Source organism: Lutjanus erythropterus, chromosome 6, assembly GCF_056507025.1.
Source record: "Lutjanus erythropterus isolate fLutEry1 chromosome 6, fLutEry1.hap2, whole genome shotgun sequence".
Taxonomy (NCBI): domain Eukaryota; kingdom Metazoa; phylum Chordata; class Actinopteri; order Lutjaniformes; family Lutjanidae; genus Lutjanus; species Lutjanus erythropterus.
The window spans coordinates 6,742,039-6,976,938 of NC_139322.1; the positions used below are offsets into that span (position 1 = coordinate 6,742,039).

At 39.1% G+C, this 234,900-nt stretch overlaps 2 protein-coding genes and 1 long non-coding RNA gene across 4 annotated transcripts; 1 reads left to right on the forward strand and 2 right to left on the reverse strand.

Annotated features, from left to right (window-relative positions):
- Window positions 1-33,272: 33,272 nt before the first annotated feature.
- Window positions 33,273-150,124, reverse strand: tshz2 (teashirt zinc finger homeobox 2). 2 transcript variants are annotated; one of them, XM_084720369.1, is made up of 3 exons: window positions 150,005-150,124; window positions 91,646-91,816; window positions 33,273-37,014 (listed from the first exon to the last, which is right to left on the reverse strand). In XM_084720369.1, the coding sequence occupies exons 2-3, from the start codon at window positions 91,650-91,652 to the stop codon at window positions 33,974-33,976; spliced, it is 3,048 nt and encodes a 1,015-aa protein (XP_084576495.1). In that variant the 5' UTR covers window positions 91,653-91,816; window positions 150,005-150,124; the 3' UTR covers window positions 33,273-33,973. The 2 variants fall into 2 exon arrangements, with proteins under 2 accessions (XP_084576495.1, XP_084576494.1); XM_084720368.1 differs by lacking the exons at window positions 91,646-91,816; window positions 150,005-150,124 and adding an exon at window positions 87,945-88,606.
- A 31,931-nt stretch (window positions 150,125-182,055) lies between these two features.
- Window positions 182,056-185,932, reverse strand: LOC146324757 (uncharacterized). Its single transcript, XR_014770648.1, has 3 exons — window positions 185,713-185,932; window positions 185,408-185,532; window positions 182,056-182,120 (listed from the first exon to the last, which is right to left on the reverse strand). It is a non-coding gene; the product is annotated as an uncharacterized LOC146324757 (long non-coding RNA).
- A 972-nt stretch (window positions 185,933-186,904) lies between these two features.
- On the forward strand, window positions 186,905-191,808 carry zfp64 (zinc finger protein 64 homolog (mouse)). The gene is made up of 6 exons (XM_084720370.1): window positions 186,905-187,113; window positions 187,279-187,446; window positions 188,069-188,215; window positions 188,421-188,483; window positions 189,227-189,478; window positions 190,196-191,808. Exons 1-6 carry the CDS (start codon window positions 187,092-187,094, stop codon window positions 191,614-191,616), a joined length of 2,073 nt encoding a protein of 690 aa, XP_084576496.1. The 5' UTR covers window positions 186,905-187,091; the 3' UTR covers window positions 191,617-191,808.
- Window positions 191,809-234,900: the final 43,092 nt, after the last annotated feature.

The following is a 234,900-nucleotide window of genomic DNA, read 5'->3' on the forward strand; positions in this document are numbered from 1 at the left end:
TTATCAAAGTATCAAATCTCTTATTGATTTCACCAATCAGGTCAATTTAATGTATAAAATCTGAGATGTGGATGAAGCGGAGATGACAGGTTGAAAAGCGTTCTTTAAATCTGCATTAACTGATTTTTTTTTGCCTCCTTACGTCAGTGTAAAGACGCTGTAAGCGCAACACTCATATCAAATTTTAAAGGACCAGTGAGTGGGATTTAGTGGCATCTAGTGGTGAGTTTGCAGATTGCACCCAACTCACCTCACTCTCCCCTTCCAAGCATGAAAGAGAAACTACAGAGGCCACAAAACATGTGAAAAATGCTTAATACCGTATCCAAAGCCAGTGATTGCTTTGTCTGTTCTGGGCTATTGTAGAGATACGGTGGCCTCCGTGGAAGAGGACCCACATCCTCTGTAGATATTATTATAATAATTCTTATATGCAGCTGATTATACAACATTCTCATGAATATCATATTCCATTTCTGCCATTTCTGCCTTTCTGACAATAAATATTACTCTAATAAGTCACACTTGTTCGTTAACAGTTGCCTATTTACACATCCAGCAGACAGAAGCCACATTAGCATCCAACATTCTCTCTCTTTTAGCTCTGTTTTTGGTCTCCACCAACTCCTGAGGGAAATAATTGGCTGTTCAGCTGCTAAATGCTTCTCTATGTTCACCAGCTAGAAGCTAACTTTGACTTCCTGCCATTTGGTGCTAAGCAAGTTGTGGACAGTGGTGTTTTTTGCATTGACATAGTTGCCTATTGCATTTGGAAATGACGCTGATGAGATCAATGAGAGTGAACCAGAGAAACGAGCTGAAAGATGCTGAAGGGAAGTGCAAAATTGTCATGATAATTCTCCGTGGGTTTGTCTACAAGTGACTGCAATTTGATCCATTGTTAATATAAAAACATCGATTAAGGCAGCTTTAAATCTTCAGAGCACCAAAACATGGATTATAAAGGGGTTTGAAGGAGTAAATCTCAATATTTGGAAGACAGTCTTACAGTATGTTCTTCCACCTTTCATCTGAGGTATGTGTAAATATCCACCACTGCAAATTCTACAGATGGAGTGTTTTTCTAATTAACAAAAACACCACCTCGCTTACACATCAAAAACTAGCGGCGGCGGTGATATAACAAGCTGCTTGAATCCAGATCCTCTCATTTCATAACATGTTTGAATGTTCAGCAAGTATACTGTTCCATTTTAAAAAGAGCCTTTCCCTGTTGTTGACAGAGATAAACATTTTTTTATCGCGGTGCTTTGACGTCGGTGAAGTGAAGCTGACAGTCCGGTAACAGGGGCCGTTTGCTAATGATTTTTGAGCAGCCCCCAACTGAGTCCTAAATGTCTGCAATATCCATAAACAACTCTATACTGTCCAATTAGGCAGACAGAGATGTACTGGGCTGTCAGACAGATTTGCATGGCTAAGCACCTGAGATCCAGAGGATGATGAGGGGGATGGTTCACCGGCCAGGGAGAGAATGTGCACAATGGATGACTTTCATTACAGCATTACCGCTTTACATACACACTCATCCAATTACTGCCTGGATTAATTGATCATCGTACCTTTCTTTTTCCCAGCACCGGAGCCGGAGCTGGTGTGTTTTTCTCCCTCCTGTACCAACTACACGACCCGCTGCTTTCATTCCTTCTGCTCTATAGCTCCTGTCCCAGGTTTACAGCCGGAGCTCTTCATAAAAACTCTGAGGGGACATTTTGAGACGGGAGGGGTTGTGGTGTGGGGGGGGGGGGTGAGATTTTGTTAGAGGAAGCCGTTGTCGGCCACCACTGCGAGGACGGCCATTTGCAGGATCGCATACATTGGGAATAATTAGAATTTATGTGTGCTCGTCAATCCCGCCTCATCCCCTTCTCTGCTGTAGACCCATCAGTGGTCAGAAGGGTTCACCGGAGCATGACTCATCCCTGAGTGCGTTTGATCAGAATGAATTATGCCCTTTAGATTCATTATGGCACTTTATTTCTCCTCTCTGTCCTCCTCCCTTGTCCGTTCAGCACCGGGAATGAAATGTACAAGACAGGGTACATATTTTATTGTATGCATGCTGTCATGCACGCGCAGTTAGGGATAAGAGGTAGGCAGTGGTGGGTTTTAGCCTCACAACTCGGCATAAAACACTTCACCAGGCACTTTTTATAGGGGAAAAACAGTCACAAAATAGAGATATTCCAGAATATTTGCAGCGCACAGGCCTGTAACCTCATGATTTGTTGGAGCCATCTTGCAGATAATTTGCAAAAAAGCACAACTGGAAGACTTCAAAATGTGGCATCGTGAAACCACTTTAATATGACAAAAATCTAATTGAACCCACGCTGTTTAGTGTACAGGACTATGACAAGTGCTAATGGGATCATTTAAGATCATTTAAAATACAAACGAGTCTTCGCTTTCTGTTCATTAATTACTGCTAATTATACGAACAGCTAGCCTTGTCGGGGCAGTGCATTTGGCTGTCTCCGAGTTGTGAACATCAGGTCTGAACGAGAGGATGTCCCATTTCCCTCCTGGATGACTGCAAGATGAATAAAAATCACTGTGCAAGAAACACAGTTTAACTTAACTTGATGATGTTCTTTTGTTTTATTCTTTTGTTTTGTGTAATGTACGTTTTTTTTCCTTCTGCAGCCTGACTGATCTTACCTTATTGAACACAGATTTGTTGTTATTCACTTTGTTAATTGCATGAAAGAAGAGGTTTCTGAACATGTAAATTAACTGAGTATTTCAAGCTGCATATAATTATTTACATTAAAATGTAAAATACAGTGGAAGCTGCTCATAGTTACCATGGTTACAGTTCCTCTACAAATGATGTTTAAGTAATATGTTTATAGTAATCAAGTCGTCTGCTTATAGAGTTCATTTTTGCATCTTTTCATATACGACAACATATGGAAACTTTTCTTTTCTTTGCTTTACTTTTTCAAACTTTACTCTCATGATACTCAGGAAGTAGATGGTTACCTTTCAGTACGTAAACGTCTGCATCCTCCTGACTACCTGAGGCTGACACTGCGTTTACATTAGAGATACACAATGACATCATTATTTGTATCTGTATCTGTTCGACCAACAAAATTATCTGTATCTGTATTCTGATAGAAGATCAGAAATGGGCGTGGCTTATGCCAGAGGTCACTTTAAATCAGGCAAATGTTGTATTTTCGAACCTAATATTCGTTGGTAAAGCAAAAAGCATCAAGTTGATTTAATTAGGAAATATATTTACACATCCTCTTGCTGTACTTTTCATCTCTCTTTGTTGCTCTTTTGTATTTTAATTTTCAATTAAACCAAATTTTATTAACTGAACTCCACCACCCCTTTTACTGGGGGACATTGAACAATGAGAAACTGAAAAAGGGGGTTTTAGAAATTGAAATACTCTGTTAGAGATGTTAGAAAAAGAAAGTTTTTTTTAAAAAAATTCTTCAGTTGAAGGGAGTAATCTTAAATTGCAATGATGCTGCGTCACGTTTCTTAACCTCACTGCGTTTTACAGACCGAGAATACAACACACACATATATATTTAATCTTTTAAAGAGGAGTAAAAAGTTATACTGTGAATGTTATTGCATTATTGCATTGCATTGCATTGCTGTTTGGCCCCGTCAGCTGTGAAACTCCCTGCTTGGAGATTTCATGCAGGTAAACTCAGTATCCTCTTTTAAATCTCTTATTATGACTCACATTTATCATACGCCTTTTTTAAACTGATGGTACTTCCTGCTTGTTTCATTTTTTGTTTATTTATTTGTCTACAAAAAGCTGCTAATAAAGTTAGTATTGTTATTAGTTGTTATTATTGCGTTTTGGAATTTTATTTACCCGAATAATAACAAATATCTGTTTCCATCACATTATCTGGGCTTTCCCGAATAATGTATTTGTATTCGGGTGCATCTCTAGTGCTCACTTGAAATCATGACAGGAAAAAGAAATCTATATTTGATATACAATACTAGTGTATTTGAATTATACACAGTAATGTAATTTGTACAGTAATTTGAAAAGTGCTTGAAACAGCTGTATTTTCAGCCAATGACATTAAGTAAATAGCGAAGCTGTCCGTTTCATTACTTTATATTCATTAATACAGATCGTAATCTGAAGGAGAAAGGAAAAGAAAGAAAGAAAGAAAAGCATAATAATAATAATAATAATAATGATCTGTGATCCAGTTGATCTGGACAGAATTGATCACTTGAAGATGTTTTCACTGTACTTCCTGTCAGGTTTCTGCAGCTCACAACAGTCCATTGTCTAAATAAAGTCCATACAGTGAGACTTCATGAGAACAAGTCCTCAACATCATTTAGAGTGAGCAGATTGCATCAACTAATTTCTGCATTTTTAATTGTTTTTTTTTCTTCTTCTTCTTCTTCTTCTTCTTCCATGGCCTCATTCCCCTCCAGGGAAAGAGCCCAGTCTAACAGAAAGGTTGGTAATCTCTGATGCAAGCAAGCTGCTAGATTTCAAATCATGTCAAGTCTCTCTGTGTTAGCGTTTCCAGCCTGGTTAATAATGTAGTTACCTTTCCCCGTTCATTTACGCAGTACGCTAACATTACCTATCCAGATTTTTTAAAAAAGAAAGTGATATCTGAAATAATTACCACTTTCAAGTGGTCAATCTTTTTTTTTTTTTAAACTGTTGTTTTCAGCCTCTGTTCAGAGCTTCATCAGTAATCAAGGGTTAATTTCACACCTCAGTGGATTGCCTGCCTTAATCTCTATTCAGTGTAATTAAATCTGTCCAATAAAGTGAGCTCTTTTCCTCTTTGTTCTCTCCCATCTCCTACTCTTTTTTTTTTTATTGTTTTACACCCATCACATCTCATCGTCTGAACTACAGGCCATCCAGCTTCGCTTGACAGGCAGAATCTATCCCTAAAATTAAAACATTCCTGACCGAGATTGTAAGAGGGAAAGAGAGGGAGGGAGGGAGGGAAGAGAAGGGAAAGAGGGAGAGGGGGGAGAGACTGCTGGAGCTGGAGCTTGGTGGGAGAGAGGAAAAAGGAAAGGGAAGGGAAGCTGACACATCCAGTGTCTATTTTACTTTCTTTTTTTTTTTCTCATTTCAGCAGAACGGAATGTGAAGATTTGACCCTGTCAATCAGGCCTCTTGACAAGTTTAATCACGGTGTGCCCTCTGCAAAATCATGGCTAAATAGGAATGCAAATAATAGAGCGCTGGGGCCTCTTATAAATGGTAATCAAGAGGACTAATCAACTGACAGGTCCACAGATCTGGCTCGCTCAAGGAGTCACTCAAACTTCTTGTCTTTTTTTTTTTTAAGCCCTCAAACACTTTTTTTTAGCAACATTAATATGATGAAAAATTAAGATCATCAACACATCTATTCATCCTATTTTTGTTTTTCAATTGCATGCATATATGTAAGGCTTTATTTATGTTCCTGACTTTATTTTCAAACACTTTCCTCTGTGGAATATGAGACAAAAGGTTATATTTAAGCCTCGTAAAGGGTATCTTTCTTTTCAAGTTCGACCAGCCAGCGATTTCTGAACAATGTAAATGAGTCTTGCCAATCCACTCCTCCTCTGTGATCTGCCACAAAAGTCAAGGGCTCCATGAAGACTTTGAAATGTTGATTCGGTTGAGTATGGTGACTTCCCTTTGCACCTTTAAAAATACGGCTGATCTGAAGTTTTATGTGCGCTTGAAAGTTGTGAAGGTTGCCTCTCTGTCCCCGATTGTCAGAGATGTCAGAGCTAAATATGAAATTCTGTCTTGCTATGACTGCATCAAAAGTCAGGGCATTTTTTTTTTTTAAGTCCATAAGAGCAGGAAGACGGTTAAATATCTCAGTACATCACATCTAAAATCATCCAAACAAACAGAGATGGGCACTATTTCAGTTAAATGCATTTAAAATATGTATTTAATTAATTTTGAGTGTTTTGGAAACACAGAAAAAGGCCAGAAAAAAATAATAACTTTTTATCCCCAGGTTTAAACTGTAGGAAAAAAAGACTTATTACAGTCTTTGACTAAATTTTGGTGAATCTCATGACACGTCAGGTCCTGCAACAAGCTCATTGTGAACTATCATATTTCATTTGTGTTCCTTGTGACCAGTAGCTTGAGAAAAGAAGCTGCTTTGGCGTTTGGTGCAAATTTCCTGTATGATGAAAGCATTCAATCAAAACATGATCAGATATAGCAGCTAAGGACAACAAATGAAAAGAACGTTTAGCAAACATGTGGGCTCTAGAACAAGTAAACATAGAGCTAGAAATGATCAGCACGTCCTCATAACTGGACAACAACATAGTCTGATCACCAAAGACTTCAAATATTACATGCATGCATGAAACTGTTCGCAGGCAAACTGGACCTTAAGTATGTGATGTAAGTCTGTTGACAGAAGTCACGTTATGTTAAAAACATGCTTAACGTTGTGAAGCGGTTGCAGTTTGGTCAGGTTTAGGCACCAAAACTACTTTAGGAAAAGATCATGGCTTGGGTCAAAGTAAGTATGTTACATTTCGTAAGTCACTTTTGAAATGCAACTTAAAGCTACTACAAGGAAATTTCATATTTTGTTGATTTTGGAGGCCCATGTGGACAACAGGAGTATTTATTTTCCATAATAGCCAAAAATATAACGTCAAAACCACAATGATCAGAATAAAAATCTCCTCTTGCTTTTTAAAAATTTGGCTAACTTACTACTCACTGTAACTTTGCCTGGGAAAATGTAAACAAAGGCTCATTTATTCTGATTTTAAGGAGAATCCGACAATAAGAATGATTATACAGGAATAGCCAGTTTTCTTGTGGAAGGTCAGGGTAATTTATGTAGGTCATAAAGAAACATCAGTAATGAATTGAGACTGTTTCATAACCAGTTAAAAACTCATGTAAGTAGCTTTAAGTAAGTTAAAACCTTAAATAACTAACTAACTAACAGAAACCCACTGCTCCCAAAATACACACTCTGGAGTTCAGTGACTTCTTGTCTCACTGCCTGCGAGTTTCCATTAACATTTTGCTCAGTTTAACTGTTATTAACATCTACTCCTTCTAAAAAGATTATTTATGACTTCTTACAACTCATAAACAGACACTTACTCATTCTGCAAACATTTGGTGTTAATTTGAAGTGTAATTAACGTGAAACGGGCAAACTAAAACCGTTAAAACAGGCCAGGAATAGAAGCTTCAATGCGGCTGTAGTGTTAGCATGTTTCCTGAATCTCTGATGGCCTATCATGGTCATTTTATGATAAATTACAGTAAATACATTACAAATTTCTCCTTTAAATACTATTTATGAGCATGTATTTGTAAATCATAACAAGACACTTTGATATATTTGCGCCCAACAAATCAAATAATCACTTAAAATCTTTTATTTGCACAACACAAGCTGAATTGGGATCCACATGCAAAGATATTCTTTGAGAAATACTGCCATTGCTTTATGTTTCTAAATCTATAATTTCATTTATTTAGAAAACCTTACATTCAGACGGCGTAAATTGGATTTGCCTCACCATAATTATACATGATTTTAGATGGTTTGGTTTGTCACTGGGAATAAAAGGGGTTATATGGCACGTCAGCTGGATCTAACATTTTAAAGACTTACACTTCTCCGCTCGCTAATGATGGTTTACAGGCCAATTCTCTGGGGGCAGTCTGAGTGCTTCCAAGATATCACGTCTTCACAGGCAATCCACATAACTTAGTCTGGCAATGCCAAGGGGAGGTTTAAAGACAAGCCAAAAGCGTGAGTAAGAGATGTGTCAGAAAACAGCACCATATATAAATCTGTGCAAACAAAACATTACAAAATCAAATCCTCTTTCACCTTCTCCCTCCTGCTCCGGATCGTTTCTCTTAATTAGACGCTAATGGGAATTTTTAAGGCTTCACCGTAAATCCAACGATTTCTTCCAACGTTATAAAACTGAAGTTGCGTCAGCTTGTCATATAACATGATTTTTTTTTGTTTTTTTTTAAAGCATCTCATCGCTGATATTGTCCTTATGTTGGATTATAGTTCAGTAACATTCAGCCGCCTACCTCACCTGCAGAGGAAGATCAACATCCAAACAATGGAGCAGCCAAGACCAGACATCATTAGGCTTCTTAACACCTCACAAGACACAGACAGACTGACATCCAGCCAATTTGGCCATGAGCTGAGGTAGCTACTAGTAGTCTGCAACCTCACTATGGACTAATGATGGTCTGAGCCTGTCTTGGCCCCTCACAGGCCTGTTTGATCAGGTACAGTAGAAATCCAGTGTGACATGAAGTTCACTATACATTCAGCAGTATTTACCGTTGTGACTTTGGCAGATGATCAACATATGTGTTATTTAAACCGAGGTATATCAGCTCGTCAACCTGTCACTCTGTCTACGCTGGATTATGCGCTAAAATTAAGAAAGTGAGACGATCAGAAAGCGCAATAAATATTCCTACCAACAAAGATGCATGCTCATGAGTAAAGTACTGGATTTTGAGCTGTTTTCCATAACTTCCCTGTCCATTTTTGATTAAAAACAAATAGCAGAGATCATTTTGGCAGTGAGCAGACCATCTACTCAGGACTGCAGGCAGCTGGATGGATGGTATGAAGGCAAATATAAGCAGGAATGATGCACAGTATTTATAGCAATGCAGACAACACTGGGTTGGAAATTGACAGGCCCACCTAATGATGCTCCTCAAAGTGGCATGGATGCAGACGAGTGGACCTCTTCAAATGGGAGGCCAATCCCTGCTGACACAGGGGATAATAGCCCAGCATTGAGCCCATTGTCTGGGCACCCCACACCATGGCATTTGGAACTGAGCTGCCCCTGTTCCTGCGGACAAATGATCCGCGCGCTGCCAGGGAATGTCAGCCATCACGTCTCTCAGTCAGTCTGTTCACATGAGGGATGATGGCAGAGGCCACTTTCTCGTAACCCTATTGGTTCATGAATAATTAGCCCTGTGGCAACACATAGGATCACTAGTTTTAATGGTATGTTATGGTATGTTATCTATCTATCTATCTATCTATCTATCTATCTATCTATCTATCTATCTATCTATCTATGTTTTGTCAATTTATCTTCATGAATCAAATAATAAAACATGGTTTGTAATTGGAAAAAAAAAGAAAAACATAAGTCAAAACTGAGGCAAAATGCAAACTGCGTAACTGTTAGTCATCCATGTTAGTTTTAACATTTTCCCAATGATAAAACTCGGGGTTGAGCTGTGCTTAAAAAATAGGGGGGTAGTTTAGGGGTTAAAACACAAATCACAATTTCCCCTTCTCGCCACTGCCTATAATAAAGACATAAAAATGATCAGAAACTACTTAAAGAAAACAAAACTAGAGTCTGTGTATAAATTGGTGGAAGCACAGATGTCTCCTATTATGTTTATACAGTTTATAAAAGCAAAACGGAAAATTAGTGCAGCCTAAATTACATTTATATAATAAACATAACGTGGAAATATTGTTAATTTACATATTTGGAAAAATTGCAAAATGTTGATACTGAATTTATCAGTAAATTCTTCGCTGACAAACTTTCAGTTGTTTTTTTGTTCAGTTTCCAGTCCTGAAACATAAATATTTAGCCAGTCATGGGTTAAATCGGATTGGGAAAGGTTGTGCTCAGCAGTCACTTTAAGCAAAAGACATGATGTGTTTATCTTATTTTGTTGCCTAAACCTAACAGGATGTGAAACCTGGTTTTCAGTGTCAAAGCCCACCAGTGGCGACTTAGACTGAACAAGTTTAGACCCGACTTTAAGTGATTATCCTGCTGGTTATGTAGGAGTACTGCTGTTTGGGACACACATGCGCCCAAGCCTGTGGTTAACCTTAGCTTTACGAATAATGTAATAGGAACTATTTAATTATAATTATTTCTTTCATAATTTATTGTTTGTCAAAGTTGTTGTCCCACTATTTAGTCCACCAAATAATCCGTGTTGTCTGGCCCCTCCCTTCGCCGTGATATCATCTTCCAAAAAAATTTGCTTTTCTCTTTTTGCTCTTCCTGACTAAACCCGCGTTTGTGCCACAGTATGTAAGGGGAAACCGCAAACTGTAGCATTACTTAAAATTAACTTCAAGCATAAATCTGAGAACAATTTTATAAATAAGCCCCCCGTCTTTATGACTTTTATGTGGCAGAAAAATGTAGCACTTCCTCATCTTAAAAAAAAAACTTGCATATGCATTTACATTTCTGTACAACAACAAAACTCTGAAAACAAATCAGTGCGATATAAAGTTATGCTGAAACATGCATGAAAAACAAAAAAAAAAAACCCCAAAACAGTGAACCCTATTGCTGAAAATCTGAAAAGCTCTCTTGGCTATTTTGCTTTTGAGACAGCCCCTAACTTCAACTCATCATTTTTTTTTTATACTGTCAAGTCACCAACGTGGCAGGCTTCAGTCTGGGATCGTGAGGTAAAAATAACAGCTGTGCAACATCAGTCAAGCTTTATCCTGCACAGCACAACGGATCAGGTGAAAACTGATGTAAATGCCTAAACATCAAGCTCTATCTCAGAGCTCCAACAATTGATTATTAGATTATTAATCGATTATTAAATTAATCACCAGCTATTTTGACAAAGCAGGATCTTTAACGAGATTTTCCTTGGGTTTTGGGACTGACATTTTCCAGCATTTTTTGGACCAAACAGCTAATCAATTAATTAAAAAAATATCTATCTATCTATCTATCTATCTATCTATCTATCTATCTATCTATCTATCTATCTATCTATCCATCTATCTATCTATCTATCTATCTATCTATCTATCTATCTATCCATCTATCTATCACCCTGCATGTGTGTGTTATAATTGCGGGTAAACAAAAGAAACTCTCTACAGTCATTATAAACCCACCCACAGCTGCCACTGGGACCTCCATTAAGCCCAGTGTTCCTGAGATGCTCTGGTCTTATCTGATTCATCAACAAGACGTTGGCTGGCATGATTTATCTATGCCACTTACTTGTTTTCATTTTGCCCGGGGGCTGCTGCCAGCATCGGGGGCTTCTTTTTACAATGTGACAGCTCCATCTCAAGAGAAAAGACTCCCCATGCAAAAACAGTGCATCAAAACAAATAAGGCCCGAGCCACTTAAGAGAAGTGGCTGCGTTCAGGACCCATTTTCGCTACATGTCAACCAAATGATGCAACGGCACGCACAAATCTGCATTACTTCTGTGCTTGTGCCTTTTGTCTGGGTATTCCACGGGTGAGCCTAAAAATAGGGGTTGAATACAAATATATTCTATAATGCATTTGTTGCTGCTTTTATTAACTTGACCCCAAAATTATGCATAATGATTTTATTATTGATTATCTGTATTTTTGTTCTCCGCAGGCTTCCCATTTACCCATCTTCTTTGTGAAAATTCTCCACCTCCTAGTTTACATCTCCCTTCCCCTTCCCTGCTCCCCAAATCTACAGGCAACGGGACGCTCTTGTACATTAAATAAGAACTGTCACCCTGGGCAACTTGCAGCAATGAAGCATTTATTCTGCCTCACATTTCCTGGCACTTAGAATTATTTCCTTCATGCCTGATAACCAAATTACAATATGGCAGGTCTCCCCGGAGCCACAGGATTGTTAGTGCCAGCTCACAACATACTTTCAACTGATGTGGCATTTCATGTACAGCTGCCAATCAAAGCCAGCAGAAGGGAGAGATGTAAATGAGGGCGGGCCCGACGGTGTTCAATTACCGCTCTGAGCTCTGCATAATCCCCCTTCCCACTGACTGACTGACTGACAGCTCCACATTCCTCCTCATCCCCAGCTTTCTCCCCTAATTTCACTACCTAGGTTTTGCCTCATACTGGGACATGGAATCAGACATTGGAGGGAATTTCTGTCATTTCCATTTCCATTTAGAATAGTGCAAAAAAGGGGGTATTATCTGACATCTGAAGGACTGTAAAGGAAAGTGTATTCAGAAAGTAAATTATTGCTTACAACATATTCTGTACCATTTGTGACCCAGAGCTCAAAGCTAAACAAAGTCTCCTATAGGTCGTGTCTTTTCCTCTGTTGAATATCATTTTCTCTTTCCCATTATGAAAGAATGGGAATTTCAACAGCTGAGTGGGCCGAGAGATACTCTTAGCTGCCTACTCAGCATCAACCTTTGGTAAATACTCAGATTAAGAAGATCCATGAATAGCGCCGGTATCTTTTGCTCTTTCTGTCATAAAGACGCCTTTAGATTCCTCTTAATCCCCGTGTTAAAGGTGCGCCAGCCGAATGGCTTAAGCAATGTTCTGCTTGTGACTGAGAAATGATGCCATTAGACCTGCAGGATTCAAGATGCCATGTTTTGTGCGGGAGTGTTTTAATACCACAATGTATCATCATCGGACGTAATTCTATATAGCTCGCCTGGCTTCATTTAATTTTAAAATATCAAATTGTTTTTCTCCACAGTCACCTGATTTTGTCTGCCACCGTCTGCGTCATTTTCCCCCCTCTCTCGTCTGTCTAAAACTGGCACTTTTGTTGCATTCCAAGAGGTTGATAAATCAATCCATCAAAAAATTCTTTGCGGTGAAACTCAATCAAGAAAGGTCATGTCGGCGGGAAAAGAACAGATTAAATTAGCATTGAATTAGACATGGAAAGTGAGCTCTGTCAAAACCATCACTGTGCTCAGCACAATTAGAATATGTTAATTATGCATTTCATTAAGGGGCCTCAGCGCTCTTTGAATGTGAGATGAAATGTCACTGGTGTAGGCAGCCGAAAAATGGAAGATTGCCAGGCACAACTTTCTTTGTGCAATGTGTGACACCTTCATTAACATCAGGGATTGCTAGTCTGATTAGACTTTTTGTATTAGTTTAAGCCTTTAGGCTTTCAAATGCTATGCCTTTTTTCTCCGTTTTGATGTGGCAGCTAAGACCCTTCTCCATTTCCAAGCAGATATTGTCTATGGTTCAATTCTTTGTTTAAATTCTCCAACATAATGCCGTGACATTGGACGTAACATCTCATTGTCTTTGTGTAGATGACGGCATTTACTGTGTCTTTGTTTCACGTAATCTTGGGTCACTTTCAGCGATGCGAGACGTGAAGAGGCAAATTCCCACAGTGTGTGCTCACATCCAGGATATTCAGGGTGGTCTTTGTGTTCATGCACGTGACGCTGACAGTAACTGTGAAGACTTATAACTGTATTATTTTAGCTTTAAATATTAGTATTGTTATTTTGATCCACCTAGGAGGAAACAAAGATAGATAGATAGATAGATAGATAGATAGATAGATAGATAGATAGATAGATAGATAGATAGATAGATAGATAGATAGATAGATAGATAAGGTGGGTGCTTACAGCTCTATATGTGTATGTCTCTTCATCACAGTAGAGAAACTGCAGGACAGACTTATTTCTCTGCACCAGTGATTAACTTCTGAATGAACTCGGGAATATCCCCCCCACACGGTGTAATGGTTGACAGGTCATCATATTGTATTCTGTGGCAATCACACTGAGAACAGATGATAGGTAAGTGAAAGTTGGACCGCAGCAGCAGCTTACATTACAGATCAGCCAACTTTTAAAACTTCATTAAAACAAAATGAAAGCACTTCCCGGCACACTTAAATTAAATCGAAATGCTTTGGGAAGAGATGATGAAAGCTAGGAGTGGGAGCTGTCTGACAATTTCAGCGCTCACATACTTTCATGACATAAGATGATTCTTGTGTGCTGGAAGTGAATCGTAGGAATGATTGTCTCTGGAAGACCCCATCTCACAGATGTAATATAGATGTCTTGAATGAGTGACTACCTGCTGGTCTGTCTTTGTACCCATAACTTAGAATATACAGTACCTGTAGAATAGAGCTCCCACCTCGCTAGCTACACCACAAGATTACCCTCTTATGCCAACCACAAGAGGGTTAAGGAGGTGAGACTGAAGCTGGGGATCAATTTCTTTATGTCTTTATGGTTTGCTGTATAAGAGTCATTAATATAAAATCAATCACTGCTTGGATATTACGTTTTAATAACAAGACTTCCTTTTTTTTATTAAGGAATATAAAGGGACAGTCCAGATTTCTTTAAGTGAAGTTGTTTCAGCCGTAGTCAGTGTTTTACCTGCAGTAGATGGGGGTCGACATACCTCCAGTTTGAAGGAGCAGCAGGAGTCGCAGTGTAAGAAGCTAAGCAATGCACTGCTGTGGGCAGGGTCAGCAGCCAAATGTATTTTAACCACCTTAAAAAAAGGCCCACTGAACCTTGCTGCTGGACGGCAGTTTCTAACAGGAAATTGCGATTTTATGAGCCAACTATCACTCTCTCCAAAGCAACCAGACTACTTTGGCACAAATGGTAATTTTACCTCACAGAACACAGGAGTTCCTTATCTACCGCTGCCTTGATCAGCTAGTTTGTGTTATTGTGGGACTTCTGTGTTTAAAATTCATGGAATTTACGCTTCCTGCCAAAGGAGTCTGGCAGTGGCAGATTCAGGTTTTCTGAGGAGCAGGGGTGAAAAAAAAAAAAAAATTAAAAAAAGGGCATTATAGTGTGCCGAAAGTCATGATGCAATATGTTTTATGTGATTTAAAGTATAGCAACTACCAAACCTCTGTAATAAAACCACACAGAGAACTATTAACTATTTAACCATTTAAAGGCACATAGAGGCAGACTAATATTCTAGCATACAGGGCAGCCTGTATGGCACTGAATTACATTTTATTCACTTGAGGGGCAGGTTTTAACTACCACAGGGGCAACCAAGACACCACTTTTGCAGTGTTTCTCTTTTTCAAACAAGGGGGCACCAGGGGGGGAAATTCCCCCCCACCTCACCTCTGAGTCCACCAGTCTGGTGTAGGGATGCGTTATTCGTGAAAGCACAAATAATACAACTGAGACAAGTATCTCTTCTATCCGATGTTGCTTGTTATTAGTCGATAAAGTCAGCTATATATGTATATATATATATATATATATATATATATATATATATATACATATATACATATATATATAAGCATGTATATTTTTGCATGCATATATCTTTACTGTAGAATCCATTTCCCATGCATAACAGAATATTTACATTCATGGAACTTAGTTAAGAGGAGAGACAGATGGAAAGCGGAGCGTGAGGATGTGGAAATATATTTCACAATTAATTATATGCCAGTATTTTGATGCCTTGTAGGCCAACAATTGCACTGCATGTGAATATTAGGCTAGAAAATACAACTTTTGCCTGTTTAACATTACTTCCAGTATAAACGCCCGCTTCTGGACTTCTACTCAAATACAGATAAAAATAATGACATTGCTGTGAAGGTCTTTGAGGAAAAGCCATATTTGGCTAATTATACTTACAGCGTAAACTGATATTGATTTATTTTAGGTGACTAAAATACATTTTGCTGTCACAGTTAGCTTCCTAAACCTGTACTCCTGCAGATTCTCCATCGTGGGAGCATGTTGACATCTACTGCAGGTGATACACTGACTATCAGTAAGTACCTCATACAACCCCACATCAAAAAACCCAAACTATCCCTTTAACACATACAGCATCTCCTGCAGAGCCCTTTATCTTTGCCTGAAAGGATGTATTACAGTGCGTGACAGTTCATATTTTCTGTGGCTACTTTTCACTTTATCCACCTCGCACGGTCAGCACTACGTTCCACATGAGAGATGGTTCAGAAACATCCACAAGGATGAGGGTCCTGTAACCGATGAAGTCGGATCATTCACTGTCTCGGCTCCGTTTGAGGTTTTGGTTTATGGGGATCCGGGCTCTGACGCCTCTGACATGTGCGGGACTGACTGCTCAGGTGGGAGAAATTCAGTGCCTTCACAACTTTGCCACAGGTGTGTCATTTGCCTCTCTTGTTTCTCTGTCAAGCGTGTGTCACATTAATACCTCAGCAGCTGTGACAGTCGCACTCCTAAGAGAAGTGCAGTAATTAAAATGTATCAATCACTTGTTTTAGCGCGTGAAGCTATTTTTCCTGTGTTTGATCTGATATGGACAGCAATAACAAAACGAACAATGAAGGCGTCATGTTAGAAAATAATCTACTTACAGGTCCAGCACTGCAGGGAAACACTCGATCAAAAGTGAAAAATGGAAGTCTGTGTCCAAGGCCTAAATGTATTCCATGGCCGGAGAATGAACTTGCTGCCCATGTGACACATGATTTACACAGGAAAGGGCCTGTGACTCTCTACAATGATAGATCTATGCCTAAGTCTGCCTGGGCTCACTCTATGACATATAATCCTTCTCTTTTAAGTTGTAAGATAGAGATAGATAACAAAATGCTGTATTGATTTCCCTGTCTGCACAGTGGCTGGCTTTTTAAGACGGCACATGTCCACGTCTGAATCTTGACCACAGTGACAACTGTCTCTGCAGCTCGTACCGTCCCTGTTGCTCACATTTGCATCATTAGATCAATTTGGCTTCTCTGATATCCAATACATGTTCTGCATAAAAACAAATTTGGAAAAAAAGATCTGTAAGATATCTGATGCCTTTCTCTCTCTTTTTTTTTTTAAACAGATCTATTTATCCATAAAGACCTGCAATGTTTTCTATATGTTACAGCACACTCAGGGTGCAAGAAGTACATCTAGTAATTTTGTTTTCGTCTGATCATGAAGCTGCTTCTGTAGCCGATGTTCACGCTTGGAGAGGTAGCTTTTTCATAAACTCAGACACTGCTATGACTTTGTGGCATTAGTTCACACACGAGGCTGGAGAGGAGGCATATTTCAGATATGCAGAGAGGACTGAGAACGTTCTCAAAAACGGCTCATTTGTTTTAGTGAAGTTAAGAGATAAAGTAAGACTTGTGTGTCATCAATAGGCTTTAAAGTGGTCTTCATGGCAATGAAAAGGTCTCAGAAATATCGCAGTCATATACACGTGTCACACATGTTGATGTAATTAATAAATGTGGCTAAAAACAAAAGAATAAAAAATAAATAACATCATGATTGTGATTGTGCCTGCCTCTTATTTGTTACTCCAAATATATTGATGCTGACATTTTTTGTACTGCCTGCCTATGTGTAGGAAACAATATGTTTATATCTTAATATCAGAATCAAAATCAAAGGCAAGTCATAACTACTCACACAGGAAAAAACCCCCCACCAGTGATAGATTTTACCACTGAGTAGGGCAGACATCTGTCTGAGGCTCCCAAAATAAAAGGGCCACAAATGTGTTACGATGCTTAGACATGAAAAATATTGAATTGTGTTATTATTCTACCTCACTGCAGCCCCAAAAGGCCCACAAAGTGTATGTTACTCAACTGTATACTGCATACTCCCTGTGTATTTCTACTTCAGAAGGAAACGTTGTACTACTACATTTACCTGACAGATAAATACCAGTTACTGGTTTCTTTGCAGATTCTGATTTTACTTACAAAATATAACAATTCAAATATGACGCATTAGGGACTTGATTGTTAAGTAACACGGATCTCATGTTTTTATGTAAAATCATCATTTGTTAAAACTGCTGTCAAATAAATGTCGCATGGAATGGAAAGTAGAAGTACCTCAAAATTGTACTTAAGTACAATATTTGACAGAGCTGCACTACTTTTCAGTACTTTTCAGAAAAAGTTCTTACAGTAATTTATTTCCAGTTATGTTCATTTGTTACTCCTTTATTTTCTTAGGAAAGTATTTTACTGATACTACATATATACAAAATATTTAGTGCTGAAAGTGCAGGTTCATAGTTTGTTTTGTTTGTGCTTTAGGCTTTTATTTCAGTCTGTAGTACGTTTTAGTGTCAAAACGCTGTTTTCCCAAGCTCTTCTAAAACTGTTTTCTCACATGACCTGATGTAGTTTTCTGCATGATGATGTTGCCACATATAAACCCCCAAAGTTAGGTGTGTCAAACTCAATTTAATCCCGGGCCACATCAGCATTAAGACCACATAAATCCATCTACTAGTTATAATATTACATAACTGACTGTGCAATCAATCATTATTGGTTTTTAGTGAAACCTTACATGCTTACCTACTTAGAAACTTACATCAGCGCTGTAACCTAGATTTTCTTTTTACAGCTGATGGGGAGTCTCCATCTGAAAAACCTGAAAAAGAACAGAGATGGATTAAAGGATCCTTAAAGGTACTCTACAGAGTTTTTTTTGACCACTGGTAGCGCTGTGGAGCAGAGTAAACCATGCAGGATTTTGAACATTTGTGTGAGGAAGGAAATACGTATTTGGTGAGAAATAGCGACTGTAACTATAATTTTTGTTTGTTTACCAAAAACTCCACAGGGCACCTTTAATTTTATGTTTGTGATGTCCACAAAAAATTAAAAACAAAATTTATAGGAACAGATTTTGGCTCTCAAGAGATAAAGAATGGCAGAAAATCCCAGTGGAGCAGCACAAACAAGGCTATAGATTCCCAGTTCATTTTCTCTCGCTGTGGTCTGGCACATTTGCCTCAATTTTTTTGGACCTTCTCAGATTGGTGGGAACTCGCTGTCTCTTGAGGATACTGTATATTTCAGGAGCAAGAATCGCCTTTTTCTGATAGAGAAGTGCATGGACCTCATGGTGATTCTGCCTTATATCATCAAAACATTGTGTGTCAAACTGATGGGAGATTTACTGCCAGAACTGTGTGTTTTCTCCGTCTGACACCGTGTCCTCAGCTGGGGCTGGAAAAGTGAGTTGCAGCAAGCATGTCATGTCACATTAATACAACCTGATTACCATTCCACATTTAATTGGTTATATCACAAAAACACAAAACATGTCTAACCATATTCAGGCTCTCATGGGTCATTAGACAACATTCAGTAGTTTTGGGTGGGTGGCGAGGTTTGGTGTGGGTTATTTTTTGTTGTTATATTTTGCTAGAGGCCCATGGACCCAGGCTGTGTTTACAGACTGAGAGAAATAGCTTAAATCTGCTGGCGTCAATGCTGATTCATGTCAAATTGAGTGACAGGTGACCCGAGAGCCGGCAGCCAGACAGTGAGACGGATTACAAGTGAGCAAAACGCCAACAACCTCTGGCCTGCTGTGGGGCAACAGATGACAGCGGAAGAGGGCAAGAGGTGGAGAGCTCTGTACTCAACCCCCCCATCCCTCCATCCATCCATCAACCCATCCCCCTCCTGGCCACCATCCACTCAGGCTGACTGATAGACAAGGCAAAATGAGAACATTCAGCTGTTAAAATAATACAGCTCTTTCACATATTATGTCACATTTAGCAGAGTTTTACTTTTAAAGTTACTGTAACTATGACATTATGATCTAAACTAGGTCAGGTGATATTCGTCACAGTAAGTCAGTCAAAAAGATCAGTGTTCATTATGTGGTGATAACAGAACGTGTGAGGAGTAAGTGATTCTGGTTATTTTAAGAGCACTCTCTATTTGGAATAGCGTCAGGCAGGCCTTTCTGACAGAAACATGCTAAATGCCGTTGTCTCCAAAGCAACCAGACTCCTTTAGCAAAAAGTAATTTTACCTCACAGAACATGACAGGCTGCCATGACCGGTCATTACGTTTGTGTTATAGTGTGACTTCAGGGTTTTAAAAGCGTAGCTCAGATTCACAGAAGTCACACAATAAAACAGATTACAGAATTAGGATACAAAAAAAGCTAACTGTATTCCATTACAGTTACAAAAAAAGATGCAATCGAAAAATGGAGATTATTAGCAGGATTATAATTTTATAATGCATTTTAAAACTATATTCTACCATGCACAGTGCTCACACATTATAAAACTTTACACAACAGTCAAATCATTTATCACGACCTCTTCGAAAACACGTTTCTCTGCGTGGAAAATTCGACTGTATTTTGTCAGTAATCAGAAAAGAACATCACAGTACAGTGATAGTTCTGCCCTCAGCCGTGAAAATGTTGAAGAATGAAGAACTCAACATCTAACTTAACTTATAATACCAACCGCTACACAGAAAAATCGCTAACATTAGCTTTACAGAAATCTAATTAGCTAGCTAACCTGTCATCACTGCTATTACTACTACCACTGCAAAATATTTTGGGACTTTAGGTGGTGATGCTGGCATTAGCTGGACAAATTAATAAACTTAACAATAAACATAAGACATGTTACAGAAATACAACCAAGTCAGGGTGTTTTTTTGTTTGTTTGTTTGTTTTTTACAAGTTCCAAGTAACATTACTTTGATATTGTGATACTGGGGTTAGGTTTCTGAGTAACTGTATTGGTATATATGATATAGTAACATCTGTATTATCTGAATTATTATATTACAATATTTTATATAATAACTCCTGAAACCCTGTCTGTGAGGTAAAATCACTGTTTTTGTCAATGGAGTCTGGTGGCTTTGGTGAGAGTGTTGTTTGGCCTATAAAGCAGCAGTTTCCACTGTTGCCAAGGTAAAGTGCTGAAAATATTCTAAAAAAAGCACTACACTGAAACTAATATTGATTTTTTAGGTGGCTAAAAACATTTAGCTGCTGACCCTGCCGACAGTGAAACATCGCTTAGCGTCCTACACCAATACTCCTGCAGTTTCTCCAAACTGGGGGGGCGTGCCAACTGGCATCTAATTTAGCTCAACAACAACCCCACTTCAAAAAAATCCAAAATATCCCTTTAACACATACAGAATAACATCTCCTGCAGATCCCTTTATCTTTGCTTGAAAGGATACATTACAGTGCCTGACAGACTGCATTCAGTTGATAAAGTAGTGCAGCTCTGTCAGGTATTATGTCACATTTCACAGATTCGTTGTTTTACTTTTTAAGTTCCTGTAACTAAGTGGCATGTGGTCAGGATTAGCATCTAAATTAGGTCAGGTAATACTTGCTATATGTGCAAAGCAGCAGATTGTAAAAATGCTTGTCAATCAAAAGCATAATTGTCTTCTATATGTTACACTCTAGCTGAATATATGTGAGGAATGAGTGTTTCTGGCTGTAGGGTCGACATGCACGGCTGCAAATCAGGAAGTGATCTAATAATAGGGAGGTGTGAACAGTAAGAACGAGAAGGAAAAGGCTTCAGCGAGCCTACAAATTTATAGTGGCAAAAAGAAAAACATTCATGTGCCCTTGTTGACTGCTGGCTACAACAGAGCCAACAAACCCTGAATTCTCCTGACAGTATCTGAGGGGTCCAAATCCAATCCTATCCAATTCTGGTTGTTAGTTTACAGCGAGGACGACCTTGCACAGTGCTGACAGTCAAATTCTTTCCAGCCTCTTTCCGTGGGTTTTATATTTCTTACATCTCAACCGTGCAATGACGTTAACAAAGAGTATTAAAATGTTTGCAGCTGAATGTCCATGAAACAAAATGATTCAAAACTTCCATATTCTATAACGTCTAAGAAAAATCTGCTCTCTGAAAATTTATACTGGGAAGATAAAGTAATAGTAATCATCTTGTCCCCAAAAATGTCCCCATCTGGGCCAATCAGCGACAAATGTGTCACTTTATTTTGAAATGTAATTTCCCCTCGGACCAATCAGTGTAATTCTAAATGGCAGACAGCAGTGGTGAGATGCATCATTTTCCAAGTTTTGTCAAAGTGAGATCAGTCATGTCTGATGTTCTGTGTTTGACACATAAATGAGCAAACAGATGTTGCACAGCTCCTCTTTGGGCTCATCTGTGTAATTCTGAAAATCTGAAAACACAGCTGTGAGTTTCATCATTTTCTCAAGTTTCTGCAGAATCCAACAAGTCAGAAAATACCGTGGCGTTCCTCTAATAGGCCAATTACAAGTCACAAGCTGCATTATTTGCTTGAAAGAATGCTCCTCTACTCTTTTGCTAGTTTTGCGTTAATCTTTTTCTACAGTAGTTCTCTATTTTGTGGCGTTTTTCTGGCATATCTGCTGTATTATTATAGTGGCAGCTGGAGACAGAGAGACAGGAAAGGCAGGCAAAAGAAAAAGCAAAGGGCTGGAATGAAATGAAACCCTGGCCACTGCGGTGAGGACTCTGCTTTAATTTGATGCACACTCCTCCAGGTGAACTACCATAGCTTTCTTTTCTGTTAATCTTTAACATTACCCATATTTATTAAAGCTAATCTGATTAATATTTTCATATTATCAATAGATGCAAGGACTTTGCATCAAATTAAAGGACAAGATCACAGAGAATGATCAACAAACTCAAATGCCCCTCACAGCTGTGGTCACAGAGTTTTTCAGTCGTGCATGGGTCCTGTTTCGCAGACCTGCACCCGCAAAGATCAGTACTTCAACCAACCTGTTACCTACAATTTTCTTTAAGTCAAATCCAGACCCGTAAATACAAGTCCCACGACCCGACCACTCTTCGCTCACTTGTGTTCTTAGGAAAGCATCTGTCAATTTGTGCAGCACATGTGCTTCTGTATCTCTGTCAGTGTATTTCCCTGCTGACAACATGCCTAGCTTGCTGTTCTCTAAGCTAATACTTTTTACTTCTTATTTTCTACAAGCAGCAAAGCCACTGACAACATTATTCTCACAGTCTCTGATAACACCAAATTTCTCCAAAACTTCAGACCTGGCATTCGAAGATGTATTGTCCACAAACTGGTGTCCACCTCTGGCTAATTTAGTCTTTATTGTGCCTCTGACACCAACAAAAGCTGTGGTGTGTTTTCAGGTTGTCCGTCTGTCTGTTCTATTCTTGTGAACGCGATATCTCAAGAACGCCTTGAGGGAATTTCTTTGAATTTGTAGCAAGCATCCACTCGGACTCAATGATGAAATTATTAAAATCAGGTGACTTTTCAAAACAGGCTTTTGGCCACAACTAAAAAATTAATCTGCTAATAATGACAAAATTTCACAAAAATGTCTGATAGGCAAAGGTGATGAAATTTTATATCCACGGGTTCAAAGGTCAACTTCATTGTGACATCATAATGTTCAGCTCTTGACCAGTCCTCTGTACCTCATTGATGCTAATGCTAATTTAATCTTTCACAATAAAAAAGAAATCCTGGCAGCTGATTAGGCTTGATTATATCAGCTGATTTAGATGTTAGAAATACTGCACACCCACCTGAATTTACTTCATTTTAACCTGCACCCATAACTGACTTTATGTAAATATATATATATATATATATATATATTTTTTTTTTTTTTTTTACCTATTTCACATTTATAATTTTTTGCAGGTTACCTAGCAGTCGTTCGCAGGTACCTTGCTTGATGTAGGACTGTGCAGCAGGGAGCAGAAAAATTAAAAAAGCCACAAACGACTTTGTACCACACGGAACTCGGACTAATTTAGCGACTAGCTGTTAAACATAAGTTGGCAGAGACCAAAACAGAGCTAAAAGGGAAGTGAATATTGGACTTACATTCATCAGATGTACAGAAACATAACTCTAAATGAAAGCTCATGTAGTTTTGTGTTGGCTGTATGCGCTGTTTGCTAAAATGTTTTGCCAGAACAATAATGTCCCAATATGTAATATATAATATGTCACTGTGTTTACAGCTTGTTTCTGCCACCCCGACATCCTGACCTTATCTGGAACATACCAATTATCATTATCAAATATACTACGCCGCAATAAGATACCCATCTTATCGTGTGAGCCGTCAAATGAGTCTCATTTTCACTGTGGCCAGTGTCAAGCTGGAAATTACACCAACAATACGTCTAGTGGGTGCCTGGTCCCACAGAAAACTGCAGTCAATTGCTATCTTGTTTCTTTTGGCACCGGCTGTTGAGTTCAGTTTATCTTTGAAGAACATTTAAAGCCCCCTTGTCACACACACTGGCACTCTCTGGTATCAGAGCCTCACGAAAAATGGGTTTCTGTTGGCTAGAATCTGACAAAAAGTGACTGGGTTTCTGTTTGCTCCCAGCAATAAGTCTTTATGGTTCCTGCTAGGATATGTTTTGTTCTTGAGAGCTGTGTGTCTCTGTTGTCCACACATCTTAAAGTGCAGAATGCAGCCTGGAAGCTCAGTCACACATTTATGGACCGCATACATCTACACTGAAGTGCAGTTTCAAGTCCTATAATTACTTTATGCTGTGTTAAAAGAAAAGTACACCAGTTCAGCATTGCACTCCTGTAAGGCTGACTAATGATGGACAGTTTAAAAAAGGATCTAATTCGAACCAGAGATTGTTTTTTTCCTTCTTCCTTGTCAAAGCCTGGTGTCCTCATTACCCACAATGCAACTACTAAGAACCGTGTCAGAGATTTAGGTGTAGTCAGCTGATGTAGTCTTGAGCAGCTAGCCTCAATCAGAGACTAGCAGGCTATAAAGGTCTGGGAAGCTCATTTCATTCTATGTCCACTTCCCAGTGAGATCACTTGAAGCAGTTTATCAGGATTCTCACAGACTTTTTCACGATGTTCACACAGTAGTATGCTTCTTTAGCCTGGCATTTCATTTTCATACAACCAGTCAGACCAATGAAACGAGTGATGTAGCGGTTCTTATTCTGTTTTCAACCAGGACGCAAAATGGCGGCCCCCTGGTGGCAGTCTTTCTCATAATACATCTAAACAGTACACTGAAATATGTTTCTGAAAAGATTTGAGGGGAAAAAATAGGCACTGTAATACATAATCTTGATTCATATTTGATCACGACCACCTAGTTTTACAGTTTGATTGAGTTTCCTGCACTGGATGGACCTGCTGACGAGGTCTGGGCGATGTCTACTGAATTAACATACGACAATGTCCACAGGGAAACATCACAATGCATGATGACATTGTTACTGCAAGTAAGCTATACTGAGGAAGCTAAGCTAAGAAAACAATATCTCAAAATACTATGGCACAATTTAAGGAAATATACTCAGAACTAACAGTTACCTGCAGAGAAGAAGAACACAGCTGCCACCAGTGTAACCAAGCGTCATCTAACTAGGCGGGTTTAATAAGAAAATAAGAAATGGGACATGGTAGCATGTATTTTCTCTCCCACATGTCAACAGAACTTCGCCAATGACTCTGCCTTACACCAACTCTGAAGGGAGACAAATCGCGGCGTTACGATGTCTAGCTGATGACTGTCAGCTGGCGATGCAATCAGATTGTGCGACATGTGACTTTTCAAATCTGGTGGCACTCCTCTGTCAGTCATCCTAAAGAGCCCACCCCAAATTAAATAAACAGTTGTGATTGGTCCGACGGGATCCGAGGCTTCTGAATGGAAGGGAGACCAGACGTCTGGTTCCCAGGCCTGCAAACAGACTCTGATGTGTAAAATTGGTGGCTCTCCCCTTTAATGAGAACTGAATTTATGAATTTATATTCACAGAGTGTAAATCATTAATGAGCTGGTACACGGGAGCAATAATTCACCTGTGCACCTGTTTTTATATGATATTTTATATTATATATTTATATATTGCTGGAATACAGTAGTAGTAGTAGTAGTATATATTTTTGCATACTTCCTATTTTCTATTCTTATAACTTCTCTATGCTTTTTCTGTTCTTGAATGGGAGCAGCTGTAACACGACCAATTTCTGATTCTGATACTGAGCTAAAGAAGGAATTAGGATTCATTTCAAAACACGAATAGACTTTATTTTTAGGTTTTAGTTCCGAAAATTCGAAAAAACACTTACAGTTGGACCTTTACTTGGACACAGAAAAACAGAAAACTGTCAAACTACTTTTCCCCCCAGAAAATGATCTTGTGTTGACATTAATTTTTTAAGATGTGATCTATGTGGATTTGCTGTTTTTCTTCAGTTCCATCCTTGGTTGCAGCGCTTTTCCACATACAACAACAAGGTCAAAAACAAAATATTTAACATTTCAAATGTGAATGTAGAAATCAAACAAGTGAATAATCCAGCGAGTCAAATGGACATCTGCTTTTCAATCCAATATCTTGGAGCATGTTTCCGGATCTAATCTCTATTTGCAGTTCATCCATGGATTACTCAAAGCACCATCTTTCTGCATGAGTTGCACATGTTCTTATGACCACATTAAAGCCTCCTAATGAGCGTAGGTGTCACCCCTGTCTCTGGTGTCTGGCCATTTGCGTTTGCTCTGCGAGTCCAGAGATGCTTGGGAGGCACAAGCAGCCAGTCGGCAAGAATTAGAGCAGCGTCCATGATTGTGCTGACGTCTGCAAGGGGCTAGGCTGGAGATTAAGCCCAATAAAAATGTGTGATTTGTTGCTTTCATATTTGGAAGATGTCAGCTTCAATTTGAGCTAGCACGCTGCCTTGAGGCAGGCTGGATGACAAATATGAAGGATGCACTGATGAACTGCTGGCAATCAAGTGTTAGTTCTCTCATCCACTGTATGATGGCAATGAAAACCTCCACACATTGTTACACAGAGGTTTGGCCACAGCTAATCCATTTTTTATATCTTATAAATCAGCTAAAAAAAGAAGGAAATTTGATTTATTTATTCATCTTTTGTTCACTTGTTATGAATCAATTATTCATTTATGTTTCTGCTAAATGTTTTTGCTTCACCCAAACATGCAGCACTGTTACCAGGTCACAGTCATCTTTAATATATTTTCAGGAAATATTGAATTCTACTAATAAAAAGTAAAAAAAATAAAATAAATTATTTGCATATTTCGGTGAAAAGCAGCCATCAAAATCCCACGTCACACACTAAAAATCCCTGGGTGGACATTGATGGATGTCTCTGATGCAGTATTTGTGTTTTTTTTATGTTGGGTTTTTTGCCCAAACTAAAATACCTTATGTTAATTTTAACCCACCCTCACATTGTACATTAAAATGGCTACAAATATATTGTTAGTTGCGAAAAGGAGCTGCAGTAGCTGCAACGTAATCCTTCAAATCTGAATTAACCCTTTAAAACACCAGCGTCACACAAAAACACAAGCAAGCTAACTAATCGTGTGAGTGGTAAACCAGCAAGTCCCGCGTTCTGCGAGGTAAAACTACCGCTTTTGTCTTTGGAGTCTGGCGGCTTTGAACAGAGCGATAAAAGGCTGTTTTTGGTTAAACAAAAAGGATCTGACTCTTTACCAAAAGGTCTATTTATATACGAATCCTTTCCATAATATCATCAGACACTGTGGCTAAGTGTTTTTTTTTTTTAAAGCACCTAAACAAAACAAGCAGAAAAAACTATGCTGAGACAGAATTTCTGGTGGTGCTGCTTATGTCCTCTCACCATCTGCTGTCTGAATTAAAGGTTCATTGCTGTTTGAACGGGGGTACTTTATTATTATTAGTCGCATTGTTATGCTAGTATGCTACAACAGTAGTATAAAATATTCTTAAAATGACAATAATAACTTTTAGAGGTTCAGTTTGTCTGTTGGTCTGCTGGAGAAACATGGCGGTTCAACATGGCTGTAGATATAAAGCGCTCATTCTAAGGTAACGAAATATGATTCTTATTTTCAGGTTATTATGCATTAATGCCAACATACTACATGCCAATAAGGTCCTCAAAATCTTACAGACTGGACCTTTAATAATCACTAGCATGTAGGTTTAAGAGTTACAATAACATATAAAAAATATGCTTTCATTGGGTCAAAACAACCCTTTGTCTTGGGTGGTGTTCTCCCAATGCATGCTGGGTAAAGTTAACCCCTTTATTGCACTGGTGTTATATTGATCCAATGTGGCTCACCCAGTGATTTTTAGTGTGAAGTCAAATCCTGGCTCACTGGTAAAAAAAAAAACCTTGTAAAATTAATCAATAACCCTTTGCAAAGCGAGGCAGTAGTGAATATTTGTAATTATTAAGCAGTCATTACAAGTGAATATCTGAAAGATATTTAAAAAAAAAGGGAGGTGGGGGAGAAATAATTAAAAAGCCAAACGTGTGGAGGGTTAGGATCATCTGAACGTTATCGGGGAGCGAGGATCGACTGACTGTTTAAGATTCTGGAAGTTTGAAAATACCTCATGCATTATAACTGAAGCACTACCCCGAGTTCCCTGAGTTTAATCCTTTTTGCAAGTGCTTCATCAACCTTCAGCTTTTTTGACAAGACAGAAGTTTCAGCATGTATGATTAATAAGATACAAATGTGCAACTGATATTTGATAAATGACTTTGGTTTCATATTCATGATGTACAATGAATATGCAGCACCAGGGGCTTAGGCCTACTTGATTGATCAAATGTATTCCATTCATCACTTATTTTTGCTTAATTAGCATATTTGAAGCAACACCATTAACAGCGGAGGACTATGGGCTATTTGGGAGATATGATGTATGTAGGAGAGCAGACATACATGCATTCCTCTTTGTCTTGTGGAGCTCATGTTCTCAGGAGACAGAATTCATTATGAAGCATATTTTACAGCTTATTATTTACCCAAAAAGGAAAAAAAAAATTAGAGGTACAGCATTTAGGTGCATCATTTTTCACTGCCTTTATGTTAAGTATTTGCTCCTCCACATTTTAAATATAACATCATGTCAGCTTTTGCATTAGTACAATGCAGGTAAAAGGACAAATGTTCTGATATCTCTGCAAAGAGGAATAGAGAGACGTAATGCTCTTTCTGGGATATTTCTCAGAGGGACGTAATAACCTGAGGACTTTGGGGAGAATAAATGGGAGAAAAGGGAGTTAGGATGTGGGTCATTATAGCTATAAGTTCTAAAGCCCTTCATTAAACACATGAGCTAGTCATTACCCTGCTGCTGTGTGATGAACATTTTGAACCCTGCTTCCCCCCCTCCTCCGGTTTACAGGCCAGATGATGCAGAGAATCCATGCTTGTCTGGCACAGGGCGAAGCAAAGTCAGGCACAGTGTAAATGTTTTGTGTGTATCCAAGCAGGCAAATTCTGATGCACATTTGGCCTATTACAGCACATCAGCATCAGCGAGACGCACGCTAGTGCGAGCAAGGAGCGTACACTTATCATTATTTGATAGCATGTTTAATGACAGATTGACAAAGGATTTGCAAATGCGAGCTGGCGTCAATTTTGCTAGGGTCGGGTTTCACTGCGTCTGCAATGCAAGTGTACTTATGTGCATAATTTGATTTTTCAACTACGCTATTAGAACTGTTTTAGAGAGTAACTCCAAGCTGGGAAAAAATGCGAGCACTTCTGATGTTTTGAGTCAGACATTTCCGAAGCTTTAAGACATTTCGACTGAATCAATGATACTAATAGAGAAAATTATAAATTATACATGTGTGGGCTGCAGATTCTGACTTGCTTTACTACATTTAGAGTGGTTTCTTTGAGAGAAAAGGTCTGAGACGTGACTACATCAATTTTACTTTAACTGCATTTTCTCATCATACATCTTGTCTCATCTCATCCACAGTGTGAGGACGCTGTCCTTTGTCACATGAGGATCCCCAATGATTTAAAAACTTGTAATAAAACAGAAAGTTATCGGAAACTTATTTGTATTTTATGGATCAGTAATCTCAGAAGATGTTTGCTCGAAAGAGCTATGTAGTTGAGTATTAATTATAGGGGAAATGTTTCTTTTTTATTAAAAGAAAGGCTCAGTTTGAACCAAAGTATGCCAATCACATCACATGTAGCGACAGACCTGTTTTGCCAGGGTTAGCTAGCTAACTCACTTACTTAGGAAGGTGGCAGGTGACCGGCCGTTTCATTTTTTAAAGTTGCTAAGAGTTCTTTTACATTTTTAAGCCATAATTTTTATTTAGCTTTGATTTAGAAGGACTACAGAGTTGGCATGTTATGGTTGAGACACATCTGATAGCAATATTATTAAATTAATTTGTTGAAAAATAGAAAGTTTACCAGTGCTTGAGCAGAATTCCTGCCTTTTTTGTAAACCAGGAAGTGAGACAGGATATAGGATTGTTTTTGGTAGAACATGATTTGTTCCAGTTCTTCAGGATGGCTGGTTTACTTTCTTTGTATAAACTGTGTGTGTGTTCATGTATGAGCATGTTCCTGCTTAATATCTATCATAATCAATCAGTTTAAAACCGAGATTGTGCGCCTGTGCGCGTTTAATTGCAGAAAGCTGACTGTGTTCTGTAATTAGCCATGACATGTTGGATATACGGTGTGATTAACTGTGTTAATATGCAAACATCCAAAATGAATTAATAAAGAGCATCAAAAGAATTATGGGTTTATTTCACTTAATTACCTGTGATGTGTTACCTGAATTATACCAGTGTTTAATAACTCAGGTATTCCTATTAGAGAGAATTATGTGAAATTATTTGAAAAACGAGAGCAGCTGATACGTATTTTGATTTCCACCCGTTACAGATTGCATGATCAGAATCATATTAACCTTGTGAGCTTTGCTTTACATTTAGATTACAGCCACATAGCATTTTTGTGTACTAACAATAAATCCCACATTGACTTTGAGTTATTAGAGCAAATTACGGTCAAAGACAACTAATTTCCTTCTGTGATTGCACTGATGATAGCATTTTTCTTTGGCTAGCCTTGGGTGGATCTCTACTAGGGTTGTGCTGAATCTTCAAAAATGCACTTGTAGCCTACATATGCACTGAATAATGATTTGTTTCTACATGTGGAGAGCTGCTAGAGTTCATCCAGTCAAAAATAAAGTGAAAGACAGTATTTATGCAAAATAATTCAAGCTGCAGGTAAGAAGGCTTTAACTAGAAACAGCCAGAACCACCTATATTAAAAGAAAGCATTGAAACAATGAAGGATATTTATGTTACGGAGAAGCTGACATTTTCTTTAAAGCTTCATTTCCAGTCAGGAATATCTACTCTAGTAGTATAGAACCTGGTTCTTTTATTTAGCAAGTTATTTATTCGGTGTAAACAATGGGCAAAATAATTTCCCTGTTAGTTGTCTTAATTGATGTAAAGATGTTTATTCCTGTCTGCACCCAATGTGTTTTTTCTTTACAGTCTGTGATTAAATGTATATATATATATACACACACACATATATATATATATATATATATATATATATATATATATATATATATATATATATATATATATATATATATATATATACATATATATATATATGTATATATATATATGTATACACACATATATGTATGTGTGCAAAAGAGTCATGTTGAAAAAGTCCTATGTTGCAAGACAGTGACAAATGATTTGTGAAATTCTCAATAAAAAAAAAGAACATTAATTAGCAAAAAGCAGAGTCTCCCTTTAAATTTCAATTGATAAGCATGACCAGTAATACTCTCATCCTTGCAAAGCATTCTGCTGCATCTTAAGGACAATGCTTGCTTCAATTTAGAATAAGTTGCTCCTCTAAAACATAATGGCCCTACAGACAAATCAGGGATCCATCGGCGAAGAAAGGCACTAAATAATTTATAGCTTTAATCTGCTCACTGAGGTGTGTGGTCTTTGACAGTAATTATAAATGCAGGGAGAAATTATAGCTGAATACTTTAACTGCATTAGGAGTCATCTGATGAACAACGTGATTGCCTGCTCATTTCCAACAATAGGGGGCAAGTTGGTGTCACAGCATTCAAATCACCACAGTGCCCATGTGCTTTTTCCCATTTACCATCAAATGTCAGTTGGCAGTTATAAAATAGAGATTTGATGGGTGGAGGTAATTGAGGACTTGATTGCTTGAAAAGAGATGAATTGCATAAAATGTTTATGAATTTAGAAGGCAATTATTTTTAATAGCCTTGAAATAATAGAGCTGGAGGAAATATGTTTAATTGTTATGATACCATCTTGCAGCAACAGCAGCGGCGCTCACAGGAAAGCAATAAAGTCTGACAAGAAGATGTATCTGTGAGGTGTATCTAAAAGTCATAAGGTAAAAAAAAAAAGAGAGTGCAGTGTGCTGTACAGTGTGAGGATGTTGTCCTTTGTCACACTGAGGATACACAGATTTAAAAACTTGTAATAGAAGAAGAAGACATTGTAAATGTACTGTAAAAGTTATGGGTCAATAATTTCAGAATATTTCCCCGAGATGTTTGCTGGAAAGAACTGTGTGATTTGGTATTAATTAAATGGAAACTGAGTCTCTTTTTTATTTTAAGAAAGGCTCAGTTTAAACCAAAGAAAATGTTAATAATTTTGGAAATCCTTGGAAATTTTTTAACAATCAGAACTGGGTCAATAAATATTCACAACTCCTGTGTTAAACTGTGTGTTTGCCTGTTGAAAAATATCACATTTTCATAGAGCTGCAACGATTAATCAATTACAGACTGATTATTAAATTAATTGGGAAGCTATTGCTCATAATTGATTACTAAGTTTGAGTAACTTTTTTAGATAAAAGTGAAATTTTTCTGATTTCAGCTTCTTAAATGTGAATATTTTCTAGTTTCTTAACTCCTCTAAGACAGTAAATTGAATATCTTCAGGTTGTGGACAAAACAAAACATTTGAGGATGTCATCTTGTGCTTTGGGAAACACTGACTGACACTTTTCACCATTCTCTGACATTTACAGAACAAACAACTTATCAATTAATCGAATAAATAATTGGCAGATTTATTAATAATGAAAATAATCGGTAGTTGCAACCCGACATTTTTGCATGTTCGGCTGACCTGCTGTGCACTGACTTTACAGCTGCAAAGATTCATTTATTTTTTGCCCCTGTCCTTAAAGGTAACCTGACGCAGCAGATTTTACAAAATGCATGCTCCTGTCTTTTAAAACCTTCCTCAGGAAACGTCTTAGGAAGTCTGGTCTGGTGCAGCTGCACTGTTGTCCAGGTGGAAACGGATGACTTTTATAGAGTCGTACAGGGATTATACGCACTGTAGAGCGTCAGAAACAGGTTGTGATAATGAAGAGGGGAAAAAAGGCCTGAAAATCTGTCAGGAATTGTGATCCTGGGAGAAAATAGGGAGAGGGCAGTCGTGAGGTTTGGCAAGTATGGCGTGCATGCGCACAAGTGTCCAACTTGGGTCACACCTGTCAAAAAACCCACTGGACACGCCACTGCATAAGGCAGTGTGAGGAATAATATCATGGAAGTAGGCCTAAAGTAAAAGTAAAAGAAAAGAGAATTACCGTAGTTTAAAAACTTCTGATCCCACACGTGAAGTATGAAAAGACCCCAAATTAACGGCGTTACTGGACACGTTTATTACTATAGGGGAACAACATTTGTATGAAAATGATTCTGTCCCAAGCTTTTTGATCCATGTGTGGCTGAAACAAACAAAGCCATTCAAGAGAAAGTAAAATTTAAAAAAAAGAATATACAAGCTGTTATCAAATGTTAACTCTTTATTTGAATAAGTAAAAAAAGGTGCAGGTATCACAGGTATCATCTGTCTTGCTGTTATCCTTGTTGCATGAAACGCACTGTTTTTTTTTCTTCTAAAATATATTTACATGTGAAATATCCTAATTATTTTTGAGTCATGTACAGAATCCGAGTCTAAACTGGTGATTAAACATTTATTAAAGTGCTTTTTTTTCTCTTCTTCTATCATTGCAACACAAAACATCTTTACATAGCAATACAACTGTACAGGTCTGCATGTGTGTAATCGTGTGTCGGGCTACCTGTTTTTAACAGCTGCACGTTTCTGCAGGTGTACTGTATCACAGAAGTTGTAAAGTACAATTAGTTCATTATTTTGTCTTTGAAATACAATTGAAACTTGACATATCATACAAATAAATAGTAGTCATAGCCAGGGCTATTGCATGCAAACATCAGCAATTATGTTTCTTCAAGCAGTAATACATTTCATTACTGGTGATGCATTTGAGCAGGGTGCAAAAGTATCTCTTAGTGTTTCCTTATACAATTTCTAACCAGTGTGTCTTTGCTGAACTCCATGAAATGTTTTAAACGTCATAATGATGCACACTACACAACGCTAATTGAAAAATGGTTGAAATATCTGACCCGTGTATTAAAATAAAAAAAAGGGAAAAAAGTGACAATATAATATGAAAAACTACTCCTTGTCCATTTCCACAAATTGTGAATGGTTGTCGGGGGATTTGCTGTGAGTTTTACTCAAATGGAGTTTGACCGCGTGATTACTCGCAAATGTCCGACAGCAGAGCTTACATTTGAACTTTGCGTCAATGTCCTCCTCTGTGACTAGAGCCTCTGTGGCCCTGACGCTGAGGGCCTTCGACAGTTCTGGCTCCTCTACCTTCGTCTGGTGCTCTACCGGCATTTTGCACATGTCTTTGATTTGGAACCCGAGATGGGATTCCAGATGGGAAATGAATGTGGTCGGTGACCTAAACTGGGAGGCGCAGTCATTGCAGTAGAAGACCGGGTGGCCCGTGTCCATGTTCTTCAGAAATTTGGTCCCTCCGGTTTTCCGCAGTTGGTATTTTACATTTGCTAACCAATGGCTTATGGTGGTCATGGACAGTCCAGTGAACTTGGAGATATGCATCCGTTCCTGAGGGCCAAGATCTGAGAGTAAGTATTTCCCCTCAGAGGTCTGGAAGAGGCTGGAGGCAAATTGAGCCTGCAGGATGAGAAGATGGCGAGGATTCCAGTTTGACTGTCTGCCTTTACGCTTGTGGACGGAGTACACCTCGGCAGACACGTCCTCAAAGCGCCTCACGTCCGATTCCAGTTTCATCATCGGGATCCTTGACGGTATGGAGGGTTTTGGCGTCGTGGCTTTCGGAAGAACTTTAACCATATCTGCGATGTCGGACAGAGCGTATTTCTGCGGCATCGGGGTGGAGGGCTGTAGCAGCGGGGAACTTTGCTTGCTGTGTTTAGATTTCGTCAGGTCTATTGGCTGGTCGTCACTAACATAGACAAAGGCGTTATCAGGAGAATTTCTTATAGCTTTTCCCAGCATTAAAGCTGGTTTCTCACTGCTTCGGTTAATGTCAGCAAAAATAGACTTGGTGTGAGCAGATAGTTTATCTACTCTTGAGTTATTGGGCTTATTTGCTTTGCCCAGATGATTGTTCAGAACTGACTGCAGTGCACTAAGAGGGTTTATGCCAAGCATAGCCGGAGTGTCACTGAGAGGCTCTGAAGTAGTGCTGCGTCCATTGCTGGCAGAGGGGCTCGGTGTCTTGCCTCTGTCAGAGAAATCTGGGCTCAACTTCCCTTTGATCGCTTCACTCCCTTCATTCACACAGTCTGCATCAAGCTTTGAAGAGGAAGAGGAATCATCCTGACAATCGCTGTCATCATTCTCCAGCAGATCAAACTTAATATTCTGACTTTCTTTACCATCGCTAATGCCAACCTTTTCTTTTTTGATGTCCACATTTTGATGCTGTCCCTGGGGAGCCTCAACTCCCACAGCACTGTGGTATAGCTTCCCCTTTGGGGCAATCGGTCTCAGCTTGTGGTTAAATGTCTGCTTTAGCTGAGTAGGGGGAGATGCAGAGAGAGGGGCGCTTTTGATGATGCCAGAGAGCTGATAGGCAGCGTGAATGCTCGGATAGGCACTCCAGCTTGGTGTCCCTGTTTGAGCTTTATTGATGGCAGAGGCCACTGTGTTGGCTAAAGATTTAAGAATGTCCCCTCCTCCTCCTGAGTCCTGTTCAAGATCCTCCTCACGAAGATAAGGGTACTTAAAAGCCCCATTGTCTGTCTTTTGATCCTCGCTCTCTTGCTTGTCTTCTTTAGCTTCAGTTTCTTCCATTTTGTCTGATGTACCTTCCCCCTGGCTATCCTTCTCACTGCTCCCGGGGGAAGGGTTTTTTGGAGACACCTTTTCTCCCTCAGTGTCACTGGCAGCGGGCTCAGCTAAAACCTGGATCTTCTCTATGGCCAGGGGGTCAAGCGCTAACTGTTTACCCTTTTTAGAGGCTGAGTTTGTGACTTTGATGAAGTGTCCAGTAACCATCATATGCGTGGTGAGTTGCTGGAGGGTGTCATGGGAGCTCCCACACTCCATGCATTTAAGAATCTGAGACTTGCACGTCTCAAACTGCCAAGTGTAACTCGCTCCATTCTGATAGCCGTAGCGGTTATTGTTCGCGTTTGAAATGGTGGCCGCCCGTTGCGCCTCGGTGTAGCCGGATATGCCAGTCGTAGAGTCAGGGGAGCAAGGTCTCACCGTTTCAAAGGCCCGTTTCTTTGCTGGTGGCAACAATTTGGGTGTGATTACTGGGATTGGCTCTTTTAAAGGCACTTTTTGGTAATGCTTAGTTTTAATCATATGGACGCTCAAATCCTGGAGAGAGTCAAAAGAGTGGCCACAGAACATGCACTTCAAAACTTTTTGTGCATCCTCTTTTCCCTCCATATCTTGCAAATTTCTTTTCCTGGTTTTAGAAGACGAAGCAGAGGAATTACTCTGTTTGCTGTGGTTGTTGTCCTGGTAGTGCCCACTCTTATTCATGTGGACCGTCAGCTCCACGAGAGTGTCATAAGCAGCGCTACAGTCCTTACAGCGAAATCGGCTGGCTCCCGTGAACACTGAGCCACAGGGTTTGGTGGTTTGCCTGTACAGATGGACAGAGCTGAAGAGGTTAGGTTTGGATGCAGGCTTTGGGGAAAGTGTCTGCTGCAAGGTCTTAGAGAGCGCATCCTGGTGCCAGTCAAACTCACTCTTGGTGCTTCCGTTGGTGCTGTCACAGTTGGCTTTGCTGGTGTTTTTGCCCATTTTCAAGTCCATTCCTATCCCCGTCCAGTAAGAATCGGAGAGAAAGTTTGCATAGGCTGCCCTCATTTTCTCCAAGCTGCCGCCCGTCTCCTCTTTATGCTTGGAGCTGCGGCTTTCGTCATCCCGCTGGCTCTCAGGTGGCGAGGAGGTTTTGAAGTCTGAGAGTCTGTCACTGCTGTCGCTAAGGCGTGACTCCAGCTCTGCCTCTTGATTGGAAAGGACACTAATGGGAGAGTTCTGGTTGCTATAAGTGTTGGTGCTCTTGTTGTCGAGCTCTCTGTCCTCAGACACTTTGGGGCTGGTCTTCTCTGAGCATTCCTCTTCAGTCTGAGTGTCGTTTTCTCCGTCTTCCTCAGTGATGGAATCCTGAAGAACAGCATCTTCATCAGGCATGTACACTGAAAAAGGAAGAGACACGGAAATTAATGATAATAAAACACATTGTGTGACAACAGTTTAATTCATTTATCATTTAATCTCAAAGGTGCAATATTTAGACCAACCCTATATGGCATCAAGTATAAATTTTTTTGTGAGAAGTCACAGAAGCCATTTAAGACAACATAATGGTGGCTGTTTTGTGCCTTGGGAGGTTGGCGGGTATAGCTGGACATAATGTCTTTACTAACAGACTGCTGCTGGTGTAACAGCACCATGTGATTCACGACAGGCCATTGACTTAGTGCTGTGTCCAAGGTTTTTCTGGCCTCAAGTTGAGATGTTTACAACAATCATTGGCCACTGAGTGACAAAAGGAAATTGATTCTTCTGGGGGCCTGTTAAGTGTTATTGTAAATGACCTATTCCATAGTGATTATGGGTGCCTCAAAACTGCAATGAAAATGTATGCCTCCTGCTCTTGAGAACACCTCAGCATCCCTGAAGCCACGTGTGAGGAATGGCGTAGCACAAACTCAGACATTTTAATGTCCCACACTGCTCTATCAATAAATTATAAAGGGCTTGACAGAAAAGGTGAGAAAACATTACTTTAGAAGACCCTTTTAGCAAAATAAAAATATGTTGCACATGAAAACGCTGATGCTGATGAAGACGTTGATCACGCTGGTGGAAAATCTGATTCAATTATCAGTGTTAAAACTAGACAATTTCAAAAAATTACTGGCAATCTGTCACATGATTATATTTTCCCTGACAGTCTCATAAACAGCAATTACTTCTTTCATTATTCACCTGTTCATTCTCCCAACTCATAGAGCACAAACATTATTGCTTCAATTAACAGATAATTAAACAACAGTATTTCTAATTGACATATTTCCCATCATCCAATTAGTGGAAACTCTGACTCAGCATGGAGGGTTTCTCATGTGGCTGCAGGGTCTGCTCGACACAACGCGAGCGCAGCGAACGGAAGATTAAAGTGTCCTTTCTGACAATAACTATTTCAGATTATTTAAAAATCTAACCATCCGACAACCCACGCAACAATATCACGACCAGTGTTTGCATATCTTTTGAAGACATCCTGCAATAAATGCAGTTTGTCAGTGTTGTCACATATCTGAGATATTTTCCGCCTCACAGTCATGCTGGAAAATGTGCATTTTGGGAGAGACGTGGCAGATGTGCTCTGAGTTAAATATGAATAGGACATAACAGCCCTGTCCAGGCACTTATGCATTTCACGTGGTTAATATTTCTTTTCTGAATAGAGGGCACTCCATGTGGGGATGGCTGAAGCCGAGCACTCAGGAGTCCCACACTGGGCGGCCCATAGAATGTCTTCCCTTCTTTGCCTTCTGAAAATAAGACTTTTTTTTTTTTTTTTATCAATATTTCACAAGTGCCTCAAGAGAAACCCTGGAGGTGAATTGCCTGCCAGCTAATGGATGGAGATGGAGATGGGGATTCGGACTTTCAAAACAAACATGGAGAATGGGGGCCTCGCGAACAAGAGCCTGCACACACACCCGCACCCAAGAGCCCCAATGTGCTGTGACCTTGATCCACCGCAAGAGAGATGTTTTGATTGGCCAACCGAGATCTGTGATGGCCTCCAAAACACCCTTGATGCTAAGGGAGAGAGTTGTCAAGAGCACAGAGGTATGTTTTATTTATAGTCTTATATATAGTATTCACAGTGAAGGAGAACACCAATGGCTATGACAAGCTCCCAGTTGATGTCCTCTCTCTTCAAAGTCGTCACTAAAACTGAAGGGCCGGGAAGAACGTACACCAAAGTGGGGAGATGAGCGTTTTTCCAGTCCAGTGATGGTTTAATCGAAATGGATCATTTCTAGTATGCACCATCATGTGAAAGCTATTTCCTGCATATTTTATGTAGCTTAAAATTCACAAAATACACACAGTTCAGTTTCACCTACCCTACTTTATAAGATAAATGTGCACTTCACAAAGAAGGGCTAATAACTGTTTTCCTGGAAATAACCACTTACATGTAGTTACATCAGTTTTAATGTGAATGTTTGCGCCTTATCGTGGTATTTGAGGATGGAATTGACAGAGATTAACAGCTGCCCTTCCTGCTGTTCTATGCCTTTCTATCAAGATGCCCTAAGTAGCAGACATCCAGAGGCACCAATTAACCTTCTGGCAGGGATCACTCCAAGACACCCGCATGTCTAACTCTGCCTCTCACACCATTTGTAACTGTGCTTTGCCAGCTCTTGGTCTACCACACTACTGCAGCCATGCCAAGCTACATCACTCTTTAATACAAGATCAGATTCAAGGACAATGCCATGACAACAGATCAGAGTTGTCACAATACCAGAATTTAAACCTTTATACAATACTAGTATAAAAAAGCAGAAACAAAACAATACTCAATATCTCTTTGATACCACAGAAAAAAGACAAAAAGGCCTCTGTACACAAACTAGGATAATTTGTTTCTTTGTTTTAGACGTACAGATCCACTTTTTTCACTTCCATTCAAATACTGATATATATATACCTGCTAATACCAATACCAGCACTGTTTTTCTCTATGTTTATGATGATGATGATGATGATGATTATTAAGGCTACATGAGGCTGAAACTGAATTTCAGTCTGGAAAGCTTGTGTAGTTTGTGTACTGTAACTATCGTAATGGCATCCTTCAATCATTGTGAGGTGCTGTCGGGTTCTGGCTTGTGACATTCACAGGTGCAGCTGATAGGCTGAGAGACAGCCCTCATTTGCATAATTTCCCATCATGCATTCTGAGAGTCTAAGTTTGCTAATGCTGCTGTTCATAATGTGTTCGCCCAGAACATGGTGGTTTATGGTGGTAATTTTTGTTTTTCTTGTTCATTTTGTCACTGCAGCTGTAGCACAGTAAGTTCAAACACATTTCCCAGCGCTCTAACACGTAATTACAAACAGACAACAAATGGGAAATACGTAGGGATGTGGAAGTTAAACCAGAATGCAGATCAGTGTCATAAGTCCGATACCCAGTGAATGCCATATATCAATATGAAGTGGTAATATTGGCTCAGATCAGTCCCATCTCTACTTTCTAAATTAACAAGCTGCACACAGTTTTGATACAGGAAAAGTCAAGGTAGGACTTTTTTTTCAGCATTTTTTTATAGCTTCGATTCTTTCAATGCTATGAAATGTTAGAGCTGAATTCTTTTTAAATACGTGGTATTGAAAAAGCATTGATACTTTGATAATTTTGAGGATCTTACAGCAGACAAAAGGTCATTATAGTACAGAATAATCCGCAGATGTCCTTCAAAAAGCATCATTGTGCTAAGCGTTAGAATCAGTGTGTCATTGTGTAAACTAAAACTGAAGAACAGTGGGCACATTTTCGGGTCCTTTTTTTCCCCTCAGAAATTAAAAAAAAAAAAAAAAAGAACAAAATGAGAAATGCCTGCTTTGAAAATGTTGTGCCTGAGACCAAGCAAGGCAACTCCCAGCCTAACTAGCCTTACAAAACAAGAGGCTGGCATGCCTTGCCTGAGATTTAGCATGTCATAAACTGCTGTAAAGCCTCCAATCTGTGTCACTACAAATTTATATCTTCAGACAGAGATATGCAAAGGTCAAAAAACCTGAGGTGTCCATCATAAATCAGGCACTTGAAGTGTTTATAACCTTTATCCGTTAGAACAGACTCTTGGCATAGCAAGGCCTGGATTTACAGAAGCAGCAGCCTGTTTCTGAGCCAAAAGGCTTTTTTCCCTACATCTACAGAAACCAGCTAACTGCATAGGAAATAGTAGATTACATTTACGGCTACATTCATAGGAGCATGCTGTCCAACTGGATTGCTGCTAAAGGCTTACATGACAATATATTTACAACTCAGCTTTAAGCATTAGTATCTTCATAGAGCTCAATCCCTTCTCCCTTGTGTGAGTGAGTCAATTCAAAATGTGTCAATCAAGTTAGAAATGTGTTTGGCAGCTGTACAGGAGAATTCTGTTTCCAATGTTAACATGCCAGTACAAACTTTTGTAAATTTGAGAACATCAACATTTATCCCCTGGAAGGTCAGAAAATAACTCCCGCATGTTAACATGCAATATAACCTTTATTTAAAATGTTTGAATACTAGACCTTGAAGGCCATCTTAAAAACGGAGTGGTTGTTAGTCTGCAACCAATCATATTTCCTACGTGCAGTATGAAGACATAAATAATGATTAATTATTAGAAACACTACAATATCCAAAACAGAGCCAGAAAAATAGTAAAGCCCTCTTTATAATAACAGTTGTAAATGTATACCATAATGCATTTACAGTAAATATGTAAATGAAAGCTTTAAGCATCAAATGGTACACTAAAAAATATATAAATAATACAATGTCAATTTTTGCAGGCCTGTTACTTTAGTTTTGATGCATTTGAGGGGAATTACTGATCATTTCTATACAAAAGATGATCCCTTCATGTATCCATCAGTACATGTCACGCATGGCAGACGTAACGAGACCAAAACGAGGTACGAGATGAAATAAGATGAAAATGACGTAAAAGATGTCACAAGACAAAAACAATCTAAAAGATAACAGGAAGTAAACAACATAAAAGACATAACAGGATGAAAATGACGTAAAAGATTCGACAAGATAAAATGGAGAGAGACTCAACCATAGAGAAAAGGGGAAGTTCAGTTTGCTTTGCACCGTTAACAGATGGAAAAAATGTCCTTCAGAGGGCCACTTTTTACTTTTATATTTTTGAGTACATTTCAAGGCCTGTACTTTTAGTTAGATCAGTACTTCTGCTTTGTCCAAAGTCTTTTTTTTTTTTTTTTCAAATATCTCTACTTGTACTTGACTAAAGAATGAGTGCCACCTCCGGAGATACATTTACACGTCCACTTGGATTGATGCTAAAGTCTTATAAGACAATAAACTTTAAACATTGTAGTCTTCAGAGTACATTTTACATTTTCTTAATCCCAGTTGTTTAGTACAATATATAATATATAATTAATTAATAGTTAATTAGAATGATCAAAAATGCCAGTGAAAGTTTTCTATTTCAGATCCCTGATATCATTTTGACCGAAGTTTGTTGTTGAACTGTAAAAGATCCTTCCTCTATTACATAACTCGACATGTGTTTGACAGCCAAATTTGAGAAATCATTGCAAAAATCTGTTTATGTATATACTGTATATTCTGTACAAAGAATATCAGCAAATATATTGATATCAGACTTTTTTTTTTTAACTCATTAAAATCACTATCAGCCCCAAAAATTCAGTATCGGTTGTGCCCTAATCTGTATAACAATATCCCAAACTGCTTACATTCACTGGGTAAATTAATGCTTAAAAATTAAGAATATAAATGACACTTAAATTTTGTAGGTCACATCTGTAAATGAACCTGTAGGGATAAATTTACATGTGCAACTGGATCTGTGCTAAAGCCTTATATGGCTTTAAGCTTTAATATCTTCATAGAGTACAATCCTTTCTCCCTGGTGTAAGTGAGTCTTTTCAAAATGTGTCAATCATTTTGGAGATGTGTGTGGCAGCTGTAAAGGGGCATTCTGTTTCCAACGTTAGTATGCCAGCAGAAACTTTTGTAAATTTGAGAACATCAACATTTATCCCCTGGAAGGTCAACATTTCCTTCATTAATCTGACAAGCCACAGAGAGTTAGCAGCCTGAGGAGCTTAGCTAATGGACAGCTGCAATACCCAGTGCAGGACTTTGTGAGTATCCGAGGTAACACTATCTTCAGAGAAGATTGGGTAATTCATAGGTGCCAGTGACAGGTCTGCACGTCTGTGCCACTTTCCCCAGCGCTCTCCGGTTGTCTCAAGCTACAGTTTTTGCTGCTCGCAAATCAATATCTCTTTTTACTTCTCATTGATTGCCTAGTGGTGGGACCAACCTAAGCAGGACTGTTATGACATTTCTAGATTTCCCCCTGTCCTTGGAACAATCAATTACACGCGCATGGCAATCAAAACCTCTTTGCAAAATGAACCTGCTCCATGACATTTTCATCTCCCGGATTTATGCCATGTAGAGGAAAAAAAAAAGAAGAGGAGGGAAAAAAAAGAGAAGGAGGCCTGCTGGATAAGCAGAGAACACGCTAACAACGCAGGTCAGGATCACTGAACAATCTCCAGGCTGTCTCGGTAACTATCATCTGCTTCTCCTTTTCTGTTTTCACTCACATGTACCCAATTAATTGTGCCTGTACATTTAAAAACACTTAGTCACCGTGCTCATCTGTTGTTATAAATAGGTGTGAAATGTCAGTCAAAAAGTACTCGGAGTACAAAACATAATTCCAGAAAGTTGTGAAGCTCTTTTGTGCCTGCAATGTTGGAAACAAGGTGGCGTGTTTATAAAAGTCACCATGATGTGAGCTATCATTAGAATGAGACACACATGTCACAGGGTTTAATATTTGACAGTGATATCTGACTAACTCAGTGAGCAGCGCACGTCAAGATCAAACAGATACATTGTCAGACATCCTGATGATAGTCTTGATGACACATCTGAAGTTAAGTCTGAACTGAATCACATGAGAAATGGTGAAGAGCTAATTCTGAGCCCCGGAGCCATCTGTAAAGATCTGTAAACACCTCTCTCTTCATTGTTCCCTGTCAGGAAACAGTCTCCCCGAGCCCAAGGACACTGCAGAGGTAAAGAGAGAACAATCACATCCAGGCTGCTCCCTTTGACGAAATTTATCTGGAGGTTAATTGATATCACAGGGAAAAAAAAGTTGCTTTTGACTTGCTTTTTAAAGAGGAATGTGTCATTAGCTCCCATCTGACCCATTATTTCACTTCACCACTTTTAAATGACTCCGATGATGCCCTTACCAGACTTCAAAACTATGCAGACACGCTCTCACCGGGTCTATATCATGTTGCATTTAGCATTAAAAGCACCATGGTACACATTCTGGTTAAAATAAGAACGACAATCTATAGATTAGGCAATGAAAAGTGGGTTTAAAAGCAGCCATGAACCCCCACAAAGTGGTTTTGTTGGCTCTTTGAGGCTTTGACTACAAAACCAAGAGACGGAAACACTCATGTTAATTTTTGTATGCATGAAGGAGATGTTACTTAAAGCGCATTACTTACTTCACTAAACACAAGCTATTCATGCAGATAAATGCCTTGCTTTCATACACCCTCAACTTTAATATTTAATAGTCTAATATAATCAAATAAAAACTCGCAGCTCAAAAAAGACATGGACAACTTGAGGACAGATTGTGAACACAGCAAACGGCACAATGTGTTCAGATGGACCCAGAGCCAGATTAATATGATAGGATCGCAAATATGACACCATATCCTGCCATCTGGCTGTTCATTTGGGCAAAAATGATCACAATAATTATGGCAATTAATCAAAAATGTTTTCACAACCAACATTCTGTTAACTAAAAACACAGAGAACTTTGGAATGCACAATCAACACACGAGCAAACACAAAAAAAATATCCGAAGGCAGTCGGTCTGAGCCACACAGCCTTTCAGCATGTTTAGCTTGAGTTATAGGGGTATATTTTTTTTTATATAATGATACACATGTGGGGATTTCTAAAAGTCTGTCCTTGCATGTTGCACGGATGCTAATCATTACATTTACTGAGCCACATCAGATTGCCCTGCCTGAAGCTCCAGGAGCCCCCTTCCCTCCGTGATGTCACAGAGCGACGCTGCTCCTTTTGATGCCTACTAGAAGCTTCTGCTCCGAGACGCATCAGTCGGCCCGCTGCCTAATTGGAAGTGAGCGGTGGGAGAGCATTGCAATCTGCACTCCAGCACCTAAGTCATCACTTTGAACGTGCCACAGCCGCCGCATCACATGCAGTTGCCTGGTGTTGCATCTCACCAAAGGGTCCCCTATCAGCACCGGCATAAAAAATTATACACACAACATTCCCATCCTGTCTCATAGAGCTTTACCTGAGCAGCAGCACAAAGACAGGCGGATATTTCCGTACAATATATTATTATGTACATGGATAGAGCATTTTTAAAGAGCTGGTTCATCTAAATTACAAAAGACTTCCACTCAGCGGCTGCTATATTTGGTACACGTGCAAAATCTGATGCAATCGGAAACAACAGCTCAGCTATAAATTCTTTACAAATATAACAGCGTTCAGTTTTGAATGACACTGTTGGAGAGGTATCAAATTAAATATAACAAATGCTTATTATTGAGCTTACAGTTTGCAGTAGTGTTGAAATGTGTTTCTCATGTTTCAGTATAATGCAACACACAATACAACACCAGCAACTACACCCTCCATAATAAACATATTAATTGAAGCGGGGTTGAAAGTCAGTGCTTTTCTTTCCCTGCAAGTGGGTCAGAAATTTACTCATGTTAAGTTTTTCTTGCCCCTGGACAAATTGTTTTATTAGCGGTTATTAAAGTTAACGGTCACGTTTACTCTCCAGCTGCAACATCTAAAAAAAAAAAATGTCAGAAAATAGTGAAAAATGTTAAATTTGACGCTGTACAAGTCTTGTTTTGTCATCTAAAACCCAAAGATATTCATTTAAATATGATAATAAACAAAGAAAAGCTGTAAACCCCTAAATTTTAAGGAGCTGAAAACAGCATTTTCTGCCATTTTGCATGAAAAATAACGACTGATCCATTATTAAATAGTTTAACTCTTTTTCACCACTTGGCCCAGTCGGGCGAGTGAGTTGCCAGATTTACGAGCCCAGCAGAGCATTTTACTTGCCGAGGGCAATCCTTATTGTTCAGCCCTGTTCTGACACTGCTCTAAACATTTTAATAAAAACTATCAATTTGCAGCGGTGAAAAGAGTAGTGAAAATCTGTACTCAAATACAAGTATTGTTACATTACTGAAATATTACTCAACTACAGGTAAAACTATGGTTGCTAAAAAAGTACGAAAAGTAAAAAAGTTTTCTTCTCAAAAACTACTTAGTGTATTTGTTAATGTTCACAGAGTGTATAGCTCTACATGCTTTTGGTTTTATTTGTTCAGATTTTGAGTCTCTGAGATTTTTCAAATCTGCAGTGGCTGAAAGTAACTACTCGAGTACATTTACTCAAGTACTGTACCTACTGCATTTCTGTTTTACTTGAGTATTTTTATGCCACTTTACACCACTTCTACCACCTTTTAATATTGCACTTTTTACTACTTATATTTGACACCTTCAACTACAAGTTACTTTTCACATTAAGAATCTATATAGAAACAATTGATCGGGTGATTAAATATCATCTATTATTATACTTTATTCTCTCTAGTATTATATGAAGCACAGTTGGGACTGATCTGATCCAGTATCAGTATCAGGTGCCGAAATGACATAATTTCCTCATCAGATATCAGACTGAGGTCAACAGTCCACGTCCAAAGCCTGATTCTATAGAGTGACGCCTTTATTAATTATAAATACGCAATAATGCATTTTTAAGCCCATAGCCAAAATAGAATTAATTAATTAATTAGTAATTAAACAGTTCAAACCTTATTTTTCTGTCCCCCAGAATTCTATGAGTTAGATGCACAGGACTGTGAACCCATCACATCGTAACATGAGACAGCCTGCAGCTGAGTGAGTGAGTGACAGCTGGTCTTATTTTTTAGTATTGGTATTGGCACATTCAGGTAAAAGAATTAAAAGAAGAATTAAGAGTGAATTCAGCGATAATAATTACATAATAAAATAAAAACACTGACAGGAAGCAATCTGCAAAATGAGTACATTTACTTTTTATACTTTAAGTAAATTTTGTTGCTAATACATATTTTCCTTAAATGAAATGTTGACTGCAGAACTTAAGTAAACAGTCTGAATATTTCTTACATCACAGCAAAAACTGCGAGCACCAAACAAACAAAATTCCACACAACTGAGGAGGCAGCATGTATTTCCAAACCAGGGCAAATAAATCCCGTCTCCCACCATCTATCAGAACAGCTGGACACCACTGAAGACAATTTTTCTTTTGTAATTTGGTGAACAAGCCCTTTAAATTACTGACCCCTACATAAGCTATATTGTTCATGTATACTTTACACAGCATGACTGTCTCCTATTTGTCCTCTTCTGCTAACAAGGAAAGGTAAATATAAACAATTGAGCCAGCGTGTAGGATAACGTTACAACTGAAGAGGCTTAAAAGCCTCAGTGTATATTTGTCAGATTATAGATGATCTTTTCTGCCCTGACTGATACAAAGTTCCAGTTGGCGGAGCAGAAGCAGGGCGGCTTCAGCTCCAGTGTATTTTCCACTAGCAGGAGGGGAGCAGCCTCGCGCCGCTCTGTCACTTGGTTTCTGAAGAGCCCGTGACACGGCTCTCCAGGAGCGACATGATGAGGTCTGATGGTTCCTTTCTGCAGAATAGCAGTTTACCCCTCATTCACCCTTATCAGAGAGTGAACCCATCATCTTACAGTGTGCCACTCAAACCGCTTCGCATATTGGAGCTGACCAGTCGAGCAAACAGGGCGGTACTAATAAAAGACCATCTTGCTTTGGTTCAAATTTCCCTGATTGAATGTCAGTCAGGAATGTTTGCGTGGCAGCGGGGAGGAAAGTGGGCCATCGTTTAAAGGACCACTGCCTTGCACACATAAGGCCTTTGTTCTAGTTTTATGAGATACTGAGTGAAAGGTATGATGGCGTACACTCACCTAACGTGCTGTTTGTTTTTCATGCCCACTAGCCTGGCTAAATAAAGAGCTTTTCAATTCCAATTCAATCATTGTCTCATGTTTTGTAAACTTTTGCTACATCGTCATGATTATTTGTTTTTTTGCATTTGATGAGCTAATTATTTTTAATATTAAAGGTGAAATCTGTAATTTTTTTTTACTGTAATTTATCATGAAATGTCATCAGAGATTAGGTGAACATGCTAAATTGAAATACCTCCCCGACAACAACAGCAGTGCACTGTCCTCCTTTGAAATTTATTTTTTGGACCAGAATAACTTTTTTAGTTTGCCCGTTTCATATTTATTAAGAGTTCAAATTAAAGCCGGATACTCACCGAATGAGTTGTATCCAATTATTAATAATCTTAGAAGGCGTAGATGTTTATAACGATTAAATTGAGCGATATGTTAATGGAGTGAGACAGGCAGCCACTGAACTCCAACTCTAGAGCCTGGAATTTCAGAGCAGAGGGTTTTGTTTTCAGGATAACAGGCTGAACTTTACATTGACGGAAGACTGACAGTTATAACCAGCTGATCAGCGTACAGTCCAGGACTCCTCTGCACTTGTTACCTTCTTGCGCTCCTGCAGTGATCCTGCAGCCTGCCTCAGCCTCCTGAACTCACTTCAGCCATAGATCGTATATTAAATAACAGAAATGCAATGATTAATTGATTATTAATCAACTATTAAATTAAACAGCAACGATTCTGATAATTGATAAATCATTTTGAGACAAAAAAAGTCCAAATTAAGGTTCATAAATGTGAATATTTTATGGCTTCTTTAGTCCTCTATGACAGTAAACTGATTATCTTTGGGTTGTGGGCAAAACAATACATTTGGGGACGTCATGTTGGACTTTATCTCCGCTTTCTTCATTTTATGGACCAGACAACTACTTGATTAATCAATAAATACTCGATAATGAAAATAATCTTCAGCAGCAGCCCTATTAAATAGGGATTAAACCTATTTAATATACAGTCTATGGCTCCAACTCGCTATCTGGACGGCTGTACTCACTTTTAGATGTGCGATTGCTACATATTGCCCTTTAAATTGGTCGTTTATTTCCTCGTGGTCTTGTGTTATTTTGTGGCTTAATATTAAAGCACCACAAAAAGCAGCCAGCGGCGAGTCTCCTTCACTCTTTGCTCCACGGACCGTGTTCCATTTAGTCTTCCCCTGAGATCAGCAGACGTATATACAGTACATACAGTCCCTGCATCATAAACTTTGCATGAACCCTAAACACTGGCCCTCCCAAACAACAACAGCCCTCCATCAAGGTCAGGCCTTGATGAATCTGATAGTGCAGCTGGAAGAGACTGTGTGTATTCTATTAAAACAATCTGCATTTCACTAACTCTTCCCGCCCGCTCTGTCCCTGTATGGATCTTTCATTAGATTCTGGATGGGCTCCAGCCAAAGCTTTCCTTGTACAAGCAGTTTTATGCAGTTTTCAGCAAAGGGAGGCATTTTTTTACATTCCAAGTTCATTAATAGTAGATTGCCACTTTTTCCCTTCATTAAATACAATGAGGCTACAGAGTGAATTTGCAGCTGAAGCGTGGTACTGTCAGTTTCTAGTGGGACCAAAGGCTGCTTCATGGCAAGCATAAAGGGAGAGAAGCAAGCCCGCCAAACCTGGAGCTCTGTGGGACAAGACGAGCAACAGTAAGAGAGGCAGAAATGCTTCAAAACAGCCCTGCTCCCTCCTATTCAGATTCATTTTAATGGCAAATTTGTTGTCAAGTGTCCTCCACAAAATGATTAGGGCCCGCTGTTTTCTGAAAAGTGCAAACTTCTGGATTTGCCTGGTGCGCATTGTCACTTTGACAGCCCATTCTGAGAACAATGGCTGCCCAAATAGTGAAATGTGTTGGCACCCAATAGTTGAAAGTTTCCCCTCAAAACAGGCTTTCTGCTGTTTGTGGGTATTCTGCTGTGTTGATATCTAGATGTTGATTAGAATGAAAAAAGGAGCCAGTGAATTGGGCTCCCCAGAGCAGGCACATCAACCATTGTACGAGATTGACAGTCACTCCATTGAGCCAATTATTTCTGTTCATAAGACCTGTTTCTATAAAAACTGGTTAAAGACTACAGTCATTGTTAGAGTGTCTGAATTAAACCAGTGGTAGGATTTACAGAACACCAACAGCATTTAATGGCAGCACTGCCCACTTAGTGCTGCTTTTACTACATGGAATAATTACAGGCATAATATTGTTTCCATTAACTGTTAAATCCAGTAATTCTCAGAATGAACACATAAAAGAAACACAGTCTAACCTACGTACGCGGGCTTTTATTGTGTGTTCATTTTTTTGGCAAATTATCCTCAAATCACCTACAATAAAAGAAACGTAATAAAAGCAGATGCAGCGGCCTGTGCGTGTGGGATATATGTTCATTAATACCGCACTGCAAACATATCAAAGCTGTTCAAATATTTCCACTGGAAAAGTCAGTGCAACAAAAATATTTTCTCTGTGCTATATCCTCATTTAGCCTACGAGTCAGCGGCGTGACATTTGTAAGGTGTTCAGCTGTAATGGAGGAGGAGTAGGTGCCGACTGCAAGACGAGTGCGGAGCCTTTTTTATTCATTGCATGGGAGAAAGTGGTTAATTTATTGAAAAGAAGGTAGGCGGACGAAGCAGCGGAACGGAACTGATACCCTGCGTGGCTGTAGGTTGTGCACCGAGGGGGAGGAGAGGACGGGGTGGGAGAGGAGGGGAGGGGAGGTGGGGAGGGCTGGGGGGAGAGAAAAAGGAGGTTGAGGGAGGCGGAGACCAGAGCGACAGAGGAACGGTTAATGGAAATGAGTGACAGGCTTTCAGAATGATTTACAACGGGTGGCGCTGCGGCAGAGCCGGCGCTTGATGGATGATCCTGAAAGACGGAGACGAACCATAAATCATGTCTTTGAATCATTGACAGAGATAAAGGAGGGGGAGAAAAAGCAATGGCATTGACGTTCATTCTTCCAATAATGTACATTGACGAGTTACACTACGGAGCCTTAATTAAAAAGTGAACACGGGTCTTCTCCCTCTCTCAACTCCCCCCCTCCACCACCGCCACCTCTTCCTCCACCGCCACCCCCCCCTCCTCCTCCTCCTCCTCCTCCGCCGGCTACGCTCCTCTATCCCTCTCCTCTCTATTGCGATATCAATGGTAATTAAAGATGCAGTATCCCCGGCCCCTGTCCCATAGCCACTTCCTCCAGCTTCCCACAGCAGCCAGATTAGATAAGTGCTCTGCTGAAAGATAATGTCACCCCTCAACAATATCAATGTGGGTCTGGCCCATTTGTTTCTACATCTGTAAACACACACACATAAACGGAGAGGAGCGGGAGACCCGGGAGGAAGAGGCTGGCTTTATTTCTTTAAAAGAAAAAAAAACAAATAGGAATTGTAGGGTTATGTACACATGAATGGACGAAAACTAAACACTGACAGGCTTCAGTTACAGAGGTTAACATGTTGGTTTTAACCCACAGGATCTCTAAAGTATCGGGATTTTTTAAAAAAAATGATTCTTGAAGCAATTTTTTTGATTGCTGAATTGATCAATACATCAACTAGGGTTGCAATTTCCTTAATCATAATCTTTTATTCAATTGTTTTCTCCTTTTTTCAAGTTTTTTTTTTTGTGAAATTTAAATTTTCTTATTCAACAAATGCCTCTGCCAGACAAAACAATGCCAAAAGAGGCCCAATTACTGTTATTACTAGACTATCAATTAACAATTGATGAACACATTTTTAATCTGTTCTTACTGGCAATTAATCAATTAATGATTGATCATTAAAGCTACTGCAAAGAACTTTCACATGTTGTTGATTTTGAAGGCCCCTGTGGACAATGGTGGTAGTGTTTCCACCACAATAACCACAAAATCTAACGTCAAAAGCAAAATTATCTAAATAAAAATCTCCTCCCCTTCTTTTTTCAACTGGGGAACGTACTACTCACTGTAACTTTGGCTGGGAAAATGCAAACATGTCATCAGTGGCAGGCATTAAGAATAACTGTGCAGAAATAGCCAGATGGTCTTGTTAACTTATATAGGTCATATAGAGGCGTCTGTAATAAATTGAGACCGTTTCATAAACAGTTAAAAGCTCCTTGTAGTGGTTAACATCCCTAATATAAGTAACTAACTTAGTTAGCGTAGTTTGTTAGCTCAGTGCTAACACACAGTGAGAATTACCATTAGTGTGCAAAATGATGTTAGCATCATGACCGAACTGACTCATTTTATTTCAGATGCTTCACACAAAATGACATGTGCTCATACTTTCAGGTATATTTTTCCTCTGATATGTGGAAATAAACTCATATAACTTCTGCCGACTTCACATTGTTGACTCAATCTGCTTTACTTCAAAAAGTAGATATTTTTTATTCATTCTATTGTACATTTTATGTACCACTTTTATATGCAGTCAATTTCAGGGTTTTGAGAGGACTGTTTTTAAGTTCAATTACTATAATTTGTGATGGATGTTTATTTCAAAGGATCACATTTATGCAGCATGTAGTTTTCAGGAGCTCTATTCATTTTGGTTTAACTTAATCTTATTTTATTTATTATGTCCTTGGTCATCGGCATGTTGAGCAAGAACAGCTAAATGTAGCCACTTCCTGTAAAAAAGTATTTTATTTACTACTTTTATATGCCATAAAGCTGCTGAAATAAAACTTATGGGAATTCCCATTAACATGGAAATTAGCACAGATACCATGGTAATCATTATCTAAACAAAAGGATCCATGTTACTCAAACAGCATTAAAGATTTAGCCATTAAAACTTTTTCTTCCCACCTGAAAATTAGGCGGTTTATTGTTAAGATTCCTAAGTAAATTTTGGGATTGCTGACTTTATTTTTTAATATATACATAACTAGCGCTTAGCCTGTTAGATCGATGCTAACACATAATGGGAATTCCCACTAACACGTTAACAGAAATTAGCGTTGACACCGTGGTAATATTATCTGACCAAACAGATCCATTTTATTTCACCTGCTTAACATGAAACAATAAATAGTTTGCATATATTTCCTCAGCTCTGTGGAATAGCGGCTGACTTCACATTACTTTTACAATCGCAGTACTTAAGAATCGTAATACATATTGAATCAGCACCAAAGTATTGTGATCGACTTGGGATGTCCCAGTCCCGCTAAAACGGCATTAAAAATTTAGCATGAGAGGAATATTAGATTTTTTCCCACTTGAAAATAAACATTATTCTTCCCACCTTAAAATTGTGTTGTTCTGTCTTGAGTGCAGATGGCACTTTGATAAACAGGAGGAGCCCTGTAGGAGCAGAGAGCCTGAATGAGTGGCATTCCACATCAGCTGAGCTCCCTTAAAGTGCACACAATAGAGCAATGAGGTGAAAGTAATCCTAAACATCTGTCTTATGTGTCCTACACGCACAGGCTGTTTGTTCAAGTTCTAGGAAAGACATTAGCAAGAGGGGAGAGGGAGTCGGAGGGAGAGGAGGATATATCAATTCATGCACTAGTTCTCCAAAGGGATTAAGCAGGGCCCTCTGTTGTCTGTCCTCTCGCTGCTCTGGCAAACAAAATGGAGAAGACTTGCCCTACTAATGCAAATACCCCTCTTTTCATGACATATTGTAGCAAGGAAGCATGTGTTTCAATGAATACTTAAAGCTACAGTATATCACCGTGATTGTTTTTAATTATTCAAACTTTATATTTTTATAACCCGGTTGGTGGCTTCTGTAGAAATCGCAGCACAATGTAAAACATTTGAGAGTATAGGACACGCCAATATATCAATATTTGATCAATATCATGATACGAGTCTTAGATTTTGGATATCCTTTTTTTTGTGATATGACACTAGCGTTGTCTTTTCCTGATTTTAAAGGCTCCTGAACTTATCAGACTCTATTATTTGCCTTTTTACTCATTATATATTGGGTATGTAGGTATTGTGACGTTTGATTTTGTTCCTTTTGCTCAGCTCTAACACCACTACAAGTAAAAGTGGTGCACTCTAAACCTTACATGGATATAAAAAAATGTATATTATAGTTGGCTGGGCAGTGTGGCCTTAAATAACATATAACAGTATAATTTAAAGCATGGCAGTATTACGGTATATATCATGAAACATTTGTTTTTCTTTAAATTTCAATCTAAATGTTTCTGAAGGGGTAAAACACTGGTATGGCAACTGCATGGTAGCAATTACTCTACTCATAACTCTATTACTACATACATTTCACATAGTTAAGACGTATTTTGAGAACATTTAATGTGTAAAACTGGAATAATAAATAGAAAAAAAACCCCAAAAACTTTTTCTCAACTATATGAGGTATGACCGCTACTTATAACAGCCGTCTTCTGACATGATTTGTAGACTCTTTAAACCCACCATGTCCATATAATGGCAGTTGCACTGGTCTTTTTTCCTCTATTTCGGTGTCTGCACTGCAGCAAACTGAAAATAGTTCCTGTCAGGGTGTTAAACTATTATATGTGATGTTTTTGGATTAATATCTTTGCTGCATTAATGTGGATTTTGTACGTTTAAAGTTTGTGCAAATTTCAGCTATTTTATATATTGTTGGGTAGTTTAATGGACAGCAATTCATTCATATTCCAACACGTTTGCACTATCTGAGAATTTTCGGTATGTTATTTTGGAGAAAATGTGTATATTGAGATATATATCATATCGCGGAACAGCCCAAAAATATCAAGATATTATTTATAGGCCATATTGCCCAGCCCTTGTAGGTTACAGTGTTTCTCGAGGCCTTGTGGCAGCCTGCTCTGCCCATGTGAGAAAGGACAAGTGATGAAAATATAGCAGGGACCGGTGCACCGTCCTGTTTGACGGCTATGCAGGGAGACTGGGGGCAGCCGGTCAGCCCACTGCGTATGGGGATATTCACTGAAAGACACACAAAGCTGTCGCTCCCGCTCTCTCCATCCCTCTCCTGCTGTGAGAAGACATTTTGGCAAGCTAAAATGGAAATGAATACACAATGGTCATCTTGCATTGAAAAGCTGTGGCAATAATATTGGTCAGGCAAGAGGCTGCCCTGCCCAGTGTATGTGTGTGTGTGTGTGTGTTCATGTGTGTGTGTGCATGTTTATGAATGATTCATGCTGCAGCGCAACACAAAAAGCTCACACTCGGGCTTCACACGATTTGAGAATCATTTTCATTTGAAGGCTTGAAGTTGTTAATATCATGTTTGATCGCATCCCTGCATCAAAACACAGTTTGATGGACAAGGGAAATAATTACTTGTCATTCATGTGTCTGAGGTTTCTCTTCTCTCCTCTTTTGTTGCTGTTAAACATGTTCCTCTGTTAAACACTTTTCCCTCACACCAAACTCCAACTTTCAAGTCCCACTTAAAAACAAAAATGAAACAATTTGATTAAAAAAAAAAAGGAGAAAAAAAAAAAGACTGAAACTGTCTGTTCAGCTGAATGAATCAAAGCGTTTGAGTGTAATGAACTTCTTGGAGTCTCTGTCATTAGTGGACAATAGCTCTCGTTGATCTTAAATGGTCTTAAAAGATGATCCATACAGTAATGAAGCCAGCACTGCTGTTGGCCCGGTGCCCAAAACAGGACATAATCAAAGTCACAGGGGATACGCTGGCGCTACTGTTACCAAACAGCATCCCTCCACTCTCCCGTCACATCCTCTTTTAAAATTAAAAACAAGAAAAATCTGGTTGTCGTTACAGTCTAGATTCTCAATGCCGAATATTCAAATTCATAGCATGTGTTTTGAGGCCGTCAGCTGGGACCACAGAGCAGCAGGACGGCTTACAACCAACTGGGTCTTTTGGAGAAGCAGCATGTTAGTGTCCAAGGCCCACCCTCCTCCTGACTCTTCTGCCTGGACCACCCTGCTCGCCGGGTTACACTACATGACAGGACGATGCTGCTCAGTCCTTGGACCCATCGCATTGTTTTTCTTGGACCATGGTGAAAGCAAATAGCAGCTAAAGGGCCCCGGCGCTCGCAGTAAAAACCAAAAACCCGTGCAGTCATTCATCAAAGCCCAGACAACTCGCTACTCCCCCACCAACTACCAACCCCCCCAAGGCACGGCCATCTCCCCCCCACTCTGGGTTTTAACTAGGACTCCAAATAATTCCAGAAATGACAAATGATACTTATATCTCTGGCCTGTGCCGAATCAATAAGCATGCAGAACAACTATCCATCTTGAGAGGTATCGACAGACGCAGCTCGACATCGGCGGAGAAGCACTTGGTGGCTTTATTCAGGATTGGGATGGGAGGGACGGAGGGAAGCAGAAGAAACCGTGCGCTCGCTTTTAAATTATAATAAACCACCCAACGCTGTTAGCAATCAAAAGCCTTTTACAGGAACAAACGCGAAGAAGGATACGTCCTGACAATGAGAAGGCCGACTGACCATTTGTGAAAATATGCGCGTCATCGTGAACTGGGACGGGGGGTTATTTTGACAGGAGCACCTGCACATGTTTACATGGCAGTTGTGTGCTGGGTAAGAGCTGATGGGTGGCGATATGGCCCCTCTCTGGTCCCCCGGCTGGATCGGAGCAGCTGACAGATAGCACTTCAGAGCAGCTTTAGCTGCAGCTCCCCTTGAGGGGCTGTGATTGATGACTCGCACTGCCACCTAGATCCATTTTCTCCTCCAATCTGACTCCTCACAGGTAGAGTGGAGTCCTGCCCCCCCCCCTTCCCCTCCCCTCCCTCCCTCCTCTCTCTCTCTCTCATCTCCCTTCAAATTCAAGTGGGCTCATTTTCGCAAAGGAGTTTACCAACAGAGCGACTTCAAAACATCCACTTTGAACAAATTAAAAACAGAATCGTACAGGGAAAATAATTTGAACTAAATGCCTTGCAAAGCCATTTTGATCCTGAACATTAGAGATCAGAAAAGTTAAAGGAAAAAACAGAAACTATGAGATGTTTGCAGGCATAATGTCATTAGCAGGGAAAATGTTAAGACCCAGGACCCCTGCAGGTCTGAAGGCATTTAAGAACAGTTAGCTTAGCCATCTGGTAGACAATTACACAGGAACAAACACACCGCCTCAGCAAATAAAGCTTGGCTCATCAATCACCAGAATGGCCAGAAGTTGGCCTGTTATTCCCTCTGATTTAATAACCCGATGAACTGCAGTGTTATCCGCCACAAGTCTTCAATTGCATCCCAACATTTACCAGCAGCATTATGTGGCAGAGAAGCTCAAAGTGTGAGTAACACATAGTGGCAAATTACTTTTTTAATTTAACATTTACGATATATTTAATCAAGTGCAGATGTTATAAAATATCTCAGTGCTTAACCAAAGAATAAAAAAAAAAAAAACGTTGATTGCGTCTCTAAAATTGTACTATAATTTGCACCAGGCTGCCGATATAAATGGAAGTGAATAAGAAGAGCAAGGTTAAAAGTAAAAACATTTAAAACATTCGCTGTTTCCAGTTTCGAGTAGTTTACTTAATTAACATTTGCCCCGTGCTTTTAATTGCAATCATACTTCCCCATGGGACCTGAATGTGGATTGTCTGGTAATTGCAGATGTTGATATGAGATGGTGACACGATGTCAAGTCTATTTCTGAAAATTACAGAACAAAAAGGAGGATGATCAGCCACTGAGTGAACCACTAAACTCACTAACGAGGGGATTTTATACACTTAAGACATTACAGTGGAGAAACACTGACCCAGACTAGTGCTATGCTATCACGGGTATTTAACAGGCATGGTGCTCCACCATAAATCCATAAATCTGCATAGCCCCGGTTAAGCCCCTTCAAGAATTTCAGCATTTTTTGAAATTTTTAAATAAAGTAATATGTAAAAGTTAATAACCAGCTAGCATATTTTAAATCATGTCTGCACAGTTGACAGGCATGGTGGTAAATGCACTAATTCGGTGTTTCTCAAACTTTTTACATGACATACCACCTCAGAAAATATTGATCTCCCCAGTGGCTTTTTAAGCAGCTACCAGCACTTGTGCTCTTTTTACTGTCGTCCACTTCATTTTGAACATTGCTGCTTGAAATATTCTCCTCCTGATCTGAAGTTCTCTTTGCAATAGTTCCCATTTAGAGCCAAAATTGCAGGGTGTTTGAACCATTCATTTTTCAAGTCTCTACATTTTACCTCCACTTACTTTCTTGCCTTCAGAGTTTAGCTTATTACTAGTTGTGGTTGATGTGTGCGCGCTACGTGCATGACCATGACTACATAGAGGGCTGATTTCAAATAAAAAAATACTGGAAAGACAAAACTTATTTTACATTATATATAACATATTTTCTAATTTATTTTATTTTTAAAAGAGATTTCTGACATTCCTCTGTGCCACTAGAGGGAGCTACCACCAGTGGTACTCATGGCTGCATTGTGAATATTATTAACATTATAACCGATGCACAGCAGGATGCATGTATATCGTCAGCATTAGAAATATAATCATTGACAAAAAATCATTAGAAATATCATTAACACTGTGATGATAGCCAGTTTGTTTTATAAGTGCGTGCACAGTTAAGAGGCACAGGCTAAATGCATTTCCATTGCTGCCCTTTGGATATTATTAATTTCATTCTGACATTATTTCATCTGAAATATTACTGCCATTGCACAGTTGTCTGATTATGCAAATGGATAAAAATACACTTGTTGTTGCATTTTGGTTGTATTGTGTTATTAACTGTTGCTGCATGGGTGGTGAAGTCTTTTACCTGTTTTTGCTGCTGCCTTGTGGTCAGTTGCATTAAGTTTATAGCTATTTTATTGAATATTCTTTGTCCAGATTCTGTGAAAAAACACATGTATATTAAGGTAAAGTGTGCCATATGTGCTTTTATAGTGAAAAACAGAATCTTCTCATAAAATCTCTCTTAAGTCTGAATATTTCCTTAGAACCCCACATGCTTGTCAAGCCCCCTTCTTAGCACGAGGAGAGAAAAAAATCCTGGAGCCATGGTATTTAATGAAACAGATCTTTAAGCATAAAATGCCTAAGATGCAGTCTGAATTTCACCTGGATGCAGGTCAGTCTTTGTCAGTTACACCGGGGTGTTTTCTGAGCCAAGAACATATTCATCTGTGTTTCTGGGTTGTGGCCTGCGTGGCCTATGTGGAAGAAAAGAAGTAGGCCACCGCTGCGGTCTCCGATTCTCCTCTGTACACGCGTCACCTGCCAGCTCATGTGGCCCAGCTGAGATGTGAACAGGTCTGGCAAGAACCAAATGTTTTCATTTACCTCAGGGGCATCTACACTCTTCTTTAGCAGGCGGTGGCAGGCTAACATGTCAAGATACTGGCCCGGGACTCTGGGCCTCTGGGAGAGGTCACGCACTCAGAGCTTAGGTTCAGAAAACATCAAGATATAACTCCCTGCAAGAGGGGAGGCAGCCCAGACCTCTGCATTGCACACTGCCTGAGCTAAATATGACTACATAACATCAACATCAGATGTCTTATTAATGCATCCTCGCAGATAAAGAAAGACCAAAGGTAGCTCTGGATCATTCTGTTTCATAGCAGATTCCAACACCTCGAAACCTGAAAATGTGCTTCATTACACCTTCACGCTCACATTTGATATGTGTTCACATTGTTTGATGGATCCACATTCGACTGGGCAGCAGGGGGTGGCGGCGCTTCTTAGGCTAACCTCAACACGTCTATTTCTAGCTGAGGACTTGCTGACAGCACATTTAACTTTGTGATCTGCACATGAGAGACAGCTAACAGTTGCTGACAGCTGAAACACACAGAGCACCATTTCCCTATACGATACCTTATTGACACTGTGCATTTGATGAGGACTTCAACTAACTTTCAGATGAAGAAACAAAAAGTCCGGGACGGTGGGTACGAAAATATCATAAAGAAAAGGTTGATTTCCAGCCAGCTCATGGAAACCAGTAGTTCCTTTAGGGGGAGAGGCTCTGGGATGGGGTGGGGGTTGGGGGCAGTGGCTGTCTATAGAAGCCTGATTTATGATCTACTCAGTTTTGCATGTGTGTTCACAGGTTTCTGGGAGTTACACTCAATTAGAGCAGCGGGGGTTAGGAGTATGTTTTTGTGAGGATAAGTTAAAGCTTGACACGTTTATTTCTGCCAGTGCAGCTGAGGAGCTGGTGACAGCCTATCAAAAGTCGTTTTCTTTGATCACCCGACTCAAAGTGTGGGAAATAGTAACCGTCCCTGACAAGTGAAAAGAAAAATCCAAAGGAACACAAAATGTTTATAAAGCACAATCTTAAATACCAGTCAACATAAGCGAGAGCAGAAAATAACTGTATAGTGAAGATGAAAATGTCATCACTTAGCAGGACAACAAGAAGCTGACAAATGCAGTGCTAATCAAATTTGTAAATTCAAATTAGCTTAAATATAATTCTTGCAAAGCATGACCAGGGAGCTCGCATCTCACCAAAGACTGAGGAGCGACTTAATGGATTCAGCAGGACAAAATCCCCAATTACAAGTTAAATGCCATGTCCCTTCACAATTTATATAAAACTAGTAAATCTTATTTTTTGAGACGTTTAATGATTGAGCCAGCCAGTGAGACGGGGGAACAAAGTACCAGCGCGAGGAGTTACTCATATCCCTGTTGAAAAACTCCTCCGTTTAATGATTCACCACTAAGGAGAGTCCACACACTTCCAGAAGAATTCAAATCCCTTTTCCCACAGCCTCTTTCAGTCCGTATGATAAATGACACCCGTCATTCCGCCGTTGCCAAACAGCACAGAGGGGAATTGTACTGATATATGATTCACAAGAACAGGAAATAAACTCTGCCTTTCTCTGTAGCTCTCCCTCTTGCCAAGTAGGACGGACCTGGACAGTGTCAAGGCTCTCATGGTGGAGGCAGTGGGAAGGCTGACGGCGCTGAAACCCAAAAAGGGAATAAGACAGTGGGTTTCCAAAATGAACTCTCCCCTCTCTCGAAAACGCTGGAGCTTCTGATGACTGATGAAAGGCACAAGAGCCACCGCATTAAAATAACAGCGGCATCGGTGGGAACGAGCTTAGGAGGATCAAAAAAATTAAACAGAGGGCACGCTAAAGTCGGCAATTATCAAACAGGGGAAAAAAAAATATAGAATGAGCAACCTCCTTCTGCCCCCAATTACAATGCAGCAAGTGAGGCTAATTACTGCGCCTTGATTATTTCAGATTTCTGAGTGAGTGAGAATGACAAAGACCTCGAGAGATGGGGTGCAAGTTCAGATAAGGCTAGTTCACATAGATTTAATATATAGAAATGGATGTACGAAATATTGTTAAACATTTGCATGAAAAATATTCAGCTAATTTAAAGGGGCACTTCACTTCAAAATCAAAAACCCCGCAGTGCTACTTCTTCATCTAGATCTAGATATCAGCTGTAGAGTTGTCTGCCTTCTCCTGAATATAATGGAACTAAATAGCAGTTAGCTTGTGGTGCACAAAGCGCCAAAAAAATCATGGCTAAACAATAAGGCTTACCCGCTTGCCTGGGGCAAGTAAAGTGCCATCTTGGGCAAGTTAACTTGGCAACTCGCTTGCCCAACTGTGCAAGTGGTAAAAAAATAATTAAGCATTTTTCTTTAATGCAAAATGGCATAAAATGCTGTTTTCACCTCTCAAATATGGAGATTGCATGCTTTTCATGGTTTATTATCATATTAAACTGAATATTCTAGGATTGTGGGCTGACAGAACAAAACATTTAAAGGCACCACCTTGGACTTTGAAAAACTGGGATGGACATTTTCCACTATTTTCTGACATTTTATAGATGTTGCAGCCCTACATTAAACATTGTTCTTTTATAATAACGACTAAGAAAACAATCCATACAGGGGCAAATAAAAATTTACTTTGGACAATTAAATTTCTGATCCACTTGCCCAACCAGACAAGTGAAAAAAGCATTAATGTTGAACTCTTTCAACACCAGTGTCCACTTACTCAAGATAATCCACAGACCTAACTGAGAGCAGTTTCATGTAAGAACTATTTTATTTGTAGTAGGAATAAAGTAGTTCTGGTAGATTCTACCGTAGAAAGAAAGTAGTTCTTACATGAAACTGCTCACAGTTAGGTCTGTGGATTATCTTGAGTAACCAGGTCATGATTTCTGGAGAGAAACATTGCTCAAATGTATTTTTTTAAGTGTTTTAAGCACCACTAGCTGAGTGCCATTTAGTCCCATTACAGTCAAAAGAAGGCAAACATCTCCTCAAAACTCTCACACCAAAATAATCTTGCTGGATAAACAACATTTGATTTTGGGGTGAGCTGTTCCTTTAACACATCCTGTTGTCTATTTTCTTAATAGCGACTGAAGTAGTTGCTCTAAGTTGGTGTTCTTGTGTCAGAAAGACAGAAGGCGAGGCACATCCTGCTGCTGTGCGGCTGCTCGCCTTCAGGCTAGTCCCTTCAGGCCAACGCTCAGCGGTAGGCCTCCCACTTGGGCTCAGAGCGCGGGGATGTGCCCAGGGCCAGGACCAGCAGCTCTCAATCACCCAGACAGCGACATCCTTTCGCCATCACCATCAGAGAGGCCCCTTTGGGGTGGTGCGAGGGGAGGGGTGAGGGGTGGGGGGAGCGCTGGGGGAGATATTTATGAGCAGAGCGTTCACACACACGCCCATGCGGCTGCGATTCCGCTGATATACTGTCGACTGGACTGTGGGATGGAGCCATATAGTTCATCTCCTCCTCATTTTTAGCCCCTAACCAGACCCCTGTAAGTGCTCCTCTGAGCTTTACAGGTTAGGTCTGATGCAGGAAGCAGACAGTGAACATTGCACCGCATGTAAATCTCGCGCTCCAAATGTGAACTAGAGTTAGAAGGTAGTTATTGGATCTCATTATCAATGATTGTTTTGTTTGAAAATGTGAACCAAATGACCAAAATAAGTTGCAGCGGAGTGAAAAAAACTATTCACAAGCTGCAGTATTTTTGGGACTATTTGTTACAAAAGACACTTTGAGTCAAGCCCTACGTGATGAGCAGCATATGTTTACCTAAGAGGTGTATTTTAATGCCTCTTTACCTTTGATTTCGGAGCAGAATAATTACAGAGGAAGCCATGTAAAACCCTGTGGCAGATTAGGGAAGTGAGTTGGAAATGGGTTCAAATTGTCGTTCTGAAGTAAAGAGGCTACTTTGCACCACAAGGGGTTTCTTTCCTCAGGCAGGCCAGGGGATTAAAAGAAGCCATAAAAGGTCTCTGTAATGGCATCAGTAATGTCTTGCTGCCATTAAAAACGGTGGGAAAAACATCTGCTTTGCATTTTTCACTCCCCTGCTACTCATTTGTCTTTCAAACTATCTCAGAGAGTGCCTTGGTTTCAATGTGCTCATATTTTTTCAGAATAAGGTTATTTTACTGACTTACGATGAATGCTAGCCTTACATCAGGATTATACTTGTAAATGCCAAAACAAGGGCTAACTTGCAGAGCTCAAATATTGTGACACAGTGCAGTTAACTGCTGCAGCTAATGATTATCGTCATTATTGATTAATCTGCTGATTTTTTTCATGATTAATCCATTGATCCTTTAGTCCATAAAAGGTAAAAAAAAAAAATAAAAAAAATATCACAATTTTCCAGATCCCAAAGTCTGGAACCAGAAAATGTTTGATATTTTTGCTTGAAAAATGACTGAAACAGTTAATTAATTATCAAAACAATTGGCTTTTGATCTACTAACTGATTAATCGATTGATTGTACTATTCATCATCTTCAGTATAATTTCAAAGCAATCTGACTTCACCCTCAAGCTGCAATCTGCATCCAAACCAGCAGCAGACCAATATTCTTTGGTATGTTTCTTTTCTCTTTCATATATATTTTTTAATGCACTAGTATCAGATCAATACTCAACATCAGCTGACATGCAAAGCTGAGGTATCTGTGAGGAAAAAATGTTAGCAGAGCATCTTCATCCAAAGCCAAAAAATATTAGGTAATTATCATATATGGCAAATTCAAAAGAATCAAATAATCACATTTTAAAGCTGTGAATGTGATATGTTGACATTTTCAGAAATTATTTATTGGTTATTAAAATAGTTTCCAAATCATTTTCTAGCAGCAGAGCGCCATCTACTGGGATGTAGGGGCAGTGATACTGCAATATTATAGAAATGTAGGTAGAGACAAACACGTTCTGTCACTGTTAGCTAGCTAACGTTTGCTCGCATACCGCGACACAAACAGATTGATTTTTTTGTTAAAGAAACAATAGTCTGTTTGACGATAAAGTACAATACAATTCCTGACAGTCAGCATTACTGTTTCATCTTTTAATTATTGTCAGAACTGTGTTTGATGACTCACAGTAAAACTGTCAGGCGCCAACCAAAGTTGGCAACAGTCCTCCAGACGCAGCGTGGGTTTGTTTTCAGGGGGACATGATGCCATTTCAAATTGTTGAGAGGTTTCCAATATGATTTCAATGTGTGTATCAGAACCATTTGAGAATTTTCTGCACATTTTACACATTCTAAGAAAACCGTGATAATACTGATAACCGTGATAATTTTGGTCATTATAATCTTGGTATGAAAATTTCATACTGTTTCATCTCCACAGTCAAATCTACAAAAGCTCCAAAGCGTTTTGTCAGGAAATCTGACCCTGAATACATTCGATTGGGATTAATATTGGCATAATTATCTTTTCTCCTTTTTTTGGCATGTTTGTTTTTATTTTTATTTTTTTATTTATTCATTTGTGCAGTTGGTACTTGGAAATATACGAATAATCAGACATACTAAACATACTGAATGAATGAGGGGAAAGAAAATCCAGGATCTCTTTATAATGACAAAACAAGGGCTAAGTGGTCAAACATTGCGAAACAGTACAGTTTGTATTCTGGCCAGGACTATTTATTATCTTGGTTGAAATTTTAACGCAATTTGACTTTGCCCTCGAACTGTAAATCTGCGCCCAAACCTGCAGCAGATCAACATTCTTTAGCATGTTTATTTTCTCTCACACTTTTGCCAAAAAGATTTTAAAACGATCCACATTCACACCCAAGTCGCATAATAGGAGTCAGCTTAGAGTAAACACCTTGATTGCTTTATGGCTAGTCTCTAACCATTAGTGGAGCACTGTATCCTCCTTCCCTGGGCTTCTGGGAAAGCTGAGACCCTGCAGTAATCTTTTCTCTGCTAACCCTTTAATAAACCATAGCCTGCTTCATTAGCCTCCCCTCACAGAGTGATTGATCGGTGCCAGTCACAGAAACCCCATCCTCGCTCTGCCTACCTCTACCGCAAACCAACTAAATAAGGCACTTTTTTGTCAGCCAGCTACCACCCATCACACTATTAAAGGAGAGTATTCAGTGTGAGCCAAAGAGGGAGTGGCATCAGCCGTGGATGGCAATGCAACAGTGTTCCTTTTGTTCAAAGGCTGGGTCAAAATCAATTTATAGGATGCACTATACTGGGCTCGCTATATTAGATTCTTACGGGTTCAGATTCTGTCTCGACACATGAAAGAGGAAAAAAAATTTCAACAATGAGCTGTTCATATTATACTGACGAAAATACATTAAGAATGCAGCCTGACTGAGAAAAATTAGGTGGGATTAAAGGTGCAGTTTAGAGACAGGATGACTCATTGTTTTGCCTATTGCTTAACAAGTCTCCCATTATGATTAAATTACATTCACTGTGACTCTGTTTCACTCATTTCAAGTAGTAACTGTTGCAAAAAAATATAGATGGCTCTAAAATCAGAAAGAACAGACTGAAAAAGTTTCACTACCACATTTAAATTGCATGTTAGATCAAAGATTGTATTATTTGAGAAGGAAATTAGTCGAGTGAACACCTTCATGGCAACATAAAAAACAGAACTCGAATACTAATTCAGAGAAAATTACCCATCTGATGGGAAAAAAAAGCACCATAAATGCTTAGCTAGATGCCCAGTCTACCAGATCCATTTGCTAGAAGACAAACAACAAGACAAACACTGGTTTAAAATACTAAACTTAATATAAAATCCAACCAGGGGGAAGAAGAAACACGTAAGATTCTGATAAGAGCGGGTAATACAGCATTACTGAAATAATGACGTATCATTTCCCTGTCCCGCATTAGGAAGTAGACTCTTTTCTCTTTAGTAATACCTACAATATACAGTGTTGTGTGATCCTTCACCGCTCTACAGCGGAGGAATAGAGAGATACAGAGCGGAGAGGTGCTAGATGCTGCTCAGCTGCAGTGATAAAGTCAGTAATATCACTATCTCGCCCTCCTCTCCCAAGAATTGCTATAAACCTATTTCGAAAATTGCACCCATATATTCAGCGAAGACAGTTAGCTCATCCCGGTGACAGTGCAAACTTTTAGGCTGAATTATGTCGGTGTCATTCGGAGGGGTTTATCAAAGGGGGTCAATAACTCACAGGCCCAAATCTGAGATAGGCCGGCCCCGGCACCTCTCTCTCCCTCTCTCTAGTACTACAGGCAGCTGGTGTACTGCCACGGAACAGCCTGCTGCTATTGCTCAGGACACAAGATGGTGCCCAGTCACACTACTACATGGCAACACTGGAAGCTGTACAACTCCAGTACAAGCACACACAGGAACACAATGTGACACGCTGGGTAAGTCACGACAGACACCAACCAAAGAGACAAAAACTAACTTTAACAGTGCGTAAGGCTGGGAAATATATCGATATTATATTGATGCTGTGATATGAAACTAGATATTGTCTTAGATTTTCTTGTTATATCAGTCTTGACGGCTGCATTACAGTAAAGTGATGTAATTTTCTGAACTTACTATACTGTTCTAGCTGTTCTGTTATTTGCCTTTACCTTAATATTAAGGTATCTGGTCAAAAATGTTTTTATAAGAAATATTATTAGATTGGATTTTTTCCATATCAGCCAGCTCTAATATAGATATAATTATGTAATAATTAGAGGTGGGAGAAAAAAAGTGATTGTCTTAAGTATTATGATTGTTTTTTATGATTCCTGAATTGAATGTTTTGAGTGTTGAATCAATTTTTTCTTTATATAATTAAGTATCACTTTGTCTATTAGCTCAATGCTAACACATAATGGGAATTCCCATTAACATGCTAGCAAATATTTGCATCGCAGCTCAGTAATATTTTTCTTGACACGCATGTGTCATGATACTTTCCGATATCAGCTGACTCTCCCTTTAATCTGCTGATTATTTTCACAATTAATTAATTGTTTAGTCTATAAAATGTCAAAAAAATTGTGAAAAATATTCCTTACAATTTCCCAGAACCCCAAAGGGGCGTCTTGAAATGACGTCTTTTGTCCAACCAACAGTCAAAAACCCCAAACTCTTCATTTACTATCAAAATTGGCAAAGAAAAGCACAAAAATATTACATTTATGAAGCTGGAACCAGCAAATATTCAACATTTTTGCTCGAAAAATGACTGAAACAAGGGATCTATTCGATCACATGAGTTGCCAACTAATTTTCTTTTGACTAATTGATTAATCAACTAGTTGTTGCAGCTCTAGTATTGAATTCTATATATCATGATCATTGCAAACCGTGATATTTACTGAGATGATTATCAAACTGTGAAAATCTGACCCTAATCTAAAACCAAAAATCAGTCAGTTAAGCATACAACAGTCACATTTTAAAACTGGAACACGTGAAATTTTGACCTTTTTGCCTGAAATCAATTCTCAAAATAGATGCCGATTCATTTTCTGTCAACTAATAAATTAATTGTTTCAGCTCTGTTTGAGAAACAGTATTCTTTGGCGTTAGGAGGGAACAAAACAGGATCTGTATTTCTCTTTATAAATAGTCTGTGTAGCATGTGTCTTTTTGTTTTTCCATGAAGTGAAGACGCCTGTCTTTCTTAACAACCACTGTGATTCAGTGCTGACAAACACAGAGGCTGCACACAAACATTTCTCAGTTTCTAAAAGCGATCTTGTGTTTTTTTTTTTTTTTTTTTAGCACATTTGCTAGAACCCTAGGCTTTATCACTACTGTACTAAAACAACAAAACACATGACGCCATTTTGCAGCATCTTAGGCTCAAAACACATTTCACCCTGACACTTATCTGCAATTAGCCATGTTAGATGTTTGTCATGTGCAAACACTTAGCAGAATTTGACATTCATTTGATTCTAATGGGCTTTTCAGTGGGGGTTTTGCCTGTAGGACGTTGCAGTGCAAATGCATGACTGTTCACAAAAATACATTTGTCATTCAGGACAGACTAAATTGGTATCATTTATTGCCAAAACAGACACTTTATGTTTTGCTCAGTAGGTCGGACTGGATTCAAGTGTTCCCTTTAAATCCTGAGCTTTTTCAGTGGGACCTTTTGCCCCAGCTTCGTCTATAGTCTGAGGGGTGATATCACCTGCAGCTGTTTACAATTAGCCGAACTGTTTCCCGTAGCGGTGCTTAAGTTTTACTCGCCCTCTTTAAAATCTGTATTTTCCAGATGGCCTACCATTGAAGCTCCTTTATGTACTGTATGATCCCAACTCAACCTGCGCAGCCTGGAATAAGAATTTTATTAATTTTAAGACAGAGTCATGGAAAAAGTTAGAGGACTTGAAATGGTCTGTGCGGTTTAGCTGAGCGACGGTTGGGTTACTTTGTCAGAAATTCTGACTACAGCCTCTCTACGGTCACGTGAACTGTATTCATTTTCAGATCGCGGAACGTGTCGGGGAAATTGCATTACATAAACGCTCAGGTGACACCGCGTCCACCAAAATATAACCTGCCCTCGTGCTGAGAGACGCGCTGGCTGCTTCACACAAACTACTTTGCTGCGGCGGTCAGCAGGAAAAGTGTGTTTGGGTCAGAGTGATACATGCCCACACACTCTCTGCGCGGAGTTAAAGCTGCACTATAAAAGAAACGGAGGTCTATCAGACACCCACAGCCACAAGCTATTTTGCATCTCGCAGGCCTCGGATGACAGACAGTTGCACGAGTATCCACATGCTTACTGTACAGAAGGATAATTCTGTTATCATATGTGGCCCAGATTTGGAGCCCAACAATACCGACTTAGTTCTGAGCTCTGTAAATCCACTGGTGAGAACTATCAAGTGCCACTTTTTGAGAGGGAGCCGTCACACTGACTACAAGAGACAAAACAATGAGGCAAGTATCCGATATAAATGTCCAGACAAGGGCAGAAATTACAGCGGGGACAAGGAGGTCTGGACCCCCTCATTTTTGTGAGACATATCAACAACATGTAAACATAATTGTGTAATTTTACATAATCTAATAATATGCTCTTGAGGAACTTGTGCTAATTATAGACTAGACTGTGCTACGCAGTGGTTTGGTCCACTGCCCGTCATCCACAGGCCCTCAGAACGAGACGAGCGTCTGTGGAGCAAAACTCTGGAAGTGTGCGGTGGCCGACCTCCAGCGAGGAGCTACCTTGCAAAGATTAATTGAAAACAAAGGATGTGTCAGATGTTTTTTCATTACTTCCACCATTCAACAGGATAAAGCACATTCACGATTGATCAGACTGTATTTTGTTGCGGCCATATTGGTAAGATGCAGCCGTGTCTTTTAATGCATGTCTGACTATGGAGGCAGGACATCTATACTTCATTAAAATCATCATAACTCACTGAATTTTGGAGTGATTTTCAAGTGTTTTGCTTTGTTACAACTGTCAGACGTGTATTTATGATGTATGAAAAAATGCTGGTTTTCATACCAAAAATACTTTTGTTTTGTACGTGGTCATATTTAACTTAATTACATAATCAGGTTCTAAGTATATTCTTTTTTTCTTACTGTATGTAAAATGGCTGTCATGATGTGATTTGGTTCATAACTGTGGAAATTATTGAAGACTTAATTCATTAAAAAAAAGACATAATTACAACAAACACAACATTTAAATAATATGTTTCTGGCAGGCTTCATGGCGTTCAGGATTTTTACACATTGACAGCAAAACAAAGATCTGCTTCTTCAGGAGAACTGAATCTAATTAGGCATTTGTTTGTGTTGCTTCCCTCCTACTACTGTAAATAATAATTTTCAGTGGACACTGCTATTTTATAATTCCTATTAATACAATTATTGAAAACTTTATTGTCCAGTATATACCACAAATTAAGATTTTCTCTATATATGTTACTTTTGGTGTCCCCTTAAGAAAGTGTTTTTGAGTAATTGTGTCCAGATCGCCACTTCAGAGTGTTTTCACATTTCAAGCTTCAATTTTGGAAAGAAAAACAGACTGAAAATCCTCTGGCCAGACTAATAACTTTAAGTCATTCACTATTTTGCAATCAGCCGCTTAGTAAAAATCTCAGCTTTGTTCCTGTAATCTTTTATTAGCAAGAAAGAATCTCACTTCTTTAAACAAATCATAGTTTGTAATAACTGCATGTGCTTCAATTATAAATGTGCAGGAACGGTTAAATGAACAACGTGTTCTAGGTATGATACTGTGACTATAAACCTCCATGAATGGTGTGTCATGAATAATGATCAGTGTGGGATGCTTGCAAACCATATACATGCTCTGCTGTACACGCCTGTAGGGCAGGAGTGCATTCCAGCGAGTGGAGCGACACCGCTCTTTATCCAGCCAGAGGTTGAGATGATCCTCTCTCACAGTGGGGCCTTCCCTTTGTGTATATGTGTGTTTAGGGTTGTCTCGGCAACCGAAAGCCCGCTCCTTCATTGGGCCGGGCCGCCCCGCCCTGAGCGCTGTTGTGCATAGCGGAGGGCAGGACCCTGCTAGCGGAGCTAATAGTCTACCTGAGGTTTAGTTAAGTAGGTGCATGTGTGTGTTGAGTATATATGGCATCATCAAAGCATGCCAATAATTACAGAGTTGGGTTATTACTGTATGTGACTGTTATTTTCATTAACATTCATTTCCCGTCTCCGGTAAGAGTAAATACCCACCCACCAGTTTAATCACAGGTTTATTTCAAACCAGTTATCTCCATGATATCACCAAGCCCTCATAACTTGATGGTGAATGAGATATTTATTTTATGAGGAGCAGACCTGTGTGAAGTAAATACAGTCAATAATGAAACTTGAGTAATTCAACAAAGAGCCAGCTTTAAGACTAAAGGAATTACATGCTTTACTGTGCAATGATCTACACAAAGATTCTGACACTAACGTACTGTGTTATTACAATAATAACCCTGGGCCTCTCTTTTTCTCTTGGACATGGCATGATACTAATAACATGGAACTGGTCATGTCCAAATGGGAGCGTGTTTGCAGGTCTTTGCAGATTTACGTTGCATTGAAATGCAGGCAACCTTGGCAGGAAATAAGAGATGGGAAAAAAGCCAGCCTTTCATCATTTTCCCCAAATCAGTGGAGGAAATGAATATGGATGCCCTCAGGCGTGAGGGGAAGGAAATTCAGGGGCTGATGAGGTCCCTAAAGGATGCGTCTGGACAGTACCGGAACTTTTCAGCTGGGTCGCTGCCAGAGTGTGAGGGCTGCCATGGAGCATGTAGGAAACACATGCAAACATAAAGGCACGCGCACACAAAAGCACAAGCACAAACAATTGCAAGGACACATAAACACACAAGCATGTGCATATGGAGGCTGGTGAGCTGAAGGGTTTAAGGCTCATTTATGCCCCCTTTACGTACAAAAATATATACGTCCATTTCAAACAATTTCACTGCCCACATACTTGCACTAGCGGGCGCCACTCAGAGTCAGAGATTGTCCCAAAGAAGAAGAGGGGCCGTTTTCTACAAACAAGGAACCAGCACCATTCCGGTTCAAGCGCTCTTCTGAGAATTTCTGCAAAAAATAAACTGGTTTGGAACCTGAAAATTTGGTTCCCAGCTGGGAAAATAAAAATAGCGGGTCCTCCTTGGGAACCAAAGTGGGCATGTCGTATTCTACAGGATGTTGTGCATTGTGCAGCGCTCTCTGCGCTGGTTGACTAGATAACATGAATGTTGCAAGGATCTTGAAAGGAACCCAGAAGAGCCAGAACTTCCTTGGTGGAAAAGGGCCCGAAGAGGCAAAAATTTCTGACAACAGCTGTGGTGACACTGGAGGAAGTTGTAATAATGTACCTCTTGAGAAAGAGACAAAAGTGGAGGCAGTGTTGCAGACAGACATTAAATTTATCGCAACATTTTACTAACTGATTGTGAACAACATTTCCAATGCTTAAGGATTTTTAAAACTTCTTTGTTGTGTTGGGAATTCTTCAAATGATTGGCTGCCCATCATCAGAAAATGTGCGAAAATGTGGACAAAATGAACGCAAAGTATGGCCAGAATACTCCATTCGTATCTGTATGTATGTAATTGTGTCCTATGCTTAACATAAATGAGCCTTTACAACCTGTCTGGTTTTTATCATAACTTACAGAAAGGAGGGAAAAAGGTGAAAAGAATATTAGAGGACAGCGACTCAAAATAGAAATTAGACTGATGTGAAAGTCATCTTGGTGTCTTTGAAAGACACAAAGTAAATGTTCCTAAACCATGTGGATAAATTCTGACTAAAAGAGGAATGTGTCCATGTGGCACCTGGCTTCAATTCTCCTGTTTCAACAGGACAATCAAAAGCACCCCCACGAACCCTCACGGACAGACCCCTACAGAAACTTAATCAAGCCCAACTAAGCCACCCTCAGTCACGAGTTTCAGACGGAAGGAATAAATTGTTATCACACTCTGCAAGTAGTCGCATGGCACCGTCGGGTGCTGCTTGCTTCACTGTGGCATGTGAGGATGTGGCAGACGAGGCATCAGAAAAAGAAAAACTGGCCGAGCCGGCAGACAAGGATGAGGAGCGAGGCTGGAGAGTCGGAGTGCCCCCCTGGAAGCTGGGTGCAACGGATTCACCACATCAACAACTAATTCACTATGGGAGTGAGGAATTCCTGGTTAGGGATTATAGCAGGCTTCAAAGGAAGCTATTCAAGGCTGCAAAGAGAGCAGTGGCTCTGAAAAGAAAGAAACAAACCACATTCCAAAAGGTGGAAGTGCAACTTGTGACATATGAAGTATATTGTGATAACTGATATAACTGCTTTAGATTGTTAAGGTTACTGTTGTTCATTTAATGAGGTTTTGGCCTACAAGGTCAGCTGTCCCATTATCTTGTTGTTAGAAACCAACAGTGAGATTAGAAATAATTTGGTGCAATGTTCAGGGTTTGAGCCAAAGTGTGCCATTGTGACAATGAACCCGTCACTACAAACTCCCTTCACCCAACTGTCCACCATAAATCAATCAAGACAAAATCAAAGCTGCAGGCATTTAATTTTTTTCATAAGTGAGAGTAATCAAGTAAACCTGCATAAAGAGTGGTTTGGTTGCAGCCAACGACAGTTTGTTAAAGAGACAAACTGGTAGAGATATTGCGATTTTTGTCTGCTTTTTAACATCAGACCAATTAAAGAATTTGAATTATACACTTCTAGATACTGTATATCATGAATTACATTTCTGAAAATAATGCACAACACACCAGGAAGGCTTTGAGTTTTATTTTAGCAGTATCATTTTTATACTGCATATGAAAGTAGTAAATATTTTGGAGTAATCTTAAGCTGTTCCTGCTCGCCAAACCAGGGCCAAAAGAAAATAATAAATAAATAAGATGTTAGGCTAAAATGAATAGAGCCCATGACAACTGCACACAGTACAAAGAGCCTTTAAATGAACATTCCTTCAAATGCAAAATTGAATTTTGAAACAGTGATATCAGCAGCTATTAGTTTGTTTTCACAGAGCAGAAGAAATACATGCCTGAAAGTTTGAGCACATGTCGTTTTATGTTAAGCATATAAATTAAAATGGATCAGTTTGTTAAGATAATGTTACCACAATCGTGATGCTAATTACAGTTAGCGCGTTAATGTGAATTCCCATTATGTGTTAGCATTGAGCTAACACACAAAGCACCAGTTATTCATATCCATAGAAAATTGATTACACAATCAAAGAATCAATTCAGGACTCATTAAAAAACCCCAAAAGAATCACGATACTTAAGAGAATCAATTTTTTTTCTCCCACCTTTAACAGCTTATATGTCATCCCACAAGATCACGATCTGTAGACTTTGAGAGCTGAGCAGCAGCTTGTCCTGTCAGTCTGATTAATCAGTATTAGCTAAGCTTAGTCCAGCAGCTGGCAACAGGATCAGCTTAGATCATACCTTTATCTTTAATTGTCAGCTGTACCTGCATTTAAGTGTTTTTTCAGTAGTCACCACTAAATGTTTGTAATGTAATAATTACTGATTTATTAAAACTTCTCAATTGTATAGTGCAATCAAAGCAAAACTTCCTAACATGATGTAGCTTATGATCAATTCTCTCAGATAATCCTGGCTCAGACACTGAAGGTTGCACACTTAGACTCACGGTAGGTGTAAGTATGCACACGAGCGTGGAAAAAGACGAGTGCACCTCTGATCAGAGTTAAAAGCGGGTAAGATCTGAGATCACTGTTAATCCCCGCAGTCTAACCTTTCCCTTTCATCCAAACCAGGTTTCCACACACAAACCAGACTCTCTACGTTAGTGATGACGGGGCAGATTACACTCGTGTTATTTCCAGATCCATCACTGACCGGCCGCTGCTCCTGCGCAGGTCACTCTGTGTTAAAGTCAGGGCCTTTGGCGAAAGCAATGATCTGTGTGTGACCTCTGTTACATTTTAGGGATGAGCGGGCCCCAGGCGACAGTTACCAGGGATACACCACAGCACAGAGAGGACATGTCAGTCACTAATAGAGTGGGTGAGACAGAGAGCTGGAGGGACAGGTAGATATTCAGACGGAATAAGAGCGAGATATAACGAGAACTAGTTCTGACAGAAGGACAAATGGCCACGCAGACGGCGGCAGCAAATGCAAATATTCGATCGAGATTACATGCGTCAATTTCATGGGTGAGTTTTAAAATTTGAGTAGCTGACAGCTGAGTAGCCTCAGGTGCGTCAGGTCTGAATAAAAGTTTGGAAATAATCGAACAAATGTTTCAAGCATTCTGAGACTTTCTATGAGCGCCGTGAGTACAATGAGACAGGCACAAAGACAGACAGCGAGAGGTGAGTACACCGGACAAAATGTCTTTAGGGTACCCAATAGACTCTGTTTCACCAGACTGAATAGCTTTGCTGACTGCCACAACACTGACCTCCTACTGACACAGAGAAAATGACCACTTTCTACAACTTTAAAATGGCCTGGGGGGGAGCACGAGATACCAGTACTGAAAATACAACAGACAATTGCTGACTCAATGTTTGTCAGGATATGGGAAGGAGGAAAATGTGTCCTTGACAACTTAAACGGTTTTGGATTGAACACGACTTATTTTGACAGTTAGTTCTATATCAATGACTTCTGCGCAGGCAGACACAGAAGCATGCGTGCACACACACTTCAAGACAAAAACATATTCTTCAAAGGAAGCCTCGACGTATTGAAAACAAGCTTTGAGTGAAAAAAAAAAAGAAGAGGATGAGAAGAATAACCTTGTCACATCTGATGTGCGCTTGTGAGGATGACCAGGTCCAAGCGGGTTTCCTGTGACGTGCACACCTGTATTATTATCATCAGCCTAATGAAAAACAGCAGTAACACAGCACCATTATTTTCTGCTCTCCCTAAGGTGCAATGCAGCCCTATTAGATCCTTCAGCTGATCCATCTACGCGCATACTTGGCCTCACACGCTAAACGCCATAAAATATGACTGTAACATATCGTACTATTATAGTTTGCTTTTAGAGGCCTCCCTGTCACTCAGTTAATCTTAAGAATGCTGTTCTGGTTTACAAGTAACAGCTGAAAATCAAGCCTAGAAACACGGTCTCCCGTCTTGATAGGCAGGATGACTTATGGCTGGCCTGGCTAGCAACCTCTTGAATGTCTGGGCTGAGATATATGATGAACAGGCAAACGTGGGAGGACACGGAGTCCCTGAAATTCTTGTAAAGGGGGGAGGAGGGTGATGAATCTGCATCTGCTCTCAACAGCACAGCAAATGTGGACACACTGTAGATATCATCAGTGAGGTCATGGGTATCATTATGTGTTTGGTAGACATGCGTAGCCTTGAAAACACGAAAATAAAAAAAAAAGGCGAATGCACTTCCCTGTTGGGTTTTATTGAAGCTAAATCCCACATGCCCCCAGCGTTTCTAGAAGCCAGCTGGACGTGCTGCACCGAGAGCTTGACTTCTGCCGTTGCTCAATCAGTTGCGGGCTTAGCGTCATGAAAATCCGGGCGACGATGACATCACCCCGCGCCCACGTGAACCGTTTTTGTGCGTGACGTGTCCGCGCAGCTCCTACTGGCAGTATTTGGCATCATGTTTGCTCTCAGCCAGACACAGTTGGACCATAATTAGACATGCTGCTTCCTGTACAAAGACCTCCCTGTGTAATATTAATCATGTGAGGATAAAGTTGTAAATCCATCCTCTGCGGAAATCCCCCCTCTTTCTTTCATGTATTCTCAAAATGGAGAAAAGGGCTCTTTCTGTTACGGCAGTTTAATCAGATGTCAGCAAAGCGAGAAGCTACACGGGGCCTTGAGATCTGCAAGTGATAAGGATTTTAATGTAAAAGCCTTCTCACACACACACACACACACACACACACACACACACACACACACACACACACACACACCAAAAAAAACAAACAAACAAACAAAAAAACACAAAATCAGATCATTAAGATAACTGACAAATGCCCTGATGACCTGATCTCCACAAGAACTGGGTTTCTATGACGATGTGGAAAAATATTGTGAGTAGATTTTGCGGGGTATTTAGTGAAATTAGTTCATCTTCACGGAATATCATGGCATATAAAATGCAGCAGAATAATATTTTTGGTTTCCCAGCATTCATTTTCTTCTCTAAATTATACCATTCGTCATGCACTCGTTACAAAGACAGTCAATTTTGAACCAATTCCAATTGCCTCTAATTTTTAACTGAAATAATACAAGATGCACATTTTTCATCTGCCTGACATCCATTGACTTTATTATTGTCTGGAAATGCCAGACTGTGGCTGAATAAACACAAAGAAAAGTCAACATAATTCACATTTTTAGATGAAGTATATTCATAGGTGTTACACTCTCCAAGTTATCAAAATCAAAGTCAGATAAACTGTTTTTTTTTTTTTTTTTTAATACTTTTTCATTTAGAGTTTGGAAAGTTGTTTATTCCAGGCGCACGCAATTGCAGCAAATTAACTCATGGGCGGTTTGCAGGTAGCACGACCAATAAGACTGATCATTTTAAGTAGCTCGTAAGTGCGTACAGACCGAGCCATAGGCTACAACACTGACATGTTGTGTGCTTCTGCTTAATCAAGTTGTAAGTACGACCGAATTATTCTACATTCATCAAGGACACCTAAGCTGTCACTGCTGTTTAATGAGTATCAATTAAGCTGTTTCAACAGACTAGCTCAGCACATACTGTAGACACAAACAGGCAGGCACAGCCCTGAGGAGCAGGCTCTAAACACAGCGCCGTGCTCAGTCTCCGAGGTAGTTTAGATACAGGATTAGGGTTAAAGTAAAGCACATGTTCGGCATTTTTTATTTAGATGACAGTCTAATGAAGCCTAATGCCTTTTAGTTCATAGCACGTACATATAAACCTGCTTGTAGCCTTTTTAAACACTATTTACATGCTATATGTTTGTTTTTTTAAATTATTATGTTTTATTTTTTTGTTCAACCCCCCCCCCAAATAGATTTTTTTGCACTCTGAATGTTTGAACCTACACTAGTTTTTTGTTTTTTTAAGGGAGACAGAAACATTACTGTTGTGTTATGGCATGTTTTTATGCTGCTGTATACTCGACCGAAAGAAAAGAGAGAAAATATATCGTAAAATTTAAATTGGTCAATTGAAAGAAAATTAGTTGCCAACTAATGTGATTACTGGATAATTGTTTTAGTCACTTTTCAAGGGAAAATGTCAAACATTTGAACGGATTCCAGCCTCTTAAATGTAAAAAAATTTCTGCTTTTCTTTGTCATTTAGTCAGACGTCCCTTTGGGCTATGGGAAACGATGATGAGGATTTTCCCCGGTATTTTGACATTTTAAAGACTAAATGATTCATTGATTGATCGTGAAAACAATCCGCAAATTCATAGATAATGAAAATAATTGTAAGTTGCAGCCCTAATCAAAATAATTCATCATAAATTTGTTGTCGTTGGTTCTGTAAGTCCATATAAAAAATAGATCCGCATTACTGTGCAATCAGTATCTTAAAGCTGCAATAGGAAATATTATGTAATTATAATTTTGGTTGAAATAACTAACCGTGATCATTCAATGTCATTTTTTATTAAATTTAGTTTGTAAAGAAAACTGAACCCGGTCGGAAATCAAACAACCAGTCAGGGTTGGCTAACACATAATTAACCAATCACAGTGGCTCTGTACAAAGACGGGTCATCCTGGTTCCAACTTGTCTTCTATTGTCTTCTACTGTGTCTGTGTGTCTTTCAAAGTCAGACATAAGTAGCCGAGCAGAACAAACATTAGCTCAGCAAAACACTCAGCGTGTGCGTGTTTAGTGTGTCATTTCGTGGGAGGGGCTTAGCAGAGTGATACAAGGCAGCAGAGAGAGAGAGAGAGAGAGAGAGACAGAGAGAGAGAGAGAGAGAGAGAGAGGGTACATGTTTAAAACACCTACAGCAGCTTTAAGACTAGAGACTGGATATTGTCTTATATTTTGAATATCACTTTATCATGATATGGGGTAAGTGTTGTCTTTTCCAGGTTTTAAAGGCTGCATTATAATAAAGTGATGACATTTTTTGAACTAATCAAACTGCTTTTACCCAGTTAGTTATTATATCTTCATTACTGATAATTATTTATTAAAAAAAACTAACTATTGTCCATATCACCCAGCCCTGGTGTGCACTGTTTGAGAATTTATGTGCAAATATATCTAATATCTTATGTATAAACCATATCACTCAGCCCTAACATCCATTAAAACATTCTCAGTCAATAAAAGAAAATATAAAGGTTATACAATATTTCTGCACCTATATTGTCATTTCTCACTCATGTCTATATTTTGGCTTCAGCAACAACATCACTGTTGCACCTCTGAGTGTCAGAGGCCGAATGTTAATGTGTTAAATAGGGTGCGTGATCCACTGGACCCCCCGCCACGTGGAAAAAAACAAACAAACTCTTTATTCTTGTCACTTTACATTCAGTTTGACATTAAAACTTGTTTGCTGCTAACAAAAATTATCAAATGAGCCATTCAGCATTTGAAAGCTTCGCTAATTAGAAAGCTGGAGTTTCTATCCCCCAAATCAGCGTTTCCATTGAGAGAAGAGTTTGTTAGATAACAACACTGAAAGCATTAACAATACACGGAACAATTACCCAGCTAACAGTGCTGCTGGTTGGTTTCCAATTCAATTGTATTAATTCAAACGGTTACTTAACTATCCTTCATTTGTAAATTAGGCTTTCTAGAGCTGCTTCAATCAATATGTAGGATTATAATTAAAAATAATAAATAAATGTATTAATAAAGATAGTTTAAGTGTAAACATCTTGACTCTTGTTACATAAAAAGCAACTTTCAAAGTATTTTATTAGCAGCTATATTATTGGATGCTTCAGTTAAGTTGATGTTTTCCACCATGTTAAATGTGACCTTCTCTTTATTACAATTATTACTTGCATGTTGTTTCTATGGCTGTGCTACTCAAACACACCAGCCTGAATCTGCAAGTTAAAGCTGCAGAGATGGAGTTAATTGTGGAGCAACGACTGTAAAATACCTTCAATTGTGAGACAATTTCTGCTGGTTTCAGACATCAAGACTATATAACATGTATTATAAATATAAACAAAGATCAGAAACATCAGAATTATTTTGTGCAGCTATATGCTGGAATATAGAAATACATTATTTTGCTCTGACTGGCTGATTAACTGATTCATTTGGACTGATGGTTTGCCAAAGCCATTTAAAACAAACCGACAAATAGCTCATTACGAATCAGCACGTTCTTGATTGGCTGTAATAACGGGAGAGTGTTCGAGATTTTCAACCGGAGTGTGACAGACTTGAACAAAGTGCGGAAGCCTCGGTTTGACCCGCGCATAGAGAGACAGAGGATCAGAGGCCAGCGAGGTCAACGGAGCCAGTGAAACATTGACTTGATTCATCAAATTAGGTCCTGTGTAATTGCGCTGCATGACGACTCATAAAACATGCGGGCTGTAAAGCTGTCAGGAAGCCATCAGCCTCGTGCTAAATGAAGTTACAGAAGGTTCAAGGTTCACAGCTTCATACAGTGCTGGAGTAAAGTGTCCAGGAGCACTTCCTCTGGGCGTAACCTCACCGCGTGTGGTAACTGTGGTGATCAGGAAGCTGAGCCCGGTGGCTCGTCTGGTTTATAATTTGAGGTCTGTTTATAATGAAAAGGTCAGTGAAGGTAAGTTTTTAAATAAGTTCATTGATTTTTTTTTTTTTTTTTTACAGACAAGGATTCATATTTCTCCAGATTTCACTCATCAGTTTTAGAGGTGTAAAAACATACTAAACTTTTTTATTATTCAGGGCTGCACAATAACAATCAGGGCTGATAAATTATCAGTCAATAATAGTTCATTTCTATTATTATTTATTATTCCAATAAAAAAGTTATAGCTAATAAATAATACAATAATTTCTGATGTGACAGATTATGTCAAAGCATTTAATTTGAATTCTTAGGTAAAATGCTCTATGAAGGCCAAATTACTTTATTATTATTATTTTTTTAAATGCATTTGGCTGCATCTAAGGATTATTTTCAATATCAATTACTATGTCAATCATTTCCTCAATTAATCGATTAGGTCTTTGATCCATGAGGTGTCAGAAAATGGTGAAAAATGTTGATCATGTTGTTTCCCAAAGTCAGTTTTACTTTACTGTCATAGAAAACAAAAGAAGACAGAAATATTCACATTTTATAAGCTGAGATATTAGAATTTGGATATTTCTTGAAACATTAATTGGTTTGAGTACTTTTTTCTGATTTTAGCTTCTTAAATTTCAATATTTTCTGGTTTTTAAAAATTTTTCACCATTTTCTGACACTTTACAGAACAAACTTTTAATGAAATGAGAAATGAAAATAATCATTAGTTGTAGTCCTAACTAAATTATCTTTCTTTACTACATCTTAGCCTTTCTTACCTTCAGGTGTGCATAAACTACAGGTTATAACATAAAATTATCAGTTATCTTATCGGCATTAGCCATGAGAAGCAGGTAATTACTGGTTATCGTATCGACTGAAAAAAAAAAAAATAATCGTGCATCCCTTTTATTATCAGCATATAAAGGCTGCAATTACAAACAGCAGCAGCGTTTATGAATGTGTCCCATATCAGCGATACTACAACAGCTGTATCTGCTGTTGTCTAAAACACACTATGACAGAGGCTTAATAAACAAATTCACTAATTTCCAAACCTCCAGAACACCTGAATGCATATTTAGCAGACTGACCTCTCAGAGACTCGCAGAGCGTGCAGTGTGAAGGCAGTTTACCTTTGTAATTGTTACAGATCACACCATTAGCACAATATTGTCATAGCTCCTGCTCCTGCAGTCAGTAGCAGCTGAGGGTTAATTTGCATAATAAATCTTAATTGAAGCTCATTAAGGATTTGATAAGAAGCAAATCAGGTACACCGCGGATAACTTAAGATTAATGCTTTCTCTGTTTTTTGTCGCTCACACGTTGAAGGGAAATGTCACATTCATCCTAGGCATTTTGCATCATTGTGCGGTATTTTATATGACTTTTAAATTCAACTTTAACATATTAATCAGAGAAACAAATCAAAACCATGATCTTTCTCTTTATAGTTTTCACATTATGCTTTGAATTATCATTCAAGGTGCTCTTGAATAAAATATGATCCACACCTCTGAAATCAGAGTACAGTGATTTTTAAAACTGCAAAAGAAATCTCAGGTTGGTTTAACCTGATCCGTCTGTGACTGTTTTTAAAGCCCCCCCCCCAACCATCTGGCCAACATGCATGCCCTCTGATTGACTATACATGTAGGTCAACAACTACAAGATGGATGTCCTCACTTAAAACTTGTATGGAAAAAAAAGAGATGACGTGCTCTTGACAAAACTGCAGATGACATAAATTACAAAGATATAAACTGTGGTGGGAATGTCTATCATTACAGTAACACAAAGCACATGAGGTGCAGTGCATTTGAGCATAAACCATATAAAACGTTACCATACCTCCTCCGTGTAATCAATACCAGGCCCACGGTGCTACTGTATTAACTGTAAGCTCGCCTTGCATTCTTATCCTCTAAATCCACATAAATGAACAACCCGAGCTATAAAGTCTCCTCCCCATATTTTCCTCTGTAAATCATTATATCTGTTGGGACCTGGACAAAATACCATAACATAATTTCTTTTGTACTTGGGATGTCTAGCAGAAATAATGAGTTTTAGCCTGCTCGCAATAAACTCTCCCAATATTCTAGTTATTGTCAGACTTAATGAGTAAAAAAAAAAAAAAATCATAACAAGAAATAGTCTCTTTTCTGCAGTGATGATCACATGGAAACATTATCCACATGAATCACCCCAACGGCATATCAAATTGTGTCATTTGCCTGGAAACTAGTGCAGGTCTCAGAGGGAAGGCAAGGTGAATGAGCAGTTGCTGTAGAGAGGTGCAACACTGCACAGGCACTTGCTTTGAGACCAATCATAACAGGCTGTTTTTTCCACACAGGAGAGCGCAGAGCGGAGGAGAGAGATCACTGTGCTGGAGGGCACAGGAGTCTTGGTTCTTATCACCTAGACAGTGCACCACCCTGTCTGCCTCTCACGCAAACAAAAGCCTTCGCAAACTATTAGCTATCTACACCTGTCACCAAACTGGCATGCATGAGAAAATGCACTGAGATCACACTAAAAAACCACCTGACTTAATATTTCTCTTTTTTCTTACCGTAGTAAGAATATACAGCATGAAAACTAGCTGATGAGGAGAAAGTTATTAAAGGGTATCTCTATGGGGAGCGCCTGCAAGTTAGAAAATTGCAAGCATTGCAACAAAGTGTAAGAATATGGTTTGGTGTGCTCATAAGCCAATGAAATTTTCGAGGCTGGATTTGATCAAAAACAAAACATTTGCCTTTTTGACACCGATCCAGAGAGATGCAGAGCAGAAAAAAAAATTAAATAAAGATTTAATGCCCACTAATGATAATATCATCATTCGAGGCAGAGTTTTGCACTTGGCTGAGTGAGGATGAGCTAAAAAAGCTGACAAAGTGACTGAACACTCTTACAAACTACAGTATCTGGTATTAAGTGGAGCTTTTCACATTTCATTGCATGGCTTGTGAGTTGTTGAATAGGCACAAATTCATATTCCAGCCCTGAAAAGTACATGAACAGGAGCGTCACAGCAGCCTCCCCCTGTTTCTATAAAATTCAATTTAAATATCAAAATGACATTGAAACCATTTGTACACTGTAACCACATGATTTCTGAGGTCAAAAACTGAGCTACTTCCTCATTGTTTGCATGTTTTCTTATTTTTCTTTGGAGCAGCAGTGAGATTAGCTCCGCTTTCTCATAACTGTACATTTGAAAACCTGGAAAAAAAAAAGATGAAGCAGTCATCTGTATTCTTTATAATACTGTTCCATTGTTAATTTTCGTAATTCAATCATTAACTTGATTACTTAGAGACTAAACCAGTAATGCTTCAGCCAGTGGGAACTGTCGTTTCCTGCAGTTAATCAAATCTAGGATAATTCAGAGAAGCTTAGAAAAATAAGAGTTGTCATACACGTGATTGCAAAAAAATATTCAAATCAACATCATCTTTATACTGTAGATATGAGAGATCAAATATGGCTGAAACAAAAACACTACGGCTGCAACCAAGCGATTGGTTGTTTGGTCCATAAAATGTCAGAAAATGGTGACAAATGTTTTGTCTACAACCCAAATATGTACAGTTTACTGTCAGAGGAGAAAAGAAAGCAGGAAAAAAAAAAATATGCACACATGAAAGGCTATTATTAGAATATATGAAAACGGCTCAAAACAGTTGGTGATTAATCTGATAGTCGATTAATATTTGATTAATTGTTGCAGCTCTAGAAAATCACCCATAAGTTTAAAAAATACCCTTTGAATTTCAGTCCAGTAAGAGTATCATTCAATTTGATCACAGTTCATAATAATGGTAAAACAAATTCAAGCAAATCACAGAAAAAGAAAAAAAAAAAAAGAACTGTTGTCATAATGACTGCAGACAAAAGAGTAGTGTGGTAATACAGTGAAGAAAAACCATGAGGGTGGTAATCTGGTATTAAAAAAAATAAAATAAAATAAGACACCCTTGTATTCGCTGCCATTTTCCTCCCAGCTTTTGTCATTCAAAATGGACTTCCTTTTTCTACCTAAACTGGATAAACAACATCTGCCTTGATCGTAGGATGTTTTCTGAACAAACCACTTAGGAGGAATTTCTGCTAGCCAATTCCCACAAGCTGCTGTCAGTCACTAGCTGGCACTGCAACACTTAATGCCTTTGTCTGTTCTCCAATTTATCTTGTTAACAGCAAATTGGGCTAACGGTTTGAGGCACAGAGCTATTGTAAAAAAAAAAAAAAAAAAACAGTATGAGGAATACTCCCACGGCCTGCAAAATAACATATGGCTGCCTTCACTCAAAAATGCATCCCGTGCACTTATAGGGCTTTAGGTTTACACCATATATAAACCTGATACACAAATTTCATCCTGGAATCTGGAGCCTGATAGGCCTCTTGTCTGTGTGATGCTTTCTCAGTGATAAAGCAAAAGGTTTAGAGCGTCCTATCCTGGATGGGCCGGTGAGTAATTGGCATTTTAAATTACCATACAAACCATGTATGCAAAGGAAGTAAATCAGATACAACTGGCCTTTACTGGTGCGTCTGTGGTCTCACGTTTACAAATATGCCTATTAATAATACAATTCCCAGAGGAGATTACAAGCACCCTGAATGCCGAATGTCCTCTGAATTGATGCTCGAGCTGGGAATGGTGTTTTGTTTTGTTTTTTTACAAATACTATTTCCACCGAGAGGGGATACTGCATCTTTAAGAGCCCTCCACAAAAAAATGAAACCTATTCCTTTGCATCTTCCATGCTCTTATTTCAATACTCCTCTCTCCTTGTTCCCCCTCCACACATCATTAAACATATTATTATAACATGACTGTCAGCCTGCGTCTCTCTTCGCTCCATTCTTGCTCTGCCAGGTAATCAATTTGTCGTCACTCTCTGTAACCCCAGTAAAGTCATCAAGTGAAATGAGTTACAGCTGCAAAGAGCCTTCAAGAATACAGGAGGAGAGAAAAAAAAAAAAAAAATGAACGCGAGAAAAATGACAACACAGCCCAGGAATATTCCACCGCTTGATAGCACATCCCAGGTCTTGAAGATGAAATATTAATGCACAATTTGTTTATCTGCAGGCCCACATCTCTCCAGTGCCGAGCTGTTAATTTTCTATCGGCACAGACAACGGATCAGTCAGTCATGAACTCTTCACAGCCATTACCGGGAGACATTTTGATTAAGTATTCCTAATGTAGTGGATAGGAAAGAATGAAAACACTCTGCCTGCCAACTTTTGATTGACCATTAAGCCACTGATGAATGTGCCTGTCAAAGAGGAGACAATTACCTCAACAATGAAGAAACTCTTCTGGAAGGCTTATTTCTCTATAGGGCTGACACATTTACCAGAGTACAGGCGAGGCAGCTGAGAGCGTGTAAAGGGATCACTTAGGCATCTTCTCAAAAGTTCCTCTGAATAAAAACTGGGGGCATTGTTTTTAAGAAAAGGGGGCTTTTGGAGGCTGAAATGTGGGAAAAATATTTAGTGTGTGCCTGTATGCCAACGAGCGCCTGCGAGCGTGTGTGTGTGCGTACATGTGTATGTGTAAACTGAGAGTGTGCCGAGCAGATAAGGGTCTCAGTATCTTAAGCGGGTATAAAGAGACGCTATTATTGGCAGAGAACAATCGCCATCTGGTTGCTACATCCGCAACCATAATAAAGACTGATAACTTCTCAACACACCACAACCAAGTAATTGCATCCTCGTATGCTGAAATACCATTGATCAATCCAGTTTTAATCCACCAACTCCATCATAATGAGGCCGTTTTTGGGAACATTATAATTCACATGAACTGAGGGGTAGAACAGCCAAGGCTGCAGAGAATAAGGTCAAGGGTAGTGTTGATTTTGTGACCTTGTGAATTTGGAGATTTTTCTTTTTAAAGGTAGAATCAGTAGGACTTGTCTGAACTGTTCGCGAACGCATCAGAAGGATAGTTCGTCGTTGAGTCTCGCTCCCAGGACGACGTAAACCAACGTTTTGGGGCGATAAAGAGTCCCGAGTGCAGCAAAATAATGAGTAATACAGGCAGAGGGCAGGGTCTCTGCAGATACAGACACCACCACACACTTCTGGTGGGTCATATGTGATGACTGAAAGGGATTACGTTCATATGAGCCTAGAGCCGCAACAATCAATCGACTATTAAATTAATCGCAGACTATTTTAGTAATCGATGAATCGTTTTAAGTAATTTTTTTTTTAAGAAGAAATGCCCAAATTCTTTGATTTCATCTCCTAAAATGTGAATATTTTCTGGCTTCTTAAGCCCACTGTGACAGTAAACTGAATATATCTGGGTGGTGGACAAAACAAGACCATCAACATTTTTCACCATTTTCTCACATTTCATGGACCAAACAAGTAATCAACTAATCAAGAAAAGAATCAACAGATTAATAAACAATGGAAATAATCATTCGTTGCAGGCCTCTATGTAAGTCTACAGTCTATTAGGAAAATGTTGCATATTATGTCTTCAAGGAGAAGTTGTGAATTTGCAGAAAAGAATCTAAAAAAGATGTATTCTGTGGGAGGTTTTGGTGAAACGCTGAGATTCACAGCGTCCCAAAAGAGCAAAATCTTAAGGGACTACATCATGCAGAGACATAACAAACACAAACACGCACAAAAGCAGTTTACAACTTGGCCTAAACTGTGCTTGCATGAGGGCCTCCAAGAAGATGAGATTATTAATTCAACAAACTTAATCTGACACACAAACACGAGACGGCACATGGCAGATTTTTGAAGTCAAAATCTGTGTGTTTTGGAGGTGTGTGTGTGAGTGTGTGAGTGTGTGTGTGTCCGTGCGTCCCCCTCTCCCTGCCAGAAGCATGGACGGAGTGCATTTGTGTGTGTGTGTGTCTCTATGTGAGTGTGAGTGAGTGTAACCCATTCTCCATTTGTCCATAAGATTATGAAGAGTTCATACAGAGTTCATCTGCTACGGATACAGCTACGGCTCCACATCTTTCAGCCCTTCTCCTCTGCACTTCATGCGGGTCAAATCAGACACAGTGAAGGAGGGAGGTTCTTTAAACTCAAACTTTTCTGATCAGTGAACGAAGAAATGCCTCATGACAACTTATCAGATTATTAAAGGAAAACACGCCAGGGCATCTCTCAGATCCTAATGAACTGTTTGTGTCCTTATTATTCTTATTAATACACCCCTCAAACTGCAGGAGCAGCTTGTGATGCTGCAACTCCCCCCCTGCTGTTTAACATTTGACTTTTACAGCAGTATGGTGCCCGAACTGGGGGCGCTGGAGCCTTTAAATGAGAATAAGTTGAATTTCAGAATTATTAAACGAGCACAAAAGGTAACTGTGTCCATAATCTTCACCATATTACACAGTTATATAACTCTGTCGCCTACTAAATCCCAACCAAGTACAAAAACCTGCTCAGATGAGGCTCCTTGGGACAATATCTTTAAATTCAAGGGGAATCGTATCTATTCAGGGGTCCCACATGATAAAAGTTTGAGAAGGGAAGCCCTGTCTTATCGGCAGGCGCATAACAAAAATAAATCCGCAAATATCACACTCGTATTAAACAGGTTCTTTTAAGAAAAATAAATACAATCGCTTACCCGCAGCCCGTTTGGGCGCCTGCTGTTTCCTCCGTGGCATTTTTTGGAGTCGCAGTTCACTACAGTGCCCAGGTGAAATCTGAATGCGGTCTACGATAGTCCATGCATAGAGAGAGAGTGTGTGTGTCTTTATTTTGGCTCTCGGAGTAGTTCAGTCTCTCTCACTATACAAAAAAAAAAAAATCCAGTTCGGAATCGTTTTCAGGAGAGGAAACAGATGTTAAAATCGGGCTTCTTCTTCTTCTCCTTCTTCTCCTTTCACCTTCTTCTTCCTCCTCCTACGGGGGGCGAATCGTCTCCTTTCACCATCCGTTTTTGTCCATCAGTGCCACATATGTTGATCGACGTGTGTCAGTCAGTCCCGCAGGCAGTTTTTTCGGCGGATAATATGTGGAGGGAATGCGCGTAAAAAGCGTTTTGGTAATGGTACAGTATATTACGCACGGTGCAGGCGAGGGGGAGAGGCGATGCCAGCAGACATCGATCCATAGAACAAACTGAACATTAAAAACTCCTCCCTCCTCGCCTGGACTTGATGATGGCAGCGAGACATTTGTTACACTAGATAACCATGAGTTTATTAAAGGAACAGAGGCCAGGGAAAAGAGAGCGGAGCACACAGGCAGGCAGGCAGCAGGCTGCTGCTGCTGCTTTCTATCACTCTGTCTGTGCTGCTCGCTGCCTTTTTCATGCAGCTTCTTTTTTTTTTTCTTTTTTTTTTCAACGGGGGTTTTTAAGATCCTTTCCTACACCTTCCTTCTGCTTCGCTCGCTCAATGAGAGCCGTAAAGTTTGTGAGATTTCCAGCAGATGTGAATGAACCCCTTCAGTCGCTGCTCTGCTTGGTGTAACTGAACAATACGCCTGATGTGAGGACAAACCTGCTTATCTGAACATGTTGCTTTTAAAAATAGATCGTATCTGTTCATCGATCTGTTGCCGAGCTGTTTCCACGAGTGTCTCACTGCAAGATACACAAAACAAGGGACATTCAGACATTTTGCACACTTGGGAGGCCTGACACAAACAACTCAGGCTTAATAAAGTTACTTTAAAAATGCAATTTGTCACAGTTTACTTAAAACTGACCAGCGGAGTAATCTGATTACATTTGCCAAGCTTTTCAGTTCTGTTGAATAAAATTAAGCTAGTTTACTTTTACTAAATTTTAAACAGTGGGATTTGAATGCATAATTAGGGCTGCAAGGATCGATTAATTTGACAACAACTTTAATAAGCTGATTAGTTGTTTGGTCCATAAATGTTGACCTGCTTCCTTAAGTGGCCATTAAATTCAGTTTATTATCAAAAAGGACTAAATATAACCAGAAAATATTCACATCAGAGAAAATGAAACCAAAGAATTTGGACATGTTTTCCTCAAAACGATGACTCAAAATGACTAATCGAATTATCAAAACAGATGCAGATTACTTTAAAAGGACAGTTCACCACAAAAATATCAAAGGTTACTAGTTCATTCTGTGGTAGCAAGAAAATAGTTCCTGCTTGAAACTGCCCACCGAGGTCTGTGGATTATTTATCCGGTCATGATTTCTGAAAAGAGACATTGCTTTTGAGTTTTTCAAATATATTTTCTTTTGCCCTTTGAGCACCACAAGCAAAGCGCCATCTAGTTCCATTATAGCTGAGAGAGGCCAAAAATCTCTGGGGTCAGTATCTCCAAAACTCTGCAGCTCACACCAAATCTATCTAGGTGGTTAAATACCGCCACCAGTCAGAGGAAAAATATGTATTTAATTTTGGTGACTGAAATTTCGATATATTAATGTATGTTTATCATATCACATCAGTCACATTCAGTTTCCCTTTCTCGGTGGGTCTGTGTGTAACTATCTTTGGTCTGATGACTTCCTCTTTTGTTTATTGATAAAGGCAACTGAAAACATTCACTCAGTTAGTTATCAAGTCCAAGCTCAACATGAACTTTTAACAGTAGTTTCCAGGCTGTCAACCTGACATCAGCTTCTGCTTGCTGCAATTTCTATTTTCACTAATAAAGCTACAATGCAACTTAATAATAAAATGTGACATAAACAAATTTTTAAAAGCTTTAGCACAGTAACCAAACTCAGTTCTTTGTATTTCGTGTTTTAACTGATGCTTTACAGAAGTCTTTGTCAGTTGAATCAATTTGCATATTCATTTGTCATGTTGGCAAGTTAGTCAAACTTTTCACCCCACAGTCAAACAACTTAATTTGCTTCGCCGTTGACTCTAAAACAGATGCCGGTGTGCACACAAGTAAACACACCGATGCACGTGCAGCGTTGTCTGGTTCTGGTTCTGACTGTAACAGCAATATTTAAATATCAGTAATTCAACAACTGTAAAAAATTATATTCATTTTAGGGTGCAGGCTTTGCTTTTTTCCTATCCCTATGTTAAAAAGAGGTCGCACTGATGGCAACCAAAGGTCAAGACTTGGTTGTCAATTTATCAGAGTGGTTAATAATGGCATCAACCCGGCAACGGTTAGTGTCGAGCCCTGAAAGTCTATAAAATGTCAGAAGGTAGTGAAAAATGCCCATCACACTTTTCTTAAACCCAGTGTGTCGTGGAGTTGCTTGTTTTCCCTGACCAATACTCCAAAAACCTAAAAATAGTCACTTTACTGTTGAGTAAAACAAAGAAAGGCAGCAAATCATTACAGTAATGCATCTACAACTAGGGGTTATTTAGCTTTTCTGCAAAATAAAGTATAATAAGTCCATTATTTGTAGATTAATTTGTCTGTTGATCGATGAATCAACTCCTCGTCCTTCCAGGTTTAATTAAAACTCATTCCATAAAAGTAGACAATGAGTCAAGCGTCTAGGAGGTATTTGAATGTTTCAGCGAGAAATACTTTTTACGGAGCGCCTTAGTGGCTGAATGCTTATTGCTCATGCCACATGGCTTTTGCAACATCACGGTTGGATTCCAGCCGGCGATCTGTGTTCCATGTCATACCGCCCCCTCCATTCAAAAGAACCTTCAAAGATAAAGAAATGCTTTTTACTTTATGTGTATGAAAAAGGACTTTGCAAACCACAGACCTGAGCTGAAATCTTAGTGCAGTAAAATGCTTTAATAAGGTTGAAAATTCAATAACTTTTTGTATATTTTTCACACTTCAGTAAAATGTGAAACACTGAATTTTTACTTTTAATGGAAAATTTTTGTGATATGTTATCATACTGTGCGAGCACAATAAAGCCTCTTTCTCTTTAAAAGCTGCTCATGACCTAATCAAATATGAAGTTGAGGTGATGGATGACTTCATTTCAGAGAGACAACACCCCTTAGAGATCCAGGCTCGCCCCGGATTACAAATGGCTTCCTGATAATATTCCATCACCCTATTTTGTGTCTGTCACTCATTTTGCCAATGATACCAGAGACCTCCCGTGAACTCCACCTGAACCTGCGCGATCAATCACGGCTCAGATCAAGCTTGAGCCCTACCTGTCTGACAGCTCTTAACACACCGTGTGTACACAAAGCATGCGTACGCGGTGACAGGCGTTACACCAGCGCCCACCGCCGCCTCACCTTATCTCTCCCAGGATGGCCTCGCTCCACTGCCGCTCACTCCCACTGTACCCTTACGTCATCCGCATCGCCACACTGACTTTCCCACACAAAACCGCCTCTGAGAAACTTTCTGATCAGCACTCGCGTTTCAAACTTTTTACTTACCATTCATGCATCAGTGTCGGCGGCGGATCCACGTGCAGATGGTGGAATTTGTCATCCCTTAAGTCTTGATGAGCTTTTCCTCCCTCACATGGCTGCAATTCTCATACCTGGCTGCCTGAGGATTTTCCGGGATACAACTTCAACAGATTTTCACTTAAGTGTGATCCTCCGCTGTAACAAAATGTGACAAACATATGTCTTGTTAGTGCTTTTTTAGAGACACCTGTGGCTCTGTTTGCTGTAAAGAAGCGAATAAGCAGCTCGCATACAGAGAAAGTAGTAAATAATTACAATCTCAATTCCAAAAGAGTTGGGACATTGTGTAAAAAGTAAATTAAAACTGAATGCAATGATTTGCTAATCCTTTTTGACCTATATTCAACTGAATGCAAAACATTTAAATGAATTACAAAACATAAACTTATTTGTTTTTTGTAACACCTTCCATAAAGGTTGGGACAGGAGTGTGTTTACCACTGTGCAATATCAGCTTTTCTTTTCTTTTCCATTCTTTCTTAATATATCATTTCAAGTGCTCAGCAGTCCAGTTGTCCAGTTTTATGCTTCGTAATGAACCACATATTTTCAAAAGGAGGCTGATCTGGATTGCAGGCAGGTCAGTCGAGTACCTGAACTCTTTTACTACAAAGCCATGCTGCTGTAACGCGTGCAGAATGCGTCTTGGCATTGTCTTTCTGAAATAAGCAGAGACGTTTCTGGGAAAGACGTCGTCTGGTTGGCAGCATATGTTGCTCCAAAACCTGCGTGTGCCTTTCAGCATTAATGGGACGTTCACAGATGTGACAGTTAGCCATGATGCCAAGGTAACAATCTGGATGGTCCTCATCTTTAGCCTGAACGACATGACGTCCATGATTTACAAGAACAATCTGAAATGTGGACTCGTCAGACCACAGTGTACTTTTCAGCTTTCCGTCAGTTCATCTCAGATGAGCTCGGCCCCACAGAGGTCTGCAGCGATTCTGGATATTGTTGATATCTGGCTTTCGCTTTGCAGGGTAGATGCAGAGACTAACTGTGTTTTCTGACGATGGTTTTCCAAAGTGTTCCTGAGCCCATGTAGTATCCTTTATACAATTATGTGAAGCTTTAATGCAGCGCTGCCTGAGGGGTCAAAGGGGTCATTCAATGCTGGTTTTCAGCCTTGCTCCTTACATGCAGAGATTTCTCTGGATTCTTTTAATCTTTTAACGATATTATGGATTGTAGATGCTGAAATCCCTTAATTTCTTTCAGTGTTGTTTGCAAAGTGTTGAACCACCCTCCATCCATGCTTGTGAATGACTGAGCCTTTTCAGGATGCCCCTTTAATACCTTATCATGTTATGTTACCTGTTACTAACTCACCTGTTTACCTGTGAAATGTTCCAAACTCATGTTTTTTGAGCAGCTGACAACTTTCACAGTGTTTTGTTAACCCTGTTCCAAATTTTTTGAAACATGCTGCAGGCTTCAGATTCAGAATGAGTGTATATTTACAAAAAACAACAAAAGTTTATCAGTTTGAACATGAAACATCTTGCCTTTGTATTGCAGTCAGTTGAATACAAGTCGAAAAGTATTTGCAAATCATTGCAGTCTGTTTTGTTTATGTTTTCCACAACGTTTTTTGGAATCGGGGTTGTAAAATCTTCCCAGTTACATAAGCAGATGTTTCCCGAAACATAAAATCAGATAAGTAAATCTTCTATCTCAGATTTCATCGAGAACTGGAGCTTCTCTGACAAAGCAGGGGAAGCACAGTTTGTACATTCTTTGAATGTTTGTTTGAGCTTTTACACCCATGTAAGCTTGATTCTCAGTCAACTCTGAAACTGAAAATGTGCCCGCATTCTTTGGAAGTCACCCATGGCACTTCTGGAGTGTCGACAAAATCAGCCTTTTATTTATTGTCAACAAAGTGTCTTTTGACAGCGGCCAGAGTTTTGACCTCTCATCATTTTTAGCTTTGGGAGAGTTCGATTTATCTTCACAGTCAATGCTGGACCGTTCAGAGATGGAGAAACACTGTTTTTGGAGCGGAGCTTCGGGTTAACCTTGAATGTTATGTCTCTCATACAGTCAGTGGGATAAAAGTACAAGAACAGACAAAACAGACAGCTGTCAGGAGTTTCAGATTGTCCAGTGTATGGAACAAAAATGTACAAAATGTGTGGATTATGGCTGCTGATATAAGGCTACAGGCTTAATTACATTTAAAATGATTTACTGTAATATTTCAAAGGCTTAAAGCAAATCACTATAAACATAAACATTTAAAAATCAGTATCACAATTACAGTGACGTTATTCAGTGATATGACAGAGATTCTAGTAAAGGCCGATCAGATTAGATTAAAAATATTAGATATTATTATTATTTCTGGATGCTCACCTTGACTGACTGAATTTCTGGTACATCTAATCCAAAAAATATTTACTTTTTTTTTGGTTTATCATGAATTCACAAATCAGACACATAATTTTAAGATTAAATTTTGTGACAGGAATTCTTTGCATTTATTCCATCCAAAATTAATATACATAAAATCTTAATTATTAAAGTTGCTATGCGGAATTTTTTCACAAAATTCTTGTTATTAATGACTCTGGTGTCTTATAAATGAACTGCAGTCCTGATGCTCGTCATCATGTTGATAGATGAGGTAAGTAAAGTTTGGCTTGCGTTACGGTGTCAGTTGTTTGTTGCAGACTCCATTTCTAAGCGAACGTTAGCTAGTGATGCAAACTCTAGTGCTGTAGAAGAGCGGTAGATCGGCAAACCATGTGGAATTGCATAAACGCCACATCAGTTGGATTTTCCTAGAAAAAAAACATCCCAAATCCTTTACAGAAAAATCAGTCCACAGGCTGATATAGGCAACAAAGAAAGTTGTATGAAGTCTCATTTTTAAGAATATGTTTCAACAGATGTGAATTGTTTCAAATAGTGCCTTTAAATATATGTGTACTTGACTGTCCAGCATAACTGAGCAGCAATAAGAAAAAGATCACTGTTTTAAAAATGCTTATTTTTATTTTTCTCCTACAATATAACGCTATGATTATCTTTAAGTTGCATTATCGATATTTTAGCATTTTAGCAAATGACAATGAATAACATGAAAAGAGTGGCTCACAGAGATTTATCACCTGACTCTGCAGTTTCTCTCAGCCCTCTGGAGGATTTTAGTGTCTTTCAGCTCCTTGTTTTGGTTTTATGCCCTGCAACTTTGCTGTTTGCCAGTGTTATTTTCAGCAGTTAGCTGTTTTCAGTGAAAAAAAAACCTCTAAAAACCATCTCTACCTGCCCAGGTAGAGATGGTGTAACATATATCAGCTAAAGAGTCAGAAGGTGGAGGCCAAACCAGAGCTAAAACAAGAGTGAATATCTGAATTAGATTTGTCAGATTGCCAAAAACATGACTACCCAAAAAATGTTTGCTAATGTTGAACTCTTCTCTGCTTGATGTTTAAACAGGAAACATGTTTAAATGCCATAACATCAAATCTTTAAGAGGTGATAATATGTAAAATTTCTGCTTGCACTGAACTAAAGTGGACAAAAAAAATCAATTAATTAATGCAAATAAAAAAAACCTTCAGTTATGTAAGAGGTTGGGGGTAAATAAAGGACTTAACTAAATGGATGTACCATTTGTTCAATAATGGCAATCGACCAAGAAAGATTTTTCTTTTCTTTTTTCACAAAAGCAATGTTCAGTTTGTCCTGTGTTTGCCATATTTCTAAATGACAAAAGGTGCGCTCACAAACAGAAGAAAACTGATGGAATTCCTTCAGATTTCTGTGCAGATTCGTTTCCTTACGAAGCTCACAGCCCTCAGTGGAAAAAAATGAACTTGGACTCTTCTTCTTCTTTGTGCCAGTGCAATGAGAAGGAGGAAAATACTGCAATTAAGCTGTTTTATTTCTTTTTTCTCATCTCTGACATTTATGTCCGTCTTCTCCCTCTCTCTAACATTTCAAACGTATCTAATTGGTCGGATCTGAGCTCACACAGTTCAAGTATTTAAAACTGATTTCTAGAACATCCAAGTGAATCTGAATGTGAAATGTCTTTTTTTTATTATTTAATCTGCAGCAAGTCTACAGTTTTGAAACAACTACACTGCCTGGTTGTTCATTCTAACCCTGTGGTTTAGTAAATATTAACTCTAAAACAAGATTTATGGGCTCTTCCTCCCAGGTCAGAGCTGTAATTTTGGAAACAATGTCCAAATAACGACTCTGCATCTTTGCCATGCAAACATTATCCTGAGAAAATGGTAAATTTTCCAAATAAATTTTAAATTTTCCCAACAAGCATCTGACAAAAAGCTTTGTCCAGGAGCAAACTGAACACAACCAAGCACAGACTCCACAGACCTGCTCACATTAAGAGATTTACGAGCTCTCTGCAAATGTGAACGTTTAACAAACACAAAAGCTTTTTGAAGATCCACACTGGTTGATTATCCATTTCTGCAAAATCTGGCCTCAAACTGAGACTGTTTCCAATATCATAACACTGGCCTCATTCATATTATGTGGTTGAACTATTTAGTTACACAGTCTTTTGACAATAGGGAGTCTAATTATAATGCTCTCATGATAAAAGGAGGACGGTCTAGGAAATCCAAACCTGTCTTTAATCCGATGCTGAAATTTTTCATGTACAATGGACGGCCTGTGATTGAAGTCTGGTTTTATAATTTTCAAAGCGGAACAACAACATATGCATACAGTCAAAAGCAGCTGCTTGATTTTAAGATGTAATTTGTGTAAAAAACTTACCAAAGCTAAAAAACAAAGAGCTATTACTTATTCAGAGCATGTCTAAAAAAATTAAAGTTTCCAGTCGCGTGATTGACAAGCGGTTAAAAATAAAATTTCTCAAAGCAGGACTATAGTGCAGCGACATAATGATGCAAGCCTAATATGAGCTCCTTTCAAAGATGGAAAATAACAAATGACATGAAAAGAGGATGGCAGTAATCTGTGATCATGCAAACATCATTTAACATATCTTGAAATCGCGCCTCGGTTGTATATTTTTGATGAGAACATTAAGACGTTTCCAGAAACCGACTAAATAACATTAAAATGCACGTGTTTAAAGACATGTTTGCCATGTTACAACAAGTCATTCAAGAACACAAAGAAGCAAAGGGTGTTCATGGTTGTGCAAACAATAGCATGCGGTCCCATCCTGTGCGAGAGGAACACAGTTTAGTTGAAAGTAGGTGAGGTTGAACAAGCTGATGTGAGTGTTGCTGTTGTTGTTGTTGAAAGCGCAGTTAAAGGAGCTTTGTGGGACTCAGCGTGTTTGTCCTCGGGGCTGAATGTAACAGATGACAGAGATCATTGGAGCTTTTTTTCCACATCACTCAGAACTTACTCCTTTTCACAATTTTATAGTGTACTATAGAGACACCGACACTATTGTGATATTGTTGCACTGTTTGTTCCTAATTCTTGTACGTGACAAGTGGGTACTTGTCATTCTCTTCTCGACAGGTTTTAATACCTCACACTTCTTCTTCATATTCCATTATTTCAGCGTCTACTTTTGAGTCGGTTCTGCCATGGGCCTTTTGTGGGTTACAAAACGTGCACCCTGAAAAATAAAGGCTACAGTTAGTATGGTATGTAGAGTATGTGTGTATTAAAATGTGTATAAAGGCCCCTACACACTGTGTGATAACAGCAGTCTTGCAGGTGTATTGCGTATCACACTGTGAGAGTCGGTTCTAATGAAATCATGTCCTCAATCTGCGTCAGACTGTATGATAAATTTCTGGTGAATCGTAGCGCTTTTTCCACCATCATGAAGCTGGCTCTGCTCCAGTTCAAGCAATTATTTTTGCACTGTTCTGAACATTTCCACCAAAAAAAAAAAAAAAAAAAAGAGAAAAAGAGGGTTCGGAACTTGGAAAACTGGTTCCAAGCTGAGACGAAAAATTAGCAGGTTTCCCATGAGAACCAAACAGTGTCTTATTCAGCTGGATGTTGTGCATCGTTGATTATAATGGTTCCACTCAAAACTGGTGGAAACACAGGATCAAAGGACCTTGAACAGAACTGGTTCAAGAACCAGAGGTAACATGGTGGAAAAGGGTTCAACAGTATCAGGTCGGCCGGTTTGTTCTACATTTCTGATATTCATACTGGCTGGTTTGCAGACGTGGGTTGTAGCAGTGGTCACACACTTGATTGTCTTTCTTTGGTCACCAAAGCTCAAAATTGACTGCCAGTGTCTGTTTTTCTCTCATGACTCACGATTTCCTCATGTTTCTCTCACAATGTCCACCTTAGCCTTGGCCTGGCATCATCAGACTAATTTATCTCAGTTCATTTTTGATTTCTAAGGGGTGCAGACTGAAATGCCCCTGGCCCGACAACAATCAGAGTAACAGAACAGGTGACATAGAACTGAGTGACCCATGCAATCTGGGGCAGCGTTTGGTCCATTTTCAAGAAGGAAGAAAATGGCGGCCTGGTCACAAATGTTTTCAAATCACAGCTGAACAGCACACTAAAATGTGTTCATGAAAACATGAGGTGGGAAATAGGCAAGTACGAGAATCTTTATTCATATTTGATCAGCTCTGCCTAGTTTCTTGAGCCTGATGTGTTGCACTGTTAACGTGTGACATGAGTTTCCAAATTTGGACGAGTTTCGGATGAAATTTGGACGTGTGAAACCTGCAACATACTAAATAAATGGCCCGACAAGAAACACGACAGCGGAACTTGGACTGAATGGAATGATGGTCAGATGTATCTGCCAGAGCAAATAAAACGTGAGCTTGCAAATTCGTTGGTTCCAAGGCTAAACTTTCATTTGAGACAGACTGAAATTGTGTGTCCTATGTCTGGAGGGAGACCATGGGTCCCTGAAAGTAAAATGTCAAATATAAAACAAATCCTCAATGTTAGTTTGTTCTTATGTAAGAGGTACAGTCCGACTCTTCAGCTCTGCAGAGTGTTTTAGCAGTTTTCAGCTCATTGTTTTAGTTTTATGATCTACAACTTCACTGTTTTGTTCACTCTTACTGCTCTCATTGGTGTTGTGTTCACACACAGCAGGTGGGTCTGATAAACTCACTGTGCGCTACCCGCTGAGCACAAAATGACAAGCGAACAAAGTTAGTGACACAGTGCTTCGCAGCTAAAAGCCAAGCATTTCCCTTTGGAGTTGGTGGAGAACGAAACAGAGCCAAAAGAGAGTTGACTTTCATTCGTCAGCAAACATGACTCTAAATAAATGTTAACATTATTCCACATCTGCTTACAACTAATCAACTTTATTTACTGCTCGTTGCGTTGCTCCCAAGTAGCCAAAAAAGATCAATTAAAACTTTATGACCATTTTGGAAAAAAATGTTGTGCATTCTTAAGGGTAAAATATTGTTGTGTTCATCAACACAAGAATAGATTTTTATAGCTTCACTGATATCAATTGATGGATATTTTCAGCTGAGCATATGTCTCAGGTCACATCTTCACATCTGGTATTATTTCATGTCCACAAATCATGGATGTGTAGCTATGTGAGTTGATGTAAAATTCAAATAAACAAAGGACTTGTAATAGTTATAACTCAGAGTTTTCTCCTGAAAATTAGATAGTGAGGACGGTAAATGTGCCTCCACTGTAATATGCTGCAGGAAACTCTCCAAGTAATGTTTAAAATGACTTTGATACACCGTAAATATACTGTATATGTGTGTATTTTCACATTGCTTAAAGTTAAAGTCCTGAATGGTTTAATATCAGAAGCGCCTTTTATTCCCCCATATTGTTGCCAGTAGATGAATCTTCCCGATAATTATAATGTAATTATTTGCTGCACTTTTATGCGCCGTGGCAACTCATTTATAAACAATTTATTTTCTTAGTATTTATTCTTGTTTGTCAAAAAATGATATCATGACATTTTGGAAGGAACAAAATACACATTTAAAATATTGTCTCTTTTTTCCATTGTCAAAGCCTGTTGTGTGCTGGTGAACATCACCTGCAGTGGTGGGTTAAAGTTGTCATATTATCTCAGGTGAAATGGCACTATGACCCAGATGTAACCTGAACTCATCTCTGTAAGAAAATGGGTCTGAGGCTGGAGCTGTCAGTCATTCTGCAGTGTAAGTACAGTATATGGGGCATGAAGGGAGGGGAGCATTGTTCGCCGTTTTTTTTTTTTTTTTAACCCAATAACACCCATGCAAACAATCTTTCTAACATTGCTGCTTGACCTATTTCCTCTCATGTAATATATCGTTAAAGCAGCCTTGTGAAATGGCTTAATTATTCATGCTTGATTTCAAAATGAAGAGCTTTGAGAACATGGCTCCACAGGAGGATTGACACACGCAACGGTGCTCTTACAAGCACACACACTGAGGCACACTGGGGCCTGGCTTACTCAAAAAAAAAAACCCTCACACACCCTTGACTGACTTCATCCACTGTGTTGTGCACAGAGCATTAAAGCAAGAGTGAAGATAAAAGCCCTGTCAGCGCCTTTAATGATTTATTTCAAACATTTCACTCGATCCAATAAGGTTACAATCTATGGCAGGTAATTGTTTATACAGAAATAGATGGCATTTTGTTTGTTTTATTGAGCATTGAGCAGAGTGAACACACTAACCTCAGAAATGGATGCACTGTCAGAAATATCAATTTGCTGTTTTAGAGCACATTCTGCCCTTGCAATTCTCATCACACACATTAACATACAGTGAGTGCCGTCTTCAGCATTTTGACTTTTTCATATTCGGCTAAACACCGCCTCTGAAGTTTGTTTAATCTCCTTTTGAAGGACGTGAGGCCTGTCTGTCCATATGGGCGAGCGTGCACGTGGGTGTCCGATCCGCCACGCACTATTTTTGCCTCCCTGCGTGCGCGCGTGTGCGGCAGTTAAGTAAGGCATCAAGAGCAGCCTGTCACTTGTCCCTTGGTATTGCTTTAGTCTGCGTCGACAGTGTGTCCACCCTGGGTTTGTCAGTGTCTATTCAGACCTGACCTGTCTTGTTCAGCACATGGCAGAGGATGCTGATGGACATTTCCAGTTCTCCTTCTCAGTGTCCATCACTCGGTTGCAGGATGCATCCCTGACGCATCTTAGTTTGAGCTCCTGAAATTTGTTGACAGTTGCAGAGGGTGGTCTGCAGTTCTGCCACCCTCAATTATGGGAGATGTGATCTGATTCTGACTTGAGGGATGTAGGTTGCCTGCTGTGCATAAATGCTCAATTGTGGTCGATCGATATCTTGCTAATAGGTTTTGAAAATTGAAAACAATGCGAATAGAAAAGATGCGTAAACCCTGCTGAGGGATTTTTTGAAATACAAACCCAAAGGGCTAAGCGAAGGTGGGGTAAGTGACATCATTTATTTATTTATTTCCAGTCCTGGCGGATTAGATTCATTCATCCTCTTTCATGTTTGTTGCTTTGCTGCCAGTCAATCTCGTGTTTGTTCTCTTAATTTCCTGCGAGTCGCTGATGAAAAAGAAGGAGTATTTAATTAGCACTCCCTCTGTTCCGTTCAAACAGTTAGTGTATTTTTATAGGACCAGGAACGGAGCTCAAGTCTGTTTCTAATGGAGATGGAGGCAATCAGATAACCAACATTGCCACCCGTGCTCTCTTTTACTCTTCTTGAAGAGGACAACTTCAGCTTTTAATAAACATGTAATAAGAAGGAAAACAGCTGGTAGCTGCATCACAGATGGTGCCGTTCTTGGCATCTCCAAGGAAGGGACCACACATACAGATGGCTCATTATTCCAGCATTTGGTTATGCATATTGCACAAAATTTTATTCCAATGCTTAACAACCAGTATAAGCAATACAGGTGTTACTATTTTTCACGAGGCTCCCCCTGCAAAGTAAGCAGTCGGGATCTTGTTTTGGTCATATCTTTTGATGCGGATCACTCACACAAGCCTCAGAATCTATCAATATTTCAGGGCTGTGTCTGTTTGTGAGCGCTGCCACCTTAATCTACACTCAGGTGTGATTCACGGCTAAACAGCTGTCAGTCTTCGCCCCGACTGCGGCTCTGTTTTTCAAAGAACACCTTTGTGTCATTAAGGTAACGGCCTGAAAATACCTCAGCAGGTCGCTGATTAAGACGGAGGGGGAGATATTGATCACCGAGCAACGGCAAAACAAGTCAGCACACAGCGAGCCGAGAGCAAGGCCAAACACATCAGCGCGCAACCTTGACCCTGCTCTTTCATCTCAACTTACAAACTCTTACTGTAGGCTGGTTATCTGCATATTTCTCAACTCCAGCGTCCTCTGTGTATTATTTATATTCGTTCAAATAGAAAATGTCACTGGTGAAAAAAAATAATTTGAATGAAAACAAGGCAAAGGATTCGGTCCCACGAGAGAAATGTGTTCTTCGTTGAATCTTTTTTTAGGTTGACTGTTTTAAATTACAGATGCTCTCTAATTGGCTACGGTCAAATAAAGCCCGCCTAATGAGGCATTGCATTCATTTGCTTATTTCCTTTCAAGTCGCTTCCCTTTGTATCTCAGAGCAAAAAGTCTGCTCTTGTGCTTACTGTCGTTCCAGGGTATTCTTAGTCAGAAGACTATTATGACTCCAATGAACATGTAAATATATATTTGTTTCTGCAGCAGAATAGCTGAAACTGTGAATTCACTCATTAGCTGCATAAACAGTAGCAATAATAAACCCTGAACTTTAACTTGTGTGCTACCTTTCCACATTATTTTGGTGACCACAAGCAGGGTTTAACCTAAGCCTCCGTCTCACTCACTGGCTTCTCCATTATATGATGAACTTAGCGCGGACTTCTCCTTTAATGTGATGATTAAGTGTGCTAATCACAAGTGAGAGCGAGACGTAGACACTTTTATCCGTCCGCCCGTTTGTGTGTGTGTGTGTGTGTCTGCCTTTGTGTGTGTGTGTCCTGAAACATCCGAGGGATTTTCTTTCAGACCTCCTCACACTTGACACTCCATGTATGCTGGAGCTGTCCTGTCCAATTTATAACAGGAGTCAATGTGACCTTTATCCTGGCAATGACTATAATGTACTTTAGCACATGTCATTCTCGGGTCAGGATCATCCCCTGTGTCATATGTTTTGTCTTGCATGTTTTACAGTCGCTGGGGACGTACTGCTGCGCCGCTGTGCTGCAGCCAATTCAACTTTAATGTGAACTTAGACAGGTGATAGCTTCAAAAAACATGTAAGGTATTATTACCATAGAGACAGATTCCAGAAGCCTATTTAATACAGCATGCTATTACAGACCAATTATTTCTGCATTATTATATTTTCAGAGATATTTATAGCTTGCATAATGTAATTAGACATAATAATTACGCAGAAATAACTATTTTGAACCCCAGTTTAACAATAACAGCTTTCTACTCGATTCAAGTCTGCAGCAAACAAAGGAAGCCAAAGGATTTAAAGTGCTTAAAAGCATAGGTAGGCTGCGCAAAATAACTGTCACATGTTTTTGGCTCTAATTTTCCCCCCTCATACTCATCTTATTGCTCATCAGCTAAGTTGTCAGGTCTGCTACATCCCTTTGATGGCATCACTGACAATTAGCAAGACGATGCCACACAAAACCATCTGGACAGGCACATCTCTCGTTGCTGAGGGAGACAGTTTCTGGTGTGACAAAAATAAATCTCAAGGTCAGTCACTGTCACTTTTTAAAAGTATCAGATTCCTTCAGAGGTAGATTTATGGGATTGGATTTATTTTGAGAAGGTTTACTGGCTGATGACGAGGTGTCTTGGAGACAGTTAAGTGGAGATGAAGAATTAAATCAGTAAATTATACAACCCTGTCTCTGCTTAATGTCTTCTATTGTTTTACACATGACTGTATTTCATTGTCAAGGTGCAAAAAACAGCTAAATATATTATTTATTTGGGTGATATGTGTGAATATATGTTGCTGTTTTTAATAGATAGATAGATAGATAGATAGATAGATAGATAGATAGATAGATAGATAGATAGATAGATAGATAGATAGATAGATAGATAGATAGATAGATAGACAGACAGACAGACAGACAGACAGACAGATAAGTAGGTGTTGTCTGCTTTACTACCATTCAGAATATGATAGACCTGGCATGTCATCGTTCTAGTACGCCCAGAAAAAACGATCAATTATCAAGAGGGGCGGGAAATTGATTTTCCCCTTCCCCATACGCAGCAAATGTTCCACATAAATATATGATGCTTTGACAAACCTCTTCGTATTAAACTTGAAGGGCCCTGGCAATGAAAGTCAGACTAAATATAACTCTGTTAAGGCTGAGCCTCACCAGCATGTAAAACTGTGAAAATTCTGTGGTTAAATCGGCTCATTTCTTCGGACCACGATCAGCGAGGTAATGCCGTGCAGTGTGCGTCGTGAACTTTGACATGCGCGTTTGTAGCATCGACCAATAACAAGTTGTCATCACGGCGTCTCAGAGCTTAAAGTAAAAGAAGCTATCTTAGCTTATTAGCTGCGTTCCTCAGTCCACTTTTATTGAAAGGGAACATAAACTGCTCCAAAAAAGAGGCACGGTTTACAGACAGAGTCGATGGTATAACTATGAAATATCTTTTGAATGAACTGCATGAATTTATTGCCTCGTTATCAGCCAAGCTTCCCCCCCATCAACACCTCTTTATGAAATGAAATTATCTACATTTCCATAATACCATACAGGCTGAACAACGTCCTTTTTACAAAGCAAACAGATCTAGACTGCCAAAGTACACAAAGTGCTCACTATCACTCAGGGGAAGGTAATATAGAGTTACAAATGAGTAAAAGTAAAAAAAAACAAAAAAAAAACAAGTGCTTCTTTTAAGAAATTAGTACTTTTTTAAAACTGTACTTCTACTCTTTACTCAAGTGTAGTTTTGAGCCAGTAATCTACTTTTTACTTTGCTTTATTTACCATTCACACCTTTGTTACAGCTAGTCTGCTCTAAATGCAGGGAGAAGCACTTCTACAAGTTGCTCACTTCCTGGAATTAGCACAACCTGTCTTTTGACCACGATGACTCCAAAATCCAAACAACTTCCAGCGACAATCCCGGGTCACATCTAGCCACACTACTCACACTATTACTATACAATAAAAACACTGAGATCTCTGCTTTTACAAACTCCTCTGAACTCCGCAGACATGTTTAAGTAAGTCACACATACTGTAGGTGATAAGCTTGGCTTATTAACTTTTCATGTGTAATATTAATCTTTGATGTTATTAATATTAACTTATCTCGTAGTTCGTGGTCTGTTGGCCTTTTAAATCGGCGTACTTTAGAAACAGTTAACCTAATGTAATACCAACATCAACACTGACATAATTGCAGTAAGCTACACCCAAAAATATATTAAAATGGATTAATTAACCAGGTACTATTTTACTCATTGACATAATGGTACATTTGCTTGAGTAAAAATGTTTGACACTCTACTCACCACTGCATCTTTTTAATAAACTGTGTGAATTTATTGCCTCGCTAGCAACAAAGCTAACAAGCATGCTAACTGACAAATAACAGATTATGCAGGCTACGTAGCTCGGACAGCTTTTTCTTCCTTCAACAACAAACAGGTTGAACAACTTTCTTTTTACAAAACAAAACATGGCCAGTATTCCCTCACATACAGTAACGAATAAAGCACGTGAGATTAATTTATCTTGTAGGTAGTGGTCTGTTGGGTTGGATGCTTTTAGAAAGCAGTTAACCTGACATAGTGCAAACTTCAATGTCAGTGCTTTCATAATTGCACGCTAAAAAATATTAAAAGGAAAGGTAACTTTTTTGCTTTTACTTCAGTAGGTTTCACAAATTATAATTTTCACTTTGACATGAGTCATTTTTTATGGGGATAATTGTGCTTCTATTTGAATATCCACTCCTGCAATCACTATCTTTTGATTTTTTTTTAAAAAGAAATTGGCGTCACATTAATTCATGATGTCTAATTAATTTTTGATTATTTCTAATTCCTTCTATTATTCGCATGTATTTATGTATTTTTCATTTTTTTCTACATGAGCATTGTGCACTGATTTAGTGAAATCTGTTCATTTTATGTGCTTCTCATTATCATTTATTTTCATTGTTTTTCATGAAATCATGTTGCATTTATGGGTTAAATTTTTTCAATTGCTTGAGGGAAGGTGCGTTGTGTAGGTGCTATAACATTGTTCAGACAGCCCATTGGTTCACGTACAAAAAGAAAATCAAGTGGGCTATATTTCTGGCCTTGCAACTTCAGCGATGATGTGTATTTTCTGAGCAATGGGCATTTATTTCCGGGATAACAGGCTGTCAGACAAATTGGCTTTCAGTCCAATGGGACAATTTTTGGACTATTGGTTTTGAAATAATAGGCCGTCAGAACAAAGGGCAGTATAAGCCTATGGCTTTTCTATTATCTGGTTTTACAATGTTGTATATGTGTATGAATAAAAAAAAAACTAAGCTAAAACTAAACTAAACAATTCTGAGAACAAAATGCCAAGTGAGGGTAAACAGTCCGGTACAGAAAAAATAGAAATAAACTCGGAGAACTGTTGTGAATGTCCAGCGTTAGCATGTTCCAGGCCTGCTGGTGTGTTTACTGTTAAATTGACAGCTACTTTCATTTAACAGTGAGACCTGAGCCTGTCCTGATGTCACCAAGCTGCTAGCACCACCTACTTCCTGAAGACACACAGATGAATTTAGCTGTGCTTCTAGACGTAGCCATATGTCTGTTTTCTTATCGCTGTGGTTTTTTATTTTTTATTTCCACAACAAGAATTCAACTGATTAATTAACTGAGGCTTTAATATTACCTTTAATCAGTCCATATTAATTCTGATCTGTGTTTTATTTTGCAGACAAGTTCTGATCAAGGTTGCCGGGGCAAATGGATCGTTAAACAGAAACTAGAACATACTGTCATTGTTTTGAAGAGCGCGTTCGATGCAAGCCCCGCTCCTGCAACAGTAACTCATCCGCAGCTCTTCCATTGTGTGGTCCCATGATGCTTCTCTGCTTGTGTGTCCATACATCATGTTTGTGCATGCTGTACTAAAGCAGATCCCCTACAGAATAGGCTCCAGAGTGTCATCCACACAGAGTTATCCCTCACCACTGGCTGACCGTGGCATTATTCCGATGGGGACTGTTTGACTAATAAGCATTTTCGCTTCACAAGTGCTGGCTCTAGTCAATGCCGCTGCTCTGGATATACATACTGTATAGAGGACACCTTGAATTGGAAAAAGAAAGGTGGCCAACACTATTAAAAGCACCCACTGGTCCGGAAAACACACTGTGATTTCATTACAAAAATCATATAATGGTCGTAAACACAATAACAAAGTTGCACTTTCGCTTGGAGAATATGCAGCGTATGTAGAACAGAAACAGCCCTCTCTCTCCAGATGATTTTTTTTTTTTTTGACAAGTTACACTTGAATGCATGGGATGCATCCTTTTGTTTGATTTCAGTCTTACAAAACTGTTATAGAGGTAAACAAATACTTTACTGAGCAGAAGTGGAAGCAGTCTAATAAAGATGTAAAATAAATCCAGTGTAGTACATGATTTTAAATGCACTCTGTATCAAAAAGAAAAGGCTTAACGTTTTGTCCACACATCAGTGGGTCAGCTAAGACTCAGTGATCCAGCTACACTCCACTGTGATTCCTCTCCCTTTAAGTGGGCTGTTGTACAGTACAAAAGTTCAGGCATTTACGTTTAGAAAAACCGGCTTTACAAAGTGTTGCAGATGTTACATAAATAGTGGAACAGAAATAGTACATTTGCTCTGGGATATCCTCAAGTTAAGAACAAGTATTTTAAAACAGTGAGAGGTTCTGCATCTCTGAAGTTATAGCAACCATGTACAGAAATGTGCAATACAAATTAACTCTTAAACTGCTGGCCTGGGGGGGCATTTCTGCCCCCTCCCTCTCCCTCTGGCTTGTGACATGGTATTAAAAAATATGTCTAAAATATAATATACTTTACATATTTTACAGTTAAATTAAAAAACAGGGTTCAACATTAATGTTTTTACTCAACTCTGAACTGGCCCTGTACAAACTGACCTCATTATTACTAAAAAGACTAAAAAAGACTACAGTTAATTGTCATGTTCGGTCGATGACTACAATGTCTATAAAATGTCCAGGTGATGTCACATTTTGTCAGTCCAAACCAAGATATTCAGTTGAAATTGATAATTAACACAGAAAAGAAGGAAATCTGCATATCTGAATGGCTGAAAACAGAATTTTCTGCTACTTTTTCACTTTACTAGGGCTGCATGATATGATACAAAAACTCACAGTGTGATTATTAACTTAAATGGCGAATTTTTGCACTACAATTTTCATTTCAACATGTTTTCTTCAAACAGTCTCTGCAGCACTACAGTACACATTTTCCTTCATCAAAAAATTGCAGGGTTCTGCAATTTGGATATTCCACTTTGCCATACTGCAATTTCAATAATATTGCAATTAACTGTGCAGCCCTCGCATTTACCCATGAATTGCTAATCAAAATAGTTTAATAGTTTTTTTTTTTTTTACTACTTGCCCAGTTGTGCAAGTGAGTTGCTAGATTTACTAGTCCAACGTGGCATTTTACTTGCCCAAAGCCAGCGGGCAAGCTTATAGTTCAGCCCTGAAAACACAATTCTGTTTAACTAAGTGTACTGTAGGCCTGTGAATGGATTTCTGAAGGAGTGCATGTTGCAGTTCACTGATCTTCTATGTCCACAAAAGAATAGCTTGTTCAACAATATTTCTCCATCAGCAAATTCAGTGGCAGAGCTGATTAGGAAGTTATTAAGTGACATTTATGATCAGTTACGCGACAAAGCTAAAGTTTTTACCACATACTCTTTGACGTTTGACGAAAGCACAGACAAAACTGACAATGCTCATCTCGCCATTTTTACCAGGGCTATTAATGACAAATCTGAAGTGACAGAGCTGCTGAGTTTGTGTCCAATGTCTGGCTAACTAATCTATTTAAAAATGTATAGAAACTGCTGTTTGCATTTTGTTAAAGCTACTATAAGGGACTTTCATAAGTTGTTGATTTTGGGAAAAAAGTGTTTTTTTCTGTTTTCTCTCTGCTATAACCACAAAAAAAACCACCACACCTCTGATTCTTCTTAACTAGCCAATGTAACGCTCAGTGTAGCTTTGCTTGGGAAAATGTAAACACAGGCTTTCATCTGACTTCAAGGAGAATCCGACCCGGTGACAGACATTGAGAATAACTAAATAGAAATAGTCTTCTCGCAGATGGTCTTGTTTGCTTATGTAGGCCATATAGAAGCATTAGAAATAAACTGAGACTGTTTCATAACCAGTTTCTAACTCCACATAGTAGCTTTAATTATAACAATAGGTTATGGAAGCAAAAAAGTAGTACTTGAATGTTGAAGTGGCCCCCAAAGATGACAAAACGATTAGTGGCCCCAAGCCAATTTGAGTTTGTGAACCCTGAATTATACAGTGTCTGACTGATCAATAAAATATCTCAGAAATATCCATGATAAAATTCATGTGCAGTCTGTTTATAGTTGACCCTCTTCGCTTTGAGCAGAATGTGAGAAAGAAAGCAGCAAAAATACCTCATTGACCCTCACTGTGCTGTAGACGCTGCATATTTCGACAACCACCCGCTAAAACTATTTTAGCTCTACAGTATGATGCTACCTGAGTGTTTTCCTCCCACACACAGTTAAAAAATGCACATAGCAAAATGACCTCTTTCTTTCTGCTCAGTTTGTGGAACTGAGCACTCGCAGAGTTACTTGCAAATTTGTTTTCTGTCTATATTAATATTTATGTCTGCGCTGTAAATAATATTTGTTGCAGCCACCAAAACAAATTCACAGCACTCGGCAAATTCGATTCTGATGAGCAAATCTAGCTGTGGATTTTGAGTTTTGTGCTTGCTGCTGCTGCTGCCGCCGCACGCTGTATATGTGCCGCTGCTCGCCTGGTTCAGGTCCGAGCCTGCTGTTGCTCTGTAAGGTGCTGCGATCACCTCGGCAGACCACCCTGACAACCTCTCCCTCTGTTGTTAGACTTCCCCGCAGAAAGCCTCACAGCAGAGGGATTTAGTCCGTGGAGGTTTCCACCATCAGATGGTGTATAACGTCTGGCAGTCTCTCACGGTAGGGCTTTGGTAGAAGTTCAGCACACATGAGACACCATCATTTGAAAAACATCTGTCACTCTGACAAATAATAAGTGCACAGGGCCTCCAGGGAAAAGGGAAGTGCAAGCTCCATATTTTATTTCTTTCTGTACAACACTGCGACTGACTGCTGTTTTTGTGTGTGGTGAACTGTACTTTATGTCTAATGCAATGCATGCTCACACTGACAATTGACATTTTAAGGGCATTACCCTTGACAAGGCGACCTGGACAAATGAAAGGAAAAGGCAGAATGATTTATCAGGGGGACTGACGAAATATTTTGATTTACATTTTTCTCTGTGCCGCTTGAAATGAATCTCCAAGACGTACACCACACCCCTGCTCTGGGCTGTGTGAGCTGTCTGCAGAATAGCCTGATGACCTGAGATCAGGTAGGGCTATATCTCCCCAGGGTGCTTGCAAAGCCAAGACAACGCTGCACTGCTCTCCTTTTCTAATTCTGCCAGTTCCTCCTGGCTTAATTGAGAATTTGAACAAACAAATTAATCATTGCAGCCCATAAAAATGACAGGATTCATGCAGTAGCATTCTTCATTCTCTCTAATTTGTTGTGTGTTGTCGCCCCCCCCGCCCCTCTTCCCGTGCCTTTTCTCAAACCCCCACAGCATTTTTTGTGCTGAATCTGCTGGTTTACCCCCTTATGAAAATTACAAATACTTGTCAAGGTTAACGAGTTAATATTCTCATTCAATATTTATTTTATGGGCGAAAGAAAGCGTCTCCCTTCAGCGCGTCCTCTTCCAGAGCGAGGATGGGTTTGTTAATCAAAATGACAAGGACAGTGTCCTTTTGATAATCCCCTGAATCATCGAGAATAAAAAATGAACTTTATTAATCAGCGGCCCCTGATTAATTGTTATGAAGTGTTGCTCATCCATTTCCCCTGCATTTCCGTAATTTTCACAGAAGCCTAACAATCTCCCCAATGATTTGAAGCCTTTTGAGCTGGCGTTGCATTCAGCAGCATAGCAATAAATAGCCGGGCAGCACACTCTTCTTCCTGGATGAGCTTCTGCACAGCAGACTTTTACAAAAACACAATGCTTATTTTCCCTCTCTGCTTACAGCATGACTTTTTTTTATATAACTTTTTTTTTCTCCGCCTCTGAGTTTGCATTTTTAAAATGGCATTGTCCAAAAACATCAATACTGACACTAACATCAGTTTAGTAGCAGCCATCAGTCTGCCTTTATGTTTGTATCCTGCATCAATACTGCAGTTTCTGCCCACTTAATCTGTGAATGTGAGGCACAGATGTATTTCTCTCCAGGTGGAAACAACAGTACAGTTCAGCAAGTTACCAGTGAAAAACAGGACTTCAAATTAAATTAGAGCTGAAACGATTCCTTGAAAAACTCATGTGGCTTGATTACTAAAAATCATCAAAGCAAATTCTCTGAATCAAAGCTTTATGTTATCCATATGACTACAGCATATAAAGGACATTATGCTTCACACAGATGATTATTACTGTCACATAACGCAATTATGCTGTGGATTTGACATGAAGAAAATGTGATTTGATGATGTAGATAGCATCAAATCACTTTTTCATCCGACTGATATATCAGTCAGCCGATATATCAGCCCCATATAAGCTTGTTATGGGTCTATCAGATATATCAGTATCAGCATAGATGTTTACCGATATGTACGGATATGAAAACAGATTATTTAGCTATTTATTTCATTTTCATTTATCCTTAATTTTCTCAGTGTTTATTGAGTGGCTGACAAGGATTATCTTAATTTAGCTAACGTGATAATTGTTATTTGTATAACAAAACCGGCCTCTGAGTATCTTAGTATAGTGATATCTGTGCACAATCCATATAGAAAAGGTCTTTTTATTCACTGGATCGGTCAACATATCAGTAATCAGAGAATATTTCCCCTGTAAAATCTGTATCACTCTCAAAAATCCCATATCAACTGGGCTCTAGACGATAGTGAGGGGCAAAGAGAAGAGACGAGCCAGAGAAAATGACAGAAAGTGTCCAAAGTTTGGGATCATTTCAAGCTGGAACAAAACAAAAACTCTGTAGAGTGTCTCTGTGGTAAAACCAAACTAGCCTAGCACAATGATACCAATGCTTTTATCCTAAAGTCTAAAAAACATGTTACATGATGAATCTGAGGGTGAGTGCACGGTAAGTTACATGATGAAGTGATCGATATGCTTCCTGAGAAACATTAGCATTAGCTATGTCTATGTTTCACATGTAATGTTTATGTTTCTGAGATTAACTTGTCTTGTAGCCAGACACATACATCAGTCAGTCGATCTATAACGGAGGTTTAGGTTTGTTTTATAGGCTGTTTTTTATGCATATTTGATCCTTTTTCTTAACTGAAGCTGTCCTATCAGAGTTTTTTGTTTTATTGTTTGTCTATAGAGAGCGACTGTTAAAAAAAAAAGCATAACTAGCCAACCACAGTAGCACAACAGCAATGCCTCAGTGTCCAAGAAGAAAGCATCCAGTCCATGAAGAGGACCTGACAGAACAAAGTGTTAACGTTAGCATTTAATGCAAATCAATATGCTTGCTAGTTCAGACGAAGGCTAGTAAAGAATGTATGTCAATTATGGCTAAAGGCAATGGTTAGTTAACCAGTAAGGTGGCTAGTTATGATGTCCCTAAGTTACCCAAGTACTGCTAAAGAAAATAATTACATAAAACAGAGAGATAATGTACAGCGAGCAGGTCATTACAGTGAAATAAACCCTGACAGGATCATAGCGACGGTCCGTTCTTCACAGCACCGGTCTGTTATACTTCGATACAGTTCGATGCAGAAATAACAGACCTTAGGATGCCATAATGGACCAATCAGAAATTCACAAAGAGGCACAAAGAAACACTCTTAGTCCCCTCGCAGTGATGCATAAAATACAGCAAAAAGCAAAATATGAGGTGGTGTAAGTAGCATCTGGAGCCTTAAATGCATCAGTCAATACAGCAGGTATATACAGGTGGGTTTGTGTGGTTTTGACAGATATTATGGTTTACAATTTAAGCAATAAAAATGCTGATTTGTCTAAAAAGGATTTTATGAGATGTCTTATTTCTCTTTTGTATATTTACTATTGATCTTATATAAGGCAAACTTTTTCTTATCTAATTGTTCAATTAATCCATGAATAATTGGTAGAATTCTCAATAACTACAGTAATTGATAGATAGAGCCCTGTATAAAAATCAAATATGAATGAGTTTGCAAATGAACTCATGTTACACATTATCTACAAATTAACAGCTCAGACAGAGAGGACCTCCACACAGTCAAACACGATCCCCAAATCCTCTCTCTCCTTAAAGAAGCATGACAATTAATACTGCATACATCCATGATGTTTATGATTAATATATGACATTGAATGTCGTTTTCACAGTGGATGGTGCGAGGTTGGGAATCTGATGTAATTTACATGAGTGCGCGAGACGCGTGGTACTCATTTGCTCTGAAGTGATGTCCATGAAACAGAATATACAAACGATAGGAAAGTTTCATATCAGAAGGGTGTCTCTCTTTCTTTTTCTTTCTGCTCAAGGCGTATTATTACAGAGGGGGGCCTGATGAAGAGAGAATATTTCATGCTATGCCCATTAATCAGCAGTCATCCATTTTACTTTATTTACCTAGAAGTTATTATTTTTATATCCAGCCCCATATTTAAAAGTCCAGTGTAAGGAAATTATACATTTAACGAGTGCACGCTGTGAATTTCAGCCTCTTCAACAGATTTAAGGGGGCTGGGTGGCTCACATGCAATTAATTGTGGAGGTGTTTTATCCATCAGAATGAATAATTTAAAGGGAATGTTAATAGGTATCCCAGACTTGGCCAAAGGAACGGAGACAAAGTGTTGTTGAAAGACGTTTCATTACTTTCCCTCTGATGCTGCTCTTCATTTGTTCTGCTGTGTCTTTTTTGGGTCAGTGTAGTCACAATTAAAAGTGGTAGAAAAAAGCAACAATAATAACAACAATAATGATAATAATGATAAGGAACGTATGTATAAAAAGAAAATGTAAGCTGTTGATTTAGGATTAACCCCACATGGCCATTATATTTGATTCATTTGAAAACTGGATAATGGCTCAGTGTCAAAATTATAATCACTGCAGCACAAAGCCAGAAGTTAAACTTTCCCCATAAATAAAAGCAAGTCTGGTTCACAGCACAAGGGAACTAAAGTAAATCTGAGCAAGAACTTCCCCCTGCAGAGTTACCTTTGAAAAATCTGCTTTATGTAACATAAATTGTTCCAGGGAGGGGCGTTAAAGCCACAATCCATCATTTTTTTGGTCCATATAAATGTTGAGTATGTTCACATAAATAACTGAGGAGTTTCGGTTATAGAATAAAAATGGGCTCATTAGAATTAAAATAATAGACATGTTTTTCTGCTGGTTTTCCCCCCCAAAATACTGATGTAAACAAACCCTTCACAGCATCAAAAAACCAGGGGCGATACTTTTCACATTTCTTTTTTTAAACTGTACTTCCACTTGTTACTGGAGTATATTTTTGAGCTGGTAATCTAGCTTTAACTTTTTTGCTGTTTATACCTTTTTTTTATGTCTAGTCTGCTTTAAATGCAGGGATTGAGTTTAGGAGGGAGAGCGTGCAAGAAGCATCTCTATCAGTTGCTGCCTGGAAGAAAAAGAAGCACCACCTGTTTGACAACACTGCGATGATGACAGAGAAATCTGCCCTCGTACTTTTTATACCGAAATCTAAAACAGACAAAATACACGATGAAGCGCTGCCAAAAAACACTCTGACATCCCAGAAAGCACTTTAAAGGAAGCTGCACATGTAGGTGAAAACGTAGTTTGCTACATTAGCTTTGTTCATTTTTTCATGAGCAACATTAATCTTTAATTTTATTGACATTAAAAGTTGAGTGACATTTAAGAGCATCTATTGGCAGAAATATATTATTCATAAGTTTGTTGTCACTGGTGTGTAATCACCTGAAAATAAGGATTGTTGTGTTTTTGTTCCCTTAGAAGGAGCCATTTTAATCCACATAGACAGCAGGTCCTCTTCCCAATTGTTTTTATTTCTTTAATTTTTTGTTTCATAGTCAGAATTTTACGTATATTTGATCATTCTCCTTATTTCAGGTTGGTCAGTTTGTGTTTGGATATGAATGAAGTATATCGGCTAATACATCAATACTGGAATTTTTTACTCCCTAACATTGGTATTTGGAACGGCCCCAAAAATCCAGGATCACTCAGGCGCTACCTGTAGCTTGTGATTTGCTGAGCTTTTAAACTGGTGTGTTTAGAAAGCAGTTAACCTGACATAAAGCAAACTTAAATATGAAGTAGGGATGCACTCAGATACAAATATGTCATTAGGTAAAGCACAAATAATGCTTTTTCTTCTGTCCAAATATTTTTGGGGGAGAAACGTACCAAAGTAACATTCACAGTACTACTGTTTACTTTTACCTAAGCAGATTTTTACACAAGTACTTATTATATTATTGTTTAATATGATAATAACATACATGTATAATATCATAGCACTATAAACTGTTGTAGGATTAACACACCAAGACCCATTGCAAATTTAAGATTGCTCCCTTCAACTGAAGGATATTTTTTATATCTGTACTTTAAGATTTCTTATTTCCAATTTAAAATACTTGTTTTTCAGTTTATTCTAGTTCAGTGTCCCCCAGTTAAAGGGGTGGTGGAGGTGGGGTTCAGTTCATGAAAATTGGTTTAGTTAAAAATTACAATAAAAAAAAGAGAGTGTAGGAAGAGGATATGGAAATACAGTCGATATAGTTTTTAATTATATGCCAATATTAAAATATTTTGATGCCTTGCAGGCACAACAACTGCATTACAAATGAATATCAGGTTAAAATACAACATGTGCCAGATTTGACTTCTGATATAAACCACGCCAACATCGTCTATCCAAATACAGATACAGATAGTTTTGTTGGTTGACCACATTCATACTCTGATAACAAATAATGACGCCTCTGTGCACCTCTTATGTTAACATTGCTTTCATAATCGCAGCAGACCCTAAAAATATTAAAGCGGAAAGTAAGTTGCACTTTGAGTTATTTATTAACCAGATGCTTTAACTTTTACTTGAGTAGGTTTCTCAAATGGTAATTTTCAGTTTTACTTGAGGCATTTTTAATAGAAGTAATTGTACTTTTACTTGGGTGTCAATTTTCAGTTCATCGCCACTACAAAAAACATTAATAACGAACAATAACACACGACTTGAAAGACGTAAATTGTTACTTATAGATCACAGACTGGGGTTTTCAAGTGACAAAAAGTACATTATATGCATTCCTGAGCTGAAAAGTTTTGCGAACACTAACAAATTTATCACGTTCAGTGAATAAGATTATCTTGGCCTGAATTACCATACAGTCTTTTAACACATAAAACCACACAGCTCCCCTTGAAGGAAGCATTAAATTGATTATGTGTGAGACTTGATCTCAGCCCAGCTTTGACTGATTCCTCCTGTGTGTGTGTGTATGTGTGAGAGTGTCTCTTCTGGTGGGAAACAATGTGAACTTCATTGACTCCCACATGCGCAGAGGGATGACATCAGAAAGAAGTCGTCTCTGTCAGATGCAATAAAGGGACGTCCACATGTGCGTAGTCCCCCATCCTTCACACTTTGTGTACACCCAAACCCTCAACATAAATTAGCTATGGTGACTACTCTCCTTTCGACGGCCATCCAAGACGAGGACATTTGGAGAGAATAAAAGACGCACCGAGGTTGTGCTGAACGCCAGGTTTCCCCAAATACGAGCGGTAAATTCAGATGAGATGTTGCAATATTTATTTTCTGACACTCTCCTTTTCCCCTCGGTAGCATGCTGTCTGTTAATTTTTCACAAAAGGATTCACAAATACATGAGTCCTTTTGTACAGTTTCCTCAGATGGAGATCTATGGCATTGTGAACAAAAGACACTCCTTCAATGACAAGTGCCAAGTACATCAGCCAGTCCCTCTTTTCAAGTAATTCCAACCCTGGCTATTCAGGGTTTGCCCTGTGGCGAGACCGAGCACTTCGTTCTCCAGAAATAGCCATAGCTCATCTTTCACAAGGACTCAGGTCGTCTTATCACGGGGAGAGAGGTTCATTTGAATTTCTGTCTCTTCAATATGCCTGGCAATCATGATGCCCGCTTAATATTGAAGTTTGGGGAGCGCTTGGTGTTGCTCTCCCCCCCCAGGCTCTGTGGCAGGCACAAAGAACTTGTAACTTGCCATCAAATATCTTATCACATGACTTTATCTGCCAGCAATGGCAGACAGTCGCACCTCAGCAGCTCTCCACCTCGGAGAAATCATGATCCTCCAAACGTGTTTACTCGTTCCTACCCTGATAGCACTCATTTTGTTGTTTGCCTTTACAACAAATATATTTTTGAATGGATATGCTCAGGTACTGAATGCTGAAAGCTGAATAATTGTATGCCACTGGCTAAAGACAAAGACTTGGCTTGCTTTGCTGGCTTTGTATTTATTTGTTGTCCACCGCACCTCATGAAATCTGAATTTCCTTTTGTTCCCTGTTCACAGCAGAAAAGCAAAATTGGCTTACCACATCTAATTAACACCCAAACACACCTTGACAACTTTTGCATGACACTCACTCAGCTGAAATCTTTTTAGAATAACAAAAAAAAAATCCACACTTCAACTGAAAAGAGAGGCGTTTTTCTTGATAAATTTAAGATAAAAGACGTGGCAGTCATTTTCTCCCATGACATATTTGTTCTTTAACAACAAATCAATGGCTGTGAAAGCTTGGCACCTGAATACAGAACAATGGGGAGATGAAGCGAAGATTGTCTTCATTAGGCACATTAATATTCATAGAAAGTAGAAAATCTGACACCACGGAGGACTTGGTAACCTTTTCTCATATTAGATTTTTTTTTTCAACTTCTTAACACAATTAAAGTCCAGCAATGACTTAATTAATGCGGCTTTCTGTCAGGCGCTTTAAAGAACTGTCAATTTGGCCTGGGTCTGCCTGTCAGCAGGGAAGAAAGACAGTCATCCCACTCTTACAGGAGACAGTCGGAATCACAGTGCCGGATAAAGTCACATTCTCAGACACCTTGCCAAATTGATACTTTTAAGGGTTTTCTTGCAGATTACCATTTCTTCCCTCCTGTCTCTTATTCCGCACGAGTGTCAAATCTGAGAGAAAATCTAAATTCAGTTTTAGGTTCTGGCTATTACCATCCTCTCGCTATTGTGCTCGTTGTTGCTGATACCCTGTTAAATTATGATTTGAATGAAACATTTCTTGTGCAAGACAGTGTCCTCAGAGCTCTGAATCAATTACCGAGATACTGCGAACAATATGGTGCGGTTAGAGCGCGCTGCCCTTGTGGTTGTGAAAGTCATTGAATCAACAACATTAACTCAATTATTTGTTTGCATGAAGTTACTTCGCATTTTTATCCACATTATGCATCCTCTCAACATGCCCTTATGACAAATGATATCAGTGATACATCATAATGATTATGCGGTGAGTTTCTCTGTAAATCAAGCCAGCGTGGAGAGCGCTGAGGCTGCGAGGGACGAGGTGGGTGCGTTTCCTTCAGAACCAGAACTGTCTTCAAGCGGAAGCCACAGGCTGTCCAAACAAGACGACAGCGCAAATGGCTGCTGCTAATGACTGATTCTCCCCTCGCCTGATCAAAAATAGCTCCCTCTCCTCTCTCCCTCTGAAATGGTAGCCACCAAAATTGAGGTAATGGGCCTCACTTTAGAGGCAGCTGCAGGATTTGTTGTCACTTTGACGCAGATCAGTCACACCTTATAACAAGGTGAGATTTACAGAGGTGGCAAATGACACGCTCTTTACTCAAGTAGAAGTGCAGATACTTTTGTAAAAAACAAGACGTAAAATGAGGTAAAAGTAGAAGTGCTGGTTTTACTTCTTTACTCAAGTAAAAAGTGAAACCAAGTGAAGTATAGGCTCTGAAATGTATTATAAATATTATATCTACTTGATGTGCAAAGCTAACGAAACTGCATCCTTTCTCCACAGTTTCTCTCTTTCGTCCTTGTAGACTTTTACACCATTTTCTGTCTTGTTACATTATTTGTGTCTTATTACATCTTTCACATTGTTGCCTTGTTTTGTCTTGTTAATGTCATTGTTTTCGTCTTGATGTGTCTTTTACATCATCTTTGTCGTTTTTGTTTGGTTACGTTTTTTTTTTTTTTTATGTATTCATTTTATATTTTTTGTCTTGTTACATCATGTTTTCCTCTTGTTATGTCATGTTATGTTTTTTACGTCATTATCATCTTGTTACGTCTTTTAGGTAATTTTTATCTTGTTATGTCTTTAACATAATTTTTGTCTCATGATTTTTATGGCACATTTGTCTCGACACGTCTTTTATTGTTTTCGTTGTTTTCATTGTCTTGTTACGTGTATCGTGCATGATACGCACTGATGGATACAACGATAAATTGTGTGCCGTCCATTTCGATTCAATTGGCAATCAGTTGGGGAGGCGGTGAGCAATGACACCAAAACAAACAAACAAAAAAAAAAAAACAATTCCCCTCAAATGCACTAAAATCCAAATAACAAACCTGTACTAAATTGTATGGAGTAAAAGTAAATATTGTCAGAAAAATAAATACTCAAGTAATGTACAGATACCTGGAAATTAAGTACAGTAACAAAGTATTTGTACTTCTCAACTCTGGAGATTTCCAAGCAAGCAAAACAGAAACAGATGTGTACAATATTGTTGCTGTTGCCGCTATGCGAGTCTCATTTTTTTTTTTTATAAACTCCCCCTCATCCTTACTCAGTGTAAATTTGAATGGTGTGAATATAATATCGAGAGAGAAATGCAGTCAAAATCTGATTTTAACATTCATTTTCTCATCTATCCACTAGGTGTGACCGGGGGGGATTCATACACTGCCATTCTCTGTATTAATGAACCGATACCTGTGATCATTCTGCAGGAGGTGTAACTGGCTTGGCAGGTGTGCTGCCACTGGGAAACAGATTAAAATAGTCAGGGCTCCTTTCAAGGCTTGTACAGAAAACAATGGAGGCTTCACAAGGTAATCATGCCATTATATGAGACGGAGGGACTAATTGGAATTATACTAGAACAGGCAGGGAGCTCATTAAAACCTTGAGCACTACCTCATGATAAACAGTCACTTTAAGGGCTGGCACTAATATGATGAGGCAAAGTCTTTATTTCTCACTTTCCAATGAACACATCTGATGTTTAAGCTCCTTATACTCTCTCAGCAGGTATCGTGTGGAATGTAAGACTCCTTAATTGCTGCTGGAAATTAGTAAGATGGTTATATGGAGAGCTTTTGTCGTCATGCAGAAACACTGGCTGAGATGATACTGTACCGCCTCTCAAGCTCTGCATCATTTTGAATCCCTGTAATATAATCATACTGTGCTTTTCATGCTTCATATTAACATTTCATATTTTGTCATGTGCTTTTCAACACGCATTTCATTATTACAAATTGAACCGTGTGTTAATATATTAATTGTTCGACTTTGCTCATTACAAACCTATAAAACCTCGCCAATACAATACCATAATAACACAGCGAGCTTGTTATGGACTCTGACAACCCGTGATTAAAATCAGACTCATTTTGCTTGATGAGAAATTGGCTTTACCCAAAATAACTTTATATCCCCCTGCTTTCCAACCACAGTTCATTAGCTCCATCTTGCTCAGGCAGGATTCTTTGTGCCATTTTGACTGTATTCAAATCTCTCTAATGCCATCTCATGTTTAAAGACTGGCCATAAATCCCATATCAGTTCTTAATGACCACTGCCGGCCAGCCGGTAATATGTCATTGTTCGCAGGCGATCACCCAGCGGGGAATAGACCATGCCAGTCTTTGTAATTGCACACCCAGAAAGATTTATATTGCCATTATGCACACCCATAAGAAATAATTCAAACATATCATTGAAAAAAACAGCCTGCACATTGCTGATCCCCAAATCTCCACTGAGCATCTAGCCGGTATAATATTCTACTGCCTCTGCTAACATGGCTTTAATGTCTCCTAGTAAAGATGTCTTGAACACTCATATTCCATATGTCTATTTAGTAGCGATACTGTTTCTCCTTCTGCAGGGTACTCTGGAGGAGTACGCAAAGACTGCATAGGAAAAATGCAAAATGTCATAGAGCACTACAGCAGCTGAGTGGCTTAAGTATTCCCCGTTCATCAATCAGCTGGTGCAGTATGCATCCTAAACAATCCTGGCAGTGATCAGTAGGGAAATTGTGATGCCACACATTTCTTTGCATCAATCAGGATTTAGCAAGATTTTAGTTGACGGGATGTCTAGCTATACTGTCAATCAAATCTGAGGGGGACTACCTATTGTTTTAATGGCTATATTGTCCCGAAATCGAAACCCCCAAAAATGTCCCATTGGACCGAAAGACTCAAAAAGAATCAAAAAAACAGCAAGCACGTCCAAAAGCAATAAATACTGGGTGCTGGACAAAAGAAAAAATACAAAAAATACAAAAGTAGGTCCGCATACCAGAAACTGCTCCTTTTAGAGATTTTAATAATATCACCACATGTGACGTTTAGGGCACCAGCCCAAAGAGATAAGATACGATAAGGAGACACATCTCTCTATATATATATAACCAATGGTGGTTGGCCAACAGATCATGTGATCACACATCATGGATATACACAAAAAGAACACAACACACTAGAGAAGCAATACAAATTAAAAAAATACACAGTTGCAAATACATTTGCAAATACAAGTACAATTGGATCAAGCCATAAATAAAGCCAATAAAAAGTCCTGCGGTCCCTAGAGTATCGCCTCGAATATCACATGACTGAAACATCAGGTTAATTTTCTTTTAATAGAGGCGCCTCTAATACTACAAAAAGTAGTGATACTAGCAATGTACCAAACAAATCTCAGATAGAACAACATGTAAACATCCCTCCCACAGCGATGGAAATCACACCGAAAGCCCATTTGTCCACCAGGTTATCCTGAAAACAAACACCCATCACTCTTAACGCCCATTACTCCGAAAACAAACATTCTCCCTGCAGTAACACACAAATATTAACCCTAACAACTGCATGGAGAGTTTCTGTTTTGGAGCAAAGGGCCTTCGGAGCAATGGGCATTTGTTTTCAAGATAACTGGCTGTATAACAAACAGGCTTTCAGTCCAACAGAGGTGCAACTAATGATTATTTTCATTATCGATTAAACTGTTGATTATTTTCTTGATTAACCAATTAATTGTTTGGTCTATAAAATGTCAGAAAATGGTGAAAAATGCAAATCAGTGTTTCCTAAAAGATGATGTCCTCTAATGTCTGGTTTGGCCCAAAACCCAAAGATATTCTGTTTAATTTCAGAGAGTACTAAAAAACACAGATAACATTCACACTTAAGAAGCTGGAAACAGAATTTTGACCTTTTTTTTAAAGAATTACCAGACCAGTTAATTGATTATCAAAATAGTTGGCGATTAATTGTATAATTGATAAATAATCGATTAATCGGTTCATTGTTGCAGTTCTACAGTACAACATTATAAAAGTCTAGACCTGTTATATATGAAAAATACCCTGAGATAACTTTTGTTATGATTAGGTGCTATGAATACAATTGACTGACCTAGTAAAGTAGCAATACTGTTCGCCCTTCTGCAGGGAACTCTGGAAGAGAATGCAAAGACTACATAAGAAAAAATGTAGAAGTGTCATAGAGCACTACAGCAGCTGAGTGGCTGAAGTATTCCTCGTTCATCAATCAGCTGGTGCAGTATGCATCCTAAACAAACTCCTTCATATACACTCCTGCTTTTTTCCCCCCCTCTAAACGCCCGCAATCCTTGGATAGCTCTGAGATGTGGTGATTGAAGACGCAGTTAGCTGAACTCCCCAAGTGTGCCGCCGGAGCTTTGTTGTGCAGCCTGTCCCCGGTTCCTCCTGAGAGGGGAGGCAGGTGTAGGCTGACGCAGGTTTGATCACCTTGGTGAATGTGGACCTAAGTGGCTTCTCGGCGTCCGCAGGGAGGACAACAGCAGCCAACTGCGGAGGGACGAGTGTTTGACTTGGGCTAATGAATTGCCTGGTTGAGCAGAATTACATCATGCTTGTTTTCTTTAAAAGGATTTGACAGGTACTCAAATATGCCGGTTGACGTTATAATTTAAACTACGACACCGAATGAGGGAACAGATAGAAAATGTATTTGTAGATTGATAAAAAATGTTACGTTGCCCAGGATATGCGGGATGTTTATTCATGAAAAGCTCCTCTAAAAGTGATATGCTTTACTTGATGTACTTAAAATTTTAATAAAATCGACAGCTAGTAACAGCAGAACAATGGTGGCCTCTGCTTGTTCTCTTTGTCCCTGGTTAGAAGGCCAGAGAAGTAGAGGGGAAGTTGAAATGCCCTGTTGAAGTCAGCCATCAAAAGCAGGCCAGTCATGCAGACTGCTGCTGTCTCCGCGCTCAGGGGGCTCACTCACCAGTGACAGCCACAGTCAGATCATACCCCCACAATCAAATACAGTTTTATTAGATCTGTCTTGCAGAGCGGCACTCCACTGCAAAAACATGTTTTGTTCTCTTTAACCTATTCCACCGGGGACACAAACCAACAGTGACACTGTCATTTGTGAGCAATGCAGTATGACTCCCTTGTGGTACAAATGTCAGATTATACCGTGCAGTACTAGTTATCCTCCCTAAATATAGCCTCTCTGGTATCATAGCCTGTCGCAAGAAATTCATGGCTTCACACACATGGCCTTTAGTGGAACCCCAGACACTGTCACAAACCTTAAGAAGTCGCCAGGATGAAACTAATTGTAAATTCATATCTGTCTGCAAACTCTCCTTGTAATTCTGAGAAGAGAGGCACCTGCCCCCAGCTTGATCCTGGCTCGTAATGTGTGATGTGCACTTTTCAGTCCCCGCAGATATCAAATTGATTTGCACATGGAATTGCCATCTCTTATTAAGCTGGCATTTAAGTAGCGTATTAGAATTAAGTAGGCACATGTATTTGGAGGTATGACCAGCCGTGAGACGGTTTGGATACAGGTCACTCGCACTATTTTACTACTCTTGGAGGTTTAATTAACCAGGTTTAAAGCCCCTGAAAATGATTTTTTTCAATCTGCTTCTTACTGTGAGTGATGGGATCTTGCATGAAGAAGACCCATGTTGGAACAGTTTTTAAACTAGATTTTAAACTAGATAAATTTTCTCTGTGCTCTTCACAAAGATGTGAAATTGTTATGTCATATATTTCCATGCACCAATCAGGATTTAGCGAGATTTTTAATCAGAATTTGGTGACAGTTGGCGGTAGGGTTGGGCTGATGGACGATGCCATCATCCGTCGCAGATGGCTGACAGTCACTGACCACTGAGCAATCTACAATCATAACACTGGGATATGAAAGCCCTATTTGAGGTAGCGTGTTCCTTCACAACAGCCATAAGGAAGGAGTTTTGTTACATTTTTGACATGTGGATTATGTCTCCGCATGGCATTTATTATTTTCTTATTAAACCTGCACAGTCTGGCGAACCAAAGACTCTTGGTAACATCGGTGGCTAATGCTGAACAATTTTGAAAAAATGTCTAATTCCTATAATTTTGACTGATATTGCAAATGCAATATGATTTGTGATAACAGAGGTAATGATCATTTTTACTTTATTATTCGTAATTTAATTGCAGGAATCTGAACCCGAAGAAGTCTGCAGAATCTGATTTGTAGGTCAGGACATCTCTGCCTCACGACGTTCATCAAGTTAAACATTTTGCATTTTAACAAATATTGCACCTCCTGTGATTTGAAAATTGCAGAAAACCATGTTGCAGTTTCGATAAAATTTCAATTAATTGTGCAGCCTGATTGGTGGCAGCAGTGTTTCTTTCAATCATGCTGCTATTGTTTTCATAGCTTCCTCAGTATAGCTAGCCAGCTCTCGCTAGGGATTATTGGCCTTTTAGAATAAGACAATGGAACAATGGCATGGCGCCTCCACACAGTCCTAATGAGGCAGATTAGCTAAATTTTTGAGCGTATACCTCTACATAAATACCTGAAGCAGTGTTTATTTTGACACTTGTTTTAGATTTAGTTTTAAATTTAATTAGCTTTGGTTAAAGTCTATAATTTAGCCTATTTTTTGTTCGCTTTAGTCTAGTTTTAGTCAACAAAAGCTAAAGACATGCAAGTCTACTTTTCATCAGTGAAATTTTAGTATGCATTTTTAATATTTTTAAGCATTTTGTTGCTATAGCTGGCACCATCTTTGCATTAAGTTAGCATAGTTAGATGTGTCCTTGTCTTTTCTTTTTTACATAACTGCTCTCTCTCTCCCTGTCGTTTTGATCACCTAGCATTAGCACTACTTCTGCTACTTGTTCTCTCGCCCTCAACTGTTCAATAAAATACTTCTCTTTGGATTTAGCTTGAATGGAGAAGCTAAACAAAGAGAAATTTCTTTAGTGAGCTTGTCGAGGAACATTTAGATGGTTGACCATTGACATTAATCCTGGAACTTGCACATTTCTCCGGTCGTACCATGAGAGATAGCAGAATGAAAGTAATATTACATCCATATCGACAGGACTTGATGAAGTAATACATTTTGTTTTATTTCTTGTTTTCAAAGGTTTCTTTTTAGTTTCTTTTAGTCTTGTTTCATGGTGGAAAAAAGGTCATCAACGAATATTTTTCATCCTAGTTTTTGTTGACGAAATTAACACTGACCTTAAGTTGTTGTGTTTTTTTTTACTTTAATTGATGCTTATTTAGTCATGAATATTCAGTTTCATAAAGAGATAGTTTTGATTTGAAGCAACATTTTCAGGGGCTTTAAATAACAAAAACTACTACTAGATTAAAACATTACAGTACATTACAGCACACCGTCTTCACTGGAAAAATAAAAGCTTTTCATGATCTGAAGGAGAGGTGAATCAAAAGCACACATCACTGTAACGTGATCGTCATTTCTTCTTGAAGGGCTGCTTGTTTTTCTCTTTTCTCTCACATGAGGCTTAGTATAATTCATGGGCTTTTCATGCTGTTATCATGGGAGAGAATTACACACAAACAGCAGGTGAGGTCACAACAACAAGGTGAACAAAAACACCGTGAAGCAGCAGCAGCAGCAGCAGCGGTGGCAGCGGCGACTGTTACACTCACACGTCATTCATCTGGCCAGGATCACTCTGAGCATGACGTGTGTCCAGCATGTCAAGTCATGGCCCGGTTTGAGAGACAGCATGTCATGCTGAGGTAGAAACACTCACTTAGAGAGGGCAGAATATGTTTGTAATATATCTGACTGTTCAGAGTCGTTGGCTCTTCTTAGATTCTAGAAAAGTTTCATCTCACAAGTATTAAATAAGCCTTTTATACTGTTGAAACAAAAAGAAAATGTCTCCAGGGTTTACTGCTTTTGTCTTTGTATTTTTCCTACAAAACTGAAAACTGTAGTGATTTTTTTTAAGGATAATCTAGTTGTATTATTACTAACAAGAACTCATTCATAGTCGCATATAGTATTTTTTTTTCTTTTCAGACATCCAGCCCTATAAATAATCAAGGCTTTCTCGATCCCTCAGAGTAATTATCTGTGTTCCCTGACAGACACAGGCAGCAGCAAACTGACAGGCCTCCATGAGGGAGATGCTGTGTAAATTTTATGAGTGACAAAGGAGATTAGTAGCGTGACTTTCTACATGTAACTTTGACCTCCTTGGAGCTGTGCATGCAGGAAGGTGAATGGGAGGCAGAAGGGGAGCCGTCCAAGGACCCAGTTCTCGGCGTTTATTTTGTGCCAAAACCTAAAAGAGCGCTGCAGGAATGAGTCCTAAAACGCATAAATGAGCTTGAGTTTTTGAGCCTCCAGTTTTTCCAGTGGGTTTTTGGTCAGATGCCTCATGTAAGGTCTATGGTTAGCATAGTATAAAGGAAAAAGGGAGTTTTTCCTTTAAACACAATATACATGTTACACAGTTGCTGAAAACATGTGAGAAGACTGAAACTACAAACTGACAAACAACCTAAAAATCTTGCTAACAAATGGCAAAATGAGACTACAGAGGTTGTCAGGGACATCAAATCACACCATACACTAGTCCCATATACTGTTTTTACAACAAAATTAGCGCATATATGCAGAGTTTTTTAAATACTGTTAAACCCATTGCCAACAGACCCGTTTGCCGTTCTGTATTTTTTTCTGATGTGCACCAGAAAGCCTCAAACCTACGCAGAAGAGCGGAGAGAAAGGCATTTTTAAAGAAAGGCTGTGTGTGTGTGTCCAGATCTCAGTACTTTTGTAACTTCTAACTGAATCTCTGTGGTTTGAAGTTTAGTTTCTTTTCTGGGTCCCTGTTTGCACTTGCTGCTTCATAATGAAAGCATTTAGATAACAAACTAAAGGGGGATTTTTATTGTGATTGTGTAAGAATTTATAAGATGTCTAGTCATCGTTTTGCATCCGCTCAACTAAAGACAAGCCCATATCAGTTAAAGATACTGAGTCAAACCAAGTTAAGCCAAGCAGCACATGCGTATGGGAAAGGGGTGTCATGTTTCCATCAAATCAGACCTGTGACCAGTCATTTGACCTGGGAATAACCTGATTGTACCCTTTCCCACTGAAGACAAAAGCCAGACATGAGTGGGTGTTTTTTTTCCTGTGTAAAAGGGGCTTAGTGGTGCTGACTTTGAAGTCATGTGACCATGGTGTAGTGCATTTGTAGCCTAACATCAGCTTTTTATTTCTGGCGATTGAATTCACGGTTCAAAAATGATAAAAATTGTGTTAATTTGTGAAGATTGTCTCGCTGAACAAGATGTGCAAGTGTCATAAGTTTTTGTTTGCCACAGATCTTATTTTCTACAATTTTTGTCAAGAAAACCATGACAGACTTCGAGGTTGGCCAACAAAAATATGTAATCTCTATTCAATGCATCAGGAGAAATAAGGTGGGAATTGTGAATATTCAAGATAAGTAAAATAAATTGTGAAATAGACACTGCATAATATAAAAAGATAGCGATCAGACAACAGTGTTCTGATCGGGTTTTTGGTGATATGCCTGAAATATGTCTGTGGTTAACACAAGCTGTCAGTAAATACCACACCCATAGATTGTGTCTAAAACATTGCAGTTCCTAACAAAAGGCTACATGAGACTACAGAGGATGTCAGGGACACTAAACATAATCGCACTAAACATTCGTCACTCGGTGATGAAACTGAAGTCATGCAACCCTGGTGTAGTTCATTTATAGCTTAAAACTAGCTTTTTACTTCTGACGACTGCAAAAATCATAAAAGAGGTGTTAATTTAAACAAAGCATGCTAGTATTATAAAAAAATTGCCACAGATTATTTTCTGAAATTTCTGTTGAGGGAACCAGAGCGATGCTGCACAAATACATCATCCTACACTCTATCCAACACATCGGGAGAAATATGGTGCGAATAGCAAATATGGTTGAGGAAAATTAAAATAAATTTGTCAAAAGTACACAGCATAAAGATAGTGATTAGACGACAGTGACCCGATGTCAGCGAACTTACAGAAAACGTCACTTATGTCTTGTGTACGTGAGGAATCTCAAACGATGTGTATCATTTCCCAAAGTGTGTTTACATCAGTCTGTTGTCATATTTTGGCAGATGGTTGGGGTATTGTGTTGGATTTTGGGTGAAAGCAATAGTTTTGCACAGATATAGTGATTCTGGAGAGGCACTCATCAGTTAAATAGCAACCTGCCTCGACGATTTCTGTCTCTGAAACTCCCCCTTTATCATACTCCTATTGTGTGCCGCTACCAACGGACCAACCCTGAGCATTCTCTGCTCTGATTTCCCATTGATGGTCTTTCATATAGTGAGTCTGCTCAGAGAGGCTTTGTTCCCCATAATTACAGGGCCTGTGATTTCAGCACGTACGTATGTCTTGCCTCCAGCTCTGTGATTGTCAAGGAGATTTGATGGAGGCATCAAGCACATGTGAGTGAAGGGGAACATGGTCGTGCCATCACACCCTTCTGTTTACCCTGAGTGTCAGAGGGCTGATGTCACCCTGAGAGAGAACAGAAGAGGTGGGCCTCGGCGGATTCCTTCACGTCTCCCTCCCTCCGTGTGTCTGTCTGTCTGTCAGTCTCTCCGGACATGTTGCGGGAAGCGATGATAACAGGGCGGTGTGTGGAGTTCAGCGGACACGCGGCATTGCAAATCTCCCTGGCCATCTTGCACAGCTCACGCTGTTCAAACAGGTTCCACGCCGGCTTGTGTCTTGTCTTGTCAAGTGGCTGACATTCTGATTTAATCAACATCCACGCCTGCCAGATGAATTAGATCACTATCAAAAATGCACAGGGAGCGCCATGTCCCTCACTTGTCAGAACCAAACTCATCTGCTCATTTATTTATTACATTCTCCATGAGAGGAGCATTGTAGCGCTGTGTGGGCTTAAGGTTGTCTGTCCTTGGTGCTTTGTTAAACTTGGATGAGCCCCAGGGACTTCTATAATTCTATCTCCAACTCACATCATGTTGAAAACACATAACGGTGGTCTGGAGAAGAAAAACAAACACGGCATTCCATCCGCCTCCCCTTTGAACACTGACTACAATCTGCTCTCTGTAGAAAATGATCCACTACTATGTTTTAATTTCCACCCTATCTGTCTGTTAATAAATCTAAGATCCAAGAGCTCTGAACAGATATGAGTCATTCTTTGTTTTCATTTGACAAATGACTCTGAATCGTTTGGACATGTATGTTGATTGTGCTTCCCATGGAACGCCGCACCTATTACTCCTTGTTTCTACGTTTGCTGTGATGATTAAAATAAATGGGGAGGTTGAGTGCATGCTGGCAAAGCAACTGAGAGCAGCATTATAATCTAGAAACAGATGAAATGGACTGATGTTGTGTTCACTTGATGGTATCAACGCCAAACTGCTCATTCCCTGAATAGAGATCATTTCTGGAACTGTGTCCTTTGTGAGAAAATGCTGTCTGTTATGTATGTCACTGAACTCCAGCTTTTTTTCATTAAATTCACTATTTTGTTCAATATTTGAAAAGAGACGGTGCTGCGCCCTGAATGGATTGAATTGATGCTTATTGGACAATTGTATATCAAAGCGATAGCCAAGCCTATGAAATGACAAAAGTCCATTTCATTTCAAGTTTAACAGAATTACTGAGCTTGATGCTGCCTGTGTGTTACTGCAAAAAGGAGAGGAGTGTGTGGGGACGGTTCAGTGTGCTCCTAATGTGAGTGTATGTTGCATGAATTATCAGTGGGAGGACGGCTGTGGTTTAGCTGAGCTGAAGAGATTCAGATTGAGATGTCCACTCACGGCTCACTGGTTTGATATTTCCATCATCGACAGCAAAGGAGACTCTGACAGTTGGGCTGCACAAAGCCAGCTGTTTTCATGGTTTGAAGCGTCCTGAACGTGCACCCAAGTTGAAGGATTGGTAGGAGATTATTAACCAAAGTGACACCCAGAACACAGGCATCCACAGTTGGAAAATCACTGGGTCTCTCTCTCTTTTTTATTTTTTTTCCCCCTCTCCCGCCACAGCGGCTCTCTTTCTCGCTCTTTAATTTTGGAGCCGCAGCAAAGTGCTCCGGCGTGTTTGTGTCAAAAGTTCCAAATTGAAAAGTGTGATAAGGTAGGAGGAACATTAAAAATAGATAAACGCACATCTGTGGACTAATCTGGAAAAAAAAACAAAAAAAAACAAAAGAAAAAAAAAACAATGAGCGAGGTGGGAGGATAATCACGGCCCTGCTTATCAAATGATTTGAGAATAAAAGGACAGATTAGATCTGTGATTGGTCTGATAGATTGAAATGTGTGGATGATTTCTTAATCATTCAGAAACACAGAGCCAAACCGTCTGGTCTCCATCAACAGACGGTGCATCAGGTTCACCACCTGCAAAAAAAACTACTGATTTAACTGTATTTACTTGATAATGGTATTTTGGTCATAAAAAATGAATATAGATGGAGTTTAATTCTTTATTTCTGTTTATAAGCATGATTCACGAGAGCTCAAAACATTTTTGAGCAGGATTGGGAGGGTTACTTTAAAAATGTATTCCTGTACAGTTACTGATTACATGTTAGTAAGGTAACTTGATTATTTTCTCTTACTTTTGAATTATTTCAAGTGAAACTGATTAGTATAATATAATGTTTTATGTAGGGCTGAGTATTGGGAAGAATCTGGTGATACGATACAGGGGTTGCCAATACCGATTTTGGCCGACTCCGATTTTCAGTCTTTCTAAGAACTATAACTGACAGCATTCACATTTTTGCAACTTTTCTTATAAAAATGAAATTGGATGTTCATAATAAAACACTGACTGTTAAATATTCGTAAATACTATTTCACATTTTCTCCAAAAGTCCTCCATGGTCACAGCCAGGCCTTATTATATGATAACATTAAGATCATGTACTAGAGGGAACACGATCCAGCGAGATCTCATGGAGACTCAAAACAGTCTGCAGTAGTAAACCTTTGCAGTGAGAAAAACATACGGAAAAATTAAACGAGTCTGGATGAGAAAATGTTTGAGGAGACGCATCAACACAAGTTGTTAATTCTTCAGCCAGAGCAGGTGTTGAGATTTTAACTGTCTCTCTGTGAACAGCAGTCTGCTGCTGGCTAACATTAGCATGAATGGCTGGAAAGTTTACGGCTGTTCTGCGACGTCGTCAGCTGCTCAGCTGTTGCGTCTCCTTGTAGACTGTCTGTCTTCTCTTCATCCTGTTCTTGGAATCTATCACTAAAACTGACTTCATGCAAGCATGTGTCTGAGTGTGTGTGTGGCTGTGATCAGCGTATTTGAGGGTGTTTCGCTGTCAGTGTGTGCTGCCTGCACGACGTGACCATCGTGCAGAACATTTGTGTGAATATGACAGGCGCAGAATCGGATATACGACGCTGACCGGCCGGTCACCGGTCAGGGCCAGTCTCTGGCTGCTTCATCAGAGCATCTCTAGTTCTGAGCGTAGTGTTTATTCACTTTCCAGACTTAGGGCTTTATAAGGGAAGCAACAGTACTATTTAAGCTCCAATCTATCGCAAACCCTTATGCAAAAACACACGTCTGACACTCTGAGAGTAATCACCCAAAACAGCTCATCCGTAATATTCCAAGTAGCCAATTCTTGAGACTGTGCAGAAGCTGCAGCACTGCTGAACAGTTCCAGTCTAAAGCTGCTGAAATGAAAGAAGGTTTGCAGCATACGGGGTTACCCCCACAGCATATGTCTCTTTGACCTATCCTAAGGCTTCACTTACAGACAGAGAATCCCTGTTAGTTAAGAAAACAAGAGCTACCTCTGCTTCCTCACGGATCACTTTCTGTGGCAGTCAGGGTCAAAAACATTATCCGTAAACACAGGAACATCCTCAAAAGTGATCCGTCTCTAAATATCAGCTCAGTGCCTCCCCTGATCAAAAGTTTTCGCAATTTAAGAGACAGAATGATTTATTTATTTTGGCACTAGGAAACCATCAAACACCGTATCCTGGCTGTCTAATCAATCTACAGCAGTGTTTCCCAATCTTAGGGTCGGGACCCAAAACGGGCTGTGGACATTTTTACTGGGTTGCCAGTTGGCAGGGTAAGATGCATCCTGCATATCCTCAAAAAGAGATGGCGCAGAATGACAGGCAGCAACTCTCACAGGCCTTTTCCACCAACACGGAGGCAAGCACCTAATTTTAAACAGTTTGCAGGATTCCCACCAAAAATAAACTGCTTTAGAACCTGAAGAGTCGGTTCCCAGCTGGAACCAAAAAAACTTGGCATGCTTTACTTGGGAACAAAAGTGGGCGTGTCATATTCTACGTGTTGCAGTGCATTGTGCAACGCCCTCTGTTGACGCCCCTGATGACAATGGCTCCATTCAAAACAGGTGGAAACCCGCGCCGGTTCAACAGACAACACCAAAATTCCAAGGTTCAAGAACAGGAGCGATTAAAATAATAATACAAAAACGAAGTTTATTCATACTGCACTTTTCAAGCTTAAGCACAAAGTGCTCTTCACATTTAAAGATTTACAGAACAAGAATTAAAATCCCACCCCATGATACACAGAATTAGGAACAGTGGAGCAAATATTAAAGCAGCCCTGCGCCCGAACATAAACCAAGTGCAAAGTGAAAGGAGGAAATAAATTTATATATCAGCATTTAGAGCAGAAATAAATGAGAACTACATGGAAGTGCATATAAAATACTAAAATAATGATACTAGACAAACCCATTTAGAATACATAGGACAACTCAGTTGAAACAAATCACTAAAATAGTAATATATGATAATGAAAAGTAACACACATTTTTAACTGGAAAAAAAAGCCGTTGGTTATGATGTACACCCTTCATGTATGATTTTCAACACCGGGAACAAAATCTGTACAGAACAGTAATAAAATATACTGTAGTAACAGCCACCTCACTAAAGGTTAAAACTATAAACCAGCACAAAAATGACTGTAAACCACCATGTTCTGTGAAGAACATTAACAACATTAATACACTAACATTTGCATTTTGGGACATAAAGCAGCAAACTTAACAGATCACTCAGTCCAGGACTGATGGGTAATGTGGGCCATTATTACACTATTTTAGTACGAAGCCTTGTTTGGCCTGTTAATTTTACCGCATTATGTTGATGATACAAACTCAACACTTATTGTATTAATTTCAAATTAAAAGCCCCCTAGCATTTCATCAGTGGACAGTGCAAGTTCATTATGAGGTGGGAGCAAGTTTGATGATCACTGTGATGTACTTTTATAATTAAATAAGTAAGTTTCATATACATTTTAAATTCATGTTGTTGTGTTCTTTATCAGTTATTCAATTCATTATGTATTTTTGCAAGTTTGGGTCCTGAGGAGACAATAAATTTCTCTTTCAGGTCTCAAGCTGAAAAACTTTGGGAACCCCTGACCTACAGTTTTTTTTTTTTCCTTTCTGCTGTAGCCACCGTGAACAATATTCTAACTTTACACACATGCTTGTAAAACAAAAAGGAAAAAAAGCAGCATAAAACCGTTCATAAACTGGAGCAGCACACACATCTACATGCTGAAATGTCCCTGCTGTTCGGTTTACGATGGACAAACTGAATGAGCTTTCAAGATTCACATATCTGGACACAAAACTGAGCCGCACATTACGTTACTGCTCGACATTGTGAACGGGCTAAACGAGGCTCTGCAGCAGCATTTCAGTTTCGGGGGGACATAAAAAAGAGGTGGCGACATTATCAACCAACTGCTCCACAGAGAGGCATACCGGAGTCACGCTCTTAACACAGTTGGCCGAAATGAAAAACTGCTTTCCCTTATTTCACTTGATCAGATCTAACTTTAAGATATATCTGTGCTCTTTTGTTTCTGATGTGTGCTATGGCAACTCCCACTCCCACACCAGATTTGAAATTCTCTTCCGACCGGTTATCCAGTGACAATCAACACCTGTTTTAGCTTGACTGTGTTAGCTTGACATTTGTTTGCCTCATGTCTTTATCTTTTTTCTCTGGAAGTGTTTTGTACTTGGACTGAGAAGTGCCTGATTTAGCCTCACATGTATTTTTTCTTAACTAATTATTTATAACACTGCATTTGTTTTCATTACGCTCTGAAAAAAGACTGCTGTCCAGCTGACTATTCAGTCCTTTGCTGCAGGCTGGATGGTTTGAGCCGATCATGAGATGTCACACCGAACTTAATTGTATAAGTTAGTACACAGTTAATATTTATTCCACTATCCTGTAAAGGGCTCAAAGTCGACTGTTGTGGTGTGAATTTGTGTTGAGACTGCAAGTCTGAAGTTAAAGTACAGGAGTGATTATGTGCAGAACACAGTTAATACTTCACCCATTTTTTTTTCACTTACTCATCCTCCAAGAACACTGGATGATAAAATTTATACTTCATGGAAACAAACTTTCCACAAATACTAGCCACAAGGAAGATGACCAAAGACCTGTTTTAACAACCGAAAGAGTAAAACTTTGTAGGCTACTTGTGCAACTTAATACAAGTTTTATACAATCACTTGTATGTTAATTTTGTTCTTTTTTTTTTTTTAATGGAGCGACTTCAGTAGTGTGTAAGTGGGTTACATACAGAAAGCCGGGGATTCTCCACCTTATCTAACTAAAGGCCCACGTCTGGTAATTAAAAGAATTCAGAAGACCACCTTCTCAAAGAAAAAAAACAAAAAAACATGACAAAAAGAAGAAAACCAAATCCAACTCTGTGCTTTTGGTCTAGCGTCACTGTAACTACTGATCTAAATCTATTGTACATACTTCCTGACCATCCACTTTGGCACTTTTACCGGTGCGGGTTTGTCGCACGCATCACTTCTTTTGTTTCCAACACCGATCCACTTTGTGTCATGAACGTTGGTAAAACACTTGATCTCTACCTAATATTCAAAGTGATCACTGAATTTATTCATTTTAATTTGCCATTTTTTATTTATGTAAATTCTTTAACACATTTAAATATAAAAATAACGATTTGGCAAAAGCTAGACCGTTTGGCAGTACCACTGCCCCCCCACTTCATGGTGCTCTGAGGCCCACCAGTGGGCCACGGCCCAGTGTTTGAGAACGGCTGCAATCTAAGTGCAAAAGTGCACAAAGACTAAAAAGAAACTTTTGCACTCTTGCCTTTGCACAGCTGAGTCTGAGGAGAGCCAAAAATCCCGTGAGGCAAGCATGTGAGCTCTGACTGAAAAATATCTTTTAGTATTTCTTCTGTCATATCATCAAAAATATCATTATCACAAACAGATCCTGAAATACTGTAATATGTATTATATTTTAGGGCCTTACTAGGGCTCACCTTTCTTTAGAAATGTTGAAATAAAGAGAAGTTTAAAATATTTCTTCAAGTTGTCTCCTTCCTGCAGCGCTGCAGGTATCTCTAAGGTGCACACATGACAGAAAAAGTCTTTGTGTAGAATAACTCAATGGATGGATCCCGTCCCCATGTGTGAAAAGATGTGCATCAACTGAAATAATCAGAAATTCTCTCTTTCATGGTTTATGATGGGATGAGAATGAGCACACAGACAAACACCTGAAACTTGGATGATGCTGACCGAGTAGTTTGACATTTTGATATTGCTTTGCTGTTGTTAAAATGGTTCTCTGGTCAGCTATATTATAGCTTCCAGTGCGAGGCTCCCTTTGATAATACTGATTGAAAAAAAACAAAAAAAAAAACAGTTTGACCACATAAGAGACATGATAATATAAAGCAGTTTTTGTAATAGGACTCTTACACCCACGCAGCTCCATGTAATGACTTTACAAATATGATAATTTTAACAATATGAAATCTGAGTCTAAATCTGACTTCTATTAACTTTTTAAACACTGCTGTAATTTAAACTGCTTCATTATGAATTAACTGGTAGCTGGTGCCTTCAAAGTGGTTGCAAAGAAAAGAAAATGAGGATATGCTAAAACAATGCTCTCCTATTTGCTTTACTTGATGAAACATAAGGGGGAAAAACCACCAGAAAATGCTTCATAAATTAGTGCCTACATCACGTTTTTTTTTTCTATGTATTCAAATGCATTTGTCAGTTGGAATGAGGCATGTTTATTTTTAATATTACTGGCCTGGACCCCTGCGGACTACAGCTGTAATCACTGCAGGCATCTGTAAAAACCTCTAAAAAAATGATGCCAGCATTTTTCCTGAGCTCATCTATCAAGGTACCAGTTCTCATCAGACATTTAGTGATTTCTCTAAAATCTCTCCACCGCCACTGAGCATTATTATGTGTCAATTGAATCACAGCTGGCGTAGAATAGGTGCTGCTTCATTGTTTTCCCATCCAGGTCAAGCTTCGGTCATTCCCGAATGTGATCTGAAAAATGTAACAATCTGCGGCGATGCCTCATACATGCATTGGAGGGTGGGAAAAAAAAGGCATCTGGCTTCACTGGATCAGCATTCCTCTCAGGCCTGTGTACGGGAGTGAAAATACAATATCGTTTCGGAAGACGCTCGCATTCATCTCTGAATGAGCCTCTCTATACCTAACCCTCACTTTGAGCCACCTCACAGGAAAGAAAAGGGAAAAATCCTGAGGTTTAGGAAGAAATGAAAACCCCCAGCGCTGCTCACTCATCTAAGAAACATTAAATGTACGGTTTGTTTACCCGCATGTGCACTTATGAATCCCAGGGGTGCCGCAACCTGTGTATAACTCACCCTTAGGGCCTTGGAGTATTTTTCACTATGAAATGAAATTTTATAGCATGCGAGATTAGCCGACACTAATGCAAGGTCAAAAATAATAGAATCAATAGGCAGGCTTGGCGATGTTAACATTTACAGAAAATAATGGGCTGAAAAGCGCTGCTGAAAACAGAATGAAATGAGTCTCTGCAGAATTCTTATTGATGGCTTTTCATTATTTCTAATAATTTGACTTTCTTTTGTGTGCTGTTGCCGGGGGTATGGCCCTTGCTGTGGTGCTATGGTTTATCTCTCCATGTGTAGGTGTTTGTGTGTGTGCACTGTGCACTGGTGTGAGTGTAAGCGTGTGGGCGTGTGTTGCTGCTTTTATGTGTGCACGCACATGTTTTATGGTCAATAAACAGCTATTTTCTGCCAAAGTCTTTCAGTTGCTGATCAGATCTCTGGTTGTAATGCTGCGATGGCAGTTTGGAAGATGAATCTCGGTGGATCGGGCCAACTTTTGAAGATTCGGGCCTTGTCTCGCGTTCAGAAAATGTTTCAAAATGCAGGATGTTTATTGCCTCTGACAACACTCACTCCTTCAGAGAATGGGCCAGCATCAAATGAAGAGTCCAAGATAAACCCAAATGAGTGTTCTCTGTGACCCCATGTTTTATTGCCTATTGGAGTATTTGGTATCTGCAGCTAATTCAAATGTGATTACAGGGGGGTCTGAGATCCTACTCTAATATAACCCCACTCACTGCTATTGTCTTTCTTTCAGACTAATGAAAATAATGGTTATGAATGTTTTTGGTGCACTTTGATTGTCACATCAACTGTTTTTATTGCTGTCATTATGGTTTAACATCGCACTGTTAATTCTGTTAATTAAAAAGCTGATTGCGTTTGCCAGTCTGTGATCTCCATTTGGTGAGTCCATATGGTAGAGATTGCTTGTTGTAAATTTCAATGAAGCCTTATCACAGCGTTGCTATGTATAATCAAGCTGTACAAGCGCTTCAATTGCCTAGAAACCCCCATCATCCTCCTTTGCAACTCTTGTCCACAACTTCACTCAAACTACCGTCTTCTTTAAATGACTTTTGTTTGAAATCATTGCAGAGATTACAGGGTCATTGTATCTTAGCAAAGCCAGCACATTTAAATGCACACAGTACAGTATGTAATGTCTGATTTAGATAAAAACCTCACAATGTCCATTTAGAGGTGACATCTATAGTCATAGATGACCACACTAAATTAAATGTTGCAGTAATTTACTGAAGATGCAAAGTGGCAAAGACCTACATGAAGGAAGCCACATTTAAAAGCAGTGTGGTGTATTTCACACACCAAGAAGCAGTTAAAGTCCATGTAAAGCAACAATAAATTCATGTTCTGAGTTTGACACATCACAGAAAAATCCGTTAAGCTGTTCCTGGTTAAACAAAACATATTACTCTTTAAAGATCTCTGATTGGCATGATGCTTTTCATAATGTTGTCAGACACTAACAACAATCTGAGCCTGTGGCAAAAACAAGCACAAAAAAAAAACAAGCAAACAAGCAGAGCGTCACCTGCTCTGTGCGCTCAGTGAGCGCGCCCGGGCGAGGTGGAGCGTGTCACGCTGCGCTGCATTTCCATCACTCTTTTTCTCTTCCGTCACAGTTAGATTTGTGGTTTGTGGTGATTTACAGACTCGGTTTGTAAAGTTTATAGCGTGTCATGTTGTTACATTCCTCTGTGTACAATGATGCAAAAAAAAACAACAAAAAAAACAAGAGCTGAAACTTGTTTACCAACCACTCCTTCCACCCTCTCTCGTCAGCCAACCGACAGCACACATGGTCCCAAGGATATTTTTTAATAAGTGCACCAGCTAATATAAAAATAGATTTATGATTCCCTCACTGAAATGTGCTCTCTGTGGATTTTTGTAAGCTTCTATCTGTTTTATCCTTTAACTGTACTGTAAACAGTTTTCTCTGCTCTGAAACGCTGGGTGTGTCCCCACTACTGTCTCAAGAGTTTAACTGGTATTATGCTTTCTGCGCCAACAAGTACACAAGAGTCCACTGGGATCCACATGACGTAAACTTCATCATCAGAGGGCGTACACATCAGTCTGTGTGGACATACTCCTACCCACACATTTGTTGTGACAGTACAGACTCATCCGTGGTCCTTTCCATGTGGCAACTACAGATGCAGATACTGCGCATGTGTGGAGCGCTTCCTCCAAGTAAACTTCAAAAACTAGTATAAACAGAATTGATAGACATCCCCAGGGACCCTTTAATGGCTTTACTGTTTTACTGGTAGGAAAGCTGAAAGAGAGAGTGGTGGATGACATGCAGCAAAGGGCTACAGGCGGGAATCAAACCCACGGCCACCACAGAGGACCCATCGCCTCAGCCCACGGCGCAAACTATCCACTGAGCCACCCGCACCAGCAATTATTTTCTAAAATCCAAAATTAGTCTGGCAGAAAATCTCTGAATTTCCTTTACAGAGACTTTAAAGCCTCTGGACATTTGGCACGAAACAAGCAAAAATGCATGCATGATATCAAAGTTGAGTCATTAAACTTCCACAAAGATCTGCGTGAAAATAAATCTTCAAATCTGTTTCAGCCCCTTTCGCTGTTTAGAACATACTGTGTGGGCGTGGCACATCTTGTTTTGATTGACATCTACCTCAGGAGCGCTGGCAAGGAAGCTAAGCAACGTACTGCTGTGGACGGGGGCAACAGCAAAATGTGTTTTAGCCAATTGAAAAAAAAGGAATGGAGTGTACACTATATTTAGGATATTTTTTTAGGATATTTTATTATTTTCACACAGCCCTTTCCAACAGGGGAACTGAAGTTGCCATCTATGATTTCCTCAAAACCACCAGACTTCTTTGGCAAAAACAGTAATATTACCACACAGAACACATGAGTTGCTGGACTACTGCTGCCCTAGTCTATTAGTATGTTTGTGTTATTGCACATCTGTGTTTTTCAAGTTATTTTAAATCTAAATCAATGCTACTTGCTGGGGATCAAGGCAGCAGTAGACCAGAAACTCCTGTATTCTGCAAGGCAAATTTACTGTTTTTGTCAAAGGAGTCTGGGGCGATATAATGGCCAAACAGCGATAAATGTCCAAGCGTACACATGCACAATTCAAACCCAATATCAGGAAAGCATACAAAAGGACAATATTTCAAATTTAACTCATTTCCAATATTTATAGATACTTCATATGCGAGACCCTACATTTCATAGTGAGAAGGTGGTTATGTGGGTTTCCAGTGGTGTTAAGAAGTGGTAGAAAAGTTTTGTGGCAGTCAAAAAGTACAACCCAGACAGATACTACAACTTCAAATACATGCATGTACTGTATATATGTGTTCTTTATACCTAACAATTGTTAAGAGCTCACAGGCGATGACCTACTTCAGCTGGATTTTGTTTGTTGTTTGCTTTTGTGGAACGTCCCCCAGTCCACCCGTCTGTCTGAACACAGACTGAGTGAATCCCAAAAGGGCACATTAGTTTTGTTTTCAGTTATCAAGACATACAGAAAGTTTTAGGGTTCAAAGACCGCAATTGATTGACTGAGCCAGAAGAACAGCGCAACGTTCTTTGTGAATTAGCTAAAAAATTATAATCTAAATTGTTCTGACATTAACACAAACACATGAGTATGTGTGGTTTGTTTTTACCGGGCCAGATACAGTGCTGGGACGTGCTGTCAGCCGGATCAAAGCCTCGTTTCCTGTATCTGTCCTTAGAGCAGGTTTGTACACACAGACATGAGAGCCTGGCTGTACTGGGCACTGCTAGAACTGCGACTGGAATTAAAATGCCAGGAACTAAGCTGTCATCCAGTGTATTTGGAGGCTTGCCAAAAGCAAAATTCGGAACTTAAAAAGTTGTCACTACCACACTCCCTGCAACCATGCAACACCCAGCCTGAGCTCAGGGCCCACTTAACAGCTGTCCATGTTGCCAACCCCCCCCACCCCGACTCAAACCTGACTGCATGTATCTCTATTCTAAACAGAGGAGTTCTCATGATCCACGGAGCAGCATAAAACACACCATTCTGGGTGAGCCACATAACTCTTGTCATTGCAGGTCTTTGAATTCTTGACGAAGCTTTTGCTAAATGACGTCCTCATGCGTGTGGAATGTCAGTGTTTACAGAGGAGACAGGGAGAGGGTGCACTCACGGACACGTCTGCCCCCATCAAGCCTGCTCGGCGGTGGACGTCTATCAGTTCAGAAGTCAGCGACTCGCACGAGTCATCCATTCCTCATTTTCATTCCCTCTGACAGGCCCGGGCTCTGTCTCTTCTCTGCAGTATTTACAGCGGTGGAATCTGTTTATGTCACACAGATGTAAATGTTTATACTTGATGAACGCTGGCTGAGTTTTTACAGTCCGAAAAAGATGTGTACGGGTTTTGAATGTGCGGAGATAGTTTAGCTTAATTTACTGTCATCATTAGGAATGTGAGATCTGTCTCAGACACTAGCTATTGGCTTTTAAAGCGTGGTGCCAGGTTTACATGTTTAATAGTGGTCTGTTTGTAATGCCAAACCCGGCAGCATCCTTGTTAGGCTCTCGTTTGCAAAAAGCCAGATGATGTGAAGTAAATTAAGTGGTTTATGGTTTTTTATTTCACACATGAATTCTTAAAGTGTGTTTTGCTGCAACCACATATGCAAAAACAATCAGTTCTGTGGAATTAAAGTACACAAAATGAACTTGTAGGTAGTATATTAATGCTGAAAAAAGATAGTTTGGATTATTTTAAGTGTTGTTGTATGAGATACCTATTAATAGTCAGTGTATTACCTACAGTAGATGGCAGTCGGTATGCCCCCAGGTTGGAGAAACAGACATTAGTACCAGTATGGAGGCTAAGCAATGAACTGCTGTGGGCAGGGTCAATGGCAAAATGTATTTTAAACACTTAAAAAAAACATGCCACCCAAAAAAAATCAATATCAATTCAAGGGTACACTATATTTAGAATATTTCCACCACTGCCATCAAACAGCCTTTTCTGATGGGAAACTCAACCAAACTCCATAGATGAAATCAGTCATTTTACCTCCCAGAACACAGGAGTTACTGGTCCTGCACTGCCTTGATCTGTTAGTGTTATTGTGTAAGTTTGGATCTGAACTATCCTTTTAAAACACCAAAGTAACACAATAACACAAACAAACTAACGGATCGAGGCGGCGGTAGACCAGCAACTCCTGTGTTCTGCAAGGTAAAATCACTGATTTTGCCTATGGGGTTTGGTTGGTTTGAAGAGGGCAATATTTGGCTTGTATAACTACAGCTTCCTGTCAGAAAGGATTCTCTTAGAGCAAAGTAAAGCAGTGAAAATATTCTAAATATATCGCACACTTAAACTGATATACTTTTTTTTATGTGGACTATTTTTAAGCGGCTAAACTTATTTCCATGCTGATGCTCCTCTCTGCTTCTCGAAACTTGGGGCGTGCCACCCACCATCTACGCTGACTATGGACAAATACCTCATACAACCTTATATCAAATAATCCGAACTATCCCTTTAAGTTATCCATAAGGGAGCATGATGACGGTGAACTAGACAGAGTGTTATTACTAGTTGATATTTTGGTGAAAGGGAAGAGGGGCAGTAACACCTTTAGGCTGAGGACTGCAGTCTTAATTTGTTAAAGCCTTTGTCCTGAGCTCTTTTCAGGAGGCGAGCTATTTATCATTTAGGCGGCCGTTATTTTTAATGAGTCTGTTATCATTCATTTTAGGGCATCCCACCTTTCCTTGACACGGATAGTATTTCTTTTTATATAGGACATAGGATTTATGTCTCCCTCTCCCCGCAGCCTCTCTTCCTCTCTCCCCTGGCTGGGAGCTGTCAGCCGGATGGCAGTTTGGGAAGGCGCGGTGGTACATTGCACTCCACCACCCGGCACACGGGGGCCACGGGGCTCATAGAGCTCAAACTACAACCTGCCTGTGTGAAATCACTTACACAACAGAAAATGTGCCCATAATGTGCCCCTATTCTTCTCTCTGTGTTCTTTACCTACCCAGTGCTTCAGCAGAGGACATGAAACCTTTTTCAGTTTTGTAACAAACTTTCACAAATTGACTGCATGTTCAAACACTATCATCAGTGTCACAGAACACAAGTATGTACTTGGAAGTTAAAACTTCTGAAAGCTGGAAATCAGCAACTGTAGACTGTGAAAGGAACAGAGAACAGCTTTGACTAACGGCTAAATAGGTAACTGATCTTCAGAGGTCTGGTATCTAAGATTTATGGGCTTTATTAGCAGAAGGCAGAAATGGAATATAATATCCATGAGTATGTATTCATTAGTATATAATCATCTGAAAATAAGAGTTGTTGTGTTTTTGTTACTTCGGAATGACCTGTTTATATCTACAGGGGGCGCTGGTCCTTTTTCACGGAGGCCGCCGTTTTGCACGACCATCTATAGTAGCCCAGAACAGTTTTTGGAAATTTTGTGGCAAACTTAGTTTCATGGTCACCTTAGTTTCATGTTGGCTGACACAAACGGCAATATTTGCCTATAGTTTCTTTGTGTGCAGGTTTTTGTTTCTGGCGGGTGTAAGACTGGAGGAGTTCATACGATCGCTTCATGTGTATGTAGTCATGTCTGCATGATCAACAGACCTTCATCTGTAAACTACAAAATGTTGGTTTTTGAAGGTTTTGTAAAATTAATTAATTAATTAAATTATCATTTTTTAAAAACATCATGGATTTACTGTCTCATGGTCCATTCGCTAGAGTTTGGTGTAAAAAATTTAATCGTTGAATCATTTATCTGAGTCACCTTGTCCACCGGCGCTCTACATCGGTGTCACTTGACAGATTAGACATCTCACTTTCCTCACAATTAGTCTGTGTTTGTATGAATGTTTATCAATTGCGTCAGAAAGCATCCATTTCAGCGTTCAAATTATCGGCGTTATTATAACGTATTAGAACTGAAATCATTTTGCAGTGACTCTCACCGTACGTCCTGAGTGCTTGAGTCAGAAGCGGCCCACGGTGTATATATGCCTCGGCCATGGTAGTATCAGACATATGTTTGTTCTTGTACTTTACTAAATGTTGGACTATGATGCCTGCTCCCTAAAGTGTTGATCTGGGCCATATGTAGAGTTGGCAACAACACTGGATCTGTACGAACTGTTGGCATCTCTCTCGAATGCGCACACACACACACACACACACACACACACACACACACGCACACACATGCACACACAGGACATTGGCTCAAATTTTCTTGCTATAACAGAAATGACCCGACAGGTTTTGCGCAGCAAGATGTTTTCTGCTCTACTACACTTTTGGGTGGTGGTATCAGGATGTCCTCTCGGTGCCAACACCGCCTCGGTTCCTCAAAAACATCATATGCCACGACTGCATCTTCCTACGAAGGCCTGGGCAGAATTTAAACTGTTAACAATCCTACATATGAAAACACGTCTTAATTTAGCAGATGATGCTTACAGTGAAGGCCTGAGATGTGAAGTGGGATAAAGTAACAGACTGTTTCACTAGATAGGCAAAGCGCCCTTCATTGAAAGTTATTGCCAGGCAGCCGGGGGTAATACATCACAGCTTTTGTGAGGACAATGCTACGAAGCCGAATCCAAGTACAGATGCATCATAGTTGCACAGTGAGCATTTTGTTACAAATAATGTTGTCATCAATTTTCATCTTTTGTTTAAACATATTAGTCTTTTGGACAAGATAGGTCATATTTCAGCAGGTTGATAAATTTTCTCCCCTCTCCTCTTCACAGAATGTGCACTTAATTAATTACACAACCTTTAATTGGACAGATTATTCCTAATGGTGGTACAGTGCTAAATGTACAAACTCTGAGAGGGCTCACAAGTAATTATTTTAATGCCACTTTCTCGGCTCGCTGTAATCAGTATATTTCAAATAATTAGTATTTTTCATAGGGTAAGGTACAGATACTCTAAAATAGACAAATTACATTTACATTTGTGCGTTGGACTTTTTCTAGCTGATCCCTCGTCTACTGCATCATTTCCATGTGCTGAGGCTGTGCAGTGTTAAGGGGCGTATGATCACCCCTTGATATTTTACGATATCTGGCGGTATTACCTCCTGTTTAATTACCTCAGTAATGTGCATTGATGTACATGATGGATTTTTACGGAAGCCCACTTCTTAACTATCGGATGCGGCGACATGAATGATCATCGCTGCCGCAGTGGTCTTAAGAGATAAATTAATAATTGTGATAGAGGAAGCGGAATACAATTAGCAAATGCATCTGCGGTCAACTAAAGAAGACAAACATGAATGCAAACATGCTTACATGCTGCTGTATCACTTAAAGTGCTGATATCAACGAATCATTTCATGTCATTCATAAAACAGCTTTAGAGGGATACACTTTGGCTTGTTCGTTTGAGCAATTCAGCCCGTATTTATTTAACTAAAGAGCACATTACGTTAAAGTACACAAACAATCTTAATTTACCTCTGTGAGGCTTCCTCTGCACTGCTGCGGAGGTGGAACAATTTAAAGAGGGGGGGAAAAAAGGGGAATGATGGCGCTGTTAAAACTTCACAGCTTGACTCTGAGATAAGGAGAGAGTGCTTGAACTAATGGCTGAGGCCTGGTTTGAGGGTGCCCAGGCCTCAAAGTCATATAATTCAAAGCATGTATGTCAGCCTCGCGCTCATTACCATGACTGATCATACTGTCTACCAGTATCCTGCCCGCCTGGCACCCAGGACCCGCAGGTGGTACTTTATCTAACATCCGTGTCGATTTTTCACTGAAAATTTTCCTCCGCTAAGCAGTCCGAAATCACAGCTTGGCAAGCGGCAAAGAGCAAAAACAATGTGCTCAAATGAATAGTTGAACAACTGCTTCTGTTTGTCCGAGGTAAAGACAAACAACAGGAGCAATGCAGTTGTACTGGGGTATATCAATTTGTTCTTTTATTGTTAGAAGCAAAGACTATTCCTCTTCCGTGGTAGTGGACAATATAATACCATGAAGTGTATTTCATGCATTTTTTATGTATGTTATTGCGGTGAGTGGCCAAATACCACAGCACCATTCCATTCTGACAAACCCTGATTTCATATATCTAAGTGCTCAAACGCCCAAAAATCATGCGTCACCGACCATCATTCTTCCCTCTCCGGCATCGATGGATCTTTTCTTTTTTTTTTTTTTTGTTTTCCCCTCATTCTCCCCCCTCTGTCTCTTGTCCTTCTCTTTTATTGCTTTGTACAGCAAAGCACCATTACTGATCCCTTCCAAAGCACAAACTAAAAATCTATCCCGTTGTCATTTGCTGCACCGTGCCATCTATCATCGGGGGTGCTTGGCAGCGTCTCCATACGAGAGAGGAGGTGCTGGAACAGGAGGCAGAGTCAAGGACTTTCACGCGCAACAAAAAACTTGTCACAATTATTTATGGCTCTTGCTGGGACACATAATAGGACACATCAAACTGCTGTTTTTTTGTGTGATGAGCGCCCTCACATCGCTGGCTCCCTTGTCGAAGTGGGTCACAGGCATCTCTTGCCTTACACATACAATTTCCAAGACAATGGCGGAGCACTTGGGGAAGTGACAGTGACAAATACTGGAGCCCCCACGGAAAGCTGGGCAGGCTGTTACATGAGTGATTGCGCCAATAATCATGCGGAGTCGTCACGTGTCTGTGGAGCAGGAGGGAGATGGGCAGCAGGGGTGGCAGGGGGTGGGAAGAGACAGAGAGAGAGAGAGGGGGAGTATATGAGTGTGTGTGAATACGACAGGGAGGAGCTGGGGGAGCAGCAGGCCTGTGTAGAGAAGTGGCTAACAGGTCCTGGCAAATCATTTTTTATTTCCTTATCATCCATCTCCCACTTCCTCCCCTCAGATGAGTTGCTGCTAAATGACTGTCACTTTGGACGGTGCTGTGATATGTTCTGCTGTAGCGCCCGTAATTGGGAAGGGGTCACCAGTGCCTGTTTCTCTATGTGACCTTTCTTAAACTCGGCCGCCCAGGGAATTGGGCAGAGCCTCAGATTAAATTACTTCTCCAGCGCCTCGGCCCTTCACCTTAAGTGCTGGCACTTGGCTCCAGTTCATGGGAAAGAAGCCCCTTGTTCTCGCTTCAGCGCTTCAGGCACCGAGCACAGACTTGCCCGGTTTGCCAGGCTGAGCTAACGGGAGAGAGAGCGTTGGCGTGTGCTGTGGATGTATGGCGAGAAGACATCGGGCCTCGTGCAAGAACCACACGTACGAACGGATTCATTCTGTACTGGTTTGTACGAGGGATTAAGGAGAACTTGCCACGTTTGCCGGTTTTGTCGCATTTTGAATCTTTTTTCAGGTGTGAATAGAATTTCTGGGGGGTCCGGACCTGCTGTAGGACTCGTACAGTTAGTTTGCTGTTACCCAAACCAAATTTATCCACCATATTTTATATTTTATTAGATTGAAGACATTTTGAGTTAAAAGAAATCCAAAATTACACTTCATAATTGTCCTGTTTGACTCTGCATTTCTAATTATACTAGTAATTCTAAATGTACGATATTATCATAAATTTAAATTGGTGATTACCTACTGTCAGGCTGTATTTTCACATGCAGGTTAATGCGTGTCAATCCTCTGTTACAACATCTATAACATACATGCATGGCATACATTTTTAATCCATGTCTGTGAATGAAACTTTGCCTTGACTCCCTCCTTTGAGCCATTTCTTCTTTATTTCCATGACAATACAATCCTCAGGTAACACGTCATTAATAGCGCTATTTTTTCTGTTTCTTGGCGTTAGCTGGTCCCTTAATTCTACTGCTGATGCTGTTAAAATTACATGGGAATTTCCTTTATGGATCTCTGAAAGCACAACTTCAATCTCTGAAGTGAAACTTCTGAAGTTTCTGAAAGTTTCTGAAGTTCTGAAAACTTTCACTGTAAAAACAACAAAGGCAGCTTACAATAGACAGATTTTTGAGTTTTGAGTACAACTCAAAATCTTAAGTTTTGTTGAGATAATTTACTTTTCTTCTTTAGATAAACTTGAGTTTGAGTTGAGCTTTGAGTTTTAGAATCTGCAAAAAAAACTCACTGAAGTGAAAGTGAACAACATAACATTTTGATATTTTCAATTAAAACGATTTTATTTTCAGGCACCCAAATAATGACAAATAAGGTCCACAGCTGAACTGAAATAGCAAAAATATTTTTTAAAACTAATTTCAATGCGAAAGAGTTTGAGTCGGGCTCAAAACTCAAAAATCTATTGTAGTTTTATTTAATCTTGTTTACATCTCGAATACTTACTCCATATTTCCTCAAGCTTACATTAATCCTATTTTAAGTTTTCCTCTTATTTATATGGATCATATTTTATGATGAACTATGAAGTTGAGGGGAAATGTACCCAGACAAGAGCCACAGTGTACGCAAGTATAGAAATCAAAACTTTGATGCATCGATAATCGTTTTATAACCACATCGTAGCTCTCTGAATCAGAATCTTATCGAATCGTGTGTTGCAGACAGACTCCCACCCATAGTCACCAAATTCAAACTGGATCACATTTATCCACTTCCTGGTGAGATTTCTACAACAAAACTGCAGCAAACATTCAATTTTTCGTGCCAGACAATTCAGGACGTAGAAAAATGCGCAGGCTAATTTCTTTGTCTCCTCTATTAGTTTCTGCTGTTGGTAAACAACAACAAAGAGTTAAATGTGTAATCATCATCTTGCTGTCAACGATATACCCCCACCCCCTCTCTCCCGTCACCACTTAAAAAATGGCACATTGACCTGACACAGCAATGTGAGGAGAGAGGCAGCTATTCACTGCTCTGTTAGATATGATATAATGAGACGCCACCGCTCTGAAAGACTGACAGAAGAAAAAACACCACCCAATTGTTCTCCAAACATTGTGGGGACGTCTAAATAAAAATGTCACATTTTGGCTCGCTATCATGCAAATTAATGGCATATCTGGCTGTAAAATAGACATTATGTGAAATCAAATCATCTCAGAAGACATAAAAATGCTCTGATCAAGTGTTCGTCCTCCCTTTTGAGAGCCTTCAACAGCTCGACTACCTCCTCAATTACTTTGGGTGTCAACAGACAGCTATCTGCAATGAGGGCATGTTTTCCCACATAATGACAACTGATAGCTGGTGTCAGACAGGTTATGCTTTTCAATTTGTGTCTGGCAATAATAACAATTACAGCTCATGCAAGTCCTCATTACATTACAGTATGAATTCATTTTGCTGCGCATATTTCCCAAAACACTCAACTCCACCACGCCCGTCATCTAAGACAGGCAGCAGGTAGGACAACAGAGGCTGGCAAACAAAACGGTAAACTTTGTCGTGGTTGACCTTCGACCGTGAGAAGAATCGGTGCAGAGCAGCCTCAGAGTCACTCGTAAAATCATTCTGGATTTTTAGTCTCGCCTCGGCGTCTTGGGTGCCGCTACGTTCAGGCCGCCGATCCAGAAAAAAAATACTGAATTTGTAAAACAGCAAGGCATTCAGCTGTTCGGTGACACAGATTCTGTGTACAAGATCTTACTGTTGTTTAAAGGGATAGTTCGGATTATTTGAAGTGGAGTCATATGAGATACTTATATTAGTCAGTGTATTACCTACAGTAGATGGCGATCAGCACACCTTCAGTTCGGAGAAGCAGCAGGAGCCCCAGTGTAGGAAGCTGTGGTCAGACTCAGCAGCAGAACATATTTCAGCCCCATACAGAAAGGTCTACCTAAAGAAAAAAATAATATCAGTTTAAGTCAGGGGTCTCCAACTCAAACTGGGGCTTCTGATAATATTATCATCTCATAGAGTACTGTAAGAAAGCACAATATTTCTGTACATTTCCATTATTGTTTCTGTTAAGGATAAATTTTCATCATACTTAATAAAAAAAACAAGCAGTAGTTTCTATACATTGTTATATACATTAGTTAGCCATTGGACAGAAACTCAGCAACTCTTCTGTCAATTCAAGTTGGTCATCAATATCCAGCCAAGCGATGTCGGTTTTGTCAGTGTCACAGAGTATGCATTAAAAACTTGAGCTTTGTCACACTTCATAACATGCTCATAACATGTCACTGTGTTTGCCAATAGAGAAATATTGTTGAGGAAGCTATTCTATTCTGGACAGATATATCAGGGCAATTGTATTAAACTGAAGAGTTTAAATTGGCACAAAATACCTAAAAAATATAATTAATTCATTAATTTTGCAGCATGGATTATAATATATTTTTGACATCATGTTGCAGGCTGGAGAGAGGTACAGAATGGGCAAGAAATGGCCTCGAGCTGCCAGTTTGACATCCCTGGTTTGTGTATGTTATATATAGAATATTTTCACCTGTTATACCATGACTTTTCCATCAAAACAACACTGTGCCAAAACACTGCTCTCTCAAACCAACCAGAGTCCACTAGAAAAATATGAAATCTTACTTCGCAGAACATGGCAATTTCTGGTTTACCGCTGCTTCGATTGGTTAGTGAGTTTATATTTCAGTGAAACTTTGATGTTTTAAAGCAGTGTTCCCCAACCCTGGTCCTCAGGGCCCACTGTCCTGCATGTTTTAGATGTTTCCCTGCTCCAACACACCTGATTCACATGATCAGGTTGTTGTCAGGCTTCTGCAGAGGCTTGATGACGAGCTGATCATGTGAATCAGGTGTGTTGGAGCAGGGAAACATCTAAAACATGCAGGACAGTGGTCCCTGAGGACCAGGGTTGGGGAACACTGTTTTAAAGGGTTAATGCGGATTCACCAAGTCACACAATAACACAAACAAACTAATCGATTGGGGCAGCGGTAGAGCAGCAACTCCTGTGTTCTGTGAGGTAAAATAAGTATTTTGCAACAAGATTCTGATTGAGTGAGAAAGAGCTTATAAAATGGCAACTTCCCAGCTTAAAAAGCTGCCTGATGGCATGGTTAAGTGGTGAAAATATTCTGATATTGGTTGTTTTAGGTGACTGAAACACACTTTGCTGCTGATCTTGTCCACAGCAGTGCATTGCTTCACTTCTGTGCTGGTGCTCCTCTCTTGTTCTCCAAACTGGGGGTGGGTCATCTACTGTAGGTGATACCCTCACTATCAATAAATACCTCATACAACCCCACTTCAAATAATCCAACTACCCCTTTAACTAATTATGACAGAAGCCTTTATTTCAGCATCCCTGCAGTGTGCCAGTGATGGCAGTTTTATGCGTGTGGAGATGAACAGCAAAATTTTCAGGCTCTTGGCAGTGCGATTTAAAACAGGTGGTGTGGCATGGATTAATGGATTTAGGATCAGAGCGCTTTGAATCTACACATACAGACAAATATGTGCAATGTTTTCCCCATAACATTCCAGATTATGTGATACACCATGTGTTTTAGAGTAAAAGGTCCCTTGTGGGTTTTTATCAGGCAAGTGTTCCAGAAGTAAGATGCCGTTTCCCCACAAGGTCTTCAAATCTAATTCAAACGAGAACACAACCTCGGTTTAGCCACAAATAAAAGGCGTGAAGTCAGCTTGTCAACATCAACTCTAACTTTGTAGGCTAAAAGAGAAAGCCAGATCAGCAGTTTTCTTTTGTCAGAAGACACGGCTACTTAGCTGCTCCTCTGAAAACTAAGTGCTGAAAGAAATATGAGAGAAGCCTAATGTAAAATGGCCCATTTTGTCTGAACAAAGTCAGAATCGCAAATCAAAATAATATAAAAAAAAAAAAAAAAACAGGAGGAAGCTGCGAAAGTTCACATTGGAGTAGCTGAATTAATGATTTGAAAGATTTGTCTATTATCTTAAGTTGTCATTAATTAATTTTCTCTCAGATGACTAAATGAGCACTCAAAAAAATGTCCCAGCACTGTGCAACAACCAGATTAAATTAATTTGCCAATTTCAGTCTATTCAGTTTTGAATTTTTGGGCTGTTGATCATTTTCTTGATTAATCAATACGTTGTTTGGTCTATAAAATGTCGATCAGTGTTTCCCAAAGTCTATTGTGACGTCCTCTGATGTCTTAGTTTGTCCATAATACAAAGATATTCACTTTACTGTCATAGAGGAGTAAAGAAACCAGAAAATATTCACATTTGAGGAGCAGATATCTGAGAATTTGGGCAATTCTTTCTTTAAAAATTACCAAAAACAATTAATTGACTATTAAAACAGTTGGCAATTAATTTAACAGTTGACAACTAATTAATGTGTTGCAGCTCCAGAATAAATAAAGCAATTTGAGTTGTTCTGTTGCTGATTTCAACTACAAAAGCACAACACACCTTAGCATTTCTCAGAAACTACCCTGAACCATTTGTGACTGACGAGATAAATCTACCGTGCTGTTAAATTAGCAAGACTCCTGTATTTCTGTGTTGAAGTGAAATTAATGTTAAAGGTAAATTCTGAGATTTAAAATGTGACAAAGTACTTTCAACAGCTCCTTTAGCTACCCATAAAAATGAAAATAAAAATCTAATAAAAATGTTCTATCTGAGATGTAAAAATATGCATACATGTGTAAATCATATTGGATCCACTATATTCACACCAGAGGAGTGTGCCTTAAACACTAGTTAACCAAAAAAGGTGAGAAAAGATTAACCATGAAATTTAGCAGAGAGAAGTGTGTCATGTGTTCACACTGCATGACTCCTGGGTACAAAAAAAAATCCTCTGAAACAAAACTGCAAGTTTACTGGCACTTTAGCTTTAAGCTAAATGCTAACATCAGCATGCTAGCAGGTTGATGTTGCAGATTTAGCAGGAATAAAGTTCACCATGTTTGCTACTAGCTTTATACTAGCTTTGTATGTTAGCATGCTGATGGGAATGTACTGGATTATTGAACAAATTAAAATTTTAACCCGCTGTAGGCACAAAAGGAAGTATGAAGCGTAAAATAAACATTTTAATAATGGTGTGCTTTTCATCTTAATTGATTGGTTACATTTTGTCTTTGTCCTAAGCTATAAGTAAAACACCTCTGCAACTAGGGGATCTAGCTATATTATGGTCACAACTGACAATTAATCTGTCAGTTATTTTCTCTATTAATCGATTAGTTGTTGGGTCTATGGCAGAAAATTTGAGAGATGTCAATCAGTGTTTCCAAAAACCCAAGATGATGTACTCAAATATCTTGTTTTGTCTTTTTTAGTGGAGGAGTAAAGAAACCATGTAAATTTAAGAAGCTGGAATCAGAGATTTTTTACTCTTTTTTTCTTTGCTCAAACTGATTCATCGATTTTCAAAGTAGCTGGCGATTAATTTAATAATCGATTGATAATTGATTATTCTTTTAAACATTGCAGCTCTAAGCTATAAGGACTCGTATATGAAAATCTGATGCTATAACCTGGTGGGCTGACTTTAAAAGTGGGTCATTATAGGAACAGTACATCCGTAAACAGTAAAAGATGAGCTGAGTTGAGGGTCATTGCTTCTGTCACTGAGCTGCAGCCTCTCACTTTCTCAGCCTGGCATCCGGCCCTATAAGTCGCTGCCCTCAGTCTGGAGACTGGCTTGGCATGTACAACAAAGACAGACATGTCTGGGCTCCGTTTAGTGCTCTATGGTACAAAGCCCACCCACTCTGAAATGCTTGTTTTCATTTTATGACATGAGCTATGGCGTTCTTCCAGGAGATAAACTAACCTGTTCATCAAGTTTCTGGATTTCTATGTACTTCTAACCTCTCCTCTACTCGGCTGCTTGGAAACTTCCATTCCTACTTATATGTACTTAAATGTTGATAAAATATGCACCTAACCTAAAATAACCATTGTAGCCTAAATCAGACACACCTTATTTCTAACGACATGTTACAATTTGGCCTCTTGTTTAAGTTACTCTCTATTAGTGACAGCTAATAATGATAATCAGCGCCGACAGACGCTGTTACACAAATGAGACGTATACTGTTCTCTATCAGTTAAAAAAAAAGAGAGGATAGATGACAGTAGGGCTGTGAGGATAACCACATTTCTGCAATGCCCAATATCACAGTCATCATGCAAATTTGAGGGTTTTTAGGGTTAAATTGTACGGTCAGTCTCATGTTATTGCATTGCACAGTGCGTTTGAGGTCAGCACATTTTACGCACTATTCCTTGAAGTAGCTACGATACTGCACTTATGACAGTATGCTTGAATTAAGTCCAATATAATTATTTGGGCAGCCACAGTAAGCTTTTTTCACTGCGACAATACTGACCCATTAAATTATTCCCGGATCCTTAGCATCCGTTCGGCATATCTCAACATTTTACACTTTTTGCACCAATAAACTAGACTAAGAGTCTGCAGCAATGCTAGCGGCACTCAGCACTCTGTTATGAGGCACAGCATCACTTAGAGCTAAGTTGGCTTAGTGTGTTAGCATGCTAACAAGCACACAAGGATCAGTTATCTATCATTCTACAATACAGTGGTATACAATGAAATGCAAGTCCTAGTCTGTTTATGCTACTCACAAAACAAAAAATATATAAATGGTTGAATAAGTAATAAGTCATAAAACTTGACAATTTTGTATTGTAGAGTGCAGAGGATGAATTAAAGTCTCACAGCCGGAGGAAAGAACATTAGGTGATTAGCACTAAACACAAAGTACAGCTGAGGCTCATGGGAATGTTATTGGATGAAACTGACAGTTTGATCTGATCATGGCACTGGATAAAAAGTCAGAGGATCTAAGTTTAATTTAGTTTAGTTTAGTTGATTTATAGAAGGACGGTGTGCAATGATACCGATCATTTACAAGAAATGAAAACAAATTTGCAACAGCTTTAGCAAAACTCTAATTTCCATCTGTAGTCCTTCACAGAACAAGTAGACACAATAAATAAAATTCAAGTTGCAATGCAATAAAAGCGGTAAGTACACAGTGCACAGTACAAAATACAATATTAAAAACACAATAGCTTATAAAGTGACCAGGTTCCCAGTGCTGCTGCCTTACATAAGAAAAAACATTAAGTCCACAAAAAGAATTTTTTTCCAAAACCACAAATATAGAAGAAAAGTCACCTCTGAGGACCACAAACATCTTAGTCTGGACCAACCAACCAACAGACAGCCACTGCTGCTAGCATGACTGGAAAAACGTCACGCCAGTCCATTCTCCCCACCTTCTGATCATCTGGGGATTTCTACATGCAAGGTATTTATGTGAATGGTGGAGAGTACAGATGCTACCTGCACCCCTTTTTTTTCAAAAACACATCTGTTCTCTCCCCATACTCCTCTGTGGAAAGCACACAGTGTCACAGTCCTAAAGACTTTGGATTGGTTCTGCACTGCAATGTTTTTTTTTAACCCAGTTTTAACAGCTTAAACTGAGAGACTGTCCTCAGTTTCTATTGAGCAAAACATTCAGAGAAATTTGCCCGGCGAAAAACCAACCTTTATCTACCTGCTTGTGGTACTCTACTCATCCCTGAAAGAGAGATGTGACTTTTTGCTGACCTCGCTGGTTGAACACGAACTGGTCGATGCTGGGGCCGTGAACCTGGGGTGTTGCTACTCACTATGCCACCCAGCTGTCCACATGACTGCAATTTGGTTCTGGTCCATCAGTTTTTATGATCAGTGTCAGACCAGAGCAAGATTAAGAAAAAAAGAGACAGAGATAGCTCCATAACAAAGTGCCCTAACACACTTTTATTAATGACACTGGAAAGCCTAAAGGAATTATTCTGACAATATATACTGGTGCTTCATATCTACGTATGGTTTAACTGGAGGCAGGTGTCAATGGGTGCAACAGGTCATTAAGAGATTCTCCAAAATGCTCAACAATTTTCTGTTCTCACAATAAACGTTTTTTGGGGGGTTAATCTAAAATGATTAGGACTCCTCTGCAGCCAGTAGGAAACGCTTTAAGTGGTCAGCGTTGAGGGGTGTTTGGGGGGGATTTAACATATTCCTCCAACGTCTTCCTTAATTCTGGTTGACATCTTCTAGCGGAGGGATTGCATTGCACTGGCATCCGTCTGTGTCTGCTCCTTTTAAACACCATCCATGTGTGGCCAGAGCCGCGCTTGACAATGACGCAGAGTGATGCCCCCTCAAAAGCCGAGAGAGAGGAGATCTGTGATGAATCACGTCCCATGGAGGAAAAACGTGTTAAATAGTACTTGGACACTGCAGCATGATAATTTTCTATCACAGCAGCCTATAAGTATCTGACAAGCCCTATGCTGACTCGGCAGTCTGTTACAAAATGGCAGGCGTGCCCTTTATCTCGGTACATGTTTCACGGCAATTGGACAATCAGCCACTGCAGTGAAAATCCATAGTATTGATCGGCCTGTATCTTCTCTATAATTCTCCAGCAGGAAATCCCTGATGACAAATTATATCTGCACCAGTTTTTGATTGGTGCTTTGATGTAAGCGATCTCCAAGGGCAGCCCGAGGAACTGGTTGAGGCTTTATTAACTGAGTCTAACCTGGCTCTTCCTCGTCTCACACCTGCCTAAAGCCAGACCTCCTGTCAGACAGTCAGACTGCAGGCGGCCAGTCAAAACTGCTTCAGTGCCTCTGAATTCACAGCTGCACATAACGGCCACCCAACATGATCTCGGTGTAGGGAGGGTTTCTATTCATATTCCATATTCCATTAGATTACTCAAGTTAAGTAACATATTATAAATACTGTGGATTACTTTTGGAATAGTCATCATCGTCTCGCAGAGTCGATTTGTCTGAGTGCCTCTGAACGTACACTCACGTTTAAGAATGGACAGATGAAGAACATAACATCAATCATGTGTTAAATAAACGTAGTGATACACATTGGCAATTTGGCTAAACTAATTAGCCACCTTTTTTCACTTGCCCAGTCCAACAAGTGGGTCAGAAATCTACTTGCCCAAAGTCAATACTTACTTGCCCCTGTACAAATTGTTTTATTAGCTATTATTAAATAACAGCAAAGACTAAAAGTTATTTGCTATGTTCATCTAGTTCTGCAACGTCTAAATGTCTGAAAAAGTGACGAACATCCTTCCCAGTTTTTTAAAGTCCAAGGTAATGTTTTTAAATGTCTGGTTTTGTCAGCCTAAAAGATAAAGACATTCAGTTTAATAAGATAATAAATGAAGAAAAGCAGGAAGGCTCCATGTTTAATAGACTGAAAACAGCTATCTAATTCTAACAATCTAATTCTTTTTTAACATTTGCCCAGTTGGGCAAGTGAGTTGCCTAATTTACCTGCCTGACATTGCATTTTATTTGAACTGGGCAAGCTGGTAATCCTCATTGTTGAGCCCTGCCCTGATTAGCATGACTTAACAAAATCAACTTACTTATGTCACAGTGTTTCTACATATTAGACATGGATTTTTTTGATGCAGAAAGCAGCTTGGTTGATGGCAAACAGAGCTTGCCACACTAATGTTGCGACTCTCTGGACCATGTGTGTAGGTAAACAGATATTAAATTTGCATGCCAAAAACACATTTTCTGACAGCGTCTGCCTGGCTGTGTGTCTCCTCTTGTGTAGTGTGTGGCAGCTGCACTCTGCACACAAATTCAGGGTTCAACATCATTTTATTTTATTTTTTTACTTAAGTGGGTCAGAGATTTACTTGCCTGAAGCTAAATTTTACTTACCTCTGTACAAATTGTTTTATTTATTAGGGGTTATCAAATAAAAACAAAGACTAACGTTACCTGCCATGTTTAATCTAAGGCTGCAATGTCTATAAAGGAAAAAATGCCCATCCCAGTCAAAGGTGTCTTTAAATGAAATGTGTTTTGTCAGTCCAAAACACAAATATATTCAGTTTAATATGATAATAAACAGAAAAAAACAGGAAATCTCCATATTTGAGAGTCTGAAAACAGCATTTTCTGTCATTTTTGCATGAAAAATTGCTTGAACCATTAATCGACTATCAATATAGTTTAATATTTGCTAGTTTTACTTGCCCAGCACAGCATTTTTTTTGCCCTGCACATGCAGGCAATTCTGATATTTTCATGGTGCAAGGATTACTTTCATTATTGATTAATCTGTCAATTATTTTCTCAATTAATCGATTAGTTGTTTAGTCTATAAAATGTCAGAAAATTGTGAAAAATGTTGATCAGTATTCAAAAGTTCGAGATGATGTTTTACCCGCCACCCAAAGATATTCTATTCACATTTAAATAAAAAATATATACTCAAATTGATTAATTGATTATCCAAACATTTGTCAATTAATTTAATAATCGTTCACTGTTGCAGCTTTATTTTAGTCAAACAAAAACAAAATGTAATCCCCTCAAGTAATCTATATTTAAAGACATAACCAGTTTTAACTGCTGTAAGTTACAGTACAGTGACAATACAGGTTCACATATTTGTAATTTTTTCTTTAGTATCATTATATTATCATATCATTCATGACATATCCTGTCAGGATAATGCCAGTATTTCAGTGGAGGAGTTAGTTCCAACAAGGGAAGTGACTTCAGTATTGTGGAAGTGGTTTGGTTGCAAAAGATCAGATGTACAATAAACCACAGTGATATCTTAGAAGTGCAAGAAGACTGTATCAGCAGGAGGAGGCAACACAACAAACCAAATCACCCACCTCGAACAGAAGAACCTGGATGAGTACGAGAACAGCTATTGTGGGCTCGTCTTTATTTATCAGCATTTTGTCATATCATCATGAAAATCATTGTTGCAGAATACCTTGAAATATTGTGATATTATTATAGGGCCCACCTCTACTTCCCAACCATGATCATCATAAAAAGAAATGCAGGCGGACTGTTCGGAGGAATAGCTGGCTGTGAAGGTGACTGTCTGCCTCCTGCGTCTAGACTTGAAGAACACACACACACACACACACACACACACACACACACACACACACACACACACACACACACACGCACGCACGCCAGTACAAGCGTGACACAATAAATCTTGAATCAGATATCGCACAACTTTTTCCTGTTTATTTCTAGATCGGGGCAAAGTCATTGCTGTATTTCATTACAATTTACAACATGTATACTGCTTTTTTTTTACAAGTCTATCCCGAGCTAGTCGCTGCCTTTTATTGTGACTTTGTAAATTGTGCCGCAGTGTTAAGTTTCAATTTACAGTCAATGTAAGCGGTCATTTCATTCAAGCAGGTCCTACGTCGTTTCCCCCCTTGCATCTGCCATAATGGCGCCGCTACAGTGGAGCTAGCCATCTCCTTCAATCTGCTGTTTATGAATGTAAAGCAAAGAGGTGGAAAAGGCAGCGCGAGACAAATTAAATGTGATAGTGTTCTCTATTGATTCTAAACAAACACACATGCTCTTTCTCACTCTCTGCTTTCAGCACTTGATGTGTATAACGAGCCTTATCATTATGCACTATGTACTACTGCCTTTTTTCCTCAGTTGATAACCCTGACCACAATGCACTGCTCAACACACTGGAGTGCACACATCAAGAGGCCTCTTCTAATCCTGCCGGGGTACTTAGCAGGCATCAAATTTGGCGCAGAACTTTTCCGAAATCCACTGTCATAAATCCGATGATTTTTGAAAGGAGAAGGGGAGAGAGAAAGCCCTTTATTGGAGAGTCGGGTGTGTGTGTGTGTGTGTGTGAGGGGGGGGGGGAGTGGATAATGTTGGACATAATCCAGCCTCTGACAGAGGAGGAGGGGTAGCCAGCATCGTTTACAGAGAGGCATATGCTCCCTCCCTTCACACAGACATGAACTACAGCAAAGCAACCTTTTACCAGCCAGTCAGAGAAGGATAATCTTTCCCCTCGCAGCACAATGCAGGAGATTACATGGAGAACATGTCAGTCTGCACTGGATTTGCTAGACACTAGATCTCTTGTCCCTATCGATTTGCAGGCTGCTCATTCATGTTTTCACACGGGTCTCACAGGCATAGAGGCCAAAAGCATATGGTTGGGGAAGCAGCCATTCTTCTTCTTCCTGCTCTCTCACCCTCTTTGTGTGATTGGGTGATTCAGTTTGTGTGTGTGTGTGTGTGTGTGTGTGTGTGTGTGTGTGTGTGTGTGTGTGTGTGTGTGTGTGTGTGTTCGCTTCACCAGCATTTGCACATACATGATCGCAACAGTGTCAATGTAACACCTGCTCCCGGGAAATGGGTTTTGTAATCACAGGACAAGTTAACCTCGACACCACAGACTGCAGATGTTGTAATCCCTCGTGCTATTCTGTCGCTGTTGATTTGCTTCGGCGCAAGCACAATCATCGCCCTCATTTTAGGGGTTATAGTTTTCCCTAAAGCTTTGCATTATTAATCAATTATTACATTGCACGCCCTAACACAAATAACAGAAGCTGATATAGTTTACACACTGCTGGACCCAGGTGGTTGGGACTTTCTCTGTCACAAACAGGGCTCTTTCTGGTGTGGTTTTACAGAATGCATCACAACGATTTAACTGGAAACAAAGCTTCACTGTTGTTAAGTAAAGCAGCTCAAGGAAGCACGGCTCCCTGGTTTATTAAACACACATGTGCCTAAACACCTACGCCACTTCGACAAGTTAGCAAACCATCCTTTCACATGGTTGCTGGTTAACTGCCTGTTCCATAACAAACCTATTAAAGCAAAGCAGAAAAAATGAGCGAACAGCAAATTGCTGAAGCAAATTAACTCTATACACAGAAGTTTAAAAGGTCTAAAATATTACCTACCATGACAGCTTCACTTGAGAAATATACTTCAGGCCCACACAGCACATTTCTGTTGAATCTGGAGTTGGACAAAAAAGTGATTTTTGGACTTTGTTTCCCTCTTTGCTGCTGCACCCGTAAGTCCTCACAGTTGTGATGTGAGGAAGGTAAAAACGCTATTTTACTTCTCAAACTATAAGCTACGCAGTGAGATATTTTCTTTCAGTGTCATGTATTTGTATATTATTGCTTAGACAAACTTAAGTTTTCAAGTTTATGCAATACATATGGATGTGATATTGACAATATGTTCACAGTTTTGTTGAAATATCCAAATTTCTTTATTTTATTATTTGCTTATTGCTTACTGTATGGATTTGTTAAATAAAAGTAAGACATTTGTAGTAATCAATACGGCGTTTCTTGTCATTTTCACCTAAAAACATTTTAGTGTTTTGTAATATCAACTCCATAACTGGTAAATGAAACATACTGACTGAAGAGCTGACTGTTCACATCATGACAGAGTTCACTAAAATGACCTCAAAGCGAGAGACATATTTCACTCTACATGGGATTAGTGTTTTAACTCCCACAAGAGAGTGTGTTATGCCCTCGAGTGTATTTCGATGGTCTCACATGTACACTCAAATTCAGCTGATTTGAGAATTTATTCCAAAAGCCAGAATTTGCTGTGCATTTTATGCTTCCAGATATAATCAGTGGTGGAAATGGTACTAACAATGTGTACTCAGCATAGGTACTGTTACATTTCTCAAATACTACTCAACTACAAGTGTTAAAAATACTTAATTGTACCTCAGGGAGTTTTTAACTGGTTATGAAACGGTCTCAGTTTAATATTGATCTCTCTGTACGACCTACATAAACAAACAAGACCATCAGCAAGAAGATTGGTTATTTCTGTATTCTTAATGTCTACCGCCGGGTCCAGGGAGGAGATTTTTATTTAGATAATTTTATTATAAACTAGGGCTAGATAACATCTTTTTTATTGGTTTATGATCAAATAGACTTATTGGCTACAACAAATGTAAATGAAAAGTTTGGGTATTAATTCAAACTGTAGGTCGCAGTAGTCTGTAGTGAATTATGGTTTTAAAGGTAGTGAAGTAGATTACAGGGTGTAATGAATACTTTAGTATGAGTAAAATTACAGACTTGTAAAATGCTCATAAAGGTAAAAATGCCAATTACTGTAATTTAAGTAGACTTGTTACGTCCAGCCCTGGATAAAATGAAAACAATATGTTACAAAGACACTTTGTTGAAACTTTACTCCAGAAAAGTTTTTTGACACAAACTAAAGTGACAAAGAAAGTCCTCTTGGTCCTGAATGACAAAGGCCCTCCATATTTTATGCAACTTTGAAGAGGGCAGATTAAGGCCCGCAGCAGCAGACTTTGACAGAGGAGTCCAGTGGACTCGCAATGCCCATTTTAAGGAGCAGAAAACAAGAAGTCCTCACTCATGCGTTTCTTAGTGATCAATATGCTAACTCGGGGAATGCTAAAATCGAGGCGGATGCTTGACAAAGATGGATAGATTTGCACCGTCCGTGAAATGTCACTGATTCAGTGGAGGATGTCACCTCAGGATCGCTCGGCTGTGTGATAAGCCTGACACATCAGCTTGGGGTGGAAAGTGGCGTGGCGCCACTCTCTCGCTCTCTCTTCCTGTCAGAGCAGACGGATGACAACGACCACCACTGCTGCAGGTCCGGTGGGACCCAGGTAAAAATGAACGCAATTAAAAAATGGATGAGTTGCAATCTGTGGAGAAAAGTCAATGTGTGAGGTTTCGGGTGGTTAGCGTCTGAGTGGTCGCAGAAAAATAAAATCATTAATTTCAAGTGAGGGTTGTCAATCTAGATTTGATAGAAACACTCTGAGCTGCAAAAAAAGTTTTCTTATTATCTTTATATTAGTTTGTTATCTAAGCACCTGTGCTTATTTGCTAGAAGTTATCAAATTTCAGCTTTTTAGATTGCTGTAATGCAGCCACCTTGACACAAAAGGATAGGTCCACATCCACTGTGATATATTCAGACTGACATACATCACTTTCATTTTCAGCACATCAGACACTCCTTGCTCGAGATTTCACTGATAATGGGAACAAAGCTCTGTCATTTTCCATAGATAATGTAATTGCCATAGGGAATGAAGCCATAAAGATGGCAATAAAGGTTTTAATTTTACTGCCTTCTTCCAGAATTTGACCCTTTGTGATGCCCATATTTCCTTACGCCCAGAGGCAGGCGCTCTGAGACTCTTCTCTCTATTTGTTCAAGATCAAAGGTCCGTCCAACAACAAGAAGCACTGACAGGCTGCTTTGGCGTATGTTGGGCCCGTCTATTGGACCATGGGGGAAGGTGAGAGAGTGAGAGCTTTCTAGCTTACTATTTTCCTCATCACTCTGTCAGAGAGGCTCGTCTCTGGAGACTTTTGGCCAGTTTGTGTGGTCAAAACAAGAGAGTCACACAAGGGGGGAAACAGCAATCATCAGACTGGTGCTTTAAACTGACCCATAGCTTGACCTACTGTCAAATTCCCCACCTTGTTCCATCCTGACGCTCCCTTTTGGCTGATTTTGACTGATTGGTTTTGTTTTGTTTTGCCGTTTGTTGTTCCTCAGATCTTACCGTCTTCCTCCTTCTCACTTCTAGGCAGCGGGGATCATATCTCATATCGAATCCCAAAGACTTTGATTGTAATCCTGTTGCTTTCTGAAGGAAAAACACCAGAAGCTGACAGAAGACAAAGCACCATCCACCCACAGGATCCCGGGTAACTAATAGCCCAGGTCAAAATCTGTCCTTTTATTTATAATCCTCAACAGCATGAAATATGAAAGGGTAGATTGAGATGCATAACTTCACCCCCTTTTTTTGAAGCAGGAAGCCCTCAGACACCAAAAATGATGAAATGCTTTGGCTGAGAGGTAAACTATTAATAGACTCCTCCACCTGAAACTGTCACTGTGATCCCTGCTCTACAGCCCCGCATCCACACCAGGAGCACCTTTCAGGGACCTGTGAAGGGCTGCTGAGAAGGACTATCACATATGCTGAGGTGCACACAGCACCTACTGTACAGAAGGCACGCTTATCCAGAGACCAATATGTTTCATAATTGATAGACGCGTGCATGTGTCAGTAAGCAAAGTGTGGGCATGCGGATACTTCACATCGAGCTGATTCTTGGCGTATAACTGCAAATCTGCTACAAAAGCCTAAAGTGTTGTTGAGTCAAATAGAGGATGATAGTAAAACAGGCACGCCTGCATTTTTCATGGCCAACTAATTAGCCATTTCCCCTAAGAAGCACAATAAGAGCTCTTGTGTGTGTCACTGCCGTCTGCCGTGCATAATGAATAAAACGCTCATTTTAAATATTTTGGGGACAACTTTCGGGATGTAAATCAGCCAGCAGTAAAGTTATGTCAGAGGAAAAGTCACTGCCGGTAGCAACCACATTCCACAAATGATCATTTATTACCCAACACTATTTTTAAGGGGGAAAATGGCAGCCTCCCTTTGTCAAATCTAACAAGGGAATAGCTTTCAGGTGCTTATACCACTATAACTCATCTCAGTGACCTTTTGAGCAGGAATTAGGGCACTTTCATCCTTGCTCAGGTGCTTGTTGGAGTCCATTAGCATTTTTAAAAAGTGCTACGGAGTATAAAGAAAAACAGGGAATCTTTCATTAATAGACCTAGTGAACTTTAGCATGTTAGATAAATTATGAAAAATGACCTGATCAGGGATTATTATAGCACTGCTACAGACTTTACATTAAAACAAAGTTATAGTTTTATGTTTTTGCATTAGTTGCAATGTTGTTTTCATATTTGTTTCCACTTTATTTTAGTTTCTGTTAGTTTCCAGGGTGGGTTTACTTGTTTCAGTTCAGTGTTTATTGTTTAAAAATGTTTTTTACATTTTTATTAGTTTAAGTATTAGTTTCAGTCATTTTTTAAAATTATGATATTGGGGGTATTGTCTGCGACAATATTTAAAGATAGAATCAGAGGGATTCGTCCGAGCTGCTCGTAAACGCACCAGAAAGACCGTTGATTGTTAAGTCTCATTCCCAAGATGACGAATACCGACATTTTAGGTTGGTAAAAAGTCCTGAGCAAAGCAAAATAAAGAGAAAATAAGAAAACACAGGCAGATGGATGCAGGGTCTCTGCAGATACGTCCACAACTACACACTTCAAGTGGGTCAGAAGTGACGACTGAAAGGGATTATGTTTATAGAAGTCTGCACTAACTTTGCGCTAGTGGCAAAAGTCATATTGCGATTATTTTGACTGAAATTTCGATTGCGATATGATTAGTGGCTATGATCATTTCTGCATTACAATTTTAATCGGGGTCAGGATTTGTAGGCCAGGGCATTTCTGCGATTTGGATATTCCACTTGCCCATATTGTGATTGTGATAATATTGCATTGACTGTGCAGCCCTCTTCTGTACATTGTTATTTCTAGAGAAATATAGCATATTATGCCTTTAAGGAGTTTATAATAGGTATTACAATGCTAAGACAACACTTTGCGAAGGCAAATGACTCATTGTTATGTAGATATTCCAGTCTCAATAAATATATGCACCAATTCCTCCTCAAGCTTGTGTTGACAAATTTGACCAAACTGACTCAGACTAAAACTTATTTCCAGTCTAAGTTCATTTTAGTTTACTTTTTTACTACTTTGGTATTTTAGTTCTGTAAGCACACAACATCGTTTCAGTTGATTTTCAGTTTAGTTTAGTTTAGTTTTTACTTTTATTTCAATTAAAGTAATATATTTACTGTAATAAATCATAAAATGACCATGATATGTCATTAGAGATTAAGGAAATGTGAAAGCTGAAATTCTCACTTCTCTGACAACAACGCTACTTCCTGCAGCCAGCATGATATTTCTCGATTATGGTGAGGAGGGGGCAGAGGGAAACAACTCGCTTCCACCTTATATTATATATTAAAAAGGATTTCAATCTATTTAATACACAGTCGTTGGCTAAAACTCACTATTTGGACTGCTGTACTCATTTTTTGATGCACAGTTGCTTCATATAATCGTTACATATTGCTCCTTTAACTATAATGTCACCTGGTTTTAGTTTTTAGTTTCATTTTAGTTAACTATAATAATCTTGCTTTAAAGCACCATCAAATGACCAACAAGCTGCATCATGCGGCTTCATTTTATAACACTGTCTCTATTTTTGCACAGTATTTCATATTGAGGCTAAAATCCATGACAACTTCAAGCACACGTAGCAATCATGAGTTCATATTTCTTTCAGTTCCTCCTTTATCATTATTCTCAGATTCAACATGCTCCTCCTTCAGGGAAATTACATAGCCAACCACCTAATCCCAGTCGTGGTGAGTGCTATTCCACGCTAGCAGACCAAATTAAACATCTGACTGAGATTGCCGAGAGAGACAGGACGCGCACGTCTTGTAACCCATTCTCTATTTTTGAAGCTTCTAAATAATTCATAGATAAAACAAAACACAACAAATACCTTGAGACGTGTGCTACCCAGTAAGTTAATCCCACAAAATGAAATAGAACTTTATCTTGCAGCTCAAATTGAAGCAATACCGTGATATTAAAGTGTGAAAGAGAACACAAACACTGCAACAAATTACAAAATGCCAGGGGGACCAACAACAGTATTACAGAGGACGACCAAATACCGTTTCATTTTAGAGTGTGGGACATGCAGTTTAATACTATCGTTATTGTCAATAAATTGCAACATGCAAGCTAGTTGGGAGTCATCACCGCCAGTGTCATATATCAAATCATGAGGTAGCTGTATGATCAGCTCGGGTAATTCACGATTGTGCACGGTCAGAAATATCATGCAAGACCAGCAAAATTATTGATTATAATAAGAAAAAAAATAGCAACAGCTCCCAAGTTTTGTTTGAGTCGACCACGTGAGGCTCTCCAGAATCCTAATGTGCCAGATTGTGTTGAGATGTCATACCTTCTGCTGTCTGCTGCTCGTTTTGTATTACCAGTTTCCCTGTGATCAAAAGCATTAATCTAAAAAAGGGGATATCTGAGTGCAAATATCATCTTTATATGGCCATTACTTATTAATCTTTATGTTCATTCCGGGGCCACTAAGTCATGTCACCTAGATGTCCTCTGAAAGCAAATGGCCCGACACGGTATATAGAATTACACGTTCGCCTATTTACTGGAAAAGCAGGTCTTGGAGATAACAAGAAAGGTGATATTTACTGTAGCCTGCAGCAGTGTGATGTGCCCTGCCAAATCACAGCTCAGGTGGGTCATGGAGCTCTTCCGTGTTGAGAAGAGGACGACGAGGCCGTGACACAAATGCGCAGTGAAGATGCAACACTCACTTACGTACTGAAAAGAGTGATTCATGTATTTGTACCAAAAGATCATCAGTGATGATGATTTATGTGCCTTTTACATTAGAGTTGGGAACATCTCTAACTTGTTAAGGTAATATTACCAAGATTGTGATGGCAATTTCTGTCAATTCAAAAGGGAATTCTCATTATGTTTTGGCATCGGGCTAACAGACTAAGCACTAGTGATTAAATCAATTCAACAATCGTCAAAAAAGAATCACGATATTTACAATCAATCAACTTCTTCTCCCGCGCCTATTTTACAGAGGTGACAGTGGCATGTACAAGACTTGCAATGATACCAGAATTTTAAACTTTGTTACAATACTACTATAAAACAGTGATCCACTATCTCTTTTGATACCACAGCGAAAAGAAGAAAAAACATCCTGGGCATACAGCTGCTATGCTGCAAAGACTAAAGATTTTGCTAGTCAACTACTAGCCGATAGTTTAAGCCAACAGTCGGCTAATCGTCACACGTTTATGATAATAAAATGTGTGACGACGGGGTAATGATTCTGAACACTGAACAACATTACATTTTGTTAATTTCCTCAACACAGTACAACAACACATCTGTTTTGTTGCTCAAAAAAGTGAATAAATAACTTGCTAAGTTATAAAATTGCACCTCAACCGCTTCACGCTTCCTGTCCCTGCCTGAACCCGCTGTGTCTTCATCGTCCCAGGGGTCAGAGTCCTGTACATCACCTCAGTTCCTGGTCGCTAAACCAGCCTCCATCGGTCTCTGAGGCTGTGTCTAATAGCAGTCTAATAGCACCGCTAACTGAGCTAACTAGCTATTGGCAGCTAAAGCACAATTAGCAGCAGCGAGCCGGTGACTTCAGTGTTACAAGGGAAAAGGTCCGTGTTGCAACAATCCCCCAGGGCGCAGCTCCTAAATGGAGTTTGAGGTGTTTTTTTTCACTGCAACTAAAAAATAAATTCACTGACTAAGACTCTCACAACTCAACTCAACAACAGTTTAGTCGTCTATTAGGTGGCAGCCATCGTATAATTTACTGATATATTATTTTAAACACATGTTTAGCAGTTTTTCTTCCCTGGGTTTTCTGTTAATCAAGTTTCTGTTAAGGTGGTTTTTTTTTTTGTTTGTTTGTTTGTTTGTTTTTTTTGTTCTTGTTTCCAGATCAGCCATGATGACAAACTTATGTTCTTTTAATTCTGTCTGACAACCACTGTGGCTCCTGTTAAGTGTAATTTTCCCTGGAAAGGAGCTGCTGAAACAGCAAAGCAGTCTTGAAAAATTTGGTAAAGCCGCCACAAACAGAAACGCACATAAGGTCCTGTGAAGGCAAATAATAAGAATAATGAGGATATAAAGGACTTTGTGACAACAGCTTGACCATTTTCACTTCAGCAAATGGCCACATTTAGAGGTAAGTAACACAACTGTGCCATGAAGACAGAGCTGAACCCCATTATTTGTTTAAAATGAATCATCAGTTTATTGACTCAAGTTGTGTTTACAGGAAAAATGATTAGTGGATTAATCAATTAGTCAAGCCACAGTAAATTAAACAAGCAACTATTTCAATTATAGATTAATTGTTTGGACTTATTTAAGCAAAGATGTCAACAATTTTCTGGTTCAAGCTACTCAACCGTGAGGATGTTCTGCTTTTTTTTCCCTAAAATTTCTGGGATTTAGTTAGTTTGTTGGACAAAATAAGCACTTTAGGCATTTTCCCAATTTTCTGACTGACGGTGCCGATTCAATGCAATACTGGGATTAAGGGTCAATGCTGACGTAATTCACTTATCGGATATCGGACCTACGTCAAAGATCCAAATCGTTATGAATATTGAGCAAAGCAGCAAAAGATAGGAAGCAATTCTCTATCAACTCTAAACCGAACTAACTGAACTAAACACATTACCAACACAAAATTCGCATTTTGGAACATAAAAAAGCTAACTTAACCTACTCAGTAATGCATCATGGGAAATGAAGGCCGTCTCTCAGCAAAAATGTGGTCGTTTTTCAGTGTCACGTCAAGTTTCTGAAAAACATCGCTGAAGTGCCGTATCGAGAGTCAACAGCATCTCACTCGCATGGCAACTAAGAGGGCTGCCAACTGATTAATTTACTTAAATGAAGATTAAACATGACAATTAACTTTAGTCTTTATTATTTGATAACTGCTGATAAATAAAACAATTTGTATAGAGGGGGGAAGCAAAAATTTACTTCAGGCAAGTAGATCTCTGACCCACTAACCCAACCAGGTGAGTAAAATCACGCTTCAAAAGAAGCAGGAGCAGATTTTTGCTTCAGATAATTTTAGTTTTGATGTTCTGTGGTTGTACGCTTTTGTCCACAGGGGCCTCCAAAATCAATACAATATGACAGTTCCTTTGGTAGGTTTAAGGAACAGAGAAAATAATCGTTAGTTGCAGCTTTACAAGGGATGTCTGGGAATCTTTGCTGGAGCTCAGGGGTGACAATGGGGCATAAAGATCTCAGCTTTGGTTTAGGTTTACATAATTTAAACTGTGCTGTCAGATTATTTTCACTGTCGATCAATCTGTTGATTATTTTATTAACTAATTAGATTAGACTGAGCAGTTTAATGTTAAGTAAAGAAACCAAAAAATATCCATACTTATTAAGAAGCTTGAATCAGAGAATTCTGACTTTCTTTTCTTAAAAATTACTCACACCAAGTAATCGATTATCAAAATAGTTGGCAATTAATTTGATAACAGATTAATGATCAATTACTCAATTAATCATTGCAGCTCTAGCTGTCAGATTTTGGTCACTAGAAGGAAGAAAAAATTAACTTCTCTGATTTCATGCATGAAGAAGATTATTTACATTTTAAGACAGCTTGTTCATTAAAAAACATCATCACTGCTTTTGTGATGTTTTTTTCTGTAGCTGAAATGACTAATCATAATTATGCAAAGCAGTAAAAGAAAGTTTGTCTTTTTAGTCGCTATAGTTTCCTGGTTAATATACATGATTTTTGACACAATGACCTCTGTTGCATCAATTAATTACTTTGCAGTGATACGTGACTGTGCAGCATTTAGATGCAGAGATGCATCTGCAGCATACGAACGAGAACACTTTATGGTTAATAAAGTGTTTTGATCATCATATATAGGACTTGGGAAACAGGTGCAGATGAAACAACTGGAACACATGGTGGCAGCCAGAAGCTCAGCACACCTGTTCCCTTCCTGCTAAACAGCCTCGCAGTGGATCGTCTCTGGAGCACAAAATAACTTCCATCTCGCACACACAGCACACATTTCTCCAATTCTAATAGCACGGAGATGGAGAACAGACATTTGTCCCTTTTAGGGCCAATAGCAATGGTGATAAATGAAAGCAGGACTCTTTCTCTATGCTGCTGGAAGATCTTAATGCATTTTCCTCTGGTCTGTGTAGACAGAGCACTCCACAGGGAGGGAGGGGAGGATAAGTAACTATAGGAGGTGGTAATGGTGTTGGTATCGGCTGGTGTTGTTTGCCCTAGCTGTATTGAAGCGATGGTCCCTGAGGAGCCTGGCACAGGGAGCTGGGTTTGTCAACCTTGTCTGAGGGACTTAATATGAAAACAACACTAATGAGAACCATTTCCATTGCTCTGTTTATTTTCAGAGATGCATTGAGCGGGGCATACACACGGCTCAGTGATCGCACGTTGCATTGCATTCATTATGGGGCCCTGGATGGGCTACTGATACATTACACACAAACACACTTATAATTGCATTTTTTTTATTGTTCAGTGCTACTTTTAATGCCGCACTGAAGCAAAATGGGCTCCGTCTGACCAAACGCAATCATAAGGTTATACATCTGCGTGGCATCTTTTATCTTTTTTTGGAAATTCTGACTAAAAGCTAAAAATCAGACATATTTAATAAGGAATCCACGACTGGAGCAAAACACTATATCTAAAGCCATTCTGTAGATTCTATAGTATCTGAAGAGGTATTCTCTTCATCAATAAATGACAAGCTTCAGCAGACAAGTACCATTTCCTCAAGCAAAATGAATCCTCCCGCGTCCATCTATTCACTCACAGACATGCCATTTTGAAAATCTCTCTAAAGTGACATTACTCCAGAGATTGAAACCACTATTTCATTGAGCAGAAAATTGCTATTGAATTTGGAGCTGAATAATTGGAAGGCATGTTCCAATGCAACCCGCAGAAAAAGGTAGAGTTATGTTTTACTGTCACACTCAAACCAATGACATTCTGAAGCTGAGCGGCACAAATGGTATGGGTATTGTTGGACGGGACATTGCTCTCCTTTGTATATGAGCCATATCAAGCAAGGAGTTGGTAGGCAATTTGGAGAGGATGCAATTCACTTTGATTTGATAGAAGGCCATGAATGGAATAAAAAAAATATCAGCATTTTAAAGAAAAGATACAAGCATTCAGCTGTGTAGTTACATTGGCTGTATTTGTCAACGTAGGGACGACATATCTATTTCAAAAATACAGGCTATACTGAGATTTGAAACAGGGCTAATTCTTCTTCTGCAACAGCATTTGTATTACGGACGCTTCTGGTGTCTAACTACAATGTCGATTAAAATTAAATTTGAATTTTAGACTGGTCTAAAAGTAAGAAAACAGTCAAAACTGAGTACAATTCATTAATCGATGAGGTTAAACACTAACAACATAACTAACAAATACTGCAAGTATTAAGAGCCACTTTACAACTGTTAATCACATTCTTCAAAACACAATTTGTACAGTGATTATATTTAACTATATCCGTTAAAATATAATTGACATCTGTATATTAATTACATGAATATATAGTAATGAAATGGACGACTTCACTGTTTATTGCATATTTACTGAATTGACTTTTTTTTTTAAATAGAGAAACAGGAAGTAGATGGGCTACCGCAACACAAAGTATCATAAAAGTTAAGTAAAAAAAACAAACAACAGAATTACCGTAGTTTTGTTCTTTCCCACATGTTCTCATGTATAAAGAGAGCCAAATTGAGCACCGTCTGCTGACTACTTTAACACTATACTAAGATTATTTGCTCCACCTAAACGGCGGCCCACTGCAACCAGTTTTGACTGTATTTTAAATGCTGATGAAACGTGAGGCACTTTGAGCTGTGCATTACAAACAGAGCACATTATCCTACAAACCATGACAAAAACTCACTAAATGTGTTATCTTTTCAGACCGCGTGGGTAAACAGTGTCACACTTGTTTGCTGAGTGCAGCTAACACTAACAGAGCTCATACCAGCTGCCTGCTCTCCTTGCAGGTTAACATCCACATGCCTCTCTAGTCGAGTCAGCCAGCCTACATACAAACTTATTTTCTTTTTTTTTTGTATCAAAATGTTGCAGAAACGCATTTGTTTTGGGAGATGTCAACTTCCTGCTATCAACCCTGGGAGGGTTATAACATCCGGTCATTAGTGCAGGGAGAGGGGGCCTGCAGCGACGGCTGGTGGTGGGCAGCTACGTAACATCTCAGACACGACAGTTAATCGACGTTGCACATGATTTATTGCAATATTAAAAAACAAAACTGACGACTTGAAAAAAATGTTTATTGAAAAATAAATCTAATGTGAACAGCAGTTTTTGTTCATATAAAATTTGCTTTTCCTTTTTACTTTTCTTTAAAGTGCTTCTGCTTTTCTTCTTTAATCAAACAGCCATGTGCACAAAACTGACATGGACTTTCTTTGGCAATGAATGTTTGAATTATATATATACAACTGCAAAACAAAACGATGCAGCAGCCAGTGGCAGTCCTTTCATAAAATCAAGTAAAAATGATGAAACAAAATAATTAACCATGAAATATCACAATCCTAAATCACATATGATATATTGTTACAGCCCTAATATTTAGCTTAACCGACTACTATTTCTGGTTCCGACTAGTAAGTGTAGCAACGTTTGATCATTTAGTCGATTTATCATGCACATGCCTCATTTATACAGTTTCACAGAAGAATGTGGGACATTTTCTTTGTGCAATCTGTTAGTTGGCCTATATGAATAAATTTAACATTTGCATGCATCTAAATAAAAAGTGAGACTATGTTCCTCCTGACATTACAGGCGTCTTTACAAAATTCTCATTTACAAGAACAGCCACCATTTAAGAGAAGAATAACTGCTTCAGCAGCTCTTTATCTGTTTGCTGTATTTCTTGCGTTGAGGTTGGTGGCACTGCCTCTTCCCCCCCTCCCTCTCGCTGCCCCTCCCTTCATCCAGTGATCGTTTTGTGAACCCGTTAGCCTGTCATTGGTTTAGAGACTCCAAATGACCCTGTGTTTCTGCAGAAGACTCATTCATCCCCTCCCTCTCCCTCCCCAGGCCACTGGCAATACTGATGACCACCAGAAAGACACACACACACACACACGCACGGACACACATGCTTCTTACATTAGCGCATGCACGCACACACTCACATGCACACACACACACTGCTGGCTGCTGCGGTTTGCTGGTGTAATGTGCTTTGTTGTGTGAAGGTATCAATCAGAGGGGAGCAGATTATTAGAGTGTCTGAAAGAGATCAAACAATGTTGCCGTCTGCACCCACACATGGCTGATTTACAGGCAGGCTGATAAAGTACTGCAGCTCTCTGTCAGGGGCTACATGACGGCTCGCCGCGCTCTTAGGATAAATTATTGCAGAGGCCCGCGGTAATGTCTCTCCACCTAGCAACCAGCCGCCCCAGCCGCTGCCAGGGGAGCCCTGCCTCGTCTGCCATAATGGCACTGTGTCCGGGGTCAGCAGTTACTGTATCGTAGCGGGGTGGGAGGGATATATACACACACATATATACACACACGCTTGAATGCACGCGCGTGCACGCCTGCGCACCGCTTCTCGTTTGTCTCTACACCTGCCATTGGAAGCAATGCCAAAAGACACTCAGGGATGACTACAGGAGGACTGAGTGGACACAGGGGAGGCGCTGATGTCTCGCTACAATTTTGCAGTAGAGCAACATTTTGAAAAACTGACGCCAAGGTTCCAAACAAGACAGCGCTCAGAGGAGGGGGGGGCGCCATTATAAAAAAATAAGGCTTGGCAAAAACATTACGGAAAGCCATTTGTAACACTAAGTCTGATCTCACGTATGTGATTGGCCGAGAGGCAATTCTACAGACACATTCTTTCATACTTCGCTAACCATCTCTGTCCTTATGTCAGTATGCCGCACAAAAACAACAACTTCCTGACTGATAAGAGCCTAATAGGGCTGTTTTTATATAGTAGTGTTTATGTGACAAAACACAGCATCTACTTGATCCACTTTCCCAAACATGGCCACACATTCTGAGCTGTGCTTTAGCAGACAGCGGCAAAGATAGATATATAGATAGATAGGCAGAAATCAAAATGAATAAGTCACCACCCAGAAGTGGATTTCACTTACAGGATGACGCATAACTATTTTATATCCCGCTGAGTTCCTGGCCTTTTATTTACTCAAGATGGCTTTTTTTTTCCTGTACACCGAGCAAGGTCAGAGAAAGCAGAAATCATCCAAGAAATTGGCAGGGAAGACACGGGGCTGCAAAAAAGAGAGTAGAAAAACTATACTGAGATGCTAAAAGATAGATGCTGTCGATTGAGTGTAATGAATATTTTACTGAGGCTTTCTCCATTAGAGCTTTTCAACAGGGTCTCTCTATATAAAAAAGGGTGAATGTAGGAAATAAAAAACAAAAACAACTAAAAAATACATTTTTTTCTCCTAAGGTGTACCGCAGCCAGGAGTTCAGAAACTGGCTTTGGCAAGTCGTCTGCCATTTCAGCAGTGACTGGGTGATCGCCTTCTCCCTGCCCCCTCCCCTGTGTTATCTCGCTCAAAGCAGTGCCATCCCTCCATTGTAATAATGCCGCTTCCCAGCAGCCCTTGGAATGACCTTTCTTTAATTAACTGCATCTTGATGAGCAGATCTACATAGAATGTGAAGGTTAATTAATGAAGTATCACTGCTTAGTCTTAAAACCATCACCTAGCGGATGACAGCCAGCCCACCACTCTCAATTTTACCCCCCGATCTCATTAGCAATGGTAGGCCAACGGACAGCTCGGCGCTGGCCAGTGGATCTCAAGTAAATTGTATCAAAGACAGGCCGTTTGATATCCTTCATATGGCCACGTAAGAGCAGATTCTGACGCTACACTTTGAATAATATATGAGAAATGCCCACAAATGCGCACACACATTCTTGCATCACATAATGTGTTCATGTTTTTTCTCTGAGGTATGAATGTAGTCAGCAAGCCCATAAATAATTCAAATGAAGGTAAAATAATATTTCAATTAAGATCCATGTAATCTGTTTCCTGCAAACAAATACATGACGGATGGTGATGGATAATTCTTGTATTATTGCACAGTTTCATCTTGATAAGCTTTCGGTTTCCGTGTGATTTCATTTCAGGGCGCATTTCAGCGTTGCTTATCATTGCAATTTGGAAAGAAGATCCACGTTAGCAAATGTTGCCCAACTACTATAAGTGTCTCCGTGTGGCAGCTTAAAGCTGGTAAAAGATGGGACGATGATGATCCAGGGTCTACGGTTACAGCACATTTCCCAAAACTGGCTGTGCTCAGGCAGCTTTTTGTCTATCTATAATCTATCACAGCAGAGGATGAGGTGAGCTATCGCCTCAGTATGCACAGCACTTAGAGCACTAACACGAGGCAGACATGTGACACCATCCATCACCATGGATGCTAGTTTTTGTTGCTGTTGATTGCAAGGTTTCCCTCCTGGGTATCGCAGGCCAGGCGAGCCACCTGGGCTCATTTACCTTCCCACCTGGCCTGGACATTGGAAAATTAAACTGAAAGTGTCCAAGATTACTACCCTGGGCTGGGCTTTCTGGCTCCTTTCATGTTGAATGAAAGCGCAGTCAAAGGGGATGATTTTAGAATTCATTCAGAGTTTGCTACTGATTGACTATTGTACAGTTTTGTCATTAACCTGCAATAAATCTGCCATCTTGCAGTGGAGTATTGGATAACTGTACTCAAGTACAAGTACTGTTACATCACTGAAATATTACTCAACTACATATAAAACTACTGGGGTTAAAAAATAAAAGTACTAGGGCTGTGCTCAACTCAGAATTTTGTCAGTCAAATCGGATTTGACTGCCCAGTACACAGATTTCAAGAACTGTTCCTGAATTATTGTTAAATTCCTATATAAGGAGTATGTTTTACCTGTAAGACTCATGCTTCAATGTCTTTCATCATCATCTATAATGTGAAAAAATTTCCACACAGTTAGAGACAGTAAAATATCCATTCTTCTGTTCGTAGTTCAGACATAACATCCCAGCGCACCATACACCGTGAGCCGCAGCTCGTCTCCTGCCCTGCACGCTCCGCGGTGCGCTGGGGTGGCTGACAGTACGTTACCTGCGCTCTGTTTATATCTCTCTCCCCTGCTTCCATCACAGTTAGTTTTGTGGTTTGTGTTGAACCTGAGACTCAGTTTTTAAAGTTTACAGCCTGTTGTGTTGTTCTGTGTTCAATGACGCAACTAAAAATCGAGCTGAAACTTGTTTACCAACCACTCATTTAAACTTCTCTCAGCAGCACGTTGTCACATCTTTTTTTAATAAGTGTGCCAGCTAATATAAAACTATATCTGTGACTCCCCTTATGTATAATTCCTCATTGAAATCCTGTGCCTATTTTTAAGTGTCTATCTGACTGACTGACCAAAACAGTGGTAGTATTGTTACTCTAACTGTCGATGTTTAATGCATTATCAATAGCAGGCATTCAATCAAAAGGGTCTCTGTTTCTCCTGCTAATGATTACATTTCATCTGCTTTCACAGAGAAACCGACCTGATTGCAGGTATTAAAAATAACTATATATACTTGAAATAGCTAACTGGGTTTTGTTTGCTTATGTAGCCTGTATGGCGGTATTAGTATTAAAGTGAGACTGTTTCATAACTAGTTAAAAAGTCTCTGTAGTAGGTTTAAGTAAGAGTAAAATTACAGACTTGAAAAAACTACCTAAAGAATTACTTTCAGTAACTTGCGTAGTTGTAATTTGTTACTTCCATCTGTCCCAGCTTGCAGGATTTGTTTGTTGTTGTACTGACCACTGACAACTTCCCTGAGTGGCTCTGCAGCATATAGAGATGTGTGCGTGTAGATCTCCATCAGGAATCACTGTTGTCTCCATATGAGTATTTCTCAGCTCTGAGAAATAATGACTGAAATTCTCCAAGTAACCTTGCTTTAGCCCTAAAGTCAAAGCATAAATGCATGGCCTGACTTCGGGGTAACAGTGGAGGCACAAAACAACTTCCACCAGACAGCAGAGTTTGACAAGCGTGTGTTTATCCTTTTTATCCGATATCTGCAGAAGAAAGAATAAAATATGACAGATAGACCATGGCCATCTGGATACAGCTAACCCGCGAGCAAAGCTACCACTCTGTATTTGTGTCTGTTAGAACTACAAAGTTATTGATTCTTATCTTTTACCACTACAACCGTTTGACAGCAGACACAACCACGTATGTAAACACTGACATGGCTGACTTCATGACATGCTAACAAAGAGTGATACCCCCCTGCTGTCGCTCATTGCTGCCTGTGTATTTATAGCACAGAATACAGTATAATAGTGTTATATCTATACCTTATTTTCATCCAGAGCGACAATGATTTCCAAGCCTCATTTATAGATCAAGTCACGAAGAAAGACGGAGTGAAATTCCATTTTGTTTCTCATAAATTGTTAAGATTTTGCCAGGGTAAACTCGACCCCTAATTGGTGTAGCTTTTTGCTACCAGTGATACGGTGTCACACCGTCACTGATGACTGTCAGGTAAACTTTCTATATAGAAGTATTTCTCCGTTGAAGCGTCTATCTGATTTCCCTTTCAGCACCTCGAATGACACCCCGCTAAAAGCTGGCACAATACGCTTCCCGCACACAACGCTGTCACCAAAGACAACTTGGGAGAAGCGAGTGTTTTGAGAGTTTGAAACAAAATAGCTGGTGCAGCATTTCCCCATTTCCGTCTGAAATCCTTGACACCAGAGGATTTACAGTGAAGTGAAGTGAGGTGGGTGCTGTATGGAACGAGCTGTGGGGGCTGAGTTAGCTGGGGGAGGGCTGGGTGGAGGGGGGGGTCCACACTACACTCATGCTGACAGGGATCCTCCCTGTAGCGCGTGCTTTTTTTTCCATTAGTTCCTTACTCACTCTCTTGCCCTCCAGACCCGCAGAGTGAGGAAGATTTAAGTGGCCAGTCAAGTGAAATCCCCAAGGTTTGGCAGGTGTGAGGTCTGGCTTCATTATCTACAGACACCTCTGTCCAATTATGAGCCTTTCTCCCTCTGTGACGATGATGATGCCGTGTGTGTGTCCGTGTGTGTCTGTAGGTGTGTGTGTGTGTGTGTGTGTGTGTGTGTGTGTGTGTGTGTGTGTGTGTGTGTGTGTGTGTGCAGGGCATGAATAAGCCACCCTCATTGTTATCTGTCCAACTATCAAGATTCCCTCCTCCATCATGACATCATTGACAATTTCACACAAAAAAAAATGCATTGTGTGCGCACACATTCGCACACACACACACACACACACACACACACACACACACACACACACACACACACACACACACACACACACATCTTTTGTTTAGATTTAGCACCATAAATCTGTCTAAATCCAAAATTAGTGATGCACAATATTGATTTAACCAATGAAATGCCGATAACCCATAATTACCTGCTTTTCATTGGCGATACCAGTAAGATAACTGCTAATTTCACAAAAAGAAGTTCATGTAACCTGTAGTTTAGGCACATCTGAGGGTAAGAAAGGCTCAGACATAGCGGGCAAAGATGAACGATTTAATATTCCACAGCTCTGACTGAACAAAATCTAACCGACAGCACTATTATAACAAAAACAAAGAGCATTTCTGACTCCTCAAATGTTCAGTTTTCCTATTAAAGTTTATCAAAAAACTTACTGTGGCTTTTAAAGAACATTTTGGAAAATACTTCAAATTAAATACTTTGACAAAATCTGATATTAATCAGTCCTTCCAGGAAGTTGTCAAATTCAACTTATTTCTGTGAATTCTGCACAACCTTGCAATTTTGACCATTGACGGCAACTTTTACACAAATTTGACCAATCATTGTAACTTCCAGCAAGTTCCACCAATCACAGCAGCTCCCCAAGCGAACATTATCCAAGTATTTACCACTGAACCAACTCCATGTTTTATTATTTAGCATTTTTTGTATTTTTATCTTTTATTTTGTCACAAATACTGAAAAGATCAGAGGGTTCACGTTTGTTATTGACACATAGCAATGCTCTGTGCTCTCTTATATTTTATTATTTTATTATTATATACTGGCTTTAAGCTAAAAGATTTTCCTTCTATGTGGAATGACCCCCATATGCACTTATTCATTTACAAATAAAGCACATTTTGTCAGAATTTTTGTAATCCTGAGGCTCTTTGATAAGATTACTTGGAACACGTCGAACAGAGTACTTGGAACAGAGTGCACTTTATCCTCCCTCTTAACTTCTGCCTGGAAGTTGCTTTTAATTTTTAATGAATTTTACTAAAAAAATGTAACTTTTTTTTTCATTGCAAACAACACCTGAAAATCTCACAACATGCAGCACAATTTTTAGAAAAGATGCCGTGAAATCAGGTATTTAGGACAGAAGAATTCCTCAAAAAGAGCCTGCAAAATCCTGGAGGGACTGATTAATATAGCTGATATTTGTCGGCTAATGTTATATGCTGATACCGATATAGACCGATATAGCTGTGATGGGACGATAATTTATTGCCCCCAGTATTTATCATGCATCTCTGTGCAAAATATTCAGTGCATGGCTTCATTTGCTGCTCCGATCTGCTTTGGAGTAGCAACCGAACAACATATTGGCCCGATATTGGCTTATCACAGATACATCGGTCTATATTAATATTGGCATATGTTTTTTCCTGTTTCCATTATATATCTTTGTCTCTAGTGTTGCAAAAAAATGTGTGTTTATGTAAATATTCCATATTCTGTGTAAAGAATCGGCCCATGTATTGATATAGGAATTTTTTTACTCCCTAATGTCAGTATCAGCATCAGCCCCAAAAATCCAGCACTGGTCAGGTTCTGATCTTTTGTTTAGGTTTAGTTCTGTAAATCTGTCCCAACCCAAAATATTCAGTGCATGGCTTCATTCTCTGCTCTGTTCTACTTTGGAGTATGAAACCACACCTGAAACCTACTTGCAATAATGTTACCAGTCACTTCCCAGCGACCGTAATTAGGACTCGCGATGAAGAAAGAAAAAAAAAAAAAAAAAAAGGCAAAGAGCCACAATAAATTACACACAACCATCGTGTGATCAAAAGTCTCACTGGTTTTGATACATCTCTGTGGCTTCTCCATTTTGCTGACCCACTGGTTCCAAAATGTCAGCTACTACAAACTGGAGCACTGCTTTGGAAGCTGCTTCAAACAAGCACAGGGTCTCCTTCGCTAGCCTGATTTTGGACACCCCCTGCTGACTCCACAGCAAAATACAAGACGACAACAGCACCTTCCTTCTTTCCAAAGCGGACTCCACTAAAAATACTCCGGTTTTGACAGAAATTTTAATTAGGAGGCAAGAAAGCTAATTTTAACTCCTCTAGGTAACATCCACATTTTTATATTTCTGCAACTACAGCCACATTAACATCCGTGTAATCCTCTTCTTCAGCATAAACCTCATTCTTAACAATATCAAAAATGTTATCCTGCATAAAAAAAAGGGATACAAGTTTGTCTTCATTTATACCCCAGCATGTTTCTTCGGGTTGAACACTCTCCTCCCAAGGCTATGGCCCGCTATTGTCTATGAAGCCACATGTACCCTCTAGTCTCTGGTTAGCCTGCACTCATCTGCAGCCCTATCATCTGCATCAGTTGGCAGATACAAAGAGCATAGCGCTGTTTTGCGTGTGAGCATGTGCGCCTTTTGTGTGTAGCGCTGCTGCACTTGCTTGTGTGTGTGTGTGTGTGTGTGTGTGTGTGTGTGTGTGTGTGTGTGTGAGCCTGCCTGCCTGTGCGTACGTGTGTGTGTGTGTGTGTGTCTGTGCTTGCTTGTGTACACTGTCTTTTTATATGATAAAGTGGGAGTGTTGGAGGCATCTGATGGTTCCCAGACTTTGGCTCTGTTTTATCTGATGCTGAGATGGCAGCTGTTGACCAAAGGAATTCATACATGTGTGTATAATTTGTCTTATGGCTCAAAACAAACACGGCGCTCGGGACATCTTTTACCCATTCAATTTGACGTGACACAAACAGAAGGTCGCGAAGTGCGTTTGGTTTCCGAGTTGCTTGATTATAATTTCAGGGCTGTCTATAAATAGAATGGAGCACAAATCTAAGCACATTACACAGTATTTTCTCAGAGGAGTACGTATAATAAACTATCAACATACTTGAACCAATGTGGGCGGAAGCATGTTTCAGCAAAGCTTTGAACTCACCGTTTTATTTGCCTCCTCCTAATGATAATAATCTTAGGTCTGGCAGCGGCGAATGAGCCTCCCCTGAATCGCAAAAGAAAAAAAATGACATGAATTAATAATGAGCAAAATTACTCAAACTCTGCACACCACGACCTGCCGCAGCACGGTGAGCAGTGGGCCCTAAGGTGACAAAGCTAGATAAATATTTTATTTCTAAATATGATTTTGGGGTCCTGAGCCTGCTGTCTGACAATGCTGCACAGGTTATTGCAGCACATGGCGAAACCATTAAGCTAAAAGGAGGCTTGGAATCCGTCTGCGGCTCTTGTCTGGACAGAAGCGAGACTCAGAGATCAGGTTTTATGTGTAGCAGCAGCCAGCTTCTGAGGCTCGCGTCTCGCCGGTGAAGTGAGTCGACGGTGTTCTTTGGGTGCCCTCAGGTGGAAGCCTGGTATAATTGCTGTTGACAACCTACAAGTCATTGTGCAATTAAAGCATCTGCCGCTCCTGTGTGGCAGCGGGCTGTGATGCCTTGTGACAGCTCGTAGCCATTAAGCAACTGTAAGCAGCTGGCGTGCCTCGGTGGGGGAAAATAATGTGACAGAGGCACTCCCCCCTATTGTTGCCCTTGTCTCATTGGGGAAAAGAGGGACATTACATCACTCACTGGATTCTCGGGCATCTCAATGAATGGGGAAAGGGGCACGTCGACAAATTAGAAGTGGCACAGCTGGATGTCCAAAATGATACTTTGTATCTCAGAACAACAAATGAATGGGAGCTTATTGTTTTAAAGCGATGTAGAGGAGAACTCTGGTGAAAGACCGTCACTAACAGGCAGCGTAGTTTGGTATTGCTAAAAATAAAGACATTTAAAAAAAGCCTAAATAATTAGTCATTACATTGATTAGGAGGTAGACAGAAAATTAACTGGCAACAATTTTCATTACTGATAAATTGTTTAAAGCTACTAAAAGGAACTTTCATATTTTGTTGATTTTGGAGGCCCCTGGGGACAAAAGTAGCAGAGTTTCCAGCAGGGCTTAACGATTTTTACAAACGATCTAATTGCAGTTATTTTAACTAATATTACAATGGCGATATTAGAAGGAATGCTAACTTTTGCATCATTATTTTCATTTTAAAACACACCATTATGGTGTGATTTTTGAAAGGATCTGTACCAAACAAAGATGTTTTCTTAAGTCTGTAAAAAAAACAAATATATATGATGTGTCGGCCGGGACATTTCTGCAGCACGATATTTAATTCAAAATAGTAGTTTGACACACATTTTGCATTTAACACGTATTGTGCCTTCCGCAATTTGAAAACTGCCGTAGGCCATGTTGCGATTTCAATCAAATTTAAGCATAATAACGACAAAACGTGACGCCATAAATAAAAACCTCCTCCTTCTTCCATTTAAGTGGCTAGCATACTACTCACTGTAACTCTGGCTGGGAAAATGTAAACACAGACTTGTTTCATCTGATTTCACAGAGAATCCGACCCGCTGGCAGACATTAAGAATAACGATACAGAAAAAGCCACTTTTCTTACATATGCCATATAAAGTGGTGGTTCCATTCAGTTATAGTTATCTCCATTTCTTCAACCTTTACTTTGGTAAAAGTCTTTTTTCCTGACAGTTTTTCTTTTAACAACCCCACAGAGTGAACTTATACACACTCAAAATTATATGATAATCTTTTAAATAGCTTTGTATACAGACATTTGTATAAATTGTTATTAAATTAACAAGTGCAAATCTAATTCTGACAACCTCAGAGCAGACAGATCCTTGGGGACCCCCTGTGATCTATGGCACCCCAGGTTTGGAACCAGTGATACAGAGGCATCCAGTAATTAATTGAGAGTGTTTTATCACCAGCTACGAGGAGCTTGGACAAATCCTGCTGATAATCTTTGGCTGTAGACTTTATCATAATTATTGATCATTTTAATGACCTATTTTAATAAAGCCCTAGAGGGAAATGGTTGAATTTAACCACTTTATTTTTAATTTAGCACCTTACTTTGAATTTAACCAGTTTATTTATCACGGCACACAGGTAATAGACTTAATAGAACAAAAACTGTCATACTAGTGAGCTGACCTGTCCTTCTTTTTATTAACAGCTTCCTCACTGTCTATGCTGGAGCTGTGACAGCTAATTGATTAGTTATCAACTATTAAATTAATCAACAACTATTTTGACAGTCAATTAATCTGAGTATTTTTTTTTAAGAAAAACAAATTCTCTGCTTCAAGAATGTTAAAGATCAATATTGTCTGGTTTCTTTAGCTCTCTATGACGATAAACTGAATATCCGTGGGTTGTGTGGGGACGTCACCCTTGGTTTTGGGAAACACCAGTCGACAATTTTCACTTTTTTATGACATTTCATAGATTAAGCAACTAACTAATAAGTTAGTTGCAGCCCTGGTCTGCGCTCATTGTTGTTTTCTGTTGTTGTGTCACATGTCGATTCACTCGTAGCACACTTCATTATCTACTACTAAACATTTTATTGAACAGTTTTCAAATGTCTATGGCTTATACCTATCACTATAGTTTTACTTCCGAGGCCTATTTGGTCATGTGAAAAAAGGAAATTTGAATAATTTAACTCACATTTCTCATATTTTTTGAGAACAAACTCAGAAAACAATCTGCAGCTTAATTGATAATGAAAATAATTGTTATTTGGAGCCCTACTGGGAATATTTGAAATAATGTGCCTAATAATGACGTGACCAAACTGTTCAATCATATGACTGAAGCTTCTGAGCTGCAAGTGTGAAAAGTGAAACACCAGATTTACAATTCTTTTGATTGTAAAACTGAAGCCTAGATCAAAGTAGAGAGCATAACTGGCCTGTTCTGCACTGCTGGAGGGATGACATAAGTCTTTCTTTAATTAACCCATCTCTGACTCATTTGTCTGTCTCATGTGAATGCGGTCTTTGATGTACATTTAACTGTACGGAGTTTGTGGGGGATTTATGTGGATATGATTTGCACGGTCTTCGGTCAGATCTAATTATTTATTTACTTATCTCTTTTTTGTGTGTGTCTTTCTCTTCTTCTGGGCCGAGTCATCAATTTTCAAAAATGCCCCAAGAAAACAGTACTTTCCCACTAATATGACATCAACCGTTACCATACATTTATCTGAATCTACGGGGACAATCCTGACAGAATCAAACCCAAAGACAGCAGTAATCAACCAGTCAGATTCATGTGGGCAGACCATGAAAGGCCCTGCATTGTGTGTGTGTGAGAGAGAGAGAGAGAGAGAGAGAGTGTGTGTGTGTGTGTGTGTGTGTGTGTGTGTGTGTGTGTGTGTGTGTGTGTGTGCACCTCCTGTCTGTCTCCAGGATTTGCTGTTTCAGCAGGGAAGGAATCAGTCCTGTGCCTTTGCCATGCAGGAAAGTCAGCGTAAGGAAATTCCTGAGCTTCACAGTGGCAATCAGGCAGTTAAGGACCTGCCAGTGAAAATGGAGCTGTATGTCAGTCACTTTCATGGCTTATTCACACCAGCACAACTGCTCTGGCATAAAAAGAGGCATTCTCATTCACTCACCTCAACAACTCAGTAAATTGCCCTTACTTGAAAGATGGTAGAATATGTATATTTAAGTGCAGTACAACATCTGAAAGCTTACCTCTCACGCGAGAAATGCTCTTAAAGTCGTTGCAGGTACCACACGTAGTGCTAAAGCTATATCCTGAAATATGCTAATGCTGCAGCCGAGAGACACTCTGCAAATACTGTAAAAAATAACTGTGTTTTCTACCTGACAGCCACAAGTTTTGTGCCAGGGTCGCTAAGAACTACATAGAACTTGTGTGGTTCTACAAACGAATTGTAGTTCACATGCTGGGCTTTTGTGGGCCTTGTTGTTTGACCACCACAACGACAGGTGGCAGCAGCGTTAGCGGTTTTTGCTGGGTGTCTTGGAAACGAGGAAAACACGGTAATAATTTAAAAAGAGAAGATTCTCAAACCGCCAGAATTTCTGTCACTGAGAGCTAAATGTTACCGCTACATGTTAATATACGTTAATATTAATATAACTGTGGCTTCTGCTCATTTTAAATGAGATTTCGGAACGAAAGTAGCATCAACTCGTAGTGCTGCTTTCAGGTACTCTAAATAGCTCGTAAATGGCATTTGCTTTCCTATGAGTGTCTTCTTCCCGCTTTATTTATAAAAAAAACTCCACATTAATCTGTAAACAAATTTATTTTTATTGTACAATTAGTTATTGATTATTTAAATGCTTTATTTCTACTTCCCTGAGGTTTGTGGTCCTATTGTGCTTTGTACTATTACAGCCAGACATATGAGGGAGAAGATTTCAAGAAATTCAAAATATTGAGAATAAAGTTGAAATATAATGTTCCTGAATACGTCTAAATGGCATTTCAACTTTATTTGACTCTCTCAATATGCATAATAATAATAATAATAATAAGAAGAAGAAGAAGAAGAAGAAGAAGAAGAAGAAGAAGAAGAAGAAGAAGAAGAAGAACAACAACAACAACAACAACAACAACAACAACAACAATAATAATAATAATAACAATAATAATAATATGTCCTCCTTCATAATACAGAGGAGAAAACCTCAGGCTTGACAATCTATTTGACAATAAAATAGAAAACGAATCAGCAACATATCAACTCAAAGAACAATAGTTGCTGTAAACAAATAACTGTAACAAAAACACACCACTTGCCCAGAGGTGGTAATTTAGATTTTTCCCACAGTTGTAAAGCAGCATGTGACGTCACGCGGACAAAACGCATGCTTATGCCGCTGCCGTAAACCCCACGCAGCCTGTCGTAAAACCGACCCAGTGTTGTTAGAGAAGTAAACTGAAATTGTCATTGATATGCAGACGGCGGTGGATTTCGCCGTTTGAAATGTATAATAATTCATGTTCACTCGAGACGGTGCGGTGTAATAACACGATGAACGTCGTGTAGACTCCGAGGAGCCTGAAGATGAGCTAACCTGCAGAAAAAACAAGCTCGAAAATGGCAACATACAACGCCGAAGGTAAAGGAAAACAGTGGTTAACAACATCCTCACATCTCTAACGTCTCAGTCATGATTTGCGTTGTGATACTGCAGTCAATCTTGTTGTCAGTTTCGTATATGTCTATCATACAACTTCCTAACTGAAATAACTGGTTCCTGTTTTGTGTTTTCTGCCTTGTAAAGTCGCTGCAGGTCATTCAGTTGTGGTGGAGGTGAGCCCAGACATCCACATCTGCGGATTCTGCAAGCAGCAGTATAATAATTTTGAGGTATTTCTCGCCCATAAGCAAAATGGATGCTCTCTGCCCACCTCTGACACATCAGGCACCACTGCAACGGCTGCTCTCACAGGTAAGACCCTGTATTCCTCGTGTGTTGTCAATATTTTTCATGCAAATTTAATATATTCTTTCAGGGAACAAAAGGGACTGGAGCACACTGATTAATTCACAGCCTGTAATTGTGCAAGCAGATTATCAAAAGAGACACTTTTGTCCAAAAAGGTCTGTTTTCCTCTGAGACTGGCATCCATTGGAGCCAGTCTCAGAGAGACTTAAGACCAGCAACAGCAACATTTACAGGAAAAGTAGGCTATGATGCATATTTTTTTCTGAAATATTCAAATATTTTTATAATTTAGTGTATAGGGTACAAATTTTAGGCCTGTATCAATAATAAATGAAAATAAAAATGTGAAAAAAACAGGCATTCATTCATTTCCATATAATTTTTGGGCAAAGTCACTGGAAAATGGCAAAAGAGATGCAGATTGCTGACTCCTGAAGTAACATTTTGACACTACTCTCTACTAAAACAATTAAACAGAGTGAATTAATCAGTGTTTCCTGTAAATTTGATGTTCTCAAGCTGAGAAGCTCCTGATTCAGCTGTATTTGGGAAGATCTGAGGAGAACCCTGTTTCTGTTTCTCATATTCTTCTCTTTCTAACCTTTCATGTTCCTGTCCTGCTCAGATTCCAGCACTGAGTTTGTTTTCGAGGAAACCTACCAGACGTGCGTTATGCGAGGTGTCAAAAAGATCCTGACCAAAGCACAGAAAACACCTTCCAAAAAATTAAAACCTGCCCTGACTTCAAAGAGACACAGCTGCTGTTTCTCAGGTTGGTGCCTCTCGCCGTTTATGACTGTAACACATTCCTTCTTTTCGGCTGCCAAAGCGAGGAGAGAGAGAGAGCGAGCAACATTTCCTGCCAGTCAAGTCCTGTGTTATTAACTTTTATTTATTTAGAACACTTTTAGATTAACTTTCCACAAGTACACAGGCTGCACACACCTTGTAAAAGCACAATTTCTGTTGATCTGCAGGTTGCACTTTTAAGACACAGTATGGCCAAAAAGACATGGAGCGGCATCTCAAAACCCACACCGGTATGTCGGTACCTTCCAAATGTGATTTCCTGTTTGTCCAGGGATTGTTTGGATTCTTTGATGTCGGGGTGTATGAGGTACTTATCGATAGGCAGTGTGTGACCTACAGTACAGGCCAGTTGGCATGCACCCCGTTTGGAGAAGCAGAGAGGATTAGCAGCATGTCACCCAATGTTTTCTGATGGGAAACTGCCGTTATGCAAGTCCAATATCACCCACTCCAAACACACCAAACTCCATAGGCAAAATTGGTGATTATGCCTGCCAGAGCACAGGAGTTGCTGTTCTACCACTGCTTTAGTTTTTTTGTTAATTTGTGTTATTGTGTGACTTCTGTGCTTTAAAAGTATAGTTTGGGTTCACCAAGTTCACACAATAACACAAACAAACCAACAGATCAAGGCAGTGGCAGACCAGCAACTCCCATATTCTGTGCAGTAAAATGACTGATTTCGCCTATGGAGTTTGGTTGGTTTGGAGAGAACAATGTTTGGCTTATGTTGCTGTAGTTTCCTGTCAGAAAAGGCTCTTTGAATGCAAAGTAAAGCAGTAAAATTATTCTAAATATAGCTTCCATGCTGGTCTCCATCTGCTTTTCCAAACTGGGGGTGTGCTGGCTGGCATTTACTGTAGCTAACACACTGACGATCAATAAGTACCACATACAAACCCACATGAAATAATCTGAACTATCCCTTAAGAATTAGATATTGATGTTTGTTGTCATCCCATCTTCCCTTTAGGTGAGAAGCCGTTTGAATGTGAGCTGTGCCACAAGCGCTTCAGTCGACGGGACAAGCTCAACATGCACAGCCGCTCACACACGGGGGAGAAGCCGCACAAGTGTAAACACTGTCCCTATGCAGCAGCAGACAGCAGCAGTCTGAAGAAACACCTGCGTATTCACTATGATGAACGGCCTTTTAAGTGCCAGATCTGTCCGTACGCCAGCCGCAACTCCAGCCAGCTCACCGTGCACCTCCGCTCGCACACTGGTAGGTAGTCAAAGGCACCGCTCAGCCCTGGTATAAACATGCATTCTGGGTGATCAGATCACAAGTGGACAGCTTTGAGTATGTGAGTTCACACCTGGAACTACAGCGTGTCTCCAAATGTGTCTCGAGTGATCAGATCACTTCCCTGCTCTATATGCAAATAAACTAGGGCTATTTTGGCATCTGAATGTCCATTACTGTCCGTTTGGCTGCACAGAATGAAGATTCAAGTATTCATTCCTTTTATTTTTAGTTCAGCGTCACACTAAACTCCTACATCAGCCCACAACAAGCCTCATGTTTTACCTGCACTGTCAGCAGCCCTCTGTGGTGTGCTGGGATTTTATAACTGAAAAATGTGCAAGACCGACCCTTTTACTTCTTCTGACCGTGAGGAAATCTGACGTTTTTACGTCATAGATGACAAAGAAAGACATTATTGACAGAGTCAGAGAAAGTAAAAGTATGCACACCACAGAGCATCTCTCGTGTCTGCACCCCACCGCTGAATGTGGTCTTAGCGATCGGATCTCAAATTTGTCCTGGGTGTGGTCACTTAGAGCTGTCCACTTGTGATCAGATCATCCAGGATGCATGTTAATACGAGGTCTGAACAGAGCAAAAGATCCAGAATTGTCAGTAATTGTGGGATGATGTTGTTTTGTAGTCTTTCTTTGTGTTTTTGTCTTGTCATTTATTTCATTTTTATTTCCCAAGGGGATGCACCGTTCCAGTGTCAACAGTGTGATGCAAAGTTCAAAATCAACTCAGACCTGAAGAGGCACATCCGGATCCACTCGGGCGAAAAGCCTTACAAGTGTGACTTTTGTGAATACCGCTGCGCCATGAAAGGCAACCTGAAATCTCACATTCAGATCAAACACGGCACTGAGAACTCCTTCCACTGTACGCACTGCAATTTCCAGTGTTCCAACAAGACTGCTCTGCGGCAACACACACGTGAACACGAGCCCATTCAGCCCATCCAGTGTTCCAAGTGCACTTACTCCTGCTCCAGCAAAGGGGCGCTCAAAGTCCACGAGAGGATCCACTCAGAGGAGCGGCCCTTCAAATGTGACTTCTGCAACTTTGCCTCCAAGCAGCGCAGCAACCTCGTCATCCACAAGAAGAAGTGTCACTCGGATAATCCCGAGAAGGGCAGCGGCGGCGGGAAAGGTGGCAGACGTGGAGGTAAAAGTGGAGGAGCTGACTCTCCGAAGCCCGTCGGTTCAAGATATCGGGCCAAACTGGACGCGGCTCGAGCTTTCTGCTGTGACTCGTGTGACGCTTGCTTTGTGAGGGAAGACTCCCTGCGCAGCCACAAGAAGCAGCATCGAGACACTCAGAATGTGTTGCAGCTGCAGCTCTCCACCCCGGCTGATACAGTCAGTTTGGTTCCTGTGACGTCACAGAGCAACACCCAGCTTCAGGTTCCTCTCCCGTCTGACTCTGTGGCTCCTTACAGCAGCACACAGCTCAAAATCATTGTATCTCACCCTCTGGGACAGGAGAACTCTTTAATTCCAGCTGCTGTGGACAGTCAGAGTAAGACCAACATGGTCCTGCTGAGCCCAGAGAGCCAGGACATGGTGGTCAACTCCATGATCCAACAGGTCAACCTGCTGGCGCCTATGCAACCCCTCGTGTCGCCCCAAGCTGCAGAAGCCGCCCTCGAACCCCAGACGGTCCTGCTGACGCAGCTCAGCCCCGATGATGCCACCAACCCGCTCCACCAGGCGCTGCTGCAGACGGCCATCACGGCTCAGGACTCCGGCAGCGGCTCACAGACGTTCATCACAACCTGCTCTGAGCTGGACGGCCTCAACGCCCTGATCCAGGAGGGCGGAACGGAGGTGACGGTGGTGACAGAGGGGAACGCCGCCATGGTGACCGCAGCAGCTCCTCCAGACGTGGTGTGCGGTCCATCAGATGACTTGTCAAAGCCGGCAGAGGAGAGTGCCTTACCCTGCGAGGAAAGTGCACTACTGGTGCCCAACATCAGCCTGGGCAGCCAGAACGTGGTCATCCACGGCGTTCCACTGATAGTGTCCACTCAGCCACAACAGAGCGCTATAGAGCAGCTCTCTCCTCACACACTCTACGCAGACTCACACACACTAGAAGGCATCCCACAATGACTGGAGGGTCCTGTGTGTTTTTCTGAAAATGAAAAGACTGCAACTGCATTATAAGCTATTTTTTTTTTTTTTTTTTTTTTTTGCCAGTAAGAACTCGTAGGCCCAAACAGTGATACTCAACTTGCAGCCCGCATGCCAAATCTGGGCCATGACAGGGTGCTGGGTGGCCCCCTGACCATTTTCTAAGTCACAAAGAAATTCACGCTGATTTTCCCAGGAAGGATGGACAGAAATGTCAGTCTTTCAGGCTGTGGAAAGTACAGACAGAAATTAGGATAATTTTGATCCCATAAATGTGTATTTCATATGAAAAGAGCTTAGATAATTTAAATATGCTATTTATTCTGTTCCTGGAAGGAGCATTTTATGTTTATGAATTGGGGCTGCGCAATATAGTTAAACTATTTCAACTGAAATTGTGATATGATTAGTGGAAATGAAAAAAGTTTCATTTTTACTTTTTTCCTTCATCAGAAGAACAATATTTTAGGCAAGGGCATCTATGCAGTAACCTCATTACAATGCTGTTTTCTCACACCATTTTAGTTGTGATTTGAATCTAGCTCGTTTGGACATTGCACTTGGCCGTACTGCAATTTTGATACCATTGCGATTAATTGTGCAGCCCTATAATGAATCCCTCCAGCATTTCAGTGATTGCACAATGGAAACATTTCCAGCTATGTATAATGTTCTATAAACTCTTTTAAACCAACCAAACCGAAATGCAGTTGCAGTTATTAAATGCAGTAAAATATCAGACTTATCTGTCAATATTTGCACTAAATTAATTTAATTAATACAGTCAGTTAATAAGCTACTACAAGGAACTTTCATATTTTGTGGATTTTGGAGGAGCCTGTGCACAGAAGCTGTAGTGCTTCCACCTGAATAACCACAGATAATAATGTCAAAGATAAAATTAACTAAATAAAAATCTCCTCCTGCTTCATTTTAACTAGCTAATGTGCTACTCACTGTGATTTTGGCTGTGAAAATGTAAACATCGAGGAGAATACGACTCAGTGGCGGACATACAGAATAATTAAATGAATGTCTTCTCGCAGATGGTCTCATTAACTAATGTAGGTCAAATAGAGGCATCTGTAATAAATGGTATTGTAGTAGCTTTAATGTTTATTCCTTTTATCTGTGAAATAACATTTTTATTAATATTTGATTATCATCTGGCCCCTGGCTTCCTGTCATTTTGCAAAACTGGCCCCCAGGCAAAGCAAGTTGAGTATCCCTGCCCTAAAGGTTACATATGTGCAGACCATTAACGGTAACAGGTTTTGCTTTTAGCAATTTAATCATTAACCACTGAAGTAACAATACTGACTTGGAAACAATTGTTTTCTGATTTTAGAATAATTAATTGTCGTCGTAGCACAATAGTTTGATCCAGAATGTCGTCATGTTTAACTCTGAATAACTTTTGAATGTGAAAGTTGATCATTTGGACATAATTTCATAAACTCTATTTTCAAATGTCATTTCAGTGGCATCAGAATGAAAAATGAACCCTATTTTAAATTAATTAATTTGATTAATTATTTGATTTGAATAAGGTTTATTTTCAGGCAGACAAAAGTCTAAATAAAGACATGGATAAAACTTGAAGTTGAATGTCTTTGCGTCTTGGATTCCTCCAGTTTGTCCAGTAGGTGGCAGCAGAGTGATAAGATTAAAAGGTGATGTTCACTCTGAAATTGTGTTGTATTGCAGTCTTGTTGAATTGATTCTTCATATTCTGTGTGCGTAAGGGTTTTTTAATGAATATTTTCAAGTCCTCATTCTGAATCTAGGAAGTAGATTTCTTTACTAGAAAACATAAACGTCATATCAAGGTCTTACTTTCTAAAAGCCAAGTGGCTCTACGGATAGATTTTCCAATAAAGTGCCTGTTTTGCTTGTGGCTATCTATTATTGTGGCCATTTTTACACTCAGACGTCAGCACTTAGTATTTGCAGAGAGTGAAGGCTGAACCTTAATAGGAGTCTCCCATGAACAGTTGAGCATTGATTTCTTTCTCGTCCCTCGGCACTAATGGCTCTACTGATGCAGACTCCCACATTTTCTGGCTCAGCATGGCCACAAACTCAGATGAAGTCGTTTGATGAATGACTCTGAAGTTTCGCCTCAGAGTTGGTTTGTGTTTCAAAAGGAGAACTGTCCTCTGAGGAAAAGGAAATGGTTCTTACAACAAATAGTAAAGGAATACGAAGACTGTAACCCTTTTGTTAGTATATATTTAGGATAGTTTGCTGTATAAGATGCTGCAACTAATTTTTTACCTTCCATTTTAGTAGATGATGCCTTTTAACCAAAATATTATTGAAATCACGATATTGCAAAGTGCAAAATCCAAATCACAAGAGTTGCTATTTTGTTTGTTTGTTTAATGTAAATTTTGTCATAAAGCATTGTGGTGCTGCAGAGATACGCCGGACTGCAAATTATATTCTCGAGACACAAAAGAATGTGCTTGTTTGACTCAAGCAAAAATCACATCATCATTTCTATATTTCTTCTGTGAAAATGGAAGACAAAAATTACTTTCCCACTAAAAAATAAGAAGCAGAAACACTTTATTGATCTCCAGAGGGAAATTGTTCATGTTACAGACGATCCCATTCAACAATCTGCTACCAATATACACAGAAGCAACATGGCAGTAAAATTTATACAATAAGAGCATGTAAAGGCATGTGCTTTATTTTCCAAAAAGTAATATACAGATGCTAAGCTAAATGTCTGCTAGCTACACCTTCACATATAAGACACACTTAACAAGAAAGTGAAGAAGGAGATTTTACAAAAGTTTCAAACTCTATATTTAAAGTAATTAAAGTGCATTAAATACTAAAGCAGCAGGGTCCGTTCTGCTGCTTGATCTTACCTTTCATACTTTAAGTAGCCTACATTTTGCTGATAATACTTTTGTATTTATGCTTCAGTATTTTTTGCAGGACTTTTATTTCTGAATGAGTGTTTAAATTGTCATATTACTACTCTTTTCACTTAAAGGAACAGTTCACCCCAAAATCCCCCCCTTACAGCTGTGGGTGTTATTTATCCCTCTGGAGTTGCCGAGTTTTGTTGTTTTGTTACTACTTTCTGGCAGCGGAGCCAACAAAATAAGACAAAGCTGACGTTCTTCCTTCAGTTCTGTGGCGGAGGAAGTATTCAGAACTGTTAGTTAAAGCAGATGTTCATTCAGAAATCAAAAATACAAATTTAAACAAACTGTTTTGGTGTGAGTTGCTGAAGTTTGCTCATAGACTTGTCTTCATTTGGTCTAATATAATGAAGCTAGACAGCATTAGGCTTGTGATGCTCAAAAAGCCAAAAAATACATTTAAAGGAACTATTTTCTTTCAACCGAACGACACTACATGCAGAACAAAGCGTGCATCTACTCATGGATGAGAGGCTCATGCTTGTGACAGTGCGTTATGTAAATATTAATGCCATCCTCCTCGGCCACCTGCAACATTAGCACCACTGAGCTAGCTAGCACAGTGATGTGGTTGGCACGTGTAGTTTGGTAGAAAGAAAATAGTTCCTCCATGAAATGGTTCACAACAAGATCTGTGTTTGTGGTGCTTTGAGCACCATCTAGTCGCATAATGTTCAAAAGAAGGCAGACATCTCCAAAACTCTGCAGCACACTCCAAAACAGCCTAGATGGATAAATAGCACCACAGGTAACAGGAAAAATATGTATTTTTGAATTTTGGATTATCTGTCCCTTCAAGTAAAAGATCTAAATGCTTCTTCCAACATGGAAATGAGTGCAGAATGTCTGATATACATAAATTTATTTACTCTGCTTCTCACAAACAAATCCACAACTTCAGGAACACGAAAAAGTGAAACAATGAAAACTCTAATCCATTCATAAGAAGCACCTTGTTCTGATTCTTCAGCGGCTCTGAACGGGGATAAGTTATGCTCTCGCTTTGTCAGCACCTGCACTCGAGCTCACATTGATATTATAATCGCACCAGTGATCCACGGTGTCACTGCTGACCTGTTCGAACAATGAGTGCGATTCCAGGACTAAAGTCTGTCGCCTGAACTTCAGGTGGAATTTCAAAAAAAAAAAAAAAGTGCTCCTGAAATTCCATTATGTATGAAGATGAGCGTTATGTGAGAAAAGCAAGAAGTGCTCTCTGGTGTATCTCTTTGATCTATTATCTTAGAGACTTCCAGGCCCTAATCCTGAGCACCCTCGAAGAGCAGAGTCCACCCCCCCCTCCTGTTCCACATGTGACATCACGGCTGGGTTAAGTGCTTTTTCTATGGCCTACAACTTCTTTAGAGCTTTGCTCAGAGGGGGAGAGTTTGAACTGTTGTAAAGAGTGAAATGTTAGATTCATGCAGATCTTAATTTCTTGTTTGGAGGCCTGCGCTTGGTGGCTTTTTGGTAGAACAATAAATGCATGGTGGGATACATCGACGGCTGCAACTACGATTATTTTCTTTATTGATTAATCTGCAGATTATTTTCATGATTGATCATTTAGTCCATAAAATGTCAAAAACTGTAAAAAAAAAAATGACGTCTTCAGATTGCTTTTTTTTGTCTAACCAACAACACAAAATCCAAAGATTCTTCATTTATTCTCATAAATGACAAAGAAAAGCAGCAGATCCTCACATTTAAGAAGCTTGAACTGGCGAATGTTGGCGTTTTTGCTTAAACAATCAGTCAGCTGATCTATTCAGGGTTTGTATTGGTGCTGAAAATCCTTGAAAACATTTGAATTTTAATGTAGTGTTTTCAAACTTTGAAAAGCGCTTTGATTTTGGATAAAGTGCTTGAAACTGCATAAAGTTGTAAATGCATTGCTTTGACAATAAACCACCTGAACTATTTCTTTCTGCTAGAAAGAGAATAGTTCTGACATGAAACTGCTCACAACAAGGTCTGTGGATTATCTTGGGTCATGATTTCTGGAAAAAAGACATTGATGCTGAGTTTTTCAAATGTATTTTTGGGGGGTGAATTGTCCCTTTAAGGGTTTGAATTGGGCTCAAAACTCAAAAATCTATCGCAGTAAGTTGCCTTGAAATTTTGAGTTGTCTCATCTTTTTTATTTTTACATCTGATTTAATGTAATGAACAAGTGAAAATATCATTTTGACTTCATGTATATGAATATGTCACCGCTTTAAAGCGCGGCAAAAACTTGATAATGCACCTTGAAAATGCTTGAAAAGTGCTTTAAAGTTTGACTTTCACAAACGAATCACAATGAATGTATCATGAAAACTTAAACTTTTTCTTTGGTTAAGTTTTTTTTTTTTTTTTTTTTTTTTTTTCCAGAAAGGTAGCAGGAGTTTTAAACGGACCTCTTGATACTGTATGGCACTTCTAAGTTCCTTCCTTCCTGTGTTTGGGATGTCAGCCTTTGAATGGGGTCATAAATGTCTCCCCAAAAAGCAATTTCCACTCACAGCTGCTTAAAGAAATCGTAAGTTGTGATGCATTCCTTCTGGACATAAATAGATCCAGAGAGGACCAGGTGATGGGAGGAAAACAACCAGAGCTAGAACAACATGTGAGTGTTAACAAAACAGTTCAGGTACTTTAAATAGCGTGAAAACGACAAAGGGCTGTAAAATAAACTTTAATGAATTTAGTATTACACTTAATTTCTCTCATCAGACGCGGTTATAAATCGTTCAGACAGCCAGATGAGCTCTTCACACTTCACTCCTCCGGGTGCAACAATACATTTCTGACCTTTGCTTTGTCTACGCACAATTTGCTCCCCCATCAGTAAATGGCTTTAATAAAATTAACTGATTGGCAAAGCATTGATCTGGATTTTGTTTTCTGATGCGGGCGTCTTTTTTTCGTTGTGACACTATTGACATCTTAAGTGAGTTTTGATTTCTCAGTACACTGGAGGCTTTTATCTTGTCTCTGTTCAGCTCTTTTTGTCTGTGTGATAGAAATACAAGATGATAGAGCTAATTGATCAGCCGTGTAACAAAAAAGACACTTTAATTTGCCTTTTTGAATGCAACGTGATTATTTGCTAAGACATGATTAGGCTATTGTAGTGTCCAGAAGTGGAATCAATAGCATAACTTTTCTCCTTTTTTTCACCTCTGTGGGTGGTTGTATGTTTTATATACAGGGTTGGGTCAGGTTACTTTAGTTTAGTAAGTTACTGAATACAAATTACTTTCTAATTAGCAGTGTAATCCACTGAATTACGAAGAATGTAATCTAATCCGAATACATTTTGATTACTTTGGTATAATTTCAAAATCAAACATTGAAAATGTTGCACTTTAGACTAAAAAATGACAGCTGTAAAAATCCACAAATACTTTTTTTTTTCTTTTTAAACATCTCAAAACATTTTCAGCGCCGATAAAATGTATTTTTGCATTGGGTTCTTTTTTGTGGAGCAGTTGTCTAAGAAACCCTGTATGTCAGATGCGTGTTTGGTGAGTAAACAGAGCACTTGTTATCATAAAAAAAAAAAACATAATTTTACGTAATTAAATCTATTGAGTGTCTTTATAATCGCGCCTTGAAAGACTTGGGCAAAAAGCAAATGAGGTACCACCGATGCCACATGATAAGTAAACGCAAGTTTTAAAGTGTTACAAACTTCATTGACCTTCATGTGAAGCTTGAGTTTTTGTTCAAATGGCCTCAGCCGCTCTGTGAACACACACAGAAACTACAGAGCAGATCTACCAAAACAGCTTCAAGTGACAGTTGTAAAGTTCTCCTCCCTGCCTGATCTAATCTGCTGCAGACTGCAAGTCCTGGTTTGGTCAGAGACAAACATGTCCAGTTTTTAAATGTAATGTCCTTAAATGTTTAAATTGCTTTTTGCTGCGCTGCTTAGTTTCATGATATTTTGTTGTAGTCAGTTTACCATGTTTTTTTGGGTGTTATTAGCATTATTATTAACATTATTAGCATTAGCATTTGCTATAAACATTGTGACACTTCATCATGTCTAATTTAAACTTGTTTGTGCAAACTGTGTCTGTCCCTATAAAATAAGTACATAGATAGATAGATAGATAGATAGATAGATAGATAGATAGATAGATAGATAGATAGATAGAATTGCTGTATTTTAAACATTTAAAGGTACTACAAGGAACAGTGGAACAGTGGAGACTCCACCCCGCTGGCAGGCATTTAGAATAACTATATAGAAGCAGAATATATTTTCACTCATGGTCTTGTTTGCTTATGTAGGTCATATAGAGGCAGATGTATTAGATTTTATTTCATAACTAGTTAAAACCTCCTCATAGTAGCTTTAAAGATTGCATTTCAAAAAATGTAATCAAGTATCCCTGACAATCTAAGTACATGTCATCTGTTGCTACCCAACTCTGTTTTAAATAAAATAATGCACATTTCAAAGTGATTTTCTGCTCAAACTCACACATTGTTTTCTGAAAGCTAATCAGGTTTTCACATTTTCCGACAGCTTTATCACCTTTCAGGGGGAATTCATTTGGCATTTGAGTGTTTAGGGTGTTGTTTTTGTCTTTTTTTGTCTATCTTGGGGTTGTCAGGAAGCATTACCCTGACAGCCTCTTTTGTTGTTGTTTCTTTATGATTGAAAGCAGCAGTTTAAAACCAGTCCTCAGGGGGCAGAAAAATAAGTATGATTTTGAGCCAATGGGCATGGCCGGAGCGAGAGGACCAAAGCCCATAAAAGTCCTTTAATGGACAAAGGAATGCTACAGTATCTCCTGCTCTCCAACACAGAGCCACTGCCTTTTATAACAATGTCCTTTATAACGATGTGGGTTTCACCATTTAGCAATGAGCGCTGAGTGTGATCTCGTGAATGCAAATAACCAGCTATCAGCTTTTGTGATTCAGTAACAAAGACATTTAGCCATTGTCTTCCCCTGTCCTGTTTCTGTGCCACTAACCCTAAACAAATGAATGTTTGCATGGTTTTGACCGTGCACATGGTGCCACGTATTGAAGCGGGAACAATCGCTCAATTGTCTGCTTTTATTCCATATTTTTGAGGGATGCAAGTTGCGTTGGGAGCGCTGGCAAAGTGTTGGTCGGGTTTAGCTCTGCGCAGATACAGGATTTGTTTTTTTATGCTCAGTTTTGTGACAAGGCTGTGATCATTCTCACATGTCAGCATGTTGCTTTGTGTTTTCTCTGTCCGCATTCTCATAGTTTGCGGCTCAGGACAGTCAGTTTTTTGTGTGGTTCGACATTTGTTTTCATTGCCGGTCTGCCATCAGATTGTTCGTAAGCATTCAATAATTAGAGCAAAGCTGACGGTAACAATACAGATAAATGGGAATCTGTGTGAACATTGAGAATGAGGCCATAGTAGTTGCTTTCATTTTCATTTCCAGGCAACAAAAAAGTCTCAGTCAGTGGTCAGTGTTAGAATATTGCCTCAATTAAACTCGTCGCATAAGAAAACAAACCTATTTACAATTTTAGACATTCCTGTGGTTTCAACAGATGGCTACGAGCAAACAAAATATTTTCTTTGTTCACACATGCCTTATCCTAAGAAAACAAACATGATGGAAATCTGAGCTTTACAGATGCAAGCCATTGTTGTGTGTCAGTGTGTGTGTGTGTGTGTGTGTGTGTGTGAGTGTGTGTGTGTGAGACTGTGTTTACCTTGCCTTGCTTTCAAAGCACTTAATGCACACAGATACTGATGTGGCTAAATTCATTCTTATGCAGTCTGAAAAAAATAGAAACTCCAGGGTGGATATGGAGCAATTAGAAAAATAGTGTGAGTCATATGGATTATTGTTGATACTCAAAAGAATTAAGCTTTAAAATGTAACATTTCCACATTAAAATGTCTAAAAACTCAAGACCTAACTTACATATTTTGTCAAGCTTAGAGCTGCACAAATCTAAAAACTATTAAAATGAACCTTTGTCTTCATTGTTTTGAGTCATATTTGAAGAAAAAAGTGCCCAAATTCTCTGATTTCAGCTTATCATTTGAATATTTTGTGGTTTCTTTGCTCCTCTGTGACAATAAACTGAATATCTTTTGGTTGTGGACAAACAAAACATTTAAGGATGTCACTGATCAACATTTTTCACCATTTTCTGGCATTTTGCAGGACCAAAAAACTAATCAATTAATCATGATTGATCAACATTGATTAATCAATGCTGTTAGTTTTAGTATGCTCACATTATCCTGAATCTTTTCAGCTGTGGATGAGAGCAGCCATGTGATACATCCCTTGACCACGCCCTATTTTTGGTGAAAACAAGCTGTGTTTAAGTGAAAGCACCAAACTGACCAAACTAGCCTCATCTGCATGTATGTTAATGTTGGTGATGTACTTGGTTTACCATAACACCACCGGGCGACGGACCATTAAAACAGTAAAAGAGTGTCTTAGTGAGATTCAGTACGGTCCTAGAATATGTCAGGATCACTGGCATTAATAAAAGATGGATAACACGTCTCTACTTCCTCATAAAACTAAAGCTACAATATCCTGAGTACAAGCACCGCCTTCTTGCCTGGTGACATAATTTGCAGCCAGAGTCTGCACCATAGTGAGCAGCAAAAATGAACACTTGGACAAACATCAGAGTAATAAGAACTACCTAAGACTGCAGAAACCATCTTTGGGTAAAATTTATTTGACGTATTCTTCGGTATTTTAGTTGCACCGCCTTGTAACATTAGGGAGGCGGGATTTATACGGTACTGCAGCCAGCCACCAGGGGGCGATCGAGATGCTTTGGCTTCACTTTCAGGAACTTTCATGTTGGTCATTTGTATATATACAGTCTATGATAAGGATATACCACCTCCAGCTACTGGGTGGGGCCTGTTCTTCTACTCGGAAGGAGGCTGATTGATTAACCCCAGTAGCTAAAAAGCAATATGTTTTTCTTACTTTATGTATTTAAACTGACAAAAGCCTCATTATTGCTATTCACTGCCAGTGAAATTACAGTGATGTCTTCACTCAAAAAGGGGCGGAAGCATGATGCAGGAGCAAAGAATGTGCATAAGCTGCTCTCATCCATGGTCAGACACAGGAAAATCTGTAATTTATTCAAGGTAACAGTACATTTCCTACTAGCCGCTGGGTTGATCTAACCTCTGGGAGAACAAAGGATATGTCAGATACGTCAGAGAGCGAGGAAAGAAGGCGGCGAACGTGGCTAAACATAACGCAAATAAAACCTAAATGAATTTTGTTGTCTGTGAACACAATTTCTCCCTGAGTCATGTCAAATAGATACTTTAGAATAGATATTTTTTGGTGTTGCAGAGTTTTAGAGATATTAGCCGTGAGGATTAGATGCTCAAAGCACCAAAACACGTTTGCAAAAGTCTAAATAGGTGGCTCCTTCCAAACAACTTTCTTTCTGTGGTAGAATCTACTGGAAATACTTTCTTTCTACAAGAAAGACAGTAGTTCCTGTATGAATATCTTGAATGACCAGGTCATGGTTTTTGGACAGAGAAACTGGATTTCTTTTTTCCTTTTTTTTTTTTTTTTTAGCACCACAAGCCATGTGCTATTTTGTCACATTACACTGGAAAGAAGGCATCTCTAGACGTATCTGTAACAGTACAGGCCAGGCATAATATATGTATATTGGGGTGAACTGTCCCTTTAATGTCAGGCGAACCCCTAGTGGCGGAACTTACATATTTTGTGTTTAAGAGATTTTTATCGTAATTGTTTCCAGCAAATTCCTGTTCACAAACACTGCGAGGAAATCATTTTTCTCATGAAAATGATCAAGAAATAGTTTATTTTTAAGTGCTGTGGTTTGTTTCATCGGGGTGGTCTGAGGTGCTGTCAGTGACTCCTGCCCGCATATTCCTTTTCATCACTGGGGATGAGTCAGTCACTGGAGGACACAGTCTGTGACAGACCCAGGAAATGTACTTGTTTTCATTTTGATATGGTGTTTCTTGGGAATGGAGAGGTGGAGGGGGGGGTGGCGATGAGGGCAGAGAGGGGAGATAAGATTACAGCTGTGCTTTCTGGAGTATTACTATTAGCATCACTAATGTGGCTGCAAGATGAATCACTTTTGTTGTTCTGACTAAAAAAGAAGCCATCCATTTCTTTCCTTAAATGAAGTTCTCTTGCTGCCACCATAATGTCCACCCAACCCCATGATCCAAGTCATCGCCTGTCCATATTTGCTGTTTGTTTGACCCCACAAGGGCACGAACCCTGGCTGATCCTTCATCTGAGGACAAAGCTTATGTTTGCAGTGACATCATAAATGCCTGTGCAGAGAAAACAATGGCTGATGAATTCAGCGGGAGTCGGGGCACAGTGGACACGGACGGCACAGAGACACAGAGACGTGGCCCGAAACTTCCAGTCTCATGGAAAGTTTTCACACAAGGACCTCGCACACCTTGGCCAAACACACGGAGAGCTCCCAAAATGTGGTGCGGAGGGATCAGATTGCTTTTAGAGACAGTGACAGGGAAGGGGGGGGGGGGGGCTGAGCAACGCTGGGATCATCAGGTTATAACACTAAATGTTTATATGAAGCTTTGTGTCTGCTGGAGACAGTCGGAGATGGGGCTCTGCTCCTTAGGGAAGAAAGACGCTTTGTTTTTATAGGCTGCCTGGAATGTGTTGAGGACTGTGGACATCTGCTTTATTAGCATATGTGATTCCACCCCCAGCTATGAATCTGCTGGTGGTCTGATAATGTCTTACTGATACTGACGTCTGCAAATACAGACTGTGTGAATGCAATTTTTACACCATTTAATGAGTGGGCCGTGGTGTAGAATCATACAGTTCACCCAATATAATATATATATATATATATATATATATATACATATATATATGTATACATATATCATGTAGGAACTACTTTCTTTCTGCAGTAAAGTAACTACTTTCTTTTCCACCAGAAAGAAATTATTTTGCTAAATGAAACTGCTCACAACAGGGTTTGTGGATTACCTTGAGCAAGTTTTAGAAAGAGACACTGGTTTGGACTTTTTCTAATATATATTTTGGTCATTTTTGCCATTTAAGTCTGTGTATTGGCAAGAATCTGTCGATACACTACATATTACAACAGAGGTTACGCTTCAATACATTGTGATATGTTGCAATAAAATGATGAAATCTAATTTTAGGGGGAAAAAACACAATTTCTATAACATTTTAGTCAAAAAAAGATAGGTAACAGCACTGCTATCTAGAGGTCGGGGGTTTAAACACAACACAAAATTAACTATTGTCACTTATTTTTGCATGAATCACAATTTATCGCAATATATTGTTTTGAGAGTTGATACAGAATCAATATGTATTTTTGATTTTGGGGTGCACTGTCCCTTTAAAATTTGACGTGACTGAAACAGTTGACGTAACCTTTTGTTCGTGTGTTTGTGTCTGTGTGTGTCTGTGTGTGTGTGTGTGTGTGTGTGTGTGTGTGTGCGTGTGTGTGTGTGTGTGTGTGTGTGTGTGTGTGTGTGTGTGTGTGTGTGTGTGTGTTTTTGAATGCAAGAAGTGTTTTGTTTTCTCAGTTGCACCACACAGAGATTAGCACGTTATGAGTGTATGCTGCAGTTTGAGTCTGGCTCTCCTGGAGCTTATTGGTGTGAAAATTCCTCAGAGTCATTCTCAGGTCATTACAGATGCATCCCACCCATGCACTCATACTGGCTCATGGATTACCATTTTCTTTGTTAGGCTAATTGCATTATTGTGGCTTTTGAAAAATCAAGTAGGGGGTATGGGCCTGTATGAATGTACAATCACTTAAGGATGAGATTTATTTTCTTCAAATGGAAATGAAATACTTAGCTTATTACTGAGGGTTTCTTGGTTAAATGGGACTTATTTAAATATTTAAAGATTCTTGCATAAAATATTTGCTGCCTGATGTTTTTCACTCGCAATTAGGTTACCACTTTCATTTGATTTACTTCAGACATTAAAAATAATAACAAATAATGAACATACTCTGAATGAACAACATCAACTAACATTTCATGTCTGAAAACGAGCAGGAGGAAGCCACATGCTTGTCAGGTCCCATCCACATTCAATACTAATCCATCAACAATCAATCAATTACATAAACCCACTCTTCTCCCCAGCATCCATCCCCACAATCCCAAAAACAACAGTGTCACAGTTTAACATGCTTTACATTCCACTTCCTCATTTCTGTTCCCTCTCTATAATTATTTCTTTGTACCTTTTTTCCCACAAAATCATCCCACAAATTGATATGTGCATGCTTTTCAGATTGGTGCAAAAACAATGTTTCAAATTATATTTCCCTCTTAAGTTATAAACCCCTTAAAAATAAACTGTTAGTGTGTACAAAAGACTTATAAATGATTTATAAATGGTAATTTGGTCATTACATAGGTTGTAGAAACACTATAAGTCAATAATAAACTATTCTGAATGTAAGTTGTAACAGTTTTCATTCATCAATGCAGGCTCACTATTTGCAAGATCCAGTTATTGCTTACTACTAATTAATTGTGAAATGCATGAATATTCTAGGCTTTTGCCTCATTTTTCATCATGCAAAACTCAATCAAACCAACAAACATTAACATTCATAACACAACAAGAGCAAATAAACAGGATAAAGCAAATAAAATTGCAGAAAAATTGCACACCTTCAGTGTGTTGATTTTAAACGTGTGTTTTTTACATAATCTGGAATGTTTTCATTTTGTCATCACAGTTATTCAGCTCAAGTTAGGAAGCTGAATCAGTACTTCTACGTTTAATCTTTTCTTACACAAGGATCTGTACTTCTACTTCTGGAAAAACACAGTTCACGTCAGAGAGCGAAGGAGGAAGTCACCGAACGTGACTAAACATATCATGACTAAAACTTTGATGAACTACGTCGTGCACAAGCCTGAGTCTCGCTGAGTCACGTCAGCAACTCCACGGCTGTTCCACAGAGTAACTCAAACTGAACTAAAACTTTTTGACTCTTGAGAAATGCTGATGGCGGTTAAATGCTTTTTATTTACTTTTATTTTTTAATTTATCAATAAATATCTGAAGAAGCTGACAGGTATAAATGTTTCTGATGGAGGCGCAACAAGTCACTGTTGTCCCTTATATCTAATGTGTTGTAACAACCTATTAATATTCATAAAGTGTTTACAACCTATTTATAAAGCTTGTATTAGAGGAGTCTTTTTGTAAAGTGGTAAGACATACATAATGTGAAACTCTTCCCAGATATTAACCTGGCTGACCTTCACAGCCTTGGGGTATTTCCTGTTACCACAACTTCACGGCAGATAATTAATTAGTTTATGAACGATGCTCCATTTCTCAAAAAAGCAGAGTGACAAAGATCACATGACAAGTCCCCTCAGACAGATCATCATCTATTACATAGACCAGGCCCGTGTAACCCAACACCTTTCAGGGAATGCACTCAATCAGGTCTATTGTTTCTGCTCACATACAGTTCCTTCTGTGAGATAAGTCCGGCCTGGTCACGCAGATAACAACAATGCCTTAAAAGCGTGGATGAGACGGTCACTGTCAGCACCTCTGTTTGCAAGATTCCTGCCCAGATTAACACGCCAGTTCACTTCAGTCAGTTCAGCCGCGTGTTTCTTTTTTAAATACTGCAATAAAGTCATGATTCAAAACAACCAAAACTTTCCAATATTTATATGTAATTGCATTTTTATACACTCCGTGATACAAACAGAGAGAAACAAAATTAAAAAGCCATAACTACATGTTCATCCATATATATGAACACTTAAAACATAACAATATGGACACAAATAGTTATTTGTACATTGTAAAAAGGACTTAAGTGGAATCAACTAATGCTTTGTCAATATCTGTATGGAAATATGCAAATTTAATTTGTTCAAGTTAATCAAACTTAAAACTCTGAACACTTCGGAACTTATAAACATGAGTTCTTCTAACTTTAAGTCTATTTACTTGAAATGATGAGTTGAATGAATGTGCTGCACAGATTTAACAATATAAAACGCTTCCTGTGTGTCTCCAGTACATTTTAAGATACGTCATTGTTGCACATTTTCACAATAATTAAAGAACTGCAGTCCCTACGCCCTTACACTTAAAATTTAATTGATTCATTTTCATTTCATTTGCTCCAACATGAGCGGCTGCAGCTGTGAGTTCTTTGCGTGAAATGAAGAACTGACTTTTGAAACTGAGAAAATGTAAAAGGAAATCAAATTTGTTTGTGGTATTCGGCAGTGTAACCAAAGAGTTGTTAGTTTGACGTAATATCTTAAGTTTATTGAACATGTTTTGTCAAATAGGACTGAATTAATATCGAATTCATTTGACTAGAAAAGTGTCAAAATCATCACAGAATTAAGAAAAACTTGTGTTTTCAGATTCAGTCAACTTCAACTTTTAAGGCAGCCTTTATTTATGTGTAAGTTTACAGTGTCTGTACATAAACAGTATGTAACCATGTATGCATGACTGATTTGAAATAATATGGCCTCATAATTCATCCGCTTGAACCAATGTCTGATTCCCAGGATGTCAAAGGCTGACATTTTGGGTTGTAATAAAGTTTTTTTTTTCTTTTTAAGAAAATATTTAGTTGTCAATTAATAAATTATTTGCCAACTGTTCTGATAAATTGATCAATCAGTGTGAAGAGAAAATTATCTGATTCCAGGTTCTTACATGAGAATATCTTCTGGTTTCTTCAGTCCTGTATGACAGTATAATAAATATATTTGGGTTGTAGACAAAACAAGACATTTGAGGACATAATCTGAAACATTTCTCACCATTTTAAGGACAAAACAACTAATTGCTTCACAGAAACAGATTAATCGATACTGAAAAGAATTGTCAGTTTTAAGAGTTTTAAGAAAGAATGCAAATGGAAAGTTACATTATTGGACTGACTCTCCTGTAAGTCATTGTCTCTAATATCACAGCCTCCCTGACTAATAGTCTGGATATTAGTCAGGATGTAATGAGGTGAGCCGGTGCCTGTGGTGTGATTCACATAACAATTTGATGAGGGCAGCTTCTGAATAGGCAGCATAAATATTATGGCACAGAGGATGTGAGTCAGGACAGAGAGAATCCAGTTCATTGGGCCATTATTTGAGTTGAAAGGAAGGAGAGGAAGTTGGTTTGAAGATTTGTCACCAGCAGATCTCTCTGTTTTAGGAAGGGGGTGGGCTCTGCACAGCTCAGGAATGTGTTAAAAAAAAAACAAAAAAAACTGGGTGTTGGTGGGAGCATTTTCATAAAAAAGACTCACTTGTCAAACTAGTGTGTGAGGTGCAGATTAACAGTAAATACAAAATGATCTAAAACACAAATATTATTTTTATTTTCATATTTATTTCACATCATGTGTCGTGTTATGTCATCATGATTCCTGATAAAAACCTGTTGTTCAAGACCTAAATATGCTTTATGCATATCTTGAACAACAGGTTTCGTCTGCTTTCAGAAATTTCTGAGCAACAGGTAAATCAGAAACTGACTCTGTTCTCTACTTTTCTGTCGTCTGCTCTCATTAGCTCATTATTTCGCATCAAGTCTTTTGACCACATCTACATTCCTGCTAAAAGCTCGTCGGTGGCAGTTGTCCCGCTCAGACCCTCATCACCGGCGGTGGGATGCTGATATATCCATCTGCGTCTGTGAAGGGGCGCTAATCCTTGACAACTGTGCCCCTCTGGCACCAGATCCGTTGCACTGCTGGTTGTGTGATACAATGGGCTCCCCTCCTTTGTCCTTGAAATTGTTTTAATTAGCCCCACTGCGGGGGTTGGGGCTGCAAACATAAGACTGACTCAATGGGACTGACAAAATCACAGGAGCATGATACTGCAGGCTGGGAGATGACAGACACATGTTGGTGGTTAAATGGTTAAAAGTGACAGATCTGAACAGACAATAGAGTCAAATCAACCCCGGACCTTTGCTAGCATACTAGATAAATGCAGCTATGAAACAGATGTATAACTTTAGAAAATCTTAAATGCATGTGTATTTATATGCACATATCTCAATTAATCCACATGCAAAATGATTTACATATCTAATGTGCAATGCTCTGTTTACAGACACTTTTTCTCTTTTATATCGTATTTATGTAGTGTTGTTTCTACCCACATGCAAAAAAAAAAAAAAAAATACACTCCTGCCTCTGCACAAATCCTACTTTTTATGTTTAATGTTTATTATTTATAGTGTTGTATATAATGTCAGTATTATTAATATGTCAATACCAGTATAGAGCTGTATTTTATCACCTATTTTCTTATGTTATTTTATCTTAACTTAATGATCTTCCTGCTGAGCTGACATGTTCTTCTCATCCCACAACATTTGTATGTTCATTGTACCGTAGACTCTGTGTTAACCTGCAAAAAAACAATAAACCAAACTTGAAATCTCAATCAAGTATAAAGTTATGATGTTTAGAATAGCAATATGTGCCAGTATTAGCATGATAATCTAATTATCCTGAACTATAGCTGCAGCAATTAGTTGATTTAGTTGTTTTAATTAACAATTAACCATTTTAATCATTTTTCATGCAAAAATGTTGAATATTTGTTGGTTACAGCTTCTTAAATGCGAGGATTTGCTTTTCTTTGTCATGCATGACACTCTTTCACTTTTTCACAGTTTTTCTTACATTTTCTAGACTAAATGATTATTTGATTAACCGATCATTTTGGCAAATTAGTCTATAATGGAAATAGCGGTCAGTTGCAGCCTTATCCTAAACTTTAAAGGTAGAGTCAGTATCCGAGGTGTTTGTAAACGCACCAGAAAGATTGTTGATTGCTGAATCTCTTTCCCAGGATGTCAAATACCAACTTTTTTTTTGCGTTGGTAAAGCATTGAGCACAGCAAATTAAAGAAAAAATATGGAAAAACAAGCAGAGGGCAGGGTCTCTGCAGATACAACCACCACCACAAACTTGAAACAGAGTTTGTATGTTGGTTTTAAGAAAAATGTTGCATATTTAACTGATTAGGGGATGTAAATACTTCATGGAGACATTTTTAGTGTGTTTCTTATTCCAGCAGTTGAACTGTAGTTGAGCTGAACCTCCAGCGAGGAATTTCAGAGAGCAATTATGAATATTTTCTGACTGACAAACCTGATAGACATCTGACGTCAAAAACAAATGTAATAAAATGTCACTTACAAAACTCTAAAACCTGTTATGCCTGCTGTACATCATCACCGGAAAAAAAAATGAATTGTTGGTGTGAGTGTTAGTGTGTGGGTGGTGGGTGGTATGTGGTACGTGAACATGCATGCGTAGGGCTCAGTAAGCCACTGCCACATGTAGTCACTTGTCCCACCACCAAAATCTCAGCATGGACCACTTGCACCTCCCAGCAGTCAGCCGGCCCTGCCAACAAGAGGTGACAAGAAGCCAAGTCGCTGCGTGATCCAAGAGGATCATGTGGCCCCTGAAACGCCACTATAATCCAACATCCATGTCTGTTGCACAGGTCACTTTCTGTTGGAAAGTTAATTCAAGGAATCTCTATGGAATGTCAGTCGTAGCATTAACACCAAGTCTTGATACGGTGAAAGAACAGCTGTAATTTAGAGCAATGGTTGTCTGACACTAAACAGTGACTCTCTGTGTATAAAATGGAGGCAACAAAACTTTGTTTGGCCTTTTATGTAAATGCACTTATACCCCCTTCCAAATTCAGCTCTCCCAAGTCAAACACACCCATCCCCCTCGTGTTCTCCTCCTCCTCCCCCTGCCCCATGGGAGGAGGGGTGGTGGAGTGAGAGAGGGAGAGATCCCAAACCATCTGAATCCCTTTTAACTAAGTGGCCAGAGAGGAGTAAGGGCAATTATTCCACCATGATGCATTCCTCTTCAAAAGAGGATACCATCACTGTTCAACACAAGGAATGCAAGCTGTGTTATGGGCACTGAAGGCATGTCACATCCTCCTACTGCTCCTGAAAAAACTAGAGATGTGCATCAGTAACAGCAAAACAGGTGCTCACAAAGGCGTGAAGTGCTGCTTGCTTGATACATAATATGTGTGTGTGTGTGTGTGTGTGTGGGGGGGGGGGGGGGCTGCTTACGTGTAGATGCTTGTGTAATATAATTAATGTGGTTATTTACTATACGCTCACTGAAGGCTAACAGCCAAGTGGATCATGTGACAGTGAAATGTTTTGAAATGAAAAATCCCTCATAATTGGATAATTAAAATGTGCGAGCATTAAAAAAAAAAACATCACCGAATTCTGGACAGTTGACGCATTTATAATCAGAACAAATTTCAACATTTTCCCTTCGTGTTCAGAAGGTGTAGATGTGGATAAACAGTAAGACTGGATTGCACCAACAAATATTAATTTAACATATGATTAGTTCTAATCAGAGTTCAGCAAAACTAGGCTTACATTGATTAAATACAGCACTAAACTATAGCACAATTGAAAAACTAACCTATTAGATTAATTAAATAAAGTTGAACCAATAAGGAGATGCTTGCTTCCTTAAACTAAAATTTTTAAATAAATAAAAAACACATTTGCATGCTGTCAGGAATCTATAAGTAAAAAAGGGGTTACCTTTCAGCTGCCCTGTATTCTCAACAAAATGCTATGCCAGCTAGCTTAAAAAATAACAAAAAGTTACATTGTTTGCTAGCTAAAAACATCAACAAAACATCACATTGTCATCCATCTAGCTAAAAAAATAACAAAATGTTACATTGTCATCTAGCTAGCTGAAAAGTTAACAAATGGTACGTTGTTTGCTGGCTAACTAAAAAAAATAGCCTAGTTAGCCTAGTCACGATAGCTTGACAGAGATGCTTTAATTTCTTCTCCTTTGAGAAAAACTTATTTTCTTTAGTAAAGGAGCAATGTGGCCTTATAATAGAAGATCATGAAATGGACAACAGCAATTCACAAACTGTTTTAACTGAAAGAAAGAAGAGATGCAGTTGGGTTGAGTTTGTCCCTCAACTTTCTTTGAGAAATATGATTATTTTTGCTCAATCTATTGCGAGGCAGACAGAGCCTATGCTGAAGAAGACACTTTAAATAGGAGATTAAAGTTTTGGTGCATGAAAATATCTTAATTTGAAACTAGGAATATAATTTAAACTTAAACCATGATTTAATCAGGTTTAAAAGATATTCCTTGTTTGTGCAACGCAACCTAAGGGTTTAATAAAGTTCATATAAGCCACTTTGTGCTATTAGCTGAACAAAATTGTGTTCTTGAGATTCAATTATCTCTCAATTCATGTTCTAAGTCAGTCTCGTGCCACTCTGAACACAGACTTAATGATGAAAAATACTGCTGTGGGACGTTTGAGTGGAGAAGCCTGCAATTAACAGAGATTAATAATGGTGTGCTGTGATGAAGCCCCTCCTCATACCTCCTTATACTCCCTCGGGCAAAAGTTCTGTGAGAAAAAAAAAAGTGTTTGTTTATTTTCTCCCTCCATAGTCATGCTGATTATAAGAAACTGGAGACGTTGCATTCTTGTCCGCGTGGAATTTGAAGTGTTTCTTCCCCCCTTGTCACCTTTCATCATCAGTTCATTGAAAATGAAACAAAAGAAGGCATGTTGGTTTTATGAGACAGTGACGGAAATGTGGAGTTTTGCATGTATATTTGTAATTCATTTGCTCAAATCTACAATTAAAAAAATAGTTTTTAAACTGCATAACTGCTTCACTTCATTATGACCACAGATCTGTGTTTTTAGTGTTGTGTGTTCTCACTCCTCAGTCCCCACCTGTAGCCTGTGCAGTATTGATTGCTCCAGAAAGCCTTGCGAGTTCCACTTCTTCAGTGGTGTTTAATGGAGCTCATCGTTCCCTATCAATTCTCTCACCATTTCCCCTGAAACTGGACACTTGTGCCCATGTATCACCCAGCAGCACCTTTCCTTAGGAAGCGACTGGAGCATGGAGCCAGAGCTTTAGCACTTTAAAGCAGTAAGACAATGAGCTCAAGACAAATTTCCATCCGAGCAGCTGTGTGGTGGAAAACACTCGCCTTTGTCCGATCCCTCCCACAGTCACATAGGGGCTGTCATATGCCGAGCATTTGTTTGACTGTTTTAGATGGGTTTTTGAAAGCATGTGGGGTGGAACCAAACACATTCTCGCGTGTGTGAAAATCACAGGGTATAAAGACAGACACCGCTCAACCCCTGTTCACCCGCCTCATCTGTGATGTAACTTCAGTCTGTGCCCCCGAAGAATCAGCTGGGTTTGTCGTGTTTGAGAACCAAATGACTTTTCTGATGTTTTTTCTCACATAGGCTCCAGTGTGTTTTGTATTTTACCAGTCAAATATTTACATTTTTTTGGGGGAAATATGCATATTCTCTGTCTTTGCCGAAAGTAACATGAGAAAATCAATAGCACTTTAATGTCTGTCCCATGAATATAAAGCCACCGGCAGATAGTTAGCTTAGCTTAGCATAAACACTGAACAAAAGATAAACAGCTAGCATGGCCCACCATGGGTCTAAAGGACCTTCAGGGGACACTCAGGACATGTTATTATTGAATGTTTCCTCCAGGTCTCTGCCACTGTTGGGGAATGTTACTTTTAAAACTTGTTACATTACAAGATTATTCTTTCTAGTAACATGCAAATTCTATTTAGGAATCTTTTTCCTCTTAAAAAGTCCTAAAACGAACATTCTCATATTACCTACATAAGGGAACATTTCCTCTCTGTCACAAAAGTCTTCCTTTCAATGCTGTGTTACCATAAAAGAACAAAAATGGAACATCAAGTGGCACTTAGATGCAGTCCCGAGCGAAACATCCCCATGTGACTAAAAGGCACCCATATCACAAATAACCAAAATGAAACATCCCCCTGAGGTCATATAGGGAACTTTGAACTGTAGCGCTTTCATAACTAAAAGAGGATGTTTTAGGAACATCCCCAGTGTTCTGTAGGGGACATTTGTACCATACTTTTAGAGAACCTTTATGGAATGTTATGGAATGTCCTCAGAAATGCCCCTTTCCTATGTAGGTCAGTCCAAAGGCAACAAAATCTGTCTACCATCACCTCAAAAGCTCACTAATAAATATTTTATGTCTTGTCAGATCTTTCAGCTGCCTGTTTCCTTGTCTTCGCAGTTACAGCACAGACATGAAAGTAGTATCAATCTTCTCATCTAACTCTCAGGAAGAAACTGAATGAGCATATTTCCCAGAATGCAAAACTATTCTTTAGCCATTTTGATGTTTGTAAGAGAAGACATTAGCCTGAACTCTCTGTCGCCTGTATCTCATACCAACTTCAAAGTGTCTGTATCATGTTGGCAGGCGGATTCTGCGCGCTGACACGCAGACAGCAGCCAGCAGCCAGCTAAATGTGTCCGCGCGATAAGTCCAACCCAAGCCTTTCATCCTGCGGACGTTCGGACAGAGACACAGACAGGTCAGGGTTAATGACAGGCTGTCACTGCACCTTTAATGTACTATGTGTTGAGTAAAGGCTGTTTACTCATCCAGATATGGATAATGGGTTTGCATTGAAAAGAAAAATGCCAAACCTTGTACATGAAAGGATTTTGACAATCAAATATTGACGGAAAAATCATAAACTGTAGATATTCTAATCGGTTCATCATAAGATTTTTTGTAAAAATGAATTACAATGACGTTATCTCCCATCATACACCACCAGTGTGAGTTCATATTCCATATCTGTGCAGCCAACCCCTCTTTTCATCGTTGGCCTCCCCACAAAAGAAGCTAAGTTTGAACATTTCCTTCAGAGGAGTCTGACTGTAATGGAATACTTGTTAAAAAGAGAAGAATGTGCTTTAATTTGTCAAGGGGATCTGAGCTGACAACTTTAGTAAAGTCCACTATAACAACCTTCCAGGGCCCCTGACCTAGGGAGGGAGTGACCCCTGACCTTATTTGGGCCTCTTTTATGAGGACTTTTTTGGCTCCGGCCAGATGGCTAAACTATCAAAGGGTTTTTTTATGAGAAAAATCTGCAGGCAAGAGCGGAGTAGTATATTTATCTCATTGTGTGGAGGACGAAGCCTCTGTAACTTCCGACTAGGTGGGTCGGGAAAGAACTGGATACACAGAGGGGTGTGTGTGCCAGGCTGCTCCACGCCGCTAAATATTTGAAGAGTTAGCAGGCAGAAAAATCATCTCTTTCTCATAAATAATGTCAGCTTTTTCCTTAAATTTCAAGCAAAGGAGCTTTTTAATGATACTTTCCATCTTTCAGTCTCTACTTTTTCATATTCAAACATGACCTTGTTCAACCTCAAAACTCAGATTTTATAGAGTTGCAAGATATTCTGCACAACGGTTTGGATTAGTGAGCTATCCTCATCAAATTTCTCTTTGTGCCTCCATTATCAGCAGCTTACTATTGACCCAGTCCTCCAGCTCGGCTAACAGCAGCACCGAACAAGAAAAAAAAGATATTGATTTTATGCCTTTGTGACTCAAAAGCTTGTCAATAGAGGCAATCAGACAGTAGAATGAAATGAAGTGAACGGCCTGCTGTTGAATAAGGCCGCCGCTCCTTGTCTATTTTCAAACAAACCCGTCCATTTTTACAGGTAATGTAAAACCAGTGTATGAAAAGGTTTTATAAATGTTAGCCCGGAGCTGATGTGACAGTTGCCGGAGATCACAGATGAGCGCGAATCGGTGGAATTTGTGTGTTTAAGAAAAGGGAAGAGTTGTGTGTCCCAGGGTCGCTATAACTCGCTCTGCTCACATCACTCATGTGGCGTCTTTATGAGCGATGGGCTGTTTTGTTGGATTAGGTTTCTGGGGAAGCATTTAGGGCCGGCCCATGAGCAGACGAACGCGGGAAATACGTTCAAGATCCCCAGTAAATGTTTGATATGAAGTTTGATAAGCTTATAATCCGCTGCACATGTTTGTAGGTGTATTGTGATTGATAAACATGCCTGTGGATCTGTGAAGTCGTGCTGGTGAAACCCCCCCACCCACTCAGCAGGAACTAAGAGCCTCCTCATACACACATGAACAGTCTCACAGCTGCTGTAAGCATTACCTGTTTGTTGTTCCCTTCAGAAACCAAATCAGCTGCTCCCTCTGAGCCTACTCATCATACATGTTTTGACCTCCTGTATGAACAGGAGCAAGATAATTTCCAGACATGAGCAGGAAGAAGATTAAACAGGAGTTTTAAAGTGACAGTCCATCCGAAAAATCAAAAATACAAAATACACCTCACATGTTCTTTTATATTTCATTCATGTGTTTATCTTTTTTTTTTGTATTTATGTGAGTTTGAAGCAATTAAACCGCAAACTAGATTTTTATATTGAGGTCCTTAATGTCAAAAATGAGATAATTCCTTTGTATCTTTTAAATACATGTTCATGATGAATGTAATGCTGCTGCTGTTACTATAAAGGGACAGTTCACACCAGAGTTAAAAATACGTATTTCTCCTCTGTCCTGTTTTGGTGTGATTTGCAGAGTTTTGGCAATATCAGCTGTAGAGATTTCTGCCCTCCCTCCAATATAATGGGACTAGATGGCACAAGTCCTCTGGTGCTCAAAGCAGCAAAAAAAAAATTCCAACAACTCTTTTCTTCGCTCAAAATAATCCACAGACCTTGCTGTGAGCAGTTTCATGTAGGAAATACTTCGTTTCTGCAGCAGAGTCTACCAAAACTACTTAAAAATATACCAGAACTGCTTCCTTTTTTAATAGAAAGAAAGTTGTTCCTGCACGAAACTGCTTACAACAAGGTCTGTGAATTATCTTTAGTATTTTAAACATGATTTCTGAGAAGAGACATTGCTGTTAGGGTTTTTAAATGTAAATATTTGGTGCTTTGAGCACCACAAGTTATATTTGAGAGAAGGCAGACATATCTAAAGCTGATATCTCCAAAACCTCACACCAAAAAAAATGGTGAACGGGTGAACTGTCCTTTAAAGTCACTGTAGCACCTGATTCATCATGAACATATATATATTATATATATATACCGTATATACACAAACAAGTTATCTTCTTTTTAATGCTGGTTTTGAAATTTTCACATGTATTGTTTTGGTGCTTTGAGCACCAAAACAATACATACAATACATGATTCTGAAAAGATCTGGATGGATAAATAGCACAACACTCCAGGGGTTTTGATTCTGGGGTGAACTTTCTCGTTCCACTTGATAACTTCATTATATCTGATAGAAAACTGACCACAGGACATTTTCTAAAAATATCATCCTTAGCTTGTCTAGTTGTTTAATTTAACATGTTTTGATATTTATAACCCTCCAAAATTATTCCCCGACACACTGATCAATCATTTATGACCATTTGTGGCTTTTAAAGCAGCATCTAACCCTTCATATCTGGGGTAACCCAAGCTGTCGCCGGCCTGGCTGTTTTAATGTGGCCATTCCTTCTCCTGATTGCACTCAGAGGTCGAGCGAGATCTGAAGTCACTGGAAGCAGTTAAAATAATAGGAGCTGACCATGTGTTTGAGGTTATGAGAAGGGGAGGGACGGCCCCCGTCACACAGAGAGACTGCTGCAGTTTACTTCCACATTATTAGAACCTGGAGAATATGTGATGATAAAACATCCGCTATGAGGCTTTTCATTAGTTATAGACGGTCTGATCTCAGCGCTGCGGCGGAAACGACTGATTTTGTAAATCCATTTGTTTGTGTCTGTTGCCAAGTAGATCTTCACATACGAGGAACTTGCTTTGGTGTTTTTGTGTATAACAATAAACTGCAAGTCAAGAAGCATAAATAGAAAATAAAATATGGAAAAATTTTATAAACTTTAAATAATATGTTACTGAGGTAAAAAAAAAAAAGGGGGGGGGGGGGGGTACTGTACAGTTTTGTGCAGGATTGTACAAATATCTGCCAGGGAATGTGCAAAAGTTTACAGTATGCAAGATTGTTTTCATGTCTTGCATGGAGTCATTTCCTTGATTGAAGGAACGGTACAGCCATAGAGATGTCTGATTTATTTAAAATATAAATCAATTACACTTAAAAAGGTCTGACTCAGTTAAAAGGTCACAGTAGGTTCCATGTTGCAGCACATAAAAGACAAAAATAAAAATAAAAAAGCAAAACAACACGAACAGAAATAAAGATTTTCAGAGAGGAGAGGACTTGATAGTGTTTTTATGCCTCTTTGAAATGTGTAACCGGATGTTATTCCACATTTTTGTGTATTTATTTTTTATTTTTGGATGAACTGTCCCTTTTATCTTGTTTGAGCCAAATAAGATAAAATATGGAAAACAAACTAAAACAACCTACTAATGTGACAACAATCAAAGCCAAAAGAAATATATGTAAAAAATATTATAGAAATTATATATTTTTTTAAATTGATAACTCAAGTAGTAACTCATGTTGTGGTGTTTACATCTGCTAAAGTCTGTAAACTGCTTGTTTACTTACCCCTGCAGGGCAACAGCTCAGCAGCACATGTACACACACATCACATGTGTCCGCTTTCAAAAATACTCAACCCCCCCCCCCCACACACACATATAGTTGTCTCCACCCACTTTCATTCACAAAGAGAAGCTTGGTGAGGGGGGCGGAGCTAAACTCACCCTAATTTGTATGAGTCACTGAAAGAGCAAACTAGGCATCTGATCTGTGCTGCAGAGAAAGTCACTCATTAAGTGATACTTTTATTTTGAAAATCCTCCAACATCCAAACAACATGTTCATTATAAATGCTTTATTACAGATATTTTATTTTAGATATATTTTGGGAGAATAGATGCTTATCAATGTGTTTCCTAGTTTTGGAGAACTTTGCCCTTGTGTCATTTTGACTTCACAGTTTGATTTGCGTGTCTTGCAAATGAGCTAGAACCAGAATTATGAGGGGGGGATCCTTCACCTTCAGATTTTTGCCCCCCTTCTGTTTCACTGTTAAATCTCCTAAAGGTAAGGACACAAAGACCCCTCAGCGCTGGCCAGCCCACTCCGCAGATGGCCGGAGGATCAGAGGCTGTCAGCACGCTTAAACGAGCCAAGAGTCGAGGCTTCAGCCCCGCGGGGGAGGACAGGGCATGAATGGGGTATTTCCACCAACCTCTATAGCCCCCCACTGGGCATTTGTAAAATGATTTGTGGCAAATTTGTTTAATCAATATGGATGTGGGTGTGTGTGTGTGTGTGGATACCCTCCTTGGGCAGAAGTCTTTCTTCCCCCCACCTATTTTTTTTCCCCCTGCCTGTAAATGCATCAGTGGTCACTGTGTATTAAGGAAAGTCAGGTTTTTGTTTGTCCTGCCTGCACAGGAACATTCATACCTGACAAGAAAGTGAGCACATGTCGAACAGCACAGAGATTCAAACAAGTAATACAAGTTTGGACACTTCATAACAAACACGTGTTGAAAACATATTTTGCATGTTTCTCTGTCTAGAAAATTCCAGAAGTTCTTTTCTTTTTCATCTCCCCTCTCCCCTTATGTTTTTTTTTTTTTTTTGGTGGGGGGGGGGGGGGTGGTTGGATTCTCTGTTGCCTTTAATGTGCTTTATGGCTTTTTGTTCATGTAACAGGTCTGCAAAGTCACACAGACCAAAGTCCATGCCAAAGGGGGTTACTCACCTCCTCCTGAACTGCATGAAACGCCTTGTTTGTAATCCAGCCATTGTTCTGGTACTTGGTGACATCACTGTGTCATACATTTGGATAATGCTCAGCTAAATATCAGATACTACGCACTGCAAGTATGTATGTACACCATCACCCCATCAAGTATCATGTATCTTTGTATCGCATAACTTCCTGAGAGCCTCTTTGCCGTAATTGAAAAATTATATCTTGCCTACACCAAAGTGAACCCTTAATCACATCATGACAAAATTTGGCACAGATATCTGATTGGATAAAATGATTTGGTGATGACAAAAGATCAACTTCACTGTGACCTTGTAATGTTCAGCTCTCTATCAGTCCTCTGTACTCCTCTGTAAAAATGTTCTCAGAGTGAAGACAGAATGTTTCTTGCTGGAAATTCTTCACCGGAATCATGTGTGGTGAGAACTTCCATTTTGCCACGACACTTAATACCTTTAATTGAATTCCTTCAAAGTTGCAGGTCATCATAGTGGTAAGGTCCATAATAAATTCCTTCAGAGTCAGGACAGACATGCATGTAAACTGTTACTTGACTGGCTGGTGGAGACAAACAACCGAACTTCTATTTTTTTGGCTGCTCTGTTTTATTGACAGCTGACTTCTCACTCTTCTTAGCAGGTGATCAACAACAGCTTCAGTTTTGAATCTTGTTTCCGGAGTCATTTTAATGTCGGTGGAACTTTGCAAATCCCTGCTGGTTGCATCTAGCAGTTGTGGTGGCATTGCAGTAGGTGCTTCACCAACTGTTGCCTTGTGGGGGCCTGCACTCTACTGAGTGACCTCTTCTACTTTATGTTTGGAATCAATTTTCACTGCAGGATGAGTACTTTTACTTTTCATAGTACTGCTTAAGTACAATTTGCTCATACTTTAATGCTTTAAAGGTTTTGAATCTCTGACTTTTACTTGTAGTGGAGTATTTTCACAGTATGGTATAAGTACTTTTAGTTCTTCTTCCACCACCGTTTCACTGACAGTCATGTGTCAGGAGCCTTTTCATGATATTATCAACAAATTTTGAGCTTTTCACTGACGTTGTCTCTGAAGTCAAGTTGGGGGTGAAACACTATAAAAATGACACACTTTTAATGTATTGTGTGTGCAAACTCATTTACTCTAGGAGCTTTAATCCTTCCTCCATCATGTAGGAAAGCAACAGTGGTCTCTCTTTTATTCCGTGCAGCACGGTGGCTTTGCAGACAGGCAGGTGGCTTCAATCCAATTCTACCGTGGCTGCTGTCCATGAGGAATCAAAGGACAAAGGCACTATGGGGTTTTCTCCTTTTTGTCTAGCTGGTGATTGATTACTGATGATACAGTTGTGCCTCCCATAAAGTAAACCACCCTCTCTCTCTCTCTCTCTCTCTCTCTCACACACACACAAACTTTTACACACTTTTTTCCCATCAGAGGAGAGTGAGGTTGCTGTGGTCTTCACATCCGATTATTTTGGTGACTTTTTGGACAGAAAATCGTAACTATCATGGATATCTGGTCAATTTCCTTGTCATTTCCTCTTTGAAATATTTGACATTTGTATTTTGTGTTGTATCTGCCTGTTTATTCACCTGTTGTGTTTATGTCCTTGTGTGTTTATGTCCAATAAAAGCATAAAAAATGGCACAAGAAAGCCCTAGAAACATACATATTCTGCCTCTGCATACCTTCCTGGTTGCTATGCACTGTTATTATTTACAGCCTATCCAGCTGGATGTTTCTGGCTCTTCCTCTGGAATTGTTTGCCATTATAAACCCTGCACAGCACATAAGAACTTTTGTCACACACTTTTTTTTTAACCCCATTGAGCCGAATAACTTCAACAGGCACCTCAAACGTCTCTTTTTTCTTCCTTACTTCCTATCTAAACTGTGCTACCAGAGCTTACACTGCACACACAGTTCCTGCACAGATGTAGGCAGAATTCCTAATTTCATTCTCATTCTCTCAGCCTGTCAGTTCTGAAAGGGGGAAGCAGGACAGAAAATAATCGGCAGAACATCCCATAAGTCTGAATGTGGGGGCAGCAGATGTGGGTGTGGAGGGGGTTGCCACTGGGCCTCCCCAAGGCCCATCTGACCATTGTTCAGCATAGAAGCCATTTCTGTGGTTGCTATAACAACCATAATACACTCTTATCCATGTCCTTGTGCTCATGGTAGAATGAGCTCTGATTCTTTGAACTTTATTAACAAGAAGAAGCAATAACAAACTCAAACATGTCTTTTTAGTTTCTTTTTATCCAAAAGAAAATAATCGTTCACCTTATTCAATATCTGTCATCATGGGACCAAGAGGCAGATACAAAACTACAAAACTCTTAAGTGCATGAAGTAACAAGAACACCATGATCCGTTAGTCATTTATGGAAAAGTGTCAGGGCCATGCAAGCGTAACAGATGGAAAGTTGAAACCTTGAGAATAAAGTTGAAGCAGTGAGAGTAAAGTCGAAATATCAAGACTAAAATTAAAGTATTGAGAATAAAGTTGAACCTTTGAGGATAAAGTCTAAATGTCAAGAATCACGTAAAAGTGTCAAGAAGAAAGGAAAATATTGAGAATTAAGGTTAAATGTCGAGAATAAAAAGGAAATATTGAGGATAACATCGAAACGTTGAGAATCAAGAGAATCAAAATGTTGAGAGTAGAGTCAGATTTTCAAGAATAAAGTCGAAATAGTGAGAATAACATTGAAATATTAAGAATAAAGTATAAATAAAGAACAAAAGACGAGATCTTGAGAATACAGTCAAAAAGTCGAAATGTCAAGAATCAAGTGGAAATATCGAAGAATACCATTTTGACTTTATTTATTTTTATTTATTTATTCTCAAATTTTTATCTTGTCATTTCAACTTTGAACATTTTAACTTTATTCTCAAATTCCACAAAAGAGCTTCCTCCTCTTGTTTTCTCAGTTTCTTAAATGCCCGGGACAAGTTCGACTTTATTCTCCACTTTTTGACTTTATTCTTGAGATGACAAAATTAATTTCTCCCCTCATTTTTTTAATGTCACGCCTGGCTTCTACACTCACCTTGCAGGAAATGCGAACAGATTTTAAATGCCGGGTGAGTGAATATGGTTGAATACAGTAGGCAGAGGCTGTGGGGATTAAGAGTTTCTTTCAGCGGGTCACAGAAGGCGGTCAATACTCTGAGGTCCGCGGCTGTCTTTGTCAATGACGGCTGTAAACCTACATTGAAGAGCCTGAAAACCCACCAGGTGTCTTATAGTCTTTGAGCCCCAGAAGAACGACCACATTCACTGTCAAGTGCTTTATGCTGCGTGTTTCTTTTGTATTCAGGGAAGTTTCTAGCCTCGAGCACACAGGGGCACTTTTGAAAGATTTTTGCTTCTGCTTAATTAAGCCTTTAAGAATCGCACTAAAATTACTGGAATCATTATTCTTTTTGCACCTTGTGTTTAATATCTGTTGTCACGTCTGCCACTGACAGTATTTAAAGGTTAATCTAAAAAACAAAGGGTCTGATGATGAGTTTAGGTCATTTTAAAGTGTGTTTTGAGTGTTTGACATTTCTTAAAAATGAACACGATCTCGATATTTGATCAATATTTCCGCTTCGTTGTAAAAACAGAAGTTGTGTGTTTGTGTGCATATGTTAGTGGGTGTGCCAGCATGAGATCATGTTAACATGGGCGTGTTACAGTCATCAATGTTTCATCGGCACCATACTTTACTCTGGTCATTTTGCCATCTGGCTGCACTTTCCACAAAAGTTAATCCATCAATGTGAATGAGCATAACATGTGTCCCCCTGCACCATAAACCAACCTGGTCACATTTGGTTTAAAATCTCTTTATTCTTTCAGGCTACAAAGTTGACTTAGTTGACTCCTCGGATGGACAGTGTGTCTGCATGTAACAGCAAGTTAATGTAAGACTTCTAATGCCACCATTTACTGTACTGAAATTAAATTCTGCACTTAAACTTAACATCAAATATGTCCTAAACTTTGAGTTTCAAATCTCAAAGTTACTCAGCTGTTGAGCTGACTTTAACCAAGAAGCTTTACCTTCCAGACATGGTGTAAAACATAAATGATAACCTGATTTGAATAATAATTTGCATCTGATATGTTTTTTCATGTAAATTTTAATTAATACAATTAAACTGCATCATTAAAAATTCTTAAAATAACATCTACCCCACTCTCATTAAAAAATTCTAGATGTCTAGATGTCAAAGATCTAGATTATAGATATCAAATGTGGGACCAAGCCATTTTTTTGCTGGTTGCAAGTGAGCCTCAAGTCCTTGCACTCAAGTCCCGACGCAAAACAGGCAAGTCCCAAGTCACGTCACAAGTCCTAAACTTTGACGGTGCATTTAAGACCAATTTTGCGCTAAAACTAGACATCAAATATGAGAATATAGGCCTATATTAAGTTCAAAATTGCAACTAAGGAAAAATGACAATAACAGTTTGAGTTAAAGAACATTTGTCGAAATATGATTATTAGTGTGAAAAGTTGGACAGTTATTTCCTCGGCAATGTGTCTTACCTGTTACGTAGCCAATATCGCTCCTCAAATTTATACCCTGAATGTGCTTGATGCAAATCAAGTTGACAGGTGATGATGAGATTCGCTCTGAAACACTGGAGTTGAACGGCTAAACAGACACGCTGGAGAAAATGGATTTATCTGAACTGTTCATAAACGCACCAGAAAGATAACTTATTGTTGTGTCTCATTCTCAGGACATCAAATAGAGACATTCAAGCGTCCCCGAGCGCAGCGAAATAATGAGAAATACAGGCAGAGGGCAGGTTCTGTGCAGATACAGACACCAGCAAACACTTCTTGTGGGTCATAAGTGATGATTGAAAGGAGTGAGTCTACGCATTGTTTTTTATGTTATGAAATCTTGCATATTGTGTCTTTGAAATCCGAACAGAAACTGGAGACTATGGTTGTCACCAGAGGATAAAGTTTGTGAACACAACTAGAGAAGCTTAAAAGACTGTAATGGGAAAACAGATGCATTCAAATTCTACTCTTATTGATTTCTTTATTAAATGAACTGCCATTCTTATGCAGAAACTTATGACCAGAGGTGGGCGATTATTTTGCATGGGGGTCTAAATAAGATATTGATCAAACAAAAATTATATAAGGTCCCAATGATGGCCAAATCTCTAATAGTGGAATGGTCAGAAGTTGTCTTTATAGGGCACTTATACTGTTGGTCACCCTTTCTGAATTACCATGTGATGAATTGTGGGCTAATATTTTGTTGGCAGTGTCTAAAACATGTACAGTGTACCTTGCATGCCGCATACAGATGCAACGATAGCAGCAGCAAAAGCAGAACAACATAAACAACATGGATGTACAGCACTAAGTGAATAAAGTTACGGTTTAATATAAAAGATACAGTTCATTACACAGCACTGACCCCTTTCAAAATAAAGGTCTGAAAATGATTTAGTGGTAAGTAAAGTGCTATAGACTGTCTTTACTAGATTTTTAACTTTTGGTATTTCCATTATGGCCTTGCGGGCCACATAAAACTTTTCAGGGGGCCACATCCGGCCCCTGGGCCACATTTTGCCCAGGTCTGCTTTAGACCATGCTTAGGGGATTCAATAAATGAATATTCAAGACCCTCCCAAACAGAGTCTAAGACACTATTTAACAGATTTTAAGGCTTTATATTAGTAAATGTGAATTTGAGACTTTTTGAGGACCTGTAGTCACCTTGCTCAGATGTTACTAAAGTTTTTTTAATGGATGTAATTTGCATTAATCTAAAGTTTAAAGCTACTATAAGGAACTTTCATATGTGTGTGTTGATTTTGGAGGTGCCTGTGGATAAAAGCGTCTGTGTTTCCACTGTAATAACCACAACATACAACATTAAAAATTATCTTCTTTTTGCTTCTTTTTAACTAGCTAACATACAATTCACTGTAACTCCACTTGAAAAAAAATCAAAACAAGCTTGTTTCATCTGATATAGAAATAGCCAGTCTTCTTGCAGATGGTCCAGTTTGCTTATGTAGGTCATATGGAGTAATAAATTGAGGCTGTTTTATAACCAGTAGTAGTATAACCTTGAAGTAGCTTTAATGTGAAGTTTTAAATTCATGCTTTCTTCAGGCCATGCTGGCCCACTAATCAGATGAAACTCTTAATTTCTCAAAAGTGAACATTTAAGAGAAACATACTGACTCTGTTCCATTGTTTTAAATTGATTTTCTGCCCTTCAACCCAAGTTAACACTTGGAAATGACCCAAATAGGACTTGGCAGTATGCTATTTGTGCATTCTCATAAGCTAATTAGGAGTGAGAGAGGACTGATATCCTGCAGGCCCTCTGCTCAGCACTTCCCACCCTGTAAATGTTTATGACCCAGGCCCAGATTGCATCTCAGATTTGAAGGATTGGCCCCCTGTTGACTCACAGCTTGATGGTGACTGCCAAGCTTTCCCTATCTCTTTGTTTATTGTGTCTCAAATTCTTCAAGTTTGACCTCTTCTTCATTCCGCTCCAAACTACAAGTCCTCTTGATTTACATATAGATATGAGGAGATTAATAGCAGTTAAATTTAGGAGTTGAAGGGTTTCTTAATCTTAAAATAGTGCTGCATCTATTTTTGTGCTTTACTTTCTCTGTGATGCGTGACTTCACTTCTCTAGGCTCGTTTTTGCATCGAGTCATCATGCTGTTCTTCACTGTGTGGCTGATTAGAGGAGAGAGAGTGAGAAGTGGACACAGTGGGGTTCTCTTCATACAGTGAGTCCTTGTTCCCTCCCAACACTCTATTGTTTATTGATGGAGGCGGTTGTCATAGTCATGCAATAACAAAAGCCTGACTATTGGTGTGTTTACCTCTGCACAGGAACCACTGGGCAATTCTCCATTAAATTACAGCCATGTGTGGGCCACTGATCTCTCCCCTCACCCGCCAGCCCCCTGCACCACAGACACACACACACACACTCGCACAGATCACACACTCAGAGTTGAGCAGGATATTAGACTGTTGCCATCACTATAAAACAAGATCTTTAAAAAAAAAACACACTGGCTTGCTTTTGATTTTGAGAAATGTTCAATAAATATGGCAAATAAATAATAACAACAATAATCTACATTTTAGGTATTCATGACTGGTTCTGCAGAGGTTGTTTGTGGAATGCTGTGGCGCATAATTTCCTCCAGCTCCCAAACTCTCAGTCAGTCAACGGTGTGAGACAAATAAGCCGTCATGTTGTTATCTCTAAAGACACAGATCCAGTTTAAAGACAGAGTCGTTTATACTTCCTGTTTCACCCAGGTGTTACAGCCATTTCCGGCTGAACTCTTAACATGCAAATAGGTGTGTTAAATTTGATCTGGTAATTTGTCACATTTTGTTGCAGTCACATGCTTTATATTCAAAGATCCCCTCCAGGACATGTTTTAAAAATACCCTACTCTGAATAATTATTTATGTCTCATCTGGGCTTTCTGCAAAAAATAATAAATCAAATTACCTCATTAAAATTTCACATAATTACATCTACTCCTTCTCCCCCATTAAAAATCCACAATTTATGAATATGATTATATATTATTTGATTAAAAATATGATTAATTTTGCTTTTAGATGTTTTACAAGTTACAAGTAAGTCTAAAGTCATTGCACTCATGTCCCAAGTCCTAAACTTTGATTTTTAAATCCTAATCTTGTTTTAACAATAATTTGTGTCTGATATTTTTTTTCTACAAAGTGTACATACATTAATAAATTGAATTACTTAATTGAAAACTTCCACAATCTATAGCTATCTATATTTATGTCATTGTTAATATTTTAGTTTCTAGATGGCAGAACTGGCACCAAGTCATTGTCTTACAAGTCCCAACAAAGTCACTCAAGTCCAAAGTCAAGGCTGAATAGTCCCAAGTCAAGTTCCAAACCCTAAACTTTAAGTTTCATGTCCAAATCAAGTCATAATGTCACAGTGAGTGAGTTTCCAGCCTCACTGACTTACAAAGTTGCTTAGCTAACTTTAGCTATGCATTAGTTTGCTAACTAAGTTATATTAGCCCTGACTTTCTGTTCTTTGTGTAACCAAACTAAACTTTGAGTTCTGAGTCCTAAACAAGTCATTATGTAACAGTGACTTTTCAACCACATTAATTTACAAAGTTACTTAGCTGTTGAGCTAACGCTAGCTCTGCAACTAAGTGTTAGCTCAATAACCATGTTACTATTAGCCTCAACTTACTGTTTTTTCTGCAACTTCAAATGTTGAATGAAATTGGAAGTTGTTGCATCTCCGTCTGTATTTTCAACCAACACATTTTGCAATTGGTTTTTGTTGGTGCTATTGCGTAGCTTTGTTAGTGAATATACAGTTCTTTGCGGTTCTCTCCTGCAACTTGTTTAGATGCTGCTGAATTGGTTCAAATAAAGTGGATATGGGGAATTTACAATTTCAGAGGTCGGAGTTTCCCAGGTGACATGTCCATTTTCTCACCCAACAGTGTTCAAGGTGCACCATGCCAAAAATGAATAAAAAATGTGTCTGACCCTGACAAAATGATGATTAACAAGTGTACACCAGAGGAAAAACAATGCATGAGTTATCAGACCCCATTATAAATTTTATTTTATGGCACTTGATAACATTGGCACACAGGTTTGCCATATGATCATATGTATATATGTAAGTTTCCATGGGTGCTGCTATTGTTCACAGGTAGGATGACTTTGAGTGGCGTTCCATTGCACTTTTATGAAGTTAGAAATTTTCCTTTTTTCTTCTTTTCTCCTTGCTTTTCCGAGTTATCTGGAGTGCCACATGAGTGTTGTCTTGCTGAGAATGAATAGCTGTAACGTTGATTCAGGAAATGAAGGGAAGTTCAGCAGATGAATGTAAAGCAAACTCTGCACTTTCGTCTTTCTGCACAGTGAAGCTCAGTGAATGACAACAAGAAAAACATGTTTTTGAGTGGACGGGGGCTTCCTTTTTTTTAAATTTATTACAGAAAAACTACTAGGCCTTGTTCTACATCAGCGTGGCCAGTTGACCAGTAAATATATGTTGCATGCTGCATAACTCATATGCTTTTCAAAAGAGCAACATTGAATGGGGGTAAAAAACAATATTGGTACAACAGACAAACATCCAATACCTTTCACCTCAATGCCCTCAGTCTCTATTCTAGGCTGATGTTACCAAACAAAAGAACTAAATACATGTGTTCATGAAAAGGAGGACATTTGAAAGGGTGTTTGCTGATCAATAATGAAAACAGTCTGACACTATAGTAATTGCCGTGAGCCTCTATACTTGTATTTGCTAGATAATGCCATGTTCAGATGATTGTACAATCACTGAGAACAAAGGAAAATTTCTGTATAGTCTTAACAGTGCTGTCATAGAAAAAGGGGCATTGATTGCCTATGAGCAGAGCTCATGTTGTGATATAACTAATATGAATGGAAAAAAACACAAGGCCGAGGTAGTCTAAGCAACAAAAGGTCACCTGGACTGTTTTCATTCATGTTTGTCTATCCTCAGCATTACTTACCCTTCCCATGGGGATCAAGTCTTGCATGAAAAAAACTTTTCCCTTTGTCCTTTGTGTGAGTTTAATGACGTTATTTATGACTACGAGGGAGGAAATGTTTTAAGGGGCACCTGAAGAAAACCAACAGAGGATAAAATAATAAAACAGGATATAGGAAATACACTCAGAAGAGCAAGAAGCTGGTCAACCATTAAAAGACTATTTGTGGTGTCCCACTGTTGAAGACAGCACATCTGAAATGGTGAGAAATGAGCCGCCTGGCTGTGTTTTCGGGGTCCCTCTGTAGGAAAATGTTGTTTTGTCATTGTGTTTCTCCATCAGGCAGTTAATTATTTGCAGTCTAACACTTTTCAAGCGTGTGATTCAATGCAGGGAGCTCAGGATTAGACTGAGATGTCACCAGGAATGTTAAGGGTTGTGACAAGTCAGAAGGTGTTTCCTCTTTAAGGGCACATTTTGCACACAAAGTTAGTCATAAAGTATTCGAATCCAAGTTTTTTCCCTCCAGACAAAATTGAAGAGACTCAGTTTTTAAAGGGGCATTTCACCCCGCAAACAGAAATACACATTTTCCTGTGCATTATGACCTGTTTAGGACTTGAAACTCCAAGATTAGGACTTGAAATTTGACTCAGAACTTGTCTGTCTGGACTTGGGACTTGCCTTGGGAGTGCAAAGACTTGTGACTTGCAAAACAATGACTTGGTCCCACCTCTGGTGAGTTGCATATTGGACCATGACTGGCTTTCAAAATAGTTGTGACGACTGAATCAGGGATGCACCCAATGAAAATGAATATTTCTTCTGTCTAGAGTTGGGCATTAATACTCTATAAAAGTCATCCTCGTAGTACTTCAGCACAGAAAAAAAAAAGGTTGTATCTACCTTAATCAGTAACTGATTGAATTAATCAAGATTACTCCTGTCAACTGAGTGTTTCTATATAATTGTACATATAAATTTTACATATATTTTAAGAGGTATTTCTGTTTCCAATGCAAAAAATTAAAGAATCTTTTGCTTTTAAAAACTTTTCCTTTCAGTTTCTGATTTTTCAATATCCCCCAGTTAAAGAGGGGGGGGGGGGGGTGTTGGTGGGCTTCAGACAGTTAATAAAACTAAGTTTACTTAAAAATAATTAATTTTTCATTGTTTTATGTCTTTTATGTAATATTTAATCATATGTCTTTTATGTTGTTTTTCATCTTGACACGTCTTTTATGTCATTTTCGTCCTTTTACTTCTTTTACATAACTTTTTGTCTTATGTCTTTTATATCATTTTTTGTGTTGTTACATCTTTTTCTTCATTTTGCACCTTGTTATGTTTATTGCATTTTTTTTTTTTTTTTTGTCTTCTTAGGTCTATCGTGTGTGATATTCCTGATAGATGAATCAAGAAATCATCTTTCTATGTGCTACAGCCCCATCCATTTAAGCTGAAATCGGCTGAGAAGGTCGCATTGATGCAAAATTAAAATCAATAATAATAATCAATAATTTCCCTCAAGTGCGTTAAAACTAAAATAACAAGCCTCTTTTGAATGTGAGGAGTAGAAAGTGCAGATATTTGTATTAAAATGTAGGGAGTAAAAGTGAGAAGTTGTAAGAAAAATAAATAAAATAAAGTACAGATACTACAAAATCTACCCACCTCTGCCCACTTCCAGTCTTTTATCCAAATACAGATACAGATAAAGATCATTTAGTTGGTTGAACAGATACAGATACAAATGATACCATCTCTGTGCACCTCTAAAGTAAATCATGCTCGTGCATACATGTGTTGAACGCAGATTTACAGTATTTGTTCTTCAGCAGATGAATGTGAAAACAGTCTTCTAGTGTCTCGAAGTTCAGAATTTTTCACAGTGAAAACTTTGTGAGCAGACCGGGATTTAAGATTTTGTTTAGTTTAGTTCACGATTTAGCAAAGGTCAAGATCATTTGTTCTCATACAAACATATCAGCCCTTTTCATTTAAAAAAAAAGGCCTTTTTTTCCCTGATTGTCACACTGATGTGAAATTGCTCATCCCTCCCAAGTCCGTCTGCGCCTTTCATCTTTTACTGAGTCCTAAAAAACACATGTTCAATTCACAATTCCTCAGCAAGTGTTGGGGCTGTTATTGTTTCTCCGCTGCAAGGTCGTCGTAAAGCTCGGCAAATGACACATCTGAGAAGCGTAACGTGGCTCCATCTCGCAGCCCTCTGCCGTGTTAACTCCAGAGAGAATCAGAAACAGGGTCAGGATACAGAAAACACAGAGCGAACGGTAACTGTCCCAAGGCTGTTATGAGCCCTTTCATCTTTGACCGATGTATATTCACTATTGTCAGATACATGACCTGGTCAAGGACACTGTATTGTATAGTGTGTTATGTTTTCTGTGCAATCACTTTAACAAAAGGCAGTAAAAAAGGCCAAGGATCCATCTTTCTTTATACTTTATAGGTTTTTACAGAGCTAGTACGAAGTAGCGAGATGGATTTCTATTCTAGTCTTTCACATAATCATTACCTGTATTCATTGTGTGTGTGTGTCAAGGTAAAAACCGATTCTCATTTTCAAGAACTTACATATCGCTGCTATATGTCATTATTTGAGATTTACTCTATAAGTCTTATTATAAAATTTTCACACAGTGTTTGTCATGTAGCTGATCTCCTTCTGGTTCCCAGAACTGCAGTTTTACGGCTGCACACAGTTTGTTTAGATTGAACATAGAAGAAACAGCGTATTCAAGCATAGTTTCTTATTGGGGCAATAAACCGTCTAGACAGCACTCCCCTCTTTTTCACCTTCAGCCAGCCCCTTAAAGAGCATTTGTTTATCTGGATATATTGGCTTGTCTTTGTCTCGCACTTATCAGCTGTGACAGCGTATATAACACATGCTGAGGCATTTTAGACTCAAGTAGAAAAAAAGGACTGTATTATGAAGCTCATAATGATGAAAAAACGTTCCTGTAAGTCATTATTATGGGAAACAATCTCAAAATAATGAGTCAGCACCTCAACATGAGTTACTATATCAATCAATAATGATATAGTAACTAGTTAGCAACTAGATAGTATCTTAAAACAATTTTACTTAGTATGACTTAGTATGATAATAATGAGGAATCTTCTCATTATAATGAGAAGAATTGTTGATTTTTCTCATTATTTTGAACTACTAACTCACTGAAGACTTTAGTTTCAAATTCCTTTTAAATGTATAATATGTATATTCTACAGCTGGAGGTCTCTTTCACATTAAAACAACAACAAAAGACAAAAGTTTGATGATGTGAAGTAGTGTGGGATCATGGGAGTCCTTATCTTCACTTTCAAACCAACTCTGCAAATTTATCCGATTCAAGCGGAAATCATGTTCATGGACGATGTCATGTTAAGGTTTTATTCACGTTACATTTAGTTGTGCGTGTCGACCTCCTTTGTCCCTCTCCTGTAAAATACACGACACGCATTTAACATATCTGTGTTTTCGCATAAGTTATAGCAACCAGCAGGATTGTTAACTTCAATAAATTGTTTTTCTCTGCATTTGAATGTTGTTGGAAGCATTTGGCACTATGCAAGTACATGGCTTAACAAAATGTATGACATACTGTATGTCCAGTGTTTTTAAGACTTTTTGATGCAGAAATATTACATATTATACTTTTAAAGTTTTAATGTCTGTAAAGAACTACCTAATATGGAAGAATATTAGGGCCAGGAATAAGGGGGAAATATTAGAGAAGATTTCTTTCTAAAATTTGCATTTCAAGCAGAAAATCTGAATGTCAAAAGTAAAGTAACATGTCAAAAATAAAGCTGAAATGTTGAGAATAAAGTCTAACTTCTTTATATTAATGCCAGGTGGAAGAAAAAATAAATCAGGGGAGGAAGTTGTTTTTTTGTGCTTGTTTTGTTTGCAGTTTGCTTTGGAAATACTACTTTATTTTAACTTTATTCTTCTCATTCGTCCTCTTTTTTTTAATTTATCCTCAAAATACAAAATAATAAGATAAAAGAAAGAAAATCTAAAACCTTATGATTTATTTTTTTCTTAATGCCGGACACTAATACTGAAAATTCAACCCTATTCCCAACTTTTCAACTTCAAACTTTAAATTCAAAATATTTTTTTTCCCATTGTTTTCCCTAATGTCTGGCCCTTTAATCTTCTGCGGTGTATGAATTGTGCTATATAAATACATTTGCCTCGCCTAATGAACTAATCGTTCCTGCAATAAAGGAAAGCTTTCTCTGCATCTGCTCTGCATCTGTGGACAGTTTAACCTCCGCTTAAACTCTTTTCACTCTACTTCGTACACAAATGCGTGATGATTCTTTCACTCTGTTTAGTCTCTGAAAGCCTGGAGTTTATATAATATCAGAGTCGATTCGGTACGTAACATCATTCCTGTTGTATCTCAGTGTCTCGTGAAGATTATTTTCCTTCCTCTCTTCTCCCAGAGCTCATGTATAATAAATTTGTATTTGAAATAGATTTTCCCACACTTCAGTGATCTCAACTGACCCCTCGGTGTCTGCACAGCAGAATTTGTACACAGCTTGGTATGTCTTTGGTATGTCACTCTCCAAAAATAAATTCCTGTCTGCATAAAGTAATCTGAGAATGAGAAAGTAAGTATGAGCACTTCATACACATTCATAACAACTCAGTTGTTCTGTTACACCTGTCTAAAGCACTTTTTAGTTCACTATAAATGTGGCAAATGAGGTGATCACCGCACTAATAAAACTTTTCCCCTCGTGTAAACTGTCTTCAGTGATGTTTCATAAACTTCTTGCACTGGTTCTGCCCACAAGGTGGATGTTAATGTGAAGCAGAACCAGCAGCATTATTCCAACATCGTCCTTATTCCACAACAAAAAAAAATTTCTATAAATGGAATCAAAAACACACCAGCACCAAAACATCTGATGACTGACTGCTCAGCACAATGAGAATGTGGTATGTAGAAATAAAACAGGACAAACTACGTGACAAATTCATTACTGCAGATGGATAATCTCTCATGATAGTTAGAGGTATCATTTAAAGAATGAACACTAATAAGCAGGACACAAAATTAGCATCAGCCACTGGAACAAATGTTGGGTAAACATGCAAATGGGTGGTCGATTTGCTTCCCTCACCAGCCAAAAAAAAAAAAAAGATAATCTACTGAGAGGCTGGTAAGAAAGTGGACATTCACTATAGCCATATTACAAGTGGACAAAAAAAATTAGTTTTTCACACTGCTGCTAAGTTATTGCAGTTTTATTTGTCAAAAAAACACCATTGCATTAGTCTGAACATGTGATGTAACTGTCTATAATATTAAAGGTTAGATTCTGGAGCAGACACATTAGTCACTGGGCGCAATTTTCCATTTCAAAGTGGGAAAACAACAACTTCCAGTCATAATAACAACAACCATGAATAAAAAAAACATGCATCATTTGTGTTATTATCCCTTAAACTGTACCTTGTGTCATATTCATTTTATTTTCATACTAATTTCTGTGATGGATGAAATGTCTTTTGTAAACCGACATCATAAATACAAATGTCAGCACTAAAATAAATATGTACAAGCAGTTAATGTGCGTGTTTCTTCCATTGCCTTACATTCCTGAGACAAACTGCTGTAACGTCCGGCTGTATTTGGAAGTTTACACGAGCCTTTATACCCTTTAGGGCTGCAACTAATGATTTTCATCATTGTCTATACAATGTCAAAAATTGTGAAAAATCTTTCCCAGAGCCCAAAGTGACTTCTTTAAAATTCATTTACTATCATAAATGTCAAAGAGAAACAAGAAATCCTTATGTTTATGAAGCCAAAACCAGCAAACGTTTGACATCTTTGCTCAGAAATGATCGAAATTATTAATTGATTATCAAAATAGTTGGTGATTAAGTTTCTTTCCATCAACCAACCATCAACCATCAATCAATCAAATAATTGTTGGAGGCCTTGATATTTATTAGGAGAATATCCCAACATATCTATATATTCTCAAGGAATATTAGTGATATAGTTATATTATATATGTGTGTA

Coding starts and splice junctions, on each gene's coding strand:
- zfp64 (XM_084720370.1), top strand. CDS start 187,092: ATGGCAACATACAACGCCGAAG. Junction 188,216..188,420: donor ACACAGCTGCTGTTTCTCAG/GTTGGTGCCTCT, acceptor GTTGATCTGCAG/GTTGCACTTTTAAGACACAG. Junction 189,479..190,195: donor GCACCTCCGCTCGCACACTG/GTAGGTAGTCAA, acceptor TTATTTCCCAAG/GGGATGCACCGTTCCAGTGT.
- tshz2 (XM_084720368.1), bottom strand. CDS start 87,984: ATGCCACGGAGGAAACAGCAGGCGCCCAAACGGGCTGCGG. Junction 37,015..87,944: donor GGCGCCCAAACGGGCTGCGG/GTAAGCGATTGT, acceptor TTCCTTTTTCAG/TGTACATGCCTGATGAAGAT.